This window comes from Anser anser, assembly GCF_964211835.1.
Source record: "Anser anser genome assembly, chromosome: 2".
Classification (NCBI taxonomy): Eukaryota; Metazoa; Chordata; class Aves; order Anseriformes; family Anatidae; genus Anser; species Anser anser.
The window spans coordinates 123951029-124207642 of NC_139721.1; the positions used below are offsets into that span (position 1 = coordinate 123951029).

General features: G+C 35.5%; 1 protein-coding gene and 2 long non-coding RNA genes across 4 annotated transcripts; 1 reads left to right on the forward strand and 2 right to left on the reverse strand.

Annotated features, from left to right (window-relative positions):
• Positions 1–19140: 19140 nt before the first annotated feature.
• Positions 19141–219963, reverse strand: KCNH8 (potassium voltage-gated channel subfamily H member 8). 2 transcript variants are annotated; one of them, XM_083823207.1, is made up of 16 exons: positions 217608–219963; positions 149141–149374; positions 134258–134389; positions 123487–123614; positions 120322–120562; positions 98490–98647; positions 92678–92885; positions 68905–69102; positions 64399–64598; positions 61975–62224; positions 57821–58035; positions 38991–39029; positions 37452–37807; positions 34022–34128; positions 32827–32903; positions 19141–22446 (listed from the first exon to the last, which is right to left on the reverse strand). In XM_083823207.1, exons 1-16 carry the CDS (start codon positions 217681–217683, stop codon positions 21736–21738), a joined length of 3330 nt encoding a protein of 1109 aa, XP_083679333.1. In that variant the 5' UTR covers positions 217684–219963; the 3' UTR covers positions 19141–21735. The 2 variants fall into 2 exon arrangements, with proteins under 2 accessions (XP_083679333.1, XP_083679332.1); XM_083823206.1 differs by having other exon boundaries at positions 98490–98650.
• LOC310893792 lies at positions 170364–176268 on the reverse strand. The gene is made up of 2 exons (XR_014579291.1): positions 175563–176268; positions 170364–170772 (listed from the first exon to the last, which is right to left on the reverse strand). It is a non-coding gene; the product is annotated as an uncharacterized lncRNA (long non-coding RNA).
• Positions 219964–247295: 27332 nt separating the features above from the next.
• LOC310893791 lies at positions 247296–248161 on the forward strand. Its single transcript, XR_014579290.1, has 2 exons — positions 247296–247380; positions 247711–248161. It is a non-coding gene; the product is annotated as an uncharacterized lncRNA (long non-coding RNA).
• The last annotated feature ends 8453 nt before the right edge of the window (positions 248162–256614 follow it).

A 256614-nucleotide genomic window follows, 5' to 3' on the forward strand; every position in this document is an offset into this window, starting at 1 on the left:
GCTGTATTGCTATCTTGTTAGGCAACTAAATCTATAAAACTAGGGCTGAAAAATTTGTTTCTAACTTTACCTGAGCTAGAGCTGTAACAGAAAGTGTTTCCAAGCAGAAGTGTGGGTAAAGTAATAGGATAGCTCTCTCAAAAAGTACAGCCATGGCTAAAAGAAGCCATTTTTTTTATAGTGTTTTAGAACAAGGTTTCACTTTGGTATGTAATAATGATAAGCAATTTAAATTTACAAAATCAAGCAATCAAAATTGGAAAACGGCTAGAACTTAGGTTGCATGTGAATTCCCATGAACATGCATATTTTTTTTTTTAATGTGCTTTTACTTGTACCTGTTTGAACCTAGTTTTCATCTTCCAGAACTGTATTGTTACTGCTATATGTGTTGCTTCTGTTTTAAAGAATAAAAGTGTTAGTGAATTAAGATACAGAGCCTTCCAATGTTAGCCAAAGAAACATTACTTCCCAACCTTGTTTTGGGAAACCACAAAACCTCTCTCATGAGATTTATCCCAAGTAAATGAATACATTTTAGCTTGAAACAAACATAAGGGTTTGAAAATTTCTATGTTGTGGGCCCAAATTTTCAGCAGTTACATTACTGAAAACAGGAAGGTGTTGGAGTCTCTTTCTATAGCCATTTAACTAAACCTCTCTGCAATGATATTTCCACTTTTGCATACCTTGTGTGTGTTTATTAATAGAAATGCTATCAAACCTGTCATCTTCTTCCACCACCAAATTTTTTAGTAAAACAAAAATGAATGTTCACTAGATATTGCCAGTCTGTAATGGGGGGAAGGGGAAGATTGGGGAAGTATTGTAACATTGTGATTTCAAAAGCACAAGCAGTTGATGCTACAAATAAAATACATCTTTCCCAAACATGACACCCATCAATTTAAGTTTAATTAACAATAATGACATCGAGACCATCTTGGTGCTCTTCAGAATATTGAACAGTTGTTGGCAGATGTCTGCCAATACAGCAGCAATTACAAATATTTCCCTGCAGTATCATTTCTATTTAATTCTCTTTTTAAATGAAATCACATAATTTATACACTCTTCAGGTATGTTCAGGTCTGCAGTCTACTGTGCCATGCAGCACAGCATAAACCAACCTGTTTTCTTAGATTAAATCTATGGTAGTCTAAAAATAGCTCCATGAACATATGCGCTAAAGTACTTCATGATAACCTTTATTTTCTCTGAACTTAATGTAATAAATCAAAACTGCAGAGCCAACCACATGCTGTTGTACAGCAGGAATTGCAGTCATACATCACTTCTCAGTGCAAGAAGGAAACTACTGATATGTATATAATGTATGATCTGTTGAAAGTATTTAAGATAGGATTTTAAATGTATTTAAAATTTTTAAATGTAGTATTTGTGAGAAACCTATCCTCTGCCTCATTAAAAAATAAAAAGTATTTTTTAAAAAAAGATAGCTGATAGGAAGGCTAGGGGAGTAACTTTATTTAGAAATTTTAATTGGCTTAAGAGCTTTCTACTTGTAGATCATCTGCTGGATGATTTCTAATGGTTCATTATCTTTTGGTTTACATTAGATGAGATCAAGGTCTGGTCATCAAAGACCACCTCAGGTCACCTTGAGTAATGCACTGAAGTCATTCATGTTCTTGTGGGCTTTCCTTAAGGCCCAAGAACTAGTGGTCAGAACAGATCTTATCATGTCAGGTTTAAAGCATACTGGCATGAAGCTGAAGAAACGTTACTCTGTTTTGGCATGTTGGATGTGCTCTGTTCGATAGGAAATTATTTGTCAGGTTATCGCTCATGTTCATTAAATGGGTTCAAGCATTTAAAATTTGGAACCAAATTTCTCATGGAAAGGAAACTAAGCCTGTGAGTCTTAAAGATCAAATAGCTATTCTGCTTAACAGTGAAGGGCAGTGGATGCCGAGGAGAGGTTGTTGCTGCTCAACCTGATGGACTGGAGGTAAGGAGGAAAAGAGGAAGCTCATGCTAATAGCAGTATAGAAATGTGTCAAGGAGGCAAAAGGAGTGGCTGTGCATGGAGGGTTAAGCCTTCAGAGATCTGCAGCTCCCTATTTAACAAGTATTAACAGGCCTTAGCTCAATAATAACAAATAGTTATGCATATATAATATAGGTGGTGGGCTTTTTTTTTTTTTTTTTTCCCTAATCTTGCTTCTTGGAATGGTAGAAATGAGTAACAAGGTAGCATTCAGGTCCCCAGTTATTTCAGTGAGTTTTTGTCTATTTGTTTTTCATGGTTTTAGGCTAAAGCAATGTCCTTGCTGATAACACTATACCTTTGTCTATTTTTTGGAAAATCTAAATCTGCAGTCTGACATTTTGTGAGTGACTGAATCTAGAGTTATACCTTTTAGCTAGCTTGCCTCAAGCCAATTGAAAGAGATACTGCATTTCCTCTTAAATTTCTTAAAGACAATGTTTGTTCTCAGTGATTTATTTTTATTTTTATTTTTATTTTTATTTTTATTTTTATTTTTATTTTTATTTTTATTTTTATTTTTATTTTTATTTTTATTTTTATTTTTATTTTATTTTATTTTTATTTTTATTTTTATTTTTATTTTTATTTTTATTCTTTTATTCTTTTATTCTTATTCTTATTCTTATTCTTATTTATTTTTTATTATTTTTATTCTTATTTTTATTTTTTATTTTTTTTAGAGCTTTGAATAAAGTACTTGTATTTTAGATGAAATACCTTTAGCTAGACTGGTTGTAGGAAGTATGGCTTATGCTAATAAATTACAGGTAAATGAAAATTTATCAAATTCAATTTTGGATAAAATATACATTTACATATAATTAAATAAAAACATGATTTTTATTCTTTATATAATGCTCTGCTTGCAGATTAAAAATTTTTGATCATAGAACATGTATTGGAATATTGATATGAAGTCTTTGGTAGTGAAATGACTCAATGGTTTATTGTGCATGCTGATTTTCAACAGATATTGATGTTGTATATGCTTTTTTTGATTTGCCTTCCAACTGACTTCTTACTCTGGTCTTCAAATATTACCAATATTTTTGTTTTTCTTTTTGATAATGTAGTTGGGAAAAAGCCCCTAACGTTTAGGTACTGAGACTTTTTTTTTTCCCCCCATTAATCTTTTGTTTTTCAAATGTAGAATACAAGGCCTCTTTTTGTTATGGTCACTACAATGTTATGAGAAATTAAAGTTGAACAAACTCTTCATATTGTTTAGATTCTCACATTGACTATATGTCTAGGAGTTTAAGAAGACTTCTGTAAGTGAACAAAAGGAAATTGGTAATGATTGATAATTAGCTGCCCCCTATTTGAGAGCTGCTGTAGCTCACCAGCAGCCCCAAACAGCCTTTTCAGGCTGACTTTCTCTTTCTTAGTCTGGATTCTGAGCTTAAAGCATTCTCGGCAAGTTTGGTGTGCTGCTAGTCTGAACTGAGGCCGGTGCCACGAGGCCAAGACAGAACAGAATCTGCTCACTTGCTTTTACTGTGGTGCACAAAAAGCAGAAATATTGTGGGGTGGGACTGGCTTTTTACTTGTCTGCAATACCAGCTAAAGAGTGTCAGGAGAAGATCAGTCTTTCTTCTCACCAAGAAATTTGAAGTCTCCAGCTTCTTTCACTAAAGCAAAACATCCATAGAGTTTTGGGATTGAATTTTAGTAAACCCTGGTTGGCAAGCAAATAAATAAACCCATGGCATTACAAGGAAGTGAAGGGTATTTTTACTTCATTGCTCACCTGTTGGAAGAGGATAGTTACTTGAAGGAAGACGGGAGGAACAGTGCTGCGGCCTCTTTGACAGCACTAGTGCTGACCACAGATGAAGATGGGCCATCTCTATAGGGAGTGCTAAAGTTGGCAGGTCTTTTCTCTCCTGTCAGAAGGTCACAATGTAGTAGGGTGATGTATTACATACAACTGCCATATGGCACCACTTGACAGTACTGCTGTAATTAAAAATAACCTCTGAACACCATAAGTCTACTGTGAATTTCAAGAATATGTGCTTTTCACTCTATCATCTTCTTTGCAAATTTCCCATCAGATTTCATCTGTTGACTTCTTCCACTGAAAGGAGCCTAACTATGCTTTTTACAGTGTGTATTCCACAACAAATCACTAGAAACATTCAAATACCAAACACAAAAATGAAACATTAATAAATTAATCTACACATCTCTCTAAATATAGCCTATAATCCTTTTAACTGTAAATATTGTCAAGCATAGCAAGAGACGAGGTATTCCACTCAGTATTTAATCCCTTTCAAGATAGATTTCTCAGGTTAGATTTAAGTAGTAAAGCAGCAAGTAAAATGTTAATGCAAGTAATTCTCCTTTTGTTCTCTGTGAATTATTCAGATCTGAATATCAGTGGTGTGTAGTTTCCGCAAAGTCACAACAGAATTTTGTCTAGCTACTTTGACAGTCAGTCACTAGAAGCTTTATGGAAGTATAATGTGTTCAAGTACTGTAACTCAGCTGATTATGGTAACACAGGTCAAAGAGAAATATTTGTACTACAAAGGTCATTAAAAAAAAGATCATCATGTGTTATGAAGAAAGAGGTGTTTAAAAAATACAAATATGCTTGGTAAAGTAGGTTATTACACAAAAGCCGTAGAAGTGAATCCTTCTTTAAGTGATACTGCTTTATGATGAAAAAGGGGGAAAAAATAGACAAGATCTTTTTAAAAACCACTCAGAAATGGTGCACTACACAGTTTTACTACAAACCACTATTACAAACCACTTGCTAGGGATGCATAAGTGACCTAAAAGTGATTTTGGACCTGAATTTGGACCTTAATTATTCCTCTTGGTAATGTCTAATCTTGCTAGTGTCTAGAAAATATTTGGAAGTGAAAAGCTTGTAATGAAATATGAAAATACAACAATGTAAAAAAATGTAGTAAGGAAGACAGTGGCAACAGGAATAGTGGTAAAAGGAGGGAAGGTCATGAAGGAGATGTGGTTATTAATATTTATTTATTTATTGCTATTTTATTGAATTTTATAAGCTTTTCAAGGAACATTACAGAAATGTCCAGAAGCTTCCTTAAACCTCAGCATCACTTCAGCATCATCCATCTAGCACAAAGAAAGAAAGGTGTTCTTATGAAAGTGAGTGTTCAGCTGTATAAATGGAGATCACATTGTGGGTGTGATTTAGACTGTGGATCTCTCTAGTAACACAGCACAAGATGACCTTTAAGGAGCCGTCTGGGGGCTGCAAAGAGAGCAGGCTGAAGATCTTAAAAGCAACTAGAAGAAGAGCAGAGGCTGGAAACTTGTGTCAGGAAGGGTAAATCCTCCTGACTGCAAGTTTTCTTCTGCAGCATCAAAGAAAGGCCGTGAAGTGCTACCTTAATACAACACTGTGCAAGCTGTTTATGTCAGGCTGAAAAAGTCTTCAGCAATGGCTTTATAACTTTAATGAAATCATTCTACATTTACAAAATAAAATGAAAAGGAAAAAAGAGAAAAAAGTTTAGGGTTACAGAACAAATGTGATGTCACTAGTTTTTGTTCTACAACTAGTACTTGTAAGTTTCTGCATACGCTTTTCATATCCCACTTCATCAAAACCATACACCCCATTAAGAAGGATGCGATAGGTTGTGATATTAAAAACAATTCCAACATCTATATATATTGGACGTTGCTAAATGCTTTTTTTTTTTCCTTATTATAATTTTAGTTTCTTATCAAGATGTAGCTACACTTTTTTGTATTGATAGAGACTCTCATAGATTTATTATTTATATTTGTTATTCATATTTATTATTATCATCATCATTATTATTGCTCTGCATCTTGCTCTGTAGTAGGGATTGTGCATTGCTAGCACTCAAAATCACCTTCAGGAAATGTTCAAATTGCCTGGAGATCAGTAGGAGAGGCTGCCAGGTCATAAACTACATTTTGAGTGGCATCAGGAATTCAGTGCTGGAGCTGGTGCACTTTTCAGCCAGATCACATAATTCTTGATGGAGTTTTGCAAAGCTGTGAGTGTTGGTGGCTAACCAGACACTCCACACTGTGTGAATGACGTTGTGTATCCCACACTGGTGCCAAAGTAGGGTGAGAGTCTGCTTGCACATTAAGTGCTTAGCAAAGTTTGAGGGTCAGCGTGGGCTATTGGAGGGGGAGCTAGCCTGTGACTTAGGAGACCTCAAGCATGTTTCTAATTCCACCACTGATATGTTGGGATGCTATCTAATTTCTTTTCCTGCCTGAATTGCTGTTACTTTGGTAAGCTATGTACCCTCTCCATTATAGAAGATGCTTTGGCAGTATGACTTGCCACAAACTATGCAAGTATACAGCAAGTAGTTCATTTGTGCCTTTCTGTCAGTTTCTGAACTGGTATTAACTGTCAAAAATCCTGGAGGATTTTTTGATTTTGACTGTCAAAATCGTTCATAATTCCCCAGCAGAATATTTTTGCTGTGGCCATTCCTGTTTCCAGGATTCTGCCTGCATCTCATCAGTCCCCACCAGTTCTACTGCCCTTAATTTTTAACACCCACAAAACTCCCTCACAAATTTTTGCTTTCCTGCTTCTCACCTAGTTTCCCTGGCCCCTCTTCTCTTGGAGTAGAAATATCTCCCACCCTAGGGGCTTGTTGCTGGTGCTTGCATCTCCTGAGACTTTTTTTTTTTTTTTTTTTTTTTTTTTTTATGAAGGATTATCGCAACAGACTAGAAGCTTTTTGGGTACGAAGCAAATTAAAATGGTAGCCAAAGACCACCCAGGGCATAGTCCTTTATGTTCCTGAGACAGACGTATAGATTCCAGTGACAAATCCTGCTGTGTGGGGAAAGGATCCACTGAGTCTGTGGCAGGATAATTTAATGGATGTTGATGCAGTTGTTAATGGGCTTCCTTAAAGAAACATCATTTTGGGGCTGGTTTCCTTCACTTGTGAAATGGACTGTGGTGCGAAATGGAGTAGACAGAAAATAGGCAGGAGAATAGGAAAACTGTAAAAAAGGACTTCACCTCCAGCTGGACAGCTTATTTTGATTTCACTTTGAATTTTCTCTTGTGTTGACTCAACTTTCTAGAAGTAGATTTTAGTCTAACCTTGGAGTATTTGTAATTTAAATATATTTTAGTTATCAGTTGCAGAAGCACATAGAAGGAAAAACTAAATAAACAAATTTTGATGAACTTCACAGGTAATGTGAATGCTTTGGTGGGGTGGGGACTGTCCCATCTTGAGCAAAGAACAAATTAGTTTTGAAATTTTTGCTGGATTGGAGGTTTGAAAATAATTACATTTTGGGTAGATGTGCAGTATTTTGCTTTCACATTTTTTATATTTGCTTTTAAAATGAATGGAAAAGAACTGTTGAAACAGCAAGAAATTTGTCTTAACAGCACAGCTATATGTTTGATACAGCAGTGAAGTCTTAGAAATCCTGACTCCTGCTGGTGTGATTTCACCTGAAGTGAAGAGTACCTCAGGAAATTTTAGTTCCGGGTTACCAGGGCATTTATTAGTTATTCAAGTAACTGTTCTGTCCATTTGGTCCTTAACGTTTCCTTAAGAGTCTTCAGAGACAAAAGCAAGAGAGGTGAAGTTTTTCATTGTTGTTTTTATGGGCCTGCCCAGGGTAGATCTGATTCTTTTCTTAGCTAATTGAATACTGTGCTGTGACAGTTTAGGTTTCTCGAGGAGCTGCACTTGATGACGTAAGCACTGTATAAGTAGACAAGCAGAAAACTACCTGCAGGTTGGAAATATGTGCTCCCATTCCTATAGGGCATTACTTCAGTTATCAAATGCAAGGAGCTATCAAAAGAAAGAACTGTAGGAATAAATAAATACATTGTTAATATCACCCGAAGTATCAGAAATCTATCTGAATATCTATATGAATAGATATCTATTGAATATTTTTGAGAATCAAGAAAAAAAAAGTCTATTCTGACAGCATGGTGACTGCATATGTGGAGGAAAGAGAGATTAATTCCATATTACAAGGCCTTAATTGGCAGCCACCTGAGTAAAGTATTCTGTTTGGAGCTAAAAAATATATAAATGCTCCTCCATGGCTAAAGGGTTAATAAAACCTTTCATGTCTTTTCTAAAAATTGCTGCTTACAGAATGAGCTGGTCATGACTCCCATAAAACACACACATACAAAGATATACTCCCACTTGGACCAGAAAATAATAGGAAAGCAGTATCTGTGGTGCTCAGGCTGGCTTCATGGGCAGAAAGAACATGTCCTTCCTTGACCTTCAAACTCGTGCTTAATTGCAAGCACTTGCAGGGAGAAAAGAGTTTTCAGAATAGGTCAGACAAGGATGGTAAGTATTTTTCAGTCATTCTATACCAGTAACTAATAGAAAAATACCAGCTTTAAGCGATTTTTTAAAATGTTTAAATGAAAAAAGCATAATGAAGGGCCTGTGCATTTATTGAGGGTAGTATCAGTAAAGTAAGCATTATCAAGACATTTGAGCTAGAGTGGTCCAAACCTAGAATTTCTGTTCTATGGGAAATTTGGGGGGGATGGTGTTTGAGCTGTATCAAAAGCATCCAGCAGATATTTTGAAAGCTTTTAAAAAATCTTTTCTTTTTTATTTATTATGTATGTATGTATGTATGCATTTATTATTTATTTAAAATAAAAGTATTTGTCAGTGTACATGTGGCGTAGCATTAGAAACTTAAAGGCTGAGTTCTCAATGTCCTTGAGATCAGGAATTAAGGTTTAGGGTTCCTTTGGAGGCATGATCCAAATTTCCAGCGTCTCCAGTTTGTTGTCACAAAGATGGAAAACCTGTGCTATTCTATACAGTAGGGGCTACCCTGGAAAAAAAAAAAAAGACTTGGGAAGCCTGAAAACTATTTTTTTTGGGGGGGGGGGCAGTGGGGAACAACTGTCTATATTTTGTTGAACATCTCTGCCAACTTAAATATTTCTGCAAGGCATTCCAGGTTCAATAACTCAGCATTTTCCAGTTCAGTCTCTTTCACCTGAAAAAAAGTGAGTTGTAATTGGCATGCTTTTGTAGAATCTGAGTTTGTCAGAACTTCATGTTTTTGAGTGCATAAAATAAATTGCTGTATCTGTCTTTGAGTTTCTAGTGTACAACTTTTAGCCTACCATTTTGAGTGGAAATCTAATTCTGTTTTTTTTTTTTTTTTTTTTTTTTTTTATGAAAGTTGTATGTGACTTATTTTGAGGCACATCAATATCCCCGCTAGTAGAGTCATCAACCCTAAAGACGTACAAGTAGAAAGTAGAAGAAAGATACCATTTTCTCATTATCGGAAGCAGGAGCTTTGTTGGTTTTAATAAAGAAACCATAAAGCCTGCTGATGGGTAGTAAGGATCCTCTTTAGTGGACTGTAGACTGTATGGTCAAGCAACTTATTTTCTACAGACACTACTAAGGAGGAAAATGCACTAAAGATAGGGAACATAGGATTTAGCAAAAAAGGTAGGAAAACACAGAACTGTTTTTACAAAGGTGTCAGCTAATGAACTAGAATGCAAATTAAACTTTACAATAGTCTAATAGACGTGGTTACCCCCATTGAAGTCTAAGTGACCTGCAGATCTCTCTCATTCTTGTATTGTTTTGTGACAAGTGTTCTTACTACGGCAAATTGGGCTTTTCAGAACTGAAAATTGTTGCTTTAAAGATTTCTGAAACAGATTTTAAAGTAATTTTAATATATGGGCTTGGGGCATATTTGGGAGCAATGTGTGCCTTACAGATATTAAAAAATAAATAATTAAAAAAAATAAAAAAGGAAAGACAAAAAAAAAAATAGTATAAACAGGATTTTCCTGAAATTAAATGGAAGCTGAGCATCACAGAAAATTTTTCTTTATGGCATCTTCTACTAGGCAGAATTTCATACAAGAATTTCATAATTCTTGTGAAAATAGGGGAGTATTTATTATGAATGTCCATAAAAACATTCTGTCTCACATCTAAGTTACATACAGTGTAGTGATAGTATTTATATGGCAGACTTTATGCAGAATCAAAACAAAACAAAACAAAACAAAAAAACAACAAGGATCCAAGATCAAGAAAGCTATGACTCAAGGGAAAGAAGTCTCTCTGAATAGGTTCATTCTGATGTACCCTAAATCCTAGGGAACTTAAGGTGGGCCCCCTTTTTCTGTCATTGTCTTTCTGTGAGTCATTATCTGGAAACAAGGATGTCGTTGTTGTCTGATTTTTTTTTTCCAACTCCAATAAGAGAGGAATTCAGCTGTAAAAACTTAAGCCCTGAGGTTCTCCTCATACCACAGAGAGCTCTTGCTCTCCCCAGCACTGGGATAATGCCTGTAGATTGCTATTGTGCCTTATAGTCAGCTAGCTCTTGCAATCCTCTTTTTATAGGGTGGTGGTGATTCTTTCCTTTCCCTTGCAGTTTGTCTTTGGCTCGGGTTGTTGATTTAAAGGTTTTTCTTGTTATTTTTTTCCCAGCAGGCAATGAATCATTGTGTGCTGTTTTGTTCTGTTTTCCATTGTTCTGAGAGCTTGTTTGTTTATTAATAAGAACAATAACAAACAGAAATGCACAGCCTTTTCATAGTCATTATTTGCAAAGCACGTTGTTCCAGGCTACCTAGTACCTGTGTCATAAATTAAGTCTGCAACAGCCACATACAAAAAATGAATAATAAAGCTAGTGTTTGCTTTGCACCAATTTAAAAATAATTTATTTACGCTGTATGAATCAGCAGCTTTAATATTTGGCTCTAGTTCTGAATATGACAATTAAATTATTTTCTCTTGCACTTTAGCCATTTATTTTACACTGACGTTACTCATGGCAGAATTTACACAACATAAAACAAAATAAGCTCAGGATCAGAAAAGCTATCACTATGGAGAGGAAAGGTTATTTCTAAGGCCACACATTCTGGTTTAAAATACACAATAGTTGGAAAGTAAAAGTGCAAATGGATTCACATCAATATTAAGAATTAAGAGTTCACTCAGGAAAGTTCAGCCTGGAAGAAATTCATAGTGTGGCTGGAGAACTACAATAAAGCTGTAGTTAAAGTAAGAAAAAGAAAGGTTTCTGATGATGACATTTACAACTGAAAAAAAAAAGAAAAGAAAAGTTAATTGCTCTTCTGCTCTGCAGAATTCAGCTTAGAACTGGTGTGGCACCACCAAAATAGTGGGAACTTGTTATAAATTCTCTAGATGAGGCTTGCATATGGCTGGGAAGTTCACTACTGTTATTACTGAGAAAGAGAGAGAATTGTGAACTGTTTCATTGTGGGAAACTTGCTTCCCAAATATAGTTTGAAGAACAAATGCCACTAACAGTGGTAGGCAAAAACCATGCCTGGGAGATGACAGCTGGCAGATTTCATCACCAAATGGTCTCTGAAAGAACAAGAGGAAGGTCCTGTATCGGATCTATTTTAGACATTTCGCAGGGGCATTGCAGGAGGTCATCTTGGACCAACTGACCACATGTTGAGAGTTTAAATTAAATGGAAAGTAAAAAACTGAAAGGATATGCACATGGCAATCTGAAGTTAGTTGAACAGAAGTTACTGAAGTGTGTGAATAAAGATGAAGCTTTGCATATTTTCAAAACGAAAATATAAAAATTATCTACCATTCATATCCCTAGTTCCAGAACTAACTATTTCATTCACACAAGAAATTTCAGCTATGTTAGGTTACTCAGCATAATCTGGCAAAACAGATCAATATTGTTGACCAAGTTTGCTATTTAATGTATTCAGATTGTAAACATGAAAGTTGTCTGTGAATAGCTGTAGAACCGTAGAGCTGTAGTAGCTCAGTAATACAGAACAACTGGGAAAAGGAATGGTATTTCAAACTCAATTTGAAATTGATAGATAAATGTAAATTAGTCCACCTGGGGGTGAAAATGATCTATCATGGGCTGTCAGCTGATTATGACCCCACAGAAATGAGGTTCAAGATTATAACAAGCAGCTGTATGAATAGTTCATCTTAATATTCAGTAATGAGACGCAAATAAAGTATTAGAAATTATGATGGAAAAAACACAAAACAATATAAATATTTTACTGCGTGCTGTAGTGTAGCCAAAGCACATGACAATAGACACATAGACATGCAAAATATAAGAGAAAGGAAAGGTGGTTGGAAGAATGATTAAAGATGTGACTTTCCTCTGGTATAGAGAATGAGAAAACAGAGTGGGATGCTTCAGCCTGAAGTAGAACTCAAAAGCGAATGGTGCAGATGTCTTTCAAATCATGAGTAGCATGGAAAAGGTGATCAGGGAATGATTGTTCAGAATCTCTTTCAATATTAGTAAAATCAAATGTAGGTAGCAGGAACTCCAGTTACAGAAAAGAAGACCTAGTTTCTGCCAAGATGCTCTTTGTATAGCCCTGGATCTCACCCTTCTGCAAGCTTTCCCAATGCATTGGCACCCTCCTCTCGCCCCCTTCACATAGTGCTTACATGCTGCTGTGTTCCCTGTGTTTTTGCCAAAATGTGGTTCAGAGGATTTTGCTTCTAAAAAGCTGCTGTGTGTTTGTGAATGCTATATTTTTATTTTATTTATCTTTAAAGTAACTATTTGCTGACTTAATGCAAGCTGCTGGAGATAGACACTTTCTCCTAATTCTACTCTTCTGTATCTGTGTATTTTGACATAGTTGCAGGAATACAGAGTAAGCACAAATATACTTAGATAAACAAGAGTTTACTTTCCAGATCCCCTGAGTTTGCTGCTGATTTGGGGGGAACCCATTCCCATTCAAAGCTGTCAGCTTTATTTGTTTATTATTTTTTACCTGGGTGAGTGGCCTGGGGATATATCATCACATAGGAAGATTATACTCAGATGCAGTATTAAGTATACTCCCTCCTCACCCACCCGCCAACCCCCAACCCCTATTTAATTTTGTTTGCCATGTTTCCTAAGCTCCTGTTTCTTTCTGGTTTCAGATAGGGCTGAATGGTCTTTTTGCTTCTGCTTGTGAGATGATTGGGGCTGAAAATGCCTAGAAGAAGGGAAAATGTAAGGTATAAAATGTCTCTCAAGTATTTGAGTGCCTGTGCTTGTAAGGCTGACTGCAGTATCAGTAAGGCTTGGGCATGCAGTGTCAGCAGATGTACTGTGTGTTTCTGAAATACATTGCCTGCCTTCTTGATTCTGAAAATACCTAACTTCATGAACACTAAAATGCACAGGTATTGTCCTGATGTGCTTTTTATGTCTAATAGCAGGTTAAAGAGCTTCTCTGCTGCTTCTGCTAACCTGGACTGGTACGTGTGATGCAAACCTTGTGCAAGTCCTTCAGAGGCTACATTTTCTTCCAGCTTCCACACTTGAAAAGGTTAATTAATTATCAAACTGGCTGTCATAATTCAAGCACCTGCTCTCAGACACTTAACAGACACTGTTATGGGAACTGCTGTGCTACGTAGCTCAGACCAAAGGTAATCCTCCTGTCTTGTTTGTAGGTAGCCTATTTTCGTACAAAGCATCGAGTTAGGAATCCTTCAGTATTAGTGCTCGGAAACGCTTTCAGATTTTGTATAGTCCTGCTTCCCACTGCAGCTGCTCTCCCAGATAACTTCTGGCCAGCAGATCAGAGCACTGTGCAGAGCAGGGTTCCCTGCACTGCCCAATTTTTGGTGGCCCTGCTCACTTGGCGTTGGAGAGGATCTTCAGCTGCAGGTACTGCTCAGCTCAGAAGGGCCCTGCCTTGTTTGCAAGCTGTCATGGGACATTGGATTAATTCTTCATGATGCTTTTTCTCCCTTTTTGTGGGTGTGTCTGTTAGTGCTATGCTTCGTACTGTTAGGCTGAAAGGTTTCTGAATTTCATATTATCCCCTTATCCTGTTGTGAATACAATGGACCCCTGCACTCTTTTAGGCCTTCAATTTCTTCTGCGATGTGGATGATTACTAAACCAAGCTCTGTATGATGCCATTTATTTTCAAATGTGCTCTTCTTATCAAGGTGAAGGATGACCTATACTTCAGAATACAGTGAGATAGAGCTCTAGTGAGGATACTGCCAAATATCCCTCTGAGTTTTTAGTCCTCCAGTTTTATTTTTATTTTATCTTATTATTTTTTTGTTAGCAACTAGCTATATAAACAGAAGCTTTGTGATATAGCCAGTTGCTGAAAGGCTCTGAACATATGAGCAGTTGAAAGAATACCTGTGTTTACATTACTGGTTTGCATCGGAAATAGGCAGCTTCTCTCCTTTAATGGTCTATAATTTTCATAATAGCTGCTGTTTATTATGATAATTTAGTCATAGAAGAGGTTATTAGGAATATTAAAATAGAGGAAAATTTACAAAAGGCTAACCAGCAATTTTCTTTTTAAAAATTGCCTTTGCCTGTCGTTAACAAGGTGGAACATAGCAAGATTTGCCTTCTCTCTGATAAAGTAGAAGTGTCGCTAGCTATTAGTACACTGTATACATTCACCAGAGATACTGTGGTGCAACATATAGGGCAAACTGGTAATTTTATGTAAGGAAAAATAAGAAGATGATCACATTATTTTTAATCTTCAGTGGCTGGTTGACAAACGTGGCACAGTCATAACCTATTACAAGGCAATGTAGCATTCAGAGACTTACTTTTTTGTCACATTTATTAGATTTCATTGCAAACAAAAGGACTGAAAGGGGCTTTGTCATTTGCCCTTGGAAAACAATTTCAGATTGATGTGAGTGAGAAGAAAAAATCTTTTAATCCATGTAGTTATAGTTTTCATTTTCTTTCCTATAAGCAAGTCTAATACAAGAACCCCATACATTTTTTTCCACACATATTACAGGCTTTAAAAATCTATTTAACAGCCATTTTCATGGTTAGTGAAATAACACTAAAATTTTCCCTGTAAGAATGTGAGCTATATTTCTTTCTTACTGTGCTGTGAAAAAAATCCAGTAGCACTAGATGTGTGTGTTAAGGTAAAGCGGAAGGAAAACTCAGGTTGCAAATGATTGACTGTTGGCCTTTAAGAAAGTGCAATTAGTCTTTAAAGTTGCCATTTACTGAGACTTGTGGTTCCAGTTTGTCCCTTGCTGCTGCTGTTTTTGTTCTGTATCTGGCTGAAAACTCAAAAAGAAATGGTGTGTGGGATTTGATTGTTTGTACATAGGGTGGTTAACACTTATTAATTTTTTCAGTGAGAAAGATTATATTTTTAGAGCAGGAAGCAAAATCTTTGAGGTGTATCATGAAGAAAAAAAATCCAAATATGTGGATTTTAACTGATTGCATTGTCTTCTGGCATTTTATTAGGGCAAGCAAAGGAAGTAGTAGTCCATTAAAGGCAGGTCATGCTTGTCCAACATCATCTCCTTCTATGATTGTGTGACCAGACTGGTAGATGAGGGAAGGGCTGTTGATGTAGTCTACTTAGAGTTCAGCAAAGCCTTTGACACGGTCTCCCACAGTATTCTGCTAGAGAAACTGGCTGCCGTTGGCCTGGACAGGTGTGCTCTTCTCTGGGTAAAGAACTGGCTGGAGGGCTGTGCCCAGCGAGTTGTGGTTAATGGAGTTAAGTCCAGCTGGCCTCCCATTACAAGTATTGTCCTCCAGGGGTCGGTACTGGGGCCTATCTTGTTTAATATCTTTATTGATGTCCTGGATGAGGGGATTGAGTGTATCCTCAGTAAGTTTGCAGACGACATCAAGTTGGGAGGTAGTGTCGATCTGCCTGAGGGTAGGGTGGCCCTTCGGAGGGGTCTGGATAGGCTGGACTGCTGGGCTGAGGTGAATGGGATCAGGTTTATTAAGGCCAAGTGCCTAGTCCTGCACTTTGGCCACAATAACCCCACGCAACACCACAGGCTTGGGGTAGAGTGGCTAGAAGACTGTGAAGAGGAAAGGGACCTGGGAGTGTTGATCAATGCTCGGCTGAACATGAGCTGGCAGTGTGCCCAGGTGGCCAAGAAGGCCAATGGCATCCTGGCCTGTATTAGAAATAGTGTAGTCAGCAGTAGCACAGAGGTGATCATCCCCCTGTACTCAGCCTTGGTGAGGCTGCACCTTGAGTACTGTGTTCAGTTTTGGGCCCCTCAGTGTGTTCAGTTTTGTAACACCCTAGGATTCATCTGTGGAAATTCTAGTTTTACTTATTTCTGAGCATTTCCTTTGTGATGCTCAATATATCTGAGTTTCCTTAATGCAGTAATTTCTGCAGCTGTCCTCTTGGTGAGTGTTAAGTAACTCTTTTGCATTACTGTGGCCATGACATTTTTTAAAGAAATCAACTGTAATAGGTCAATGGAAAGTTAAAACAAAACAACCAAAAAAAAAAAAAAAAAGCAACTCCCCCTCCCAAACAAACAAACTATCCGTTATCTTAAGTCATAACTTTCAGTGTCCTAATCAGAATATTTTGAATATGTAAGGCTGATAAGACATCTAGGATAAGTAAAACAGAAAAACTGAAGTAACATGTTTCTTTTAACTTATCCTTATAAGCCATTTAATGGAAATATGGAAATATTAATTCCACGTGAGATTCTGATGATGTTTAATCCTACAGTTTGTTAAATACTAGCAGTTTGCCATTGTAATAAATTGTTTGTATGACTCAGTGTCATTGAAACTAAAAATTTTTATATTCCTTTTCCTACTTTGCTTCTGTTGTACTGATTGTGTTTCTTGGTCATGTGTAAATCCTTTGATCGACCATGGCAAAAATTAACAGGTTCCTGAAGAACTAGGGAAAGAGAATACGTTCAAGTGTTAATCTCTCATTATGCTGAGGCTTAAAGCAAGCAATCAAGACATAAGTGCAAGATTATAAACTAAATCTTATATATTAAAACATATTGTAGATGCTAGTTCTCCTTTTGCACAACTTTTGTGGTTCTGAATTCTGATTTGAAATGACACTCAACTCTCTTAAACTTGATTAAAATGGTTCTTTGAGAGGTTTCCAAGTCTGAGAGACTTCTGGTATCAAGGTGCACATGAAATAAAATTCACATCAGCTAATTTCTCTAAATGAAAGGAACAGTCTGTGGCATTTCTTCATATTTTTGAGGCAGGAAATTGCTGTTTCTTGTTGCCACTGTCTGTGTGTGGTAGGAGAAATACAGGGATCCTATAAACTGAGGTGTACTGAGGAGGTCAGTGGGAATGATGAAATGACCTTTTTGCTCATCTTGGAAGGGATAAGACTGATTTTATGTGTGGCATCATCTAATACACTTGCAGCTATGTATTTTTCTTAATAGGATTTGACTATTTTTTTCTATTTGCAGATACTTTGGGGATGTAGGCTTAGGTTTCATATATCAGGTTATCAAGCTTTCTGAGTGAAGAGTGGATACCATGTGAGCTGGTAGAGTTGGAGACTGCTGTGAGATGTCCCATGACTGAGTTGTGGGAGGGAGTCAGGAAACCAAGCGCCAGCCTTTTTCCTTTTTCTCATTATGTGCCCCATTTCTGCCCAAATTCCAAGCTGTAAGCTTATTCTTTTAAGGCTGAGGTAAGTGGTTAGAAGCAAACAAGAATGCAGCTATTCACTTTCTGTGGTAGGCTCAGCAGCATTAGATGTCTGCAATGTGTACCACTGAGAGGGGGTTTGGTTCAAATGCTTTTAGGCTAACCAGAGAAAATGTGGAAAATGTTGAGAACACTTTGATTCAGCCAAAACTGCTGTTTGTGAAAGATTTTTTTTTTTTTTTAACGAACTACCAGGTGAAGCTATTGACAGAGAATTCTAAAAAACTGCCTCATAAAATGAAATATTTTGAAATCTTATGCAGTTAACAGATGCATTAATTAGAAACTAAATTATTTGTGCAGATAACCAGCACGTGGGTCAATACAAGGTTATCACAAGAGCTGGGTATGACTAGTGCTTAAGAAAATGTGTGGAATTTGTGATAAGCTGTGTTTCTTAAATTGAATCGAGCAGTTATCATAGGCACAATCCAAATGCATGTCTGTACAAGTACATCTGAAGGTATAGAAGCAGAAAACAGGTTTAATTTAATGGGGAATCCTACTTTTCCCCATTGTCAGTGCAGGCAACCATGTCATCATGAGAAGGTAATAACACAGGAGATATTAGTAAGAGACAGGTGTACTGCCTGAATCTTGAAGGTTGTTCTACTGCATAGCTCAGTTCAATAACAACTTAGTTCACTAGTGGTGGGCTAGGATGATTCTTTGTAGTAAAATGACCAGGAAATGCAGAAAGAAATTGCTGAGTTAGGGGACGTTATAAAGGGGATAGAAAAGAGAATGGGTGAGAAAAGAACTTAAGTGCGCACACACAAAAAAAGGAGGTAAAAAGATATTGGGTAGGATTGTGAATGAAAATAAATATGAGAGAACAGTTGCTGTACAAAATAAGGAACAGTAATGGAAAATGCAAGAAAGAAAATGTAGCAGATTTAGGGAGTAAAGTAATACCATGGAAAGAACAATCCTGAGAGAAAAATGAATTATATATATATATATATTTCCCTATTCTTTGTGTGCGTGTGTGTGTGTGTGTGTGTGTGAAGCTTAGTGCAAAAAGGAATACAGTAAGTTGTCTCAGCTGGGCTACTGGATGTTAGGGTAAAGGATACTTGCACTGATGTTCATAATGAGCACCTTTTGAGGGTAACACTTGAATATTACAGTGTTTGCTGCTTTAAATACAGAAATTTTTCATGGCCATGCTGTTTACAGAACTACTGTGTTTACCTGTCTCCCGGAAATATTGTGCCATTCCAAAAATGCATATTTTCCCATTTGTCCCTATGAGTTGCCAGTTTGCCTTCAGAACTGATGTTGGTTCACTGCCAGGTATCTTCGAACAGAAGCTGCCTGTGGGTTTCTTTTCTGGAGACTTTCATAATATGATTGCGTCTGGGAATTTAAAGTTGAACTGCCCTTCAAATCCAGATTTCTGGTCTTGCTGACTGCCTTTATTCCTTGCTTGGTATCAGCCAGGAATGAACATGTCCTGTGCTATTCTTGTCCCCCGGGTGTTTCTCTGGGATGCAGCATGTTCACATGCGTGGTGCCATCTTACAGACTCTCTGGAGTCCAGCTAATGACCATGTATGTTCTTTGATGTTATAACTATTCTAAATGGCATAGCATTTCTCAGCGTTTTCAGGATATATTTGACACTTGCAGAAACAAGGAACTGCTTAGGACAGACCTCCTTGTGCTATTACTTCTCAATTACTGCATGTATATTTTCTTTTTTCTGGAAAAAAATGTACAGTGGTAAAGCTATAGCTATTTATGCAAAGTGGTTTTTTTTCTTTCTTTTTCTTTCTTTCTTTCTTTTTTTCCTCACTGTTGTTTTTAAACTTTAAATAAAACTGGTGTAGACACTCCAGAACAAAACACCCAAACTTAATTTCACTCCACTAGCATTTATATTTATAAAGAATTTATGTATTGCTTATGAAATAAGAAAGCAAACACCACTCTCAATTTATATATATAAACAATACATATACATATGAAGGGAATTATTAAATTATATTAAAAACAGAGCATGGTAGACAAATAGTATATTTGTGCACTTCCAGTCAACAGCTGGGAAATGGTGAGCCTAGCTTAGCTTGTGTAACTCATTAAGGCAAAAGTCTGAGGGCAGAAGGCTCTGCCATGTTGCCACCCAGCTCCTGGCTTCTCTGCCTGGATGTCATCCCCGCTGCCCCATGTAGCGCAGCTCCTGACTTCTGTCCCTCTAGACCCATCCTCTTGTCCTGCATGACAGTGGGGATGATGGCAGAAGATTGCTAAAGGTGGGCCAAGATGTTCCATTCCTTTAAGACTCCGTGGAAGAACAGAATAATGTGTGTTTGCAGAAATACTGCATACCTGTATTTACTAGTTTTTGTTATTAATTTTTTAATTTCTGGGATAAGTATTGTTCGATCAGCAACTCTCTATGTAACTGCAATCTAATTAAAAACTGGAATAGAGGAACAATAAGAAACCATATATATAAACAGTCATGTTGATGCGTAGACACAGTGACAAAATTCAGGCAGCTCAGAATGAAAGATGACACTGTCCTTAATTTGTACCAAAGGGGAAAAAGAATGTGAAAGGACACAAGTCAGGCAGTGTATAAGCTGGGATTTGTGCTCCTGTGCACATCTCATTGTTAACAATGAACTTAGTCTTTGAAGCTTTCAGAAAAAAAGTCAGAAGGAAGTTAAGTCTGTGCTCTGCAAAAGTTTTAAAAGTTTAAAAGTTTACAATCACCAGTTTCCATTAATTATTAAATGCAATTTAGTTTACTTCTTTATTTTAAAACATTTGTTATGAGTTGTGAACATGATTTTTAGAAAGCTTGCTGAAGAACATGCAAATATGATGCATACTGTGCATCTTTAAATACGTAAATCAAAATCCCAATGAAAAGCAGTTGCTCTGTTTACACTGTAACAGTGTAGGTTTCTAATACATTAAATAAATAATAATAATTAAAAAACTTCAAATTTTCTTTGGGCATTAAATCATGTTCTGGACTAAATAATTTACCAAACCTGTTGTTGTTGTTGTTGTTGTTCTTTGTTTGTTTTGTCTAAAGGTCAAAACAATTTTCTTAGGTATATAAATAAAAATCATCAAATAATTATTTCAACTTTTTTTCTTTTAACTCTGACTAAACCATTGCTGTTTTTCTCCTTTAATATTCCTCTTGCAATTTACTCAATAGTTTTCATCCCTCTTAGTTTTCTTCTCCAAATATAAAATCCCCAAACAGGGCTGCATAATAAAACATTGACTTAGTCTTAATACTTAATACTGCAATAAGACAATCTGAGGATACTGAATGTTATCGGTATAACATGTCACAGTTAAACTATTGATGGATGACTTAGCATAGGACACAACATTCCAGATGTTTTATTTTTTTTAAATAAAATAATACCTTAATTTATTTGTATTCCACCAGCATGAATACATTCATTACAAATTGCATGCACATAAAAGAATCAATTTGTAAACTACATAATTTTAACAATAAATAGTATTTTTGATCTAATACACGATGGTAGTGCATTTCTTGTTAAAACTGCAAGCTTTTACCAAAATGAAAACAAACTCTTACTCTCATTATAAATATTTTAAATAATTTGTAAGTACATATTTCATACCAAGTATATAAAAATAGTATTTTTTGATAAATTAAGAGGTTTAATTTACATGACAAATAACGTGCAACAACTAACCAGTCTCTACCAGCTCTGTTTGGTTGATTGTCTAGATGACATGCAGCGATAATTGTCCCTTTGCCTTCACAGAACTGACAAACAGACCAGCAGGACCCACGATCACCTGAAGCAAACGGTGCCATGGATATTGTTTGGGAACAACAGTCAGACACTCAGTGAAAACCTTTGCTTCGATGAATAAATGCTGCCCATGACAGTTCTTTTGTCCTAGACTTCCAGCTGCTCTGACCCTCAGGGTCTTTGGACTATCACAACAGTCTGCCAAACAGACCAGAAAGCTATATCTGTATATAAAATGCTTTTCATCATGCTTCTAGAATCTAGAATATTTTTTCTATAGTATGAACCAGCAATACCTTTTCTTACTTTCTATAAAACTGAATTTTCACCTTTGTAAGTATCCTTGATCACCAGAGAAAAGGTCAAACAAAGCAGTCATGTGGTACTCTCTACATTTAAAACTGGCAGCTGCAGAACATGTTTTGAGTACCACTTTACTCTTTCTTGTTATACATCTATGGCTTGGTTATCTTTATCTTTAATATCCCTTGTGCTTGTCACAATGTCTAACGCGAAATCTGAGGTCTGTGCAGAAACTACTCCAGCTGTTCGTTCAAGGTCCCATGATCCTGGCAAATTCTCCAGGCTTAATGAGCTGATTGCTCCTTGGCTAAAGCTACCTTCCTCAGACCTGCTGGGCAGCACGAGGTGTAATGATGTCTCTGATGAAGAGCATACTGAAGAAGAAAGAGTTGCTGAAATAGACTGAAGAGGGGTCAAGGTAGTGTCTGAATGGGGAGAGGTGCATCTTAAAAATTGCAAGTTATCTTTCTGAATTACCTGATACTGGGAGGGTGAATTGTGAAGGCCCGGTGTATAGTAAAATTCACTGTCTGTAGAATTTTGAAGGTTGGGTTCAGTTCTTTGGGGGCTGCTGCCTACAGAGGATAGGTCTGTATTCCAAATGTCACATAACGTGTTACTGTGGCAGGGTTGTGCTTTGGTGCAAGTAATGTTCCCGGCTTGCATGTGTGTGCAAGGTTGACGTGGAGTCCAAGCCATTCGAGCCTGCAGGCTTTCCAGAGTCGGACTCCGAGATATGCCATGCATTGTGCAGAACCCTGGTGGCTTCTGGGATGTGAGCAGGTTCTCAAGAAGGTACATCACATTCTTCATATCCTTACTTAACTGTGAGACTTCTTGAGTTAAGGTTGTCACCTGTTACATCAGGGGAAAATAACTCAATATTAAATTATGCAGTATACATTTTATAATCATGCCTGAAATACATTTTATCTTATTTTCCTTCTAACATCATCAGGTTTGATGTGTAGTATAGTATCTTTATTTTAAGGAGATAAACTCTAATACATTTATACACCCTAATTTAATAGTCAATCCATCTGCCTTTCCACAGCTACGTGCTACACTATCTGCAGCGTACTGAAATAGTTAAATAACTCAAAAACATATACAGGAATATTATAGGCTGAATTCACCAGATTTTAAATGTCAGTCTGTCTATAAATAATGGCTTCAAGTTAGACCCAAGATGATTTCCAGTGGCAATGATATTTGCTTCTTGATGAATCTTTAAATATTTTAATGCATCAACCTTTTAGAGATGGTAGTTTTATACTGACAAATGATATAAATATTAGGTTTTCTGAAAAGTCATTTACAAATATTCGTGAAATATGCTGCCATCTTCATAGTAAAATAAGAGACCCATGCCTGAATTTGCCAACGATAAGTAGTAGTTACATGAAAGTCTGGTGGACAAGTATTAAAAATAAACAAACAAACTAAAGTATTTGGTGATTTTCATACTGACTTTAAAACTGAAACTGGAATTTTTAAAAGCAAGTTGTTACTGCTAAATATTTAAACAGTAAGAAAGTCTATGAAACAGCTTGCTTCAATATAGCTATCTTTCTGCTGGAAAAATAGAGTATATAAAACAAAGGGAGAGAGAGAGATCTGCAGCGTACATTACTTCGTTGTGTGTGTGCAAAAGAAAGAATCGTATTTTCTATTTTTTTTTTTCCCTAATGCTGAAACAACTGTTATCACACAACTTATTACATGAATTACATGAAGGCTTTAATTTCCCCAAAACCGCTATTTCAAGCTGGGATCAAGTTCACATGTTTTGAATTTGTGTTATAAAGTAAACAGAGATCTGAACTCTACTGGGAACATTCTTTAAGACAATATAAGGGCATTTTAGGACAATATAAGGACATTTTGGGACATAAAAAGCTTAACTGATCACTTCAAATGTGTTTGTATTTTCAAATTTCCTTCGTAAGGAAAAAAATTGTAAGAAGTCAAAATCAGCCAATTAATTTTATTAAAGAGAAACAGGCCTATTGAGAGACAGAAATGAACTTTGTTTCCATGATAGATAATTATTTTAGGTGAAACCACTTTCTCTACTGTTAAACTAGAATTTCTTATAGTGATACTAGTGAAGATAAGATGTTGAAAACAAAGCATGACTGCACAATTATCTTCAGAAAGCTAAACCACTTGTGAAAATTAAAAAAGTCTAATTCAGCTGGCCTTTCTTTGCCCTGAAGAGAAGACAGTACCAATTAGGTGTCCTACACAAATTAGTTTTCATGTAATCATAAATAAAATTTTCATTTTCCTGAGAACACATTTCCAAAAAATTCTACTGAAAAGATATTTCAGGCAGGGCATGGCTGCATTATGATCTTCCACTGGTATTTACTGCAAACACAAGAATTATAAAAAAAACCTAATTTAGAAGGAAAGTAGAAATCTCCCATACAGCTTCTATACATCCATTCATTTCTCTGAGCTTAGAATTCAAACCCATTATATTGTTTAACAGCTGTTTATTGTTACAGTTGCACTGCCCCTGGAGTAAAGATGCTTAGGGGTAGAAGGTTTTTATGTGTCATGTTACAGAATCCCTCTGCCTCTCTTTCTACAGCTCTCTCTCTGTCTCATTACTTAATCATTAAGTTATATAGTAGGTGGAAAATAACCATGAAATCTCCTTCTGCCAGATGAGATTAGGCTTTGAATGCTTGCAAGTTCATTTCAACTTCAGTTCATGTGAGGGATTATAATATGCTAGGACAGTGATTTGTGAACAAGATTCCTGTGGAGCCAGAGAAGATTCTTGGTACTGTCAGACTGGAAGGAGACATGTTCTGAGATTTCTGCAGTACTGAACATAGGAAGACTGATATTCATCTTCCCCAAATTATGAATGCTGTATGAAAATATCTGTAACTTTAAAATAGCTTGTTTGGTTTAGTCTTTTTTTTTTCTTTCTTTTTTTTTTCTATTCCATTTCTGATTACATAAAGACTTTAAAAAAATTTAGTTATCCTTCAACATGTTTCTTTTCCCAGTTCATTGAGACAATACAGAAAAAAAAGAAATCTGTTTCAGTAGTTGTAGCATTTATGAATTTGTGTTAGTTATAACTTGTTCTAGTGCTCAGATACTATTTTTGATATATCAAAATAGCTCTTAGAGTGATGTCTTCTTATAAACTTGCTCTTGCACGGTCGTATGTGCTTACCTTATGAACTGGCCTTTGATGTATTCTTTAATAATTTCCAGTAGTACAACAGTGTAATGCCCAAAGGTTTTATACCAAACTTCATTAGAAATTGACCACCGTTTAGTACAGTCTATTTCAACAAATAGTGCTAGGCACATAGACAAAGCAAGTATGTCATATTCTGTATCGTTTAAAACATTTTCTGTATTTTAAAAACTGTTAATCTTACTGGATTAAACTTCCAATAATCATAGAATGGCTTGGTTTGGAAGGTAATCATTACATCAGTTATGTTAACAATTTCACAGCGCTTCAGGAAATGAAAAAGAACAGGGACTAAAAGCAAAAGAAATTTTAAGTCTATGAAACAAAAATCTGAGACAATACAGATTCCTCCTGAACAAAAGGCTAATTCCTTGTGTGCTGGTAAGGCTATTTTTTCAGGCATTTAGTTATTATTGCTAGGCAATAGAGCTAGCTCTACAAGCGGTTCCCCCTGTGCTAGGCATAGAGCTTTAAATTAATCTGTGAGATCCCCAATATACTTGAAATGCTGCCTTAAGAGTTTCTAGGACTTGAAAAAGATACTGAAATGTTTCCTGATATAGAAACTGGGATTTATATAGCTTGAGCTTAAATTATCAACAGGGGCTTCTCAGGCCGGTCAAAAGCAATGCACTGGTATCTTTTTAGCAGAGTTTGAAGAAACTGTATTTTTCAAAACATATTTTAAAAGAACAGTCTTTTTTTTTTTTTGTCTTTCTTTCTCTTTCTTCTCTCTTCTCTCTCTCTCTTCCTCCCCTGTCCTTCTCCTCCCCTGTCCTTCTCCTCCTCCTCCACCTCCTCCTCCTTCTTCTCTTCCTTCTCCTTCTTTCTCCTTCTTTCATATGAACTTTAATAACAATGTTTTCTGATGTTTTAACCAATATAAGTTTTAGTAGTTGTATTTTGCATTTCCAAATTACTTTGACAGTTTCAGTAGAAAGAGTAATTTCCTTTACTACCAGTATTAAACAGTTGTGCACTTTAATTGGATACTTTGTTCCATGTAGTTAAGTAGGACTCAAGGTGACTGTATTTAAGCCTTTCCATAAGTGATGAAAAGTTCTATATAATGTAAGGTGATGATTATTTTTACTTAGTTTAAATAAAATTTGTTAAATGGATTTCTTTGTTTTTCATTCTATATACCATCATGTAATTTTTTGATTTAAAAAAATTTTTGGTTACATTTTCTACCAAAATTCCTCTCTCTCATCAATGTTCCTGGAGTGGTCTGGAATAAGCTTTCATTTTCCGATTAGAAGCCTAGTAGAATACATTGCTATTTTTAATCTCTGTGGTTTATTCGTCTTTGCAATTCAAACTTCACCCAGATGTCTTCCTGCCATGACTCTTTCTGAACACTCAACTCAAAGATGTGAAGAAGAAAACTTGCTTCTTGAGAAATCAAAGTTGCATTTTGGCAATGCGGAAAAGCTGGCTGCTTGCACTATCGATGCAGCTTTGCTATTCTGTTTAGTATTTCATTGATTCTTTTATTCTAGTGCTTCATAAAGTTGATGAGACATTCAGTCAGAATGAGTTGCCTTTGAGGCCCAAATTAACTGGCTGGTGATAGTCTGTTTTCCAGTAAGTGCATTGTTGAATGAGTGAGATGAGAATGGAACTGAGGCAGAATTTTCATTGATCATCCATCAGCTTCTAAGTCACCATAATAGCAATGGTGACAGACATTTCTGACCTAATGGCACTTTAGGAATTAAGTTAGTTGCAGAAGAAAAAACAATGCAATGCATCTAGTCTTAGTTCAGATTAAATATATGGGAATTGTGCAATGATATGAAGAGTCAGTTTCAGTGAAATAAATCTGGAAGCTTTTGAAATTTGCCTTATCATGTAGAAGTACAAAAAATTTGCTGGTTTCTCTGCCTACTTGCTAGACAGGTCTCTTGTAGTTCTGGGGTAACCGGTCTGTCTGAGTAAATTGGGACACTAAGACTGTTGATATTAGTATTAAATAACTTGAGGACAAAACAGGAAAGTATAAAAGCCTTGATAATTTAAATGTATTCAAGTCAACAGCACTCCTATAAAATTCAGTCTAGAAAAGGGGTCCCAGACTGCACTTTGAATAATACATGGCTCTTTGTTTTTGGATGTGGATGGCATAGAATCAGTACTGTGTCGTCATGATGGGTGCACAAAGAAAACTAGCTTTGAAAATTACTGCTTCAAGAACTTCAGAAACTATCAAGAGCAAATTCTGTTCAACTAGTTACTTTGAAAGCAAATGGAGGATCACGGAAATCCCATTTGACTGGGAGAAGAGAAGCAGTTAATGTCTACTTTTAAAAGAACAACTGAGGTGTTACATATGTTATCAGGAAAACATGCTAAGCAATTTCTATAAGCCAAAAGAAAACAGACAACCATAAATTTCTCAAGAATAGCACATGGTGAAACAGGTAAAATGATCTAATTCTCTCTAATTATAATGTAATATATACCTCGTCAGAAGATTACTCAGAAGTTATATTGAAGAATGTAATCATGACATTCTGCTAAACCAGCTAAGAAGATATGACCAGCATACAATCACTGTAAGTTAGATTCATTCATGACCAGAATGGTTTATGATCAATAAACATACTGTTGTCCTTTTAGGACATTTCAAGATAGTCTTTTTAGCTGTCTATCCCAACCTGTTTTTATTTTATATTTATTTTTAATGGCTAAATGGAGTGCACATTCACTGTTAAATATTAGTAATATGAAATTCAACAAATGTAAATGTTAAACATCATAGCTGAAAAGAAAATGTCAGAACCATGAGTATAAATATAATATTCTGCCCATGCAGGATATTACAGAAAAGGGTCTGTGGAGTGTCATTGTATCACACGCTGCATGCTTTAATCATGCTCCCAGAATGTATCATCAGCTTTTTATTATTATTATTATTATTCAACACAGGCCAGGGGGCTATCTTTATTGGGAACTACTTAGGCTGGTGCAGTTTAGGATCACACACTTTGTAAGAGCCTTAAAAAATCTAACCAAAGACAATTCAAATGAAAATTCTACTAATAAGGAATCTTAGAAAATGTGACGAGCAAAGAAAGTCTGAAGGAATTGCATTTGTTGAGATTGGCTGGAACAATATGTTTCCAGTGTAAATTGGTTTTAGACAGAGAACTGCAGTCAGCTTTTTCTTATATCTTCTGGAAAATGATAATCTCATATGTCAACAGAGGTTTATATTTAGATGTTAGGAAAATAGATCTTTTTGATACAGGAAGGTTTTGAAATGCCTATTAGAGTTAACAGTGTAATGGTTATCTCCTATCATAGTAGTAATATTTTTGTTATTGTTGCTCAGATCAGCTTCTGGCCCCCGGTTAATTTTTATACCTCTTTGCTTGCACTGCTGATGTCTCAGGTGCATTTCCAGTAAGGAAAAATGCAAAAGAGATACTACAACATATAAACCTTATGCCCTATAGATACTTTATGGATACCTTATGTCTTGCTTTTTTTTTTTAAATAAAAAATAAAAAAAAACTCTCCTCCCCCAAGCTTTAAAGAATCAGCCATTTTTGTTACCATCATCTGTCTACAGCTTTTAAGCTAAAACTAAAAGAAAAAAAGAAAAAGTACTCTACACTCGTCAAAGCAAGAGGTATAGAAAACAGCAACGTAGTAGTTCTTAAGAAATATGAATATGTATGATTAAAGGAAAAACTACCTGAACAAATATCAACAGACCAAAAAGCATGTTTAATTTGTGTTTGTGATTTAGAAAGCTTTTATTTCTTAACACAAATAATTCTAGGCTTTATATATTGTCTTTTGTGATAAATGGACATAGTTAAAATAAAAAATGGGTAGATTGATCATAATTAGTTTTCATCATCAGTAAATGTCATTAGTTCACTTTTTGCCACATCTGTCTTTATTGAAGGATATTTTGCAAATGTATATGCTTTTTTTTCCTGCCCTTCCAGAGAAGAAAACGAGTTTGATTTTTAGAAGCTGGATGCAACATACATTTTATAATATTCTATTTATAAAATTTCTCTAGGTGATCTGGAAAATAATCATTTAGTCAGGATTGTCCCTTTTGTTAGATGAAAGTGAAATATCCATATGAATACATTTTCACTGATCTGAATAAGTGTCAAACACTTAGAATATTTTAAGCACTTGCAACTAAAAAAACTAAAATTAAAAATAGCTGAATTTCCACTAAGTATTCCAAAATGCAGCTACATAGAAGGCAATTTTCTAGTATAAAACCTGACCCAATTTATATTTCCTTGTGTTTGTTTGTTTTTCAGTTGAATGGGAGTAATGTGAATAGTCTGCTCATTATACCGATATAGTACTGTAATTGTGGAATCTACTGATGTAGTAAAATTTGAAATCAGTCCCCAAATGCCTCCTTTAAGCAAGGGGTCAACCTAGCTTCATTCTTTGTATGTCTTGTTTATACATACAAATCCAGGTTTCTGAATAATGTTGGACATCTGACAGCATCTCTACATGGCCAAATGCAAAGCCATGTTTGTGTGCTCTGTACTCTGGGCTGACTGGGCAAGCTGTGGTCTGTTGGCCTACTAACCACAGTGGTGTAGATCTGCTTCCGATCATAATACTTAGCACTGCTTTAACTAATGCAGCTGTAAGAGACTGAACAAGAGATGAGTTGGATAGGAAGAACAGGGGACGTGACATCTGAGTTTGTCTGTGTGAATTGTGCTAGCTGTATCTTGTATGTCCAAGTATGAAAAAATGTCCTTGTATATTTGAATAGAGAACATGCACATGTGTCCACAGCAAGTCTTGAGAGAAAAAATAAGACTAAAATTTAGCTATTTTCCTATTTTTAGCTTCTCTGTGTTTCAAATAATTCAGATGTGTATTTCCTTCCTTCCTTCCTTCCTTCCTTCCTTCCTTCCTTCCTTCCTTCCTTCCTTCCTTCCTTCCTTCCTTCCTTCCTTCCTTCCTTCCTTCCTTCCTTCCTCCCTCCCTCCCTCCCTCCCTCCCTCCCTCCCTCCCTCCCTCCCCTCTTCCCCCCTTCCTCCCTCCCTTCCTTCCTTCCTTTCTTTCTTTTCTTTCTTTTCTTTTTCTTTCTTTTTAATATTAATTTAAAGATTTAAAGTGGAATTATTTCCGTGCTCTTTCCATACAGTTGCACTCAAATGATAGAGAACTAAATGTGTAGTAGGACACAGATAATGAGATAGTGGTCCACAGGTGCCCCAGTCTAGATTTACGGCCATCTGTATATCTGAAAATATCTAATTTTCCTATTTTTACTCCTGGGTTCTTTAGTTTAATTCCATGTTTAAATATGATTGTATCAGGGAAATGGCGAGTGTTTAGATACACATAGATTTTGCAGAGAAATGCATTGGAAAGACCAGGTTGGGTGTACACATCTCCACAAAGGAAGGATGCATGCTTGTCCAGCAGAAGACTTATTCCTAAACTCTCAATCTGCATAATCTGGAGTAGGTTTTTGAATCAAGCTTTCTCCAAGTAAGAAAGTATACCATTCTGTTGTGTGTTCAGTCACTGAATTTTGAAACTGTTGCTTAAACAACTGAATTTCTACAGGAGCAAGAATCTGAACCTAAACTCTCTCACCTGCCACATATTGAACTATGATTGAAGTTGTGTCTTTTTTATTCAGTGTTTATTTAGACTAAGTGGAACAGCTTCCACAGGCAAGTAGGAGTTTTCTATTAGGGAATTTGTAATAGGAAAGTCTAGTAGTCCTATTCCAGTTCACTTTACAGTGCTGAACCAGATAGAAAGTCCTTTTTATCAGCTTAGTTCTCAATCAGTCTCAAAATGAGAAGTGAGGTTAGGTTAGGGAATGAAGAAGCTGGGTAAATGGCTAGGCAGCTAATCTGTGGAGCTACAGAATAGGAATTTGGAGCATGTGGAAGTCTCTCTCTCAATACTGAGCAGCTGATTTTGGTGCCTGTCCTTCTTCAAGGAAATTTGTATGTGTTGGTCCTAAAGATAATATGTAACAAACTCTGAGAAGTGAAATCAAGTCTCAGTCTTCTGTTAGCCCCATTCTTAGGTAAAAGAATTTTCTCTTGCATTATGTAGTGAATATCATACACCTAAAATGTTGCCATGAGTTCCAATGGATGTGGAGCTGGGTTTGCCTTCTTTTATAGATTTGTTTGTGGGGCAGCTCTGCTAACAAGAGACTGTCTTGAATGTCTGAATGGGAAGATACATGTTTTTGTTCTCCCAACAAACAGCTGAAATGTTTTTAAGCTAGCTAGTGAACTGTTTTAATACAATTGCCTTTCATGAAAGCAGGAATTTTTGCATTTGTTGATTGACTTCTGATTTCCACTGGAAAATGTATTAATGACAATGTGTGCTGCTGTTGGCTACTTGTGACCTGCTTTTTCAATATTTTCCTTTTTAGGAGTCTGCATATTTTACAAAGAAGCTCAATTTCAAACTCTGCCTGTATTTTGACTGCTGCAAAGAGTCTGCTGCTACATTGGTCATATTCTTCCATTAATGATCACCACCAACTGATGGAAAAAAAAAAGAAGCATAGGGTCTACAGGTGCTGTTCAATACTTTCTGTTGAAACAACAACAACACAACACAAAAAAAAAAAAAAAGGACAGCTGGTATATTCCAGCAAAGCTACTTGTGGGCTTATTTGGGTAAGGGCCAAGTCACTCAGTACTGTCAGTTCAGGTGCACTCTATGTGGGGCATGTTTGAATACATGAATATATATCCATGTAGAATACGCAATTAAGCAGTCTTCTAGTGATGCAGTTTTTCAATGTATATTTTGATCTATGGGATGACTTGGAGGATAACTGTCTGTCTCTATGGGATTTGCCCCCAGGATGTTACCTGTGACATCTAAATCCATACCAGTTTAGAATCACTCCTTATGCTCTTTAAGTTCTTTGATCAAGCTTTGTAAAAAATCTGCAGTGAATAGGGCATGGCGCTTTGTTCGGAACTCAACAGTTTGACATACAACCAAGTTGATGTATGCATCGTAACTAACTAGCTGTGCCTGTACTCTTAGCTCAGTACATGTAAATTATCTCACCAAGTTAATCTGACCCAGGATAAAAGAGGTTTACAAGCCCAATACTTCATATATAGAAATAAAGTATAATTAGATTAAGCCTACACAAGATGGAAAGGAAAATAAAATAAAATTTGATATTTCTGGTAACAAAAAAGATTAGGAAAAAGAAACAAAGCTGTATGGTTTGACTTTAAAAAGTATATATTTAAATGTTTCCTCTAGTTGGCTCTTAAGAAATTGTCTCTAATATCTTTATATATTGAAAGACTGAGTATATTGTGAACAGATTTTAGTCTTACAATACAACTGTGCAGTTAAAGTCTGAAGCTTTCATCTTGTTAACTGAAGTATTGCAGTGGCTGGAAATAAAGAGTATAGACAGAGAACATCTCTTTAGTGTCAGATTTATAGTAGATTACGTTTGAAACTCTTTGGAGGGATGAATAGAAAGCACAACTGAGCAATACTGGCCCTGTATTCCTCAGGTCCTACAGGTCCATTCTTGAGCATGAATGGAAGTACTTCTGTCTATTTCTAACTAGATTCAGGTAAAGTGATTTGAAAATGACTGGATTTCATTTCTTTCAAGGAAATTCTCCAAAAGCATAGCGTTACTCCCCAGAAAGAAAAGTTGGAATAAGGTGCTTGAGGAAAGACTGAAAGGAAAGAGAGAAACAAAAGCACATGTAGAAGAGAAGAAATCCCAAGAAAATTCAAAATCTAGCTATACTAAACCTCACTTTGATTTTAGCTCCAGCATGTGACACAAACCTTTAGAGATCTTTAATTTGGAAAATTAACCACTGGAAGAGCTAAAATTTAGCTGCCCTAAATTTAGGAACCCCATCCAATTTTCCAAACTCCTGTATTGCACATTTATCATATTCCCACATTTGCTTAGTTTTCTTCAGCATTTCTTGAATTATTGTTAATAAGCTCCAACTTCCACAGAAGCCCATTACCTCATTATTAAGCCTGCTGATCTGTTGTTTGGTCTCTTCTACTTTGATAACAAGCACTGCAGCACCAATTTCAGCCTCTGAAAAATAATTTAAATGCATGTAAATAAGAGAAGTATAGTAACTTCTTTTAGTAACTTCTTATAATAACTTCTTACCATTGGTGACTATAGTCACCAATGGTAATCTTGTACTTGTATATTGCTTTAAATTAAAACCTAGTTTGCACTTGGATCAAATGAAAATAAAATCTTGTATTTAATGTTCACTTTATAATGTTTAAGAAAAGTGTGAATTAGGAAAGTGATCTCTTCAATCTGAAAGGACTGAAATTGACAACCCTGGTGCCAATGGTATGACATGTTAATAGTCTAGAGATTATAGATAGAAGTAAGCTACTATTAGTTTTTTGTTTGGCTTCAAGAGGGACAAAAAATGTCCTTGTGGCCTCCATGCAAAAGGTATATAACTATATGAAGAGTGTTTACTCAAGTACATGAAGAACATTTACTTACAGAAGGAAAATGTTGGAAACAATCTGAGCAGCACTAGTTTTGTCACTTCAGCATTAGTCCACTGGTGTCCCCACAGTTCCTCTTTTTTTTTTTTTTTTCTTGCTGACTTGTTGCATTCCTTGTGATGCTATATTGTCAATCTTTTCAGAGTGTAAGTCATATAAGGCTGCCTAAAACCCTTTGCTATTCAAGGTTTCACTATGCCTACTTCTGAAACACTAAGTACTTCCACACTCCTTTGCCTCTGTATATATCCTTTTAACAAAAATTTAGACAAGTTTGCATATTGCATTTTTTGATGTTTTTAAAAAATTGTTATTAAAATGTTTTGTTATCAAATTTTGTCCATGTGTTTAGTACCTTCCATATCCAAAAATTTCAGAGCATGAGGCTCCTGGCTGATCCTACGATAGTAAAAATATAATTCATGAAAACATATTACTCCTTGCAAGCTGTTTTACGGTGACCGTTAGTAGGAAAACAACTGTCCTTAGGGACCCTGTTGTATTTTTCCACATTGTTCAGTGTGGTACTGAAATAGTACTGAAAGTACAGATACATGTTAGATCAATTTATGCTGCTTGTAAGGACTTTTCCTTCTGATAATCAAAGAAACAAAGGGGTACAAAAAGCAGTTATGAAAACTCTTTTCTCTGAAGAGTGATTTCCCAAGCAACATTCACCTCCAATTGTTGGAGATACCCTGGAGTCCTGCCGGAGCTGATCACAGCTGAAGTCAAAGGTTTGGCTCTCCTCATTGTGGTTTCCATCTTCAATCCCGTCAACAATTCTGTAAGAAAAAACAGAGTTAAGGGAACAGCTTCCTAAACCGTTTCACAGACATCACATTCACAGATATATTGTGAAAATTACTCATAAAAGGCACATCTTAAAGCAATAGTGAAATTTACAGGATATTAAATTTAGAGAAATCTAAAAAATATTGCTTTACACTTACAACATCTTGTGAGTCACTATAGATTACCTTTTCTATTAGAAGAAGGAATTTGAGGTCAAATATTACTAACTGAAATTTCAAAATTGTTGTGACTTTTGCGGTATATATAACAGGTCCTAACAAAGCTTTTATTGAATATAGTTCAATTTCCATACATACAGTAATCTGTAATCTTCTTCAGCACAGACTAAAGATGATTTCTCTATGCTCTCATCAAGTGTAAATCTCCTAGCATGTAACACGCTCTTATATTAGGCTTAATTAGGCAGAGCCTAAGCCTGAACAATATTTATGACAACATCTCTGTAAAACACAGCCGAAGATAGAATAAATACAAATCAAATACATCACAGATTCAATATATCACAGATGAAAGACCTATGTAAATTGAATAGTTCTGTATACATACTATACATATATTCTTATATATATATTTTTATATATATATATATATTCTTGTCCTTCTGTTTCTTCACATGGGCTTAGGGCTTTGTGTCATGCTTTAGTGTTCATGATGCCAGCTGGATTTTATTAAACTGCACTCTAATCTTAATCAGCCTCTGGGAAAAGATGAGGCTCAAATGTGGTGCCTTGGCTATTCTGGACTATACCGTTACCTGCAGCTGAAACCTGAATGATTACTTTGGAATTTGCTATAAAACCTATTTAATGTCATCTGGCCTCACTGCTTCAAAAAGTAAACTTTAAACACTAATATCCCTTTTGTAGAGATTTCTAATTATATCAAATGCTAACATTTCAACTGCCTTCAAAGCACATGGGAAAACTAAACAGGCGTGACTTGGAATTTGTAGCTGCTGTATTCTTTAAAGTGTTTAACGATACAGACTTAAAGGAAAATATATTAGCAAAAATAGCTAGTTCTGGAGTGCTACAAGACAGGCCTCAGTAAAAATGTAGTGAGAAAGATGCTTATTCATAAACAAGCAACTGGAATGTGGAGTAACAATCTAGTGAATAGAAAACACATGGGCTCAAAACTCTCTCCCCTTTAAGAATTAGCTATTACAGTCCTGAATTTTCTCCTGAAGACAGATATCTCAACTCCTAGAAACCAAAAAGTCAGAAAAGTCTAATATGTGACCTCTTCTATCTAGTTGGTCAGGGCCAGAGTACTGTTGCCAATATGGATTTGAGGAGATTCAAATGCATAAATGTTTCCTTCCGGGCATTCTAGGCTTCTTCTTTTTGATGCTCTACTTCAGATGCAGAATGCAAAAAGGGGTTGGGAAGATTAAGACTGTATCCTGGAAGTTATGATGCTGACTTCTATTTCTTCTGTCCAGGACTATTTCAACGTTTTAACCAGTCTCTGTATGTTTTGTCTACTGCCTTCATTATAGTGTCAAAGAAACAAACCTGAAGTGACTGAGAAATTCTTGTTGGCTTGCTCTAGGGAACATGCACAGAAAAAGTTTAAGACAAAGTACATTTTCTTTTGAAAAAGTGAGGTTACTAACCTCCCCACTACATTGACTGGACATTTCAGATCAAAACAGCATCTTACACCCTTACACCACTGTACAACAACAAATAAAAGTGAGGATATTAATTAAAAGATCTTATTTTCTCTTTCATATTTGCTTAAAAATATTTGAAGCTCTCTTTAAAGTGCTTTTAACCAGTCCGTTTCAATGTTCTAATAATATAAACCAATTTGGGGAAATAATATGAAAGTTTTTTAGCTGAAAAAGTCTGCAAACCACATACATCATGAGACAATTTTCTAGCCTATTAGGATTATTCTGGAATTATAAATTGTGAATTGAAATAATAAATAATAACACATGTAACAACACTTGTTTCACATTTGCTCTTACAGCCTTGAGTGCCAATGTCTGGATGCATATGCTCAGAACAACAAGGAGCAAAATTGCAGTTCAGCGGAAAATATGAAAGGTGTCTTTCCCCAGAATTACCATTTGTTATGCAAATAACTGTCTGTCACAGCTGACCTGAACCAGACTCACATGAGATCCAAAGAAGAAATGAGAAAATATCTGTTATGCATTTCAGTTTTGCTCATGTAGAAGCTAGTTTTTCATATATTATTTTTCCTTGTATTGGCAAATACAGGGAAATCAGTTTGTATACTTCTCCTATTTGAAATGTTATTATATTCATCAAATATATGATGAGGGGAAAAGATTGTTATACACTCTTAAATGTATAACTCTTTTTATTGCATCTGTACGGACAGGTGTCTTAGAAATAAACAAATATTGGTCAAGCTATGGTTCTTTCATGTCTACAAAGGAAAGTTTGTGAAAATACCATTCTGCCTATCATGAATAAAGGAAGTTCTTGAACATGTGAAATGCTTAAACTTATAGAAACCGAAACTTGAACTGAATAATCACCTCCTGTTTTTCCTCATATGTCAAAAAAGTGATTTTGATTTTGGTAATGAAAAGAGCCTAAAACTCTTGATTTTATTAACAATTAATGATTATATTGCAAGAATTCAGAACTAAGAAAAAATAAATCACCTTACAAATAACATATAAGTATTTTTTTTTAAATTATACGCTTAAAACCACAAAAAGCATTATATGACTTTATGTCAGAATTCATGGCAAAACAGATTTTCTCAAATCCATGTTTACTTTGTACATAACTTGTATTGTCAGGTTTTCTTTATCTAATGTAAAAAACTCTAAATATTTTCTAAAATTGCCAGGCAGTAGTTTCCCATTATAGTTCTCCACTCCAGTAATTTTTGTATTTGCACAGCTCTGCCGCCTTATCATCAACTTGCTTCCTAAATTACTATATCTCTGATGGACTGAGTATGCTTCACAGCGTTACTGTGGGAATAAAGATTATTATAGATGGACAAAACGATACTATAAAACCAGACTATTCAAATAGTCATTTTTATAATTGCTCAGTACTTTTCCTTTTTGCTTACAGAAATTCTTTATCTTGCAAAGAAGTCCTAAAGTGTTCAATATTTTCTACAATGAGAGGACTATTCCTTCTCTGTGGGATGAACAAAATATGGACATATTGAAAAAGTATTAACATTTTGAATATCAAAGGTTTTTTTTTTTGATTTTTTTTTTTGTTACAGTCATTATATTTCTAATAGAAGTTATGTGATATGGAAGAAAATAACCATTCCTAACTATTACCTTGGGCTCAGGTCTGGTGGGCCACCAGCATTCAGTGCTGAAAGGTGTAACTTAAGGTTTTTCTCCTTCCTTTTGGAATAGTAATGGAGCTCAGTTTCATGTTTGGTTCTTGAGGGGTTTGAACTGCAAGCACGAATGGGTGAATGGAAGGGCACTGTTCCTGAGGCCAACTGCTTCAAGTTCCTCCCCAGGTGGTTTTTATTGCTTCCAGCCTTCTTCTGTTGAGAGCAAGTTGTGCTTCTTGTATGGATTGGTGAAAGGGTGCTGCTCTCTTCTTCTCCTTCATCATCATCTTCTTCATCTTCTACAATTGAAGGGAGTCTTTTCTTTATATTTCCATTTCCCTTGAGCTCTGTCTAAAAAAGCAGATAATAATTACTAAGGTCAAATTCAGAATCTGATGTTGCAGGAATCCTTCTCTCTTCAACTATGGCTATACGTATGTACATGAAAAAGATAACAAATACATTAGCAAGGCTCTCTAGTGCCATAGACAGTAAACTCAATGCAGTATGTCTTAGTACCAAGATCACATGACTAGGTCTTACGAGCCATGTGGCACATATGTACTTGAGTAGATTAATCTTGCTTTACTGAGGTGTACTTCTGAATGTTACTGTCAGACTCCTGGTGTACCAAGGGAAAGAACTGAGGCTGGTAATTCCATTCCACATTTTTGTATGGAGCCATTTGGAATGTGTAAATAGCATTTATAACAGTTCAGTTGAAGCCCAGATATCCTCTGCATCCTTAGTCATTATGACTGAAACATCTGCTGGGACAGTAGGCAAATTTCTCAGTTTATACAAAATCACATTAATGCATGAGTAGTGTGACAACGTCAGCTTCAGAACTGAGTCAACAAAAAGCATAGCTACCTTTATAAAAAAAATAAAATAAAAAATTGCTCTGTGGATGCTTGGTGTTGGACCCAATACAATTTAAAAATGCAGGCTTGGGGAATTTATCTAAATGTTCTAAGCTCCTATCAGTATCTACCTAAATATTTTACAGCAAAGTTTTAATTTTGCTGTGTAATACTCACTTCCATCAAGTGAAAGTTTTTCTTTTAGTATCCATTGGCAAATAGTGAATTAAACACTTTCAGTCTGAGAGGTATGAAAAGGTACAAATTTAAAACGTCAAAAGACTTGTCTATATTAAAATATTATAACAGCTTTTTTTGTCAACCATAATAGTCATCTGAAGGCTGATATAAAGATCAAATTACACAGGACCTGGCTGTCATGTAGCCTATACTCTACACAGAATGAGTATTATCCATATTCAAGGCTTTGGCTTGAGAAACATTGTATTTAAAATGTGCATGCCATAGTATGATATCCTAGCTCAGCACCTGGAAGAAAAGATCATAATCAATCATAAAATGGACAGTGGCACAACTATCTGCAGGATGCTATTTAAAGACTCATTCTGAAACCAATGAAGTCACTTGGAGTTTTTCCAACTTTGATCTGGCCGTAACTATGTGCATGTTTCTAAGTCAAGCTTTGCAGATTTAAAATGTGAGCAACATACCTGAGATAGCGTAGACTTGTTCGATAATTTTGATATTACCTGAAACAAACCAAAACACATAACAAATATGTGTATCTGCAAAGTATTGGCTTCCAAGAGCATACAAACATCTTAACCAAAATATTTATATGATACAAGAAAAGAATCTCATAGTAAAAAATGTATTGAAATAAACATAACAATGAACAAATGACACTCCTCAGAAAAAGATATTGTCAGAAAATAGGTTTTATTCATATATATATATGTGTGTGTGTGTGTGTGTGTGTATAAATATTACCTGCAGAAATAACATTTTTCTTTAATAAAAAGTTGGGTTAAAGCTCCAAACCTGTGAATGAATATGGATGGTTAAGCATATGCCTGGTAAGGTTCAGTGCTACTCTGATGGAATCCCATGCAGGAACAGTGCTCTACTTTGCCCCTATGTCTTTGTAGCTTTAGCTCCTATGCCAGCCTAGTGCATCCATCTAGATGATCAAAGTGTCACATAAGAACCTACTACTCTACTAGGATCTAGAATCTCTACTTTGAATATTTTTCAGTCAGTAATGGGACTGAAGCAAGAAGGACCAATATAATCCCAGGGGATATACATGCTTAACAGCTGTTCAAAGCCGTGCAATTTTATCTTATTGGATACGAAGAGGAATGAAACCAAATAAATAAATAAATAAATATTCATGCAATTTTAATTAACTACTACCCATAATCTCTGCAGGAACTGCCTAATACTGTGGGATACAAATGTCTTGTTGTTTATTTAGATGTCCACAACTTGATCATAGGCAAGTCACTAAGACTGCATGTGATATTTATAGGCATATTGTAGTTCACCAAGCAGAATTTTTAGAATTGATTTTCAGCTTTCATAAGCCTTGTATGTTGATATAAAAAAAAGTTTAACACTCATCAATTTTAAATTAAGAGCTTAGGTTTATTTTTCTCCAAAGAAGTCAAAGAGGCTAAGCTTTTCTTGAAGACATTGTGGCTTCCCAAATACACAGATGTTAGGTACAGTTTTGGAAAAAAAAATCTCTGCAATTGCTCATACAAGTGAAGGCGTTTGTGCTGCTATAACATATGACTACATATTTAATTTTGCGTAAGCAGAAATCCTACTCCTCAACTGCCAAGTCAGTAGCAGGTGTATCAATAAATTTAGCAATAACACTCTAATAACTGCCAAACAGAAAAACTGCAATAACTAGGCTATGTAAATAAAATAACTGCTGTGCTCTTCCTGAGTTAGAAAAAGTGCTACTTGATATTAGCTGAGAAGCAGGCCTCAGATACTGCCATCTCCCAACCTGCACTGTAATCTATACCATTTGAAGAAAGATTGTTTCCTTCAAGATTCATGAGAACAGTAAACTGGAAGAGTATTAATATGTTAAAGTTAAAAATATATATATAAAAAAATCAGACTTAGGAAGTACTAATGGCCCACTTTGCACATATGTTCACGTGGATTAATTTACAATTCTGCCCAGACCTTTGGGGCCTCGGTTTGTTTGGCATCTAGGCACAGGTGCAGTATGAATGTTAAATAGCAGCCTTAATTAAAACTCCAAGCCAATCCCAAATATTAGCAGCTTAACAAAAAAGATCTTAGAAAGTATGAATTTGCCTTCTCAAGAGTTTAGAAGGGACTTTTCACTTGTACTTTGTAATGTGGGTGAAGATCTCTCCTAACTTGACTTTTTTTTTTTCTTTTTTTTTTTTTTTTCTTCTGAGCAGAACTGTTAATTCTGATTTTTGTGACTTGGAAATAGACACAAAGAAATTACTATATGGCTGACTCCTGGTGTTCTGCTGGTGTTGAAACAGACCTGCTGGGGTCTTTCATCTGGGCTTTCACCTCCAACACTGTATTAATGCACTACAACCACATTTATTGCTTGTGCATCATATCATGTGCAAGTAAAAATAGGCTCCTGGACTTTACATCCTAGTAGTTGAAAGTTGATGAAACTAATTTAACTGTGACCAGGCACAACCCTCAAGAGTTAGGCTTTTAAAACTCTACCAGTAACTCCCTTCTCTTTCCCTTCCTGCAAAAAAATTGTTCTGTAAGAGAAAAAGTGAAGATCATCAGAAGAACATAGAAAACAAACAAACAAACAAACAAACAAACAAAAACCAGCAGGCAGTAAAAGGCAGTAAATTGAAAGACTTCACCATTCACATAGCTTTATATCTGTAAATACATTGTAGAGTAAATAATTATGAGGAATTGTCTGTTAAAACTTTTTCTTTAGGGTAACGCACTTGTGTACCTTGTTTAGGTGTACCTTGTTTAAAATGCATATTATTATTTAATGTAAAAAGAAAGAGGATGAAAAATAGCTCATATTCTTATCTTTTACGAAGAACTGAAACTGTTAAAGAGTAAAGGCAGCTGAAATAAAAACACAAGCATTTTTCCTATTATGTGCAAGGAAAAAAAAAAAGACCAATGTTCAATGTTAACATGAGCTGTGTGAAATACCCTAAGGGTCTAATTCAATTTTTAATTTCAGCTCTGGTGTCTTGCAAAACCAGTTATTAAAGTTAATTTCAAAAGATAAAACTATAATAGATCATGCACCACAAGCAGAATTGTAACAAATTCTTCCATGTACATAGTCTGAAATCTATGGTCTTGTACTTGTTTAATATGTTAATATAGACAGCTTAAAGATTTAGTAGTCTTTATAATTGCTTATTACAAGCAGAAAAAGAGCATTTTCACAGCTGCAAACACTAGTGGTTTGCTGTCAAAAGCCAGTGATCTAAAGGTTTTTCCAGGGTCAAGAGACAGTAGTCTTTAATAGAAGAATCTTTATGGGGACATGTAGTCAAACCAAGTAGTTAGCTATACAACAATTCAAGATGAATTCAAATTATAAAGCCCTAAAACCAGAAATATAGAGATGCGGCTAAATTTGGTGTTAATGTATTAAATGTCCATGTAAGTAATTTTGTATTTTGGTTGCTCAGAAGAGTATTATCAGCTTTTACTGCCTTGATTCTTATTGCCTTCATGAGAAGGAGGAACAAAATAGAAATGTAATTTTACTGATTTGCTTGCAAGACTTGAGTCCTAAACCATTTGAATAATGCTTTGTATCTGAGGGGTCAAAAGGATAAAATACATTTTCAGGAAAGGATTTGAAATTGAACTAGAATACTAATGTTCTTAGTCAGCATTTGGAAGCAGAAAAAAACAAACACAAACACAAACACATTTAGAAGCATTGACAATATGGGGGGTGGAGGGGTAGAACACATGCCATATGTTCTATTCCTTGGAAACTTACTGTATGGCAATGGAAAAGATACAAATACATAATAAGGGATTAACATACCACTGAAAAGCCTAATGCCTCACATGTGTTCAGGCCTCAGTTCTCCATAATCAGGAAATTTTTCAATGAACTATCACAGATCCTTTAAATCACAAGAGTTAGTGTCTCTTAAAGGATCTCTTAGGTTAAATATGATGTTTTTATATCTACATTTACTGTGAAACTCAACACTCCTCCCTATCTCCTTTTTTAATAATAGTTTCTAGAGTTACTTCATCAGATTTTTCCTGTATTTTTCTCAGATTCCTTCTTATCTCTTTTCCTTGCTTAATGGAAATATAAAGATGACATGTTTTTGTGGAAGCAGATGTTTTCAGCATTCTCTGATCCTACTTACAGCACAGAATGTATACTGAATTAAAAGCAAAAGTTGAACAACAGATCTGCCAACAGTACTTTATTCTATGTGACCAAATACTGTGAATTGCTATGAGCTCTTCAGTCTTCTGTTAAGTCCTTATCCTAAATCATTCATATATTTTGAACAAATTATAATAGCCTGTGAAGCTAGCCCAAGATTTTAATAACAGACTGTTAATGGTTAGCTTTTGATAAGTCTTTTTTTTGAAAAAGCATACTTAATTGCATTCCAATTTCTCACATGAGCTTTCTATATTTAGCAGAATTTGTTAGAATTTCAATTTTCATATATTTCTTTAAAACTTGGAGGTTAATTTCACTTCAGTCATTAGCAAAAATATTTAAAGATACTTTGATTGGCAGGATCTACTCTGTTTCTTGTTCAAAATATAAAATCTGTCACTGACACAAAAAGTAACCTCTTTATCTCCTGCCCCAAATCAAGAATTGAGTAGACAGTAAATGTGGTTGGTATAATTTGTCATTTTTTACTTCTATATTCATACCTCCCTCTCCCCCCTCCCCAAAACAGGGATAAGAAAGTAGTATCCCACTCTGCTCTGATACACGTCTTTCATAGCAAACCATGTGCTAATTTAAACAAACAAAACAAAAACACCACCACCACCACCACAACAACCAAAAAAAACTACAACAAAAATTCACACAACAAAATCAGGAAGAGACTGTTAATAAGGCCAGATGAAGACAAAAGGAAGAACTGTTAAAATGGACAATAGACCTGGCACTGCTTGTACATTGTTCTGGCAGGCTGCACTTCTGGAAAAGCTTACAGATTACTGCAGACAAAAGATACAGTGGAGAAAAATTTTCAATATTCCTACTGCTAGATTACATGCATGTAAAGATTTACATAATATCAATAGAAATTACAATGAATGCTAACATCTTTCAGAGCAATAAAACTCAAAAAACTTCCTCTTCTTTAAAACAGTCAGGTATATGCCTAGCCTCATTCAACTTGAAGAGTCCAGACAGACTCATAAATGTTTGCAGGACTGGTTCTATGGATCTATCTGATTAGACTCAAGGTCAGGTTGTAGAAATTGTGAAAGTGTTGATTCTAAGTTCCCAAAGTTATTTTTATGTTTAAATAAAACTTCATACTACTTATAAAAACAAGTGTATCTAACTTCAGGCAGGCTCTTAAAAAGCAAAGATGAAGACAATACAGTGGATCTTGAAAAATATTCTCCTAACAATTTTTTTTTTAACCTACCAACCGCCTATTTCCAAACACCCCCAAAGCTGCCCAGCTGTTTTGGCAGTCCAGATCAGTGGGATGAGTGCTGAGGACAGCAACATATCTGGGGAGAGCTTTTAAGAAAGCTCAGAGTTGTCTGGCTTTCAGGGTCAACCTTACAAAGAGTAAGGCAGGGACAGGTGTAATCTTTTTAATTATTTTAAAACCTTTTCTTTTTTTTTTTATCCTCAGAAACTTTTCTCTTTAATAATGAATATTTAACTTTTTGGAAGGTTGTTTGTTGATTACGTTAACCTCTAGTCAATTCTCCCAGAAGGTTTAAAAGGGCAAGAAGTCATGTCCTGGCATATAAAGAAATCAGCAGAAGTCCAAGTATATAAATTTGTTAAGTAAGAGAGCGACCATAATTTCCTTCCCTTGAGATGCAATTTGTGTTTCATATGGACCCATAATACAGAAAAGAGTGTGTAGTATTTTAGAACTCTTGGCAGCTTTATTAATCATGAATTTCTAAATAGCTTAGAAACTAAGATAACGTAGACATTGAAGAAGTAAAAAACAAAAAAACAAAAAAACAACAAAAAACAACTTCAGTTTTCAAAGAAAAAAACAAAACAAAACAAAACAAAAGGAAAAGTAGGGTAAGTGACTTAATACCTGAGTTCTGTAGATTTGCTGAACATGACTCACAAAATATTACAGCCTTTCTTTCTCTGTTCTGTGTTAAGGGGAGCTCTGGAGAATGGCTATGTAAAATCTTTAACTGTTGGAAAACCATGATTTAACACACTTCTTCACATTGTACAGGATTGCTAGTTATCTAATCGTGACAATATCAAACCCATTAAAACAATTTGTATCTTCAGGTTAGGATAAATTTGTTTATTTAATTTTATTCGATTTATTTTTTCTGAGCAAAAACTTATTTGGTCTATCTATCTTTATAAGTGTGTTGAAAAGAAAAACATAAGGACGTTTGAACAGCTTTGTGGAAATTTTATTAACCCTGAATCTCATTACGTTCCTGTCCAACACCAAAAACTGATGTCTGTGGTCTTTCAAGACTCCAGTGATTTCCAGTGCATCTCCACTGACCCTATATACCCATTAGACTCCTCACATTCTTGCCAATGCTAGCTTTCTGCCATATAAACTAGTCATTCTGCCTGTAAATTTCACAATAAATAGCCTGGAAACAAGAATAAGAGTCTGGGCTTCAGCCTTAAGCCCACTTAGCTGACTGCTTCATGCAGTCACAACCCACAGGGGAGAAAGGATAGCTCAGGAGAACAAAACAAAATCCAGCAGAAATTTGATTAAAAATGTGTTTGGCCTGAAAATAAGATCAATTCCAATACTATTTCTGGCACCACCTACAAAACAGTAGTTTCATAGTATAAGGCTCTGCAGAAAGGTTCCAAAGCAAAAGCTTCCCAAGAAAAGGATCCACCTATGTCTTTACTATTTCTAATGGATTGCATAATCTCTGCAACTATAAATATGAAGACTATAAATCTATACAGATCTGTCAAATAAGCCTAGAAACAATTCTAGAGTTAACATAGATATGATTTCAGACAGGGCAGAAGAAACAGCCAGTGACCAAAACCAAAGCTGACTAATTAATAGCACAGTACTTTGCAACCAAAAGGATTCACTCATTCCCTTTTACTCTATGTACGTGTTGTCATTCTATAAGCGATAACACTTAAGTAATCAGTAAGCTTTGCTATTTAGATCAAACATAGAACCTAGTAATCAAAATCTACATCCATAAATTCTGCTTAGGGTTTAGATTGGTATTCTGCTGGGTTGTAGTGTTCCTACTGGGACTGAGACTTTTAAATAGTTCATAAATCTGTCTTTTATGTACTTTGGAGGTAACCTTCATTCTCTACATACAGCAGTATCTCCAAAAGAACAGTATCACCTTAAGATGTTAATGCAGTTCTTGCTCAGGTTACTGCATGCAATAAATTAATGCTTTTCATAGAAATACCACAGGACACAACAGACTACAAAAAAAAAAAAAAAGTCAATACTCAACTATCATCTCGTACATGTCATTCATCATTCCACAAAAACGAGGAAAATATGTCAATTGCTCATTTGAAAATAAAACATATCAGGTGATTTTTCAGATCCATTCACAGAATAGGCTTACCTGAGAAGGTATGAAATAGCAATGGACACAGGGAACATCCAACATATAGTTGTAATATAAAATAAATAAACTGTAAAATAAACCTTTGTTTTCTGCTAAATTTATTTCTACTCTTTTCCTAATCCCCCAGCATGATCATCAATGGAGCCCACCCCTGAATACTTACTATATAGGCAGTACTGCACTGTGTATACTATACTGTATATATGCATATACTGTAGTTATATATTTCTTAGTGTAGTCATTAAAAATGATCTATACGGATCTATATGATTTAGGTAGGAGCTGCACTTTCAGCAGGACTCTAGTTACACTTGCGTAGGTAGTTTCTGTAGCTCTGGTTTTACTAAGTGAAAGTATAGATTAAAAAAAAATCCAATATTTATTTTTATAACAGTAAAATTTTAGATCACATTTGTACATAAATGATTGCTTTTTCATTTTTGTATCTTTTCATATCTTTGAGCAGAGCAGTGTGTGCAGCTGATCTTCAGAGGTTCCTTTCCTCATCTATTATACAAATCTATGATCTTTAAAATTTACACTAAAAATGCTACCAGCTGAATAAAATTGAGAATGGATGCTTGTCTCCATAAGAATGCCTACCTGACACATAAGTTGCACTGATTATATACAGTTTGCTCAAAGACTAGATCATATTTAATTTCACACATTTCTGTCTTATAGGAACTTTTCCATACAAGCCTTCCTGTCATGCTCATTATATCCCTACATAGTCTGCACCTTCAAGACACGTTCTTATAAAAAAAAAATTGCAGTATTTTCCTTTCCTTCATAAATTAGTCTTAACTAAATTATAAAAATATAGGTTACTGTAAGATTCCTTCAGAATTTGAGGCTATTTTCTGGTTGTTGCTAGATCAATGTAAAATAAAAGCAACTATGGGAAAAAAGCAAACAAACAAACAAACAAACTCAAAGCAAACCAACCAACCAAATAAAATCATACCGGTGTAAGATATAAGACACTTTAAGATTGCTTTTCCCCGTTTTTTCCTGTGTAGAAATATCATGCAGAAAAATTATAAAAGTTAGCATTATCATATTGTCTTAAGGCATAGTGAAGCATATTAGAAAAAGTGTTGTCATCTAGCATGGCTTTGTAACTAAAATAGAAATATGGTTAACTTCCAAATCAATACTCTTTGAAAGACAGGAGCATTTCCTGGCTAAAACTCTGTTTGACACTGTTTTATACTCGCTTCATACCACTGTCTAAAAACATCAATAAGCTGCTTTTCTAGCGTGGATTTTTTTTTTTTCAACATGTAAACCTCTGGTTAAGCTTTATAATCTGACGCAGAATGCAATAATCCCAGGAAGTGAAATGAATGAGAACGGAGAGTGTTCAAAATGACTCAAAAGATAAAATTAGAAGTAGTTTTTCCCCTCATTTAAATTTAAAATCTAATTACAATGAAAACTGTTTGTATTTGTCTAGAAATATGCAATTATGAAAAATTATTTATATACATGCATTTAATTGTATTGTTATAAATAATGTATAAATAATTATCATAATTTCTTTCTCTTAGCCCATTCACAGGAGTAAGAGACAGCCAAAAGGCTTGACATTTTGAGATGGCTCACATATACGTAATGTAGTCCCAGACAAAACTAAATGGATTATTTTTCTCTCTTCCCCTTCAGCCTCTTCAACATCTTGCAGGATTCAACCTTACAGCGCATCCTCTATTTGTTTCAGGCTTAAAGTTGAAGATTTATAAAAAATGCAAGAAGTAATGAAAAAATTAAATAATAAAAAAGATGATGAATTGCATCAATAAGTTGTAAGATGAATTTACTAACTAAAACACCATCACAGATCAGAAGAATATCAGAGAGACAAAAATGGAGAGTATAGGTGGCTGTATGCTGTCATTTTTGAAAATATTAGAATGACTGAAGGCTATGGAAGGGAGCCTGAAACATACCAGGAAAAACAAAACGAAACAAAACAAAAACAAACAAACAAAAACAAACAAACAAAAAACACCTTCAGGTAAGGATACTAGCAAAGAAAATAAGAAGCCCACAAAGCCTGAAAGAAAAAAGGCGTACCAGCCCATCCTTTTCGAATTACATGTTCCTTTATTACTTTATTTTTGGGTGATGTACCATAGTGAAGGATATATTAGAAACATGATAATGAGATAACCATCTCACTGTCTTGAGGGGCACTGAGTGAGCTGATGGCTCAAAGGCACCACACATCATGTACATCAACAACTGCAAGTAAACAGGCTTTATGAGTCAGCAGGCAACAAAAAGGAACCTGCCTTGCACTATAGCTCCAGGTCAGCCCCACTCTCATGCTGAGTGCAGCAGGTAATTGCCAGGCAGAGGAAGCAGAGGATAAACTGTAAAACTGCACAGGGAGGAGGGTATTGCAACAGAGTCAACTGTCTGAAACTAGTATCCACCTTAAGCAGCCAAAGATCCATCAAAACATGCTTAGTGGCATGAATAAGGTAGGAGATCTGTGAAATGTCTTGCAGAGTGTTAGATGACAAAGCTCATTCCCAAACTGCTTCTCACTCACTTAAAACCAGGAATGAAATGTAAAACGGATGAAATGCTCTATTTTCTTGCTCAGATGGTCAAGCCTTTCTACATCTGCACGTAGAGGTAGAAAGGCATCTACACCTTCCCTGAAGGTGTTTAAGGAAAGGTTGGATGCGGTACTTAGTTACATGGTTTAGTGGGTAATATTGGTGGTAGGGTAGGTGAGTAGCATTGGTGGTGGTTGGACCAGACGATCTTGGAGGTCTTTTCCACCTTAATGATTCTATGACTTGTTCCAGAGAAATACAGAAGTTAAGCTGCATAAGTGAGGTTGTATGAGTGCTGCGTAGTTCCGCAATGGGGTATTTATTCTGGGAAGATGAAGAAGGAAAGCAAAGAAGAAGAAAAGATTAAAAAAAAAAAAAGTAAAACAAACAAATAAACAAACCAAAAAAAAGCATTCTGGCAGTCCCAGAAGCATGAAAGAAAAATCTGAGAAACTTTTAAAATGTAGAAGAGTGCTGAGCAGTATTGCACAGTAGCACTGATTGCACCGCAGTCCATGCATACAGGCAACTAAAAAACCTACTCCACCGAACACATCAGGAGACATGTGTCAAAGTTAATTATATGTTCATGATTTTTAAGCAATTTTAGTTTTTGACAGTATAAAGTGGACATTCATTCCTATACTCTACCCTCTGAGAAGGTGAGAGGTTTTCAGACTCCACATAATATGAAAAGGAGAAATGGGAGTACAGTATCCAACAGGAAGAAAGCAACAAATGCACAGCTATCAGTGACTTAGACAAGTCATCCTAATACAAAAAAACGAATTTGGTCTGTGCAGCTGCCAAGTACACATGGACTATAAAGAAAGGTAGTAAGCAGGAAGCTAAGGTGCTTTATTTTTCATAATAATAATGCAGGTAAAGTATTAGACTTCTGCTGCTTTGTGTGATTTATTCACTTCTATATTCTACTTGTTGTGATAGCTTTTACACACACACAAAATAAATCCTGTTGAGAGGTGTCTCATTTTTCAGCATTTATACCTGTTATGCTACAGGCAATAAACACCAGTGAGTTACACCTACATTAATAGCACACGATCATCTGCCAGACAAGCTACTGACAAAGGTGAGGGATTAATAGGAGGTATTTTGTTTTAGGTATTTTGTTTTAAAAAAAAACAGAAGTTTGTTTAAAAATGGTAAGTTTTCCTCAAAGTTACCAAACCACTGATAAATGTCAAAGTAAAGCTTGTTAAATTTTCTTAATTAAACCACTCCTTTCTACACAGCTGATGAGTGATATGGCCAAACCCTCTTCCACATTAAACAGATGGTTGGGATTATTTGGTAAATCTTCTATGAAAAGTATTTATTATGAAAAACATTTTGCAACATTTTATTGTTCTGCAATGCACAAGCTATGACCTACTCTGGAGTGGAGGAATTATGATTAAGTGAAGCAGTGTAGTAATAGCTGTTTAAGAAAATAATCTTTTAAATACATAGGTTTTATTATAAGTACCTGAGAAATCAGTAGGTTTTTTTTTTGGCTCTGAAAGTCAAATGTAAGAATAAGTAATCATGTGACTGAAGTTACTATCACATTTTTTTACTTTGCAGTCTTTGCCAAAATTAGAAGCAATCCTTTCCATAAAAACATGCTGATTTTTTTTTCCTTCAAAGCAATAGAATTGCAAATAGGATAACTTTGTTCTGTTTCTTTAAAACAAAATACTATTTACTATGCAGAAAATAAAGATATATTAAAAAAATCAGAAATGTAACTCTGCCTCCGTTGCTGGTTAGTAATAGATAATCAAATATGTAACACCTCTGACTATATTAGAAAACCGCATTAATAAATTCAACAGAGCCATATTACAATATCTAGAAAAATCATGACCAAAAGGTCATTATTTCATGAAGAAATAATTTATGTTAAATAAGTAATCTACTAGATGAAAAATAGACTGTGGATAGGCAGACTTCCAGCTGAAATTTGTGCATGAACTCAAAATATCTTTTTCTCTATCCATCTTTTTATATTGTTATTATTATTTATTTGCCTACAGGACCAAAACCACTAGTTGACACACAAAAAAGGAGAGAAGTCTGGAAATAAACCACTTAAGAAATGAAGTGGAATTATACTCTTAAAATATGTGCTTAATGCTTTACTAAAATGAACCAGAAAACTCAGCCTAGAGTAGAATCTGTAGATATTATTCTTCTGAAACTGTGCCTTCTGTTTTATGCTCCAGAGCTTAAAGCGGTTTTCACCTTTAAGAACAACTGTTTTGGCCAGATTTCCCAGTAGAAAAGGGTAATTTGTTTGGTATTGCTATTAGCAACATGAACTTCATTATATTGAAAACAAACAAACAAAAAACCACAACTCAAACATTAAATTAAAAAAATTCTAAATACCAGCCTCTCCAAAATACAAGCATTAAGCCCCAATTTGTCAGACAATGCCTTTTATTTGGGGGAAAAAATAAATCCTTGGTTGCCTTTTAAAAACTATTTATTTGTCTATTTACTCATTTTTTATTATCAAGGAGCTATGCTGTAATAAGAATGTTCCCAACTGGAGGAAGAATATACCACTTTTCTAGTACAATCTTTGTTATTATCTCTAATTTACACTGTGGATAGGCTCCAACAATGCAGTCCTTCCCCCTATTTTGGAGATTATTTTCATTTTAAAGAGAATAGTATCTTCTCCTTTGGGGGTAGGGAGAAAGGAAGCTCTCTGTAAGAGACAGAACAGTACTTTTAAAACTACAAAAGAAAAAAAATATTCTTATTAATTACAAATCATGTCAAAAAGACAGAGTTTTTAATCTTCAAGAATGTCATCTTTTCTTTTAGAAATGGCACATATTGATAGTGCTCTAGTGAGTCAAAGACACGTGTGCCTGCATGCTTCTTATCTTCCTTTGGGACTTCATTACAACTTGAGAGATGGCATAGGTGTCAAGGAGGATTCTTGTACTTTGCACCAGTCTGGCTGTAACCAGCCTTTGTGTGTTTTTCTTTTCTTTTCTTTTTCTTTTTCTTTTTCTTTTTCTTTTTCTTTTTCTTTTTCTTTTTCTTTTTCTTTTTCTTTTTCTTTTTCTTTTTCTTTTTCTTTTTCTTTTTCTTTTTCTTTTCCTTTTCCTTTTCCTTTTCCTTTTCCTTTTCCTTTTCCTTTTCTTTTTCTTTTTCTTTTTCTTTTTCTTTTTCTTTTTCTTTTTCTTTTTCTTTTTCTTCTTTTCCTTTTCCTTTTCCTTTTCCTTTTCCTTTTCCTTTTCCTTTTCCTTTTCCTTTTCCTTTTCCTTTTCCTTTTCCTTTTCCTTTTCTTTTTTTCTTTTTCTTTTCTTTTTCTTTTTCTTTTCTTTTTCTTTTTCTTTTTCTTTTTCTTTTTCTTTTTCTTTTTCTTTTTCTTTTTCTTTTTCTTTTCTTTTTCTTTTTCTTTTTCTTTTTCTTTTTCTTTTTCTTTTTCTTTTTCTTTTTCTTTTTCTTTTTCTTTTTCTTTTTCTTTTTCTTTTTCTTTCTTTTTCTTTTTCTTTTTCTTTTTCTTTTTCTTTTTCTTTTTCTTTTTCTTTTTCTTTTTCTTTTTCTTTTCTTTTTCTTCTTTTCCTTTTCCTTTTCCTTTTCCTTTTCCTTTTCCTTTTCCTTTTCCTTTTCCTTTTCCTTTTCCTTTTCCTTTTCTTTTTTCTTTTCTTTTCTTTTTCTTTTTCTTTTTCTTTTTCTTTTTCTTTTTCTTTTTCTTTTTCTTTTTCTTTTTCTTTTTCTTTTTCTTTTTCTTTTTCTTTTTCTTTTTCTTTTTCTTTTTCTTTTTCTTTTTCTTTTTCTTTTTCTTTTTCTTTTTCTTTTTCTTTTTCTTTTTCTTTTTCTTTTTCTTTCTTTTTCTTTTTCTTTTTCTTTTTCTTTTTCTTTTTCTTTTTCTTTTTCTTTTTCTTTTTCTTTTTCTTCTTTTTCTTCTTTTCCTTTTCCTTTTCCTTTTCCTTTTCCTTTTCCTTTTCCTTTTCCTTTTCCTTTTCCTTTTCCTTTTCTTTTTTTCTTTTTCTTTTCTTTTTTTTTCTTTTTTTCTTTTTCTTTTCTTTTTCTTTTTCTTTCTTTTTCTTTTTCTTTTTCTTTTTCTTTTTCTTTTTCTTTTTCTTTTTCTTTTTCTTTTTCTTTTTCTTTTTCTTTTTCTTTTTCTTTTTCTTTTTCTTTTTCTTTTTCTTTTTCTTTTTCTTTTTCTTTTTCTTTTTCTTTTTCTTTTTCTTTTTCTTTTTCTTCTTTTTCTTTTTCTTTTTCTTTTTCTTTTTCTTTTTCTTTTTCTTTTTCTTTTTCTTTTTCTTCTTTTCCTTTTCCTTTTCCTTTTCCTTTTCCTTTTCCTTTTCCTTTTCTTTTTCTTTTTCTTTTTCTTTTTCTTTTTCTTTTTCTTTTTCTTTTTCTTTTTCTTTTTCTTTTTCTTTTTCTTTTTCTTTTTCTTTTTCTTTTTCTTTTTCTTTTTCTTTTTCTTTTTCTTTTTCTTTTTCTTTTTCTTTTTCTTTTTCTTTTTCTTTTCTTTCTTTTTTTTTAATGAGTCGTGACGCCTACACTATAGACACTTTGCAGACAAAAGAAATAGTAACAACAAATGGTTACCTAGCCCACGAAAATATTGTGTAAGTATTTACCTATTCTAAGCTTCTCATAAGATAATTAGGAGTTATGAACATTTGTTACTGCTCTCTCCATAACAGAGCAAGATTTCCAGGGCACACAGATAGCAAAATCATTTCCAGTTTCTTTCATATTATTGTACTTGTAAGAATCTTCTTCTGACTGCCTAGCTTTATCAAATCAGGCACCTGGTCCTCTAGCTGCCTGCTCTGTATACAATCTGTAATATTTAATGCAAAATATGTGGTTGAGGGGGGTGCTGAAATCTTTATCACTTAGCAAACTATTTCATGACTATGATGTCAGTCACAGCCCTAAAAAAATTGCTTGAAACACCAGAATGCCTGAACTGTGTTTACATCACAACTCCAGCTACCAAATGAATTAGTTTTTCCTAGCTGTGCTGAATTAATTTTGTATGTTTACAAGAATGAGCTTCTCCAGCAAAATTCAGTAAAGAAAACAAAGGACAGAATACATATAATCAACACAGGCTTTTTCCTAATTCACATCTTTCTGTGATGTGAATATATAAAAAGATGGTATAATAGTACTGACAGTGTGATTGCACAACCATTAAAGTTTATACTCATAAATCTCTTAAGGACTTCTGTTTTTAGTACTACTATGAGGAACCACTGAAACTTTATCTCTGTATTTTTGTATCTGTTTCCGTTATTCATTAGAAGCTGAAATAGCTACATGATTGCCAGCTCCTGTACTTAAAATCCCCTGAGCTTTTCTTTTAAATTACTTAAACAACTCTTTCAATCTTTCTACAACCAGATAGCTGCAGTTTCTACTTGATATTGGGAGGAAATATGGTTACAGCTCTTTGTTTTACTGAAAAGTGGCTGTGGAAATTCTGGAGCCTTTTCCACCATTACACCTTGGATTTTACTGCAGATGGAGCTCATCACTATATGCACTTTTAGATGTCCAAACGAGCCAAGAAAACAAAACGAAACCAAACCAAACAAACAAAAACCCTTTTCATAGAAATTTCTGTGTGGTAGGGTAGTTAGGTAATTTGGAGGTTTGACACTAGGATCAGGAAACTCATGATTACTTCTGTCACTTTTTGGTCCACTTAGCTCTAATTCAGTTCAAAGTTCTTCAGTTTTGTGTGTAAAGAGTTCAAACAGCACAAGGAAGGGGAGAATGGATAACCAAGACTACATTTTTCTGCTGTATTACATTTTAATGATGGCTTAAAACATTTGGCAATCTACAACCAAAGGCAGTTTTGGTGGACTGTGACTAAAAAAGCAATAAGGTTTTAGGTCAGGTCTGAAAGGCACTTGTCAAAGTCATGCTATTTCATGTTATTTCGATCTGCAGTTCATCTGACCCTAGACTGAAAGGCACTTGGCAGATTGTAGTGGGGAAATTCATGCTTTTTCACTCTGTAGATCACCTGGCTCTAAATACTGCTACTGATCCATTTTCAGAAGCATTAAATTCACATTCAATTTCAAAATTGTATTCATGTAAGACGTTCAAGGAAAAACAGAATGAGAAACTGACTTACTGAAATGAATCAAATCTACTTTTTAACTATGGAAAAACTCTCCAAACCTAAAACTTTCTATAAAGCTGAAAAAGACATAAACACACACAAAAGTAAAATCTCCCTATCTTAGAGTGTTTAGTGTCACAGCTGCCCAATTCTCCCATAGCACCATTCCCAAGACATAATGCTGTATTTAAAAGATGTCATGTTTTCATGCACACACATTTTACTTCTGAAAACCTTCTTAATATTCTGTGAGAGTAAACCATCAGATAACTCAGATAACAGATTATTTCTGTGTGCAAGTTATTTATATAGAAGATGTGGTATTTTCTAGGAACTGCACTCCTAGGTGTGCACAGCAAGTAAGTTTTTGACCCGGCAGACTTTGCTATAGCCATAGGGATCTTTCATGATCTCAGTGCCGGGGAAGCTCATGGAGCAGATTATCTTGAGGGTCATCACGCGGCACTTGCAGGGCAAGCAGGCGATGAGGCCCAGTCAGCATGGGTTTATGAAAGGCAGGTCCTGCTTGACGAACCTGATCTCCTTCTATGACCAAGTGACGCGCTTGGTGGATGAGGGAAAGGCTGTGGACGTGGTCTACCTTGACCTCAGTAAGGCTTTTGACACCGTTCCCCACAACATTCTCCTCGAGAAACTGGCTGCTCGGGGCTTGGACTGGCGTACGCTTCGCTGGGTTAGAAACTGGCTGGATGGCCGGGCCCAGAGAGTTGTGGTGAATGGAGTCAAATCTGGTTGGAGGCCGGTCACTAGTGGAGTCCCCCAGGGCTCGGTACTGGGGCCGGTCCTCTTTAATATCTTTATTGATGATCTGGATGAGGGCGTCCAGTGCACCCTCAGTAAGTTTGCAGATGACACCAAGCTAAGTGCGTGTGTCGATCTGCTCGAGGGCAGGAAGGCTCTGCAGGAGGATCTGGATAGGCTGGAGCGATGGGCTGAGGTCAACTGCATGAAGTTCAACAAGGCCAAGTGCCGGGTCCTGCACCTGGGCTGCAACAACCCCAAGCAGAGCTACAGGCTGGGAGATGAGTGGCTGGAAAGCTGCCTGGCCGAGAAGGACCTGGGAGTATTGGTGGATAGTCGGCTGAATATGAGCCAGCAGTGTGCTCAGGTGGCCAAGAAGGCCAACGGCATCCTGGCCTGTATAAGAAGCAGTGTGGCCAGCAGGGCTAGGGAAGTGATTGTGCCCCTGTACTCGGCTCTGGTGAGGCCGCACCTCGAGTACTGTGTTCAGTTTTGGGCCCCTCGCTACAGGAAGGACATGGACGTGCTCGAGCGAGTCCAGAGAAGGGCGACCAAGCTTGTGAGGGGTCTGGAGAACAAGTCTTACGAGGAGCGGCTGAGGGAGCTGGGCTTGTTCAGCCTGGAGAAGAGGAGGCTCAGGGGCAACCTCATCGCTCTCTACAGTTACCTGAAAGGAGGCTGTAGAGAGGTGGGGGTTGGTCTATTCTCCCACGTGCCTAGTGACAGGACGAGGGGGAATGGGCTAAAGTTGCGACAGGGGAGTTTTAGGTTGGATGTTAGGAAGTACTTCTTTACCGAAAGGGTTATTAAGCATTGGAACGGGCTGCCCAGGGAGGTGGTGGAGTCACCATCCCTGGAGGTCTTTAAAAGACGTTTAGATGTAGAGCTTAGGGATATGGTTTAGTGGAGTACTTAGTGTTAGGTCGGAGGTTGGACTCGATGATCTTGAGGTCTCTTCCAACCTAGAGAAATCTGTGAATCTGTGAATCTGTGAATGATTTGGTGAGCCCTGTTTTTGTACTAGTAAAATTTTTTACCGCCCTATACCTACTGTTCATCCTTATTGATAAATAAAATGATTGGAGCAGAAATCAGATGCATGTGACCAAGATTAGTTCTGCTGCAAAAGCAATACCAGTGGATGGCCTAGTTAACTTCAGGATGTAGGAGGAAGTGAAACTAATATTAACTGCCTTGTGTTATCTCAGTTTATATATGCCTGTGACACTGGATGCTAATTAGTCTCCTGATCTTTTTTTCCCCTTTAATTTTAAAATAATAGATTATACCATGAAAATACAGTGCATATCCACAAATTCTGAAAATGTTTTCTTCATTAAAATGTAATAATTTGTTTGGTATTTCCTTCAGAGCTTTAAATCCCATATTCTAAAGTGAGCATGAAGAGGGTCTTTACCTCTCTGCACTGACAGAGCTGTTGTAAGTTTGCTCTCAGTAGAGAATCTGTGCATCATGCAGGCATCTCCAATTGGGAGGAGCTGTCCTTGGTTTTATAAAAGCTGAATGTGTTTGCAGCTGATATGATGACCCCCAGATCTGTCAGCATACAGAAAAGCACGAAGCAATACCGACTAGCCAAGCAACGAGCCACCCTTTATAACACTGAGTTAACAGTGAGCCTGTGTTAAATGGAGGATAAAGGTCCCACAAGGCATGAAGTTTCTAAGCCTTGCAATACTTTGAATACTTGAAAATACTTCGGTAAGTCTATCCTGGTCTTTCAGCAATGCATTATCTGAAATTTCTTGTTGGTTATTTGAGTTTTCACATGTAGTCGCCCATTGAAATGGAAAAACACTTTTCAGTTGCAGTATGATGAGAAAAAAACTTTGTTATTTTGAACATGTGAAAACATTCTTAAATATGAAGCAATCAATGTTCATTAGACTGGCACATGAGGTTCTAGAAAAGGTATAGTTAAATACTTTTTTTTTGGACACATGCTTTATATAACTGTGAATTGTTTGTAAACATTAGCAAAAAAAATGACAAAATACTAAAGAAGTATGTTCTCTCAAATGAGGTTTTCTATAGAAAAATGAGAAGCAGAGAACATGTTCTCTGTTTATAATCTGTTCAACTGATCAACAATTCATACAGATAACGATTGAATTATCAAACATATTGAACAAGTGATCCTTTTAATGTAATCTATGTATTATTTCTTTACTGTGATGAAATCATGATTACAGGCTAAAGCATGAGAAACGCCTTAAAGTTAACAATAGCTGCGGAGACTTTTAAAGATACTTACATCACTTTCATGGCCTTCTCTTAGATTGTATGTGAGATCATGCTGTATGTCTTCAACAAACTTGTGAGCATACTCTGGGTAAAGATCAAGCACTTCAAAGAGACCTTTGAGGATAATGCATTGGAGGTCACAGTATGTTAGAGCTTTAACGTCTGCATTTGTTTTAATAACTTGATCCCTAATTGATAGGTTTGCTCCAATTAAATCTCCTTTACCTGAAAGAAAAGATGAAAGCAATCACCTTGAAAACATGAATTCTTGACTACTGTTTTGAATCATAACTCTGTTTAACAACTGCTAAATTTAAAACCCATAGTTACTAATGAATTTTTAAATTAATAACATTCACAAGTATAGTTATCTAAAGACTTTCTCTGATTTTTGCAGGAAGAATGTTACATACAATGAATGGGAGGTACAAAGACTCATTTCTGTACATGTAAATATCTCATTTAAGAGAGCAATCAAGTAAATACGTAAAAAAAACATATTACACGAGTAATTAGTATCAGGTGAAATTTTGTAAGTCAAAAATTGAAGACCATATTTCTTGCTTGTTCTTTTTAGATCATTTTAACAATGACATGATTAATTGTAGATCCTCAATTCAAATGAAACCTTTACTAAGAATATGTATTATAAAACTTTTGCAAGCTCTGATACTTATAGTTGTATAGCTGAACTTCATGATGTATATTAGTTGTACAAGGTAATAACAAATATATAGCCCAATAGTACTTCTGCCAAGAAAAAATATTGGATTCGTAAGCCATTATATTTTCATTTATGGGCAACCGACCACGTGTTGAAGAGCATAAAGAGCAAAAAGCTTGCATAGCATCTGATCTGAGGTATTATGTCCAAAGAGCAGTTATTGAACCAGAGATCTTCCTCTAAGGTTAGTGCAGATGGTCTTTACTGAAGACCTGGACAGTGCAATTGAGTGCACTCTTGGTGAGTTTATGGACTACACCAAACTGGGGAAAGTGACCGATATACTCAGGGAAAAGCTGTTATTCAGGGTACCTTAACAAGCTGGCAAAAAAGGTCTGACAGGACCTCATGAAGTTCAACAAAAATAAATACCAAGTCCTGAACCTGTGAGAGAAGATCTCCCTGCAGCAATATGGGCTGGGGTCTGACCAGCTGGAAAACAGCTCCTCAGAAAAGAGCATGGGGATTGTCATAGACAAGTTGAACATAAGCTAACGATGTGCCCTTGAAGAAAAGAAGGTCCAAGAGCATCCTGGGCAGCATTAGTAAGAGTACAGCCAACAGGTTCCAGGGAAGTAACAGGAAACCCTCTGTATTTCACTTTTCAGACTACATCTGGAATATCATGTCCAGTTTTGGGTTTCCAAGTAGAAGACAGAGTGTTGACATACTGGATTAAATCCAGAAAAGGTCATGAAGATGACCAAGGACTGGAGAACATAATGCATGAGGAGAGACAGCTCTGAGCAAGTGGAACAAAAGCGGCCCAAACCAGGACTGGGACTGGGTGGCTTTCAGAAGTCTCTTCTAATCTTACATTAGTCTGAGATTAGTGAGTAATAAGTGAAGACTGTAAAATCTGAATATGCACACAGCATGTGATTCTACCTGGATATTACACAGAAAATGTTCTTAAAGTGTGTCATCACGCGGCACTTACAGGGCAACCAGGCGATCAGGTCCAGTCAGCATGGGTTTATGAAAGGCAGGTCCTGCTTGATGAACCTGATCTCCTTCTATGACAAAGTGACACGCTTAGTGGATGAGAGAAAGGCTGTGGATGTAGTCTACCTTGATTTCAGTAAGGCTTTTGACACTGTTTCCCACAGCATTCTCCTCAAGAAACTGGCTGCTCATGGCTTGGACTGGAGTACGCTTCATTGGGTTAAAAACTGGCTGGATAACTGGGCCCAAAGAGTTGTGGTGAATGGAGTCAAATCCAGTTGGAGACCAGTCATTAGTGGAGTCCCCCAGGGCTCAGTACTGGGGCCAGTCCTCTTTAATATCTTTATCGATCTGGATGAGGGGATCAAGTGCACCCTCAGTCAGTTTGCAGATGACACCAAGTTAGGTGCGTGTGTCGATCTGCTTGAGGGTAGGAAGGCTCTGCAGGAGGATCTGGATAGGCTGGACCGATGAGTTGAGGCCAACTGTATGAAGTTGGCCAAGTGCCGGGTCCTGCACCTGGGGCACAATAGCCCCAAGCAGAGCTACAGGCTGGGAGATGAGTAGTTGGAAAGCTGCCTGGCAGAGAAGGACCTGGGAGTATTGGTTGATAGTCAGCTGAATATGAGCCAGCAGTGTGCTCAGGTGGCTGTATGCTCAAACAATACATCAATGTTGTTGATTTTTTTTTCCTTAAAAAGTATATTTTAAATTTCATTGTGAGATATCACATAACAGTCTAAAGAGGAACCAAACAGTTGTATTTAATCAGATCATCTCTTATTGTACTGTTGCTGTATTACTTGTTAGTGAGAATGGCAACCAAAACATATTCCACCACAATTAGAATTGTGACAGAGTTATAAAATTGTTGTTTGGGAACTGCAAGTAATCAACATTTTCAGAAAAAAAATCTGCTCTTTGGAATTTACATTACATTAGTAAAACGGTTTCTCATTGGGACCTACAGGTATGATGCACTCACCTTCTTCTAGCATTAATTAGGTTTAAATGATGAAGCTCCCATTCACTGAAATGAAACATTATTTCATTGTATCATGTTTACGTTTTTGCATTACGATTTCATTCACTTCTCTCAGAAATCCACTAATCTTTCTTTTTGTTGTCATTGTTACCATTACAAAATGAAGCTCTTATTAACATTTTCAGAAGTGTCTGAAAATGAAATTGTTAATGAAATCGTAATTGTAATGGAGGTAAGTCTTGACCTCTTGCTATACTTAAGCTTATGGTTTTTTTCTAAGCCACATTTTATAGCTTTGATTTATGTGATCCAATAAAATAGAAGCATTCTAAAACTTCCTAATTACAAGCAAGTGTTAGAGTGATATGGACTGTCAATCTAATGGAATTAAAGAGTTATGAAACAAATAGGACATGTATCACATTTATATTAAAAAAAAAAAAAAAGCCAATCAAATGAATGCTAGTAAAATAAAGGAAATGTAATTGCAGAAGATCAGAAGCTTGCATTACAGTGCAATCCCACAAAACAGGAAGGAAAGCATAAAGGAAATGTTCTTTTTAACTCTGCTTTATAAGAATATTAGAGGTTATTAGAAAGAAGAATATATTGAAATCTAAAGAAGCATTAAGATCATAACAAAATAATTCTTTTATATTTAGAGTAATATTTTACATTTTACTTTATCAGAACACTTCATAAACATTAACTCAGACAAGTCCTTTAGCTGAAGATAAAGGGAAGCTCTTTAATAGGCATTAGACTGAAGCCTATCACTGAAATTTACAGATAGAGATGCTTGATATTAGATAAGCCAAAGCACTCGTCTAGCAAACAACCACTAAACAGAATTTATTAGAACAGAACTTCTGGCCTTCTTCTGTTCTAATATACTCAGATGAATTCTGGCAGCATGAATTATCTTGAAGTAACTCTTGGCAGAGCAGAGCCAACAATGTTTGCTTTTCACCAAATGGCTGTCCTACAAGTGGTGTTCATATGCATTTATTAAAGAATGAGATTGGGCTCACATTGCTTGCTTTCATTTGAGAGCAACTGCCCACTAATTTTTGTTAACTGTTTAGGAACTAATATCAAATGTCCTCTGAGGTATCAATACTGGTGTCAAATATTGTGGAAAGTGCCAAATTATATCAAAAGCTGATAAGGACCTACTTACATACAAAGGAGAGAAAAATAAGTGCAAGAAAATCAGACTACAAGCAAAATATTATACAGCTATTAAAATTAATATTTAAAGCTCTGTAGGGCAAATAAATAAAAAAGTTTAAACTAAAAGATTTGGGGATTGCCATAGCAGATTAATAGATGAATAGTAGATTTAAATCAGAATAAATTATTTCTCTCTGTCTCATTAGACTACTAGAATACGCTAAGCCATCATTAGTATTTTGAGGATGACTGTGCTCTTTCATTAACATCAATCTTAATATAGCTGGCTACTTTGGAGGACCATTCTTTCTCTTTGAAGCTATGATCATGACCATACCGAGAATCGCCAGCACCGTGCTGTCCTTCAGGACTTCCATGGAACCTGAGCACACAAAATAGATCGCTTGCAGGGCATCTCCCTGCCGGAGGAGGTATTCCCCAGGAGCACAGAAGGAGGTTTTGATATGCAGAGACAGAGACCTGAGGCAACCGCGGCTGGCACACTCAAAAAGAGAGAGCTGCAAAATCTCCTTATTCAAGTGCATGGTGATATCTGAACGCAGCTCATCTGGGAAATCTTTTAAAAGCTGCACCAAAAGAAAAAATAAAAATAAATAGAAAAAGAGAGAGAAAGAGAAATAGGAGTGAAAATATGTGCTAGGTTTTAATAAATCTTTACACTGATAAACACTGATAAATTCCTGGAAAAAAAAAAAAAAGATTAAAAATATGCCTTTATGCAAAAAAAATAAAATAAAATAAATAAAATAAAATAAAATAAAATAAATAAAATAAAATAAAATAAAATAAATAAAATAAAATAAAATAAAATAAAATAAATAAAAATCTCAGTGGTCTGTGGAAGAACTCCCCAAATGCACAATTTAACCTTGTTTGAGTTCCCAGTTGTTAGACCAAAAGTATACTCTCTGGGTATATAATTTTGTATACGGTAGCATATACTATAAAAACAGCAAAAGTGAACTTGGTTTAGGTTTTCTTTAAAAAGTTTATATAAAATTCATGAATAAGCCTTTTGTATGGTAAAACCTGTGGAAGAGGAATAACTAAGAAAACAAAAACAAAAAAAACCCACCTCTATATAGTTCACATCTAAACTTTTAAATTGTTTATTATTATTATTATTATTATTTATTATTATTTTATTTTTTATGATGTTGCAATTAGACTCTGAAGAGGTGGGAAAGAAATACTGACAAAGATGCACATCCAGAACCTATGGAAACTAAAAGAAAGACCTATTTTTGGGTCTTCTTATTTTTATTTAGTTTTAATTCTAGGCAAATTCCTACTGTAGCTTGGCCAACACATAATAATATATCCCTGTATATTTTACAAAAGATCTGTTGGAAGATGGGAAAATTAAGAGAAACATCTTTCGGCTCAGAGATGTCTCCTGAGAATAATATACAGCTGACCAAATGTGTATATATACATATATACATGTATTTAACCACAAAAATTTCAGGTGGGGCTTTTAAAAAATGTTGAAGTGGTTTCAAGAGTCAGTCCCTTGAAGCAAAGTATACTGCTTGCTTATGGGCAGAGCTCTGGACAGGCACACTGCAAGCCTACAACCACGGTGCTCTTTGTAGTCTGAGGGGATCTCATGCCTGAGCAACGTAGTCAGCCAACGCTTGACCAATTGTGCTCAGACAAGATAGTTTGTGGAGGGGAATCAAAGCATAAAACACTGATGGTCTCTCCAGAGGCTGCTGCTGTTGTACAATAGTCAATGACTTTCAGTGGGATTAAGGTACAGAAGGTACAGAAACTGAATCTGATCCTTAATCAAATTTAATAAAGCTTGGATATCAGTGGTTTTTTTTGTTGTTTTTTTTTGTTTTTGTATCATTGGAGATCTTACTAGGTTCCTTCTGTTGCCAGGATGCTGTTGAATATCCTATTTTTTTGTTGTTGTTGTTGTTGTGCACACTGCAAGAAGAGTCTATCAGGAAAAAAATGTTCTCAACCCAAAATCTTTCTGCTTGCTTCCACTTTATGTGTAGAGGCCAATGAGTTTTATAATGACAGATGTAACAAGAGCTATGAAGGGAACAATGCATTCAAATAACACTCCAGCAGAGAAAAAATATTATTTCTCCCACAGTATAGTAATACATAACCTGGATAAGTCATTTAGAACAAGCGAGCAAAGACACAGCCAGAAATCTGCCCTTTGTTTTTTACTGTCATGTCATTCTCTGCAAATTAGTCAGTATTTAAAAATATAGGGAAATGAATAACTTAAGCATTCAGACAATATCTTTCAGGCCAAACCACTTGTTTACAGGAATGCAAAGCACAAAAGAAAATGAAGGAGGGAGGAAAGGACAGTAAAATCATCCTTCCTTAAAATCAAACAGGAAAAAAAAAAACACAGTAGATTTTTTTTGTGTGTGTGTTTGTTGAAAGGTAAAGAGCTCACTGGAGTTTTTCTGGTATCATGCTAACGGTTTCTGATGAGGGTCTCTTCAACAGTTCTAAATTATGAAGGACTCTGAATTTTTAATATATATGTTAATTATATTATATTTTAATATATATTATTAACATACTTAGAACAGATTCTTCAATAACATTTCCCTCCTGGGACAACACAACTTTATTTTTAGACATGTACTTTTTTATATGTAATTTCACAGAAAACACAGTATCACAGACAGAAAACGATCCCCTGCTCATTCCAAGTCAGCAGTCAAAACTATCAAACACACAACCCCCTCCCTCATTTGGTTACCTCGTTGGAATCAATTCCATTATTGACAGACCATGTAGTTTGGAAATATTCAAGCATCCTTTGCTTTAGCTGCTGTGGCAGGTGATGGACCCGTATAAAATCCTTAAGATCCTTGGTTCTTGTGTGATAAAGGGACCATCTGGAGTACATCCTCTGAATTATGGCAGTCACATTGCCAAACACCAAGGCATGCATCAGAGCTAGGGAGGACAGAAATTATGTGTAATGTGGAGTGACTTGTTGATCATTAAAATGTAACAGAAAATAAACACAATTTTCACAGAAAATCAGTTTCCTGATTAATAGATAAAATAAAGCTTGAGTATAAGACTCCATGAGAAATATACAAGTGTTCATACTATTATTCATTTCTGGTTATAGTCATGGGACAGGATAGAACAACATCTGTTGCTATCTAGTCAGAGTATAATACAAAATAATGCCCAAAACTATAAAGTTTATAGGCTAAAATACTATAAGGTTTATAGTCTAAGAAAAAAGGAAACAGATATACAAATGTAGGCAGGCTTATTCAGGAAATAATGAAAAACTATTAAACAGTACAAAGACTAGACTCAATAAACTAAATAAATTGTAATCTATTTCAGAGAAGTCATGCAAATAAATACAATAACAGAGCATATATGAATCTAACAGGGACTATGTGTAATGGAATGAGATTGTAAACAACATTTAAAGATATACCATATTCTGGGAAACAAGATGTTAAAAAAAAGGGGGGGAAAAAGCTTTGTAATGTATAAAGTAAAAATTCATGTAAAAGAAAAAAAAAAAGAAAGATACATTCAAACTGACAACCTGATTTCTTATGTTGCTTGAGAAAGTCAAATATGGTGTGAAATTGTTTATCAGAAAGTTCTGACATCCAGGAGTTTGCCTGCAATTAGAGACTGGCTTGGGAATAAAAATACCAGAATCAAAATTGAAGAAATGCCTGCAGATACAGTGCATCTGGGTTTGTCTGTGCAGAAATGTGTTTGCTGATTATCAGTGGACAAAATTACTGTAGATTGTCTGTCATGTGGTATTGATCTGAGGTATATAATATACACATTTACAAATTGTTTATTGAAAAAACTATTAAAGAGCTTGATTATTACTCTTAAGGGACATCTAGCTTTATAGTGCTTGAAAGGAAGCAGACAGACTCCTCAGAGTAGCAAAGGAATTGGTTTATAAACAAGACAAACAAGACATTGACCTCGTATGGCAATTTATAGAAGTCCAGGGTAAGCAGAGAGAAACAAGGGGAGCAGGAGAAGGAAAAGATATATTTTGATGGTTAATCATACTTTCTTATTGTAGAAACAGGCAGAAAATTCCTTGGTTTAGAGAGCAGAAAAATTTTACAGGCTGAGTCAAACAAAAAGGAGCTAGTAATATCTATGTCTTTATTGTGAAGGGAAGGCAGAAAAATGGAGAAAGCACTGAAGTGTCATGTAGTTTCACAACACAATGCATTTAGAGGTGATTCACTGATATGTTTAAGTCAATACAAGTCCATTAGTAAAAGAAGATAAATGAACAGTACAGAAAGAAAAGGTTCACATGTGAATATTAGAAAGAAAAAGTATGTATAATTGTAAGAACTGTAATTTTTCAGAAGAATCAGCTGGATCAACCAAACGTTGTTACTGATGGTGCAGTGCATTACTAAGACACTAATGAAGCTTAGGTAACAAAATACAGCAGACTGGTGTAAAGTTAGATACAGGGTATTATAGTAGAAATATTCACCTGGGGCTGAAACAATTCAGCCAGATGTAGCTAAACAGACTGAAGATGGTGTAGCACTGTGTTTTAAGAATGTGATATTCACTTTAAAAAGAGGGGGGAGGGATAAAGCAGTGTATGGATGTGGTGTATGGATGCATATGTAAAAATCACTTGTATTCTGGTCAGTCTCCCACAGGCTCCAGGGTTAGGAGGCGAACAGTGTAGAGATCTCTGTGATGTTTTTATGGGCACAAATATCATAAAGAATTGTTAATATAGGAGAATCTATCTTTGCATATGTACACTGGAAGACAACTGCTACTGATGATGACAAGCTATTCCTGTCTGTGATAGCCGTTAGATTTCTTTATTAAAGAATCATAGACCCATCCTACTTTCTGTAAAATAACTATTAATCCATTTTCTAAAATGAAGTAAGACAAATTAAAAACTTCTAGGAAGCATATTTCATAAAGTGTCCTTAATTTGAATAGTTACTCTAAATTACATTTTTCTTGCTTAAGGAACAGAGGAACACCTCTGATCCCAGGATTAATATTCTGTGTATCCTAGGAATTCTGGTTAAGTTTTAATAAGTACATTTTGCCTCCAATTTTAAGAAGAAATATTACATAGAGTAGGATGTTTTATCCTCACAATAATGCTTATCTTAATTGTAATTTTAAATCTATGCACAATGAGAATTAATACCAAGAGGCAGTGATGCACATTAAAGACGAACATACAAAGTACTGCTAAACCAAATCATGTTACCCATTCCACCTGAAATTTCATAAACTAATGGCTGGTTTAAATACTGAAAAAAAAAAAAAAACCAACATTTTTTTTTTCCTCAAGACATCACTTTTCACTAGGAAATTTTAAAATTAAATATCAGCCAGAACTACACTTCAAAGCATGCTTTAAGAAATGAAAATATATTATATGTTAAAGTATACAGAGTAGTATTTTGTTCCTAATAGTTTTCAAAGCAGTCTGTGCTGCATGATGCCAGCTCCTTCAAGTTTTCCCCCTAGGCTGATTTACTCAAATAGGGTCTAAAATAGGTCTAAAATTTCTCAGGAAAACATCTGCAAACCAGTCTGCTCTGCTTCTTTACCTGGATACATCTTGTTTCCTGGGCCCTCCCTGGTGTAAAGTCCTTCTTCTGCTGCTTCACAGTATCTTTACCTTTCACTTTTCAGTTCCCTCTTCCTACATTCAGTCAGCAAGTTCCTCACAATTTATTCAGTGCACAAACACATTAGATGCACCACTCAGTAATATAAGGAATGAAAAATAAATTTCTATAGCTGGATTAAATAAAAGTGTAGGATACTTTTATAGTCTATTAAGTTTCCAAAAGGTCTACTGTATCAAAATGAATTAAATATTCATCATTGTGTTACTCAGAATATTGCTGGTTTCTTGATATAAATGAATACTTCTTCATCCATTCCAACACATTTTATATAGTGAAAGCCCCAATGCAGAGACCACATTGTATTTTAAAGCTGCATAATGTTATGCCAGCATTAAATTAATGAGTTCCCTATTTTTTCTGACACTGTCAAAATTAAAATGGTACTATTGTTGGATTCATTACATTACTGATGCTCATTTTGAGGACAGGGAAAAATGGCAATAATTCATTGAGCATTTTTAATACTACTGGATGCTACAGATATATAGTTTACAGGGTATTCATTATGTTCCTTAGTTTCTGAGTGTCAAGTTACCAATTTATTTTTGGCCAGTAAAATTTATGTTGTAAAACTGACAACCAGTGCCTTGCAGACACGCCTTGTAGAAATGCTGGGTGGTAGAAATACCTACTAGTATTTCTAGAACGATTAGGTAACCAGAGAAAATATGAGGGGGTCTTTTGTTCTTCACAGACATTGTGATATCTTTGAGATTTGTGATGTACACACTATGAAACATAACAGCTATTTTTAATTAATTAATTAATTAATTAATTAATTTTGGAAGAAGAATGTAAAGAGGTACCTGCAGGTACCTTCTCTGCACTGTCTTGGGTTTACCAAGACCTGCAGGTACCACTATTTCACTGGTGTTCCCAGGTACCTCAGCAGGAAAGTGAACCCAACAATAAGACTAGGTAATTAGCATCAGTTACAAATACAGTGAAGAGCTGTAGGCATGACAAAAACACTGCGATTTTGAAGCAAATCTGAAGCAGCGATGTGGTAAAATCTACTTAGTGATAAATAAACTTCTTTTTCCTTATGGAAACGCTCACCTATGGCTCACCCAATGTTTTACCTGGCTCTGTCCTGTCTCCACTGCCTTTGTTCTGGGCTGGGTCCTTCAGATACAGATATACACGCAGCCAGATACACTTTTAGGCTGACATCCTTTCTTTGCCATTTTTCCCAGGGCCGCTGCAGGGACTGAACTGGAGCTGAACTTATTATTTAACTGACTGGAACTGTGCCTGGCATGTAACCAAAATGCAGATATTCCCAGGACACATGGCTGGCCCACACTCACTCACAATAGGAAGAGCTTGCATTTTACTGGGTAATGACTTTTGTTACCATAAATTAACAAAAGCTGGGAGATATGCCTGCTTCAGGTAAGTTATCCAGTTTTAAACTCCACAAAATATTTCCTTCTTTTTGTCAGTTTAAATTAGAGTTTCTGTTTGTTTGATTTTGAATCAAAACCTAGCAAAATTTCAGGTCATATTTTACTCCCCTCTACTCTGCCCAAACATTTTACATGATGCTTAGCATAAATACCTACCTCCTATCAGCATTGTGCAAATGGAGAAGATCTTTTCAGCATCAGTATTGGCTGAAACATTTCCAAACCCAACACTTGTGAGGCTGCTGAGGGTGAAATATAGGGCAGCTATATAGGCACTTCTGATTGATGGGCCTCCCAGGGTATTATTGTCATAGTAAGGAGACTCTATACGTTTTCCTAGCTCATGAAGCCAACCTGAAAAACAAACCATAAAAAAATGACTGTTAAGGAATACTGACATCACGAATACTACGCACTCTGTAGAACAATATGTCATTTTAAAATACTTATTTAGAAGACATTGCATTCTTCACACTATTTCAAGAATAAAAACGTAAAAAGAACAGAAACTGTAAGAACTTATACAGCATATAAAGGACTGTTTCTCTAGAGTATTGCTTTTTATGTATGAGTATTTATGATAAGAACTGGATTTCTGTGTTGGAATTGAATGGTTTTGAATTGCATATTACAAGTCTAATTAGCTAATTCACAAAACCCACTAAGGCACAGAAAAGACAAAAAAAATCATCTCCTAATAACACTGCAACAAAAAATTTAACATTGATTTACTTTTTTTCCCATTAATTAATGCTTGGAAAGCTTTCTGAGATTATAAAACTAAATTGTTATAATAATAATCACATATTTAGAGCTTTTTATATGTTTCTCTTTACAGTAGAAAAGATTCAGACAATAGAACACAACTTACAAACCAGAATTAATTTTCCGAAGACGCTTCAGTAAGTATTTTCTAAATTAATAATTTAATCTTTCTTTTCCTTTCTTTTCATTTTGCTAAATGAATGTATGTGTGCTAGATAAAGTAGGATTAGATGCTGCCTCACAGACATTTCCAAAAAAAATATAAAAATAAAAGCACAAATGGGAAAAAGTGTATGGTTCTTCTTTTGGAAAAGGAAAACAAACAACCTGAATGAGCTATGAGCTGCATAAATGTAATGATTGATACAAGTAAGTTACAAAAAAAAAATCAATTTATGAGCCCACTACTGTGTGTTAAGCAGTTTGCTTGGGAGAGTGGGAATCCTTCCTGGATATTCAGCTATAACCATCATAACAAAATATTCCTGGCACACAGTTTGCTTTTAGAAAAAGTGGTAGGAGTTCCCCCTGTCCTAAACTGAGAGCTTCAATAATTATGTCAAGTCATGTATGTACTGAAAGACTGAACCACTTTCTGAAGCTTAACATCTCTCCCAATTCACTCAGCATATATTTCTTTATTTTGGATAAAGAATGAACCCAAGTATGAACCAGGGGAGCTCCTCTTGTACAGAATATTTGCAAAAGTAGGTGGTAGATTTTAAGAACCTGACTCAGTGCTTCCAAATAAGTTGGGGAAAAAAGGTTTGTAAGTATTTTGGTTGGATGGTCATACTCAAAGACTTACAGTGAACAGCTCAATGCCTAGGTGGAGATAATGACGAGTGGTGTTCCTCAAGGGTCAGTATTGGGACTGGCACAATTTAATATCTTTGTTGGTGACATGGACAATGAAATTGAGTGCACCCTTAGCAAGTCTGCTGATGACATCAAGGTGTGTGGTGCACTTGACATGCTGGAGGGAAGAGGTGCCATCCAGAGGGACCTTGACAGGCTTGAGAGGTGGACTTATGCAAACCTCATGAGGTTAAACAAGGTCAACTGCAAGCTCCTGCATCTGGGCTAGGGCAATCCTAAGCACAAATACAGGCTGGGCAGGGAAGGGATGGAAAGCAGACCTGACGAATAAGGACCTGTGGGTGCTGGTTGACAGCTCGACTTGAGCTGACAATGTACATTTGCAGCCCAGAAAGCCAACTCTATCTTTGGCTGCATCAAAAGCAGCGTGGCCAACAGGGCGAGGGAGATGATTCTCCCACTCTGCTCTGCTCTTGTGAGACAACAACTGGAGTGCTGTGTTCAGCTCTGGGGCCCCCAGCAAAAGAAGGACATGGAAGTTTTAAAACTAGTCCAGAGGAAGGCCACAAAGATGATCAAGGGGCTGGAGCACCTGTCCTATGAAGACAGGCTGAAGGAGTTGGGGTTGTTCAGCCTGGAGAAGAGAAGGCTCTGGGGAGACCTTATAGCAGCCTTCCAATACCTAAAAGGGGCCTACAGGAAAGCTGGGGAGGGACTCTTTGTCAGGGCGTGTAGTGATGGGACTAGGGTTAAAGGCTTTAAACTAAAAGAAGGTAGGTTTAGATTCGATATAAGGAGGAAATTCTTCACTGTGAGGATGGTGAGGCACTGGAACAGGTTTCCCAGAGAAGATGCAGATGCCCCATCCCTGGAAGTGCTCAAGGTCAGCTTGGATGGGGCTTTGAGCAATCTGATTTGGCAGGAGGTGTCCCCGCCCATGGCAGGGAGGTTGGAACTAGATGATCTTTAAAGTCCCTTCCAACCCAAACCATTCTATGATTCTATTTACCTCCTAAAGCAGACTTGTTGAGTCACTACTGCTACCACACAGGGCCATCCTCAACACTACACTCTCTTGCATACTAGCCTACAGAGAAAGCTAAGCCAGAAGGGCTGGGTAATAACGGCAAAAGATCAAGTCATGGCTGGTAGAGAGCATTGATTACAACCAGCTATTTTATATTTGTGTCTCCCAATTAACTAAAATGAAAGAAAAGCAAAAAACATAACTGAACTCATGCTGGCAACCCAGCTACAAGGTACGTTGTGAGGTAAGTAGTGTCAGTGTGTACCAGCAGTAATCACACGGTGCAGGCACAAGATAAGGCAGTTGAATTTCATTGAGAGTTGTAGCAAATAATTAGGGGTGTCTATGCATCAATATCTGCTGAACTTTAATTGGCAACAACTTAAGCTGCTGCATACAAATAATCAATACTGTAAGTACAACACCACAGAAACTTGAAGCAATTAAGCTGTCCCACATTTACTGTGGTTATATTATTAGGGCTGCACTGACACCTTAGTCTTCTGCTGGTTTGGGTCCTCTTGCTGCTCCCTTACAGTAGTGTAATCTCAGAAAAACATAATTTCTCCAACAATGATATGGCCCTTTATACAACTGATTTCATTCCTTTGCCTGTATTAGAGAATGTAATCCCATACATTAAAGAGTAGAAAACTAGCAAAATCCCTAACGGAGTTCATAAAAGTCTATCTAAACATAATATACAGAAGCACAATTGTAGAGTTCAACTTCAGCTTTTGAAAATATTCTAAAGTATATCAAGAACTGCAAAATTGACACAAATTAAATATGTTATTTTAAGTAACTGTAACTGATGTGTAGATACTGAAATAATGTCCCTTAGGAAAAAATCTCTTTCCTGGGAATGTTCTAAAAGCCACTGATTCTTGGCCTTTTCATTCCCATTCTTCTGCCCTTTGTTATCTGAATGAATTTCACATTCATTGTTATAAAGGGTCATATCACAACTTATTTCAAGTAACTTTGTACAAAACAGTACCAGTCTCACTTTTAGGCAACTACATTCCCATTGTTATCCAGCAAAGGCGAATAAGCCTGTTTTTTAATTGACAGATACACTTAAACTGGCTTCTCCTTTACAACACACTTTATGAAGAAGAAAAAAAAGAAAAAAGAAAAAAAGAAAACCCTAATGAAACACCATCACAAAAGATCCATTATTAGTAGCTGAGATATGGTGCCAAAATATGTGCTTAAAGTGTATCAAACAGTAGAAATCTCTATATGAGTTCTATAATAATTGTACTACTGAAATACCAAATACAATATTAACATGTTACAGTTGCAAACAAACACTTCTAGCCAAGGAAGTCTCTCTGCATCGTTACTCAGGAATAGTTCACCACTCTGTGCCTAGTTCTGTGATGTAATTTAGGATCAGACGAATAAGCTTAATCGGTAAGATGAATGACTTATCATTAAGCTACAACAGTAACAATTAGCAAATGTTAGCAATTGTTAACAATTTCTACAAATGGTTTGCTATGTAAGGAGAAGTTATTTGGTAACTTTCATTAAAGATGGATCATGAGATTTGGAAGAGAAATGTAAATCTGAAAGTGAAAACCAGATAAATATATTGCTCTGATTTGTAGAAAAGGACATGATAAACAGCTTCTCATTTCTGTCTGTTAAAGATGATTCTCATCAGGACCTTTTGAAGAAATGATATAGAATGAAGTTTCAGCCAAAGTATATATAATGCTCCAATATCTTCCAGATCAGTTATACTTCTGAGATTTTTTGTTGATAGCAATATATTTTTTCCTGGTGGAGGTGAAGACAAGAAACTGTTGTCTGTAAATATTTTCATTACCCTATAGTCATGAGAACAGAAACAATGCCTTTTGCTTTTTGATTCCTGTAGGTAACAGCTCTCAGCAGATTCTCTGGCAAACTTGGGTAATTAATTTCTGCCCTCAGGGAAGAAGAGAAAAAATAAATATACCTCATAGTCAAAGAGGGAGCATCCTAGAATTTAGTATTATGAAACTTGTCTGGTTCTGAATTAACATTACCTAGATATGGATCTATGACTTTGAAAACATGTTAAAACATCAATTAACGTAATTAAGAGGAAGGTTTTTCAAAGGGAAAAAGAACACTTGTGTAATCAACTCCCTTTAGAAAAGTCAGTAGCAATTGGGTATCCAGCTCCACTAGGCTACTTTAAAACTTGCTGGAAGAATCCATAGCGAGTCTCATTTATCTATATCTGGGAAGATATAAATAAATGTACCAGAAGAAATAAACATGAATTTATGCATTTGTAGATGATGTACTTTACAACTAGCTGTAAAGCACATTATCTCACTTACAAGGCATTCAGAAACTCAGTCTTCCCTCAGTTTGGTGCTTGCACTTTATAGAGCAGGTAAGTCACTCCATAATTTATAGATTCATGCTATACTATTACTTAGATTTTCCTTTTATGACAGACACTTAGTATACCAAAATGTTAACTATGTTAAGTGGTATTTAATTTAAGCAACTTAGAAAATAGTTGCATTATCTAACTAATTAACTACCAATACCATTTATTCTATAAAACAGACACACTTTTTTTTTTTTTTCCCTAGTTAGAAAGTAAACCAAAACTCTCTGGTTTATTCTGGACTACTGTGTCAGGAAATGCAAAAAGGTATTTTTGAAGACTGCGTCTTAGAGCATCCCCAAACACCTGAAAGCAGGAATGCTTCCCCCAAAATCCCAGTGGTCATGATGCTGGAACAAGAGTGGGACAAACCTTCTCTCAGCTGCAGCTCCATATCTAATTCAGGGGGCCTCTTGTATTCCTAGGGAACAAAGGTAGGAAGGCCTATCTGCCCCTTCACCATTACTTTTTTGTCTTTAAAGAGTATTTGAACTTCATTTATGGCCAGAACATACTTGGCTCTTTCATGCAAGAAAATAAACATGTTATGCTGGTATTAGGGAAAGGGAATATGTAACGAATGAGTATAGGGTAAACCTAAAGGATACTGTCCGGTCTGGGTTATCTTTAAGGGCTATGTTTCAGTTTCAAGAACACTTTTCCGATTCATCTAAAAAACTTTGGGGCTCTAAATGAAAACACAAAAAAATGACAGTGGCTTTATTAGATGGTACTTATACTTTATACTTCTACAAAATCGCACCTGACAGACTTGGCTATAGAACAGACTTACAACTTCTAGAAAAATCACAGGTTTATCATATTCTAAGTGCTCATTGTTTAATTCAAACAGTAGAATGGATCAAAGGATAAGAAAAATGGACTATGTTGAGTGTGTCTTGAGTGTATCTTGAAACTGGTGGTTCATGTGATTTTATTAACACACAAACTAACAGCAGTCACAATCCCAGAACTGTACCTTATGAAATAACAAGCAATAAAAAAATAAAAAAAAATCTAGAAATATTGCAGAACAAAACATAGAAAATATAAACAAGCTCCCAAATAGTAAAAAATAAGGAAAAAAAATGCTCTGAAATGGAGCACATACGGCCATTTGATGTAAATAGATTATAACTTTTAACACAGAAGTTTGTGTATGCTATGCCTGCTAAGCTAAGTTGAAGCAAACAGTTTGAGGTTATCCCTGGAGGTCTTTAAAAGACGTTTAGATGTAGATCTTAGTGATATGGTTTAGTGGAGGACTTGTTAGTGTTAGGTCAAAGGTTGGACTAGGTGATCTTGGAGGTCTCTTCCAACTTAGATGATTCTGTGATTCTGTGATATATTACCCTCCCAGAAAATAAATCTTAGGGCAAAACAATTGCTAAAATATAAGTAATCCAACTCCCTCTTTTAGGTAAAATTTTTTATGATATCAATCTCTAAGACAAGTTTTATGTATTCTGTACCAAATTTTACTTCTTCCAGTGTGCATGACTCTGCTTTATTAAATAATCATTGCCTCTGCTCCTATGGTGATTACTTATTTAAAGTATTGTTCTAAATATCCTTAAAGTCCTTTTTATCCCTGTCTAGCCAAAATATTTTTGACAAGTGCATTTTTTTTCTGCTATGTCATTTGCATTTTTTTCTAGACAATTAATACATTAAACAGCACCATTCCAACTACTTAATCCCAGAAAACATCACTGTTATCCTTTCATTGTCATAAAATGTATGATTTCTTTACAGGCTTGATCCATCATGGAATTTTGCTTGTTATGTTAGAAGAGGCACACAGATACCAAAGTAGATGGTTTTAGTATTAAAGACCCCCAGTGATGACAGAAGCAATCATACTTCCAACCCCACTTTTCTTAACATTTCAAATAGAAAACGCTACAACCTTGAAAGTGTCATGCAGCTGCAGGTTCTAGGATTGTGTAAACACAGCTGCATCATATATGCCCAGATAGCACAGTTGTACAACAGTAAAAAATAGGGCATGTGTTCTTGCTCTTTTCAAAATAAAGATATTAAATAAATATCGTATGTATAAAACAAAACCTGAGGTGAACCTATATGACATGTCAACAACCTTAGGCTGCAGAGATGGAGCTAGTAGATTAATTTACCCCGCTTGGTCTTTATTTTGCTAACACACTTTCCTAAAAAAATTATAAAGTGAGAAAGAAAACAAATTTTATAAATCATAGAATAGAATCATTAAGTTTGGAAAAGACCTCCGAGATCATCTGGTCCAAGCATCCCCCTACCACCAATATCACCCACTAAACCATGTCCCTAAGAACCACGTCCAAACTTTTCTTAAACACCCTCACGGATGGTGACTCCACCACTTCCCTGGGCAACCTGTTCCAATGCCTGACTACTCCTTCTGAAAAGAAATTTCTCCTAATTTCCAACCTGAACCTCCCTTGGCACAACTTGAGGCCATTCTCTCTAGTCCTATTGCTAGTTATCTGCGAGAAGAAGCTGACCCCCAGCTCCTCACTCCTTCCTTTCAGGTAGCTGTATAGAGCAATAAGGTCTCCCCTGAGCCTCCTGTTCCCAGACTAAACAACCCCAGTTCATCTGCTCCTCATAAGAATTCACCAGCTTCATAGTTCTCTGGATGTGCTCCAGGACTTCTATGTCTTTTTTGAAGTGAGGGGCCCAAAACTGAAAACACTACTCAAGGTGTGGCCCCACCAGAGCAGAATACAGGGGGACGATCACCTCCCTGGTCCTGCTGGTTACACTACTTCTGATACAATTCAGAATGCTGTTGGTCTTTTTGGCCACCTGGGCACACTTGCTTTTCATGAACCCATACTGACTGGGCCTGATCACCCGGTTGTCCCACATATGCTCTATGATTCCATTCAGGATGACCTGTTCCATTACCTTTCCTGGCACCAAGGTCAGGCTGACAGGCCTGTAGTTCTCTGGGTCCTCCTTACAACCCTTCTTATAGATGGGTGTCACATTAGCAAGTCTCTAGTCATCCGGGACCTCTCCAGATGACCATGACTGCTGATAGATGATGGAAAGCAGCCCAGCAATCACATCCGCCAACTCCCTCAGCACCCTTGGGTGGATCCCATCTGGCCCCATGGACTTGTGACAGTCCAGGTGGAGCAGCAGTTCTCTAACTGTTTCCACCTGAACTGTGGGTGGTTTCTTCTGCTCTCCATTCCAGACTTCCAGGTTGGGAGGCTGAGTACCCTGAGGATAAGTGGTCTGACTAGTAAAGATGGATGTAAAGAAAGCATTAAGAACCTTAGCCTTTTCCATATCCTCAGTAGTCATGTCCCCCCTGCATCCAGTAAAGGATGGAGATTCTCCTTGGCCCTCCTCTTACCGTTAATATATTTATAAAAACATTTTTTTGTTGTCCTTAACTATAGTGGCCAGGTTGAGCTTGTAAAAGACATTAATTTTCTCAAGCACCAAGAGTCTGATTAATATGATTAAAGTAATTATTAAAGTAATGCCCAAAGGAGCTTAATCAAAATGTTTTTATTTTATGTTACGTTAATTTATTTATTTTATTTTATTTTATTTTATTTTATTTTCAGTGTAAAATATGAGTCTTAACGGAGTATATTCCTTATTACAATGGATTGAATTATAATATTTTTTCTTTAACTAGAAAGAGTTAGAGAAAGTACTAGAGGAACATCGGCTACAATCAGAGCTACGTAGTCAAATTTTGTGTAGGGAAATTCTTTTCATGAAATAGAAATGAAATAGATTTACCTTGGACTGTATGAAATAGTTTTACCTCAACTGCCTGTGGCTGGATTATTTGCAGCAGGGGCATGCAAGGCCACTCAGGGCATACTATCCTCTGCAACCTTGGGACTGGTGTCCCGGTATGATCTGTGCTGCTGGGGAAGTGACGTGATTCCTGCAGCAGGTATGGAGATGAGTGCTTCATATCAATGCATTGCAAAGGCATCTACTCTCCACAGTCTGTAGTATCAACTTTCCTTCATTAACAAGATAATTTTAAATCTAATTTATGTCTGTTTAAGAATTTCCCCCAATTTTGCTATGTCTGTGTCATAATCGTTTGTACTGATCTGGTGCATACATTGCACCAGCTTGTTCAGGTAGCGAAGAGTTAACTATGTTAACCTTGTACAAGGCAGATTATAATTAACCTCTGGGCTCAGTGTACTAAGTGTCAACAGAAGTAAGACACATGGATATTTCCACGATGGAAACTACCGATCATTTTCCGTGGATATATATAAAAGTTTATACAATTTTGCTTGATGTGTACCACATTACAGATAACAAAAAACACCAAAAAATCCCTTTAATGTGTAATCGAAGTGGGAAAAAGTTCCCTTTTTCTATCAAGTATGCTACATCTCTTTCTATTAAGTAGATAAAATCCATAGAGGGGAGAGAGGTAAATTTTATAAGAAGATTTCATGTTTCTGATCTGAGATGTTCAGCTCTTTAAAGCATAGTGCATAAATCAAAACATAGTGTGCATTCATGTAAATCTTACATATTTATGTCTCCATGTGAAATTATTAACAGCATATTTTGGGGATCTTGTTAATGATGGGAATGAAAATAAAAGTAACATTTCAAAATGAAAAGAAAAATGGAGTTGAGTTTCAAAACCACGCCATTCTCAGAATGGAAACTTGATGAGATATCTCCTCTCCAAAATAATACGTGGGGATTTACAAGAAGCAAATTTTAGGGTCGTTGTCATACTAGAAATTAAGTGGACACTTGGAACAGATAGATGCAATAAAAATGTTGTTTGACTCCCATTGGAGATAGAATTCTGGATAGAATCTTTATTACATCTTTCCCAAATTAATAGATGATGTAAGAGATGGGCACGAGCCAAAATCCAAGACAAAATATGTTCCTAATAATGCTGATATCTGGGACATATCTTTGCATCTATCTCATTTCTTTATCAAAAACATCTTATAAATGTTTATAAATACATGAAGTGTGGGAGACAAAGGGATACAGCCAACCTCTTTTCAGTGGTTTTTGGGGACAGGACCAGGGGAAATGGCCACAGTTGGAGCACAGGAAGTTCCGCTCCAACATGCGGAAGAACTTCTTCACAGTGAGGGTGACTGAGCACTGGAACAGGCTGCCCAGGGAGGTTGTGGAGTCTCCTTCTCTGGAGATATTCAAGACCCGTCTGGAGGCCTACCTGTGCAATTTGCTCTAGGGAACCAGTTTTGGCAGGGGGATTGGACCCAATGATCTCTTGAGGTCCCTTCCAACCCTTACAATTCCGTTATTTATTATGGACCAAATAATAATAATAATAAAAAAAACAAACAAACACTGGATTTGCAGATATGTCAGATGAAGTTATAATACTCTGCTAGGCTTTGGGAATTTTACCATTGATTTTATCATCTATGCCATCACCAAGAGAAAGTTTGAACTTCGACACTGAGCAGTCAGAAAAGAAAAATGAAGATGAAAATAGAGGGCCCATGTATTCTCTATTGTTTCATAAAGCTTGCAGACTCAAGATACATTAATTTCTTCAGTTGAAAGCATCTGGTCCCTTTTGAAATGCTTGCCTCAAATTTACCCTTAGCAGATATATTGACTGGTGTTTTTCTTTGACTCTGGTCTAGAGAAAACCATCTCTTTCCCTAGAACCTTATGAAAAGTTTTTAAACAATCAGGAAACATGCAATGAGACAGATGTTTTAGGCTTTTGAAACCCAAGCAGCTTTCCAAACTAAATGTGTACTCCCTCTGGTAGCAGCATTTTTAGATACAAGCTTAACCTTTGTCAGGTCTACTGAAAATGAATTTAATTTGAAAAGTGACATCCTATGGAATTCTTTTGTAAGGCTGACTAATACTCTTTGTAAATAAATTGGCTGTTGTATTTCTAATTGAATATATGCTTAGAAGCTATCGTACAAATAATTACATTTTGTAGAGCTTTAACTCATGTAACTAGACAAAGTCATAACAAGATATTGACCGTTGTACTCACTGAAAATGAAGCTTTCATGGTACAATAAATATTCGATGAACTCAGTAGTTTAAGGATGAAGAGGTGCTCAATCAGGGGATTAAAAAAAAACAAAAACACAAAAAAAACAACAAACCTAAGATCTAATTGTAATATCGCTAATAACAACAAAAACACAGCTGAGCCCATAGAAGTGCCAAAAAAAATGACAATTAAGTTTTAATTATTTGACAAAACTCAACTCTAAATTGACTGTGAGAAGGCTGCAGATATCATTGCTTATAGTAAGAAAGTAAAATTTATATATTCTTGTGATAAAATTGATGTGCCTTTGGGAATACTGGCAAAATTCCTCCGTGGGAAGCATTTCATCCATTTCATCTCTAGTCATCAGCAAGGTTGGGTCCATTAAATAATTAATATTTTCATTTAAGAAAGCCACAGGTGCAAGGAGAGAGACTTTTTATCCAAGAGGAGCCTTTAATTCAACCAAATGAAAGTACTACAACATGTTCATGGATTATACTACTATTTCCAAAGTTTCTCTGGTTGATCACTCCAGGACACATTCATAGCTTGTAATTGATAAAGAAATAGGCCTGATTTACAATGCTTGTAATACTAGCATTTTGTAAAAAACATTGTTGGAAAGACACCTTTTAAAAAATACTTGTTTAGTCAAGCAAGAACAGGCTGAAGTTCTGTAGCTTTTCCACCTAATGCAAAATGCTATGTAAACACTGCACAAAGCACAGTGTACCTGAATTACCAACAGCTGCACACATTTCAAGCCCCAGATTCTTTACAAAACTTCATCATGTGCTTGTATTAAACATTAACGTTACTAGATGATGAAATCCTAACTTATTTTGACTGCAAAATAAAGTTTTGCTCTTTTTCTGCACTTTTGTTTTTCTAGACAATCTCCTGAGAACCAGTCTAGACACAGTACCACAGTCAGAGCCTCAGATATTTCTTAAGGTGCAAAATATAGATAGTTCACGTGAATTAGCTACTTTCATTTTTCCTTCAACGTGTGGATAAAAACTCTCTTTCCAAAGAAGTTATTTCATGTCTACAGCTATAGCGCATTCTGGTGAAAGATGACAGAAGAGATGGGACTGGGATGGGTGGAGACAAGTCTTTTTGAGTGGAGCTCCAAGACAGTCTCCAAACAGTTAGTTGGTGCTCTGCATAACCCTAAAGGTTAATATCGGACTTTTCCTCCAGGACCATTGTCATGTGGAATGGGAACTGGATTTATGAGCTTGCCCTGTTTGGTGGGCTGTCCCTGAGGCTGACTGGGCAGGCTTTGGATGGCTTGTCCGTATAACCTCAAGCTGTGTTACTACTTTGCTGCCACATAAGGCTGCAGAATGTGTCTCTGGGGCACTCAACTGATATTCTGTAGTTGAATAAACAATCCAGAGAGTTAGACAGATCTTTTGTTCATGATGCTGAGGAACCCTCCAATACACTTTTGCTACAGTCTCCTAGTATAACACAAATATAAATATTTCCTTTACAGTAGAGATGTGTTTATTCCAAGACCTGACTCTATTACACATAAGGTTCTGTTTTGAGATCTAACTAAGCAGATTTGCAAAGAACACATTTCCCTTGATATTTCATATTTCTCTAAACATTTTTGCTTACTGTTGCATAGAATCTCCAGTGTAAAAGGTAAGTGCACCTGCATTCCTGTAGAACTAGGACATAAGTTGCTCAGTCTCATTTATCAAGTAGATAAATGTAGAAAAGAAACACACTGGATACTCTTCTCTGTGGTAAGCATGCACAGATCTCTACAGTAATTCGTCAGATGGCTAAATTTAGATACATGGGAGATTTATATCCTTCTTGCTTTTGCAAGCCAGCATTTTTTTCCTCTTCCACACTTCATTGAAAAGATCAAGTGGGGATGTCTGCAATATCCACTTTTGTGACAGTCAATTATATTTTAATGAAACTTTTTTTTTTTTTTTAATCAGCAAAGTGCATGGAAATAGCTCTGATGGCATTGATTTATTTGCAGTGAAGACAAATGACTTTATTCTTAATTATGCTTGTTAACCAAGAAAAAAGTTTGTTATAAACTAAAATAAATTAACAACATAAGCAAATTAACTCTTTTTTTGTTGTCTCCTATAATGTTCACTTAATTTTTAGGTTATAGGTAAAACATGCAAGGCTAAACATATAGGTAATTTAAGAAATAAAATTACAACTCTGTCATTGGAAATATATAAATAATTTGTAAATCATCTACTTCTCAAAGAGTCTCAGCATTTAACATTGCTGTTCCTTAGGCAAAGTGGATGCTACTGTCATTTTCCAGGCTATCAAACACTTTGCAGCTAAGTGTGGAATTAGAAATGTTAGTGCTTTTAGTTCACTCAGTGAAAAGAGCATGTTTATATATGCCCTCTTTGCTTTCCTCTGCTCCATCAGTCTGTACCCATCTGTTAGAGCTTTTCTTATCTCATATTTAGAATTTAATACCCTTCTGAGCAAGAGCAGCCTTTCTATTCTGTGTTAATTGAGCAATGGAGACGAGAGGGTCCTGACCCATAACTAGGATCCCAGATGCTGTTCCAATAAAATTAACGGTTCTGACACTTTTTTATGCTGTCAGCTGAAGTGTTAGGAACCTGCTTTGCAGTTTTATATGTTCAGAGTCCAATTTTTGAAGAAAAAGGTTAGAGATACTACAGATGATATGTTCCTTTTTCTTTTAAGAAATTATTACCCTCCTCCTTAAGGCAATATGAATCACACTAAAATGAAACATTTGTTATCAAAATATGAAAAAAATACCCCCAAAACAAACAAACAAACAAACAAAAACCTTAAAGAGCATCAGTTTTAAAGCTGCCAGCAAAATTGTGGATCTACATGTATGCAGTGTGGCATAGTCTAATTATGTAATTCTTATCATAGTTGGTAAATTAATTTCACCTCTGCCCTGATGTTCTCATCTGCTCAGTTCTCACCACCAAAGAAACTCAAGCTAGAGTCTTTCAGCACTTCATTTATATGGCAATTTTTTGTTCCTAACAGTGAGTTTAATATACTCACTCCTGAAACAGAATCTGTAAATAGACTCTCCTGGAGGCAATGACAGAGGTAATCTATACCTTAAAATCTCTGTAAAACAAAGAGATACTTATTTGCAACAAGAAGATCATATATTTTATAAAAAACAGTGAAGTGTGCTACACTCTCTTTCTCATACTGCCTGTTAGCCAGTGGTCTGCAAGAGTAGGACTGCTTACTTCTAGACTCCTCAGTAAGAGTTATCTCTGCTTCTCAAAGCTAACTAATACAATTGTCAACCCTGCCTCACTCCTGCCACTTCCCTCACTCCAGCAATCAAGTCAATTTTCAGCAACTTCTATCCATTCAAATGCAGCCTCCCAACTTTACAAAACAGGGGCAGATTCCTCAGCACATAAATATTTCCTTGAGTAGGTCTAATTACAAATGAAAGGATTAATTCAGAGTTGCAACATCATCATGCTAGTTTTCATATGGCTACCCAGCATAATCACACGGGACGATATGAGAGTAAGAGGTCAATTCAGGTCATTATAGACTGTTACAGTGTACATGACCTCCATTTCTCCTTGTCTTCTACACTAATAGCATCCATGCTAGTTAGGTAACAGCTAAGTATGCTAACACTCACCACAATCCTATCCTTGCTTGCTTCATAGATTCCACAATATAATCTAAATCTTTTCTTCTGCATTCTTACCTAAGGAGCCATTCCATTGCTTTCTTTGAAACAATGCTGCCCTAACCAGGCAGTCATATGATAAACACTACATTAAATTAACGCACAGTAATGTTTCTATTGTTTTACATATCAACTAGTGTTACACAGAAATCCTTCATTTACTCTTGCCTTCTCTTAATCCTCTAATCCTTGAATAAGGATCCTTGATAACCTAAGTAACATTTTTTTCAATATGATTTTTTCTACGTATCATTTGAATGAAGCAAGTTGAGATCCAAATACAGTGAGCTTTTGTGAGGGAGAATCTACAACAAGGGGTATCTCACTTCAGTGGTATATCTTAACATCATAGCAAAACAAGAAAGCTAGTGTGTCAATAGGAAAGCACTCCATGCGTTTAAAGTGACAGCAGTTCTGAGAATAAAACATCCATATCTACAGACCTAAGAAGTCATTTTGAAGGGTGTGATATAATCCTACACTTTGGCATTTTTATCCATAGTTATCGTAGATTTGACAATGAAAAATGATTTAATATAATTAGGTATAATTATTTTACAGAATCTGGCTTGTGTAAAATTTTATAGAATATAGAATACCATGACCTCACAATCTTTTTTTTTTTTTTTTTTTCCTGAAAGTAGTTACTAGTTCACCTTAAACTTTGTCAACCAAAGGTACAAAAGAAGCATGAATATTTCCAAGGTCAGTGAAAATGGAAGAGAGTCTGGAAAGAAAAGAGTCTTGAATAATTTCTTCATTTTTTATATGGAAATTATTTTCTATTCTGGTAACAGGAAAACCCTTCTTTCATCAAACTGTTGCTCTGCTGAAGGAAGGATAGATAAATAGAAAGTAGGAATATACATAAATGACTTTTCTAGATTAAAAATGTAATGAATGTTTGCACTGTAGAAGGAAAAAATATAGCAGGCATTATGGGATCACTATGGAATAAAATATGACATTCTAAAACCCTAGGGTCTCTACCTAAAAGATGTGGCTGAAAGAGGCAGTCCACTCAAATAAAATGCAGCTGCTGAAAATGTTTCAAAAGATAATTGTGAAGACTTCCCGTTTTTAAATTGGATTGAGACATACTAATTTTAACAACTTGACCATGGTCTTTGAAACCAGAGGTAGTAACTTCTGAGAAATTTTAACAAAACATCCTACTCCAGCAATGAGTAATATACACTAATGTTTTAGCAAAGTAGTACAAAGTTCTCCATGAAGTGTAGTGTAATCCCAGAACAAGATGTCCAAAGGAGACGGAGGAGCTTTCTTTCTTGCTAGCTTTCATGATTTGAGTGGAATTGATTTGATTAATTGCTGATGATAGTCCTACTACAGCCAGCTAGCTGAACTAGCTAAACCCCAGGGGTTCTTTCCAGCCAAAACTCTATGATCAAAAGTACAGCATTTAAGCATAAAGAGTCTGATGTAATGATTGACTGAGCAAGGTTTTTATACAGAATATTTGCAACTTTCAAGAAATTACACTCTACACTGTTTCTGTTACAGAAGCTGTGTGGAAAGATCATGGTTTTACTTTACCTCTTGGGACTATTCCCTCATCGGGTGTATACTAAGCAGATTTTCCCCCTGTACATAGCACTGAAAATTTCTATTACACTTGGAGAAATTGGTCCAGATACAGTTTTTCCACTGAGATAAAAAATGTTTTGTGGAATTAATGAACTATATGTAGGTAATCTGCAGTTAGACACAGCAGGACATTTTCAACTTTGTCAAACCTCAGGGGCTTCATCCACACACCAGATTTTTACTTTTCACTTAAAAATTGTCCAAAATTTTTGTCCTAGGTACAAAACCTTGGAATTGTATTACTGAATACATAAAAACCTCACAATCCTTTTAATAAGGTACTTTCATCCCTATCTTGTCTGGACTGCAAATCCAATAGGGTATGTTAGTCCTGGGGTATTTTGTGATTACTAGAATGGTTCAATCAGAAGGCAAGGTACGGTATGCAAAGGAAAATGTAGCTTAATCAAGGAACTGAGCCTGTAGAAAAGAAAAGCAGGGAAGAATGACAGAATAAAACTGACTAAGGCTCAAAGCAGCTGAGATACAAATTAATGTTAAACTTAACATAAAGGAAATGTTTCAGTTCAGTTCAACAAATGATACTTTGGCTTCCCACAGCTCTGTCAAACACAGAATATTTTGGGTTTTCAAATGCAAAATTGAATGATTTCCACAAAATTAGATTTAAGGTTATTTTTAAATTTAAATTTATATTGTAAATCCTGACAAGGTATGGTATACATAGGTCTGAAATGTGGGATGTTTGTTAATTTAAAGCAAACAAACAAAAACTTTCCTAAAATGTATATATTACTTATAAAGCAGGCAGAAAAGGAGGGCCACATTTTCAGATAAGCCTTTATGAGACCTATATAGGTAGGTCCTCACCTTGCACAGAATGTGTTTCCACATGAATTTCCAGCATATGGTGAGGTGATTACAAGTGTAAACCTATTATTATTATATTACTATACTATTATAAACCTATTTGTGGCAGTTAAATTTCTCTCTGTCTATTCTAAAAGACTGACAAACAAGTAAAACAAAACAAAACAAAACAAACAAACAAAACAAAACAAAAAAAAATCATCCTCTGCTCATATTTATTCCAAAGTGTAAAACAATCAGATAAAAGAAAAAGATTTCTTTCATAAATATTTCTTACCATAAGTTTCTTCGAATCATGTCTCAAATCTAGCATTCTACACTGGAATTATTTTAATTATTTAGGTATTTATCACAATTTAAAGAAATATTTCAAAGTTGTTTTGAAATGATTAAATGCATTTATTCACTATAATTTCTTCATGATTATAATTAAACTATTTTAGTTCTTAGAAGAGGAGAAAGGCATTCTCCTTTCATATTTCTTTTTAACTGTGTTAGGCTATTTTATCACTGGTAAATACTTCAGTATTGTGGTACTTCCTTGTTTTTGTTTGTTTGTTTGTTTTCAAAGAATATACAAGGTAATAAATGCAGTTCGTAATTATTTGTGAGATGGGTGCTTTGAAAATTGTCATGGCTTCAAAGTAGTTGTCTTGCTTTATCCAATTAATATATTCATTAGTCATGTAACACAATCCACAGATTAATTATTTTATGAAAGTGCTACAAGAAATAACCCAAATTTAGAGACTGAGTCTCTAAGACACTGATGGCCCAGAATACTTCACAAGATTGGCAGCCATCAACCATTTCCTTCATATATAAACTAGAAATTAATTTTCAGCCAGATTAATTCACTCCTCCTGATATCCAAAATAGACAGACAAACAGATATATGTATATTCCACACACACAAAAAAAGGGCCTTCAATACAGTTTTCCCAGGTTATATAGCATTATAATTCATTTTACTAAACTGAAAATGTCAGCACTTATGCAAGATACAACTGTATCTTTTATTCCTTTTCTTAAAGCCACCTCTTAAAAATTAGAAAGGACTAGAGTTCCAAAGTAATAGATTCTGTTATTGCTGACAACAAAATATTAAAAATACCAGTAATCAAAAACATAATGAAGCAGATGAAAAGATTAAAATCAAACATTCAGGTACAGAGATGGGAGATTGAGATGAACAACTGATCATGGCTTGTGAATGATGTCCTTTGCAATTCAGTCAGCATAAAGTTCATTTTTCCCTGCAAGGATTCATAAATCTACACATGCCATTTCTAACCTGATGAATGTGTGTTTGGAGCAGTGAAGCTAACCCAATATTTTATTCTAGAATACAGATTTTTAGCCAAGAGTCTTAGATATAAAAAGAATAAAAACCTGAAATGAGAATGGAGGTATTCTATGGAAATAGATGTAAATAAGTGAAGAATGCTGTTTAATGACCTGTTTTTAAAGCTTCTCCCAAAGTGAACATACTTGATTTTGTACAAAAGTATGGGTTATTTATTTATTTATTTATTATTTATTTGTGCTCTTAATAACAACCCCTCCATAGTCTGGATGTTATAAGTGATACTGTGGGTGGAATAACAGAAAGTTGCAGATGAATTTCTGGTGGTCAGCAAGGAATTTTTGCAAGACAATTACAAAAATTATACCTGACAGCTTTGACTGTCTATGGGAAGCAGCCTCCTGACTCTTGGCCTTCTCCTAATCTTCTTGCTACGCTCAAGACAGGTGAGATTCAACAGCTCATATGTTTCTCACAGAATGAATGCTTTTAGCATTGAGGAAACATTTTCAATATAATCTGTTTCTTATAGAGACAGATCTAGAAGTCTTTTCTTATATTTGATAAGAATTTGAAAGGGAACTGCGTATAATAATTCAAAACCACAGATATACAATAAAGACCCTTATCTATGCCTTAATCTGATTATTGTTAAACATACAGAAATGAGCACCAATGCATTGAAGTCAAAGGAATTACAGTGGTAGGATCAGTCAGGAACCTCAACGCAGTCGAGCCTCTGTTCTGTGTCTGTTAACTGAAAATTAATCTTATTTTTACAGATGGCTGAAAATCGTGCCATGTGTCATGGTAACGTCTGTTTCACCCATGAGAACAAGCAAGGAGAACAACATGGAATGTAATAGCAAATAATTTAACAAAGCTTTTTATCAGACATGTTTTTATTGGATATAAGAGTTAAGCTGCTGCACAAAGAGTCACTGCTTTCTGAGGAGGAAAAACTTGCTGAGGTAAAGATCTCTAGCACCTCAAGGCCGTGTCCACAGTGAATATCTTCTAAATACCCCACATAGTCAGTTAAAAAATCAAGATAAGAGCTATGTAAGAGATGTTGAAGATCTAGATTTTAACACTAGTAAATGTCTCAATGCCACTTCATCATGGCAGTTCATCAGTAATATCCCCCCCTGCCCTCCCTCCCCATCTTTCTCATTTTGCCACAACATGGCTTTTTTTTCGGGGGGGGGGGGAGGGGAGGGGGATGGCTTACAATTACAACCACTAAGAACAAAGCACACAAAGTACATATACTTTTCTGTTCTGTGTATTTTCGTAGGGAGAACATTATCACTCCCATTGCCCCAATCCAAATGCAAATTAAGCACCTCATTTGTTTAAATTGGCCAGAGGAAGAGATACAGAGAACCAAATGCTACTCCCACTAAAGTCAATGTTGTGAGATCTGGGCTATGGTGCATATCTGATAGCACAGCAAGGTCCAAAGTACTATGTTACAGCATTACAGTTTAAAATGTTGGTTTTCAGTGTTAGCAAGATCTCAGTCTTGAATCTGTGACACAAGCTTTCTGAGCTTTTTTTTTTTTTCTTTTTTTCTCTCCTCAAAAATAGATGCACACATAAAAATATTTTTTTCTTTTTAGTCTTGGAGTGGATTTCCCTTCTTAGAACAAACCTGTCCCTATATTTCAGCTGTTGTATGCATTGCAGTATCCATACCCAAGGCACTACTTCTTCATGTAGACACTGGCTGAGACACTCCAGTGAAGAATAAAATGTATAGTTTCCAAGGGGGAGACATATTCTGTTTAATGAAAAAGTAGAGGAATGTTATTTTTGTATTATATATTTTTTAATGATGTCAATTACAGAGCCTCCTAATGCTCCTTGAAATGAAATTTATATAAGCTCTACTGACAGAAACTTGAGCCTCTAGCTTCAGTATTAATATAATTAAATCAAAAATTTAAAAATGAAAACCTGCCAACAAAGAATAAGGACCACACTCTACTGCCTTGCCTGCATTAATAAATCTCTTATGCATTATCCAAAATTTTAGAAAAAGTTCCAGCTGAAGCCTTCATGCAAGAGAACAGAATACTTACAATCATTAGAATACCTTACAATCATTACCTTTATTATACCCAGAAGCACATTTTCTCCTGTGTGCATTATTTGTTTGTGATTCACTATGATCTCAAAATCTCATTTTAATTTGCATAATCACTTATACCCTAAATCACGTCTTCTCAATATATCCCCCACACAGATGCTGTGTGAATGGTGTAGTAGAATGGTCATTTGAAGTTTCCTTAAGGTTAAAAGAAAGGCTAGTTAATATAATCATCTCTGTATCACCAGAGTGGCAAAGATTATAGCACAGAGGACCAAGATTTAAGTTCACTATATTTCATCAGCAAGAAGCTTGCATACATAGAGTAATAGGATTTGCACTGACTGAAGGAATTACTTAATATTTTGTTTCAGTTCATGTATGTGACACACAATCTTAAATAAAAAAATTATCAATGCTGAAGTGGTCTTTGCAAAATAATGGCTTTATGCAAGGTCTCTGGAATTTTCTGATCTTTTTTGTTTTAACCAGTTTCCAATACTTTTTAAACATTTAAATATTTTAAAACTGTTTCCCTTAAAAACAAAACATGAGTCATAAATATTTAACCTCAGAAATAACCATTCTGACAGATATGGAACTACTATCACTTTGATTTGCTGCACAATAACTGCATGAGCTTTGCAAGACTCATTGTAGTATAATTTTTATTATACATTTATAGCATCTAAATATTTCAGAGACTATCCATGAAGGTGGTAGAATAGCTTTCCAGACAAAAATACACAAACACACATCTGGGGCAAAAAAAATGAAACAAAATCAAGTTGTAAGCTGAACAAATAGGCAGTTTTGCCAGATGGGAGGCTTAGCTTAAGAGTGCATGAGGCTAAGAAGTGCCCTGGCCTTTGCAATGGGGAGGTGCACTGACTGCAGGAAACAAGTCTCATGGTGAGACAAGCCAGTGGGAGGATGTTAAGGAGCAACTCCTTCCTAGGAAGCCCACTAGAAGATGTGAAATGTGTGGAAACCCAGTAAGAGCATTCTTCACTGAGACACAAATAAGACTTACATGAAATGGCTCTGTTCTGAATAAACTAGGTTTTGTTCTAAAAAGATAGTTGGGACTGCCAGCAGCCCCACCCAGGGGGGAGGCAATGATGCAGCCCATCCTCATCACAAGGACTGTGATGGATGCTTTGAAATAGGCTATAATTTGTGGCGTACGCAAGCTGACAATATTTTTTCACAGCTACTTCCCATCAGAGAGACTTTCCTTTTTTCTATTATTATTATTATTATTATTATTATTATTTCTGGATTTGTTTTTCTGTTACCAGTATTTGACCAATTTGTGCACAGTGGGCTTTCTTTGTGTATTATCCCCTACAGGTGCAGTCTTTTCTTTGAGAGGTTTGCCCTCTGTGAGGTGTTCGACAGCAGGTTACGGACCAGGTTTATAGAGAAATAAACAACCAACTAGAATAATAATAATAAAAAAATAAAATAAAAAATAAAATAGCTTAAAGTAAGCTATGGGCAAACTGGAGAGATTTATTGAACATTCTTTCCTTTTTCCTCTTCCTTGCACAGCATCCTCACCTCATCTGAGGACAGGCACTTTTAACATACTTGTAATTTTCCCTTCAGATGTATCTTTATTAGATATTTAATGGGGTTTAGAGAGAAGGAAGAAATTGAAGGAGATAAGAATAGTAGATAATGATGTTCAAATACACCTCATGATCCTTTGGCCAGAGGTGTTTGCATCATTCCCCCAACAACCATTTTTCCTTCTAGGAAACTCTGTCTCACCATCAGATATTGTTTGTTTATGAAACAGTCTCATATTCACTCTGTTCCTCTTACAGATAACTTATATAACCTAAATTATTCACACAATTTTAATTATGTTTTTAGTATTTAAAAGCCTAAGGAAAACTAGCAGGGTTTCCTCCTCCCAGTTAATTTTATCACTGGCCTTCTTTCATCTCCTGCTTCAGGTAACACATTATAGATTTTAGGTGAAAGGTAAATACAAGTAAAATTAAAAAACAGAAAGCAGAAGGACCCAGAAGAAAAAGGGAGAAAAAGGGATGCTTAATATTGATATGCCATCTGAAAAATACAGTAAAAGATATATCTCCACAGTAAAGTCAAATGACCCTATATAAGGTTCCTATACAAAGTATATTGTTTTCCCGTTGCAATATCACAAAGGAATACAACCCTTAGAAATAACAATAAAAATTAAACAAACAAACAAACAAAAAGTTTAGAATCTAAAGAGTAAATCTGGAATATTCAAAGAAAACAGAAAGAAGTGTGGGTTGGAAACTAAACCCTCAATGTAACTTGACAGGTCCAATACCATCTATCCATTGACAAACACCTTGTCGTCTGTGCAAAAATACCACAGCTAAATCTGCTAAACAATATTTCCAAAGGGATTTTTTATCTTGAATACATTTCAGGGCCTATCTGCTTTCACTGTACAGTAAAGAATAATCAGCATGCTTGAGGGAATCTCTGCTAATAAATTGTCTAATTTGCAAAAACAGAATAAACTTTGTTTTCTACTGTGCTACACCATCTGTTTAGCTCTTTCCTATCTAGATCCTTGTTTTCCTAAACATGGAAACACTTTAAAAAATCTAATTGTTTTCCACTTTTTCCATTTTCTTTCCATTTTAACCCTCTTTTCCAGGCTGATCTGAAATTCAGAGCACCAATCTCTTCAGTTAGAAATTGCCCACAGACTGTTTTTTCTTATTGAATGTTTTTGTTACCATTTAGCCATGTAATTTGGACAACTCATTCAGTGGATGTTTAAAAGAGCTAGTGACGGGAAGGAAGGAAGGAAAAAAGGAAGGAAGGAGAAGGTTCCACCCCCCATTGCTCCTCCTCCGTGCTTAAAACTGATCATTTAAAACTATGCCAAAGAAAGACTTATGCCAAAGCTCAAACACATAGTATTTAGAGTTTAAAGGAGAATTATTTTTTCTTATTGAAGTAGATAGAAATTCACTTTTCAGTTTATAAATTTAGAGAAGACTACTTAGGAATCAAATTTTCAAAATCTTGAGAAACACATCTTGAATTTATATGACTTGATACAGATTCCAACATTTTTAGTGCAAATTTCTGTCCTTTACTTGTTTGATAGTTAACTTTAAAGAAATACATACATTCAGTGTACAACCTGCTAACTAAAAATTATGGGATTTAAGCAATTCCTTTTCTCTAAAACCAGCATTAAATAATTGTATATGGTACATATACATATGGTTTACATATGGTACAAAGCCAAGAAACACTGAATGGTTTATACATATATTTTTGTATACTTACACATACGCATGTATATATGTATATGGTGGAAAGAATAACTTACCTATGTCCCAGGTAAGGGGGTTATTCTGTTCCATCTCCCTTTTCCCAATGACATACCAAATGCAAGCCATCCAGTGAGCAAGCAAGGCAAACATGGACATGAGAAGCGTGAGAACAATTGTGCTGTGCTGGGAGTAACGATCCAACTTCTGAAGGAGACGCAAGAGGCGGAGCAACCGCACTGTCTTTAGGAGATGGACAAGAGAAACCTAAGAGAACAAACAGAGAAAACAACTTGTCAGCTCTTGACTTCTATCACCCTATTCTCTTGCTGCAATGAATGGAAACTCCATCCTCTAAAGTTGTATGGAGTTTTACTTTTGTTGTGTACGTACTTATTTTAGTTACTTTAGTACTTCTGATTTAAACCATACAATGAAATCCTGAGATATCTTTCCTTTTGAATTTTTTCAATGTAATGTCTTCCTTTGGATTTAACATAAAAAATTGTTTGCACAAAACTAGATTTTTCCCTGCTCTAGAAAAGAAACTAAATTATCAGACTGGTTGAAGGTTCATTTGACTCCTGTGTGAAACAACAAAATAAGCATCTTCAAACACACAATGATCTTCAGTTTCTGCTAACAGACAAAAAAACAGTAGGCATAGCTCCACTTAAATATACATGACATGAAATCAGCTTAATAATTAAACCTGGAAGAGGCAACAACACAAAGCAGATATTTTGCAGAGTAAGGAAGCAAGAGAGGTGAATGAAGACTCAGATGTTTTGTTCAGATTTAAACTTGTGTTCAGGGGCCTCGGTTCCTTTACTGCACTGTACTAACTCAGAGTCCAAAAGACTCTGTCAGACAGAGTCCATTAAAACTTCCAATACTAGTTTGAAAATTCCTTACCTAAAAGACTATTGCCTTTCAAGTGTATGTTTCAAAAACAAAAAAATATTCTCAGAACTCTAGGTGTATGAGGATTATGGGCTCTGGCCCCAGAGAAGATGCAGAAATACACAAAGCAAGAAGTCCCTGAACCATCCCATCCTATCCAGAGCATCCTCCAACCTATATCCACACCAGAGCTTGTGCACCTCCCAGCTTTTCATGGAATATTCTCGGCTCATGCTTCACCTGCTTTAGCAAACAATATGCAGATTAGAATACAACACATTTTTTATTTTTTCAAAAACTAAATATGCACAATTTTCGTTAATAGCAAGCATTCTTTCCTTCATTAATGAGACATTAGGATTAAGGTTTACTAGATACTTGGCAAATACAGGATACATACATCTACAGACTGAAAAAAAAATAGTGTCAAACTTGACATATCTTTTCATAGCACTCCCAAAGCAATGTAATGAGCTCTCTGAAAAGAAAGTCTCAAAGCATTGTTGGATCAACATCTTTTGTTTATGATAATCCAGAATAACCTGAAGTTAAACCTTTCTGCTTCTATTACCAACACTAATAACCTGAAATCTTCATTTCATAGGTGTGCATTTTCTAACAAGTGGGTGCAAGTTGCCTGATAAGCTTTGTAACATGGAGTATTTTAAATTTATTCATGAAGGCTTAATGAACCATTGATTTTATTCCAACCCCAGAAATTAAGAGATTAGGTGGGAAAACTATAAGGAAAAATAAATAAAAAAGACAAGTATTCTTGTTTCTGCTACAGTTTTGATAGTGCAGAAGTAATTCTCTCCTGACCTTCATGTACTATTCACTGCCCATATATATTTTTTTTTCACAAGAGCCTTTATATTTTTTCTCATAGACATAGTAGGGAAAACAAAAACAAACAAACAAACAAAAAAACCCAGAAACATGACACTTGTTTAAATGACTTTGAATTTCACAGCTGTGAGGAATAAGATTTGACATGAGAGCACACAAGCTAATACAGGGTCCTCTCTTCTTGCAATTCTTTTGTCTATTACTATAAGTCAGTGAAATTAGTTAAGTCTGTGTCCTTAAGCACAAGAATATTTGCAGTTTGGGGCAGAAGGCCCTAAAATATTTGATGGAATTGCCTTGTTTGTATTAAAATAATTATATTACAAATAAAATACAATTATTCTAAATGAATGTCATGTTCATCATAACAAATGACTCTTTTTCTCTGGCAACACATTTCCCAGTCTTTTTTTTTTTTTCCCTGTCTCCATTTTTTATCTCACTCATAAACTTGTTTGAGCTAAACATGGCTCTATTTGTTGCGCTCTTAACAGAAATGGTCCCTGTTCATGACTGACACTCACAGGTGTTGCAGTAATATATAAATATAAATATAGATGGCATATATGTGCTGTGTTCATCACTATGGAGCCCTTATCTTTATATGATTGTTTATGTTCCTCCACAGCACAAACAAATAGTGACAGATGACGTGAAATTATTCTTTTAATCAGTTTCTCATAAATAAGAAATATCAAAAGTACTGTTACTGTAAGTGCACCCAGTCAGTTATTATCTGTGACTAAATCATTACCATTTTTATTAGGTTACAAAATACTGCTGGGTATATAAATAGAAAATCAGAAATGGATTTTTTTTTTTTTAAAGTGGATACATTTCATTTTAGGGCCCAAAGACTGCCTCATTCCAAAATAATTTGCTCATAAATTTGAACACAGATGTAATTAATCATACATAATTGCAATGAATTTCCTCATTAGTTATGCCAAACACTCTTCTTCTATTGTGTCTAATCTGTCATTGAAAGACCTCAAATGCCATCAGGCAGCTTTCTGTTCTTTGTCATAAATTTAGAAAGACAAAGTGAGGAATCAGCACTCATACTTGTGTCTGTGTAGATTTTGCTCTGCCCACAGATATAAAGCCAACTAAATTTTCCATTTGGTTAATCATTTTAGACTAGCTGGGTTAACCTTTTTCTGTCAAAGTGACAGAGTCAGAATTTTATCTAAAACCAACAAAAACTCATTCATAGCATTCTGTGATACTGAGAAGTACTGAGAAATAAAGTTGCAACAAAAGTAGTGAAGGAATTCTCTGCTTGGAAGCATTATGTCCTATGACAAAAAGGAAATAATAAGGGAATGTGATACATTTTAAGTTTTAGTGGCAGTGATCTTTAATTCTTTTTGTCTGCTTGGTTAACGGGCTTTCCTCCAAAAGTGACTTTTTTTTTTTCTTTTTTACTGGCTCTATACCACCAATAGTTACTCAGAGATGAGCAAATTAAATCATGATGACTAGTGCTTAACAGCCTGTTTTTTGCTTCGGCAGCATTTCACAGAACATTTCCATGGATGAAGGGATCCCTTACATCAGATGAATACCACGATGAGAGAAGCTAGGGTCTCAGCAGGCACTGAGGTTAGGAAGAAACATGCTTGAGGTCTCAGATTGCTGAATTTTTATCCATCAGTGATAGTGCAGAATCCTTGCAAGGTGTAAAGGCAGTAGGACCAATTCCTAAGGTTTCACCTTTTTCTTTTGAAATATCTCCACAGATGGCAAGAGACTCCACAGCTTTTTCACACGCTCTAACTACACAAATCTCCAACCAGAGGATGATATATATGTGCCATACATACCCATGTATGTATGGCACTATACCTAGCTTGCAGAATTTAGAGCATCCCTAAAGAGTTGGCCTTTGTGCCGGGGCCTGAACAGCAAAGGAGTGAGATGCTCCCTGATGCCCCTTCTCACCGTTCTGTTGAGGCAACATCTGAGAGTCGATGGAGTGAAAATCTGAGAACAGACATGAGGAAATAGCTTATTAACTCAATAAAGTCTAAAAACAGTGGAATGTGATTCACACCTCCCCCCACTCTTGAAACAGTTGATAGTCATTGCAATCTTGAGGATTATATTAACTGTTGCCTTGTCTTACCACTATGGAAAATACAATGTAGTAAGGCACTGTGTTCCCTTTGAGGAATCATACAGATAACAAAAGAATTAAGTCTGTGAGGGTGAATACAGGGTACAGACTTCTACATTCTGGATTTCATCTCGATTGCCAGAGGGAATAAAGGGTTGGCCCTTGACCATTGTGTATTGGTCATTACTATACAGCAGCTAGCTACAGAAATTGGGCCAGAGCAAATGAAAGAAACAGACTGTACCTTGGAAAACTTTTAATGAGACATTTAACTCTTGGGGCATACAGGGAGCTAAGCCTGTCAGTCAATTCTAATTTCTAGATCAACATGGCTATATATTGTTTATTACTTGAGGAGTTAAGTGTTGAGGATTGAATCTATCCTTAATCATCTCATGAAGGATCTACAATTAATCAGTGTTTCTGGATATTCTTAGCCACCATATTAGTGATCTTGTTAGGGAATAAAAAGTTAAAAGAAATAACAAACAGCAGATATGTGCTAATCATATTATAGTAACATTTGTAATATTGTGACTTTTTAAACTGTAAAAATAATTATTAGATAATGCTTTATTTTCAGTAAGTTACTACAGAAAGAATATCAGTTCCTGAACAACAATAAAGAAGAAATAGATCAGACGTGGTTCATCCAATGAAAAAATCATAACAGAAGTTAAACCAACATATTTATGGTGGCTATTCAGTTTTAATGTAAGGGACAAACTGAGATAGTAGTGCATTTAAATAGATTACTCACTGTTTAAACAAATAAATAAACAAAACAACAACAACAACAAAACAACACAGTAATTGAAGAACGTGGATCTATTAACTGCTTGTTTTTAAAAGCTACTAGCATAAGATTGACAGTTCTTAATATAACAAATGGAATGAAAAGGGAGATCACTGAAGGAAATGAAACTAAATGAATAAAAACAAACAGGATACCTTACACAGGAGTTTTACTGACTAGCGTTTTGCTTTCTGATACTTGTCTATCCTATCATCTATGTACATGTCTCTAACTCACATTTAATGAAAATGAGATTGAGTGCATCTGTTCAGTGAAGATCAAAATCCTGAGAATTGGAAAGCAAACAGCTTAAAACCCTAAGTCTCTTAATGTGAAAAATCCACAAAATTGAGAAATCTCTGCCAACACTATCTTTCCAATATTAAACTTTCTAATTCTATTTAATTTTGATTAGTACATTCTTACTCTACTATTGTTAATAGGACTATGAGAAGAAAAACCTTTGTCTTAGCATAAGTTAACCAACGCAAATGTAACCCACCACAACTGACATTAAGTGGAATCAACAGACATTGGAGCCACACATTTTTCAAAGTGGCTTAAGCATTTTGTAATTAAATACATAACAAAGCTGAATTGAAACCAAAGCTAATGATCACCCTAATATATATTAGAACACAAATAAATTAGCATGATACTTAAAATTTATCATGCTGTAATTTTTGCATTAGAATGCCTGTCAGTAAAGAGAAAGAAGATTCCTATAGGAGTGAAGAATGTATTCTACCGGCCATAACAATGATTACCACCATAACCACTTATGAAACTTGAAAAATTCAATCATTGAACACAGCATAAGAAAGCAAAGGCCACAGAGAATTATATTTGAGTACAGTAAGCAATAATGAACTAAGTGCAACTATATACAAATTAAGGATAATGGATCAGATATTTACATATATGGCTTTCATGTTAATGTATGACCACATTGACACCCAACCTCATAACACCTTTAATTAACATGTAAGATTACATTCTATTTCTTCCTTTAGCATTCAAAGTAAAAATACTCAATGCAGCTGCAAAAGATAACAATGTATTTTACTTCGTTCAGTTTTAGTTTCCAGATTTGAAAAAGCAAACAAAAAATTAATCAAACAAACAAAACAAAAACAAAACACCAAAACCATCTTCTGAAAAAAAAAAAAAAACACTATTAAAATAGACTATGGTTAGTACTTACCACAGTAACATTGAAAGCATAAAGAAGATCAAAAGGAAGTGCAGCAATTAAATCAATGATAAACCAGGTAGTCACGTAGTGGATACAAATAGATCTTGCTTCAAATATAACTTGGCCAGACTTGCTGACATATGTTGTTCGGAAATTTAAAATAATATCTGCTTGACAAAAAAGGAACAGAATCAGAGACAGTGATTTCTTTGTTCCGGGACAGCAATCCCCACCACAACATTGATTGTATTATTTTATGCATAGCAAAGACCAGAATCTAAAACAGAAACCCATAAAATATGCTGGTAAGAGATCCATATACATAGAGTTAAATCAATTGATGCACAAAATCGTTCTTTGCAAGAGTAAAAAGAATATTCAAAACATTTAAAACTTGCTGATTTCAAAGGGAGCTTGAATTAAAATAAATACAGTCTTCTTTAAACAGTACCATATACAGTACTTTCCAACTGTAGCTTTTTTTATGAAAAATGAAGATATGATTGTTGTACATAAAACCTATTGATAACCGTTTTAAGATTTAAAAAACTAACAAAAACACAAAAAAAAACAAACAAGAAAACAACAAAACCACAAGACATTAATTACTTAAATTAAAATGCAAATTTGAAACTTTCCTTCAGTGATAACTGTCCAGCATAGATGATAAATAATGTCATTCTCAAGTGTAACCACTTGTTTCTTAATAGAAAAGTGCTGAACCCATTTGGAAAAAAAAAAGAAAAAGGCTTTTGGGTTATGATGGTGATCACAAAAGTGATATGAATTGCTTCATGGCTTGTGCACTGTACATGTTCCTATCTAATGTTCCAGGATGAGTGCCTCTCAATACGAGATATAGTTTTGACATGTCTTGCCAAAGCACATTAACACTCAAAGAAAAGCTTAGCTCTTGACAACAGTCTCAATTATTTTCATGTCTTACAAGATGAAGACTATAATCTGTCCTCAAGCTATGGACCCAGTTTCTACCAACATTTGTGAGCACTACTTATATAACTTTTACAATGGCAGAAAGAAGTGCAGTGAACCATAAAAGTTGGTGTTTTACAGCAAGATCACTAGCTCACTGCCTTGCAAATTCTAACACCTCATGTTGAAGACCATCTCATTAAAAAAAAAAAAAAAAAAAAAGATCCCAAGTGTCAGGAAGATGTTCAGAACGTAATTGTCTTTTTTTTTCTTTTTTCTTTTTTTTTTTTTCTCTCACAATAATAATTAAAACAAACAAACAAACAACTTCAAGGTGATGGTCTTGGCAGCCCAAAAGCCAGTGGTCTTTCTTTGAGGCAGCTTTTTGGATATTAGTTTGGTGTGTAATGGACTTGTCAGCTGTGTAATTTGTAATCTGTGTAGCATATTATAAAGTGTTACAAGGAGGAAACTGCATTCATTATACCATTTGCAGCAATGGCAGCATTGATTTCTTTCTGTCTGTTAGATGATGCACAAGATATGCCTGCAGCTGCTTCTTCTACATGCTGCTCTTGCACAGAGGTGGCAGCTGTTGCTGAAGGCTGGTTCCTCACTATGCACAGCAAGGACTGTGCATGTGTTTGGGAAGTGTTTGTTGCCCCAAAAACAGGTTTCTTACAGCCTCTGGGGAAGGGGAGGTAAAAGTGCCAAATGGAAAAACCTACAAACCAAACCCAGCCTCCTGCCCGCCAGTGAAGGTGAAGGAATAGGAAGATGATATATGCCTTGTAAATGGAAATAAACACAGAATGTAAGTATTTAATTGGTTCAGTCTATTTAAGAAATTTGTTTTATCTTTGGATATAGATATTTCCTTTCCTCACAAATCCAGCACAGGTAAACCTGCTCCAATTCAGCGAATTCTTGAAAAAAAGAAAGCTGTGAAGTCCTAAACTATAAGTATACCTCAACATTAATCTCTGCATAATTAAAAAATGTAACAAACACTGCACATCATGTTAGAACTAAGAAATGGGGAGTAGTAGGACTGTTGTTTCATCTACTCTTGGATTTCTGGGCAGTTTATGATGCCTGAAAATATTTCTTCCTGTTATACATACATGAAAATGAATACTGAGTTTCTGATATAATTTTATCCTGCAATTTTCATTTGGTGAAAATACAACTAACAGCAAGCGTGAATGAACAGACTTTGCTCAGACAGTGAAATGCAAAAATGAGCATTAAAAGCTTTTTTTCCTATGATTTATTTAAAAATCAAACAAAGAAAACAAAACAAAAAAAAAAACAAAACAAAACACGTGTTTATGTAGAACACACACACACTGAAGATGAAATAATTAAATATTACGCAGCTCAGTTTAAATGAGCCAGATTTTTTCAAATCAATTGTGTTGTGTTGTTCTTCTTATTCTTAGGTATTTTTCTTACTTCTTGAAATTTCCATTCATCAGGGACATTGTTTTTCATTTCTTACCATGTTTTCTCTTTTTATTTTTATTGTAGTTTTTGTTTTCTGTGCCATTACTTCTGAAGTTGGCTTTGGAAATGACAAAAACATTGTTGCAAGTATAATGAGGACAGCTAGTTTAAAGGAAAGCAAGAGAAGTAGTACCTGAATGGGTTCATTTTAACTGAGTAAATTAACTAAACATAAAACAATCTCAATTGAAAATGCTGCCTCATTGAGGGAACATGAACTGCTACTAGTATATATTAATGCATTTTTTTAATTTCAAGAATTTCATTTCAGAACATTTTCATGCTTAAAGAACATTAAAAGTGAAATACCTTTTCATACCTTATGAACACAGTTACTAGAACAGAGAAGCCATACAGCCCATGCAGAAAATACTGCTGAAGTCCTATAACAGAGTTTACACTCTTCTTCTTCAAAATAGTTTGAAACTGAAATTCATCCACCCACAAACTTCACAAGTTTCTTACACTTTGTTTTAAAAATAGTGGAATTGCTGACATTGAAATGAATTACTAACTCTTATACATGTTTGAACAGATGCAATCACTCAGTATCTATGACTGTGTATCCATCTTAAGAACAGCAGTATCATTTTTTTTTCCTTTAGCTTACTTATATAGATGCTTTACTCCAAGTTTGCTGTGATGTGCTGCTAGGACATTGTGATGATGGAAGCCATGAAGAACTGGGGCCAAGGGCCTCTATATTTCTGGGGCAAAAGGTGTGAATTCATCTAAAGCACTGCCAAATATTGGTATAACGTTATTAAAGTGTCAGTTTTATCATCTCTTTTAATTCTGCTCAGATTTGCCTTGAGATATCCATTTTGTGCATTTATATTGTTAGATAATGTTGTGAAACACAAAAAGATCTGATGAAATTTGTAGCTGCTATAAAACATCATGCTTAATTATGTATATGTGATTTTTTCCTCTTAACTGAAAAAAACACCACCCTCACTCTTAAAAACAAAAAACAAACTACTGAGTTTTAGTTTGATCACCCTAGAAATTTTCTTTATTTTTTTTTTTCAAAACAGAATCAGAGAAGCACTATAAAATATCTGTTGGATTTTCATTTTCAATATGTAGTGAGACAAACGCACACTTAATTTCATTGTCAAATACATATATATATATATTTATATACATATTGCTCATGCATGAAGACAGGACGCTTCTGACACATATTTTGCCATTTTACAATAAAAAAAAGTTAAGAGTTCCAGTTCTAAAACAATATGTTGTTTTGTGTGTTGTTTTTATGCTCTTTAATGTTGATGGCAAAAGTTATTTTTCAGATATATTTCATCCTGTCTTCAGTTTTCATGTGTTTGCTTCTATTTTGGCAGTGAAATACAGGCACAAACAATGTAGGTATTCTTGTTTTCTAGGACAATTTATGACTACAAATAGGGAGGCAGTTACTGAAAAATATATGTTCATATTGTGTAGGACAATAAACACACCACCATCGGCACCTTTAGATGCAGATATATACCAGCTATAAAAGCATTCTTAACTATACGATTCTTAAAAGCCTCTAAAAGAATAATTACTTAACATGAGATTAGAAATGTTATATGAATTTGGGATAAATTAACGTTACAATCTATTTAAATGGGGTAAAAAAAAAAAAAAGCTATTTTTGATTAAAAATCAGTAACCATCTGGACCTGGAAAATATGATCTTATCATACATGTACACTTTGAAAAGATGACAGTCTATGATGTGAACTTGGAAGTGTAAAAGAATTTTTTTAAGGCTTCAAGTGTTTTATCAATATATATGATTTGAACAATTTTTAGGCATGAATTAACAATCAGATTGTTAAGGAAAATCATTAAGCCCTGCTAGTTTAAAAAACAAAAAAGAAACATATGACAACCAACGAATCAATAGACCAAACAAAAAAGCCTCCACAAAGCTGTAAGATACAAAGTAAAACAGAAAATGCAACTGAAATTCAGGAAACATCAGCGGTTAACAAAATTACAAGTCTGAAACTGAGTCACCAGTATTAATTTTCAATACAACCTCATAAAATTGGAGAAATGTTAAGGAAATGGAAACTTGCCAGGATAATTTTAATAATTCAGGGGGAAAAACAAAAAGCAACCCTAAAAGTGATAATCCAGAAGTCAATAGGTTTGCTAATTGCAAAAAAATTGAGGGAGCAGATCCTTCTTGCATATGTTAAACGTGTAGCAATAATAATACACATAAAAGTATAACTGATGCCATAAGTTAATGAATGACATGAAATCATCACTGTCTCTTACTAAGAAAAATGTCTTCTTGACAAATTATCCAGCTAGTTGTTTTCTGCAGCACACTTATATGCACTGAGGTTATAACTCAATTTATTTCATCCTGTATAATTGTAATTTGAAGATTTGCATTATCCAGAATATTAAACACATAAAACAAAAGCCAAACCTGGTTTGCTGCTCAGTTTTAAAATGATGTTACTATGGGTTTGTTTATAAACAAAACAGTTTCTAGACGATTTATCTTGGATGATTAAGTTTTCAATGTTATGATAGTTTTTAATAGAAAAGATGGATGACTGTGTACCAAGACAAATCCAAACATAAAATCAGCCAAATATCACTATGTCATAGGCAAAATACATTTAAAATCCAAGACAGAAAAGGTATCTATAGAAGAAGAGAGAAAGAGAATTACAGAAACTATCTGGACTTCACTTTACTTCATGTTATAAACTCAATTGTTGGTTTACTCTGCTCCAAAATACAGACAGAAGAACTGACCTTTGCACGTTTTTACACATTGATAGACAAATTAGTCAAAATAGAATATACTGGATACACTATTACATCAGTTAAATTCATGTATTCATTTTGGAAATTAAACATGGCCAAGTAAATGATGTGATGAACTTGGATCAGTTGGATTCAAGTTAAATGCCCTAACAATGTAAAACAAACACGGCATCATACTAAATATATTGTTACATTCATGTATGAAATGCTTATGTACTCATGTAACTTAGGCACATGAGATGGATGTATACATGTATGCAGATGTGCTAGGGAGAAGAAAGGCATGTCTGATTTTCATTATTAGCTTTTGCAGCATTGAGTTACTTTTTCTTTCCATAAGAAAATGGAAGATCTCTTTCTCTTCATAACTTTTTTGGGAAAAAAGAGGTATTTGGACTTTCTCTACATGTTCTTTATGTAGCCTACACTAAGACTGCACAAAGTAAGTTCATATCTTCGAGCATGTTACCAATACATGCAAGAAGCCACCACGCACTTTTTTCCCCATTACTGCATTACTGAGGGTAAAGAGAAGAGACAGGCAGAGACTTAGCACAGAGACAGGATCACACTAGATCATTCCTTTAAGGTATCAGAAAAAAGATTTCTTTATCATGTGTTTTGATCCATTGCCCAGTTCCACTGCCAGATCTGGGTCTGGAAGATAATTACTTCCCATATTTCACTGACAGAAATATTTTATGCTGTCTTCCTTAATTTGAGGCTAGACTGTTTGCTAAGATCACCTGACATACACTAACTAGTTAACCTATACACTGTTTGTAACAGGTCAAACTATATTTCTGACAGTTTGATCTCTCCCATTCCTCACTTCTACTTATTAGAGGTGAGTCTCCTAAAATAATAAAATGTTCAGTGAAGTTTTTATTGTTTTGGAACTCTGTTGGCACTTTAAAATTTTCAAGACATAGTGCAGAGTCTTAACACAGTGACTTAGACACATACATAAGACTACCTAGTTCCATGGACCAAGATCTTTCAGTCTATAATTAAGTTTTAAGAAACAGTGTTTGGATTCAACAAAATCCTCATACTAAACAGAAAATATAAATAAAATCAGAGAGAGAAAAAATTTATCCTGGCCTTGCACTCATAAAGCTAGAAAAATGTTTTGAAACCACCTGTTGTATTAAAATGTGAAATTAGCATGGTTTCATATGGTTCATAATACACAAGAGGATCCACTCAACTCCACAGGGGCTCAGTAGAGTTAGTTGCATATTATTCACATTCACAAATCAGCATAGTAGCACCAACAATGTGCATGACTACTTCATGCAGATTTGCTTGATATAGGTAAGAAACAAAGATAAAGATGTTTGTTTCATGAGTTAAAGTATTCCTCAACAGAAAAAAAAAAAAAAAAAGCCCAATGCAGGTTACTGTTTTGGAAAACACAACAGACAGAAATACTGCACTTTCTCCAACTGGTGTCATGAAACCCATAAAAGTGGTAAAACTTCTCCTTCTTGTTTGTCTCAAAAACCTCCAGTGTGTAGTTATCAAGGTTAAAGAAAAGGATTTGCTTACTTATTGCACATTAGTATTTTTGAGGCAACTAAAGCTTTAAAAGAGAAGGAGATAAATGCTTGCTTTAAACTCCCCTAAGCCATCCAGTACACCAAAGGCTTATCAATTCACATATGGAATTCACTGTTCAAGACTGAAGAGATTAGAGGGTTTTCTGCACAGCACCCCTTTCTGCCTTCTTTTCAAAGCAATTTAGCACAACAATCACAGATAATTTTTATGTATAAAAAAATCAAATAGAAAATGGTAAGCGCTTCTTTCAACATCCAAGTCATTAGATAAAAATACAGAAGAAGGTAGGTGAGTGTGATCTTTCATTTCTTGTCAGTTTTCTGAGCTGCACTTAGGTGTAAACAGCTTCTTTGTCTGGGCAACATTATTTACAGCTTAACTATTACCAAGAAAGCTGAAGGGTGAGGGGAAGTGCTCCTAAGCCAAAAAAAAAGGATATATAAAAGCACAACAAAATCTTTAACACAAATTTAGAAAGGAGTATTTATTCTGGAAGGTGTTATTATTTTTAGGAATTATATGTTCTGCAGCCTTTTGGGGATTGCTGTTTAAAGAGTGGAAGGTGAAAATTTTTTACTTTTTTAAATAAATGTTTTCTCATCATTAAAACTTTGATCAATGAGAATGGTAGGCAAATTGAGACAACAAGTAATAAATATCAACAAATTGTAAAATAATCTATTCTGAGAATACTCATGGAATATTTTATATGTTATAACTTTATTGTGAAGCTTACTGTGCACTAGCTTCCACCTACAGATGCCATTAACCTATCAAAGCACAGCGTGAAATTCAAAACAAGCATCAACAATGTAAAGCCTCAGAGATTCCAGGTGACTTCACATCATCAAAATAGTTCTCTTCAGCGCTGGAAGTTCTGAAGTGGTGTTCCAAAGGCCCTAAGATGAGGTGGGCTTTAAGCTTTTTTTTTTTTTTTTCTAAAGGAGGAAGGACACAAATCTTACAGAAGATTACAGCAGTAAACCAGGCAAGAGGGACATTTAATCTCTGAGTTGGTTGTTAAAGCATACATGAAGTGACTGTAATATCTTTTGGACAGTAAGTGTCTCAAAACTTTTCTATATGAGGTATGTTTTAATATATTATCATTAAATATGCTGTAACAGCCAAATTCAGCCTGTACATGCTTCATACTTAAGGTTGTATTTGACGTGTTAGTTTCAGACTGGAACAACTACTATAATCCCTTTTCCATTTCATCAGTTCTCAGGATTCTGAGAGCAATGAATAAATCATATAATAAGTATTATTACTGTATAAAAAAATATACTTCTGAAGCAAAGTAACCTCACCAAATTTTTCCATTTAAGTTGGAAAAAGCATCATTTTAAATGATGTTGGATGCAACATAGATCATGCCACGTGCTAAGGAAAACAGAACAAGGGACATAAATAATGTCACTGACATGGGTAATACCATTAAAAAGTTACCTAAAACTAAAGCAGAAATGACATCAAATAATATCATAATTGGTTGACTCACTGTGTTACAACTTCTGAATACATGAAACATCTGTATATTAAAATATTTGATGTAAGGAGGGAAGAAAGGATGAAGCCTCTCTATTCTTTTCTTCATCAGGAAAACGGATGGGTTCTTATTTCAAGTTATATAATTCAATTTCAGTTACAAGAAAGCTAGAGTTCTCACAAATGAAATCTCAAGATAGACTCTAGACTGTCCTTTTGACTTTAAGAATGTCCTTTAAGTCATGTTTAAACTAAATGATGCCTTTTTCTTCCACATATTTTTGCTTTGTTTTAGAATAGATACATGTGCTTTGTTAAACAAACACCTACACTCTTTAAGTCAATCCTGACCTGTGTTGCAGACTTTGGCTTCTGCACCAATTGCTGTTGTGTGGATGAGCTGGTGAGCTTAACACAAACAAAGTGCTTCAGTCCATAAAGCAGCAAGTCACTGTACTGCTATCAAACACAAATGTGAACTTGGCCTGGCAGCACTCCACAGGGACAACACAAGACTGCCAATTTAAATGGGTTTTGAACAATCAGTCGTATCACCCCACTGCCTCATCTCTGAATATATAAATAGAGATTTTTCAGTTATTTCAGCTCTAATTTCCACCCTCAAGTTATGCAGAACCACTTCATACTAAGAAAAATTTAACGGCAAAACAATGGCCAATAACCCAAAGAAAGACTGCTCTGCTTAGGCTCCTTAGCCAAATCTCTTGCCTCCCCATCTCGTCAGTCTCCTTTCACGTGCCTGCTGCTTTCTCATATATCCTCTACCACTGCTCCGTTCTTGCGTCCAACAACAGAAGTTCTTCCCCTCACACCCACTGAACACAAGTGCCAGTTTATTCAGCTCCTTTCCTCTTTTCCAGCCCTGCTCCTGCTTTGTTCTAGCCTGCAGACTGCTCACCTTCCTCGACCAACCCCACACAAGGTAAACCAGAAATCCTGTTAGCCACTAAATCTGTAAGATGCATACAGAGAAGATAACCAGTGGTTGACAAATCTCACAAAACCTTTTGTATAGTTTTGGTATGATCAACCCCAAACATAAACCTTGACCTTGATTTATCTTCTGGTTGGATCCCTAACTAGCTCAGTCTGGATGGATTCTCATAGCCTACTATTTCCACTACGGGCAAGATGTGCCCAAACATACTTCCTTCCCCTCTCCTCCTCCCCCCCACCCTCACCCCATGTACCAACATTCAAAAATGTTAATTCACATGCAGCTACCATTCCTATTCATATTTTCTTCCAATTAAATTCTCACACTGTATCTACAGCAGTAAATGAAAGATGAAACAGCAGAAAGATGAAACAGCATTATTGTACTGTCTTCCAAATTTGCAGTCATCATGACTACATGCTTTTGTAATACTTTCATTTAAAATTTCTAAAGCCAATACAGTGATCTAACTGAAAAGCTTTAACTTATATCTTTCCTTATTTGAAGGCTTTAATGGCCTTTACTCTCCTGTTAGTGACCATATTTTTGTAAAGAATTTCATTCTGCAGTCATGAAAGTCCATGCTCATGCAGCAATGCTCAGTTCCTATGAAATGACAATGTATTTCATATTTGGGCATACATTTGCTGGGAACTTGAAGCAAGTCAGTAAGGTGGCAGAACCATTTGGTGACTGTTCTTGAATTAAAGATTTACCATCCTGTCCCCTTCCAGATTTCTTTTGCAATCACATTCACACATTCCTACTTAGTCATTGGTGTAAAAATACTAGTTTAAACTGGTACAGAATCACACAGAATCACACACAGAATCACACGGAATGGTACTCAACAAAACGAAAAAAGACTACACGAAAACAGAGGTTCTACTTAATGCATAATGCAGGTTGCAATCCTAAATGATATGAAAAGGTGAAAACTATAAAATAATATTCACAGAACTATTTTATTAATCCTTAAGATGTTTTCCAGAATAATTCCTCTTTTCCAACTTCAGAAGTGAAATTCTAAAATATGTTTTGTATAATCTCAATTTCTAATCCCTAAAAAATCTAAAATGATCTAATCTAAAAAATACAATAAAATAAAATAAAATATAGATAATCCAATAGTAAAACTTTATTTTCAGGCCAGATGAATCTCTTCACCCATAAACAGGATTATTTTACCTGAACCAGCTGATTTTCCTGTGCCCACATTACTTGTTTTCTCTTTAAGCTTTATATTTTAAAATAAATCCTGCTGGGATTAGACATATGATCAAGTTACAGCAGAATAACAATTTAGGATTAGTCAGCTGATTCAATAACTGCCTGTGGCACACTTTTTGATTGCAGCAAATTCTAGGCAATATAACTCATTTTACCTCTCTTTTACTGTGAAATAACTGAAATTGAAAAATTCTGCACTTTAGGGCAAGTAGGATACATATAAACAGTAACCAGGGAACTGGGTGATGCATGAATTCTCATTAGACTACAGTAATTCAATCCTGTGCTTGAGACCTAGATAATTTAGGCATATTAACCCCATTGATTTTCAGAGTAGACAGTTTCCTACACCTCCTCTCTCTCCTAGATGTTACAAATGGCTCTTTCCTTATTTCTTTTATTTTTTTCTCATATTCCTTTATGTGATTTTATATTGATTGTTTTTAGCTAGCTATACATTCCCCAAAGCCCAAGATCTTTGATCTATCTGATTATTTGACCCGATGTTATTTAAGTATATATGGTATCAGAATCTGGCCAGAGAGTTTTCAGGGAAGGTTCCAGGAAATATTAGTGCTATATTGATTAAGAACAATTTATTTGTTCCTGTATAAACTCTACTTTTTTTCTTTTCTACTGCTTTTGTAAAACTAAATATTCCTAGTTAATTTGCTAGTTTCAATTTATTCAAATGAAAGAGTAATCTTTCATCTTATAATGTTCCTTCAAACATTTATTACCACAATTAGTTTGACAATTTTCTTTTAGGTGCTAAGAGGTTAATCTGAGGGAGATAATATTTTTTATGTAGGAGAGGAAAATAATGTTTATTTTACACCTGATGCTTAGAAATCCAGGCTACTATGAAGTCAAGTAAAATTTATGAGAAAAAAAAATACAGGGATTAAATAGTAAACATAGATACCTCTACAAATACCTGAGGGGACAATGTAAGGAAGATGGGGCCAAACTCTTCTGGGTGGTGGCCAGTGATAAAACAAGGGGTAATGGGTATAAATTGAACAACAGGAGGTTTCATCACTATATGAGGAAGAACTACTTTACGTTTTGGGTGACAGAGCATTGGAACAGGCTGCTCAGAGAGGTTGTGAAGTTATTCTTTGGAGCTATTCAAAACCTGTCTGGATGCGATCCTGTGTAACATGCTCTAGGTGACCCTGCTTGAGCAGGGTTGGATTAGATGATCCTTGGAGGTCCCTTCCAATCCAACCTCAACTATTCTGTGATTCTACGATTCTGTGATGCACTCCCAAAAATAATGTCTTTAAAACAACCCACTGTAGCTGCTGAATTATTATTATTATTATTATTAATAATTATTATATTTAATTTATTTATTTTTTAAGGAAGTTATAGCAAGAGCGGAACATATACTAACTAAAAATCAACATAAAATACAGAAATCTTTACATGAAAATCTAGACATTTTGGGGAAAGAGAAATAAATCATTGGTACACACGACTGAACTTCAGTTCCACTATATTAGTGCTATCCGATCAAGAGAGAGACTGTTAATAATTTTGCAGAAAAAACAGATATATTCAACAAATACTTATTTTCTAATTTATCTAATTTTAGAATGGAGCAGCAAAATATGCTTTTATCATATCAGATACTAAATTACCATCCAATGTATCCTACCTAAGAGTCAGAGGGTAGAAACATTTTAAAACAGCAATCCTAAAGGTTTAGCAAAATGTCAATTCTGCAGATTAATGAAAAAGAAAACTACAAATAATTAAAAATAAAAAAGAAAAAAAAAAGAGAAAAGAAAGCCATGTCATAGATAAGTTGTGGATTCTCTTTCCTCCGAGGTCTTTGAACAAGAGCAGATGGTATCAGGAAAACATGACTTAGCCAAAAAACATAATGTATTGGAGTTAATACCTGGATGAAATTAATACCTTATATTCAAGATTGAACAAGATGGTCATATTTTTCTTTCTTAGGAGAATCTTTATGAACTGAAAGGTCATATAAAACTATACAAAACTGAAATCTCAGCTGTATTGTGATGACATATGTTACAATGCTAAGGAAGAAGCCACCCTAATTTTTACACTGCTAGAAATTAAAGAAATTAAGTATCCCAAGATACAAACAGTAGGTTTCAATGGATTTTTAATCTGAAGAGTAATATCAAAAGTCAACATCATACCACATTGAGGAGCATAATCATTAAATAAAATTACATAAAAAGGTTAGATTTAGTCCTTAAGCAACAGTACATTTAAAATGGCAAAATATCGCTAATGATTATACCTCTTCCTCCTACTTCTCTTTGCATGCAGCCCCCAGTAAAGTTTTCTCCTGGTAATTAGCACTCCAGACTATTTAGGAAGCAGGTCAGTCAAGTTTGTGTGGGCATTCACAGAGGATGAAAACTTTATCAGGCACATGTTACACCTCTACTCAAAGATCTTTTTTAGAGGTTTCATGGATTTAGTTGGACAGCTATTGTTAAGATGAATATTGGAGCATAGTTTAGAGCTACAAATTCTCAAAATGCTCATCACAGGGAAATCACATTCATGTACTATAATTGACTTCTGAAAAAAAAAAAAGCTTCTGCTAATGTGGAATTGATACAATTAACAGATTTTGCTGTATTAAACTCATCACTGAATATAGTAAGCTGTTTTACTAGTCAAATTTCTCCTACAAAAGGAGTTTATTCACTATGGGACACCAAAATGCTGATCACTGTACAGCACACGAGGAGTGACATGTTCCCTGCTCTGAGGCAGTATTCTGACATATGTTTTCAACCTTGCTCCAGTACAGTCTGACAAACTGACAAAATGTTTACTAATTTTAATGGATCAAGATCTGTTCTCTGGCAAGAACTGGTTCCCAAAACCCAGACCATCTGTATCTTACACACTGATCTGCTCTTCCTCACTACTTGTTCTTGCAACAGAAGGCAATGGGATACTGAGGTCATGACCAAGTGGAAATACTGTTTTACTTAGGTAAATTATCCATTAACACAAAAATCTGAAAGCATTAGTGCTTTGAATGGATACTGTGGAAACAAAAGCCATTCCCTCCAGGAGTACAATGTATAGACAGTGTATATACCAATATATACCAATGCTTTGCCATGGTATGTTCAATCCAACACCACAGTTACAGGCTGCTGTACTCGTTACTGGAGGCATGCTGTAGGCATACAGAATGGTAGGCACACAAAAATTAAAATGGGGGTTTTAATGGCAATGTTTTACCATACTAAGAGACCATGAGCTCAAATCCCAATATCATGAAACAGATAGGAAGACCACAGACTTAAATAATAAAAGGAGTCATACTCCTTTATCTCCTTCCTTGATTTTTAGTCCTTTGAGTGTACCTTTTTAAGTTGGTCTCCTTAACTATGAGGATGTTTAACAGAGATTATGTAATCTCACTTTTACAGTAGCTGATATTGGAACTTGGACTTGGAAAGACTTTTATGTATTTATTTATTATAAACAAACTATACTCTGCCTTTAAAAACAGACTCAATCCATGAACACACTGAGTAACTGAAATATACTATACTGACTTTTTTTTCTTTTTTTCTTTTTTTTTCTTTTTTTTTTCTTTTTTTTTCTTTTTTTTTTTTTCCCAAGGAAGATACAGAATTTGGAGACTTGAAATAAAAACAAAGAATTAAAAATATATCTGAAATATGTCCTGCTAGCTCTGCTTTTAAAAAAGCTTGTATTTGTGATTGCTGAAGTGCAAAAGTTTCTACATGGGCAATTTTCTTAATAGGACTTAAAGAAATATGGTAGAAAGAAGCAACTTCAAGGAATAAAAGAACATCAATCATATGACTTAACTTTTCACTAAATTCAATGTGTGTGAAGCAACTATATTTAGTTGCGAGGCACTTCAGAAAAAGAGTTGCTGTGGTTTAACCCTGGTAGGCAGCTAAGCATCACACAAACACCCATTCTCTTCCCCCACTTCCCATGGGATAGGGAAGAGAATCAAATGGTCAAAAATTGAAAACTTGTGGGCTGAGATAAAGACAGTTTAATAACTTAAAAGGAGGGTGAAGGAGAGGGGAGGGAAGGCAAAGAATAACAAAACCAAGGAAAAAAACAGTGATTCAAAACACAATTGCTTATTACCAGATGACTGATAATTGGGTAGATGCTGAGCAACGGCAACCATGCCCCCTCCCCCCCAATTTTTCTTGCTGAGCATGATGACGTGGGGTACAGAATAACCCTTTGATCAGTTTGGGTCAGCTGTCCTAGCTGTGTCCCTTCCCAGCTTCCTGTGCACCCCCAGCATCCTCACTAGCATGACAGCATAAGAAGCTGAAAAGTTCTTGACTCATTGTAAGCACTGCTCATCAGTAACTAAATCATTGATGTGTTATCTAAGTTTTCATCACAAATCCAAAACATAGCACCATACAAAATACTATGAATAAAAATAACTCTATCCTATCCAAAACTATCACAACAGTTCTCTTTACAGAAATGCTGCAGACAACAATGAAAAGATGGAACAAATAAAACATTCATTGGGCAATGTGACAACTGCTTTGCCCATTTAAAATTTTCTTTAGTTTTTAAATGATCAGAAGAGGGAAACTGGAAATATTTCTCTCAGAAATACCTCCATGCAGCTAGATAACAGTTCACATAGGATGTTATCCATAAAACATTAAAAAAAAAAAAGGCCACAGGCAAGATAATAGAAATATGGTTAACTACTAATCACCTAACCATTTCTTGGAAATGACCTGGGTAGTTAATTAAGACTTTAACCTTGAGTTTAATCTACAGTGTTGTTTTATCATCGTGTTATATGATAACAAACCTAAATGCAAACTTTATCTGATTGTAGCATTAACGCAAGTCAGTCATACAATATATGACAGGGTAATATTAACAGGCTTTTTGCAAACCTTATGAAAGGCAACAGCAGAATGAAAATTACTTACAAAATTGTTACTACAGCACTTCATAATGTGCGTGTTGACTATAGCTGAAACAATAATTTGTCACAGTTGTTTTTTGTTTGTTTTACAATGACACCACAGTATAGATGACAAAATAATAATAATAATAATAATAATAATAATAAAAGAATGAAGAACCTGTTGTAGTTCTCTACTAAGTTCTAAGAAGCCTGTCACTCTGATGTTACAAGTCTCATTGTGAAACAGGAAGGAGGAAAGAAAAATAATGTGAATATATTCGTTTAGGACAGGTGATAAATGGCACACTGACTATATTTTTCAGAAGCATAAATGCAGTATATCTTGTCCAGCTATAAGCTGCCTACAGAGCTCTCCCCAGAATTGTAAGGGGAGAGAGTAAGAAGGAGAGTAAATGCCTCATATTTCAGCCTGTACTCATGATGATCCCATGATCTTAAATGTGTTTTTGCATAAGCCACTTGCTTTGTTCTAGGTATTCCTTCACAAAATCAATGTGTAGCTATGAGATCACACCTCAGATGAGAAAGAGTCAGCAGAGCCAATTCAAGTCAAATTTTCAGGGTGCCTCCATTATCATATAATGTATCTACCTTGATATACAGAAATGTTTCCATGGAAATTATCACTTCTAAATTATTGTGGCTTATGCTTGTCTCCTTTATGTACAGCTGGATGTTTTTGTGCACGGAAATGGCATTTTACATGCAGAAGAGCAGCTGTCCTCTTTAGAAGGATATGTAGGGAAGGTTACTGGAAACATTTCTAACAATACAATGGTCTTGCAAACTTTAATTTGTCACACTGAGTGAGAATCTTTAAGAAATGTATTACTTTTTTCAACATAAATATTGTTTAATGTTTATTCACACTTCCAGGCAACTCATAGTTCATGAAAAGTGCATTAGGTCCTTGCCTCCCTAATGTTAGGTACATCAATGATATTCTATCCTTTTTCAAGTTTTGTCCATATGTATTCATGGATAATACCATTTGATGCTCAGATATAAATTCAAACCAATGTCTTGGCATCTACCTAATATTTTGTTTACTAGGGTCTGAAGGTAAAATTTCTAAAATATTGTTCCACTACCATTTCCTTTCAAAATGTACAAGACCTCTTATTAGATTTTAATTTCTCTAGGCACAAAAATTGTTTTACATGTCCTTCTGTACACTTGCAAAGATATGAAATGATAGCCATAATAATGAAAAAAGGATATGAGGAGAAAAAGGAAAATAAATTTGCTAATTTAAAGAAACCTAAAAAAATCTATAACATTTAATAGTATCTCATCTGATTCCAACATTTTTTTCTTGATATATATATAATTTTCAATACAATATTATGCATACTTGAACAACTGTGTAAGTCACAAATATTGATACAAATTTATACTGGTTTTATACCATATTTTTAAATTTATAAATTCTAAAGATTCAAAGGCTTCATATAATTTAAGACACTTTTGGGATTACTTGATATCTGTTGCTTCTGAGTAATTTAGATTTGTGATAGACAATGATGGGAGACGTCTCTAATTTTCAGTATGTTGTGGTTTAACCCGGCTGGCAGCTAAACACCACACAGCCGTTCGCTCACCCTCCCCCCTCCCTCTCTGGGATGGGGGAGAGAAACGGGAAAGTGAAGCCTGTGAGTTGAGATAAAGACAGTTTATTAAGACAGGAAAATAATAATAACAATAATAATAATATTAGTGATAATGGTAATAGTATTAACAATAATAATGTGTAAGAAAACAAGTGATGCACAATGCAATTGCTCACCACCCGCTGACCGATGCCCAGCCTATCCCCGAGCAGCCGGTCCCCCACCCCGGCCAGCCACCCCTATATATTGTTTAGCATGACGTCAGATGGTATGGAATACCCCTTTGGCCAGTTTGGGTCAGCTGTCCTGGGTCTGTCCCCTCCCAGCTCCTGCTGCACCCCCAGCCTGCTCGCTGGCAGGACAGAGCGAGAAGCCGAAAAGTCCTTGGCCTGGTGTAAACACTGCTCTGCAACAATTAAAACATCAGCATGTTATCAGCGCTCTTCTCATCCTAATCCAAAACATAGCACCCTACCAGCTACTATGAGCTACTTAACTCTGTCCTAACTGGAACCAGGACACAGTATCATGCAACAAAAATTGCAGCACTATGGCTTCTAAACATGCTGCTGTTAAAAGCTGAAATTATTGAAAAAAAAAACAACACACTGTTAAACAGTATTTAACAAGACAGAGAGAGATATACAAAGAGAATCTTAGTAACCATGATTCATTTTCTCTCTTGAAATCATAAACTATGGAGAAATTCTTTATACTTGAGGGGGAAGGAGTAAGTTGTCTTTTTTTTTTTTTTCTTTTTTTTTTTCCCTAAGGTAGGCAAAACAATACTTTGGGGAAAATAATTTAAAATGACTGTTGCCATTATTGTTATAGATAGCATAATTTTATACCTATAACTAGTAGCCAGTTTCTTCTATCTTCCATCAGAAACTAATGGAGTCCAAAAATAGAAAACTGAAATTAAAAGTGAAAGGTTTCTTATTTTTCTAGCTTTTCTCTGCACAGTTGTTCCTGGCCACCTTAGGAGACAAGATACTCAGACACCTCTCATCTTATCTAGCAAATAAAGTATTACAATTAGCCTGAAAATGTATACATGAACAATTGCATTGAACTTCACTCCTGTTGAAGATATCCTATTCAAATAGTCCTGTGTGGTAATGAATCTGAGCACATAGCAACAAAATACTGATAATCTTTTGGTAATGTTACTTTCTTTGATTTAGGTGTTCAAAATGTTTTAAAAATAAATAAGGCAATATCTGAGAGCTGGAATGAAATAGGAAGAAAAGCACTATATATATACAGAGGGGTAAATGTTATGCAAACAGGAAGGTATTACTAATAAAATGGAATGAAATGGGAAAGAGATTCTTCCAGCTTTTTTTTTTTTTTCTGTCAAAAAGTCAGAAAATATTATTTTACAAATATTAATGAAAACTAACAAAAATATATTATGCTTCTTGGACATATTGATATTTCATCTGTCCAGGCCCTAGGCATATGTAATCTACAAATGAAGTACCCAGCTACTGCTTATGCAAATTAAGGGATAGGACAGAAACGTTAACATAGTGTCATAAAGCAGGCAATCTCACTCACCAAATGAAACGCCAAGATAATTATTTTGTTTGCTTAAAACACTAATCTTAAAAAGGTTTTCTTTCCACCTCTTTATGATTTTAAGATACATAAAGCAGTCAATGAGTTCTAAACTAAACCAGTTTTAAATTATCATTGGATAGAGGAAGCAACAGATCTATTTACAGGAGAATGTTAAAGAAAGATTGCTAACATTACAACGGGAAAGAGATCTACACGTACATTTAAACATTGCATCAAAAGCAAAAAATAATTTTAACTTTATTTTAACTTAATAATTTTAACTTGAGAAGCCTTAATTACTTTCTGTCACCAGCATCTTCTTCAAAGATATCATAAAATGGGTTATTATTATTAATCTTCTGTTTGTATTTTAGACATCTTTAAAGGTTAAATCAGTTAAAACTCTAGCTAGATATGTTCTTTTCTCATAAATAGTTTAAATCAGATTAATACTCATAAATACCCCAACTAAGGTGAATACTTCCATATGTATTTTATCATGCTTAAGCACATACTGAATTGTAAATTGAAAAAAAAAAAAAGAAAAAGTTTTTTTAGCCAGTATATTCATTCAAACTCTTCTGCATAAAGGAAAACTTATCACTTCACTTGAACTGATGTGTAGACAACATCTCTCCTTTTTATAGACATGACTCTGCTCCCTTTGATAACACAGCAAAAAAGTAAGACATTGTAAATCCAAATAAGAGTTTATGCAATTTATGTGCATAAAAGGAATATTATTCCATGTTCTGCGAAATCTGAATGAAATCAAAGTAGGTAGACTCTTTTTCCTCAAGCCATGATCACAGGACTGTAAAACAGCTGAAGGCCCCATCTAAAGCAGAGATTCCCATTGTCTGACTGAGATGGTAGCATCATAAAAAGAATTTTGCTCAGCACTTCTCACTGGCTTTTCTCAGAGTGCACAGATCACTCATCAAAGAGGTGCTTGGCAGAGCCCCAGTGTAACAGTGCCCTCAAACCTATGCTTAATTTTATGCATGTTGTCAGTTTTACTATTTTCATTATGGTAACACATGTTCTGAGACATTCATCCAACATTTTAATGGACAAGGGACCATTAAGAGGTGACTATAAACATACTATTTTTCTTTAAATTTAGTGCAGAGATTTATATGCAGCATGCGATTGTCCTGAAAATGCTCTATAAACCTTTCCCCAGAGCCACAAATTAAAAACAGAAAAAAAGTTGAGACGCAATTAATTTGGGAAAAATCAAGCTGTTAATGAAACTGGGGGAGAAAAATGGTATGTTACAGTTCAGTATTTGTGGTTACCAGTAATATTAACTATGTAAAGAAGTATTCTCTAAGATTTTAAACAATTTTCTTTGAATATATTTGCTTCAATCCACAGTTTTATTTCCTGGATGATAGAGCTAAAGATCTAACCAGAAAATATCAAGCAAAATTGACAGGGAATCTTGCTTTTATTATTATGATGATGATTTTTACCCAGTTACTCTATTGGTCATAGAAATACCATTGCTTTTGACTTATACTAGTATAAGAATTCTGTGTTTCCAGTAAAGGATATAAACAGAAAAGTAGCACTGAGCAATATGCCATCTGTCTTGCTACAAATGAAAACTACAGCAGATAAATCAGATAGTCCCAGCTCTCTTGTGCTCAGATTCTAATAAAGACATTCATAACACAAGCCAGTTATCTACACCTGTGTGAGGTGAAGGATACAACCATTATCAAAGTATCTTAACTTTGAGTCTACTGTTTTCATAAACACAGAAAGACTCCCAGGTAGATCAAGTGGAATTCATTTTGTATTCCTTAAAATGGAGTCACTTATGACTGACTAGAGTCATGACCTTGCTGCTTTCATACAGGAAAAAAAAATTATCCTCTATTATCTGCATTGCAGAACACAGATTTCTTACTGCAATGCCTCAGTACCATTCAATATGAATCACTTGCGAGATTGAGAGCCAGATGAGATGTCATAGTAAGTATAAAAGAGGAAGATTACACCTTAAACACACTGGCAAATCAATGTCCAAAGGAGGAAATATAAATACCTATCATGCAAGCTGCATATTCCACCAGTAGCAGGGAAGCTAGTTTTATTGTCTACAGTAACCATATCAAAATGATGGAATAAAGTTTTCTTTTTTTTTGTTTAATATTTTATTTTGTAAGAAAATCTCCTGTTAAACTATAGACATATGGAGTTGTTCCTTAGCGTTTAAGGAGTTCCAGTCTTTAATTCTCCTAGAGAGGACATAACATTGCTTTTAATGAATGAATAATTACTTTTTTTTTTTTCAGGAAAAAGATAGAAAAGTAAAATTGAAAAGAATTTTAAAATCTTAAGGTGATTTTATTCTTTTATTCATTTTCTTTCTCTGTTAGAACCTGTCTTAAGTCTTTTCACATTCGAGAAACACATACTCAACTTTGCTTATTTATTTAAAATAACTTCACATGCATATTATCAAAAGATCTGATGGTCAGTGTGACTGCAGACAGTGATGTTACAACAATAAAAACGTTGAGAAAAAAGCCTCTGTGTGACCCTGGCCAGTGATTCTTTTCTATATATGTAAAGAAAGGAATAAAATGTAATACAAGAAAAGAAAAACCCTAGCTATAATTCATTTGCTATTAGACTTCACTTTGTTTTCCCTGTAATTCATTGAAGTTATAAATATTAAACAGACCATTGAAATAAAAACTTTAAAGAACGGACCAGATGCCAAGCTTCAACCACTTAAATTTTATCCCAGTTGTCAGTATAGCATATAGACATTGTATATTAGCATTACGGCAATATAATTTTTAATCTTATTAATTTTTAAAATCTAGTGATTTTCAACTTGTGGTCTGTGGGTCTTCAAAGTGTTTGTAAAAGGTAAATAAGAAAAAATGTTATGAACAACAGTATTGTAAGGAATTGGGAAGGTTTTAAGCATCCCCAGGGTAAAAAAGGAAAAAAAAAAAAGAAAAAAAAAAAGAAAAAAGGTTTTCAACCTTAAGTTCAAACTCCCTTTTGAGAAATAACAGGACTACCTGAAGCACTTCAATGTAAATAAATATAAAAATAGATCAAAAGTTCAAGCAAAATCTCAAACTATACAACTAAAATTTATTTTCTTTAAAATCATGAAAACATATGATTTCCCCTTTTCTAAATCATATGTTTTGTGAAAACCTAAAAAAAAAAAAAGACCCCAAACAAACTCCAGAGATATCTTACCAATGATAAAAAGAATTTCCACTGCAATGTCACTGACAGTTGTGCTTCGAGTTGTAGACAGCTCATCATGGCCAATAAAGCAAACATTATAAGGTACAGTCACAGCAACATAAAACGTTGCCAGTAAAATAAGCCAGTCCCAGCCAGCTTTAAAAGTGCTAAAATGCAACAATATGAATTTGGATTTTTTTGCATCTGAAACTTTGTATTCTGGAAATGCTGGTTTATCTACAAAAACATTCTGAAAAGAGAAAAAAATGTAATGAGACAAAACATTAATTTGATCACACAGACATTTCTTCTAATATAGCTTTTTTTTTCTTTTCCAAAATTACAAAGAAATATGACAGTCAAATTCAGGCAAGAATTAAAATTGTAACATATCTTTCAAAAACACAAACATATTTACATATTATTTTAAACTTATGCACATTCTTTGAGTTTTTCCTATTTTTGGAAGGATTTTTTGCTAAAAACAAATATTACAAATGCTGAAAGACAGATTATTCTTCACTGTTAGTGCGATTTTTTCATCTTGAAAATCTGAATCAAAGAGTAGTCTTTTAATCTCACAATTAAAATGCATCATAGAATTCATACATCATCTAAAAGCTACACTGGTATGAAATACTGAGAATTTACCTGTAAAATAAAGATTAAAAGTAAATTAGAAAATGTATCTGCTGTTTTCAAAAGATTCAAAAAAGAAAAGTGGCAAAACATGTTGAAGAAAATATCCTGAACAAATTAAAATATTTTCTTAGAAAGAACAGATATAGGTTCCAATTCAAATGACTTGAACAGTGTATCACCAGTTCTGTTGTGGGTTTAGATTAGATTTAGATTAATTCACGATCTCCCTAGAGAAGCATATTTTAAAATATTTTTTCTTGTCTTGTCTCTACACTAACATTTTTAACAAGATCTCTTTGTTGCTAACACAGTCCTCATGTTTATTTAGGTACATGGTTCTGATGATGGAATAGCTTTTGTGAATGTTGGGGCAGAAAGAAGATTAATGAGGAATGCCATAAATAGAATCAGAAGGGGATGGAATCTTGCAAACTATTTCTTCCTCTGTTGGGTGAATTCTGACTAAAAAGCAATGATTTTCTGACAGACAGGCTAAAGCTTTGCGTACATAAGGACATAATACTGCAAAATGGGAATAAACCTATGGAATGTAATAGAAATTGCTGAAGACAAAATATCCTTTCTATGTATATTTTCAGAGCTGTGGAGAGGTTGTTTCAGACTAGGTCTAGCCTGGTCCTGTGGATTGGACAGCTAGTTGGAGAGTCCTGGTTTAGTTTCATATCAAGGTATCCAGTTCACATGCCCTGAGACTGCTATGAACCAAAGCACAATTAGTAAGAATTCTTTTGAAAATTCCACTCTGATATAAACCAAAATACTGATGTAGACCCACCATAATATGGCTTCAGAACTGACTGCCTTCACCGTTAGATAATGCCTAGCTTTGTCTTGAACCTTGAGTCTTTATCATCTAACATAGGTCTCTGCATAAAAGACTTCAGTGCAACAAACAAGTTTTATAAATACTTAGCTTTCATCCTCCAGAGTTTAACAAAACCACTTGCCCTGCTGGAAAGCAGCATGTAGTTCATGAACTGTCTTGTGTTATTTACTAACAAAAATCTTGCTCACTGTCGTTGTGCCCCCAGTTAATGCTGTGCCAGTAATGAAGAGCTTCACAAAACAATATTGTGTATTCAGCAAGCTATGATTGCTTCTGATCTCAAAGTTACTATGAATATAAAAAAGACAACTGCATGACTCCAGACTTAATTACATTTGCGTTGTCTGTCATAGCCTTTCTGTCTGTGCAATTCTTTTGAAATACTGATATCCTTCTCTTCTCCATTCTTGGTTCTCATTCATGAAGCTGGAGGACTGAATTCTCGTTGTTACTATTGGTCCATTCTTAATCACGAAGAAGAAAATGTTCCTATTATGAATTTGAATTCAAACCCTTAAAAATAAATTCACTGAATGAAGTAAATGAGTGCTTAACACACACATTTTAAACCAGTATAATATCAGCTGCACAAGGATTTTGACAGTACAGGAAAGTCACCAAAGGATATTTAAAAGTCACATTCCTAAAAATATTGCTGCACTATCAAAATATCATTGGAAGATATTCTGCAGCTTTTTGTTGTTAAATTTTTATACTTCTTTAACATTTAATATTTTAAAACATTTTTGACATTCTAAAAATATTAACATTTTAAAACTTCTTTTCAACATTAATCTTTTTTTCTTTAAAATTTTTTAAATAATTAACATTTTTTTTATCATTTACAGTTTACACTCAATGAAAGGGACTGTATGCCCTCTGAGACATACACCAGCTGTGTATTCTCATGTTCTTAGTCCAGCCAAGATTTTTCTGCTATTAATTTCTAATGTAGTAATGTCTAGAGCAATGTATCTGTACTGCTGCTTAATTTTGGTGACCAATAAAAGGTGGTGGAACAACTAGGTTTTCAGGGTGTTCATGATACATACCCTTTATCTACTTTTTCCAGGAGAAAAAAAGGAGACCATTTCTTTCTTGTGGCACTATCACAGATTTTCGAAGGTGTTTAATAAATATTTTTCTCTCTAGTTCAGAGATCATGGAATCACCAGCAAATGGAATCAGGAGACCGACTGTATTTTTCTGGTCTGCTTTGTGACCACGTCTCTGAGCATCTCAGTCCTCTCTTTTTAACTTGGAATTCCTTGACACATTCTGTCTTTTTACTTACATTTAAAATTTTTGTATAAACATATGAGAATATAGGCCCTAACTTGAAGTAGAGTTTTTTTTTGATGCTAGTGAAAAACAACAAATAAACTAAATACTGTTCTGAGATTTTAAGAAAAACTTTTTCTGAGAAACAGTTCTGAGAAATTTAATAATGGGATTTTCCTGAGGTAAATGAATGTCTATTTACAGTATAGCTAAATACACTGTCTTGTTATATGAAGTGTAAAAAGTACAATAGTAGGTAGAACTGCACTTAAATTTGCTTTACTCCTCTTGTTATAATATGATTAGGACATTTCAAAGGTAACTACTGACCTTTTACAGCACTTTTTTTTTTTTCCAAAAAAAGAACAGTACAAAGAGTACATTAAAAAAAAATTTACACCTACATTATTAATTTTTAATTTGTTCTTCTCTCTCCTTTGTAGGTGTCCAGAGATATGATAAAGGACAGCTCTACTCCGTCTTCGAGCTGAATCGAAATGTGACCCAGCTCTTCCTCTTCCTTTCCATTTTTCTGTAGAACAGAAGTGAGAGTCCATTAAACATCAGAAAATGACACTTCAGCCTTTGAGAGTTGAACTGTTGACATTTTAGAATTTGCTAGAAATAAGATTGAATATACAGATTATACACACATTTTTATGCACCTATATATACATTTTCTTGGTTTTCTTTAATATTTTGCAGTTAAAAAAACAAAATCCCTCTCCTGAAGGGCAAATAAAAGTCACTGTTAGGTTTTAAAAGTCAAATGTCTTCACTCAATTCAGACGCAATTAATTCCATCATATGATTTCATAGATAAGTTTACTGGTTCAGAAAATGAAATCGTGATTACTGACAAGCATCAAGAGTGCCTAGGATTAACCACTTCAAGGCAAACAAACAAACAAACAAACAAAAATAACAATTTACTTTCTCCTTTTGTGGTCTACTTTACAAAACTAAGACTTGTACTTGGCCTGCATTATATCAGAATGTGTTAATTCGCACGCTTTCTCATTAGTAATATTCAAATTTTAATTTGAGTCTTTTAGATTTCTAATTTTCCTTCCACATGGTCACTGTCATGATCATTTGACATGTGTTTTTTTTTGTGACATGAAATCTATTAGGGTAAAAACTGGATACTGTTTTGAAAAGATTTTATTATTATTTTTTTTTTCTTCAGATATCTGTAATTGTCGGTCATGGGAAAAAAAATGGTTCTTGCTTATACAGCAGTAAATTCAAGGTAACTCCACTGACTCTGACGGAATTACAGAGAATTGACGCCAGGGTAAATGAAAGCAGACATTTTGCAATGTGTCAGGATTCAGAAAAAAAGAAATTGTGGGAATAAAGGAAGAAGCTGCCTGTCAAACAGGTTTAATTAAAGTCAACTCAATGCATACAAATTAGGGAGAAGGTGGAGCAGGGGGAAAACAAACAACACATTCAGTACAGCCTGAAATTAACAAGAAAAATAGCTACATCTTGAAACCTGCCTATGAAAATCAAGAAAGATTGGGATTAGAAAATCGGTGCATTTTTGTCTCTACAAAAAAGAAGCATAAATAAAGAAAAGCTATAAGAAACAAAACTTTCCAAACTTCTTAGTGAAGAATGCTTCATTTAATTCATGCAAGAGACCTCTCCAGATGAGGATTTTTTACATGTCGGTGAGGAGGAGAAGGGGTAAAAAAATTAAAAATATACATGTTAAAAAAGATGCACTGCAAAATGAAATTAGTTACTCAAAAGAAAGCTGGGGAAGGTGGAAGAAGAAGCCCCATACTTCATACTACAGTTTCCTTATCTCCACTTTCTGTCTACAAAGCATAAAATTGCCAGAAACAAAGAAATGTAAAACAAATTTGGAAAATGCTCAAAAAAAAAAAAAAAAACTTTTTACTTTTAAACTTCCATCTCTCCATTGTCAAACCATTTAAAACACGAACTAAATTTTTAAAATGTTCTTAAATTGTGGGTGAGTGCAGACTGCTTATCCACTTCTCTGAGCACAAAATCTGAATTTGTTGAATTGGGTCTCCACTGTAGGGTTGGATAGCTGTACATATTTTTGCCATTTCAGTTTAAAATCTTCTTTAACACTTGCAGGCTTCCTTTTCTTATCTTTCTCAACCTAAATTGTCATGCTAGATGAAGCCATTCAGTTTACTCTGCTGCCTCTCCAGGTAGTCAATAACGCATGCTTCAGACATGCTATCAGACATGTTGAGAAAGCAAGAAAGTATCTTTGCCCAGTTTTTGGCCAGCAACATTTTCAGGACTCTTCCAACAAATGTTTTGTTCTCACAATCCCTTGTATTTAATACCTCTTAGGTCTTTAACCTACAAAGCACAAGATAGATAGTCTACCCCAGTAGGTGGTGGATACAACAGCCTATGTGCATTGAGATCCATGCTGAGTCACGTTGCATAAAGGAGGCACAGTGCCTTCAGGCAGAGTTTCTTTGAGTACTTTCAGCAACCCCAACAATGCAAGGCTCTTCTAGCATAGTAGTCCATTCAAGCAGGTCCTTGTTCCAGAATAACTTACAATATTCAAGATGTGGATACACAGTCGCTTTATGTAATACCAAAATAATGCTGTCAGTTTTGTTCCTAATGGCTCCTAAATTTAGATTTGCGTTTTTTTTTTTTTTTAACCCATTGAACACTGAGCTGAAAACTATCCACAACTCCAACATCTATTTCCAGAATGGTAAACATTACTACAGACATAATCAAAGTATGTACAGTCAGGTAAGACTATTTTTTTCCTATGTATTACTGATGCTGATTTTACACTTTCTGTCCACTCTTTAAATAAAAGTTCCTTATAAGATTTTCAATTTTATGTGCCAATGATCTTATAATATTTTGGTTTAGATAGATCCCATCTCTCCTACATAAGTTTAGCATTCCAGCTAATAAGAATTCTGTAGTCATTAACCTACTCAGGCTGTGGGGCTTGATATGGCACTTAGAATGACAGTAGTCATATGTTTGCACAGCCAGTTACTTCTATCACAAACTGATTCCATAATTTCTAAAGGATTAATGCTACATTTATATTAATAGAAGCCATTCAAGTCCTAGAGACAGCAAAACAAAGATAGAAAAGGAAAGTGTAAAATTCCTTACAAATTACTAATATTTTTTCCCTTAAGCAGAAAAAAAGATTTTTTATTGCTGTTATTAAAAGTGAAAAAAACAAATTCCCTAAACTGATATGATGTCATCAGACAATGTAATTGTTAGAGCTGTGTTCTAGCTCATAACATAAAACAATGAATGATGTTTGTGAATTCTCCGGCTTCTGACCTTTCCAGTACCTTTAGGAAAAGTAGCAATCCTGATCCCAACTAAACTACTTTTTTCACCAGCTGTCTTGATGTGTGTGCAATTATTATCTGCAAACTTCATTCTTTTCCATACTTAATTTACTGATCAGTATTATGAAGGAGATAGTTTTTTTTTTTTTTTAATATACAGATGTTTTTACTGATATTTAAAAATGGTTATGTACCTGACAGATTTACTTTCCTTTCAATGGATGTTAGACAAAAAGACACCACAGTGAATCCAACCAGTAGAAAGGCACTTTAAATGCTGCTGTTTTATTTTTAGCTTGTGCTTAAAATCAAAAGGATTTCTCATCTCCCCAAGTATTGTAAGAAACCAGTGTTTTAAAAAAAGCTGTTTGGGGGTTCTATTGCCTGGCACTTTTATACGCTCCTTCCTTTGTGATGATAATCCCCCCCAAATAGGTGTTAAAAAGGATGTTTTGCAATTTAGTCTTAACTCCCCTTTTACTTGATGAGAAATGTGGTAATATGTTTTTTAACTCTCTTGAAGTTCTTCAATGCCTTTTTTTTTTTCTTTAACGAGATTAGCTATAACAACACAATCATCACATATGACAATCTCGTAAATCTTTTCCGAGAAAAGAAACTAACAACAACCCCTCTCTGCCAATCTTACCACTACTCTCATAACAGCTTGAGAACTCATAAACTTGTCAGGCACATGAAAAGCACCAGAAAATGCAAATGCCTTTGTAGCCAATGACTTTTTTGTTTTATAAAAACATGATATATCAAGCTTACACTTAATAGAAAGTGGAGGTTTAAGTCTTTTCTTGTCCTTTTGAAAAAAGTCACAAATTCTGATATGCTCCACTACGCTTGTGCTGCCTTAACAACACAATACAAAAGAACCTTATTTACTGACCAAATTCAAACCTAACCTATGTCTGCTCTCCTTCAAATCACAACTGAGTAGTCAGAGCATAGCACTGGATATTCCTTGGAAAGCAAATCCGTCCCATACATTCAGATACATGTTAATCTTGAGCCATAGACTCATGCAATCTACAGTAAGTAACTCCAATGTGACCCAGAAACGTTACACTCACTCCACAGTAGACATGCTGTGGCATGAGGGAGATCATGAAATTGATGTCTTTTCATAAGGTGAACCTGCTCAAGCTGTAAATGTTGCACACTACTGGCAAAAAAAAAAAAAAAAAAAAAAAGTCTCATCCTTGATATTTTTCTTATGGCATTAATCTGTATCCCTTTGAAACAACTACATTCACATTTTTCCTCAGGTTACGTATTATTACTAAAAAAAGAAAAAAAGAAAAAAGAAAAAAAAAGAAAAAAGGAAGGGGGGAGGGGGGGACGGAGGGGGGGAGGGGGGGAGGGAGGGGGGGAGGGAGGAAGGAAGGAAGGAAGGAAGGAAGGAAGGAAGGAAGGAAGGAAGGAAGGAAGGAAGGAAGGAAGGAAGGAAGGAAGGAAGGAAGGAAGGAAGGAAGGATGATTTTGAGGAACACAGGATAAAGCAATATGAAAAGATTTTGAACAAACAGGAAAAAAAAGTCAAAAAAAGAGATTGTAAGGAAGGCTGGTATGAGTTTTTCTAGGTTTTTAAAAATCTTTCACTAACTTTAAGGTATTATTCTTCAGGGTACACCACACCAGCAATTGTCAATATAGAGAAAACTGATACAAACCTGCTTTGTTATTAATGACAGAATAAAAGCACTACCATGGCCAATATGCTGCAGGAGGTCTGTTAGTTTCATGACATATTCTTTCTGTCAACAACAGTCAAATATTCACAGAACTATTAGGTGTATGGTGGATCCAGGTTAGCCTCTAGCCACTTTTTTCCTCTGTTAACTGATTAACTGATTCAATGAGAAAACGTACTTAATGCACATACCAGCTGAAAAGCTCTAAATATTATTACAAAATATTTTCAAAGGGACTAATTTTTACACAGAAACAAATGTATGATCTTCATCATTTTAATATTACACCTTCAGAGAACAATAAGAGAAAAGAAGCAATGGTATACATTACTCCTTGTCTCATGGATTGGAAAGACTTTTAAACAGCAGTAAGCTTAATGAGATAAGCTGCTGATTCTTCCATCATGAAGAATTAGGAGGTGGAGGAAATACACACAAAGACCAGGGATTTCTCTTTCTCTCTACCTCCACTTTGGTTGTTGAAGGGTGTGCATTCCCAAATAAATATATTTTTTTATTTTTATTTTTTTATTTTTTCCCAGAAGCTGGTATTTAGACATATTTCATAAAATTCAGAATTGAAAAAAAAAAAAAATCCAAGTAGGTGCATCTTTCTTTGGCTACTTTTAACAATAGACTGAGATCCAACAGAACAAGGAAGCTAAACTGATTTTAAGCTATTTCTGTTTGTTAATATTACTGCCTTCTCCCAGGTTTTACCTGAAAAGTTGCAAAATCACTAATAAAATAAAATACTCCAACTCCAAAAAAACGATTTCATAACTGCATTAAAATAGTTTATTCACCAACCCATTACTACACATTTATAAAGCGTTATCTCACTAGGGGAAATATTGTCATTTTGATTATGCCACTAAATTTGAAACATATCTTCTAATTTATCTGAAGTGACTATTGATATGTAATTATACAGTACAAAATTTATTGTTAAATAATTTTTACTGGGTTACTACTTATTTTTCAGCTTTTTTTTTTTGACATCTTTTATTTCCTGATTCTTTAAGTCATTGAGAAACTTTTCATTGACACCCACAAGTGTCTCCCTGTACATGAATATAATATTTAAGGCCATAAATTCAATGAATTTAAAGTGCCCCATTCTATCCCCCCTTTTAATTCCATGATAATAGAATGTTTAATGATTAATTAATGGAATGATTAATGATTAATTCACATACTTTACTTACTGATATTTTGCCCCCCAAAGTGTTTAATATATTTTTTTATTTCTAATCTGAAGTGGTGGTAGTTTCACACTCATTGATGTTTTTACATATTAATTACATAAATGATTTGCACAGAAGTGATAATACAGTATAAACTTGTTTATCTGGAAGGTTAAAATGAGAATAAAATCACCTGAGTAATTTCTACCTTGTAATGAAAGCAAGAGTTTTGACAAATAAGGACTTGTTTTCTTAATACATTTATCTACAATTCAGAACCAGATCAGTCACCTATAAAAGCATTTTGTGGACAGGACAATTTGTCCAAAAGTAAGGCATGGGAGAAAAACAGTTGTTTGTTTGTTTTGTTTTGTTTTTAAAGTTAGTTTAAAGAGCTAAAATGCATATAAGTTCAAAAACCTGTCTGTTTTTATGTGGTCAATGAAACACCTACAAACTCTGATTTCTTCTCAAGGAATGAAATTTTCAGAATATGATAATGACAGGTGATAAACTGTTTTACAACCTTAAAACTGTCTTTGCCATGGCTAGGCAGAACTTGCTTTTAATAGACATTATTTACGAAGTCCTTGTAGGACCTCAAAGTCGCTCTGAGGAGCCACTGCATGAACTACATTCAGTATAGCTGCAAATATAAGTGAATTCTGCAAATGTTCCTGCTACCCTTACTTGTGTTTCTGAAGACAGAGTACATGTACAATACACTTCCTAGTTCACATAGTCTCCTAATTAATAAAATGTAACACACCAGGCTATGTCTAGGTCTGTGAAAGTCTTAAGTTTATTTACAAGGTTCTGCAAAGCTAACTCCCTCCACCTATCCCCCAAAACACAAACCATAACATACTACACACACAACTTTGAAGATCTCTTCTAATTGGCAACGCACATACTGAACACATTTGTGGTTTCTTCCGTGACGTCTGCTGTCAGTTTTACATGTTTGAACTAGCAAACTCTGAAAGGAAAATCTGAAGATATTTTCCACTCTCTGTCCTCAACATATTCCAACAACCAGAAAACCACCAAGCTGAAAACCAAAACAAACAAAAAACTCCTACAAAACTCATCTTTTGATAACTTGTCTTTTAAAAATCTAAGGATGCTTGCATGAGTTTATCCAGGAAATAGTGAGTCAAATGGTTGCTAATGCATTTATTCTCTCACCCTTCCAAGATATTCTCCAGAGTACATGCTGCCTCCTCAACATCTCCACATTCATTTGCTTAAGAATGAATGTTTGCTTTTATTTTTTTTTTTCTCTCTCTCTACATATACTGCAAAGGACATTTCTCCCTCACCTCCAGTACATATCCTTATGTCTCTAGGAGCTGCTGGAATAAAAACACCATTTACTTTTAAAACGTGGTATAATGCTAAAGTAATGGCCGTGAAGATAATACTTCTAAGGGTTCAAGACTCAAATACAACATATTTGCTTGCATAGAGAAGGTGCAAAGGTATATGCTCACACGTATCTGAGGAAACAAGGAGCAGAAAGACAGCTCTACATGCATCTCCTAGGTGTTTGCAGTCATGCACTGCGCAAGAGGAAAGCAGGTTCTCCTTACTGAGGACAAGAGATTCAAACTCTTCCTACTCTGATGGTCAGCCAGGAACAAAGTCACCCTTGAGAAGATGTAACAGAGTCATTGCAGAACAAGGGTTTCCATGACGTGTAGTTCCTTTGAGCAGAGGAGTCAAACTATTCTGCTATCTCACCTCCTGTATTGACACAAGTGCATGATGTCCCATGCATCCTGAAACAATTCTACCTGCTTTAAGTAACGAATATCTAGGTGACAGTACATCCCCTTCTAAATACCCTGCCTCCTGACAGGCATAATGTGTTTTAAAACTAAATTTTGTGCTCTGAATATTCACTGCTGTAGCTTGAACTATCAAGAAGTAGCTGAGAACAATTAAGCAGAATAAATCAACCTGCACATTACAGAATTTATTAGAAGAGACCACCCTTGCCCTCAGCAGACATTTTTTTTACACAAAAATACGGAATGTAAAATGGTTGGCATATGTTATTTCACTTTGGCATACTGAAAAGAACCACCACTCCCTCCAACAAACAACGTGTAATCAAAATAAATCTGTCTTCTTAGAAAGAATTAATAGGAAGTCAGAAAAGGCTCACCATTTAAACCATAACACTGCAGCTTAGTTTAATCCATGGTGGGAAAAGGTGTCCAGCTTTTCATTTACAATTATTACTGGGATAAGAACATCTTTTCCAACAGGAAGGCTAACCTGGCAGGGAAGCCTTTCAACTAGGAATGATGGGAGGAGAATATGATGACATGTTTCCGGGGGGGGGCAGGTAATTGGGAATAAACCCATGCACTAGGACAGGATGAGGGCCAGCTAGCAGGCAAGCAGCTTGCCAAGCAAAACCTGGAGGTTTTGGTAGCTACCAAGACGAGCATGGGCAAACAATGTGTCTGGTGGTAAAGAAAGCCAACAACACTGTGGGCTGCATTAGAAAAAGAGTTGCCAGCAGGTTAGGGGAGGTGATCTCCTCAGTACTGGTGAGATTCATTGTAAATGCTGGTTCCAGGTCTGGGCTCCCCTTTAACAGGACAGAAATGGACACGCATTAACACAGTGAGTCCAGCAAAGGACCACAAAGATGTCTAGGTGTTTGGAGCATCTAACACATGAGGAGATGTTGAGAGAGCTGGGACTGATCAGTCCAGGGCAGAGAAAGCCCAGGAGGAAAAATAGTGTGCATAAATACCTGATAGGGGGAAATAAAGAGGAAGCCAGACTTTACTTAGTGATACCTAATGAAAGGACAAGAGGCCATGGGCACAAACTGAATACATGAAATTCCATTTAAACATAAGGATTTTTTTTTTCACTTTGTAGGCAGTCATACATTGGAACAGGTTGCCCAGAGAAGTGGTAGAGTCTCCATCGTTGGTAATACTCAAGACACATACTAAGTGACCTGTTCTAGCTGACCCTGCTTTGAGTAGGTGATGGGAATTGGTGTAGACATTCTCCAGAGGTTCCTTCCCACATTAAATATCAGGTGATTCTCTGGTTAATATTTATTACATACTTTTTTTTATACTAATGCTGGAGTATATTTCTACAACAAACTTACAGGTGGGGCAACAAATGCAGTGCTGAAACCAAGCTGACAATATTGAAAAGATGAGGGCTCTAAGAACATTGCCATGAAATAGGGTGCATGAGATAGTGATGGAGGGAAGGATGGTAAATTAAGTTTTAAAACAAAACAAAACAAAATCAAAAACATATAAGAGTTGCTGATTGTCACAGCACCTCTTAAGGACTGTCATACACAAGTTTTTCCCTTTATCTTATATGAAAGTTTCAGGACAAAGTCCTCTCTAATCATTGCATGATAGGACAAATTTCACTGGAAACTTTTATACAGAGGAAGAAAAGAGAAAATCTGTTAAATTTGTATTTAAAATGAGACATTCAAAAGAAAAGGTCACAGACAGTGTCTGACATTTTGGCTGAGTAAAGGAAAATCAGGCAAAAAAGTGGACTTTTGCAGTCACGTTGGCACAAAGGAGAAACTGAAGTTGTGTGAACACATGAGATAAAACTTAAATGTGCTGCAGAAAATCAAAGGGAAAATCAAACAAATATCTCCTTATAATAAAACCATAAGTTAAATCATGGTTTCAACATGAGTAACAAGGGAAGTAACAACTAGGGATCAGGAAGAACAACCAGGATCAGAGTGTACCACACAAGGCAGACAAACGTCACTAGTCATAAATTTATAGCAATTCTTAAAACTCAAGCCACCAACACAGAGCAAAAAACTGAATGGGCATTTGCTGGTGTAATGCAAGTCTTCACGAGTATGTTCACAGTCAGAACATGGTTGGGATCTAGAAGGAATATTAAGTTTTAAATGTGTAACAGCAAACATGAGTAAAAATCTGCTTGGATTTTCAATTTAACATGAACCCACATCAAAAGCTGGAGACCATTTTAATCCATCCTAAGCTAAGCATTACAGCTACAAAATGTTTAACAGATAAACAATAGTTAAATAATAATAATAATCATCATTCCTACACCTATTTCAAACTATCACTGGTATATTAAATGTGATTTCTCAGTGTATCCTGAAAATTTGCATCTCTCATAATGTAAATAATTAGCCTTTAGAGAACAGATGTTCAAACAATTTCTCTTCCGCATGATCCTATACCATGTTTTAATAAACAATTTTCCTAAAACTTTCATAAGTGTAAGGTTTCCTGTCTAAAGAAAGAGTTAGATAAAATGCATTATACATTTTAAATATTTTACTTCAACATGAAGTGATTGGTTGAAGTTGTATGTAAGGGGAATCTGCAAATATACTTAGTATTTCTTTAGGGACCCAGGAGTTGGACTCAATGATCCTTGTGGGTCCCTTCCAACTCAGATATTCTATGATTCTATGATTCTTCCATCTTTCAGCTCAGAAATTCTGAGACATATTCTCTGTAAAAAATGAAGAATGTAAAATCCCTCAGTTATTCAGGGTTGAAAAGTGAAGATGAAATTATTTGTCGAACTGTAAAGAGGAGGCAGACATTGTTAGAATAAATATTGAATTAAGAATTTTCATCAACGCAGGGAAACATAACATTTCCTATTTTGAGTACTAAGAAGTTATAAAAGAAAGCTGCATTCCAATTCCCTGTAAATATTATTTTTATTGAAAACTAATATTAAAGAGCAGCAAAAGTTGAATACAAATTGTTAGATTTCCAAAGAATAAATTAATATATGATCTGGAAGGACAGATCATATATTAATTTATTCTTTGGAAATCTAACAGGTCTCTGATTTAACAGTGTGCATGAGAGAGAGTTCAAGTAGCTGTGACTCTCAAAAACTACATTCTTATCAATATTGGGTTCAATTCACACAAACCTTCCTTTTTGTCTTCTGCAGCAATCTTCACTTTTGTGTCTGTTATATCTTTGAAAGAGGCCAGAAAGAGTACTACATCTCCTTTTTCATTCTTTATAGGAACAATATCCAATAGGCACCAGAATGAAGACCCTGTAAGGATAAAAATGAATTTAATTCAAACAGCTGTCTTTCAGCAGAGAGAGAAGGAAAAAAAAAAAAAAAGTGAATCACTAAATCTACAACTAATGCAATTCTAAAAAAAAAAATCTTATTTAGGAGGTCAGTTGTCAGGAAATCACAGATGTTCAGCTCATGTAAATCTGTTTGCATCATTGGTTGAAGCTCAGTAATACTGCTTTCTCTGGAAGTAAGGCATTAATTTAAATGCAAAATTTATCTGTGGGGATCATTAATAGAATTTAATGAAACTGCTTACTCCTCTGATACTATGCTTTCCTTTGAACTCTCAACTGATGTTGCTTATTTTACTGGAATAGCTTTCACTTTGTTAACTTGACATCTGAAGCTTCCAGGTTTACTATAAAATCATTTTACTTTAATCTTGCTTGATACTCATTAAAATCTCTTGACAGGAGACCTGATAGTCAGAACATCATTTCACTAATTCAAAGATATTTAAACTAATCAGACATCAGACTTAGAATAGAAAGTGTAAATGCTTGATTCAAAGTAACTTAAGCTAAGAAAGAATTAACTCCTCGCATCTTACAGGTAAGATTTATAATACAAGAAATCTTCTGTAAAATTAATATCAGCTATCTTACTATATATAAAGGTCAGCTCGCTAAGGTGTTAATTAGACAACACTGAGATTGACAATATTTTTAATTTTTGCCAACCTTTCTCTTCCCAGATCTGGTAAATAATTGTACCACTTTCAATAGTTATTTTCACTGATTTTGTTACATGTCATATTTGCAAGGTATGTTGTTCAATTCCAGTGGAAACATTTATAGGTCTGCCATTAACACAGACGACTTGGAACAGAAGATAATGAATGTTATGTGCTAGGAGTATAATGGAGATTTCAGCAAGCACCCTGGATCCCAATCCCATCCATTCTGGGACAATTCAGCCCAATGCCAGGTTTTGTGTTTTTCCGTTTTTGGCTATTAATACTTCCTATCTCCAATCATCCTTCTCCTCCTATTATTTGCAAGATGTATAGTTACCGTTACAGCATTTTTGTTTGTTTGTTTGTTAGTTTTAAATTACCTTCTTGGAGATTTCTTTATGTTTCCATATTCATTTTCATCCCCAACAGACTGCTATTAGCATTCATTTACAAGCAAAAGTATATTTTCATTCAGAAAAGAAAAAAAGAAAGAGTTCCTTCAACCACTGCTGCCACTACTGCCAAACTATCAGCTGTGCTTTGGAGATGTCCTTTGGAAGAACAAGCAGATTAGTTATTTCATCCTCTATTCTTCCTTCTGAACTCTGCAGTCTTGAAAATGAACTGAACACACCAAGATTCATCTAAGTCAAATTTTCAACTGGAAGTTCTCTGTCTGTTAAAAGATGTAGGTAAGCATGGGGGGTGAAACTGCAGCTTTCCTTTTGAAGGGCCTCTGAAGATGAAGGTGGAGAAGTATGTTTGAAAAGAAATTCATCTGTTCTTCTTTATCCTGGTTAAACTTCTCGAGAGGCAGGCTTTGAGAGTAACAATACTGGTTGAGTCACCAGGTAATGTTTCCACTCAAGGAGTTTCCACTTTAAAGTAGAGATAGGGAGAATTGGGAACAGAAGGAAAGTAGATTGGGTAAGGACAGAGAAATTGTGTGAAAACAGACTGACTTTATATTAGGTTTAATCATTCTCATTTTGAGGTTGTAGAGAGAGAGCAACAAAGAAGCCCTTTTAAAAGAAGGTAGAACTGACACAGAAGCAATATATTTCTATCTTCCCTCTTTCTTTTTAATTTTCCATTCTTAATTCAAATTTATACAGACATAGCTTGTTTTATCAAAACTTTTGGGAAAAATTGCTTAGTGCTCTTACTGTCAGAAATGTTATATAGAGCCAACACCCTATCAATCTGAAGTGGTGTATTCAAAGACGAGAAGTAGCATTAAGCAATTTTACTTAAAAATAGAATCACAGATATCTTCAGTGTATTATTATCTACCTCTTGAACTATTCATGTTCTTTCTTTTACAATTGTATTTTGTGCATTCTAGTAGTAGTTTCAGTTGGACAAAAAGCTGTTCTCAACTGCATCTTCTTAACAATACTAATAGCAGCCTTTTCTTTTAAACATCTGTTGAAATCTCTGGAAGTAGAAGTGTATCTTACTCTTTTAAATTGTTTCATGTCTTTTTGACACACACACACGCACAAATAAATCATCACAGCTGTTTCAGGCAGAAAGTTAGAGATATTAGCTACATCCATATAAATCTAACTCAGTTATGCTAAGAAGCACATCTGATAACTTTATCTGAAGTGATAGATTTGTATGTTTAGGGAAGTAATTGTAACACTGTCCATCAGTAATAATCAGAAATAGAGACAAATACTTTCAGTGTTACATGTTGTAATGTTTTTTCTCTTTTGTTAACGTGTATTTGAGTTCTTTGCTGGTGAATACTAGTCACTGAAATCATTTAATGTCATTTTCTGTTTCTCTTCAATCATATTTTCTCTCATTATCTATCCTCATTGTTCTCCTCTGTGAATGTGTGTGGGTTTTTTTTTGTTTTGTTTTGTTTTATTAAGCAAAACAAGTATGCTTAAGAAATGGTACAAACAACTAAAGAAAGCACATATCTGATACATGCATAGGATACTTCTCCCTCAAAGGGTTCTGTGTTAGTGCTTAGCATAGCAGAGTTGCAGATCTTGACATTACTTATACGCTCAACCTTTAGAAGTTCAAAGTTTACTTTTTGGGGGTTTCTGCCATTACTCTGACGTGTGCAAATATATATGAAATACTCTTCCAGACTAGAGGAGATGACCCAGTTTAAGCCAGGACTAGATCAGTATGTGCTTGCACTCTGTCAAGAACAGAAGTGTGCCACATTTCACTCTAGATGAGCATTCTTGGAAAAATGTACTTATCCAATGCAATCAATTATACAGCTTTTACTGAAAGCCAACACTGTAGAATGCTATAAGCCAAAATAAGAACTTTCTACTCACTGAAAAAAATAATGCCCTATTCAGTTATAGTTCTTTTGAGTGCACTCATCTGTGAGGAAGAAATTTCTTCCCTGCTTTAGGTGGTGCACACAAAGGTTTTCTGTATTGCCAGGAGTTGTCTATCAAAGACATTTCTTTTGGAGGTTTATTTATATACAGACCTTTATTGCTCCAAGCCACTACTCTTTGAGGAAGAGCCTAATCTTTCTCTTGCATTATGAACTGAATGTTCAAAATATATTTTAATATCCTCAAGGCTTGTATAAGCATATCTCAGGAAAGAAGAAAAGAGACCAAATGAAGCATAATCTTATCACAAAGCAATTTGGCTATAGTCCACCTTTCATGTATACATAAAAAAGAGAGTGCTTTATGGTCACTCTCTCACTCTCCGTTTCTACCTTTCCTCCCTCTGACAGTTAGAAGTCTCCTTAGACTGAAATCAAAACAAAGGTCAACAGGGCCAGGAATTTAAAAGGGAGATTTGATAAAAAAACCTTGCCATCATAGCACCAATAACCTTTAGAACCAAGTATTCCTGTTACTAGAAAATAAGGTCTGCTTAAACCAAGGAACAAACTCAGACTGTTAACCTTACTCATAAGCTATGTCCACCCAGCATACAATAATACTTAACCGAACTTCAATGACAGCTATCACAGACAAAGCCCATTGCAAGAGTCAGAATAGAAATATTTGGGTATTGCAGTGGTATTATAGAAACAGAGAGGGATTATTGATGACTAGTTAATGTAAGTCTTTAATGGAATAAAAATAAATAATTTGCCCATCTCCTCTGCTTAATCAATATTTTATCTGTGCTTTTCTGCAGTAAGTATCTTCTTAGTGTAAAAAAAGGAAAGCATAAATGTCTTGCATGTTAGATAAACAAGTCTTGTGACACACACACACAAAAATCTCTTCATTTAATAATTACCATATTGTATAACATTAAAAAAGCAGAATTAAGCTGCACATCATGTATCTGGCTGATTTTTTTTTTTTTTTAATGGCAGTGCTTGATTTTAAACAGATATAAATCTAGCTTTTAAGATAAAATGAAACAAACAAAAACAACAAAAAACACACAACTTTTTCCAGGGATTTGTTATTTAAAAGACAAAGATAAAATTATTTTTGTATAGATAACTGCAATAACATATTGACAGGGTTGATACTAATTCTTCAGCTTTACAACATGGTCCTTCCATTTACAGAATTACTAATTGTTAGCAAAATAAAACATTGGCTTATTTTTTAAGAAGTTTAGCCAGATTATTTCACCTTTTCTACTGTAGAAAGTGTGAACTCCACCACTGACAGTCCAGGATGCCAAAGACTGTCTGGGGAAACCAAGCTAGCTTTTTTTGCTAGATTCCAAGTGCCAATGATAACATTTTGTTCTGAATGTTTTGTGATTTTGACAAGGTGTCAACACTTTGTTGAGGAGACCAAAGTGCAAAGAAGCAAACAATTCTTAAAACAAAACAAAACAAAACAACAACAGCAAAAAAAACAACAACAACAAACTGAACTAAATTAGAAGGGAATGTAGCTGAAAGAAAAAGTACATCTGTAATCAGAGTACTTTTTATCTTGTAAATACCAAAACTTTGACAATGATCAGTTAACATAGTTAACTCAAGGCTTTGCTACTTTAAGAAAGTAAGTACCTCATTCTTCTCCATTTTTTGCAGAAGTGGCATGTACATACTAACAAAATTTATCAAATTTTCCCTTGAATTCTGCTCCTGTTGATGACAGCCTATGTGCTATATCCTAGTGACAGTCTTTGGTCTGACAATATTGCAAGAAAACTAACAAGAAGACATATGGAGTATCAGGTAACTGATACATATAGTCACTTATGGTTGTGCTAACACTCTCATAGCAGTAAAAAAAAAAAAAAAAAGGCTCAAGAATTTATGGCCAACAGATCATGTTTGCAATTAGTTCTCTCTGCAAATTTTAAGAGTCAACTTAAATCCCTTCCAAAAAAAAATCTCAAATGAGAATACAGAGGTATCTCAAGAACTTGGCTGGGGGAAAGGGAATAGGTAAAATACCTTAATAATGAGGTAAAATTATGGTTCAATATGAATAAGCAGATAACAGTCAATTCTGTGGAGCTGTGTAGTGATTTATAAACTTCCATTAAAAATCTCCCTGCACATCTCTCACATGTGGCAATAGAGCACGTGTGATATTACTCAGATCTATCACATCTCATCAGAGAATGTGAAAATCCCCTCTCCATGTCTCCCCTTCTTTTTCAGTGACCAACTTCATCCTACACTCTGTTCCCACTACTGCTGGATAACTCATGAGCTCTAACTCATAGCTCATATGTCATGTTGCACAATGTCTAATTTTGCTGTCATCACTGCCATGATGGAGAAAGGGAAAGGATGTTCCACTAAGAGGAGACATTCCACAGCACATCAGCCTCTTATCCTTGCCTTGCTGCAAACTTCCTATGTTAGTCAGAGAAAGACTTTGCTCACCACCTCAAAATCTGCATTTATTAATATGCTGACAGAGGCTGCCTCTGTTCTGGCAGCTCCTGGTTTGAGTGCTTGACTTTTCCAACCTTGGTGTTCTTTTCTTTTGTATGCAACTGCTAGTACAGTCTGCTGTATACATTTTTTACTAACAAATTTATGGACTCGAGCACATCTACATTTTGGATTTGTTTACTCAGCTTTGCTATCTCTCCTTTTATAACCACTTTCTACTACCTTTTCTACTTAATGCAATTCCCTATTTCAAAATCCTCTAGTTACATACGAGTTTTCATTGAACAAAAGCAGAGAAGCTAAGCGATGCCTGTTAAAGCCGCGCATTATCCTTATGTGTGCTACTTACTTTTTGTCTGCTCTAATTTCCTTTTCCTATCTCTGTCCAGATTAGAAAAGAAAACTGCATTTAAGCAGATAAGAACTTCCCTGATGTAATACATTTACTAGGTTACGTTTATAACAATTAGCAAAATACACAGGATTATTAAAAAATCTCAGTAAAGTCAATGAAATGCATTCTGTTTAAATGCAAAAGACTCCAGGGCAAATTCCTTGATACCAGCAGTCTGCAACTTACTTTCCCTCCAACTGCAATGATCGTTATTCTGTCACAGTCATAATACTACAAGTCACTTGTCAGCTAACTCCTGTGACAGCAGAAACTGAGGCAATTTATTGATCTAATTAAATATCCAATAGTTAAAGTCTTAAAAAATTATCTTAAAATATTCTTGCTACCTTACTTGTTTAATAATTATATGTCTAACCATAGACTGTTTTTACCCAGTATACTGGAAAAAAAAATCTAAACAAAATATAGTTTCTTCAGTTTTTTTCCATGTACTGTTTTGGAAAAAAGTCATGACCGATCCTTCCTGAGTAGTCTTGTCTTTCCTCTGTTCAGATGATATCAGCTTTTTTCATTATTTTGAGTTACACAATCTCTAAATAAGCAAAGTCTACTTTCCCTTGATTATTGTATTTTTGAAATCTATTGTTAGAATTGTGTTTACAGCCTATGGTGCATATTCTTTTTGGATTTTAACAATTCCTTGTTCAAAATGTAGACTTAATGACAGCAGCACATATGATTTTTTAGTCTACTGAGGGGTGTACTTTTGTCACTTGGAAAAAAAAAAAAGGCAAAAAACTGACAAATTTTCTTAAGCCAGGATGATTTCTTGGATAAATGTATGTATGTATGTATATACATGCATGAAAAACATGTATTTATACATACCTTTCTCCCCCAGCTTCTCTCTGTTTCTCTCAAAAAGCTAACCAATATTTTTAAAATTGTGTCTGAAATTTCTGACATCAGAAGAAAATGTATTCCACATTGATCTAAAAACTACCATGTTTTCAAATGAAGTTATAATCTTTGAGCTTATTATTATTATATTCTCTTATAAAGAAACTTCCAAAATTACTCAGAATTTGTTGCTTCCTAGGAAGAATAAGAACAACACAGCAATACCAAAACAGACACTAGTACTGGTAAACTTTCCACTTTTTCGATTCCAAGTAATGAGACAGAAAAACATAAAAAAAGATATTTTTGTGCAAGACATTTTCATGATCCTGGTTTTGGTTTCCCTGCCAATGGCAGCCCCTATGAACAGAATGGTCAGAGTTTACAGAAGAGTAGGTCTCCCAAAGGTGGAAGAAATTCTGGTTGCAGCCTCATGCTTATTCTAAACACTTTCATCAAATGTTAGTTGGAGAAATGGAAATTCTGCTGGCTATTTGTCCACTCATGTTGCAAAGCTCCATTTTAGAAACTGATAATTTATTTTCTATCACTTTTTCCATAAGGTAAGGTCAGAGATTGTTTTTGTTTGACTGCTATATCAGTGACTCTATAGTTAATGTCTAAAATTTAAGTTTTATCTGTAAATATTCATCAGCCATTTCAAACAAATTTGAGGATTTTCTGTTGAGCCCATAATTCAAAAATTTTAACCTGCTCTTGACTTTCTGCCCTCCAGCACTTTTCTAGGAGGAAAGGGACATGGCTGGGACCTGATAAAGGGTTGTGTCATGAACCTGGATTGCTATCGCCCTCCTGTCAGGTTTATGGGTTTATGCAGGAGGGTTTTGAAACATGCACTAAAAAATTACATAATGCTACAGAGAGGATTAATCTTCCCAGTTCACCATTTGAATCCATGTGAACACATGCTGTACACAGACTCTGAGCCTTTCCATTGAGAAGAATTACAGAAACACTGCGCCAGTTGGAAAGTAGTAGGTTTTAACCTTTTTGTTACTTACCTGCTCTATAAAATCACACTGTTTTTGCAATTCCCCAAGCCAAATCAATAAGATAGTTCAATACACAATGCTAACATGAACCTCCTGCTGTTCCTCCAAAAAAACCATGGAGATACTGCAAGAACTCATTGCAATTGTTAGCATAAGAGTTGGCAATTACATTCTGCAGCATGATCCAATAAAGGTTATTGAGGACCATGAAAAAATTAAAGAAATGTCATCAGAAGGGAGGCAGGTGACCATCAGGAGAGATGACTCTTTGTCCTTTCTTTAAACAAACATCAGCCTAACTCATGTTGAAGTGTGGGGACAGAAGTCAACTTCTGGCTAAGCCTGATTTAAAACTTTGTAAAAAATAAAGCATAACCTATCAGCATCCTCATTGTGACCATAAAACCATAAGAAAATTCGAAGCATAGACTAACTGTTCTGACCCCAGTATCCCACAGCAAAATAAATACCTATGTCTCTTAAAATGCATGTACAAAAAGTAGCATAATTAGATAAATCTTAAAATATAAAAAGTGCATACAACATAAACTTTCGTATTAAGTACAGCTGGAAACACGTGGTGCCTGTATGGAAACACAAATCTGTAAGCATCTGTAAGCAATGAAAAGCCTGTCACTTTGTAACAATGCAATAAACACCACAAAAATCTTATATGGATTTATTCACTTAACAGTGTGCTTCTACGAGAACAAATCTTTTCACAGTGAATTATGCTTTTAATAAATCATGTTGCTTTTGAAAGAAGCTATTAGCCAATGCCACCATGAATGCCATCAGAATCAAGTCTCAGCACTGTCAGTTAGTAAGCAGCAGTAAGCAACTTTGTGTTGAAGTCTCATTAAATCATAGCAAAAGATCTCAGATGTTTCAGATCACACTGCACACATATGATTTTCCTTTTTTTTTTTTTTCCCCTCCCTTCTGAAGTTCATCCCCTGGTTTTATCTCCTTGCAGGCTTTCACTGATTGTTTCACCCAACACTCTACAGAGTCAGAGCCAGGGATCTCCAGAGGAACAAACATCTGCCCCATTTTCCCCTTTTGCAGCTCTCACAGCAGAAGCTGGGACTGTCTGCAATGTCTATGTACTTCACAGCTACACACTGCATTTTGAAAAATGAAGTGTTTGCAGAGAAAAGAAGCTTAAATGTTTCCTGTTCTATGAAAACAGAAGAAAATAAGGACACGCCTTTAGTCTACACACACAGGTATACTGCTTTTTTAAAAAAATAACTTCCTTAATAGCACTGAGATATCCTAACAATTTAGTATTGAGCTATATGGAAGGGACGAAAAACAAACAAACAAACAAAAAAATAATGCTTTTATAAAGATACAAGCTATTGCTTATAGGTCATATAATTGCTGTTAGCTATTACCATCAGATTCATTTTTCAGCACTGAAAATTCAGCTCTTTCTGTTTCCCCCCACTTCTCCTGTATTTTGTACTATAATTTAGATAATGTGAGCAAAACAGCTACAAATGATTTTAACTTTCTTGTTAGGCCACATTTTTAAGGTAAAGCAGCAGTGAGGTCACATTTCTATGAACTCTCCTGCCAAACAACTTGTCAAGAAAGTTTCTGTACATAAGTAACTAGACATCACTGGAAAATTGATGGTTTTATATGGAGAATTTTAATTTTCTTTAACTGGAAAATTCTAATAAATGTCTCTCCTGTAGCTGCCAGGCTTAACATTTCCCAAAGCAATTCAAGGGCTGTTAAGCAGGGAGTTAGTTTATATTAAAAATGTACCATACAACTCCTATGCTTCAAAGTGCTACAGGATATTTTCAGAGAACCATTAAAGTAGATCTTTAAACTTGATGGAAAAAAAAGGACACCATTTCTGCAAAGACCAAAATACCTTTGTGTGTGTGTGTGTGTTTAAAAGAAGAGCTTTAAGAAATCCTTATTTTCTTTAAAGGTCACTATTTTTACTTAAACTTCTTTAATGCTTATTATTATTTTTAATAAAAAAAAAATCATCTTAAAAAAAAAGAAAAAGCCTTGTTTGTTTACATTATGCAGGTCATTCATTGACTGCAAATAATGTGTGGAATCTTTGATCTTCTTTAGCCACATTATTCAAATGCATCCATAACAGATGCTATAAGCAATGTCTCATGACCTGAGGCTAACTTCATTTGCCTGTGGCTGTTATTGTTGCTCATCTGAGAACACCGTTACACCTGAGGCTTCAAATGGCCTTTTGCCCAGTGGTACCTAGTAACTCAGTGAGATGTTCTGTCTTTCACTGTTTTTCAACTCCTATTCTACCCATCTGATATAATATTTTGGTATTATATATTTATATAAAGTATTATATATTAATATATTATATTAATAATACTTCCAGATAAAGGTACAGATTTTTTTAAACACTAATGAGTAGAGATTAAATACCTTGGTTTAATCACACTGACTCTTGGAATTAGAGAACTGAGAAAATAGCTGTTGCGTGTCTTCTTGACTTTACAAGTTATTTACCAAACCTAATACTTACCTCAGAAAGTGCTTAAATTAATTTACAGGTAGAAGATGTCATAGTGTCCCACGAGTATCTGTGCTTAAGCCAACTCTATATGCAGTCAAGTCCTAAGGCAACTTGTAAAGGTGGCCCCAGCAACACCTACTCTTTCCATTACTCTTACAGAAGGGATTTTTAAATATCCACAAATGCCAGATGGGAGGTGGTGAGAGGAGGACATGGACACAATGGATGCCATATTGAAGCCTCTCACAAATCCTTAAATCAAAAGTAAACTTTTCTGATTACACAGTATTTTACACGAGTTACACCTTCACAGGAAGAAAACAATTTCCTTTCCATGAAGGAAGGTTGTAGCACTACTAAAGTTGATAAGAGTGTGTGTGTAAGAACAAACAAGACCAAACCCTTTTTTAAAGACTACAAACTGATTTTTGAGACACAGAAAATAAGACTGATGGGGTCATAAGGGAACCAAGGTATGACCTTCTCAGTGATTGAAGATGGAGAGCTTACGCTGGACTAAGTCAGTGATTATAAGGCTTATTGTAGCATCCTCTTAGGCTGCAACAGAAAAGGAAAAAATCCAATCTGCTCCTTGTTTATACTTAAGTTTGGTGGATCATGAAGACCTTATTTAACTATAAGTACTCATTGCTGATAATTTTTTTTCAGTGGTCTGCCAGGGAGAAAAAGAAGGGATTGTTTAAACGTAGTTCTTTAGTGAAGTGTTCATCTGCTATCAGACTACTCTAAAAAAGGAGATCCCTGGAGTGAGTTCTTCCCTCACAAGTCACTTGAATTCAGAAAGGTTATTTCGCATTTCTGTTATCATAATTGACAACTTAATTTGTCATAGATGTTTTGAAGAAAGTGTAGAAATAGTAAGAGAAAAAAATTAAAAAGCAACTCCTAAAATACTTTATTTTAAAACTTTCTGAAGAAAGCAAGTCATACATTTTGTTGTATTTTAATAGTTACTTTTTTTTTCTGTTTGTCTTCAAAAAGCACTATAACTCTAATAAATAAATAAAATGTAAAAACTGGCTAAGAAACTGAAATAAATACTAAAACTATGTTGAGAAGTACGTTTTTAGTGGGATTTCCAAAAGACATCTCTCTGAAGCTGCTGTATCTGCTGCCACAGTTCTTATACTATTCTGAACTAATATGGCAGAAATGGGAGGGTACAACCTTTCATCATGGGAAGGTACAAACATTTTATGCTATGGTGAAGATTTGTTAAAATGACAAAAGGAGAACACACATACTTTTATCCATTCTAAGAAGATTGCTTTCTAGTTAGGTGAGAGTACAACAGGTGAGGATCACCCTTCTATTATGATCCAAAACCAAATAACCGAAACAATAAATTTCTTTGTTTCTTACCACAGAGAATTAATCCATATTACTCCTCTACCCAATTCCTTGCATGTTGGTTTTTCTCACTGCAGTGAGTGTCAGCTCACATCAGTCTGGAATTCCTATGAAATTGCATGTACGATGGTGGAGTTGCTTTAGTTAGAGCAATCACTACTTTACTGAACAGTTCCTGAGAAAAATTGCTATTAGAATTTCTAGGTAGTACTTAAATAACTGTGAAAGGCCCTATACTTAAACTTACTAAATTCAGATCAAAACTAGTAAGGGCTTTAAGTCCCAAACTTGAATCAGAACTTGTGTAGAATGAATAGTCTAATTTAACGATAAAAAACAAATCAGTTTTAAATTGAGTTTAAATAAAAGTCATAATGTTGAAAAATGTGGTTATTAAAAAAAAATAAAAATCAACACATATTTAGTTTTGGAAGTTTGAATTTCTTTCCCACACAAGGAGATACACATAGGAAAAAAAAATAAAAATGAAAGAAAACAACAACAATGACAAAAAACGTTATTTTCAATTACAGATTTCTAGCCTCTGAGTTTTAGATCAAATCCAGGATAGAAAAAAAAATCCTAATGTTGTATCTTTTATAAAGTAGTTATTTAAATTATTATTTTATGGAGTATTCTGAGGGACATTTCAGTCAATTCTGTAATTCTGTGAGCTCAGAATTATCCCCAAAGCTGAACTTCTGTGCCTGAAGTTATCCCTGAAAGTATTTATTTCATCTTGTAGCTAGGCCTACAGAGTAAGGCTATACCTCTGAATAGAGGACTAGATAGCCTTACTATATGATACCTTAAAGTCATAACAGGACACTGAAATGTTACTCTATAAAAACCAAACCTTACTAGTTACCTGTCTCTCACTGATCTCTGTTCCTGGGGTTACACTATGCACTAACCCCTTTAGCAGGTATTTTCAGTATCAGGTAAGCCTCAAGGTAACCATATATTCATTCTCAGGCCATTAGTCCTAAAGTTCTTGTATAAAAATATTGTTAAAACATTTGTCTGTAACATATACTCCTTTTTTTCCTCCCTCCTTTTTTTTTTTTTTTTTTCCCTGCCAATGTTGAATAACCTTAACTGCTTCATTGGTTCATTTTTTCTTCTGATAAAAACTCTCAAAACATTTAGCTAAAATGGGTGATTCACCAAATTAAATGTCTGCGCTATGAAGCTCTGTTGAAAACCTAACAAACAAACAAAGAACAACAACAAAAAAAACAACAAACCAAGACTATTTTTTAAGATAAATTTTGCTTTTATTCAAGAACAGTCTCATGTTATTTTAATACCTATTCATTTCTGCTTCACAATGGTACAGAAATACATGAAAATGAAAAATACAATAGACAGCCAAGAAAATTTATTCATACTCAGAAAAAGTCTTGGAATGGCTCCCATTCCAATTATACACAGGGATGCAAGTAGAATAATAGATTGTGGGAATTCTTTTATCCTAAACAATTTCTCTTTACCTATGTTTCATAAACTTAATTGCCAAGCAAACTGATCTGCAATTTCCTTTACCTGAATTAGTCATACCTATTGAAGGTTTGAAGCACCCCTCATAGTGCAAAGGAATCACAATTTAACCTGCAGGACCAAGCCAGTGAAATGAATATGTTAGCTTTACTTCTTTCATTTACATATATTGAAATCTCTTCCCGCTATGCCCAGTCATCATTCTGCAATACTGGTCAAATGCAGCCCTTATGTTTCTGTAAGATATTTTTTCCCTACATTCAGACATGATTTACAGAGATGAAACTGGAGAAACTAGTTTTATTGAATAACCTTCCTGAAAAATGAGTGCTGATGAATTCAAGGAAATACGGGAGTCTCTTTCCAAAAAAAAAAAAAAAAGTAGAAAAGCAGTCATGAACACAAAACAACTGAACAGCGACTTTTCTCTCTTTTGAATTAGTCAGGGAAAGAGGGGCTGTCTATCTAAATCACTGCCTAACTTTTTGTCATTAAATACCAATTACTTTTAAAAAATAACTTGTAAAATATTTAATATAGTAGTAATAACATTTTGGGAGGAAATCTTTCATTAAGAAGGACATAAATAGGATCTATGGAGAAACTACATGGCTTAAACATATGTCTAGAAATTCTAGCCTTATAATAAAACATAAGGTGATACTCAACCTGTGGATCCATTAAGATCATGGATCATTAAATATATGAGAAGGCTCCTATAGCACAACTGTGGTTGCAATTCTATCAGAATCTCATACTTAGGGTCACCCTTGGCTAGTGGTACAGTTCAAAGATCACATGAATAATGGCACTTTAAACACTTACGGAACAGGTGCACTGAAAGAGACTGATATAATGAAACAAGCTGATGACTGTGTGTCCTGGGTTACTTTCTTCCATGGCTCACTCTCTTTTACTGTGTGAGAGTCCTTATAAATGCCCTACAATAGCAGTGAAAGCTTTGGCAATGCAACTCAAAATTTACTAAAGTCTATGGAGTTGCTTAATGCTCAGAATGTTTTATGTGACAATACATACTTAAAAGTAAACTCTATGTAGAGTACTTACCTATATTTGAAAGTGATTATTATTGTGTTTATATAGAGTGCCTGCAGAGAATAAGACACTTGGATCATTCAAAAAGGTAAGCATTTTACTGATTGGATTGAAAATTTTACATACCCACTGCATACCTTAATTTTTGAATTTAATTTTCATCAATAAGGGGTCAGGATATCAGTATAAGAAAAAAAAAATTGCAGTGGTATATTAACTGCTGATATCACAGTGCCTCATAATGCATCTTAGGACCCTGAATTTCTCCTTCTACAGTTTTATAACTTGCCAGACAGCTAACACAAAATCAGAAATGCTAATGTAAACATAGTTTCAATGTGCATCCAAATGTATCCAAATCTGTTCTTGTAGGTCTGACTATAGACATAGAAAATAATTAAGTGGAAATCAAACTATGTACTATACAAGTTAATGCTAACTTTCATTCTTTGGGACTAACAGAAAATAGGAAAAAACAAAACAAACAAACAAACAAATACTTACCGTTCTTCTTATAGAACATGATTTCTCCTTTGAATTCTATCTTTTCCTCCAATGATTTCTCAATCTGAAGAATCATTTGCTCATTTGTTTCAGCACCAAGTAAAAATTTACAGCTGCAGCTCTTCTGCATGACTTCAGTTCTTGCAAATCCAGCAAGCTCACAGAAGCCATCTGAGCAGTAAACAATAGGGAATCCCTTAGCCACCTGAGCATTTGCAAGGATGAAGTTACTATCTGTAGAAGAACACAAAAGTAAAACATGAATTACACACTGCAATCTACATCATTTGACATAATACTTCCTTTATCATTGTGGGAAAGCACAACTGGGCATATATTTACAAACAAAGCCCCAGCTCCCTGCAACATGGCTGCAACTTTTGTTTTTAGACCATCAGTCAGAATGGTCTAACAGATCACAGAGCACTCTCATTTGATGATTCCTCATGCACCATCTTGCCTTATTGCATCTTCAAGCAATAATTTACTACAACTGCCTCCAAGATGGCACATCCAAAGAAAACTTGAGCAAGGACTGGTGATGAACATGGAAGCTTTGGAGAAGTTTCAGAGATGCTACATTATGCTTCCACTCAAATTCCTCTCCACTCTGTAGGCTAAAGATGACTTTTATCATCACTTAAACTAATTTCTTTTATAAAATTTTTCTACTTAAAAGTAGAGTTGAGGGACATTCTGTGGCTATGTGAAATCTTTTGTCCTTTATTCCCCCACCAGACTTTATATTTATTTATTTATTTATTTATTTTGTGAGGAGGAAATTATTTTATTCAAAAGCACTGCCATCTGTTTTCCAGAGCCCCACCATACTTTTTGCATATGTAACAGGCACATAAGATTCACAATGCTTTTACAACTTAATGCATTTTAGAATTTTAAAGTGTACGTGAAATGCAATCAACATCTTATAAATTTAAGAAAGGTGTTTTGAAATGGGCATCAATCAGCAAAAAATGAGGTTGTAATTTGTGTTCAAATCTTTAAGTGTATTTTGCAGCTGAATGGTTTGTTTCCATGGCCTGTGGAAGTGTCTTTGAAGGTTTTGTACTTTAGACGCTCATCCACAGTTTACACCTACAGCTGTTGCGCTGTATGGTCTTTTTCAACTGTCACAGAGACATGAGACACTTTCCAGTCGATATATGAAGTTCTTGAACACTTTTTTTTTTTTCCCCTGTGTTTCCTTATCTTCAAGTGAAAATAAATAAATAAATAAATTTTATGTGAGGAATGTGTCCAAACTTCACATTGAGAGAGGAAAGACTATTTTTTGTCTACCGTTTACTAAGGAATGTATACCTTAGAGCTTGCTATCAGGAGCAGTCTAGTCCCAATACAGATGTTTCTCATATTTCAGACTTATATGCATGTGGATTCTTGTGTGTATTAAGAAAAAATACGAAACTAATTTAACTAAGTATCTCTTGACAAATATACATACATTTAAAGAGAAAAAATGAACTATTTTAATGAAAAAAAATCAGGTTGCTATGCCTAATTTCCATACAGGGGTATATTATTCATGAATGGAGAGACATGGAGATGGACAGAATGTATTTAGTAAAACTGAGTAAAAGTAAGTGTGATTCAGACTTAACTGTCACAAGAGTTTTAGATCCATGAAATTACATCAACTTCAGCTACTTTATTCTTTATTTACCCAAGGGATAAAATACTATGGCTTGTATTGTTCCATATTTTTAATACAATGTTGAGTTTTTTTTTTTTTTAAATGTTTTATTTGCTCATGAGACTGCACTTCAGTTACTCCCTTTTTGCTCAAATCTAATTGAAGTATTTCAATAAATGATTGTTAAATTAAAACAGATGCTTCCCCTTTACCAACTATGTACTTTAAAAATGCATTCAGTGCAGTGCTTGGTTTTGCTTGTCATTTTTATTTGCCTAGCTAGAGAATAAGTATCATTACCATTCATGCACTGACATGCTGCTTCCCCGTCAACACAAAACTAAATCACCACACTGCCAAAAGAATTAAAATCATACGCTTCCACTGCAGCTTAATGATGGTATTACAGTGAAAGACCTGCAAAACTGTACATCCCAAATGTATTTATAACTATCAAATTAATGTAATCCTGAGTTTCTTATTGTTTAAGATATAATTATGCATTGCAAAGCCATTTGTAAAATTTATTTTATTATTATTCTAATTGCAAACTGCAAAAAGCAGAATATAGGACACCAAAAGGACAGAAAGGATTGGGAGGATGCTCTCTAAGTGTAGGAGTGTTTGAATATCATTACAAACAGGAATACAGTGGACCTCACTAAGAATATCATTTTATGAAAAGTATTAGATGGCCAAACTCTGCTGTCATTTACATCAAAATAAACCCAGAATACTTTATGCTACTTTATCATTCACAGCAGAAAATAATTTACTTCTAAAAGACCAATCCTGTGTTGGCTAGAATAACAGACAATAATTCCTATAACATCAGTGGATGTCTGATAAGTCTGGTCTTGCCAGTCTAATTATCTTACACTTTTTTAATAATGACAATAAAGAATCAGCTTCAGGAAGACACAATCAGGATTATGTTTTTTGTTTTTTCTTGAGGTTGAAATTCAAGTCAGATAATTAATGATACAGCTGTAATCCCAAACCAGTAGACTAAAAGAAACATTATAGTACTTATTGAAGCAACATCTTTTTGTCCAATAATCATCTGTATTTCACTGAATTCTTAAGTAATGTTTCTTAAGGGATAATTAACTTAAAATTATTACACAAAATAAATTTTCTCAAATCTATCTTAAAATATTCTGGTTCAAAGTTTATTTGCTTTTCATAATCTGGAATCTTTAATATCACTTGCTATTTGTAATGAACAAAAAGCACCATAACATATTCAAAACAAACAAACAAACAAACAAAAAATACAACCCAACCTAAGCAATGAGGGTGAAAGGTATATCATTTAAGGCTCAGTGCAACACAAAAAAAAATACAGCATTTAGTTCAATGTTCTTCAGAGATAGCTAGATATTAAAATTCAGAGTAGGAAGAATGATATTTTATTTAGAATAATTTATTAGAAATCTATAATTCTTTATAGACTGGAAGTCAGAATTTAGGCTTATCTTTGACCAGTAGACCAGTTGCAATGAGAGATACAAACCTTAGTCTTTGTATTTTGATATATATTCATCTGTAGATTGCAACACTTCCATAAAAAAATAAAAAAAGAATTCAATTCCATATTGATTTTTCAACACATCAACATGAATATTAAGTTATTTCATTCAGGTTGATTGGACTTAATGATCAGTGGACATACTAGATTACTGGCAGTACTTTTAAATTTATTTTTTTTAGATAAGAAAATACACTGAAGCTAAATTCAAGTTATATTCAGAAAGATGTAATTTTGAGTCTATTGGACTGTTTAAGAGTACAGGGCATTTGCTGGAACAGAGTAGAACTTCTGCCAATCTGCAGACAGCCAAATGATAAATTTTGACAAAACCACAAGTAGCACTCTTCAACTCAGAATTTGTCAAGTGCTCTAACTTTGGGCAAAATAAATCAAATATTCTAGTCATATATTTAAATATTAGCTTTAAATAAAAATACTTGGTTGCATATTCGAGTTTGCATATGACGTATAGAGAATGCTTTTTAAAAGCATTTCTGTTAAAGATGAGATGATAAGACTAGACACCAAAAAACCCCCACAATATTCACTAAAGTTTTCTTTTAACAGCAAAACAGCAAAAATGGATGAATACTGAAGGGATATTCCACAAGTATTCATCACAATTTAGAAGCAGATTTGTTTCAGCTACCCTTCTTTTAACTTACCTTCATTTTCTGTAAAGATCACAGAATCACAGAATCACAGAGAATCACAGAATTGTAGGGGTTGGAAGGGACCTCCAGAGATCATCAGGTCCAAAGCAAGTTCCCTGGAGCAGGTTGCACAGGTAGGTATCCAGATGGGCCTTGAATATCTCCAGAGAAGGAGACTCCACAACCTCCCTGGGCAGCCCATTCCAGTGCTCTGTCACCCTCACTGTGAAGTTCTTTCACATGTTGTTGTGGAACTTCCTGTGCTCCATTTTGTGGCCATTGCCCTTTGTCCTGTCCCCAGAGACCACTGAAAATAAGTTGGCCATATCCCTTTGTCTCCCACACTTAAGGTATTTATAAACATTGATAAGATCCCCTCTCAGTCTTCTTTTCTCAAGGCTGAACAGACCCAGGCCTTTCAGCCTTTCCTCATAGGGGAGATGCTCCAGGCCCTGTATCACCTTAGTGGCCCTCTGCTGGACTCTTTCCAGGAGATCCCTGTCTTTTTTGTACCAAGGAGCCCAGAACCGGACACAGTACTCCAGGTGAGGCCTGACCAGGGCAGAGTAAAGGGGGAGGATCACCTCCCTTGACCTGCTGGCCATTCTCCTTTTAATGCACCCCAGGATGCCACTGGCCCTCTTGGCCACCAGGGCACACTGCTGGCTCATGGTCAGATTAAATTCCTTTTTCACTTGAAAGTTTGAAGGAAGAGTATTAGGAGCTTGCATGTCTGCATTTGCTTTGGAAGTAGGACAGATTGAAGTAGGTAGGACATTGGTCAAAAAAAGACTCACATGGTTTCAAGAAACCTCCATCAGACACATAGAGTAAACCCAGAAACCATTAAACAAGCTGAACCAGAACCATGCTATCTCCACCTTCAATCACAGGCTTACCCAGAGTTGCCTTGTTTCAGTGATTATTCTGATACTCGAAAATTGTAATCTAAGAAACAGAACAAATTTATGTAATGTGCCATACAATCCAGAGAGAAAGGTTTGTTAAAAATCCCATGACAGTGTTTTAGAATTGAGATAATTAAAGGAAAAGGTTATTATGCAATTCTCGGCTTCATAATTAATGCACACAATTTATCTGACTGTTTGTAATGACACCATGTTACATTTACACTCAGCACTCCCTTGATAAATCTTACTGTCATCTTATTTAGGAAAAAAAAAAAGACAAAAGGGTTTTTGCCTTAATAGTGTAGCTGTGTCTGATATAAATCTTATCCCCGTCCTTCTGCAGTTCTTGTAACTGCTCTTTTAAATCAAAGTCCAGATGGTTTCTGCAAGTCTTCCTCTTTAGGATTGAAGAGAGCATCTATCTCACTTCTTGTGCAACTGAGAACAGCCAACCACCATTCTAATTTAAATATCAAAAAATTTATGAATTAAAAAGGAAGGAAAAGTGACAAAAGAATAAAAATCCCTAGCAATGAAGGGAGTTGCATGCATAAACAAGTGAATCACATAACCACTCTATAGAATGGAGAACAGTCCATAATTATTCTGGATGAAAGGAGTTGCTACATGTAAGTTTGATTCTATGGTTCCTCCACAGGCAACTTAACTAGAGAAGTCTCACCCCATTCTCATACTTCTACAGAGAGCTTGATCACATTAAGAGTTAAGTATACTTGAGTGATTAAAACAGCATATGAAAACATTTAGCTTTATGTTAGCACATTTAAATGAAAGTGAGTTTTATTAGACTTCAAGCTCATTTACCAGCTATACTTTGAATCTAGCTGAAGCCAAAATGATTTTATAATACATACATTTTCAAATATCGGAGTTTCTCTTGAAAATCTCAGTGAAGTTACCTGTGTCACTAACGTGAGGTTAAGATTTATCTAGATCTAGATCTAGATAAGTCAGAAAAAAGTTATTTGTTTATAATGTTACCTCTCCCCACTCTTCGCTAGAAATAAAATAAATAAAAGCATATTCCAATGAATCTACGGGAGTAGAGGATAGAAATATTGCATATTAACCTATATGCATGGAATGATGGACAAAGGACCCATCACTGTAAGCTGTATAATTGATTTAATTGGCCATGTCACTTCAAATAATAGCTACAGAAAGAGTTAATCTGTAATACAGTACAGCACAGAGACATTCAGATAAAATGAGCTTTAGGATGTTAAAACATCTTCTAGTCTTGTTGATACACACAGTTTGTAAGCCATTTAAGATTCTCAGTGCTTAACAGTCTCAAACCTAGTTTTCAGTGCCATTGCTGCATCAGGTCAATACTAGATTAATGTCTGCAGCTGTCTTCATGAATCGAAGAAAATACCTATTCCTGAGACAATGTAGACCAAAGAGCAAGACGGACCATGGAGGAAAACCAACTAACAAACAACCACAAAATAAAGGCAAAGGGCACTGATTCTCCCAAAAGACCTCATGCTGAGTTGGTGTATTGGACTCCTAGACAGAGAGGAAAAAAAATAAAAATAAATCATTTGCTCCTCCAATAGAAATCTCTCTATGTGCTCCTATTTTCACTTCTTTTCTAATTTTTCTTATTTGCATCAACCTGAACTATAAGGTGTAAGGGTTGGAAAATACTTTGCTCAACACAGTAGCAATTCTGTTATTGCTAACTTTTCACAGAGCACATTTCAAACAAAAAATCGATGGAATTGCAATGGATGAACTAGAGTGAAGGAGAGGAACAATTAGCAGAGATGACTTTGAAGTTCTTCAGAATTAAACTCCACTAGAAGCAGATATTTATATCTTTTCCTGAGAAGGAAATATTAACTAGTTTAAGAAATCTCTTTTCACTTTTTTTTTTTTTTTTTAAGATTTACTTAGTATTACACTTTCATATTACACATACACTATGTGTAACAACAATCTAAATCCAGCAAGCACTGGATTTAAAACTGAATCAGGGTTGCAATGAAATATTTCTTTTCCCACTCTTAAGCTGTGAGGTACATGTCACAAATGTACTAATTTTCCCCTGGCAAAAATGGTGCATACTATATCACTGTGCCTCACCTATACAAAATGATCTATCCTTTGAACAGACCCAGACCCAGGTCTGAATTTAAAGTGAAGGGAAAAGGGACAACAGTCATCCTTTCTCAGCACCACCTGCTTAGTGTAGCAGTTGCTGTCAACAGTGGTCAGCTCAGCGTCTTCAGCATCACTATAACAGATGCATTTTTCTGGCCCTGCAGATGGTGTCAACACAAAACTTTTGTATGCAATTTTCATTTCCACATGCAGGATACACAAATAACAGTATCCAGACCTTTGTCTTGTCAAAAACATTGGCTGTTCAAATATCACATAATCCTTGTGTTACTGTTACATTCTCTGAATAAGAAGAATGCATCATTTCACGTAAGCACTTAACTATCCTGAAGTTGTTACTCAAAGCAGCTCAGGGATGCTTTTCGTGGATGCTGACTCATAAACATAATTTCTGTGGTGTTCACAATCACTTTAAAAATTGTTGATAACACCCATAAAAATCTCATGCCAGCTTGTGATTTTTACTGTACTGAATTCATTCTATACTTATTTTACTAAAATATTAAGGTAGCAAAAGAGTACCAGGGCTCTATGACTAAAAATGACCACTTGGAGCCTTTGCAGTTTATATACTCCTCTCTCACTCCCTAAAATTTAGAAAAATCTTGAGTTAATTTTAAAGGTGTGAGGAAGCAAGCTCCCATGTGCTTATTTCAGTGACATAAGTTATTAGTAAGATAACTGCAAGAATTTCTTCATGCAGTGCTCTTAGAGAAGCAATGGTAACCTAAAATGATGCTATGGAAAAAAAAATGTTCAAAGAATGTTCTTCTGGCAAATTGACATAAATTATGTTAAAAGAGAATTCAGAAATTGATAAACAGCGTCCAAGGAATGTAATTTCCAAAACACAGAATTTTATACTAGGCTATTTACCATAACAAAGAATGACGCTTACCCTTTCTGAAATGTTGTTTCCTTTAAATCAAAATAATTTCAAGGATCTCAAAACAGGGCTCACTGATGATGTACTCTTGAGCAAGATCTGTGAATAAAACTTCTTTCTGGAGTGGAAGGGAATGTTGTGAAATTACAGGTGGGGATGTGATTAGGTTGTCACATTCAAAAAAAAACAAACACAAAAAAACAAAATGATCATCTTGTAGTGGGTATCCCAGTTGAGAATGATTTTCAGAAAAATCCAGAGGGAAAAATGCTGAAAACTGTGGAGAAGTTGTGGTTGAATGAAAAAGAAAAGTAACCTTAATGGAAAAGTAAAGTAGATGCCTGAAGTAGACATAGGCAACTACTTATAATTAAGCTAAAATGGACAGCCATCCCTCAAGTCAGCACCTCCTGAATGATTGGTATAGAATAGAGCAAGAACACCTGAGCTTAGACCTACTGATTTAAGGAAAGATGTTAATAAGAAAGGAAGAAGCTGATAAGGGAACTTGAAAGTCCTGAGTAGAACACCGGCATAAAATGGTCACAATCTGGAGAAAAGATCCAGATTTAAGCTAGAGATGGTCTAGGAAGTTCAAAGCATCCAGGATTTCCTTGCAATAAGTACAGGTATAAATAGGCAGTAAAATCATCAGATTGTTGTTGTTGTTGTTACCTTAGGAAAAAAAAATAATAATTTGGACTACTTATTGTCTCAGTAAAAGAAAATCAGGCAGAGGAAAAGAAAGCTATCCAAAAATCTCCCTAAATTCAACCTCAGAGAACTTAAACAATATAGACAAAAAGAAGCACAGCAAAGTCATGGAGGGCCTTAAGTATAATTAGATCCTCAAAAACCTACACCTTTTTATGTGTGCTTGTTTTGTTTTATGTCTCTTTCTATTTTAAGAGGATTAAAGAGGCTAAGTAACACAGATGAAACTTTGGCATTTCTATAGCAAGTGTTATTTTCATTTTCCTGTGAAAAAAAAACAATTCCCCTTCCCACCCTCCTGACCTCCAACCTCCTCCTCCACCCCCCCCCAAAAAAAAATTACTTACATGAGAAAGCAACTCACACCAGAACACTAGACCAGTTTTCAGTAATTAGTCCAAGATCTAAAACTTCCATATCCCAGAAAAATGTTATCTATTAACTATTCTGCACTTAATCATCATTTTTAGGGAAACAAGTAATTTTTATTTCAGTTTTCTTGGCCAAAACATAAAAATTACATTTCAGTCTTCAGCTAAATTCCTCTTACTGGTCCAAAAACTTTCATGCAAAATCTTTTTTTGCCACTATACTTGTAAGACAATGTCAACACTACTTTTGGTCTACAGGAATGAAGTATAAAGATGCTGTAATCAAATGCCAGTGTTATTATGGGAGGTAGCTGGAAGCCTTGCTTTGTCTTGCCAAAGGCCAATCTAAAGAAATTGACTGAGGACACCTTAACCAAATGTCAGCAGATACTTGTTACTGATTGCAAAATTTTTTATGTGAGAAAGAAAAATTTAATTTTCTCAAAAAAGTTTTGAAACTGTACAGAAACTGTAGAAAATCTGGTGTTCGCACCGTGGATTCGTCCTCTATCTTATCAAGTAGCAGTGGCACTGAGCAGAGAAAAATACTAAAAATAGACAAAAAAACTTTTTAGCATAAATGGTGGACAGTTCTGTAAATTATGCTCACTGAAAACACCAAAAGTTGAAGAAAGCTGCAAATGACAACCTGATTACACTGCTATATCTCCTCTGTGACCCAATGCTATAAATTTGGAAGTAGTTTTGCTGTTCTAGATACTGTTTTGAATGTGAAAAATTATTCAGAAAGACTTAAAATCATTTGGATAATTTAACATGCATTGTATACATCAACAGAAATGTCTTTTCAACTTTTTGAAAAGACAATCAACTTTTACAGCTTTGGTGGCCGCAATTACCAAAATGGTGTTGACCTCTTCTTTAGACAACTGAATCTCAGTGTCAGGGTCAGGAGACGCATCTCCACAGGAATGGTAGAAAGTGATTTCTTCCAAGGGGTTAAACAGAATAAGGACTTATATCTGTCATATAGGAAACCTATGGGACCTCATTCCTTCATGTCTAAGCTAGATTCTCTTAAAAACACAGAAAGTGGATAATATCAGTAAATATGCCACAAAGGACTTCAGAAGAACCCTTAAATATTATCTTCACATAGGTAGGTTCTAAACACTGAGTATATGCACCTGACCTTGCCCATGTCATTCTTTCTTACAAACAAGTCAAAGAGCATCTGTATGTGAGGTACTTTTCCTTACCTGGAAATTCTTAAAAGAAAAGAAATGTACAACTTGTTGTTGCTGTTTTTATTCTAACAAAATAAAGTGAATGAAATGTGAGTCTGACCTCTTGGATTACACTGTGATGTAGGAAAATCACTCAATTTCAGACCACCCTATATATCTAATAATAAAAAATATGGTTATTACACATATTGTGCTCCATGCTATAAAACAACTTAAGTTACAATAGCAATAATAACTCTGAAAGTCTTGGGTGAAAGCTTCACAAAATCTCAAGTTAATAGATAAAAACACAATCGAAAAGTCTGAAACCTAGCCTGTTAAAACAAATATTCTTACAACAGCAGAGAACATATATGGTAAGGAGGACTTATGTAGAAAATGGTAACAAATGTTCTACAGTGCCTTAAATACCACAGTGTCTTAGTAACGCTATGGGACTACTACTTGCAACCCTGTAAACTTTACCTACATTGCTGATGCAGTGTTTTCAGAGCCTCTGTTGCATTGTTTTTCTTTTATTCTTCTCATACTCTTATTCTTATCTTGTCACAGCCTCGCACCCACAAGCCACAATAGTGATGGCGTCTTGTGGGAAGCACCTATCACTGGTCTAAGAATGACCTCTTTATTCCCTTTGCTTCCTTATCTCACTCTGTAGAATTTAGTTTATTAGAGCAAATGGAAATACTGCAGACAACAAATTAGATAATAGTAATTCAAGTACTCAGTAAATATTAACCAGTAATATATGCACGCACAAGCTTAACAAACAGTAAATACATATCACTACAAGCTAATTCACATATGACAGAATCACAGAATAGTTGAGGTTGGAACGGACCTCTGGAGATTATTTAGTCCAGCCTGCCAAACAGGGTCATCCCAGTCAGTGCTAATAACATCATGAATGTGAGCAAAAAATGGGAGGGCTAGAGAAGGTTCTGATGAAAACTGGATAGCAGTAGGGGAAAACAATGTTAAAAAGCTTTTTATTCATAGCCAGCCAATGCACTGGAAAAACACCCAGAACTCTTCTGGGGGTCCTCTCCCTGCTCCTCCCAGCTGACCATTGCAGAGAGTATTCCTTTTCACTTCTCATTCCCTCTCTTTGTTATGTTACTTTCCTCCAAAATCAGCTTTTATCATTAGAGTCAATGTATTCTGTAAGCTATGGGCTCCAGTACTAAATATCTGTATACGTAAGCAGATCTTAACATCTTTTCTGCCATCACAAAATTCCCATTCATTCCTTGTTTTCTCATTCTCTGCTCTTGCCTATGCAGGCTTTCTCATGCTTTGTCCCTTGTGCTTTATTTTCCACCCAGCTGAGCATATCATCTAACCCAATAAAGATGGGCATTTTTTAATTTTTCTTAAACTTGTGTTCTTGAGTTGAAGACCTGCTGGATTAGCAGGCTTCATCCTGCAGTCATGTGAGAGCAGAACATCAGAATAAAAGGGTGGTGGTTAAAGCAGCATCTAGAAGGAGGAGGAGGGATGTTATCTTACCCCTTAGAGGACAACAACCCCTTACATTGTCTTGGATGATTCTTTGTATGGTAACAAGTGTAAGCTACTTTGGGTCAGTGCTCTGTGGTAGGGACCAATTGGGAGAGCTAACACACGATGCAATACTATAGAAATGGGGCATCTTTTAACAAACATGTCTGAACCTGAATGCTGGTGCATTGTTTTCTATATTAATACAGACTCTTGTACAGGAGTTACGTCAGTGGAGCCACAGCAGGAGCAAAAAAAAATAAAACGTTCCAGGGATAAATGAATTCTCTCATCAAGGCAGTCATCCAAGCACTAAATAACAAACTAGAGTCTGACACAGTAATAAATTGGGATTCATTCAGAAGAGGGATAAAAGTCTCCTTTTAGAACACTTCCAGGATTTACTTCTTTTATCTTTCCCTTTCATAAGATAAGACTTTCCATTAGTTTTCAGCCTCAGCTTAGATGGTCAGACCTTTCAGGGGGCTGCCCAGGAATATCTCTTGCTTCAGGAAAACTTGATCACAGGCCTCTCTCTAAGAAAAGACAGTTTTAATTTCCTATCCTTTTAACAACGGCTTGAATGTTAAAGTATGCAAGATCCAACTCTTTTCACTCCTGGAGACAGAAGAAATGGGGAGGCAGAACTCTGAAACTTGGTTCTCATTCCCGTTTTTAGTTACTATTTGTTTCATTCCTCACCATCACTTGGTGGAGATGGCATCCTTCTGCTGGAAGGATTAACTTCTTCAGTTTTGTTAGATGCCATGTTCTAGGACATTTTATAAGCATATTAAAGACCATAGTCCTAAACTGTCTAAATGATGACCAAACTGTATCTTAAAAGAGGCAAAAAAAAAAAGAAAATAGAGAAATACAGGGAAGACAGTTTTTATCAACAACATTCTGTACAAATGGCAAACTAATTATTAAATTAGTTATTAAACTAGTTATTTTACAGCTGTATGCACAAGTCTAATCATTAACCTCTTTCCTCAGCTTCCTTACTCCACTCCATTAAAGAAATTCCAAAGGGAAAGTTACATGAACAGTGTTTTTAGATGTTATTAAAATATTTGTAGTAGTTTAATACCTTTATGAGTGGTATTTTTTTCAAAAATATCTTGTATTTTATTTTTCAACATATAGAACTATTCACTTGAATATAATATTTAAAATTGATTAGAATACTGTCTTAAGACCAAGTTTTGGGTTTTCAAACTTGTTAAAGAACAGCAATTTACCATCTTTCTAACTCACCAACCAACACTCCACATGTCAGAGGTTTCCTTAGAAGCAGAAAATGTATTAATCACTTCTCTGGAAATGTTACTAACTAGCTTTTAATTAACATTTATACCTGCTTTTAAAAATATTTTATTCATATAACCTTTGCTTTAGAAAGGTTTGTGTTCAAAAAAAAAAAAAAAAGTCAAATAAAACATATATGAAATGAAACAATTTAAATTGATATATCGAAGTTCCAAGTAAAAAGATTTTCATTAAGTATTTTTGTGGCTCAATAAAAAAGAAACCAAAAGTAATAATGGTAAGCTACTTCATTTTACCATTTCATATGACATAGTAATGAAAATGTAAAACATCATACAGGGAAAAAAAATCAATTTAAGAAAAGAAATAGAGAAAATAATTTCCCAAAGCTTTTGTCCTTCTCAGGGTATAGCTGCAATAATGGATTAACCAACATTACAATTATTATTATTATTTTCAGCGTGTCAGAAAAGTAAATACGTTTGGACCTTTGAAAAGTAAAACACCATTAATTAACCATTTTAAAAATTATTATTTCCAAATACAACAGGATTTATTTCTTAAAAAATTAAAAAATAATAATAAAAAAATCAATGTCTGGTCATACATTTGTATTGCTACATGGGTATGTATGTGAGATTTGTATAGATTATGACAAGATTATTCTGTAACTGAGATGTGTCATTTCCTAAAGATTTTTTTTTCTCTGTAAAATAAGTTAAAAGGAAGTACATTAATAACAAGACTAAGATGCAATTTATAAAATACTTCAGGAATATTATAACTCATGAGAAGCCTGTTCCTCAGCCATGAGACAGATGTGTCCTGTTGGTGTCCCACCACATTCAGCACCTCATCCCTCAGAATCACCAAGAGTTAGTTGACCTCATCAGTGACGTTCACCTGTTGCTTTCAACCAAACAACATCCAAGCCAGCCTTGTATTGAAAGTTAGATAAGGTGCACGTGTGCATGCTTGCTGCTTTGGGTTTTCTGTACATTTTCTGTATTTGATTTCAAACTCTTGGAATGTTCACAAGGAAAAAAAAAAGTCCTTTCACAGGGAGTTACAGCAAGTCTGCAATAGAAGCTCCTTAACTATTAGCTGTGAAAACTAAAACTCAGTTTTACAGGATTTGCAGTTACTAGCCACTGACTTTGCTGCACTCCACTATGAGAATATTAATAACCACTTTTCTTATAGCACAGTACTTCAACCCTGTTACTTCTCTACCGCAGTACTACCTACATATAACCCCTCACAATTCCTCCAGTTCCTCTCTTTCTTCTTCAGGTCCCTACCTACTTTAGTTTGCTTTGTGTTCTCAGGAAGAGGCAGAGCACAGTATTGTGGCTTGCAAAGACATGCATGCTGGTTGGTTTGCTGGGGGGACAGCAGATGGGTATCTTTCACCTAAGAGGCATGAGTAGAGCATGTGGAACTGCTGCTGAGAACCAAGCAAATGGCATCAGTCATTTTATACAGCTACTCTCTGATTCTCCTACGGGCCTAGAGCACAAACTTAGTATTTCTTATATTATTCAGTATGTTCCCAAGTTTATTTGGGGGGGGGAGGGGGGGAAGGGGAAGGAAGGAAATTATAAGATAGCATGAATCTTGTTTCTTGGAACCAGGCCAAAAAATATGTGCTTGGCACAATTATATTAGTTTTACTCCATCTCCCAGAACAGTATGACAATATAATAGTATTACACAATGAAAATTGGTGAATGAAAAAGGTGAGAATGAACATCTCCAAACAAATCTAAAACAAATCTAAACAAATTAGTTCTCTTGACACAGGTTTAAATCTACAGAGAATCAGTAAGAACAGCATTCTAAGTCAGAGCATGCATGCATATATTTTGCTAACATTGTTAAAATATGCTCTTTTTTTTTTTTTGCCTAATCTGAAGGGTTTTTTGTTTTGGTTTGGTTTTGTTTTTGTTTTAGTTCACCACTGCACAGTATCTTTACATGGTATAGGTGTGCAGTGTGCATATTTTGGTAATTTTATTGGCCAGAAGAGCCCAGATCAGATGTCACTCTCCTCCAAGCATATCAAAGCACTTTGGCCACAAGCAGATACTTATTTTTCTTATTTTTGTTCTGCAATCTATAGATGTAAACTATTGCAATCACTCAGCTTTTTTTTTTTTTTTTTTAAGTTAAAAAGGTGTGATTTGTGAACCTAATTCTTCTTTTGGGATGCTAATCTTCTCAAAATGAAATGTCACTGTTAATGATTCAAGGATAGCATATCCATAACTAACAAGTAATAGCTAAAATGTAAACTCAAGCTTGCTAAAAACTGGAGATATATATCCCAGTTACATTCCTTCATGGGGTTCATGACCGAGAAGTAAGAGCACTGGTACTGAATCATCCCTTTGTTCCCGTTATTAATATTATTCCCCTTATTTTTCATTTATTTTATTACTCTGATTTCAAACTGCTGCAGTTCAAAAGTTGTCTCTATCATCTTATATTGCCTATCACAATAGAAATTAAAAGGTTATTCTTGTGAGAATATTAGCAACCTAGGATTAAACTCCACACTTTCCTTACCCACAATTATGTCTTAGTGTAGCAGATGCTGATGCTGTCTGAAAAGTTTAAGAGGAGATGACCTAATAAAATCTTGTTTAAGTGAAACATATTTGGCCTTCCATGATGTTTCTTAGCAGTCACAAACATGCACACCAAAATCACAATACAAAAAACAGACTAAAGCTCTGTTGTTACTACACAAACTTAGAACAAAGAGGGAAAACAAGAAACTGATATACATCATCATTTCCTCTCCTTGATTCTTTAAGAAAACAAATTTATAACGAGAACAAACGATTGTCATTTTAATCAATATATATATTTTTCCAGTTTCAAAAATAGGTTAATCATCTTCATCCTTAAGTATATGTATTTTAAATCTCATTTTCCATGCTCTCAGTTAGTCTGGTATATCTCCAGGGCAACTCATTTGACAGTAATAAATTTATCTTACTCCAGAAGAGATGGAAATCTGGGAACTTAGATTAAGCTTCAGTATTTTTGAAAAGTATTTCTGTTGAATGCAGCACTTATTTCCCAGCTGCTGGAAAATTAGATTCTGATTTAAATAATATTCATTTGCATCTTATAGAAAATATTTTCTGTGCAGACTCAAGGAGAGACAATAATTATAGGATCACAGTCTAACGATTAACCAATTTTATTAAATTACAATATTGTTATCAAAAAAGAAACAGTGAAATGGTAGCTAAGGCAATAATCATTTTATGTAGCTGTTAATTTTACTGTCAACAAATAGAATTTCTTTCTAAACTTCACATTCTCTCTTTTATAAACTGTTTTATTCCAGTTTTGAACAGATATTGCATGTTTTGAACAGATATTTATTTTGCTACCAGTTTTGGATTGTTGCTGTTTCCTTTTTAAAATTCCTTTCCCTGAAAAAAACAATGGTGCCAAACAACATTCAGCTGTCAACCTGCAAATATAGGACAAGGTAAAGAACATGCATTTTTATTCCATGATAAGTATGTCATCTGCATCTATTCAGGGAAAAAAGTATGGTAGTATCATGAAGTTCATGAAGAACATGAAGTTCAGACTGGATTTTTTGCATTTTTGAGATCCCCCATGTAACCACACACTAAGTAACATCTCTCTTGGTTCAATTTCTTTAAAAATCCCTGACACCAGACCATAATTTATTTCAATTTGTTTACTCTTATGGGTGTCCAACTTCTTTGATTTTGTAAAACAATAACAGCAGAAGAAATATAGAGACTTTGGTCAGCAAGGCCATATCCTTCATTACTACAAACACAGCCTTTTTACAAGAAAGGAGTTTAGCAGAACTTTTGATTGGTTTTGTTGAGACTTGTGTCTGGATGAAACTGTGCTGCCAGAGCTGAATGTGCTACAGCATAGAAGGCCTTCTGGATGAGACTGACGCTTTAATACTCAGTCCACAGGCCTGATTATTAAAGATTATTTTGCAATTTTAGCAGCTGTTCTTTCAGCAGAAGTTAAGTAAAATACAATTGAAGTAAACAGCAAATTCAAAACTAATCAAAACACAGAAACAATTATAGAAGATCTGTAGTTGAGAATCAGTGCTCAGAATAAATTACATCAAAATGGGTTTCAGCCTTCCTAGATAAATCACTGGATTCCCCTGGATTATTATATTTGAAGGGAAGTGGGTGTTTGGATGTTTTCTGCTTTCAATGGTTTTTGTTTATTTTGTTGTTGTTGTTATGTTTATTCCACATAGGAGGGACTAATACTTCTTTGTCTCTTCTGTTTATTTTTCTGCTTTCTGCTTTCTTCTTTTCTGCTTTCTAGTATCTCACCTCTATTCCTTCCTTGTTCCTTAATTTTGCTCATTTAATTTTTCTGATTACTTGCTCCAGCTCTATTCTGCTAACTCAAGTCATTTTCCATTCCCACTATCAGGAGATTACTGAGTAAGGATGTAAAGGCACCGTCTGCAGCTGAGATGAAAACCACACACACGCACACAAGTTAATCTTTGTGGACTATATATAAACTTAGAAATTGTTTGTTACCCCAAGCTAACTGTATTGGAAATCATAACCATTTCAGAGAGCAATGGGAAGATAAGCTTCCTGACAGCCAATTGTTTTATCCACAAATAAAACATCAGTTCTGTGGTACACATACAGGACACGAGGCAGCTTTCCTTAACAATATTTACCCAGTTCCCTGTCTTTTAAGTAGATTGTCATCTTGAAGAAATTCATCAAGACATGGAAAAGCTGAGAAAAGTTGATAGCTTTCTTTAAGCTACAGGAAATGAGACATTTTGCTCAATCACAAGATTAAAAAGTAGAATACCCTTACTGAAGTTGGGTAAAACATAGAAAACGTGTCCTTGCATTTCTTCAAGCACATAGACAGAAATAAGTGCTAATTAAATAACCATATCGTCATTAGCAACAACTACTTGCCAATTATTTAAAAGATTTGTCAAGTCAGCTAATAAACACTTAGAGGAATGTAACCATTATCTGCATTAAGTGTATTTCAGCAGAGATATCTAACAACTGACTAAGTCCAAAACAGAAGCCCATTTCTGAGTGATCAGACTGCTTATTATGTAAGTGGAGAGGTAGCAGGCAGGAAAATATTTCAGGTCTAAAACTGCCATCTATTTGTTCTATTTATTCATCCGTTTAATTCATCTATTTAATTCTGAAAATGAATGAAATTTAAGTGAGTAGTTCAATCAGTTAAATACACATTTATTACATGTCCTACCTTGTCCTACTTAAAAGCAAGGCTTATAGACAGGCCGCTTTTATCAAATGTTGTGTGGCTTGCAGGTGGTCTCTAGATGCAGTATATAATGCAAGTTTATTACGCTACAGAAGCAAAAATCTGAGGGACATCAAAAAGTGTATGTAAAAGAGTCACAGCAATGATTGTCAATTGTAACTCAGAGAGCTTGAGACAAGACTGGAAACTTGTGGTTGCTCTGCAGCCCTATTGGAAGGAGCTCTCTTTTAACAGAGAGACAGTTTTGTAAGAAGCACTGGAGTCTAGAAGTACAGATTTTGTTCAAAATAATTTAAAAAAATGAAAAAAAAAAAGAAAAAGAAGAAGAAGAAGAGTAAGAAGAAGAGGGAGGCAAAAAGCTTGAATCCCTTCCTAGCTTTTCCCACTGAAGTAGACAGGACAAATTGTATACACCTTTGTCATTATTGCCTTCCTCCTCTGTCTCAATAATCAGAAGCTAAGACACTCATCTACCATGTAGGATTTGTCCCCAAGCAGGTTGTATCTGAAGGTACCTGAATTATCAGAGTATGTATTAAATTTCTGTCTTTCAGTCTTTTTTATTTCACATGAAAAATAATATTCCCTGAGTCAGAGAGAATTTCACAGTCACCAATATCTCAGGCTGTTGCACGTTTTGTGGGTAACCACTAACTCCTCTGATTTGTCTGGGAATTTTTTGTAAGGTCTAATGGATGAACTAAATTGTCTCTGGGAGTTTTGAAAGCCCAGTATTCTTTAAGTCTCTCAGTAAAAACCTCCCTTTTTCAAATGGATTTTACTGTGAGGATTGTGTCAGTAAGTAACACAGTAATTCAAGATGGTAGGCATAGGCATTTTTCTTAGCTAAGGTTTCAAAACAGATATTATCCCTCAACTTCAACCTCTTTCTGATATGTAGACTTTCTGTAAAATAGTAGCTACATTTAAAATAATAATAATAATAATCTGTTGTCTAACATATTTTTTTCTGGCTAAATACATTAATGCTTATTTTTAATACATGATTTTTTTTCCAAAGACTACAAAAGAAGAAGGTGCTTTGGGCATATAGTAGTGTTCTCATTGATAACAAAGACACCACCATAGTTTCAGATGTTGTACCAGGAAAAAAGGACAATTTTGCCCTGTAGATGATGTCTTCCTGTGGCAAGGCTGCTATTGCAGGCTCCTTTGTGTCCTGCATGAGTCTGGCTCTCCAGATTCTGGAGTGCAGTGGGATATTTATTACTAAATTCCAAAATTAATTAGCCTATATTTATAGTGTTTTGAAAGAGAAAAACATTGCACGCATATTGATGTTACAAGTAATTAAGAATAAAATCTTTGTTAGGATCTGATATTAATTCCCTAATGCCTAGGAAGCAGCATAATTATTTCTATGAAGGTTGAGCTTTTTGTATTGAAAAAAAATAGAAGATTTTACTAAAACCCGACTTGTATAACACTGTATTGTCTGCATCTCCTATTCCTATTCTAGACAGTCACAGTTGAGCATTTCCTCAGACTTAAAAAACGTAGAATTTTTTTAAAAATTGAAAGCAACAGTTAATCAGAGACTAAACTTTCTTGATCAGCTTAATAATAAAGTGAATCTCAAAGACTGTGTCTGTCTTAAAAAGAAAATATAAAATATTTTCTGCTCCTGAGGTCAACAGTGCAGCACATTCCTCATTCATGTAGGTTATTCATTTAGCTTACACCAAACACACACACACACACACACACACACACACAAAAGGAGAAAAAAAGAAGAAAAGTGAAAAACAGATCCACAAACAAATAAAAAAAAATATACAGGTAAAAAATGTCAGGGTAACTTCATTCTTACAGAGTATTGGGAACAAGCCTGCTCCCTGAATCTTTCTTTGGATTTGCATATGAAATCAGAAGTTATTTTGGACCCAAACCATGTAGTATGAAGCACATTAGCTATCAGACAGTATAGGATAAAAGGCTGGAAAAGACTTCTAAGATCAAGTCCAACTGTTAACCCAGCATTGCCAACCATGTCCCTAAGCATACTGCACAAGGGACTTAACCATGTAATATAAATCTCTGATGAATCACCTGGCAGTTCTGAAACACTTCTGTACTGCTGTAACCAGCAGCTGATATGATGCTAGTTATCTGTAAAAAGCAGAAAAGCATATTTCCTCAGCAGATGTGCTGGGGATAAACAGGGACCTCTTCACTCTTAACTTCACTATTTTATTTCTGCAGAACATTTGATCCTGGGTAAGTGAAATGGCACAACCACAGAGACAGGTCAGGAAAGGATGTGTAAGGTGAAACTATACTAAGCAGTAAAGCTGTACGTCTCCCTTCAGTATGTAGCAGTAGTTGTAACAGTCCTAAGTATTTAAACTTACAGGCATGCCAAGTACAGACAGCACAAGCCACGGCTGGTTGTTCACAGGCACCTATTTTTTATGCCATCACTCTACGTGTGGAATCCATGTATGAGTCTTGCAGTCAATTACCTCTTTTGGGAGGGAGACGTATTTTCGTATTTGTTCCAAAAAGCTTATATATGTTTTGGGAAAGTGATTAAAAAAATAAAAAGAAAATAAAAAGAAAAAAAAATATTCTGGTTTGGTAAAAGGCTCATAGACCTCATTTTCTCCCCTCCTGTAAATTGCTTAAGCTGGAGTCACATGTGCACCAGCAGGTACTAGCAGGCATTTTTACTGACAAGTATATAGTTATCGTGTCATAAAATAACCAAAGCTTTCTGTAAGTTCCATGTATATATGGGATAAATACAGTGATGAACAAACCAGGTGACTTTTATCCCTATAGTCACTTTCAAGCAAGGGACTGCATTTTGCATCTATGAGTGAAAAAAATCAATTTTTAAACAACTGTGTAAGTTGTAAGTATTTGTCTGCAAATTGAGTACATTAAAACTATATACATTAAATAAGTAAGTAAAGTAAAAACAACACCACAAGGCAATGGTTTAGTCTGCCCCCAAAATTATAAAGAAGAGGCATAAAGATAAATGGAGTATGGGGTAAAATAAAACCTGAGTTTGTTAGCGTAGCAACCACATAACCACCAAGTGATTATATGAAGGTGCTTTATTCAGCGCTGGAAGCCGGGGCAGGTGCCCAAATCTGGCTTCAAGTCCCGTTACTTCCCAGCCGTTATTTATACATACAATATTGCGTCAGGTATACATATTCATTACAGGTTGCAACATCAGCCTCGCTTTTCATTCTAATTAGCTCCCCTCCCCTTTGCACATGCGTGGCGCACTCTGGTGGTCGTCCAGGTGGTCGTCCAGATGAAGTAAGGAGTCTTCCTCTCCGCTGAACTCTTTCACCTTTCTCACTCGACGCATGCTCCCTCCGCTCCTTGGTTCTGCTTCAACTCATTTCATCATCTCCAGGCCCTTATCCAAGGTCAGGTTGTACCTATTCCCTCCCAGGGTTCCCCTTCAACGATTCCTTTAAATGTTCAGTGTACTCCCTAGGTTTCCAGTATACATAGATTACTTGATAATGTAAGTACATTTAATAATATTTAATTATACCGTATGATCCATCACCTGAGAAACATTAATAGAACATCCATTCGATTCTCCCCAACACTAACATTTCCCCCCTTTGAAAATACTTCACTCATACCAAGAGCAAGTATTTTCATTACTATTAGGTTGAATCAGGTTAGTAGAGGTTAGTGAGTATAACTTGATATAGAGATTAGTAAGTATAATCTTAACGCATCTTCGTTAGTCTACTATCTTATTGATTCCTCTATGCCTGCTTGTTAACGCTAGTACTATAGGATGGGGGTGGAGTAAGTGGGATAGGGTGTTCTGGGTGATTCCCAGTAACCTACTAACCTCCTTAACCACATTGGCAATGAAATGTGGTCCCCTGTCTGAAGAAATACCCAATGGTACACCAAATCTAGGGATTATTTCCTGTAGTAACCATTTTACCGTTTCCTTTGCTTGGTTGGTGCAACAGGGAAGGGCCTCCGGCCATCCTGAAAAAGTATCAACCCCTACCAATAGGTATTTATAACCTCTTGCTTTAGGCAGTTCCACGAAATCTATTTGCCAGTAATCTCCAGGCTCTATTCCAGCTCTAATTCTCCCCATCTCAGCATGTTTCCTTGCTACCGGGTTATTCTTTAAGCAAAGCTCACATTTTGACATTACTGATTTTGCCATTGTTAACATGTGTACCGAGATGACACCTCGTTTCAAATAGGTCACCATTGCTTCTGCACCCCAGTGACATTCGTTATGTTTTATTTGTAAAATTTCTCGCATTATTATAGGAGGCACTATGAGTTGTCCTGTCGTAGTCACATACCACCCGTCAGGATTCTTCTGGGCCTTCATCAAATTTGCAAGTCTCTCATCTTCCGCGGAATACCTTGGGTTTTTAGGTAATTTGAAACAAGAGAGGCCTACCTTCGATGGAATTAGAGCCATTACTTTCCGTACTTCACGCGCGACCTTCCGGGCCGTCAAATCTGCCAGTCTGTTACCTTCTGCAATCTCTGACATCCCTCCTTGATGAGCTTTACAATGCATTATGGCCACCTGTTGGGGTTTCTGTACAGCTGTTATTAATTTCAATATTTCTTCCTGATATTTTATATTAGTCCCTTGTGAGGATAGCATTCCCCTTTCTTTCCATAATGCCCCATGTACGTGGACTACCCCAAATGCATATTTTGAATCTGTCCAAATATTCACATTCTTACCCTCGCTTAGTTCCAGGGCCCGCGTCAGGGCGACTATTTCTGCTCGTTGGGCTGAAGTCCCCGGAGGTAGGGAATTTGCCTCGATCACTACCTTTGATGTAGTTACCGTGTATCCTGCATAACGAGTCCCATTTTCCACAAAGCTGCTTCCATCCGTGAAAAGTTCCCAATCCGGTCTCCCCAGAGGCTGATCCTTTAAGTCTGTTCTGCTGGCATAGGTATATTCGATGATCTCCACGCAATCGTGACTGAGGTCTCCTTCCTCCGTAGTTGTTCCTAGAAACACTGCTGGGTTCAATAGGTTAGTAGTTCTTAAGATTCATTCGGCTGGGCGATAGCCAATGGCCCCCCTTTTGCCTGTATTAAAAGGACTGTGGCTGCCACGGCCCTTAAACACGAGGGCCATCCGGTGCTTACCGCATCCAATTGTTTAGAAAAATACCCCACAGGTCTTTTCCAGCTCCCAAGTCGCTGGGTCAGTACTCCTAATGCCAATCGTTGTCTCTCATGCACAAACAGCTGAAAGTCCTTTGATAAGTCCGGCAAGCCCAAGGCAGGCGCCTTTATCAGGGCTTCTTTTAATTTCTTAAAGGCCTCTTGTTGTGGCTTTCCCCAGGTAAATGTACAGGCCTTTTGGGTTTCATAGAGGGGCTTTGCTATGAGTCCATAGTCTATTACCCACAGTCTACACCACCCGGCCATACCTAGGAAAGCCCGTAGTTCGTGCAGATTTCGCGGCTCGGGGATTTCACAAATAGCTTGTATTCGGTTAACTCCCAATTTTCTTTGTCCTTGAGAAATTTCACATCCCAAATAAATTACTGTTGTGCACGCGATTTGTGCCTTTTGTTTAGAAACCTTGTACCCATTTAGTCCCAATTGATTCAAAATATCAACAGTTACCTGAATACATTCTGACTCTCCTTCGGTAGCTATTAATATATCGTCCACATATTGTAACAGCAGGTATCGATCCTTTGGTACCTGAATTTGTCCTTGGTTAATCCAGTCTTCTATTTCTTTAGCTAGTTGACTGCCGAAGAGGGTCGGGCTATTCTTGAATCCTTGAGGCAACCTTGTCCAGGTTAGTTGCATCTTTCGTCCGTTCCGTGGATTTTCCCATTCAAAAGCAAAAAGTTTTCTACTATCCTTGTCAATGGGTATGCAGAAGAAGGCATCTTTTAAATCAATTACAGTAAACCACTTATATTTTCTTTTACAGATGTTAACAATGTATAAGGATTAGCCACCACTGGGTGAATATCTTTTGTTATTTCGTTTATTGCCCTAAGGTCCTGCACTAGCCTGTATTCCCCATTAGGTTTCTTTACTGGGAAAACTGGGGTATTATATTCAGATTTGCATTCCTCCAGAATGTGGTAGCTAAGAAATTTATCTATAATCTTTACTATTCCTAGCCTAGCTTCTAGCTTCAATGGGTACTGTTTAATCCGTACCGGTCGGGCCCCTTCCTTAAGTTCAATTTTTACTGGCTGGGCTAGTTTTGATTTTCCAGGCTATTTCCAACAGCCTATCCAAATTTCTCAAATCTGCACCTTCTAACTTTTGCAATTTCTTCCTAATATCCTCTTGGGCTTGTCCCAAGAAAATGAGTGCTAATTGAGCTTTAGCTTGCTCAGTCTCTACGTCTAAATCTGTATATTTCTTAGCAGTTTCTTTCAATCTCTCTAAAAAGGCGGAAGGTGATTCCACTTTTTCTTGCCTGACATTATACAATTTTGATCAATTTATGGTCCGGGGCATGGCATTCTGTACCCCGATTTGTACCCAATCTTGATATCTCTTCAGCCTCCTTATTCCATCCCCTGTGTTATAATCCCATTGGGGATCCTCGGTGGGGAAGTTTTGATCTAGATTTCCAAGCACTAATCCATTACGTATATCTTCTCGGGCTCTCTCTCTGGCTGCCCGTAATACCATGTCCTTTTCTGTTGAATCCATCAAAGTATCCAGGATCACCTGGAGATCATCCCAATCGGGATTTTGGGTTTTAATTATCATTTTCATTATCCTAGCTACTTTATCTGGGTTTTCCCTGTAGGTGCCGGCTGCTTGCTTCCATATCATTAAATCCCCAGCTGAAAAAGGCACCTTGACATATACCGGTCCTTCTGTCCCCACTCCTTGCCTGAGGGGAGCGATTATTTTCCCTCCCTGTTCATTTATAGTTTCTCCTGCCCTTCGCTGTTGCCGGGTCCTATGTGACACGGGGAGACTAAAATCGGGGATTCTCCATCACTACTGCTATCTTACTTTTCTCTTTTCCCTCCCTGTCCTGGCTCTTCCGGCGGAGCCGACGGCGCAACTTCCAGATCAATATTTCCATTATTATATTATTATATTATATTATTATATTATTATATACATTATTATATTATTATATACATTATTATATTATTATATTATATTATTTCCCATAATACTTATTATTCTCTATTGCCTGATGCTGTATACAGCGTCCCTCCTTAGTACATGCACAACAACGTTCCTCAGTTTAAACTTCAAGCACCATTATTCCACAAGCATGCTGCCATTCAGGCTTTCGGCGCAAATAAAAGAATAATTCCACATACGGCAGTTCATCATATTTTCCTTCCCACTTACAAAATAGCATTATTGTAAAATTGTATTATATTGCAATGTTCCATTCTCAGGCCAAGTTTCTTGGTCCTCTAGTTTATACTGTGGCCACCAAATATTACAATAATCAATCAGCTTTCCTTTCCGCATTTCTTGACCAAAACCTCCCTCTTTCCAGTGTGCTAGCAAACACCCCAGCGGGGATGTCCGCGGGATAGGTACATCTTTTCCCAGAATTTCTTTAATCTTTTTCATTTTGAGCTTATGATACGGACCCAAAAGCTGCCGGAGCAGCAACACACTCTCCCGAAATCTGCCGGAGCAGCAACACACTCTCCCGAAAGCTGCCGGAGCAGCAACACACTCTCCCGAAAGCTGCCGGAGCAGCAACACACTCTCCCAAAAGCTGCCGGAGCAGCAACACACTCTCCCGAAAGCTGCCGGAGCAGCAACACACTCAACACACTCTCCCGAAAGCTGCCGGAGCAGCAACACACTCTCCGAAAGCTGCCGGAGCAGCAACACACTCTCCCGAAAGCTGCCGGAGCAGCAACACACTCTCCCGAAAGCTGCCGGAGCAGCAACACACTCTCCCGAAAGCTGCCGGAGCAGCAACAGCACACTTTCCGGAAGCTGCCGGAGCAGCAGCGTGCTTTCCCAAAAGCTGCCGGAGCAGCAGCGTGCTTTCCCAAAAGCTGCCGGAGCAGCAGCAGCACGCTTTTTACATACCAATAATACCAGGTGCTGACCCTTCAGCACAAACCAATACAATTACCAATGCCGAACCTGCAGAGCTTTCGCTCTGTCTAACGGACGGCGCCTAGGCTTACCCCGGGAGCTCCCTGCCCAACCGAGCGTGGCTTTCGCCGCGTCTGACCGGCAGGCTTTCCCAACCAAATCGGTACCGAATACCCAAAGTTGAAAGCACCTTTGCTTACCACTCCAGTGGTACGTCGTGAGCAGCGGAGGTCGGTCGTGGTCGACTGCTCCCCGAGAATCCCTCGGTGCCGGCTGGAGCGAAACCGAGACACGATCCGCCTCAGCAGTGCCCACGCTGTCCCATCTGGGTCGCCAAAATGTTAGCGTAGCAACCACATAACCACCAAGTGATTATATGAAGGTGCTTTATTCAGCGCTGGAAGCCGGGGCAGGTGCCCAAATCTGGCTTCAAGTCCCGTTACTTCCCAGCCGTTATTTATACATACAATATTGCGTCAGGTATACATATTCATTACAGGTTGCAACATCAGCCTCGCTTTTCATTCTAATTAGCTCCCCTCCCCTTTGCACATGCGTGGCGCACTCTGGTGGTCGTCCAGGTGGTCGTCCAGATGAAGTAAGGAGTCTTCCTCTCCGCTGAACTCTTTCACCTTTCTCACTCGACGCATGCTCCCTCCGCTCCTTGGTTCTGCTTCAACTCATTTCATCATCTCCAGGCCCTTATCCAAGGTCAGGTTGTACCTATTCCCTCCCAGGGTTCCCCTTCAACGATTCCTTTAAATGTTCAGTGTACTCCCTAGGTTTCCAGTATACATAGATTACTTGATAATGTAAGTACATTTAATAATATTTAATTATACCGTATGATCCATCACCTGAGAAACATTAATAGAACATCCATTCGATTCTCCCCAACACTAACAAGTTTATATAATTGAGGCTACTCTAAAAGAAAATTGACAGCATTCTTTGATAAGACATGATATTCCAGAGAATCATAGTGGATGTATCTAGATGTTATAAAGTCTTTGACACAAGGACCTTAAGAAACAAATTAACTGAACAGAAGGTAGGAATTGACCTTAAAAAAAAAAAAAAAGTATTTAAATTCCAGTTTTAATTCCAATATAAGTGTGAGTGGACAGTATTTTGTGATGGTATTTTTGTGATTATTCTTTTATAAGCATAGACTAAAGATTTTAGTAGATCACCTCATATTACTGTGTATTCAACTTCAGGCATTTTCACAAATGGTCCTAGAAAAGAGGGGGAATGAGAAGGCTGTTGTGTCTTAAAAGAGAGTTCCTGAACCCAGAGTCTTGGAGGGTACTATCAACACTAAAGGAAGATAGGAATATCTCATAGGAAGTAATCCTGAAAATTGGTCTGAGGTCTGTAGAAGAGGAATTATATTAAGTAATGTGACTGTGCAATTTCAAGTGGATTTCTCCTAACGTGGTTATTTATAATCTGGAGATGAAAGAAGGAAAAAGATCCAAGTACGCTGACTGATGATCACAGGGTGACTGATCCAAGAAATCCATGAGATCATGAAAAAGGATTCAGGAGCCCAGGGTAAGTGACATGTGACATGGCTAGTAAAAATGAGGTGTACTAGCACCATTAAACAAATACTACTGAGAATATTTGAAATATTATGTGCAGCTTTGTTTTCATTTTTGACTGAACTTAATAGTGTTAGGACAGAGCTACTAGAAAAAATGGGGAAACTGCAGGAATAAGAAGAAAAAGAACAGAGTTTTGTTTGGCAACATAAAGCCTAAGGAGACGTATGGCTCTATGTGAGAGAGAGTGCTTGTGACGTGAGTAAGGAAAGATAAGAACTACAAAAACATTGTGTGTTTATTCATGTATTTATGCATTCAAAATTAGGAGAAAATTTCCATTGAAAGCATGAGTAAAGGAACAACACCCTCTCCCAAACAGATCAACACCTCCCTCACAAATCCTGTTTGAAGATTAAGCTGAAAAAAATTAGAAACTACATGATGTGTTGATAGCAAGACACTTGGTTCTGTGACTCAGGAAATCCCTTCCATTCCTGCACTTTTTTGAAACTACTAAATAAAAAAATAAAAAAGAAAAGAAAAAGAAAAAGAAAAAAAGCTAAAATGAAAGTCCTACACTAGGATTTTACACAAAACAGAAATGTTTAGAACATCTGCTCTGAGATGGGAAAACAGATTTCCAGCTGTCTTACTGAGATGAACACTGCAGGGATCCCGGTGATACTCTTCTAATATTTTATTACAAATAAAATATTTTAAAGTTCTGGGGCTGAGCAGCCTGTTATTCATGGAAATTTCTTTGTTAGAATAGCTTCAGTCAATTATTTTCAATATCTATGACTTTCACATTTTTAAACACACGGGAAGTATTTTTCCATTTCAGATTTCTTATAACGGCAAAAACATTTCTGTCTTGTCCCCAGTTGCCATCAAGACTGTCAAATTTCAAAAACATTTTCTTTGTAGTATTTTACATTAGAATCTGCTATTATGTGTTCTATCAGTACCTCCTCTAACATCATTAATTTTAACAAAAGAATGAAAAATAACTGCATCATGTATTAGAAGCTTTGGATATATATAGTCTGTAAAAATACATACAGTAACATTCATCTATTTTGCTGCTGAGTTATCAACAGCTTTAGCTTTTAAGACCATGAATATTTAATTTCTACCATGTTCACTGTTCCATTTTCATTAATTGCTAAATTCCCGTATGTGTAAACTTGTGTCAGTTGTACATTTTCATTTATAAGGGTGTTTGGAGGTGATATAATTCCCTGTTACTTTAGTTATATGCTAAGAAATCCAATATTTTCTCTTCATCTAAATGCAAAAATATATTTTGCAACTCAGTCTTCAAAGGCTTTATTTATGGAATATGCTAGATTATCTTTAATCTCTATAAAGTATTATGCAAGAATGACAGAAATTGCAAAGTACACAAGAATATAAAAGGTAATCTGCAAAAATACTTGTGGAGTTTAATTTTCATACAACCAAAAGTGAAATGAGCACACCGAAAGATGGAAACTTCAACTTCTATACAATTTTTGGTAAGAATATCTCTAGTTATTTACACAAGAGGATCACTCTCCCTTTTAAGTACCCCTCAACCTATTCTGCACTTAAAAGCCAGGGCATAATGAAATTCATTACAAGGACCAGGAGCATAACAGCAAGCATTTAAAAGTTCATTAGTTTTGACATGTATTATTTCCACGCATATTATAGTATGTTCTTACAAATTTGTACATCTGAGTCTTTTAAGCTCTTCTTCCCCAAAGTATTTCTGAGACAAAAACAAAACAAAACAACAAAACAAAAAATAAAAATAAAACACCATCACCAAAAAAAAAAAAAAAGTTATATATCAGAAAGAAAAGACAGACTACATATATAAACCCTGTAGGTTTAAAAACGTCCATTCCTCAGACCTTGGTTAAATCTCATTTAAGCGTACTTCATACCTAAACTGAACATCTGGACTCCCTTTATGGTTAGAGAAATGGATATTTTCTGGTCATGATTATTCTCTTTTAATGTACATGTCAAAAATAGGTCAGATGAATCATGCTCTGAAGGTGTCTGTTTCTACCCACTAACTATAAAGAGAGAAGACGGCTCAAATGTAGGTGGGTAGAATTAACTGAAAGGAACAGCATCTGTCCTATACTCCTCAAAGTCACGGAAAACTAGAGCTCAGCTGCCATTTATAAGCCCGTTCAAGAATCTAAATCAAAACCCATGAACATTTGGATAATTAATTAAATGAGGGTTGATGTGGGCAGAGGATTTTGTTTGTTTTTATCTTCCACTAAGTTATTTCATTCCAGGAGGAGTGCACAATGGTTTTCAGGTTAAAAATTAAATAAAGTAATAAAAATGTATCTCATCATATTTTAAAAGTCAAATGTTAAAAAGTGGCATCAACGCCAAAACTCAGGCATATAAATACATTATTCAGAAATTCTTAACCTTTTTTTGTCACTGAAAATTGGTTTAGCTGCAAGCCTTTAAGAAGTTAAGCTCCATTTTTTGCTTGCTACTAAATAAATGTTTGATTACAGAGCATACCAGCATTTCTGTATTCCTCTATTCCACTACAAAATCAAAAGGCAGCTCAAACACCCCAGCATTTGAGGTCACCTGTGACTTTGCCCTGGAACAAGCATTCAAAGTAGCTGGAAACTAAACTCTGCTAACTACCATGTATGGTCAGGCTTGCTGGTTGACAGCAGCTGCTGCACGTGATTAACTGCAAGGAGGACTCTGTCTTCCCTGGACACTCAATTCATCTCCTCCAAGGGATTCCACACAGGCAGATCGCACAGCATGACACTGGCAATGATGCACTTGAGTAATCTGTAAATTAAGGCTTATTCTCAAGCAAGAGCCAGTGGTGTAACCTGACCCAGTATAGTCCCTTCTATACTTCTACACTTCTTCTAAATAATTATTCTCATGAGTTGTCTTACATGATTCGTGATGTTTATAAATAGGGGAAGAGATTCTGAACATAACTTTGCGTAAACCTATTTGCTGAACAGGCTGTGAATAAAATATTTTCTTACAGTGTTAGTGCTAACAAGATAATGCATTCAACTCCAGCTATATAAGATCTTGTTTGCAATGTATTGTGAATTATTTTCACAAAGTTTTTCAAGATAAGTCAATTTAAAAGATTGATTTGAAATAAGCTAGGGCTTTTGATATCTAAATAAAGTTACTTTTATAATAGGGAAAAATGCATAATACATATAAGAAAGATGAGTACAAGAAGTCAGATGGATAGGCTGGACATAGCAAAGAGAAGACAGGACAAGATAAAAAAATTTATTTGGTCAGCATGATATGTTCTGCTAGTAACAAAAGATCAGGTTTCCACCTTGGCTTTCCACTGCCTCCTACAGAATGTAGTAGACTTCAAGGTGTGCTGACCTGACCGAATCTTGGCTTTTCCAGCAGTTTAGGAAGTAGATTGGCTACTGAGAAAACATTGACAGTTGTCTATGTCATCAGATACATTTAACCCTTAATGCCATTCTTGAGATACACCATTAGACTAAATACTGGCTAAATAATTTAAAACAAATACAAAGAAGTTACAACTTTAATGCTATTAATAGAATGTGCATGTTTTTAATATTTCCTATGAAATAATTAAAATACTGAGTGGTTTGAAATATTTTATAGGCTTCTTCTAAATTGCCACCTTCACCTTCCACCTTCACCTTCCACCTGTACCTGACATTGCAGGTTCCCAGCATGCCTAGACTTTGACAGGTATATGCAATTCTCCTTGATATGGTCACATTTTCAGTTGCTTCCCAGCTGTCTACTTTCTCATTTAAAGTACACAATTTATGACCACAATTACATCATACACTGAAGCAACTTTATATCAGTACGGTTTTGTAGAGCTATGGTTAATCATTAGAGGTGTTCCCAGGTCTCTAAGAGGTGGCATAGAAATAAAAAATAAAATAAACTAGGAAAAAAGTCTTTACTCAGAGGGTGATGAGGCACTGGAACAGGTTGCCCAGAGAAGTTGTGGTTGCCCAACTTCTGGAGGTGTTCAAGGCCAGGTTGGATGGGGCTTTGAGCAACCTGGTCTAGTGGAAGGTGTCTCTGCCAATGGCAGGGGGTTGGAATTAGATGATTTTAAGGTCCCTTCCAACCCAAATTATTCTATGATTCTAATGATGAATTAAAGCTTGCAGCTGGACTAAAACATGGGCAGATTTTTAGTTGTTCTTGATCCAGAGTAAAAAATATGGTGAATAAAAAATTGGTAGATTTCATGATTCACCCATACTGACATGCAGCTATTACTATAAATCCATGGAGTCCACACTGGAAAAAAAAAATCAATGCAGTTCCTGTTGGCTACACTACTACAGTATGAGATTACAATGAAAAAAAAAACCCTCTCAAATCTTGCTTATTATTAGTTAGTCTTTTTATAATGTCACCATGAGTCTAGTTTTATAAGGAGCAAATTAATTCACTGCAAGACCACACACACTTACAAATCTAGTTGCAGCATAAGTACAATAGCAGTAATAATTTCAATGAAAGCCTATAGAAAAAAATCCTCTTAATAAAATGAAATTCTAGCATGAGGTATATTACTGTTAAAAATGCAAAGGAAATTAAAGAAAATAAAAGCCACATAAAAATTATTACTAAGATTCGCAGGTAAATCTGCATATATAAACCATTCTTATTTTTCTGGTTACATCTCACAAGGCATGGATTTAACATGAATGTAGGGAATATATGCCGTCAAGCTGAACAAGCACCTTCTACCTCACCCCTCTGATTGGGGGTTACTCCCTTGTGTGCTTGTATATCTTTTGCTTGCTATAGCCTGTATGTTGTATAACTATGAAATTTGATAGATCAGCACTGAATTCTTTCACAGTGCTATATTATTCCATAGTGCTAACTGGAAATCATTATGAGTAGTCATTTTCTAGTTTATGACTGAATATAAATGCAAGAAGCTTTCAAAAATTAACTTCTCAGCAAAAGCGTTTATACAAGATCATCATCTGTTAGTCTTTGAATGAAATTCCTTTCCTGCTTACTTAAAGTACAGTCTACAATGAGATGCCAGATTTTTGCTGCTGATGATCATATGAACCTTCCTATCCTCACTCCCAAATTCAGAAATCCTATATGGGTCAATAACGACAGCTCATAGGCTTCCAGCCCAAGCAGAAAAGGTGCTTGAAGGGGGCATTAAAAAAGTGGAAGATTGAAACTATGTGTCAATATTCAGCAGAATTTCCTTTAAACTGCTCCAATTTACACCAAGGCCACAAAAACAGTATTTTGGAATCAGGAGGTTGCAAATGGCTGTTAAACAGTGGTTTCTCCATCTCCAGTATTATGATTTCCTGTGAAATAGATAAAAAGATGGTGATTTATCTTCCTTGATTCACACTGAAAGGCTCTGTAAAATCCTAATAAATTTGATACTTTCAGCCATGGTTTTGGTGTATGTTTACTCTTAACACGTACTTACACTGATGTAGTCATCTTATACAATTTCTGCTGACACAAAGGGTCAGCATATTAATTTTAGAAAAAGGCAAATCTGTACAGCACATTTCTTTCTGTTTCTCCCATGAGAATATCACAAACATGTACACTCTAGGAAGCAGACCAAGAAGTTCAACGAAAAGTATTCTGTGTTCTACAACCAAAAAAACTGTCCGCTCCAAGAATCTACAGGATCTAATCTGCCCTGATGGACATGATCAACAGTTGCCCAACAGAAATTGGAATGGACTGCAGCAACAACAGAAGAAGATACGCCAAGCAAAATAACAATCTGGTGTAACGTCCTAACTCATTAACGGATCATAACTACCTCGAGTTCCTGCCTACTTTTAAGAATTCCTACTCTTAGAAGTAATGGAACACCTCTGTAAGGGGTGGAGCTTAAGCTGTTCTCTTCAGACAGTCTGTGGTAGCTCTGTGCAGACTTGTATCATTTCCTTAGCACATAGTGTTTGAAAATAAGGAAACCTCAAGTTAATTAATATATTGCAAACTAATCATAGAACTTAAATTATCTTGTAAATTCAGTAGCATCCTGTAAAATTTTCAAGTCTATGGCAACACTTACATGCATGTGGATAAAAGCATTTCACATCAGAAAATAAATATCACCAAAGTAATGGAGAGTTTACAGTGAACATTTTAACAACATGTGAATTATTTCCAGTTCTTTGCTTAGTGTAGAAATTCAGAGTATTTGATATGGTGGTATACAGAGAGGTGTCTAGTGGGAGTTGTGCTGCCAGCTTCTATGGGAATAATATCATCCACTACCCTTTTAAATTAGGGCTTATATGTTGAGCTTGATTGGGAGAAAAGTTTGCATAAAGCTTTCCTTAAATTATTTTCTTGGTCCAGTTACACCATTTATTTAGAACTCGGGTAATAATCACAAGGATTAAGGACACAGTTCAGAAAAGTGACAACACCTACATGGCATTACAGAGCAATCCATAATGGCATGGAAACTTCATTTTAAAGAGAAAAATGTCAAGAAATAATAATGAAAGAGCAACTTAGAAAAACACTAATGCATTCAAATGGATGTACTCAGACATATTGCTTCTTATCCTTCTATTTTAAGAGCTTTTAAATTTAAAGAGTGAGAGGTTTTATTCAATGTTATAATACTTTCCTACATTACACTATGTGATAATCAGGAAAGCAGTAAGTGCATGTAAGGAGACAAATAGAAAAGAAAATGATCCTACTTCCTTCAGCTCAGTGAAATCACAGTGTAATTCATGTAATGCAAGTAGATGTAAACAAGATCCAGTAAGAAAGCACCTGCAGACCTACATTCCATTGCCTTAACAAAAAAATGGCCTGAAAAAAAGAGCAGCTTCATTACAATCAGATGCTGACTATACAACATGGAGCTTTGCAGGTCCTGGAAACTCAGCAGCACCTGTAAATTTCCCATTCTGCAACATATGAGGTGCAAATGGGGAGCTCATTCATTTCATGTAAATAAAAAACAGAAGCCTTAACAGCAAATGATATAAAAATAACATGCAATTCTGAATATAGAACCACATTGAAGATGTCTACCTATCTATCTTTTCTAAAAGATTTCTTATTCTATTCTATTCCAGAAAAGAAACTTATTACTAGAGAGAGTGTTGATCAATGCAGCCAAAGCAAGGAAAAAAAGGATGCCCTCTGTCCTATTATGGTCATTATGATCAATTACTTATTGTGCGGTCTTTATAATATTATTTCTTTTCCTTTCAGCTGCTTGAACTACAAGTTTCTCAGGGCCACACCACTCCCTTAAGACATGCTTGGATTATCTTTACCACAGCAGGTCTTTCCCATTTTATTTTGTGACACCATTGTAACATATTGCTGGCATTTCTGCCCTGGAGACTCATTTGAATATATCATAGAATCATTACAGTTGAAAAAGACCTTAGAGATCATCTGGTCCAACCATCCCCCTACCACCAATATCACCTACTAAACCATGTCCCTAAGCATCACATCCAACCTTTGCTTGATCACCCCTAGGGACAGTGACACCACCACTTCCCTGGGCAACCTGTTCCAATGCCTGACTACTCTTTCTGAGAAGAAATTTCTCCTAATTTCCGACCTGAACCTCCCCTGGTGTAATTTGAGGCCATTTCCTCTAGTCCTATTCCTAGTTATCTGTGAGAAGAGGCTGACCTCCAACTATCCACACCTTCCTTTCAGGTAGTTGTAGAGAGCAATAAGGTCACCCCTGAGCCTCCTCTTCTCCAGACTAAAGAACCCCACTTCCCTCAGCTGCTCCTCATAGGACTTGTGTTCCAGGCCTTTCACAAAGCTTTGTAACCCTCCTTTGGACACGCTCCAGGGCCTCGATGTCTTTCTTGTACTGAGAGACCCAAAACTGAATACGGTGCTCGAGGTGCAGCCTCACCAGAGCAGAGTACAGGGGGACAATCACTTCCTTAGTCCTGCTGGCCACACTGCTTCTGATACAAGCCAGGAAGCCATTGGCCTAACTTCTCAAAACTCATAATTCAGGATAGAAAAGTAATCTTGTTTCTCTTGAGACCTGGGAAAAACACTTACAGTAATTATCCCTTTGGAAATGCCTCTCTAGTCACAAATTACCTACTAATAAGCATAGCTTTTTAGAAATACAAATAAATGGAATTATTCATTGAAATGTAATTTCATATGTATGTTCTGTTAAGGAATGACTTGCTGTGACTGCATGGCTGCCACTCATATTAACATATTTTAATGCTTTATTATATCCTTCACCTACAACATATCCTAATTTGCTACTAAGGACACATGAGCATGAAAGTGCACGCACTCACGATGCCTGGAAGAATTATACATGTGGAAGAAAAGTTTGAGTTAGGGATAGAAGAATAAAATACAAAACTCAAATTCTATGTTTCGTGATAAAATACATTGATTTTTTTTAAAAAAAGAAATGGACAAATTTTAACTGGAGACAATAAGGAAAATAGTTTAACTCATCAGTAAATCACAGCAGATAAACATCAAGGGTGAGAGGCAGTACTGCAACTTAGTGATGCCAACTCAGTACTTTTTCAAATCTACCATTTGGATCACAGTAGGACATATTAATGACTTACATCTGTAGACATAATTGATTCTGTGATATACCCTAAACATAAAAACTTTGCTTCTAAAATATATTTTCTTGAAATCTGACATTGATATTCATGCTTACAGTTTCATTTTTGCTTGTCATAATGATGGATGTTCACAAAAAAATAATAATAAAAAATAATAGTAATAATAAAAAGACTTCCAAAAAAGCCATGCTACTAATTCCTCTTTTTTACAAAATTGAGTGTTTCTCTCTATCCCCTTACTATTCAACATGAAATAGTGTGTTGTCTTCTGAAGTATAGGCACTGCAACAAGTAGACATTCAACAGTTACACAGGAGTCTTTTATTTTCTACTTTGTTCTCTGATCATTGCTTACAAGAGACAAAGCGGTAATGTGAAGCCTGACATAATGAGGTGTGTGGTATGAGGAGAAGCAAAGAAAAGCAGGCAGAAGAGAAAAAAAGATTCCCTTCTCTACTGTCTAGTTTAGTGTGTTCATTTCATTTGCAAGTTATTTTCCTTATTTACAAAAGACATCTTGAACTTAGGCTATTAAATCTTGCACACTTCTACAAAGAAGCTGACAGTAACACATACAGAGCAAGAAACATTGTAGTTTGCTAGACACTAGAATAAGCTCCAGTAGATTAAACTGGATGTTTTCATTAAAAGGGTCATAATTTATTAAGTTTTATATATATGACAGAGGTGGATTCAGAAGAAGAAACTTTTTTTTTTTTTTTTTTGCCTTTATAGGCAAGAATCTCAAAAAAAATGACTTAAAACGTCTTCCTAAAAGTTTATACCTAAACCCAGACCACATTCTGTCACACATGGCGTGGAGAAATCCATTACCAGCAAGTGAAACAAAGTGAAAGAGTTTGCCTTGAATTAATAAATTAATTAAAGATTTAATTATGCAGTGATTTCTTGCAGTGTTCTTCCCATCTGAGCTGGGAGATTTTGTCTGACACAGACAGAACCACAACATTCAGTTAAATGGATCCAATCTTGTTCTCCATGCTTGTCAAACAAATATATCAAGACTGTGCTCACTCATTTATCTCCCACATATTTTTTCAAAGGCACATAGGAATAAAAAGAAAATCCTCATATCAAGATATATATTCAATTGTCTTTACTGGTGGACTACAGAATTTCATATAGAAGTTCATAGGCTAAACCACGCAGTGGTGAAGGGCTATTTGTGACTCCTGTCCACTATAGGAGTTATCAGAAATGTTTTGACCTTAGACAAACCCAGCCTATAACTTTTCTAAAGAAAAGTCAGCACCTCTTCTCTAGCAAGGTCTACTATCCTAATGGAAAGACACTGGGGAAAGAACTGACACTTACAATCTGATCTAGATCATTTATTGTAGGGCTTTAAGTTGTTCTGCTGACCTAAGACTTGCAATTTTTTAGCCATTCACCCATAACATTTCATTCAGTTCCCAAGCCCACATTTTTAAATGCATCTGTTTCTGATCAACAGCAAAAACTGATCAGTATTTCTGATTTCTTAAAGAATGTGTCTGGATCAGGACCTTCATCTAAGTATGTTGTTACTTAATTGCTTTGCTAAACAGAGCAAGAAATGTTTTACAGCTAGGTAAATGGCAGATGTTGCTTTCTAAACATCTCTTCTCTGTTCAATGAAGCAGATCTTCTATCACCTGCATCCCACATACATAATAGCCACTACTGATTTTTTTTTTTTTTTTTTTTGAACTGAATTGAAACATACTCTCAAAGTCAAATACAGGATATGATGTAAACAATTTGAGATTTTTTGAAGGGGCTTATGATTCCTTTCAATATAGTAAATCTTCCAAGAGATCATTTAATAGCAAACGTGGTAATTATGGGGTTCCTCAAATAATTTACCATCCTTCAATTAGAAATATATTAAAAAAAGAAAGAAGATACAAAATAAACGGAACGTTAATGATAACACCTCACAAATACACCTTTGAAAGACTGGTATCAAACCCTACCCCTCCAAGACTCTGTTTATATTCTTTGTAAAAGTTAAGGCTGTATAGTTATTTCTTTGTCTCCTGTTCGTACAGCATTTATTACATGAAATTAACTCACCAGTTCCACCAAAGAAAGCTTCATAGCAGAGAGGCAATTCATAACAGCCATAATGGAGTGCTTACAAACTTTTCCATGGTTGGAAAAGATATAGGAAAACCCAATAAAGCTTTGCCTGTTGCTCTGTTTGGAATACAAGGTCTCCTAATGACATATCCCAGTGCCATTAGATATGATCTGATACTGTGATGCAAATATTTCACTGTCTCTGTCTCTACTTATACACTGTACTTGCTATGTCATTTATGCCTTCTCAGCTGCTAGGATGGAAGAGAAATATGTTCTATATATCTCTTCTGCCCTGCAGCTCAGCATTTCCAAAATTCCTGACTACTCAGAAGAATTTTTTTTTCCTTCCTCAGCCTGGTTTTAAAATTGTGGTACAAGATGTAGAAACTCAAGTCCATCTATTTCATGTTTCTTGTACCAGCATGGCCCATTTTTCACTTTGAACTGTATAAAAAATATTTGTGTTTCACAAGTTCTGAAAGAATTGGCTGATGATATTGTTCATTAAGGGAATAGGTTTATGGATTTAAATCTGTTTTCCTTATTTATTCTCTCATGTTTGAAGATGATGTCAGAAATAAATGAATTTAGTAATTTCTACTAAATAAAGTATAGCAAGAAAATAATGCAGTTAATTCTAAAACCCTTTAAATTCTAGCTAAAATATAAGGCAAGTCATTTTTGCAAACGTGAAAGTATGAGAACTTTAAAATATTTTTTAGGAAGTCAATGAAACTGTTGATTATGCTATAATATCAAAACTCTAGTATTACTTTAGGCTCCACATGGCACTGTTTTGCTCTGTTTTTCACAGTTTCCAGTCACTACTACCTCCGCACACCAGCCAGTGCAAAAGCCCTCCAGTTGCTGCTCATTTCCTGTGCTTATGCCAGGATGCAGGAGCATGGACCTTAACATTTGAAGAGAAACAGAAACTGATTCCATTGCCAGCAAGAAATTAAATGAAATTTGAGCAGGCTAAATCGTGGTACCAGCAACTGATATATTCCCCATTTTCTTCAATGGAACTGTGAAGATCTGTGCTTTGTCTAGTACTTGCATTCATTATACTCGCAGTCTTAACTACACATGATATAAATCAAAGACTAAGTTCAGTGATACTGATTGGGAACTCAGAGCTGCATGATCTTGTTGGCGTGAGGATATGTGACTATCTTACCTGTCAGTTTAGAGATTTAAGCATTTTATTTGGCACTCAGGGAATTTTAAAATAAATTATATTTTAATCCTGTGTAACCAAGTTCCACCAAAACAATAATTAAGTTGTACTAACATAAAACTGGTGTGAAAGATTAATCAAAAGCCAATAATTTCTAATGTGTTTTCCTATTGCTCCTACTTCATCTTTTGCATCTACATCATTGTTGACAGTTTGCTATTCAGTATAATAGATGTGTCAGTGTCCTTATTTTCACCTTTTGTTAAACCAATAATTTGAGAACAGACAGGGTTAGAAGAACCTGTGTCTTCAAATTACATTGTGTGTATCTCTGAAAAAAAAAATTCATTTGGGCTGAAAAGGAGAAGCAGTGAAAGGAGGAAATGAAGGAATGGAAAATAAAAATAAAATTCACTGTTTCTTTCTGCACCAAAATGACAACATTTGGATAATATACAATATACTTAAAAAACAAACAAACAAACAAAAACACAAAAAAACACCAACTACAAAACAATATAACTCTACTCTTTGAAAATGACATAACTAGCTTTGTTTTGTCCAAACTAATCTTCAGAAACAGTATTTTAATTCTGAACATATCTTTAAGCTTAAACAAAAAGAGGTAAGCTTTTTAAAATGTCATGTAAAATATAAATAGGAAGATGTTTAGATGTTATTCGTTGTTTATGACTTTCTACAGTCAGATTCCTCACTGTGACCATACATCCAAGTGGCTGAAAAGAGAATTAGTTATTCCCTCACTTAAACTTTTAAAATGTAAGTTTTCCTTATTGTCTTTCATTTCACATTTCCTGCCTCTTTTAAAAGAAACTCTTACAAGCTGAGCTCAGTTTGCTGCAACTCCAGTTTTCTTAGAAACTCAATTCTTTAACTACGCTCTTCAGTTATTAATGATCATAGTGCCAGGTCACAGATTTATAGCTTTTCTGTTCAAAACTGATGAAGAATGAAACAGAATGTACCATTTTATGTACCTTACTGTGACTTACAAACATCATGTGTAAAAGTAATATCGGGTTCATAGATTAATATTTATCCATATATGACTCCTGGGACCATAATACTTCAGTTTTAGGAAACATAGCAAACAAAACAAAACAAAACAAACAACAACAAAAAACCAACACCAAACCAAACCAAAACCAACTAAAAAATACTGTATTCAGTCTATTTTATGATTGCTTTACATATATCTTGACAGATAATCAGGATGATCATTTTAATTTACACTGAATATGCAAATAGATCTGGCAATAACTACATTTGAAGTGTTCTGTGTTTTAATTAGAGCAGGGTGAAAACCACAACAAATTTGCTTTAATTATTTCCTGAAACTTAAAAATAAATGAGCCATATCCTACACTCCTCTTTCATGCAGAATTGGATAGGTACCTTGCAATTCACTATTCCCATTGGGTAAAAGGGAGCAATAACTACAAGAAGCAGGTCAGAGCACTGAATACGTTTCTTCTAAATATAAAATTTGTTTTTCATCATCACTTGTCTCTGGGATTTAGGGAAGGAAAAACGCTTCCCCGCCCCCCCTCCTTCCCCCATCAGTGATATATGAAAGAAAATGGAGCTGTCAAGGCTTTAGTTTCTACTTTTTTTTTTTTTTTTTTTCCAGCTACCTGCTTGACTCTGCAGAAGAAAAGCAACACTACAGAAGCATCTGATGTTCTTTCATGCTTCTACTGGGATGAATGGAAGAGAACATGGCAAGAAGCAAAGCTCCACATGGATCATTCACTACCTTAGCCCATCCTCTTCATTTCTGACTTAGCATATGTCACCTCTGCATATGGCTCTATTGAAATTAACAGAATAATTAATAACATAAGGTAATAGATAAGATCATTATAAGATGATCAGTAGTAAGTTGTTACCTTTCCCCTGAGCCTGTCTTCACCCAGTGAAAATGTGACCTCTTTTCTCAAACATCAACTGAGAGCTTCTTCCCACTTCAATACAAAGGTTGCTGAAGATAGATGAAGCAACATTGGCTGGTTTTGCACAGAAACATACCAAGAACACTAACAAGATATATTATTTTGGCTGTGCTGTGAAGATATTAATCACCCCCAAGAGAGTACAAACATGGTAAATCTCCATGGCTGCTCGTGCAACAATCATTAGACCATGGCTTAAGGGAATGGACGCAGACTCTGGCCCAGTTGTTGTTATTTTTGAAACTGAAATTCATTTAAAATCGTTCTCTGGCAGAGTTCGCTTGCTGGAATTATACGTGAAACACAGACTCTCTTGGCCTGAAAAAAGATTTTTCCCCCTGCTACAGAAATATCATGCGAGTTTCAAGAAATCATAGCTTATCTCACTCTGTGCAGTTGGAACCACGCACATCATGACTGAGAAGCTGTGAATTTCCTAATCACACTGATGAGCAGGTACTTGGGCTCTGTTCTGAGACAGGGATCAAAATTGCAGATAAGTTAGGTATGATCTCGATAACCACAGTGCCTGTAAGCAGCCTTTCTACAGTCTCAATCAAGTTCAAGAGGATGAACAACAAAACAGATCTGACTGTGAAACCCTTCAAACAATGAATGTGGGTACAAGAACAGTGATCTGATCACTGGTATTTCATGCGCAAGAAAAAAAAGTAGAAAAAAAAAAGAAAAAAAGAAAAAAAGAAAAAAAGTTTTATTTTCTATGTTGTTCTTACTGTAAGCCAGAGAAATAAAATATCCTTTCCCTAACCTGAAGTTGAACTGGCAACTGGCTGTGTCCTGAGATAGCTCCTGTCTCTGCATATTGCTGTGGAAAGTTCCACCAAAAAGCTTTTAAGAGCTGTCTTTAATGCTGAGGTAATTAACTACTATAATGTCTAGTGTATGACTCAAAACCTAGACCATACTGAAAGAAAAAACAACAACAGTAACAACAAACAAGTTAATTAAAAGTGAAATCCCCTAAACTCTGTTATAGTCTTAAAACAAAACAAAACGACAACAACAAAAAAAAGCGATTGGGAAAAAATATATTTCCTGCATTATTAAATAAAGTCCTATTTTGCATTTGTCATGCATTGCATCCTCCTGAAAAAGGGAGAGAAAATTCCACTGAATTTTGAGTATTCAAAATTATATAGAATCATAGAAACACACAGACAAAAGCAGGTTCATCTGTCTCCATCAGCATTTAGAACCGACCCAAGCCTGTTTTATGACCAGTTTGTATAGAAAACTTAGAGTTAACAATTATATTCCTTAAGATCTGTTCTCACAACCTGTTTACCTTCTTCTAAAAATTAATATATTAAAATTATATTTAAATCTAATCCAAGGTACATGTTAAGTACACATATTTACTTTCTAAACAAATCATTGTATCCACATCTAAATGAAACAAACAAACAACAACAACAACAACAAATGTACCATAGGCTTAAAAAATCATGATTTTTTCTTGTTTGGGAACTCTTGTCATAGTTCTAAATTTATTTGTTGAATCTTAAGCTGAAAGTGACCACTGTGTTATCTATTTATCTTCACTTTAACAAATATTCTTAAACTTCATTTAATCACTTGTATTCATTATAAACAATCTCTATCTACATAGCTCTCAAAATGCTAACACTACACAGAGATCTGCTCTGTTGATGGTAGGTTGTCTCCAATGTCAACCTGTTATACTATATTAACAGAGATAAGATTATTAAATACATCAGCAACACTGCTTACTGTAATTGACACAGAGATGTTACTCTGTCATTACTGACATTTACCACAGTGCAGAAGATAACCCTAGAATGCAGTGTATACCAAGAAACTGTTTTTGATGTAATCTATAACTGATGCTAAACTTTGTAAAATATAAACACATTACTAACAGAAAAAAAAAGTAAGAAAAAAAAAAGCCTCCCTAAACCACTTTGCATATACTTGAATGACTTCCAAATACTGCTTAAGTTTAATGGATATCTTCATCCCAGAGACTGTGAACTTTGAAATGTAGAAGTGAAAAATTCTTCAAAATGAAAATTTAAGTTTGGAAGGGAAAGGATTTATAAATACAGTTGTTCCCCCCATTAAAAATAATAATAATAATAATAATAGTCCTAAAAAATATTTGAGATCTCCCAAGTGCTTTTCTGCTTTTTAAAATTCCCTCGATATTAAAGAGTACATTATTTACACAGTCCTATTTGAAATGTTCCATGGTAGTGTGTTTATATGAAATTGTTATATTTATACATACAGAGTAAAAATCTAATAATCAATTTTGATCTTGGTCAAAGCAATACAAACCCTGAGTAACTCAGGAACAGCAAAGATTATTAAGTTAAAAAATATGGAAAAAAAAGTTCAGCCAGCAGTGTTAGGAAGAATATCTTTTTTTTTGTGGTGTAAAAGAGTGATCTGCTACAAAAGTAATATCTAATCTTTTCTCACTGAAATAATGGGAAAGAATATCCATACTACAAAGATCCACTTTTTTTTTTTTTTTTAAGTAAAAATAAATTGTGCAGACAATCTAGTAAACCAAAATCTCGGGCCACAAACTGGAGGGGAAAAATATATAAAAAAATAAAAAAAAATCTTATCCCTTAATGCAATAGCCTTCCTCCTCCACCCCAGTAGTAATTAAAGCATAAAAAATAAAATTCATACACAATAAGATTTTGACATACACTTCCTGTCAAGGTTGTACTTAAGTCCTTTCCTAAATCAAGGATTTGGGAAGCAATTTAAACACAAGAGAGGTGATTTATCATTCCTAACATGTCCTCTTTCCCTTAGGATTTGAAGTACGTACAGAAACCCATTCTAAATCTCCCTACAGACAGAAGAGTGGGAAGATGCTTGGTGTGATGATAAGGCGGAAGAAAAAACAACAAAAACAACAACAAAAACTTTGTGAGAGAACCCAGTGCTGATAATAAGGCCACTTATCAAGTAAAACAGATCGCTCAACAGAATTTGAAAGCCAGCAACTGGAACACAGCATAGGCAAGAGACGTGTGCTCTGACAAAATAAGCAGAAAGACACTTTATTTTCTAAAAATCTAGAATTTTACTTTGCTTTTCAATACATTCAATCCCAAATGATTTCTCCTCTACTTACCATGCTTAGCGCTGTCTGGTAGAGAAATATTGCTATGTTCAAGAGCCACGTGTACATTTAAACACATTTCTACTGCAGGTTTTGGAAATACAGTAGGCTAATTTCATTTTATTACTGGTTCTTATTACTAAGCATTGAAAAGCTCTTAATATATAGAGTATCTTTATAATGTGTTTTTTTTTCTACACTATAATTAAGCTAGATGGATAATCTGACTTTACAGAAAAGAAGTAGAAAATGCATGATGTTGCTTTAATTTCCAAAACATGTCTTACCCACCACATACAAAGACAATAAACAGGAATGACTGTGCAGTGATAAACAATTGGAGCAATTGTAGACCTGCATGTCATTAAAGTGAAAGGTATGTCATGATCCTGTTTTTCAGCAGTAGCATACCATAAATTAGTCATGGCATCATTTGGTAGCATTGGTTGTATATCAGCATAATACGTCTCCTTAATTACGTGCATGCTGCACGATACTTAAACATGTTTTGTTCCCTACTAAAATAAATTTTCTCCATATCATTTAACAAGGTTGAAGGACTCTAAGACATAGACTCTAACATCATATGTGATATTTAGGTAGTCTAGTCCCACATCTTTGTCTGAGACTTTCAGCTATGTTTTCTGGGATCTCACTTTGACAATAGTATATGACAATTTTCCAACTCCATTATTCCTACTTAAAGAAATTAAATTAAGGCATGAAATGGGTGTTCAACAAAGGGGAAAATGTTAAATAAGGATCATAGTAAATGTTAGACACAAATAGAAATACACACTAAAAATAGGCACGTGGGCATGACAATTCACATAGTTCATTACTTCGGGCTTTTCTTCTAACCATTACCGATCTTCTGTACTTCTGCAGTATCTATTCTAGACACCTTGCATTATTCTTCATGTTTTTTCCCCATCTGTGTTGTTTGTAAACATTTGGTACATGCATTTTTGTCTCTGCCCCTTTTTTTTGCATCGTTCCAAACTTTGCATTGTTTAGAAGAAAAGAGTAAACATGAAGATAAACTTTCAACATGTTTTCAGGGAGAACACTTTACAGTCAACATAATTTTAGAAAATAATGGAACATACTATCACTGAAAGAGATAATGGACAAAGGGATGTATTTTTTTCATTGAGTTCTTCATATTAAATATACTTAAATCTAAATAGTTATTGACAAAGTACTCAGCATTTGTACTTGCAAAATGAAATGAAAATCATCTTCTATGACAAGTGAATAATAGTAAGAAACAAGTTGAACTTTTAATCAATATTTGAGCAGAATAGTTCTTTTTAAATGCTACTTTTTTGCATTTTGATCTGTGTCTCATCTGACAAATATGTTTGCATGGAACATTGTACAAAGCACTGCTGGTCAACATTAGTATTTTCAGAAGTGGGATATATGTCTCTTTTCTCCTAATTTTACTAATATTGTAGTACCTGACCTAACACTCCAATAAATTGCAAGAACAATTATAATTATGGTTTGCATATACAGCTAACAATACCTGGGGATACCCTTTTGTTTCTGTGTATTAGGCAAACCACCATTTAGTCTCCTTACTACATCAGAGTTGCAAAGCTGTGAATCATTCTTACAAGTTTTTTATTGCATGTGTTTACCAATGTTTTAAAAGGTTACCCTGCAAGTTATGCATGTTTCGTTATGTCACAACCATACATTATTTATGAAATTTCTGTATAACGATAGATTATTCATACTCTGATATTTATGTCACTTCCTGATCTGAAAGTCTGTATGAAGTTGTACAAGAAACAGCAGAAATTGCAGCATTTAACTACTTAACTTGAAAACCCATTATTAAAAATGGATGGCAAACAACACCTACAGTCTGAAGTGTGTAAAAAAAAAAAAAAAAAAAGGTATTTTCTCCTACTGCCTTGCAAATAGAAATCTGGCTTCACATGGGCATAGAAGCTTTTGAAGCATTTTTATCTAAACAATAAATCATTGCTAAACTGCAGTGTCCAGTGGGTACTTATGCTTCCTTGGAGTATTTAAAAGCTAAGATTTAAATAAGTGTGAAATTCTGAAGTTTCTCCTCAATAAGTAATTATTTCACTTACAATTCAAAAGATATATTTATTGGCAAAATTATGTAAGAGATTATTTTTTGTGTTGAAAAACCCTTTAAGTGAAATCTTCAAGATGTATTAAGACGAAGCCTTCCAGTGCCACCATTCACATGACTTACACACAAATGCTTAAAGAGTAGGCATGACCCAACTTCTAGAGCTCAAAAGAAAGTAAGAGACTAAGTCCCAGATGGAGGTCTCATTGTTTTGCTCAGGTTGATCTGAGAAGCAGCAGGGTTGAGTCTACCAGCAAGGGAAAAATTAAGCTCTTAATCAAATTGGGCATATGGTAACTGAACCACAGCTGGACTGAGAACCAACTGTGCAGATGGAGAGCATATAAGTCATGGAAGCAGGCATTCCTAAATCAACTTGTCACTGCCCATGTACACCCAACCTCCATGCAGGAGCAAACAGTGCATCACACATATGGAAAGACAGACTGAATAATAAGAAATAGAAGTAAACCAGAAAATTTCAGAAGTCAAGGAAAGGAAGAAAAAAGAAAATTAGTATTCCAGGGACAAACCTGCCAATAGATCCATCATACTAAGATTTAGCTCCTGAAAATGTAGTGTACATGTATTTCGATCTTAAGCCCTGACAGTCTTTAGCAAATAAAAGGCTCTGGTAATTCATCTATATCTTTAGTTCACCAGTCTATCCCATCTATCCATCACTCTGATTCCAACAAAAGGACTGTAGAGTATTCACACAAAGAAAGATTGTAATTGGCCATATAAGGTAGAAAGAAAGAAAATATGAGTCTTACAACTTTGTAAGTTCAATGTAGTAATTAGGAAAACAAGAAAACAAACCAGAATAGAATCTCATAAATTTTTGCTACTGTACCAAGATATTTTACTTCTTTTTATGATGTCCTTAAAATTACTTTTTGTTCAGAAAAAATGGATAAATCCAACTGGGAAAAATAATGTATAAGCAGACAATGAAATTATACGAGGCACAAAAGGGTAATAAGTAACAGTAACATCATGAAAAGAAAAACAAAACAAACAAACAAAAAAAAAAACAAACATGGAAATAAACCCTTTTCTACAACCCAGTTCTATTTCAACTAATTTGACAATGATAAATGGAGTAGAAAACAGTAGAAAACCATGCAGCTTCTGAAAAGACAACTGATAGCATAACTGAGAAAACTAAATTTTTGTTTAGCTGAGGTTGCATAAACAATGCTGTATCTTTCGTATTGCTCTATGGATGACATGTAGCATCAGCAGTAATTGCCCAGCTTAGCAAATAGTCAGTACTATTTCAGAAGTCATTGGATTTTAGTATAACATTACTGCTCTGTTTAATAGGGATTGGACTTGAGACCTATTGCCAATTTTCTATTATTATGTTAGTGACATTGGCCACTCACTCCAAGAAAGATGTTGGAAACCTTAGGTTTAACCACTATACAATGGATACATATATATATATATATATATATAGTGGTTTAACTTAAATCTGTTTGAAAAATATTAATTAAATCAGTAAGAAAAAGTTAAAAATTGTTTCATTTCTATTTAAGTAATAATAGCAATACTAACAAATTTGGGAAAGAAATAGTTTCTTAGCAATAAGGAATGATATCTTACATTATGCAGGATATTTTTCATCTTCAAAATGTTTTACAAGCATTAAATTTTCATCAGAGCTCTCTTGTAAGTAAGGCATTTCCCCCAATTTTTCTTTTTATTCCACCCAGATTTCTTTATCTGAGTAAATATTCACAATTCATTATTTCACGTTTGATGGCAATAAAAGTCCAATGGACCATCAATGGAATATGTGGATTACAACATTCAGAAAACATGAAGTCTCCTGTACATATTACTCTGGTCTCTTTGGACTTAACTTCATTTGCCACTACAGAACCTGTGCAGCAGCACCAATGCTTCCTACCATCCTGGGCCTGGAGACCACATGCTGTACCATGTCACCTCCATGCTCAGTCTCTTTCAGATCTTTCAGATCACATTGACGTGGCAGTTCATCAGTTCGTGCAATGCATCCAGGGCATGTAAAACACAATAGAGATACTATACAGTACTTACAGGTATAGGTTTTGTTTAAATTAGAGGATGTATAGGACACATATATATAGTATTCAGACCACACCTCAGCCTTTAAAGCAAACTTATTAAAAATAGACATGATATAAGCTAGTTTGAAATATAATAATAATAATGCTACAAAACACAGACTTGGAATACTTCCAGGTATGAATATATTTGCTGTGTATTTTTACAATATAAAATTAATCATGTGCACAGCTGCAAGTAATATCAAGAGCGATAAGAACAACACTTCCACAAAAATATATTTGCCAGCTAGAATATTTGTTTGTGGAGCTACATTTTTGGCTCTATTAACTAAGAAAGATTGGGCTTTCACATTCCTGAGGAACAGTGGAGGACATGCAGTGACAAACAGGTGGTATTTCAATATTTCAAACATTACATAGCTCACTCTGAAAATGCATAGATTCTGCTGGGTGCTCATTGTTCCTTCTGTTTCCCCTGCCCTCCTCCCCACTCCACCTCCTTCTGCGAGAAAAAATAAATAAATAAAAATTCTTTCCTGACTCATGTTCTGGACTCATGTTTGGTTTGGTGTAGTTACAGACTATTCTCTTCCACTGTAGTGTTCCAATGGCCTGTGGCATGAGGTAAGTGAAGAACCCCACCACTCCTGATCCACTTATGTTTCCTTGTAATTTATGGAGCGCAGCTTCTCATACTGAGCTTTTAAATTTCAGTTTAACTTCATTAAGAACTAAGTCAAGTTCAGACCTTGTGTAAAATCAGTACAATGTTGTGAAATACTGTCCACAGTTTGAACTTGACCAACAACTTTCTCTGCAGTTGTAAACTTCTTTGCTTTTCTCTGCAGATGTAAAATTATGGTCATGATAAATATAACCAATAGATTTAAGTTAAAATATCAAGACTAACTCTGTTTATCTGAAACAGCACGTTAATTTTGAACTATTTTCAAGGTGTGTTACTGCAGCTGTTAGAACTTGTTGTAATATTTTAATATACATAGCTAGATTTTGGTTTTAGCTGATCAATGACTTATTTTTCAATGGCTTTATGCTACAACTACCTTGCTGTATGGTTTATGTTGCTGCTGATTCACAAGGGAGAAAAGACCACTCACATTCCCGTTTGTCAAACTGCAGACATTTATTCCTTACTTCCCTGCTATAGTCTTTGCAGAGACACAGTTTTCGGACAGCAAAAACACCATCTGGTGCTGCCTGTCCCTTTTCTATGTCTGGCAATCTATTATGATATGAACACACTTCCTAAATGAAGACACTGAAACATTTGATCCTCCAAAATTTTCAAATTGTAAATCAACTTCAGTCCTTAGACTTGACTGAATGTTAAAGGTCAATAGTCAAAAGAATGAAGTCAGTTATAAATAATAATGTGCTACAACTTATAAATTGCATGCTAACTCATCAGTGATAGATGATTATGTATAAACAATTTTGTATTTGTGTATTGAGAACTGTCAGGAGGGCTTGTTTCTTATTACCCAATTTCCACACATGGAAGCATAAATAAAGGCCTAAAAACAGGTCAAGCCAAGCAAACTCTGCTATTTTTTCTCTCTACTTATAAGACTCTGGCACTCCAGAGTCACCAGTTCTGAAAGAAATAGCTGAACCTCACACACTTTAATAACAATTGTTTTTTGTGATGTTGATTTTTATGTTATAAATGCACAAAACAAATACATAGTTTCTCCTAAATTTAGATAAAATACTTAATGGCATACAAGGCTATTCAGTTTATGTGGGAACTATTTTAACAACAGTTTCAACAGTGTGTAGAACAACAGAGAGCATCATAAGCACAGGATATTCTGATACCGTATACCAGAAAATGTTGTTATTGGAAAAATGTTTTTTATGGAGAAAACTCAAAGATTGCATGATTGATTAGAAGTATCTCACAATGTGGTATTCATTGGTCATCAGACCCGTAGTTATTTTAGTATTTTAAAATAAATATAAATATGAACTGGACTACGATCCACTGACTAAATCAGGGGGATTATATTCTTCAAGTATATTTTCAGCCATGGTTTAATTATCAGAAAATATATTACATTTATATTAAGTTGGTTACCTAGAATTGCACATACCTAAAAAAAAGCCCTCTTTATACACAGATTAACTAAATTTCTGGATACAAATTTGTCTTCTTTCTCAAAAACATCATAGCTATCCCCAGCTGCATGTTGTGTTCTAATATATGATTTAGCTGAAATTGTGTAAAAATGAATGTTGCTAGATAACTCTAAATGATTTTAAGTGTTATTTATTTCTAAGCTGTTTCAAACACATAAAGTATACCAGTTAACTTAGTTAATAATTTGTATTGATGAAATTAGCTCAAGTTCCATCTATTTCACAGATGCATAATAATAATAATAAAAGACAAAAAAAGTAGCCTTGCTTTTGACCACTCTATTTTGTTCATCTCAACAACCCTCTTAAGAGAAAGAGTCACAGTTCTGAGAGTGTTATACAAGATCCTTCCATAAAAGCAGAAAACAAACAAGCAAACAAACATAGATCTTAAACATAACTGGTTTCACTGTTTCCAGATGCGAGAGATTTGAGAGGAGCTGTTAGGGGATTCTTATCACAAGTCCTGTGCCATTATGAAGCACAGTTACACGATCTAGTTTAGATTTCTAAAGTGCATCCAAGAAGGATTAAAGATTAGGAATGAAAGAATCCCTCTGCAGTCAAAAGAGAGAACAGCACGTTCCCTGGCTCTATTTGTAAACAATTTAAACCAGTTAAAGGAAAAAAAAAAAAAAAAAAAGTATCTATTTCAACATACCTTTCAGAGCTTCTTTCATCAGTAAGGACAGTCAAGTGAATCATTCAAGGCCAAAATATTCAATTGACACAAAACCCATCTTAAGTCATTTATGAGGGAGACATTGAGAAATTTGTTAGCTAAAAAGGGAGGAAGGCAGTTCTAAGGCATATCTATACTACCAGGAAGGACAACCACCATATATGACCATTATACATCTCACCATTTTAACTGATTCATTTCTTCTCTCACAGAAATAGTTTGAGAATACAGGATCAAGCATTTCTTTTAGGATATTGCAGCCAAATGTGCCTGCCTGAAATTGGAAACCATCGGTGTGTAGTCAGTTAAGCAAACACTTCTGAGTGTTATAAAAGGTGGTACTAAACTACTATAGATTGTTTGTGCTCGCTGAGTGTTTTGAAAAACTTTATATATATATATATATATTTTAGTAACAAAGCATATGGAACATACGTAAATGTGTTCCCCATGAATACCTGAATCCCCCCATCTTTTCTTTTTTTAACACTGCCAGTCTTCAGCAATATTTACCAGGGGACAAGAGGTCTGAAGGGTGCTGAGATGTTACAATCAGCTTCATAAAACAGCTAGAAGAGAAATTATTCATGCCTAGTTTTCGCAAAGCTTCAGTGTCAGCTTGGCTTTATTGGATTTCAGAAAATTCATATAGGAGCTTAACTCAGGGGGAAACAAGGCTTCACTGGTGGTTTGGCACTAAAAATCACTCATTCTCCTTTCACATATTTACAAGAGCCAAAGACAGAATTTTTTATCTGATACATTAATACATTTAGATATTAAATTTTCAGCACTTGGCAAAATTAAGCAACAAAATACTACTTAGAAAAACAATAACAACAAAATGTATGTACAAAGAAACTTTCTAGATCTCTCTTCAATTGAATCCCATGATCACTGCCTATCAGAAATGACCAGTTCAGGTCTAGAGTCTAAAAGTTCACATTTCTCATTACTGAGTTTATCATTGGAGAACTCATGCTGACATTGTAATTCCCATGTGACACCTATGAAACCAGTTTATTATTTATGGAAATAAAAAGTATCAGTACTTATACAGTTAGCTTGGCAAACAAGTCAGCAGCTGAGCACCCCCACAATTGGAGGACAGCTCTCTCATACTTATCAAAAAGAATGTCCCAACTGACATTGGCTGAGTCAAGAGCTATGCAGGATGGAATACACACCATGACACCTCACTGTATTTTGAGTAGTTAAAATTTTGTTTTCAGTAGACTGAAAACAAATTCAGCTGTGCCTCAGAAAATTGAGTCAATACCAGTAAAAACCATCGTTGACTCCTCATGTGCTCCTGAGGCTTCACAAATGTGCCAGAATACAACACAGTAATCCTAAAGTTATGAAATAAAAAACATGTCAATATGGTAAAATATTTAAATTAATTATTGTCACATTTTTATATTAAGCTTGTTTAACCGTCACTTCCTATGTGTTCTCTCTCTAAATAAAAAGATTTATGCCATTTTCTTTTCACTCGTAGTCTGAAGGCTGCATTATTGGAAGAACATTCTGAAAAGTAGAAAGTACATTTTTACAGGAACTTTTTCCTCCCCCGGACCTTTAAAAAATATTTAAAATAAAGTCCTGCTGACTGAGCATTACATTAATGTTATGGTGAATACACATTATGAGTAAAGATAGAATTCCTCTTTATAGTCACTTTTTCATCATAGTGTAGGTTGTTACAAATCCCTTGTCATGAAAAATCCTCTTCATTTATCTGAAAGTCTGTAACTGAGAACATTCCAAGATTGGAAAAATGGAGCAATTTTCTATTTCTAATGCAAGATACTTTTCTGTGACCTAGATTGTCTAGTTCTTTGTTTTCTTCCTATCTACCAGTATAGTTTAAGCTGAAACATGTTCTGCTAGACTGGGTCTCGTTCAAATATTTTTTACAGGAGTAATTTTGAAAATACAGGATAAGGATGGAAACACACTTCTCACATATGATAAGGCATTCACACGAAGTAGCTATCCTACAGAAAGAATTAAGGGTATAAAATATATCCATTTCAAGACAAGGTTGGGATAGGTATGGTGCAAAGGTTGTTTTTGATTGTGGCATGCTCATAACTGTAATTCTAGTAGTGGTTTGTACTTGTGGAAATAAGATATATCCCTCATACTTCTAACTTTTCTATTTCTCTTCAGCTGCTATTAACAAGTGCTTTAACACTATGCATGAGCAACTGAATTATTTACATGCTACTAGAGGTCCTGAAACAATTTTAATTATCATGGGTTTTCCTGAGCAAGAAAACAGACAAAAATAAGGCTTCTGAGAACTATTTTAAGCTTAAGACATTAGAAGAATTATATAATTGAGCAAAAATTTCAGATTATTAAATTTTGAAGTAATTGTGAAGAATTGTAAATGTGTTAGTTCAGAACAACAGGTTTGTGTTTTCTTTTCTCTTCCCATAGTAATACCGTATGCTTAATTCTAGGTGTAAGTACAAGCTCATTCTGTAAGCATTGTGGATTTAAAGTCAACAAACCCTTAGAACAGCAGCACTGGCAGAAAGAAACAGAACTTCTGCAGATAGAATGTGTTTTATTTCTGGGGATGCTTTTACCTTCTTACAGAGAAGAGCTCTTAGCTCTTGACCCTTAATCCCAGCCCATAGGCCTGAATCTCATGAAGAACAGTACCTCTGTCCCTTTTCTGTCAGGTGCCCACCCTGTCAATGTAGCTACCAGCCCTGATGTCGATCTATTAATCATATACTAATCTGGCACATGAGCTTCTGAAACAAGGGATGCATTGGTGCTTCTCCACAGAAAAATGGGATGTCAAGTAGTTGGACTGTCTGTCTGGAGAGCATTTGCAACTTTGCACCCTCAACCTGACAGATATTTCTGTGTCATGTGGCCAAAGATGACAGTTTTGTGTATCAGAGAAGATATTTGTAAGGTGTCTCATGCAACATAGATTTTTTTCTCCCCCCCCCCCCACCCCAACCTGTGCACTCACTGCAATGCTTTACTGCCGCAAACTTTGCTTCCCAAGCCTGAAAAAGCTTTCAGCAAGCACTTGCTTTCAAGATCAAGCTATTCTATCATTATATTTAGTTTATTGTACCATTCACAAACTCTCCTAGGTAGCTGAAAATTAGCAATGACAAATGAACACCAAAACATCCAAGTGCTATGCAAACCGCTACAATACACCAAGCATTTAAACAGATGAAATAAAACCCCTGTGCTGCACATAGCACTATGTTAAACTTCAATAGCTGAAAATAGATCAACCTAAGAAACACCATTACAAAGATTTTCTCATTAACTTTACTTTAGAGGAATATTTTTTATTAGAATAATTACTATGTGCATTTAATTAATTATGAGCAATAATTTTTATGTACTTCTAACTGTTAAAAAGGTTAGGAGACAATACTTTCATGCCAGAAATATAAAAACCTGTTTCTTTCCCTTCATTTTTGCTTATCTTAGAAAATCAGTCCAAAATAAAACGGGGTGTGTAAAGGAGGCAGAATATGTCTCCTAACCTTTTATTGTACTCCTGGAAGTCTTTTTTTTTTTTTTGATGACAGTTCATAGAAAATGACATATCAGCCACAGCAGACTGGGGAAAAAAATAATACTACTGCAATTTTCCCAATTAATTCTAACCTCTTTGCTTTACTTGTAATTATTTCACTCATCTCCCAAAACTTAGCTTATTAAGATCTATCCATCATGGTGTGGGTCATACAGTATTTCTGTCACTGAGCTTTCTCGCCTTTGTCTTTCCTCCTTTCAGACCCTGCCTACAGAGGATTCATAAAAGGGAAAAGTGTTTTAAAAAGATGAATAAGGGTTAAAGGTGAATGAATTACTATAACTCCAGATTTATTTATTTATTTATGTGGCTAATAATTCCCTGAACTTGGTCTCCTGCTTTCCTGGAAAAGACACTCCTTGTACTAATCACTTGTCACCTGTAAGACTATCAATTGGACAATTTACCTATAATTTGCACCTTACATAATGATGCATATAGCAGCTGTTTTTCCCCACTCCATGGTGTTCATTGGTATAAATCTTCACAATTACTGTGAGTGATTATACCTATTTATATAAAGTGCTTACAACAGTATCCAGTTATATTGCAGGTGAGATGCATACCACATCAGGTTATGACTATTTATCTCTTAAAATAAAATAAAATAATAAAAAAAGCCCCAAGAAAAGAGAATAGAAATATCAAAATTATTCACCACAAAGGACATAAACAGAAGGCCTGCAGTTAACCTGACACTTCAAGCAATCATTCTCTGAAGACCCTACTTAGCAGAATGATGAATATGTGAACTAGTTCTCCTAACTAAAATGTGCTTTATTCAGTAATTAAAGCAGGCTATCACCTGCATATATGATTGTATATCTCTAAATATATCTGAAATACAAAAGGTTGAAAGGTCCATGTATATATATATATATATTTTTTTTTTTTCTGAAGATACTGTTGGGGTCAAGAGAAAGAATCTCTCTAATACGTAATTATTCTGTTTAGTTAGGATAAAAGGGGGAAAAAATAGAAGAGCAATTCAGACAGCTCCAACTAAATGCAGGGAACAAAATCTCTGTACACATCTCCAAGAGTTACTACTTCCACTGTCTGCTTCGGTTATTAGCACTGAGTTGCAACTGGAAACAAAACTCTAGGTCTCCATCTGGCTCCTGCTCCTAGCAATATGAAAACATCTCGACAGATGCCTGTTTTATTTGCATAAGAATTCTGACTAATGAGTTAAAATGTCTGCAGTAATTTACACCTGTCCATTCTGACTTCTCTTGCTGATTGCATCCTGGAAGTAAACAGTGTTAGTTTAGCTCCAGGCATGGGGTAGTGAATTACAGCAACTCCGTATTGCTTCCCAAGCAGCTGATCTATCCCTGTAGCAGAGGCAGCAATCTGGAGCAGCTCAGCAGCTGTTTGGTCAGATCCATCCACCCCCACAGTGGGAGCAGAAACATCTGGAGAGGGGCAGGACAGGCAGTGAACATGAGAATCACAGCAGCTTCTCCCACCCACTCAAGGGAGCTAGCAAGTGAAGCTCCAGGCTGAGGTATTTTGTCTGCCTACAGCCTCGTAGATCTTTGCTCATGTCTCCTGTCACTGTAGAAGAGCAACTGGATTATCTGCAGTGTTGCTTGAATTCAGGCACACTTATTGGCTCTTGCTACAATGCATTTTAAAGATTCTACAGAGTCTTATCTGAAAACAAAATCCAATGTGAAGGACAGGAGGTGGACATTGCAGACCAATGAGCGACAGAAAATGAGATACCAGTTTCACAATTACTGTATAAATTGTCCAGGGTTAATAAGAAAAAACAAACAAACAAACAAAACAAAAAAAATCCACTAACAAGTCATGCAGCAAACACAAGTTCCAGAAAAAACAGAAATAGTTAATGCCATTAATAGCCCTTCAAGTGCTCTGAAAACTTAGTTGTTGGTTTTTGTTTTGTTTTGTTTTTCTCTAAGATCTCATTTTCTATATATCATACAGATTAAGGATACTGTTGTTCATAGATTCTAAAACAGAGTTAAAAAATAGAAGTTTACAATCGATAACAGAGAAACAATTCCTGATATATTTAAAATATACCTCCATCAGTTTTTAGTCTGCAGTACTTTCCAACCCATTATAAGAAACTGGAAGAGTCTAGAGTGCTGAAATTGGTGAACTGAACAGGAGGTGGTGGGGAAAAAATTAAATATTTCAGACATTCTAGATGTAAATTTATGGAAAACAAAGATCATGTGCTATCCAGTCATCCATGCACAGACAAAATAAGTTAAAGCAAAACACAGACAGCCACCCACACACACTCCATCCCCACCCACCCTCAATCCCCAAACCCCAAATCCTGTTGGATCTTCATTCCCTTTATAAAAGTGTTGGGCTTTTTTTTTTCTCTCTCCCTTTTTTTTCTCTCTCTTTTTTTTTTTTTTTTAATAATTCAAGTTGCTATAGTCAATTTTTTTTTCTTTGTATTTTTCACCAAGTCAGCTACTTATTTCTTAGTTGCTTCCTTCCCCCACATGCATTAGCTAGAATCAACGTGTCAAAACAAAGACTTAGTTCTTTGGTTTTAGCGGCTAAACATTTACTAAGAAAATAATGGAGACACGTTGACACCCAAGACTGCCAGGATAGCTTTCCATCATATAACTAAGTAGGACGACAACTCCTGAGAAAAGAGAAGACAGTACATTTAATACTCTCATGACCATACTCACTTACAGTAGCATTTCCTGTGCTATATTCTGCACAGAATTCAAGCTTCCCACAGTGCTACTGCCATTTAGTTCATTCTAAAGCTCTACCCCACTGTTCACTCAGCAATCCCACCAGTCAATCACAGCTTCTTAGCAGCTGCTCCATCCTTTTCCCTTTCTTGGCTAAAGATGACCTGTATACTTTACCACACAAGACTACCCCCTCCTCTACAAATCAATTGTAGCTTCAGTTCATACTGTAAGTAAAATTTACTAAATCAATTATTTACTTAAGGCCACTTATAACTTAATTTTTCTAAAGGTTTTTAATACATTTTAAAGGAGAATAGTCTGTTTTTTCAAAATTAATATCTGTCACATTGATACTGGGTGCAGATTCAGAAATAATTATTTGTAACTTATAATGAATTTGAAGATGAAAATCACAGATTCAAAGAGAGAAAAGTGACAAATTGTTATATGGATCTCAAAGCTATTGAAAATACTTGGATGTAAATCCTACCAGTCAAAATTTTGGAAAAGGCTTTTACCACACCTCTAAGTGTGCAGAAAATAAATCCTCCAGCTTTTGCCTCAAAATGCACTACAATGAGGTCACATAGTTGATGTCTGCCTACCTGCCTTCTGCTTAGAGAAGTATTCAATCTAGTACAATGCAAGAGCATATGTCTACTGCACAATATAACCATATGTCTATAGTACAGTGATATTGTACAATTGCAAGGCATATGTCTGCCTAGTTCCAGGCAACAACCTGTTGCTCGAACAGATGTAAGGAGTGTAGTGTGCTCTAACCACTGGCACATCCATAACCTTCCAGGTAGTATTGAAAGAGCCAAAATCTGCTGCTGAATTTGAGAAAAGCAAATGTGTAGTTCAACCTCTTACATCAATATCTGTTAGCTATACTTTTCCATATAATTATTGAAATGGCTAACGCATTTCCATAAGGTCAGGTTTCATGAGGTACATGCTTCCCTCTGCTCTTGAGGTGGAAAAGAAAATGTCCAAACTCCTAGTCCTTAACACTGCCTACAGATTGGCTAGCATCATAATCTTTCAGCTCAGTAAAGAACAAATCCAGTTTAGTAAATGCAATGACTGTCCAATCACCTCACAAGCTTAATCCATATATTAAGAACAAAGCCATAGATTATGATATTGTGTATTTCCATCTGGAGCTTTAAAAATAAAATCAACTTATTGCTGATATACTCTTTATATTGTCTTATTAAAGTTCTTTTACCCACCAAAGAAGTTGTTCAATCTTCCACAAAGAATCTTGTTTTCCTTAAAAAGTTCCCTCTAAAACAACATAGTATTCCCATTATATTTCTTATCATTGTTGATTCCAAGATGCAAGAAAAGCCACAATTTATGTATACTTATCACAGGATTTATCTGACATTTAAGAAAACAACACAACAACAATAAAAACAACAAGCTATTTGCATTAGGACAATTTTGTGATTCTAAAAATCAAATAAATGACAAAATGACTGGGTTATAGCTCTCTTTTTACATTTGGAATAAGAAAGTATGTCTAGTCATGTACCAGAACAAGTTATTGAGGGAGATGGAAGGCAAAATGAAAAGGGCACAAAACAAAAGCTGTAGTACGAAGTATTACATCCATGATGTCCAGATAAATCTGTCTCTATTTCTGTTGGTTTAACTTAAAGAAAAAGCAAAATAACCCTAGCAACTCTCAGCCTTTGAAAGTCCTAAGAGCCAGAATCTACACTCCTAGCAGTCATAACTAATGCCTAGAGAAAAACTGATCTCAGTGCAGACACACTGGAAGAAACACTCTTCAATAGGGAACAATTACAGCTTTGTATAATAATGCCGCAAAACTGCCTCATCCTCCTAAAGGAAATACATCTAAACAGTGAAAATTGTTTTCTTTATTGTTAACAAGATCTCTTACATTAATTTTTCTTTATGGTAAAATTAAAAAGTAATGATATATTAAAGGTCTTTATTAAAGAAATGTTACATCATGTCGTGATGTGGTTTTTTTTTTCCTTTTTTTTTTTTTCCCTCCACTTGTTCTTTTGGCACAGCAAAAGCCTAACCCAGACTTGGTGCATGAACATACTTACATTTTTATTAGCAATCCTTTTATTAAAAGAAATAAAGTTATGGAATCATTTTGTGACAACAGATTTTCCTTTTTTTTTTTTTCCCCCGCTCATTTGTTCGATCTATAAATAATTTTCTCCATTAAAAGCTGTGCTAGATTCTTTTAATTATTTTTTAAATACTGTGAATTCTAAAAGAGTATGTCCTGTTCTGTTGTTAAAAGTATATAAATCAATATTATCTGAAAGACGGACAAGTTTTAGTATTTCTGTTTTGCACTAAGCACAAAGGAAAAGATTTGTACTTAGTGCATGAATACTTTTAGAATGTCTTCAATAGAAAAATTAAGAATACTTAAGGTCATAACTGAAAAGATTAATCAAGATCTTGGGCCAGACTCCTCACTCATTTACCTAGGTAAGATACTGGTACAGCTTCACTGAGTTCAGGGGGAATAGCCCCAGTCACTAAGAAAGAGACGGGCTTTAGTTGTGAACACGTTAAAAGCTATTGGCAAGGATGTGCAAAATTCTACAATACCATGGTAAAACTTGTACCTAAACAGTTCTCACTGAAGTCAAAATTTCAATTATCACAGGAATAAATTTCTTATTGGCTCCACTGAGAGCAGAGTTAGGTTAATAATTGTCAAAACTTTGCTTTATTTTATTTCATTTTGACCAAAATATGACTTGCCAGTTTGCCATTACAAAATTCTGTGAAAAACAGAATGGCAGTTGCTTTACTTAATTTTACAATACTTTTCTTGATTTCTCAATGATGGTCAAACTCAGCTACAGTTATCTCTTTTCTTCCACTTGTAAGGAACACTTTGGACGTCTTTCAGAATTTCCTTGGCTATTCTGATTGCTGTTTTTATTTTTTCCTTCCTTATGCAGAACAATCCTGTTCCTATCAGATATCACTGGTCTTTATAAAGAAGCAGCACTGCTTTTATTAAGGACAATACAGCAGAATTCTGAATGCTTTTATATCATCTGCTGAAAAATAGTAATGGAAAATAATTAAACTGATCGTGAATTCTCAAAAACATGTTCCACTGAAAAGTGTTTCTTTAAGACCCAGGAACAACTGACACAACCTAGGTGTCTCTTAGGAGATCAGAAAACTCTAGATCTAGTCTTAAGCAAACACTGATAATGGAATAGATGAGTGGGATGGGGGCGAAAGAAAAGTCAAGAAAACTCTAGATCTAGTCTTAAGCAAACACTGATAATGGAATAGATGAGTGGGATGGGGGCGAAAGAAAAGTCAAACGACCAATAATTCCTCCCCTTACGTGAAAAGAGGCAAATCATTTCAACATCACAAGATAATGTACCACATTTCTTAAAACAAGTCCTTCATCGAAGTGTTTTTTCCATAATACAATTGTCTTTGGCTGTCCTTGAAATGATTGACAGATCAGCATTAAGTTTAGGGATGCTCAGAAGATATTTAAAGTTAACTTCAATGTTAAATACGCTAGTATTTTAAGAACAACACCTGTTCCAAAGCTTTTGAATGCTATTATCATTCCTTGGAAACAGAAGGATCCTGAAGCACTTGGCAAAGAGAACTCCAAAAGAAGAATGTTCTTATACTGTTGTGGAAGTCTCTCCTGTCTGCAGTTGAGAATGTTTTGTTTGTTTCTTTATCCCTTCTCCTCTTCCTTCCTTCCCCCCCCCCATCTTCACTATTTATTTATTTATTTTCAGATTGAGTGGGCAGGAAAAAACATTACTTTGGGAGAGAGTTGTTCCTTAGTTGTTTTTTATTCATGGTCATTTTTAATACACCATGATAAATTAAACGAGCTTGTAAAAATGTGAAAACTCTTGTAGCAATTGCCTTTTTCAGGACACAGATAATGTAATACAAGTAACTTATATTTCTTTAAAAAAAATGCATTACATCAGAACAGAATCTATTTCCAGACATATTATTATACATTCATGCATATATACCATATTTGGTAAGGAGTCCACCTGTGCTTGAAGCAATATTTTTAGTCTATTTCTATTGTTCTTTTTCTCTGAACTCTACTCTGAACACATTTACTTTATACCCAAAGAGAACGGGAATGTATAAACAAAATATGAACAGACTAAAATATATGTTGAATGTACAAATGCAATATTAAAATAAGATAATTTTATTTCCATATTTATCAGAGAAGAAAATAGTGCCATATATTTAGAACAGGAAAAAATAAATAGATTTACAGAGTAACTAACTCTAGTTGGAATTCTGAAAAAAATCATATAAGGCTCTGAAACCCTCTAAAGAGTTTTTTCTGTAATCCATTAACAAAGTAATATTCATTCAAATATATGTCACTTCAAACACACAATGCAGTGAGAACAAAACCGAATGTCAGTTTTATTAGACTTATATATAAAATCGCACTCAGAAATATTCTTGTATTATTCAGGAAAAAAATCCCTTATTTAATGACTCTTCCACTATTACATTTCAAATGTTCATCTTGAATTTAAATACAGATTTTATATCTGAAACAAAATGTATGCTACTAGTCTAACTTTGTTTTAATAAGCATTAACCTAGAACCTTAGGCTTAAAGGTAGTTCACTTAATGAATTGCACAGCCTTCTGAATGCATGTCCTACAGGGATATCATTCTAACTTCTTTCCGTCTGCGAAAGGAGACCACCAACTGACAATTCAAATGCATTAATATTTTCTCCAGCAATAACATACTCGGTGAATAAAACATATTCTTTAAAATCACAAATCACTGTAACTCAGAAATTTGAATTTTTAAATGGGACCTGCACAATTGTTTTATTGAACTAGTTCCTTAATACAAGAACTAGTTAAGAAATATGGTCTTAAGATACCTCTAAATCTCTTCACAATTCAGTCTTTAATGTCCAACTTCAGCTGAAGTTAGAATCTGAATTTACTGTGAGCAAAAATCATCCAGAATAAGTCTTAGATTATGAGTTCTTCAGCCCCAACACTTGTGCAGACAGAATAGGAACATATTTTTTGAGTAGCAGCTTAGTCTAGTTTTTGTTACTTTCAGTGAAGAGCAACAGCACAACACAGATTCCAACATCTGACACTGGGTTCTATTCAAAATCACATTTTTTTTTTTTTTTTTTTTTTAAGTAACTGAGCTACAGTGAGATACATCATGGACTGTGTCTTACAGGAACAAGTACAGAAAAGAAAGTATTTGCTTTCTTGGTGCTCTGAGCAAAACACAAGAAAGATCTTTTCCTGCATTGACAGTATATTTTTTGTAGTGACAAATATATGATTCATTCAAAACAAAACATTATTTACCTGTCCAAAAATATAAGCAAAAGGGCAGAGTAGTCTGCTTATGAAAACACCAAACAAATGTTTAGGGAATAATAGCTTTGGAAATTTCCCTCATGCCAACTAATTGCATCTGTGTCAGAAAGAACTAGACCATCTTTCAGTACACCTCCACTCCTTCAGAGTGAGAGGGGACAGCTCACCAGCTTTTCCACTATCACCGTTTGGAAGCCTTTGGTATTAATCAATGATTTTCATAGTTCAAGTCTTTCATTTGTTTGGTCACACACTTTTTTTTTTTTTTTTTTTTTTGAGGTGAACTACTCTAATTATAGATTTTGATCAATAACGTCCTCCCCTGGAAAGCTCAACTGTTGCTTCCCTATGCTTGACACTGTTTCAATTCCTTGTGTTCATTTGGTAGAAAACTACTGGGTAGCACCAACAGTCAAGAAGTGGCCCCTGAATTTCTTGTAATAATGATGTTATGGTTAAGTATCACACTGTCTAGTCTAGAGAGGATTTGACCTGAATGAGATACAGGATTTGATTACAGAGTATCAGAAAATGTCAGTGCCTTGTGTCAACATGGCAGACATTACCCTTTTTTTTAAAAAAAATTTATTTATTTTTAATGAGGTAGAAATCAAATGATGGGGAAGAAGAGGAGGAGGAAGGAATGTAAAGAAGCTGCAACCTGGGAATATCATCATATACACCAGCTTTCAGTTCTGTACCAACTATGGTTTATTCAAAAGAGACAACGTGGTGGAAACCCACGGTGACAGTGGAAACACACTAACACCACTTCTGATATACTTAATCTGTATGTTTCCATCAAGTACCTTTCAAGCCCTCCTAGGGTTGACTAAAGCAACTAGAAAACTGAATCTATGCAATTGGTAAGGACAAAAATGTATTATGAAAATTGCTGTTCATTTACAAAGTTCCGCTAATTTATCTTTGAGCAAGTTTTCAATTGGAAAACAAAATGGAACATAGAAGTCGTTCTACAAATAGGGAATTATCAAATTTATCACCATTGACAGTGAGCAAGAAGGAATTAACTCAGCATGATCTTCAGATTATAGTGATCATATGAAATTGTTAATAACGATGTGGAAGTACACAATTTGGAAACTGAATATATTTGATAGACAAGAGATAATTATAGAACTTCAGTCATTTTATAGTATAACCACATATAAAATCACCATTAGTTTAAATATATTTATACATACACACACACAAAATGATGAGGTCATCTGTTAGCTTTGCTGACTGAGAAAGCATCACAGAAACAACCACCTCTTGTGTGGATTTACCTACTTAAATAATACATAGGGATTATATATACGTATAAAATACACACATACAAACGTTAAAATGCAATAGAGAATTTCATACTATGCAACCATTTCTTAATGGTTTTCTTAACCTAAATTAGGATGAGAATCAAAAACATCTAAATTTTCCATTCAGAAGTTTTAATTATTAATTTCAGACATTTACAAGCATAATACTTTGAGTTTTAATTATAGCCATATACATGACATATTTGAACACTTGAAAAAAAGACTTGAAAACAAGACTTTTGTCTTGTAAATCTGGAAAAATATATATATATATATAAACTCTTCTTTTAATAGTGTGGTTTGTCTGTTTTCTTTTCCTTAGAGAGCAATTACCACATAAAACCCTTGCTAACAGAGGGGGCAAAAAACATTTAGATGATCTGGTGGTTAGTTATCAAGGGAAAAAAGAAAAAAAAGCCCTTTGAGAAAACATTGACTTCAACTCCAATGTCAGGAACACAAAACATAGTTCAGAGTTGTAAGAAGATGAAATTATAATAACACATAAACAGATCCAAGAGCTCTGTCATGAAAATCCAGATATGCAGATCCTTAATATTGTTCTATCATGTACGCAATTCAGGTAATGGCAACTTTGCAGATGTAGATCTCTGTGACATCCTGAATATCCAGGAGTCACACCAACATTAATCTTTGTCTAGCACTGTTTTGACACGTAAAGCATATGTATTTGTAATATGTGTATAACAATATAAAACAACTGCTGTGAGAATTCTGGACAGATGAAATAACTGTCAAACAGTTCCGTTATCTAGGCTTTTTTGATATTTGCAGTTTTTTAATAATGCCATTTATAATTATTAATTAGATAGAAATCATTGCAATAGTAAAATTGAAAGACTTATTTGAATGAATTTTTGAAAAGTTCTGTAGAAAGCAAAGAATATTTTCTAATATTATCTGGAATCCTTTCTTGCACTGTTGCCCAGAATTAGAATTATCCCTCTTCTGGATTAAAGATGCATTGGTGGATTAGTCTATCACTGATGACAACATAATATATCCTTCCCAGAGGCTTAAAATGAAAGGAGGTCTGTTAACTACAGACTATGTTAAAACAAAACAAAAAGCCTTTTTGACACAAAACTGTATTTTAACACTAAATATTGTGTAGAAGGTCAAAGTAGTTTATGAAACAGTCCCAGGTTGAGTGCCATTTATCAGTTATATTCCTTTCATAGTCTATATCACCTATAAAACTAGTAAAACATAGGACTGATTCCTGTGAGGATTAGCCATCATTATTACTCCTAGCTTTAGCCACCTGAACAACCTCAGTACTACCACCAAGACAATTTAAATGAAAACAAAATGTTTTATTGTTTCTTCCTGATGCTCATGTAAGTATATAAATTTTGCAAAACTACTTTCCTTTATTTGAAAAATAAATAAATAAATAAATATTGTCAGTTAAAGATATATATTTTTGTATTTAAATCTATCTGTTTTATGGAAAAAAACATATCAAAGCAATAAAGGAGATGAACTGTTTCTGAAGATTTTAAATGTAATTATGATGTAAATTGATTTGCATAACTTCATTTCAAAAAAGACTTTAAGAACATTAAGTTGATTCTTTTTTTTACCCTAACCCTCTAAAAGAGATGTTATTTTGTAGATTGAGAGTCACATTGGTTTTCCATAGAATAGTGTCATCCTCCACAACTTCTATTATCTTTATTATGTCTGATTGTGTAGCTAATAAGTCTTCTTTTGTGAACTTCTGTGAGTATTTCACGTGCGAAGTTACACAATGACAAGTTCTAGATTAAGCTTGTTTAATATTTATGCCAAATTTTGAATATCTACTTACAAAGCAACACATAATTGCCTATAATAAAAACATGACATGCTATAATTTCTTGAGGTACATAAGTACCTAATTATATTATTTTTTCTAATGCAATATATAAGAAAGTATATCAGTTATTAGCATTACATATTTCTAAGAAGGACAATGGGCCCTGTTTTCTGTTGCTTTAGAAAAGATTGGCCCAGCTGACACTATGAGGATCAGTGGAATTATTGCTTAAAGAAAGCAGTTACATTTGCTCATAGAATTCAACTAAGTGATAAACTTCCTGCCACACTTCTCTGTTTGTGTCACTGAGAATACAAAGATTAGACATTTTTCTAATTTTTGTTGTTGTTGAAGTAAAACAGCTGCACATCATCATTAATGTTGTTTGTTCAGTTGGATCTTTTTAGAAGAAAAGGGAATTGGTGAAATGTTTGTGTGTACAGCTCACAGGCTGTACTCTATCCTTTGAAATGAAGCCATTGAAAGGGGGGAGGGTCCTGAGCACAAAGCAGGGAAGAAGTACTTTTCTGGCAAATAACAGTATCAGCAACAAAACTCCTATTAGAGTGTCATGCTTCAATATGCAGAAAATAATACCCATGTGATTTAGAGAAATAAAAAAGGTGGAGAGGTGAGGGGAAAGGACTTTGAGTAGTGTATTTAAAGGAATTTAAAGGTACATCTAAGTAGTCTTAAGAGGGATTGCTTTATAATCAAGTACCAATTACATACACCCTGAATCACAATTAGCTACATATCCTCAGACTAGCAGAGCAGCTGTAATACAGTTCAATGTTTCTCTGCAATTGATTTCAGTGACCACATATTTTCTTGACACTTTACAACTTATCAATACAGTAATTATAGTTCAGTGTCTTAATCACACCCTAGCTGAACCATTGAGAAAATGCCAAGAGACACATACCCAAAAAGGTACCAAACCAGTTAGATCGCAACGTTTTCACTCAGGAAAGAGCTGAGAGCAACTCAAAACCACAGGTTATCTTTTCTTTCACTTTGGATCTCTAGATTTATTTGTTTAAAAGGAATCTTCCAAACTCCAATTTCTTTTTATTTAAAAAAAAAAAAAAAAAAAAAAAGGCGAGCCCCATTAAAGAAGCAGCAAAACTCAAGACAGAGACAACTTCCAACCCCACGGCAAGCCAGCTTCCCGCAGCGGAGGCAGCTCCTTGCCTGGGAGCCGCTGAGCGGGACCAAGGAGAGCGCCGCGGGCGGAGCAGCGCGCGGTAGGGCGCGGAGCGGCGCTGCCGCCCGGCCGGGCCCTGTCCGCGGTGCTGCAGCCGGACGCTGCCGCTGAAGGGTTGTTTCGTCCTTTCTTCCTCAACAACCTCTTGCACCTCCTGCTGTGCCGCTGCTGAACCCCTTCTACAGGGAGTCAGTTTTTAGGGTGATGTTGAGCGGGGGGAGGAGAAGGAAAAAAAAAATCCCCTAACATCCTGACAAAGCCCTGCCCAGGTTCTGAAACCTGCTTTTTCCCCGCAGCCTCCGCTGCCCGGGAGGAGAAGCTCCAGCCCAGAACACAACTTTCCTACATCGATCCCAGCTGCAGCAGCAGCTCGGCTGCCGGCACCAGCCCCCGCGGAGGGGGCCGGGAGGAGAAGGGACGGAGCATCCTCCTCACCTGAAAAGCTGAGGATAAGCCGGGCAGGAGAGTAGGAGAGGATGGGAGCTGCCTCGCCTCACCCTCCTCCTTGCCGGCGTCTGGTACCGAGAAAACCCCTTCCGAAGAAGCAGAAGGCTCCTGTCACCCGATGGGAAGCAGGAGGCTCCCACTGTACGCACGGTGCCCTCCCTAAAGCCCCTTTCCTGAGCCCGCTGCCCCAGCCCGGACTCACGTGTGCCGTCAAACCGGGTGGCGATGGTGTCGAGGAAGGTGTTCTGGGGTGCCAGTAATCCCTTCATAACCGGCATTTTTCCAGCGCGGTGCGAGGTTCCCCATCAAAGTTTGCCTACGAGGGTGGTTCGAGAAGAAAGTGCAGAGGGCGCCCGGGGGAAGGGAGGAAGGAGGCGGAGGGAGGGAGAAAAGGACGGGGAGAGAGGGAGGGGGAGGAGGATGGGGATGCCACCGCCGCCGCGCCGCCCCCGGCGCCGGGAGTCCCCCGCCCGGCAGCCCCCGGTCCCGCCGGCCCCCGCAGCCAGGCGGGGCGACCGCGGAGCCCCCTGTGCACCGCCCGGGCATCCTCTCCTCGCCTCCTGTGGAGAGGCCGCGGGAAGGAGGGCTGGGAATGAGGGAAAAGCAACCTGCATCCACCTGCAGCTGGAGCACCGGAGGAACAGCCGCCGCCCCGGCGCTGCCGAGCCTTCCTCCGGCCCCCAGCCCGGCCTGAACCGTCCGGTTCTCAGCTCTAGCAGTCAAGGGTGGCCTAGACTTGAAGCACAAGCACCCCGCTTTGTGAGTAATATCAGCACAAGATAATGCTTAGAACCTTAGCTTGCTGGCAGGAGATCGGCGGCATTGACATGTATAGCCCCTGTAGGTGGCCATTGGAGAGGAGGCTAGAACATGGAGAATGCTTTATGAGGTGGGTATGTGGTCTAAGTCATTTGCACGTTGTCGCTTTTTATTAAAAAAATACAGGGATAGGCTTTTTCAGATTTATTGTGCATATTTCCTCAGTCATGTTTTAGAAATTCCTCTCTAAAAAATTACAGGAAGGAATATGTTACTTTTTGGCAACCAGAAAGAATGGAGACATGGCCCACAAGGTCTAATGTGTAAACTCGAGGGGAAGGGAAGGAGGAGATGCAAAGATAAAAATTAAGCAGCAGACACACAAACTGCTTCCACAGCAGGATGAGTGATTTCCTCATGCTAATACCATGGTACCAGATAATACCCCAAGGTACAGTGATAGCTACTACAGTAAGTGAAATGGTAAAATTTTCTCCACCTGCTTTCAGGACCCCAAGAGCCTGGAAAGAACATATGAGATTACACTCCCTAATCTATAAACTCGCTGTGCATTACAAAATGGAACCACATTGGTCTTTTTGCTGTTTTACAGTATTGCTATTTTTATTTATGCTATTATTTTATTGTTCTCCTTTTCTCCTATTAGGTAGAAGACTGATTCCCACTATTCAGCATAAGCAACACAGAGAGAGACTCCAAGATGGACAAAAAATTCTTCCTTTTATAGTAGATTAAAAAAGGCACCTAAGACACCACCACGGAAAATGCTATAAAATCCATACATCAAAGCCTACCCATGGTAAACCCACCTTGGCTTTGAAGAACACTGTAGTATTTTACTGAAATCACATGAATATCTCTAATTAGCCTTGTACTGGAAATCTGCATGAAATAGTTAATCAAGAGCTCTCAGCTCAGTTTTCAGATGTGGCATATAAGAAGGGAGACTGCCTTATAGTCACTCACTATGGAATTCTCCAAACTCTCACAGTAGTAGCAGTTTCTTAAATAATTAACTTCATATTCATGGCAGACTTTTACTTTCATTAGAATTACTAGTTTTCTCCTTAAAATGAATGATTTTAATAGTGAAAAAGAAAACTAACAATTACTGACATTCAAAAAGATTTTCATGTCCTGCAGTTCTCCATAAGCAGAGCTCTGAAATTAATTTCTCTTTATAGCTTGCCACTTAGTCTCACTGTCAGGTACCACACTACTAGTATCTAGGTTTTATAAAAGGTACAGAATACTCTCACTGGTAAAATAAAGCCTGTTCCAACACTTACAAAGTCCAGAAGAGCATGATCAGATTTTTCACTTGCATAACTACTCAGCAACATCAAGACAAGTGTGAACCTTTGATGTCTGCAAAGGGGTTTGCATGCATTGTAGCCTGTGTTGTAGTTGTGTTCCAATTTGTATTTTTCCTTTATGACCTGCCCCAAACACCCACTTAAGTAGGGATGCAGTGAAGGTGAAAGGAATATTTTCCTCAATCTTAGTGCAGGCAGGCAGAAGGTAATAACCTGTGTACATTTAAAGAGAAATATATTTCTCAATTCTGACTCACCAAAAATATCGCAAAAGAGAAAAAAATTCCAAGGGCGTCAAATTGCTAATAACCCTGGCAGCTCATAAGTAGATATTGTACTTCCTAATGCACAATATAAGATGTAAACATGTTATGTTTTGAGGGCTCTGTGACATAGTTCAGTAAGCTTAGAACTTTAAAAAAGTTCACTGAAATTTCTTAACTGATTTGGGGAGTGGCAGAAAGGGTGTGTCTTTCTGGAACAAAAACAGCTATACAAATACATATCCCCAGAAGGGTGGATAGCTGCCAGAGAAGTTATCTGGTATTTTTCATGTTGATAATTGTAAGCACAAATTACAATTATATAAAAAAACAAACAAGGAAAAAAACACTGCTGGCCAGGAGAATGTGGTGGCAAGTGAGAAGTAGGTGGTGGCAGAGAAAGCACTACCAACAAAGACAGTCATGCACAAGAGGGAGGAACAATACTAACTTCTTTATAAGAAGAAGCTGAAGGTCTTGTCAACTCTGTGAGATCTTCAGGAAAGAGGAGGGAAGTTTCTTGCTTAACAAATTTATGCAGTCATGACATATAAATTGGCTATGACAACAGGTATATACTATGAACAAGCAGTAACAATCAAGCTTTTAAAAATATATTTGGTACACATCACAGAATCACTCACTAAACATTTCTGTGCTAGAATTGACAGAGTAGTTTCCAAAAATGATACATAGTGAAAAGCATCAAATGACAGAAGAAGAAACACTGAAATGTAACGTCTTATTTTGCACTTGAATTTAGCATATTCTACCACACTTTACTCACAAGAGTAATCCTCCTTAGTGCCTGGTACTTAACTTCAGAGTTAGCTGCAAAACACTGAAGTATTAAGTCTGGAATAATTCAAAGCATACAAATTTAGCAGGTTGAAATTTTAGTGGATCAAGAACAAGAAGTTTAGGAAAGCAGAGACAGAACAGCTGAGAATATTTAACAAGGAGGTGAGTGAGCAACTGGAAGTTTGTATTTAAGTCTTGTATTTAAGTCCTGGAAAATTGTTTCACAAGATTTGAGCAAAATGGAAACTAGGAACTCTGAAGAGTCATAAACTACCTTTTGTTGTTGTTTAATTTAATACTTAAGAGAAGGGTAAAATCCAAACCAAGATTATTTGTCTTGTTTCAGGAAGTCAGCTTTCAATTTTGCTATATTAATTTTGGTTTTGAGTATCTGAAGATACCTAGACATGCTTTCTACAATATTACTTTTTTTTGTTTTGTTTTTACTGTCAAGGAAAAATAAAACTTGAACTTTTTATATATTTTTTGAAATTACTCTATATTAACTCTAGGTAAATAATATACTCCATATATACTTGTTTGCTGTCAGGAGTTTTACCAAATTTGTAATATATTTCTAGAAAGACAATATAAGAACTGAGAGACTGGAAACTAATACCATTGCTGTTACACTTCATGTTGTGACTAGCATCTATACTGTGAGTGAAATTCAGTCAAAGACTTACAGTTTAGAGCACAAGTACAATTAAAATATTTGTTGCTTCAAATTACTCAACAGTATGTAAGATATCTCAGCCATATGCTTCCTCCCACTTATCCACAGTTATATTCAGCATAACACATTACATTTTGAGGCAGTGTATAATCTTAGATATCACCAGTTACCCTGAAATCAGGGCATGGGCAGAGTGTTTTACACAGAACATATGCAAACATCAGGATAACATAACGATTTTTGTCAGTTGTATAACTTTTCTTCATTTATAATTTCACTGGAAGCACATTTTCCAAAGTTTCTTATTAATATCCCATAATCCCATGAATTATCTCATAATATTAGGCATTAGGAGCTGCTTACTGCTTGCTTCTCTGATATAATAAGCATTTGACCTCAACTCACCTGCTACAATTACACAAGTGAAAACTGTTAGTGAAAAATCAAATTAACAATCAGAAAGGACTGCATGCAGCTTACTTTGGGGCTTGAAATTGCCACCCACTTATTAACACAGGCTTCCAATGGAAAGAACAATAAAAATGGAACTATGTGAGAGTCTGAAAATACTAGGACAGGACAAAGAATAGCAACCCGTTATTCATCTACTATGAACAGACTTATTTAGTCTGAAGTGTTATGCACCAAGAGTATTATCCTAATAAATAACCCACTGCGCTTAAAGAAGTGTTGGCTTTTTGTTTTCCACTGTGCGTAAGTCAGCAATAGAACTTGAAAACAATAAAGCTGTGTAACTGAAGATCTGCCAAGTGAGGGACAGTCTGGTTTGAAGTTTAAATACAAAGATGCCACCCCTGGATGAGGGGGTGGCAAAATTGCTAGGGAGAGCTTGCAAGAAAAAAGGTTGCAACACTCTTCCCACTAGTATTCTCTTCCCCCACTATCTCCTGTGAGTCACAGTGGAGAAATGATATTGGCATAGACAGACCCTTGGTCTGAACCAGTAACAGCTGCCCATATAATATGTGGGCTATAGAAACCTTGCAACTACATATCTGCCAGCAATTTCCACTCTAAGACATTTTCTGTTTTATAAATTTTTGCCAAGTGGGTCAACCTGCTTCATACAGTGCATTTTTCCTTAGAACATTTCACCTTAAAATAAATATTCAGTCAGCCATTTTCAAGATCCAAGTGAGGTGGAGAGATACAAGTTGAGAAATCTCAGCAAATGAAGCAGCAACTGGAGCGTTATGTAAAGAAACCATATTAGGGAATGGGCCTGGGACAATTCATAATTGAGAGGAAATGGATGAGCACAAATGGGAAGTAGATGATGAGGTAAGGGAAAACTGGATCCCTGTTGGGGACCTGGTAAACCTCTGGGCCCAGCTGAATTAGACTCAGTGGAAATGGGATATAAGCTGAACAGCAGAAGATGGGCAAAACACCAGGAACAAGGTTAAGAGTGAGAACAAAAGAGATGTCTAGCTAAGCAGAATGACATGAAAAATAAAGTCTTAACATGCAAGGATTGCAAGTATGTTTAATGTTTGTGTAACAGCCACATTTTACCAAAACAAACATCTGATAAAGCTAGGCAAAAAATGGCAGCTGTCATCCAAGAGATGTCTGGATAATGTTTGGATAATTATGGATCCACATTTCAAATAGTGAATTAAGCAGACATTGAATTTTTTTATCATTAGTTGATTAGTTTCTATCATGTCTTCAGAAAAGAACACGAAAAACACTAAAGGGAATTTGTAATTCTTAATACAAAATCAAAATCCAAAGATGAATAAACAATATTTAGTTTGAATCAATTTTTTTGTTTTCTTTTCTAATGGAACCTAAAGCAACAACAACAACAAAAATACACAACCAAACCAATCCTAAACCTATAAAAATACAAATTATAATTCTGGAGATGAACCTCAGTTAATTAAATGGAAACAAGTTTTCTTCTTATTTAAGAAACTAAGAATAGAGAGAAAGTTTGGTTTAGAAAACAACAGAGCAGTGTAATAGTTTATTTGTATATTTTCTGGCTATAGAAGATGTATCATGTCTTTTTATCTCACTGTGACATTGAGAGTAATATTGATGTTAGAATACAAAGCTACAAAGATCTTGTAGCTTGTTCTACAGTTCAAATAATGTTGTTTCAGTTCATCCGCTAACGGCAAATACTGTTGTTTTTCCCCAAACTCTCCTCTGAATAGTAAGTGAATACAAAAGTTAGAAATATTCCTTGTATTAATATCAAAACTTCATCTATTTATGATGTGGAGTTTAAAGCTACTTTATGAAAGAAAAATAAGAGGTAATGGATTATTTTATCTGTTTAAATTCAGAGTACAAAGACGATTTTTTTTTAAGGTATAATGCAGAGAAAGAAAAGAATAATTGACCCTAAGAGTTTAAGACATGGTGCTTTTTGTAAAGGAGACATATTAAGACACTTTGAATAAAGACAATAATCACAAGCTTAGCTCTAGATATCAGATTCGCTCTTAAGTCTTGAGGATGATTTTCCTACATGCAGATGTACAAAGTGATTCCTCCCACAGAAGTTAATTAGAAATTATGCTACCATGCTTACACACAGACATCCCCTGAACACTGGGAAATAAGCATTAAAACTTCCTGTCAGTGGAATTTGTTTAGCATGATCACTTTCCAAACACCATTATTACAATATAATTTAGAAGACAGCACAAATTCCTTCCTAAATACACCAGTTTTAAAATGATTAAACTGGGTAAGTGGAGAACAATAATTTATTCTGCTTTCAAAAAATGTTATTTAGGGAAACTATTGATATAGAATTTAAACTTCCTCCTTGATTATCACTGATATAACTCACATTCAAAAGCTGCTCTTCCTGACTTACACCAGTGCAGCAAAGCATAGGGTAAGGCCCACCACTCTTTTTCCCTCCTTTAATAGTATTTCTGATTTGCAAAACACAGGTAATGCTGAAAATAATAAATAGTACAGCTAGGCTTGTCAGTAGTAACGTTGTGGTTCTAATTTGAATTGAGATTTTGGTGAGTATTCATGAAGTGATAAGAAAGCAGTAAATGTCTGTAACATTGACTTTTAAAGGACACCGCAAGCCACTTAAGAAAGCTACCAATACACGAAAAGCTTAAAAGGAACAGATGAGTATTTCACTAGACGTCATCTTCAATTGTGTTTCCAGTGCAACTTTTGTCTTTCATTAACAGAAAGCCAGGGCGGTGTTACAGATTTTTATTCTTTTTTTCTTTTGGATTTTATTGTATTTTCAAAAGTTTAAATTCTCATTAAAATATAAGACTACAGCTAAAACATTATCATTCAGGAGTCTCATGTTTCTAACATGCAAGTATTTGCATCACTTCGTATCATAAAGATGCATGATTACTATGATGATGATTGTATGTTTTAACAGATATTTAAAATTTATAAATTAGACCTGTCAGATCATTCTTGTACAAAACCATCCTGCTACAGGCATCTGTCCAAGTACTTATGTGCTGTATTTTTTACGTGCTGTATTTTTGTGGCAAATATGTATCCCAGTCAATTGTATGACTTGTTAAGGGTGTGAAGAGAAAAGTAAAGATATTTTCTCAAAGCTATAATTAACGTGTCAGAAAATTCAGAAATATTTGAAGCCAGATAATAAGTTTTACTTTAGAAAGTTCCCAACAGGAAAAAATAGCATGCTGCCCTCCCCCCCTTGTTTATTTATAAATCAATGTATTATATAACACCTGTCTTAAACTATAACTATAGTTCAGGTTATATCGCTTTTTTATTATAACAATGACCATCATATTTTTCACTCACTTTCCCCCCACTGCATGGTAGTTAATAAAAAGTTACAACAACTTTTGTTGTGCAGTAAGTTCTATTTCTACATTAGAATTACTTCAGAAGACAACAGATAAACTGTAAGCAATTAAGGAAAAGAGAAAACCTGATTCACCAAGATTATATCAGCTTTAATACTGATTGATTTGCTATTTAGTCTTCCCCAATTCATCAGCTACCTTCTTTCCTTAATAAAGGTTTCATAAGATTTTCTTTTCATATGGCCATTAAAACGTAAGAACTAGTAAAGATATTTCAGCATCTGTACTCCATAACACTTTTCTACCTGGAAGATATTCTATATCTTTAGAAGTGAAGTAAATGAACCACCTTTCTTCATTCTTCTTATTAAAACACATGTAACTTACTCTTATTTTGGAAATGTTTCTTTAAAGAAAACTACACCAAATGTACATTTTCAGTTAGACATTTGTGAAGAGGAACACCGCAAAAGCATAGAGATCAAAAAAGGAACACTGAAGGAGAAACTCATTGTTAGTTTAGAGAAGTTACATAATGAAACAATAAGGCATTACAGGCAAAGAAATCCTAATCACAATAGAAAAGTTAGGTGAAAATTATCATCGCTTGCACAGGAACAGAATTTCAACTAAATCTGTGGTGCGGTTTATGCAAAATCAAGGAAAAGGGGGGTCTAAGTAGAAGACTAACTAGAGAAGAGTAGGCAGCACACCAGGTTTAAGAGTGAACAGCAGGAGATTGAGGTGATGCTTAGTTGTGCCACATTAAGAGAGTCAGATATAGAGTATTTTTGTCTGCAACTGAAGCAATTGCATGAATATGTAGCTCAGGATTAAACCAAGTTTTACACTGTAGGGAAGCCCACTTTGTTTGCTTGCTCTTCTCCCAGGTAGCCCTCCAACAGAGCTGGAACAAAAAGGTTATTTCTGAACTTCAACTAAGGCAACTAGTCTTGAACTCTAGTCAACTCCAAAATAGAGTATGCGACTATATATGACACTGAACTTGGAGAGTCCATGTTTTTGTTTAAATTTTGACCTTTTCCAGTTATCTTCAGTATTTACAAGAGCTTAGGATTTCAGTCATGTCTGTCCTCCATTAACTTACCCTCTGTATATAATCCTTTATAAAAATCCATATGTTTCATCTAAACACAGTGCCCCTATTCTGATCCTGTAATATGTCCAAGTAAGGGAAGCCTTATGTATGCGCAGAGGTACAAAGCAAGAACTGGTATAGTATTACAGCTAGATGCAAGTGTTAGACAAGGAATGACATGAAAGGATTAGGGCAACTGTATGTACAACAGATCTTGCAGGAAATGACCAGTCTTACAGTAGGTGCAGTCTCAGTCCTATCTATACTATAATTAACTCCCTAGTCAGGGAGTAACTAACCTAGTCAGGTTAGATAAATATCTTGATCCTTTTGTGTGTAGTAGTTTGCATATCTTGGTAAAATTTTCATGAGGAGCCTTACGTAAGCTGGCATTTACTATTACAGTGCAGTTTAAGGCTTGCTACAAAAATGAGTGTCAGCATTTTCTGTACAGTGAACAGCTGAAATTCAAATATTAAAACAGGAAATGCAGACATTGTCCCAAGATGACTGGCAGCTTCTTACAGCCTCATACTAAAGGAAAGCAGAAAAAACACAGGTACTTTCGTAAATAATTTTTCAGAGTTTTCTATGACTAGAAAATAAGTTTTTACTATGTTCTCCTAAAACACATCTATTTACCAAGAACTAAAATGTTACTTTTCTGCTTAGACCAAAAAAATCTTTGGATTATTTCAGCCCAAGCCTTTATTTATTTCATGGTAACTAACAGAAACCTATGATCACCTTCTTACTATGTGAGCTAGTGATCAAAAAGCAGAGGTGAAAATCATTCCATCTTTAGCAACAGTGGAATCAAATAATATGGAATCAAATATAGGGTGAGCTGAAGTCTGCAGCTTGAAATTCCAGATTTGAAGACTTTCAAGTTCTTACCTTTCAGTAGTTATTTTCTAGTGAATTTATTTTAACAGGTTGTCTACAGGAAACAATAAAGAGCTTGCAAAAGTAAGGACTGGAACTTGACTCAAGTAAACCAACACACACTCAGGTAAACCAACATTATAAATATACTTACACACATTTTATATAAAATACCTGTTCATAACCTTAAGTGATCAGATATTGGAGATATCAGAAGAAGAAATATTCAAAATTAAGTGCAAGGTATTGTGAATTTGTGTATCCACCAAGTGTTTTATCTAAAGACAAACAATTGGACATGTAAGTACAGATTACAGCATCTATTTTGGCCAAGTAGTATTACTTTACAATTTCTAAAAAGTAAATTTAATATTACTTTAGCATATTTTCCAAATAAACTTCTAGGTCCTAGTAATCCAAACAGCTGGCTTCTTAATAAGAATTGTGGTCTAATATTTACTAGACAGGGTAAAGAACAGATACCTGTGCTCTTTAAATGGTTGGATAGATTTTAAAACTAGAACAGCAGAACATTATGACAGCACTGGGCGGAAAATAATCACTTAAAGTAGTTTTAATCACTTAAAGTAGTTTTAGTTTGACATTAAGATTTGTTATATTCTTTTAGCAGTTGCAAGAATTACTTTGCTATTTTCTCTCATATATTCAAATCATGTTTTGTAGTTTGCATTTTACTACATACTGCACTTCTAGATACTTGCAGAATTTGTAAGGAACTAAAACATGATCGTAACTTTTGCAGAAACAAGGGTGTATGAAGTAGTGATAGGCCACATAAATGTCTGCTGGTGAAATCCAAGAGTTGTACTGATGAAACAGGCAAACAAGAAGAGCAGGCATTTGGAAATCAACAGGCCAAAGCAAGGCAACTAAAATGAGAGTAAATAGCTTGTTTTCCCATCATCTTTTAAACCTCCTTGTGAAAGCTTAAGCTCAGTTTCTCTGTAGGAATACAAGATCCAACAAACAACCATTGCCCACAGACTCCTTAGAGTCATAGCTCCATTATGGAAAGCTTGCTCTCAAACTTTGTCTTCGCAAGTCCCTTTCATCTTCACTTGCTCAGTCTTTTTATGCAAGGGTGAAATCAGATGCACTCTGTAGTGTTGGGATAACACTAAAGAGTTCACCTTTTTGCAACATGGCCCAAGAGTAAAAGATTTACCCATAAGATGGGGACAGAAAAAAGCTTGCTGGAGCCAATATCACTCCAAAGTACCTGCTTGCAACCAGTTAGTTACTTGTCTGAAGAACTTCAGACAGAGGACTTGCTACCTCCTCCCCTCATTTCAGCTATACTTTCCCTTTCCTTCACTGTGCCTTTATATTCCTCAGTGTTATTCATGACTTCCTAATTTTCTACAGAGCTAATTCTTTTCTCTTTGGCAAGACAGCTTGGCAAAGTTAATGAATTGATACTGTGGTTCTCAGACAGATTTATTTTAGTAAGTTGTGATTAATCCTGTTATTCTTCAAACATTTAATTTCAAAACATTGACTACATCTTCCAAGCTTGGGATATTTGCATATTTGAATACATTTCTTTACTCTGCTCTGAATATTCTACGTTTGTCATAGCTGCTAAATATTGAGGTCTATCTTGACAACTCAACCTCATTCAACTTCACATGGTAACAAGGTCATTCTAACACCTCTGATTTCTGATCCTCTGCACTCTAAAGTGGGGCAAAACATGAGATTACACTTGGACTTTAACAGTCTAAAAAAACACCACAACCAACAAAGCAAAAGGGACTGTTGTGGTTTAACCCAGCCAGCAGCTAAACGCCACACAGCCGTTCGCTCACCCTCCCCCCTCCCTCTCTGGGATGGGGGAGAGAAATGGGAAAGTGAAGCCAGTCAGTTGAGATAAAGACAGTTTATTAAGACAGGAAAATAATAATAATAATGATAATGATAATAGTATTACTAATAATAATGTGTACGAAACAATGATGCACATTGCAATTGCTCACCACCCACTGACTGATGCCCAGCCTATCCCCGAGCAGCCGGCCCCCCACCCCGGCCAGCCACCCCTATATATTGTTTAGCATGATGTCAGATGGTATAGAATACCCCTTTGGCCAGTTTAGGTCAGCTGTCCTGGGTCTGTCCCCTCCCAGCTCCTGCTGCACCCCTAGCCTGCTCGCTGGCAGGACAGAGCAAGAAGCTGAAAAGTCCTTGGCTTGGTGTAAGCACTGCTCTGCAACAATTAAAAACACCAGCATGTTATCAGCACTCTTATTCTAATCCAAAACATAGCACCCTACCAGCTACTAGGAGGAAAATTAACTCTGTCCTAACTGAAACCAGGACAGGGCCATCACAACATTTCAGACAGGCCTTCTTGCTTTCTTTCTATGAAGGAGATGTGCAACAAGTTTTGCCTTTCTTCACTCCCACACACCCCAACCTTTGGACTATTTGTACCTTTGAAAAAGGCTTTTGTGAGTAATAGGAAAGTATCATTATATGGATTTTTATTTCTCCCTCTTTCTGTTTACTATGGTGCAAGGATCATATCCAGCATCTTCAAAATTCAATTAAGTTTAGCTAAAACATTCTGTTCAAGGTACTAGCAGCTGAAGAACAAATTTACAAAGACTTTTGGGTGCTTAAAGAAGATAAAGCTACAGGATTCTCAGGAACATTTAATTTGTGTAATTTTGCTTCCTGTGGGTCACTTCATAAATTTTGTAAATCCCACTGGACAAAAGAGTTGTAATTTTCTCCTAACCTGTGCATGAAGGCAATGGTTTCCAGCCATCAGGACCCCCCCCGCCCTTTCTCCTTGTCCTGGATCATAATGGCCCCTTAACCCCCCTCTCCACTCCCCTCCACCCTCAAATTATTCCTCAATCTTAATTTACCTAACACAAAGATTAACAAGGGGGCTGCTCCCAGGACCACCCTTTCAGGACACATTTGAAGAATGTGAAGTTCATCAGGCAGCAGGGATGAATATAGGTAGTAACTTCAGCTGTCCAGTAGCAACAGCTGGAAGAGGATGCAATTAGACCCCAAATGCTTTGGAAGTCTGAGTTTTTTGTGACCTGGGCCCTTAATCTCCATTATAATAATGCCACTGAAACAGTCACGCCATAAGTAGCTCATGAAGCATTTTCAACAAGAATAAAATAAACATGAAGGATTCTGGAAAGAGTTGAAAAAAATCTTTGAAAAATTAATTTGGCCATGTTTTTTCCTTAAAAGAAAATACAAGCTAATGTCCATTTCATTGATATCAACTGCATCTTTCGTACACTTGTAGATTATAAAAGTGAGGTACAAAAGGTTGGAAATACACTTCACAATGAAGTGTTTACATTTTCCTTAGTTTAATTGGGAAATACGGTACTATGAATCTTATTACTAGCAAAAGCTTATTGAAATTAGTATTTTCACTGACTCTAGTTTGAATTGCAGAACTGCTTGTAGATTCATATTTTGGCCCCAACACTTCAAAACACTGATATACACGACTTACAAGAATTCCCAGTTAAAGTTGTGCTAAGGTAAGTGCATACTATTTTTAAATTTAAATTAAAAATATAAATTGGAAAAAATGCTCTAGTCCTGTAACTACAAGCTTATATTTGCCAGAGCTGATCCAGCAAAACATTTAAAATATATACTATGTATACTAATCTAAGACCACTAATGTGCTTAACATTAAGCTCTGATTTAGTGAAATGCTTATAGCACTCGCTCAAGTGTATTTTGTAGCGTAAGCATACTGAAGTATTAAACTCTCAATATACATTTTTCTTGAACAGTGGACAATGCTTGCCTCCAGCTATAGCATGACCTGGTTACTTACACATTTGAATGCTCCAGAATAGATAAAATGTCTTGCTTTCTGCTGGTGTAATCCCACTGACTACATCAGCGTTACAGCAGAACTTCTAGCCCATGAGTTTAAACATCGCACAGCATATAGAATCAGTGTGAACTTACAACAGGTATGTTATGCATACATGTATGTGTTGTATATATATCTATTAATGCTACTGCAGGAGTTTGTTGTGGGCTTAAAGCAGATGAACATTAAAATTATAAGATATAGGCTTAGTCGGACTTTCAGATAAAAAATAAAAGCTGCCCAGACACAACTGATATACTCATTTATAAATGTTCAATTTTAAGTAACATAATTATGATCCATGAGCTTATCTGTAGCTTACCTGGCATTGGAAATTAATAATTCTTAGATGTACATGGAATTACATCTTCTAGAAAAGAATAGATTTTCTAGAAAAGAATAGATTTATAGATTTTTCTTTGCAGCTTTATTTATATGCCTTTATCCCAACAATCCATTTTGTTTCCTTAAAGTCTTTAGGAAGTTGTTGCAGCAACTGCTTCAAATTCAAATTCAATTGAATTTGGTAAACGATAGATGGAATACTTCCAACTGTAGTCTGAACATAAAGTTGGCACCAGTGTTGTTTTAGTCTTTCCCCCTATATCCTTTGTATTTTGTCTCATAATACTACATTCCATATTTTCTTCAGTCTTATTCTCACCTAGGTACGCTGAAATTCCCATATCCCATTTCTATGTTTCTTATTTCCTAATTATATTATGTATGGTAAATGAGTAAGGACTAAACATAAACTGGAAGGTATTATTTCATTTGAGGAGTGCTGTTCAGATTCAAACACTGTTTATAACATTAGAAAGGCTTCATCTGCAATACAGAACAATTTGTAACATGATGTTCTTTATTATTGAATGCATAAGTGATCTATCTAACAAAGGAATCAGTAATGAAGCAGAATGGAGATACAACAGTACTCAAGATATCTTGGCCAAAGACCTATAATCTTACAATAGTGTTTTCCTTTTAGGAATACAAAGAGTGCAATAAAATAGCGCCATATAAATTCATTCATAAAGCTGTCTCTCATAGTCTAAATTCAGGTCATTACATAAGCATACAAACTGCATTAAGCACATGAGTTATTATAATGATAAATACTACTTATATCAAACAAGTGTTTAAACATCCTTTGTGTTTCCATGTTTTCATGTAACATTTAGTAACACTTCAATCTTTAACCCCCTGTTGAACCAGACTTGCTCTCATATGCAGAATCTAAACAATCAGCTTAAAAAGATTAGACATACTTTTTTTAATTTGAGTGCCGATGCGATTCTGAATATTATAAATGCTGCCTATTTGCATCATAAGGGCCAGATACACAAAGGCATTTAAACAGTGTTCTTCCTTTTCAGCAAGATACAATTATCATATTAGAAAAAGAATGAGCAACTGTTAGTTAAATCTGTCCTGGCACAAATCCATACAAATAGATACTAAAATAAATAAATGGAAGTACCACTTCACCTGATCCATGCCACTGAGTTTCAAATGTCATCAACTCCCAGTCCCCATTCAAACTTGAATGAGCAATGGTATTTCAAAGAAAGCTCTCTGAATAGTCTGCACTAAAATTGTGCTGACAGTATTTTTCTTCTATTTTCTCCCCCTTAATAAGGGGAGGAAGAAAAAAATAGTTTAGGAGCCTTGAGAACCTTTGCTGAATCTAAATAAGGACCTCTAATCAAAGTCAGAGGTACTGTAATGAAATATATTAAGAGCTGTCAACATCAGCTTCAGTTGCTGATCCAATTTCTGTCACCCACTCCCCAAGCCTAGTATCATACAGAATTTCCTTCTACACTATCGCTTAGGTCCATCAGTAAGTCTTCTCTTTCCAGAAGATTCTTTTATATTCTTTCCGTTAAACTCTTACCTGAATCTAAGACTCAGACATTCCTGATACAGTACACACAGATCTTTCCTGTCTGAAAGGAGAAACAACAAAAAACAACCCCCCAAAAAGCACACCACCACAAAAAGCAAACAAAAAACCCACCTACTTCCTTGATAATACTGCATGAGTACAAGTAGAAAAGAAATACTAAGAAGTTTCTAGACCAAGAGATACCACTAGAAAGCCCACAGTTCAGTCTAACGTTAAAGTAGGATGCCACCTACTGCTTAATACCCCAAATTAAAAGTGAACTAATTTCTTAACAACATAACTGGATGGACTTATGGCAAATACTTTGCAGTACTGTTGCACTAGGCCAGTTCTTAGTGAAGAGTTTCACATCTAGTTTATAAGGCCAAAACTGGTATTGTATGTCTTCCTCTGCTGGATGAGGGATGTTCTTCATAGGTAATTGAAGTAACACATGCACGCAAAAGATAAGGTTTTCTGCATTCTTAAGCAAAGCAGCATTACTCTGTGACATAAAATTAGTTAGTAGCAAGTCTGCTCCTTACTTCACTGAAATTAGGAGACACGTTCATTGGCTTTAGGTCAAAATGCTACAAATTGTGTTTTTTTACTTTGATATCTATATTTATAATTATATATGTTTAAAAAATGCAGTCTATCAGCTCAGCCTAGGGAGTTTATTCTAAGTTTCAAAAGCTAGATAACATATCTAGTGATGTATGTAGCTGTTTGTGACGTTCCTAATAGCATAGTATTCCCTAATTGTTTACTTCATCTTCATTCATTTAACCGAAGAAAAAATACAGTGAACAAATAAAAGCCAGCCTAAAGCAAGAAAAGACAGCTTAAGAAGTTCCTGTCTTGGTGTTCCTCCCCACCTCCCTAGAAGAATTTCAGCCTCCCTACTATTTCCAGTAGAATTGGTTGAGTAGCTTATCTGTAAACCAGATCAAAGACATACAGATTCAGAGCATTCTACCATAATTAAGTTTCATTTCCCACTTCTGTAGCTTCTCTGATCCACCTTATATCACAACCCTGCAAATATCTGTGCCAGCATAATGCAGGGGGCAAGGATTCAATTAGTAAATCAGACTTCAATTAGTTTTAAACTGGTTTTATGCTATATATTTAAGAGTTAGAAAACCTATCTGAATCCAAAATGTAATAAATAATGCTTATTGAAAGAATGTTTCTAATCCATGTAAAAGTTCTTCCACTGCAGTAATTGACTTAAGAGGTACAACAGATTAAAGTTTCATGAAACTTCACAGCTGTAAAATATCCTATTTGGTTTGGGTTATTAATCAAAAAAGAGGCAAAATTTGTTTTTAACAAAAAAATGTTAACAAATTACAGTCTTGTTGTAATACAAAGTATATCCTAGCTGTCTGACATCTTGATTCAGAAAATCTAAGCAATGGCTGTTTTTCCCCACATAATTTATATTCAATTTATTGAGTATATCATGATGGCCTTCCTTCCATCATAAGATTTAAATACTAAGCACGTACACAAGTTACAACTGTGTGGAGCCAAATGTGTAAAACTCAAGCTGTACTGCACTATTTAAATATACTGCAGCTTTTAAGTTCTCCAGTAAAACATCATGTCTTTCACAGTTAAAATACTTGTTCTCAAATGGACTAAGATATCTTCATTATTAGTCTACTATCTAATCACCTACTACACTGAATCCCACAGACCAGCCTATTTTTTGTTTCAGTCACATAATTGAAATAATTAAACCTCATATTTCTGGACCTTTATAGCTTTGCTTTAGCCTGCAATGGTTGCCTTCAGGGATAAAGTGGAAACAATTGCATTGCTTATTCAGGTCCAGACTGTTCATTTTTGTGTGGATGGAATTATGCATACGTTTCTTCACAATTTACACTCCAAATGGGACTCCTGCCTAATGTTGATGTTAAGTGAATACTATCATAAGCACGTGCAGAAAGAGACCAGATATGATATATAGGAAAGCAGTAGGTGAAGCCATTTGGTGAAATAATCGTACTCCTCAGTCATGTGAAAGCAAGGGTTGTCCAAAAAGAGTAAACAACAACTCTGTGCATAATGAGTACAGAAACCACAGATTAGTCCTCCTGTATTTTTATTTTGCCCAATGTTATGGGTAGTTAACCAGAGGAGTTTACTTTAGGAGATGACTAGAGAAAGAATTCAAAGTATTGACTGTCAGATTTGAAAGCAGGGGAAAGGCACCTTTAAGAGGCTTAATCACCCATCCCAATTACTGAAATCAGTAGACATATATGTCCAGTGAACTGTTTACTTACAGTGAACATGAATTGCAACAACATTTCCAAAGCCTTTTTTTTTTGGTCTGGAATCCGTTTTTTTTGGGGGGGGGGGGGGGGGGGGGGGGTAGCAGGGGATGCACCTCTTAGGTGCTACCTCCTTACCTCAGAAAGTCTTAACTCCCTAAAGCTGATTCCATTTCAGAAGCTGGAAACCCTGGTTTCTCCAGATGGTTATTATTCTCTTCCTTACATAGCCTCTTTATTTAGCATGGTCTTTCATGTGTACTTCAACAGAATGAATGACACCCCCCCCAATAAATAAATACACATCTAGATTTAACTTACAGAAACAGCATCCAAACCTTAAAACATGCTTTGACCTACTCCAAGTATAAGATAGTGCTGAGTTAACCTTATCCAAAGGTGCAGTCATTTTTAGGTCACAGGAATAGGTATTTTAATTATTTCTCATATATTCTTCATGAGTTATCTGATGAAGTGCAAGCCTCATTCTTGAACCAAAAGATTACACAGTAACTCTTATTTCACCCTGAAAGTGCAAAAACAAGCCAGTAACAAAAACAAGCTGTTCAGTAGTGATTCAGCAAATGCACCAGAAATGCAACTCTTCTACTTGAAAAACTTGGGTTGTGTGTTACAACTCCAGAATGATTAGCTTTTTATCACACGTCTAAAAGCGTTTTTTAAGAAACCAGGAAGATATGGATGAATAAATTGTTGCAGTACTTATGGATTAAGCAAAGCTATTGAGTTTCAGGATAAAGAAAATACACACAGATTTTTACTTTTAAACACAGCTATGGGTCTTCTTTCAGACAGAATGAAGAATTGCAGCATCCCCCACCTCCCTGTTCCTTGTATCTCTTTCATGAATGATATTAAAGACTTCAAAGTATGGTTTTACATACTACATCAAGGAAAAGATTTTTCACTGCCTGGCCACTGATGGGGCAAGATCCCCACCTAGCGCATCCCGCACCGCATTGCAGCGGGTGCGACTCGGCATTCTCTCAGCCCCAGCAGGTACACGGCCAGGAGTAAAACATACATTGCATACATATACACATGTACTCACAGTATATTCACTGTTACTGCTTTGCGACTGCAAAAGAGTTGGTTGCAAATGCAGCTTCATTTGGCCTTTTAAGCATAATTTCAGGTGTGAGATAAGCCTACAAGAAATACAGGCATCAGATTAATTTTTCTCTCTAACATAAGGAAGAAGGAGTTGTACAAGACAAAAAAAGGACTAATTTCAAGGTAGTAGTGTTTAGAAGAGGGTGAGGTTCACTCACACAAAGTGCTAATCTTACAGAATTCCTACACTTACAGAAAAACAGCAAAGACTCACTTTGCACATACACAGTTCACCCATTAGAAATGACAGGAAGAACACAAACATATTAGAACACTGAAGTGTGGTTATTCACAACAGAAAGACTGTGCTCTACCTGTGCAATACAACCACAGCCCAAGTATTTGTATGAAGTGATTCTGAATACAGCTTTCTCTTGATCTCTAGGTGATGCTGTGTAAAATTGAAGGTCCATGCTTCAGAAAGATGAATACCGGAAACAAAGAGAAAGACATGGAAATAATTGCATAAATGAAAATCTTTACTTCTGGAGTTGGCTTGGAAACTATGATAGGAAAAATAAAGTTTACAATGTAAATGTCAACATGGGGCAGATGTTGACATGGGTCTTGTACATCTGTGTGAACTTCAGAATCAAAAGTGAAATTTAACTTTTGAACACTCAGAAACAATCTTAGGGTTGTAATCAGTACCAAAGTCTAGCTGGAGATTAATTACTAGTGGTGTACTGCAGGTGTAAAGACTGTGGCCAATACTTACTGACTCCTTCATTACTGACCTAGATAATAGAATAGAGTGTACCACCAGAGCATTTGTAGATAATACAAAACTGGGAGGAGTGGTTGATACACCAGATAGTTGTGCTTCAACTCAGGAGGACCTCAGCACACTGAAAAATAGATCCAACAGCAACATCGTTAAATTCAACGCAGGGAAACGTCAAGTCCTGCACTCAAGGAGGAATAATCCCAGACACAAGTACATGCTGTTAGTTGTACAGCCCCCCCCCCCCCCCCCCCCCCCCCAATGCCTACCATCTAGAAGACAACTCTAGAGAGAGCATTCTTGGGGTCTGGTTCCAGGGGACAACAAGCTGACCAGGAGCCATCAATATACCTTTGGAGGAAAGATAGCTAACAATATCCTGAATTGTATTTGGAAGAGCACTGACAGTAGGTCAAAGAAGGATTTCTTCCCCATCCCTCTTCAGTTCGGGCAGTCATATCAGCAGTGCTGGGTCCAGACTATTCCCCATTACAAGAGAGAAATGGACTTACTGAAGAAAGTTCAGCAAAGGGCTACAAACATGATTAAGCTTGTAGCACATGGTGTCCCAGAATAGGCTGGGACCATTCAGCATGGAGAAAAAAAGTCTTGTGTATGTGGGGAGGTATTATATGCACACTGATAAGGCGCTCTGATTGGGGGAAGTGAAGATGAGGGAGCCAGACTTCTCTTCGCAGTGCTCACTTGACAGTGGTCAAGACACTAGAGACACAAATTAAAACAAATGAAGTTTTATCTGAATACAGACTAACAAACAAAAACACCACAATTTTTGCATTGTAAGCATGACCAAACAGTGGCACAGGTTGCCCAGAGAAATTGTGGAGTCTCTATTTGTGGAGATATTCAAAACCCAACTGCACATGGTCCTAGCATAAACTGCTTCAGCTGATCCTGCTTGAATTTAGGGTTTGAACTAGATGATCTCAGAGATCTCTTCCCAATCAAATGATTCCAGGATACTTGCTAGCTGCAACTAGTATTAGCTGCTTCTAAGTTTTGATCATATGTGATCTAGAATAAAGAGAAAGTGACATCCCATATCCTGCAGTTAATAAATAAATAAAAAGATACGGGACAGAAGCACACATTAGGAGGAGGCTGACCATGCGTTCTATTTCTGCACTGAGATTTAGATTGGGAAAATTGGGGCTTGGAATCCCAGAGAAAAGGTAAAGATGGTCCAGACTGAAGGAAAGAATCTGGAAACAGACAGGAAGATCCTGCAGATCAAGGAACAAACAGAAAAGCACCAGGGAATGCCCTCTGAGACTTTGTCTAGAAACATCTAAGCCTGGTAGTCATAAGTAACTGCACAGCACAAACCAACATGACTTTCTACATGACCCACCTGAACCTGCAGCCATCTCGCCAATAGGAAGATGAAGACAAGACAGTGAAAATAACCTGTGGTTGTGTTGGAAGCATTGAAGGAGCATCTGAAATACTAAGTAAATGCTCTAATCTCATTGGTTCTTAAATAAAAAACAGTATCCAGATCCTATATGGGTTGTCATTTATCCTGAACTGCCTGTGACAGAGATCTAGCAAAATGAACACCATGAAATAAAAATAAGTAAAAAACATTCTTTTGTGATGCACATGCAAAGTTATAGTAAAGGGAACAAAGATCACTTGGGAAATATAAACTGTTTTCCTCTCTCTGCTCCACTTGAGCAAGTTCAAGACTTATAAGACGACAGTATTATTATGAAAGAGTGATAGCACCTCTAATAAAAAAAGACAGCATACTATACAGATTTTAAATATTTTCCTCCTCCTGATTTGGCTGTATGCCAGACAGTTGCACATCATGAGATAACCCTAGTCGCAGTTATGAGATCACCTTAGTTTTGCAGACTCAGTAGGAAACAAAATTCCACACTTGTCATATTTTACTCTAACTTCACACCAAGAAAACAGGCCCAATACATTACCCAAGTCTTTGTTTACTGCTGCTTCTTATATTTTGTCCTTAAATAAATACCCCCTTACATGCATCTTCTGTACGCTCCCCCCCCCTTTTTTTTTTTTTAAGTAAAAATACTTCCTTGATCATCCACAAAACAGTTTCCTTGGAAACTCACCCTGTATTAGGCATTATAATAAAGGTCAGTCCAGAGGCTAAGTCTAGCTGACTACATTTGGTTTGTGTGTGCAGCATTCAGAAATAACAGCTTTTATTTAGCAACTAATCTGACAACTTCAGAACTAAGGGAAAAGATATAGTAACACAGATAGCAGGATCCCATTTGTGTTGTATACAATCTCCTTCCTACTCTCTTCTTTGTTCCTCTAATTGCTTATGGTTTGCTCCAAATTAGGTTATTTTCTTGGAGCAAGAATCTTGTTTTCTAAATGTTTATGAAACACTTGGACACTCAGATTGTGTGCGCATATAAAAGAAACAGATGATAATGTAAAGAAATGTTAACAGGTTCCCAACTTACTGTGAACTGAAATTTGTTGCTGTTTTTTCAACACAACATTAAAGAATTCTGTCAAGAATCACAGAAGATAATGATTAGGGTTTTATTTGTTTTGCAGATTTAGAAGATCTTGAAGTGTTTTCTTACTGTTTCACATATGAATTTTAGCCCCCTATAAAATTAATAACTACTCTCTAAATGTAAAGAGTTGTCAGAGAAGTCTACCTCAAGATGTATACATGCATGTCTTGTCAAATAAGAAAAGGTACTACAAAGTGGTGGTTACATTTTTGGGACACACAGTAGCTATTGCAATTTTACCATGTTAGTTAAGAGGTTACTATGGCTCCTTCTGATTTTAAGCATGAGACCAACCTTGTGCTTGAGCTCAAACTTACCTCGTGCAAGTTACTTGGACATAAGCCCAGACTGCAGTGAGGAAGAAATCCTGTTTTCATGGTAGTCTGTAGCATAGGTTGAACCATGCATTTGTCTACAGTGAAGAGCAATGGCATGGGAACAGTACTACTTTCTCAGTCCATGTCTCTCATGCCACCTCCAGAAATGTCCAGTGAAAACAGCACATGACTGAGGTAGTGGAAAGAAGCTCATCTTCTCTTTTTGCTAGAAGCATGGGCCATCGGGTCCTTTTAAAACAGCACTGCACAGTACACGACACCAAGATCTGGACACCTACTGCTGCAGGTCCCACAGCATTCCATACTTCCCCTATTCCTGGGCCTTGGCAAATGGGTACACCAGGTTACCAAAATAGAGTTATTCAATGGCTGTCTGAGAAAGCTTTGTGGAGAAGTTACCAAAGAGGTATTTCAGGAAGGTGCATGCCATAAACGAATGAGGGTGAAGTAAAAAAAATATATGAAGTTTATTCAGCACCTATACCTATCCCAAGACCAGTGGCAGTTGGACATGATAGGAGAAACGCTGGGGAGGGCAAGAAAAACATACTTGTCCTGGAGTGAATTAGAAATGGCAAGATGTGTCTTTACAGGTCTAAAGAACAATGAAAAAAACTCTGCTCTTATTTCTTCCAGTTTAAAGCTTACCATCCTTACTGCTGTTAAATACAAGCAGGACAGTGTTGGCACACTTAAAAAGACTTTTTCCCCACATCTATGTATAATTTTCATTCTACCCAGGACATTAGTGACACATTGCCTGATAGGAATCATATTGTTCATGACTGGAAGGCACTCAGGAACGTGAAAGTAAATATGTTGTTTCCTCATTTAATAGCTAAGATAAAAGGTAAATTTCACTGTTATTCTGAAAGCACTGTTTTGGAATTTTTTTTTTAATTTCAGCCATGAAAAGGTGGTTGTCCCTGTCCCTTCCCACCCATCATTTGTTAATGAATGAAATATTCATTCATTAACAAAAGACTCTGCAAGAGCTATGAATGACTTAGAGTTCAGCCATGCCTGTTTGCTATGTCACCTGTTTCTCCCCGATAACTAACTCGGGGAACTTGGAAATGATCTGACAACACTGGTACAAAGTAGGAGTTCAAGCATCAGAGGAATCAACTGCTCTAACAGCAATTTGTTTAAAATCTGAATCCAATATTTCCTGCAAAATGTTTCAACCCAGGTTCTATTAGCACTAAAAGGCATCTTTTTACTTTGCTGTAACAGCAGAATCAACTATTTATCATAATAGCCTGCTAAACTGACAAAAAGAAAAAGTTCCTCACCTTTACACATCTCCCTAATGTTTAAATATTTAAAGCTCTTATCTGTCTGTCCCCATAATACTCTATCTACACATGCCCAGCCAGTTCTGCAGCTGCTGAAAATCAATCCAGCTGCACTGAGGCAATGAAGCTTTAATGATTTGCACCAGGTGAGGACCATTACAGTCAGTGAATTCACACTGACATTCTGCTGGGGATCTCTCTCTGCTATTGCACTCACTGCAGCCACAACCAAGAAACAAGTACAAATACTGTCTCAACCATTTGACTCAAAGAATTTCAGTTAATGAAAGTCATATAATAAAGGTGATTTTTCCCCTGAAATTAAGTTTCCTAGAAGTAGAATTCTGATACTTCAAGACTTCACAAAATTGACTTTTACTTCATTCTTAAGACTGACACAGCAACATTATGTAGGACTAATAAGCATGAAATACTGTAAACAGAAAGTCATGAACAAGCATACTTCTTAAGTAGTCTTCCACATAGGAACACATAGAGGTTTAAAATAATTAGTATTATTCAACAAAAGCTATGAATACAGTTCAGTCTTGGAAAAAAAACAAGAAAGTGTTTTCCAAAGAGCAGAGACTTACTGTTTCATGACTGAGAGATAGTCAATTTAAGTGTCTTCCCCCCCACGCCCCCCCCTTTCATTAGGTGGTAATTCAGCTCTTCATCTTTTCCAGTTTTCTTTACTGTCTTTCAGGTAATTACTGTCAGGGGCTCTGAAGTTAATGAGTTATACACAGCATATTTAGAAGTGAAATATGATTTTAGAGTATGAAGTTAAGTTAATGGAAGCATCAACCTGAATAGATGCAGAAGCCAGACATCTTTGAGATCAGAGCTTGATTGATTTTATAAGTCAGGTGTTCACATGAATAACTAACCCTTACTTAGTTCAAGGAGCATTTTGACAAGAAATTTGCACTGATGAGCTGTAAAGGCAGCCTTGTTATAAGAGACTGCTTTGTGTTGTACTTTGTATTTTTTATCTTATGTAATTTCACTCTTAAATAATCTAAATTCTTAACATCATGGTAGGTCTATATATTCCTATAAAAGCATTTGCAAAGCTACTTATAAAATCTTCACAAATTAAGAAAGATGTGAAACTATTAATGTGAAAAGCATGACCCTACTTCTGTAAATATTACACTATGTATAAAGGACACTTCATTGTCTCCTCTTTAGTGTTGTGATGAGACACATAACAAAAGTTGACTAAGCATTTTCCGGTGACTTCAAGAGTTTACATTTAAGCTATCTACTACAAACAGGAACAATTTTCCTCTTCCTTCTTTCCACCCCCCAATAGCCCTTTTCATGAAGTTACTATCTAAAAGACTCACATGATTATTTTTGTGTTCCAGAATTACAGTCAATATTAGAAAACGTGTAGAAGCAGAAACTATGCAGAAAAGATACATATACTTGTTAACCACAAGAATATATTAACACCAGAACAATTTACCTCTGGAGACAGGAGACTCTTTAGCCCTTGATGTCTTTCATCCAAGAGACTTTCTTGGGAAAAAAAAGTAGAAAACTAGGGAGCAGAACAGTAAGACCACATTAATTCACTTTACATCCTTTCAGAGAAACTCTAACATGTTGAAGATTCCACTGACTTTCTAGTCAATCAGTACCACTGTTTTACTATTAAGAATAAGGTAAGGATCATCTGATGAAATGCTAAGGCCTGTGTTAATGCACAGGTGGCTCAGAGTCCCTCTGTTGATGTGGATCTGTTAATCTATCACAATGTGTTATTAAAACAATCTGCTAAACAGCCAACAGGTGTCACTCTACATAATCAAACAAAGGAAATTAAAATGAGACCTGTCTCACAGCCTTCAGTTTAGAATTGCCATTTAAAGAGAAATACATATTTTAAGGAATTTCACCCAGCCCAACGACAGGTTTTGTGAAGTGAAAATTAAGGTTTTTACATAACACTAAGAAGGCTTGAAGTCAGCCTAATTCCTGGCATCAGCGGGTTACACAGCCAAGATTTCTTCATTGCTAGAGGCAGGAGGGGAGGCTGACTTTCTAGATTCTGGCTTTGCCTTTGAGCTCATTTTCTTTATTTTAGATTATGACATAAGTAAAGTAGGTTTCAAAGCATTTAGAAGTAGAGAACACTACAAACACGACATGAAGTCCTGAACTATATGTACTTGTTCTGATTATTCATCTTCCAAAAAACTTTGTAGGATTAAGTCTGCCAGGCAGAACTTCATCCACAGATCAGCTAGCACCAATGTACGTATATTACACTGCATGTGACTTTACATGTTCCCTCACAACCAACATTAACATTGATTTATGTACTCTAAGCAACATAAAAGAGATTCCCCCTCCTCCCCCCCACCCTCCCCCGGTTGGTGTAAGTGCATACTGTGAAGTTATCTCACTTCACAGATCCAAACCTGTTACCATCCAACTACAGCTTTAAAGCTGTAGAAACTGAGTAAGACAATGTAAAAAAACCAAAAACAATATTTGTTCTAATTCAATAGCAGTTCATCCAAGATTTTACAGATAAACACCTGGGATCTCAGCTCTGTCTGCAGCTGTAACATAAAAAGACAGTTGGCTGTAAGTGCTCATGCCATTTCAATCCATTGAGGCCCCAGCTCATGAAAGTAACAGAGATTCAACTATAAGACCCAAGTTGAAAATACTTTAAATATTACTTTGGCATTAATAGTTCAGTGAGGTCTAACACTGAATTTCAAAGTGTTTCTTTTTCTGTTTATGGATCAATAAATGCTACCACAAAGTTTCAGAAAAGAGCATTCATGCAGTGCTCCTTGTACAGAAATCCCACCCTGCTGCCCACCTGTTATGAGTTTGTAACAGTTCAGGACAAAATAAGAGTATGGTTTGTGTCAGTCATAAACCTCTACCCAATAAGAACTCCAGTACACCTTTGGATGATTAATAATATTAAAGACATTCTTTCTTGGCAGAAAAGAATGTTTTAGAAAAGAGCAAACATTCAGAACCCAGGCATAGAGAAGTCTGAATTCATACATATTCCCTGGTGCAGTAAGATCTACACAATATCTGTTCTGCAACCCCAACATGGGAGAACAAAAGGATAGCTGAGTATTAGAAAGAGCTGGCTTCTCCATCTGCACTGCCTAGCAGCAGCACCTGATGTAGTCTCCAGAGCAGAAACATCACTACAATTCACTACTACAAACCAGGGTGAGATGCTGGCACATCTGAGTCTAGTGAAGCTCAGACTTCAGCAAGGCCAGAATTTAGCCCAGGTTCTTGTTGCCTCAAGAGATGTGTGTTCACAGATATGAAGTACAGACATTTACACTGCCACAAGCTGTAGATTGTAGTTTTATTTTGAAGGAAAAGTCTTATGGAAACCTATTGGATGCTCATGCATTATTAATTTTCTTCAGCTATAAAAATATAAAATGGAATGTACAATAACATGTTGTTTATTGCTTATGCCTGTGTGATGCTCAGAAACTCGGATCTCCTGCCAGACACTTATAAGCAGAACTGTTCCACCTCATGTTGATGACACAGCTCCATCAAACAGCACTAATCAAATTGCCCAGGGCCTTCCAAACAAACTGTTAAACTGCATCATCAAAAAAAATAGTTGAATGCTACTGCCCATCTTAGTCTTATACTGACAGCATGAACTGGAAAGCCTCCAAATATATTATAAAAATATAATAGCTTCTGCAGATTTGCTTCTGAAATTCTAGCCATGTTACATCATTGTCCTTAAATGAATGGCAGCTGATAGCTATCACAATATTTAGAGGCTTACAAAGAAAAATGTTCCACTTTAAAGGTAGCAATGTGTTAGCATCAGATTGTAACATGCCGAATGACAAATATTCCTTCTTATCTCAAAAAGCTGCTAATACTAGTCTGTTTGTTACTCTAAACATTTCACAGTATTTAAATAAATAATTCCAAATAACAAACCTATTCTGGTTTTCTTAGTTCTCTACCAAAGAAATATTAGGCCTTGCACTGACAGAAGATGACCTTAGTAATATTAAGTTTTGGTTATTTTTCTTGAAAGCAAGCATTTAGGTATCAGTCTCACAGATGGGAGGAATAAAATTGCCCTTATGGACCTGTTTCTTTCATTAATGCAAAGAGTCAGGAACTTTTTTGGTTAGTTGTTCATCTCCCTCTTGGCTGTCAGCAGTCTTATGTTTTCTGCTTTGCTTTAAGGCTTTAACAGTGTTTTCAAGTGGATGAAGAAGCAGCAGCTGGTAGGATGAAGTCTTCAGGAAACAGGCAATGTTCAGACTGGAGAAAGGCTCTGGCATTATAAGTGGTATCCTAGGAAACCAGAAGTGCCCTGAAATCATGTGTGTGCCCTCCTCTCAAGGACACCTTAAAAAAATAGACTAACTGCCTTTCTGTAATAAAGGCTTTCTATTTAGAATGAGTGACAAAGTTTTGAGTGGAAGACACTCTTATTGTGGGCAGTACATGTATCCAGTTGTTAGCAGATCCTCGCTGTTATACTGTTGGCCAAATCTGTGTTAGTGAATAGTGTACATTGTAAACAAATCTGTGGAAAAAAATGGTTGATGCCGAACATCTAAAATTAACATTATATGGTTTAGCTCTGGCAGGCAGCTGAGCACTGCACAGCCAATCTCTCTCTCTCCAGGGGGCATGGGGGAGAGAACTGGAAAATAAAAGTATTAGAACTCATACGTACATAGAAGGACAGGTTACTAGGTAAAGCAAATACCACATGCACAAGCAAAGCAAAACAAGGATTTCATTCAGTACTTCCCATTGGGAGACAGACAGATGTTCAGCCACTTGCAGGAAAGTGGGGCTTATCACAAGCCACTTGAAACATCCCCCTCTTCCTCCTTCTTTCCTGCAGCTGTTGTTGCTAAGTGTGATGCCATGAAACATGAGATCTCTTTTGCCAGGCTGGGTCAGTTGTACTGGCTGACTCCCCCCCCCTCCCAGCCAGCTTCTTGGGCACCTCCAGCCCCCTTGCATGGCAAGGCAGCATGAAAACCAGAGAAGTCCTTGGATCTGTGTAAGCACTGTAGTGCAACAACTAAGACAATGGTGTGCTATAAACACCATTTTGGTCATAAATCCAAAGCCCTGGGGACCAGCACTGCACAGGGTTTCTACCCACTACATCATCTTTCTTGCACAGAAAGACACTTACCCCAATAGCTGAGACTCTGGTTTGTACAGGTGGGGAGGAAGAGAAATTCTCTTTCACTTGGTTGGCCTCTTCAGACAGTTTCTCCACAGCCAAGACGCAAGCCTTTAGGGAAGAGAGAAGACTTGTTTGTACTGCCATAGTTGTTTAGCCAATTCATCCACACTGGGTTCCTCCTCATCTTTTCATGTCGTTACTGCCAATGAGCTGGCATAAGATGATGGTACACTCTGTAGAAACTAGTAACTATCCAAACATGTTTGTGCTTACCACGAGGTAAAGTTTGCTTTCACATTAAGGCACCTTTTTCATACAGCCTGTTGTTGAATCTTAACAAATATTTAAGAACATTCTTCAAAATCAAGCTTACTTATATGCACTTGAACTTCTGAGTTTTTTTTTTTTTAATGGCTGAAAAGGAAACTTAGAATCAACATAAGTAATTTCACTGAAAACAGACAAGGTGAAGGAAGTACTCAAACTCCTCAGCATCAAACTGTAGAACTCAAGAGCACTTATCTGCCAGCTTCTGAACTTAAGTCACTTCCAAACTGCCTCACAATGAAGTAGTACTACCAGGGTTTTGCTGTACTTAGAAGGCACCACCAACATAACTAGCTCAGAGTCTCTAAAACCATTTCACAGAGATGGTAGAAAACATGAAGAAGAAAAAGCAGCCTACTGGGGAACACCAAGTCCATTTCACTGTGATAGAAAAAGCACCCTAGATAAGCTGAGTCTTAAACCCCCCTGGAGAAATAATTCCCCCTACCTCCTCATGCTTCCTATATAGCAAAGGTCAAATAATCCACACCTGGCAGCTTTCACTTAACAAGGGTGGAGCCAAGAGACCTTGTGGAATAGGCTCATCTACCCGGTTTCAATGTTTTAAAGTCAATTGCTCCTTATCACTAATAGAAATAACCTAACAAGGGGCTTAGTGCTTAGAGTTGACCTAATGAATTAACTACAAAAGGTGCACAAGGGTCATATTTCTGTTAGTCATTCTGTGAGGAAAATTAGTAAAGAACCTGTTAAATATATATAAATAAAAATAAATTAAATAATAAGGTAAAGAAAAAAAGAAAATGATCTTAAAGGCAAAATTGCTATAATAGATTTTCATCGTGTATAGTCGTGACAGATAAAGAATATAGCAATCAGAATTACTTTTCTTGACGTTAATGTTATTTAAATTTGTTTTTCTGAGACTTCTTCCTTATGAAGGGCTTTTCAAAATTTAGCACCATGACCTGTGACTACAGCATTTACTTCAGCTGCATATAAACTATCATATATAAATGCCAGGATCTGGACCCTCACTCACTATTCAGGTCAAGGACTGGGCTGAAAGTTTTGGCTTTAATTTGGTTACATGCCTACATTGCTGTTTTCTGGCAGGTCATGGGAAGAAGATTGGCTGGCTTGGGGGAGCTTATGGCTTTTAGCCTGCAGCCAAAGTGTTCTTCTAGATCTGGAAGTTTGAAGATGGTTGCAGTCTCCAAGCTCAGATACAACCACATATTGGTCTGGCGCAACTGATTTTTGTCTTCCTTGCACTACCTGTTCCTTCACCTTCTCTTCAGATACAAGAACATGTGTCTCTTTCACACTCCTTCATTAGTAAACAAACCAGGATAGATTAAAGTCTCTTTCTTCAAGTCAGTTAGATACCTGCCTTTGGTTTCAGTGAGAACTCAGACACTAAAAACTGAAGTTTCTTCTGGATGGTGTTTCTTCTGTATAGGATAATTTCATTTCCCTTTTGAAGACTTACAGGGATGTAGTAACAAAAGCAAAGGCATAAAATAGCACCTGAGGCATAGGCTACTTTTGAGCCTGCAGCAGACTATAGGTATGATATCATTTCAGACAAACGTGATCTACATAATGTGAAGTGTTCCAGCATGCTTACAATCTGCCACAGGCCAGAAAATGTGACTGTCATTTTAAAACTGTATGGAAAAGAAAACAAAACCAACAACAAATTAAGAGAAGGAACTTTTCCTTCACCTAAATTTTATTATTTTGCAACTACTTCAGGTGTCCACAAGGAATTATGCCCCCCCCCCCCCCGCTACTCAATAAAGACATTGTGGTATAATTTCAGTTCACGCCAGAAGATAATTCTTCTCACTGAAGTACAGTTAAGCCCCACAAAGTGCCAAAAAAAAATGCCAAAAAGTAATGTATTTACAAGTTAGTTTTACATGTTGGCGTTATTTACTTGTCTGGTCTTGCATTCAGGGCTTGATCTATCTGGGGGGGAACATGTAATGCCATGCAAGGTTGTTTGGTTATATGACTGGCAAAATGACTTTAAAAAATTTTGAACTGTTTGTATAGAAGCAAAATACAGAAGAGTACACTATTCCAAAGGGAAATGTAGAAACTACCTGTTGCTTCTCAGGTTTAAAGTTTTCCCTTAAAATGTTAACATCAGCTGTTTGAGTACAATTCTTACATATACATGAACATTTTCCTCTCCAATTTCCAACTTGGAGTGCAACATTTTTCATCATACTCTTAGATCAGGATTCTGATTCAGAGGAGTCAGAAGAGAGCTTTTGTAGCAAGAAAATTTATTTTAGGAGGTTCCTTAAAATTAATTTTTCCTTTCAAATAATCATATCTTTCTTGGCTGCAAGATATTCACAGATATACAGAACAAACATCCACCTTGAATCCAGCCAGCTACAGATCAGTTCCATCCATCTCTAAAAGAGTTTTCAGAAATCTTGACAGATGTAAGAATAAAAGGGATTCTGTATTAATGAGAACACTATCTCTAGCTTTACTTGGTTATTTTTTTGTTGCTTGTTGAGAGCAGTAATGTCTTTTTTTTAAGACTAATTTCAATAGCACTTCCTGCATATGCTTCTCTCTGTGGGTAACGCAGGGTTTGGGAAGACACCAGTCATAATGTTTTGAATCCTCTACTCCAGTTAAAGTAAAATATACATCGGGATAGGGGCTTTCACAGTCCAGTACTACTGAGGACAGTAACTCCTTCAGTAGCCCTAATTTGATGTGTTCTGTTGCAAACTATACAACAGATATAACTATTGAGAATGCATCTGGATGTACCTTAACCTCAGCAGATTCCAGTATTGTAGCAAAAGAGGTGGGCTAGTTCCTGGTTCTTCCTCCACCGAAATACGGGGTTTTTAGTACACTCTAGTCCATACACCTATCCTGTTCTTTAAGAATATCTGCATCCCTGGTCATTTTTTCTTCTGTCTAGGCATGCAAGAGTTCCCTTGCCACTAACAAAAACAGCCCTGAAGTCACAGAGGAGCAAAGCCATAGCTTACGCTCTTCCTGTAAATTCCCACTTCAGCTCCTCTTCTTCCTTGCCTGTTTTCTTCTTTATCAGTGAAGAATATGCTCCCTAAAGATGAAATTGGCCTAGAGGATCTGAAGCCGATATGACAATTTAGTTCCATATTGGTGCCATTTGATGAAAGAATTATATCTTGTCCTTCTGGAAACTGTATAGAAAAAGAGCAAATCCTATCACCATCTTGTTCGATCTGGGGACCAGATCTGGGGACCAGATCTTGGTACCAGATAATAATTTCCTATTTGCAGGAAATTTTCTTTGAAAAATGAAATTGTTTCCTCTACTCAGTTAACAGACATGGGCAAAGTCTAAGGAAGATTTTCCCGCAGTACTCTTCTGTGAAGCTCTCTGTCTAGTTCCCACAAACATAAACCGTCTGATAGACTAAGCGCAAAAATCTGTGACTGGACAGCCACACGCTTTTCTGGACAGCCTCAAGTTAGCAGTACTGTAGATTTACTACTGAATATTGTTCCAAATATATATTATGTAATTTTACTTTCAGAGTGATTATTATTTTTCCTCATTCCTCAATATTTCTTTAAGAGAAATCACAGGTATTCTCTTAAGCAGCTGTACCACTATACAATGTGATTTAGTTGATATTTAAAAATCCAAATAATCAGTAAAAATTGTGCCAAGAAATCCCATACATTCTCAAATTTGTTTGCTATCTGTACATGCTATTTAGTAAACACTCATTTACAGATACATATGTATATCAAGACAGATTTATAAACAATTAGGAAGCAGGAGAAAAATTGAATTTGTAATTGATATAATTCCCAGTAAATAATTAAACATCCAGTTTAATGGTGTAAGTAACAACACGTAGCAGGCATTATTTTAGAACAGTCAAACAAAAATAATCCAAAAAAGCCCTCTGTATTCATAGTGACAATTCTCTTATGACAGCATCACAGAAAAAGGTTGTAATTAATGCAAAAAATAAAGCGGACAATCTATTAACATAATCTGAATAAAATCCTTCCACTGTTAAATGCAGGCACTAAGTGCTAGTATAATACTTTATTAATTAACAAAGTATTTATCCACTGGGAAATGAGGATAAAAGACTATACACTTTGTCAGGCTCCAGAAAAATGTGTTAGCTCTTCATAAGAAATGCATAAAATTCAAACAAAAGAATGATTATCTCTTTAAACCAATTACATTTAATCTCAGAAGAAAGAATGAATAAATTGGTTCCTTCATGTTACTGTGATACACCACTAAAATTACACAGATCACAGTCCTTTATAGATTTCAATGCTAATATCAAGCTATTCTCTTGAACTGCTAGAAGTATTAGTATACTGTAAAGATTTTTAAGTTATAGGAATTTTTTAAGAGGAAAAACAGTTTTCTCAATGTTTTACTTTAAATAACTCTAGTCAAATGAAAGACAAGCTGCTTTCTAAACAGCTTTCATCACATAGCATAGACACCCTGGCCAGACACCTTTATACAGAATATCCTTATCCTATTTACACTGTCAGAGTGGTTTACACTTGCCATATGCTCTGCAAATCTTGCTTCTCCTACACTTAAACTTTGTAAATGCTACATTTGCAGATAATCATATTTTAACTAATTGTAAATAGTTTCTCATCCATTTTCTGTAAAAAAGAAAAACTAAAAAAAAAAAAACCTTCCAAACTACAAAGATTTATAAATTAAAATAATAATAATAAAAAAATAGCCTATTCAAAAAGTCTTAAGAGAAAATATTTTACAGAAAGCAAAGGAAACTAGAAAAGTAAATAGAAGAATTAGATAGAAGAATACTGCTTAATGAGAGACTACAGTCTCTTCCTAAGAAAGGAAGGAAGGGAAGAACGAAGGGAGGAAGGGAGGGGGGGAGGGAGGAAGAGAGGAAGGGGGGAAGGGGGGAAAGGGGGAAGGGAGGAAGGGAAGAAGGGAAGGAGGGAGGGAGGGAGGGAGGGAGGAAGAGAGAGAGAGAGAGGGAGAGAGAGAGAGAGAGAACATTTATTGTAAAATAGTTCAAAAGTTTCCAGTCTTGTCTAAAAAACTGGCAAATGTTTATTTGGATAAACTTTCATATTTTCTGTAAGTTCTCATTTTCCAGATCATTTGTAGGCCTCATCTCCTTTAACATAATAAAACATAAAAGGATTGCATTGTAAAATTAAAAATCTGCTCACAGCATAAATACTTCAGAGCCTAACTTCATCACCAATTTATGAACTCTGAAGAGTAAAAATAGTCTTGGTATGCAGGCCATTCCATACAGAATGTTTCATGTGAGAAGCCTCAATCCTCCTGCAAGATTGTTCTTCTTGCCGGATGGGGTACTTTGAATACTACATTAAGTGAGAACTAAACTTAAAAAAGAAGTATAAGTAATTTGTTACTGGCCATTGCCCAGACAGAGCACAACAGCAGGTGGTATCAGTCTGACCTCATAAAATTAATTCTGACTTTGCCATGAGAAGGTAAAAGAGGCATTTATATAACCATGTATGATAATAATAATTAAATACAAAACAAAGCAAACCAACAACAACATAAAAATGACTGTGGTCGCTCTGTAGTCTTGAATCCTACATAAGGAGGAGGGTATTTCTGTAGGGAAAGATGTAGCTGCATATCTTGCCTTTTCTATGATATCAGAGAAAAACAGATGTTAAGCAGAACACTTCATTCAAGAAATCTCCCATCCATGGTTTTGGGATAATGATCTTCTTTAATCCAAAACTGTCTTGTATTATCATGGGCCTTCAATATGAGGGCCAGACTGCTAGAGAAGATTAAAAGCACAAATTTTTTAAATGATATTTTCTTTGTGCAGAATACAGTCACTGGAGGATATCATTTGAAAAACACTCTGGTTGGGGTACAAGATCAATGGCACAAATCTGTTTTTTATCCAGTGTTCAGCAAACACACAGGATTTTCCTTTGTATCAGATTTTAATTCTGTTTTTGAACAATTCTGAAGTTTTTCACGAAGCTTTTCTTCAGAAATGTGGATGAAATTTATTGTTTTGAAAGACTTCTCATGAAATACAAGCAGAGTTCATATGGAATCCTACCTGGTTGTTATCTTTCCCACTTATCTTAACAAATAAAATATTCATAGAATTTGTTCCTACTCACTCTGAACATAACTGAAATGTAAAAGATTTCCCTTACTGTAAATTCAGAGCTCCCAACCAAACTACATTGCTGGGATGCCCAAAGTAGCAAGTTTTCAGAGCTTCTAGACTTCCAACTCACAATCAAGGTGCAAGAGAGCTACATATTCCAGGACTAATCTAATTCTAGAATTTTCTAAAGTAAATATAAGATATTAAAATACAATTTTGATGTTCTGTTGTGAACTGTGATCATTTTTCAAAACAGTTCTTGGATTCCTCTTGAATTGCAACTTTTAACTAGCTTATAAGTGTTGAATTCATATTAGTTTCATTTCCCCTTTATGGCATAACATTCTAGAAATAAAAGGATGGAAGTAAAAAGACAGGAAAGCTACAATTCTCATTACAATTAGTAAGTGATGATTTTTTTCCTTTAACATTCAAATAAATTAATAAAAAATATTTCTACAAGGGAGCATTGACAATCTAACTTATAATGCAGTGCATCACTTGTGTAATCTCAAGTTTCTCAAACTGAATGAATTTATGAAACTCAACATTGTCTGAATTATTTATTTTCTTACGTATATATGACATGATCAATCTTATTAGATAATTTGAATTTTTCACTTTTTGTTTGGCTTTTGTTGTTACTATTGTTCCATTTTACAGAATAAGAAATAGAAACTTTCCCAAAGGTACAGAACATCTCTTGCTCAGAACCAGAGCTAAAAGCCAGGTGGTCATAACTTGTCTCAGTAATTCACTTGTTAATTTTTCAGTAACAGCATCAATATATTACAAAAGAGATTCTTGGAAGTTCATATCCTTATGGAAGTTATGAGAAGGGTGACTTCGCTTGCATGAAGCCTTACTACAGAATGAAAAGCTCTGCTTGTTGCTACCTGTTCTGTATAGAGCTCTGCTAGAGATATGTACTACTATCTTTCTCCTAATGTCTTTGCATTTTCAATATCTTTCTGAAGCACTTTTGTTACATACTTAATGTTGTTACAGGTGCAAAACTGTAATTTCAGTTTTGAATACAGTTGCACATGTGCCTCAGAAACACTGAAGGCCAGAACTCTATGCCGCTAACAGAGATTGTGGGTCAACAACATTTTTCTTTACTTGCTAATGCTTTATTGTCTCTTACTATACATTGAAATAATAATGGTAATTTATGCAGATATTTTGTATGCATAGCAAATAATGAGAAACACCTGCAGAAATTTCCCTCCTTCTCTGAGTTCAGCAACTAATTATATTTTTAAATAATGGCTACCATTGAACACAATTATCCAAATCACTTCAAGTAATGGAATCTTTTAAAGGTGTTTTTGAAAATTTTCACACAGTTTTTAAACAGTCTTTTTATATACCGGATAGAAGACAAAGAATGTGGTAAGCAGCTTAGTAACCCAAAAATGTTTTGGCAGCTATAAATCATGCTGTGATTTTTTTATTTAATTTTATTTTTTTTCAGTCTTCTGCAGCTAATGCTTCTTTGCAGATTAAAAAAAGGGGGGGGGGGGGGAAGGATTTCCCCATTACTTTATCTTCCTGATTAAAATTCATGGCTGCTATATATTAAAAATAAACTACAGGAAAAAATAAAATACCCAGCCACTCCAGTTCAAGTGCCTGACTCAGCAAATCTCGACTTTCCAAAGCAGAGATTTGAAAGCAGAAGGGGTGATGGAAAACAGCACTCTCATGAATAAGGAATGAGCATCTAATTTAAGGAGAAGTGTAGACCAAAGGTCTCTGGAGACTAAAGTAATAGCCATTCAACTAAGAGTTACTCTTAGATCTTAGATCTTTGTATCTTTTATGTTTAACATTCTTTCCCAATTTTTAAGTAAATGGGACAGATTGGTTGGTTTTCGCTGTACTCTACTTTCCAAATAAATAAGTGAAGAAGAGCAAAAGAAAATCACAAAACAACTGCAACAATCAATTCAGCTCCTAGATTTGATTCTCTATATCTGCTTCGAAGCTAGAGAAGTGGGCCATTTTTAATTCAGCACCTCTTTCTACTTACTGTTTTTACTTCTAAGCTTTCAGGAATGATATAACAAAAGACAAAACTATTTCAAATACATTTAAAAACAAACAAAACCCACAATAAATGAAACAAAGGATTACCTAAAATCTCTATGGTATTTTCTGACTTATTTCCAGATGTCTAACCAGAAGTTTCTCATATTTCATAACATTTGGCTAAGCCTGTAACTCTAACTGTCATATTGTTCACAACAGAGCCACCATCAGCCTTCTCAATAGTGAATTTTGCAAACTCAAATAAGGTAGATCAAAATTAACTCAAGGCGAGGATGCCGTGCTACAGGAAAATAATAGGCCATGGGGTAGAGGTGATTACTGCCTGTAGAAGAATCCATCCTACTGTGCTCTAGACACCGTCTCACACATTCTAATCTAATTCAAAGTGGTGGTAGCAGAAAGCCAGTTCTATTCTCTAGAGCTCTGACACAATATAGAGTCATGCTATTGCTGCTGCTGTAGCTTGTACCCTAGGTCTACTTTGCTTCAAGGAGTCATAGTCAGTTCCTGACTACATATCTCACTCTTTGCTGCTCTTGTCTTTTTTTTTTCTTTTTTTTTTTTTTTTTATTCCAGAGTAGATGGATGTATATTTTGTTATAAATACAGCTTATTCTTCAATGATATTATATTGTACATGACAAGTCTCATGGAACATCCACATTGTCTGACATCCAACATAAAAAGTTTTGGTAAACACAGAAGCCATAAAATTGAGACATATCAGGCAGGTTGTGAATCTTAATTCTCACTGGGGACTCTCCAGCAGAGATGGCAAAAACCACCAGTTCAGCCTCAATAAAGGCTATTTTTCTATAGTATTACAGTTTCATAGTACACCAAAATAGGTCAATTAGAGTCAAAAAGAGGGAAATTAGGATTCAGTTATATGTATGATACCCCTGTGTGAAATGAGAGTTTTTTTCTAACTCATTTTCCTGAAGCGAGACAGTCACATAATATAAATGTGGGAACTGATACTTATAGTTCACCCTCTGAAAAGAAGCCAAGAATTAACTTCTAATTTTGAGTTAATCAGAACAAGAATAAAACAGTTTGGAGATGCACTGGTACACCTTCTTTCACACTTTATGGACAAATAATAGAAATTATGCTTCATATCCTCAAATCAGTATCTCATACCTGTACACAGCTCCAGGAGGTAATGTGCCACATCATGGCTATCATATTACTATTTTCTTATTTGCCATGTTTTAAAAAACATTATATGAATTCAATAATGAGGTGTATATTAATAACTTCAAAAGCATCTATATTTACTAATTTTAAAATTATATCCATTACTTGAATTTTGAAATGTACATTAAAAAACATATCTTGATTTTTTTTTTTGTGCAACTTTCTTACAGTTTTGAAAATTAACAAAATATTCCATGATATGCAACAATGGAATCCCCCCTTGCAAACAGTTTAAAATTAATTTTAACAGCTACTTTGAATCTTCAGCACAAGAAAGATGTGGACCTGATTGAACAAGTCCAGAGGAGGGCTACAAAGATGATCAGGGGGCTGGAGCACCTCTCCTATGAAGAAAGGCTGAGAGAGCTGGGGATGTTCAACCTGGAAAAGAGAAGGCTCGGGGGAGACCTCGTTGTAGCCTTTCAATACTTAAAGCAGTCTTATTAAAATGATGGAGAGGGACGTTTTACTCCGGTAGGAAATGATAGGACAAGGGGGAATGGTCTTAAACTAAAAGAAGATAGATTTAGATTAGACATCAAGAAGAAATTCTTCACTCTAAGGGTAGTGAGGCACTGGAACAGGTTGTCCAGAGAAG

What these genes read in the sequence shown, in the direction of transcription:
- KCNH8 (XM_083823206.1), bottom strand. Translation starts at nt 217,683, where the DNA reads ATGCCGGTTATGAAGGGATTACTGGCACCCCAGAACACCTTCCTCGAC. An exon ending in CATGTTCTATAAGAAGAACG is followed by an intron (nt 134,390 to 149,140) that starts GTAAGTATTTGT and finishes TTATCCTTACAG; the next exon opens with GGTCTTCATTCTGGTGCCTA. An exon ending in ATGGAATTGATTCCAACGAG is followed by an intron (nt 62,225 to 64,398) that starts GTAACCAAATGA and finishes CTTTTGGTGCAG; the next exon opens with CTTTTAAAAGATTTCCCAGA.